General features: G+C 45.0%; 6 protein-coding genes and 1 long non-coding RNA gene across 13 annotated transcripts; 2 read left to right on the forward strand and 5 right to left on the reverse strand.

Annotated features, from left to right (window-relative positions):
- Window positions 1-7,795: 7,795 nt before the first annotated feature.
- TBX21 (T-box transcription factor 21) lies at window positions 7,796-58,420 on the forward strand. Its single transcript, XM_081885622.1, has 6 exons — window positions 7,796-9,075; window positions 51,511-51,665; window positions 55,766-55,887; window positions 56,013-56,171; window positions 57,123-57,184; window positions 57,611-58,420. Exons 1-6 carry the CDS (start codon window positions 8,450-8,452, stop codon window positions 58,275-58,277), a joined length of 1,791 nt encoding a protein of 596 aa, XP_081741748.1. The 5' UTR covers window positions 7,796-8,449; the 3' UTR covers window positions 58,278-58,420.
- A 4,561-nt stretch (window positions 58,421-62,981) lies between these two features.
- OSBPL7 (oxysterol binding protein like 7) lies at window positions 62,982-99,278 on the reverse strand. 4 transcript variants are annotated; one of them, XM_081885582.1, is made up of 23 exons: window positions 98,674-99,276; window positions 89,145-89,361; window positions 88,684-88,806; window positions 88,196-88,249; window positions 87,911-88,024; window positions 86,344-86,475; window positions 85,163-85,289; window positions 84,039-84,142; window positions 83,246-83,338; window positions 82,567-82,696; window positions 81,285-81,433; window positions 79,724-79,819; window positions 78,629-78,760; window positions 76,432-76,525; window positions 73,522-73,835; window positions 72,436-72,573; window positions 70,952-71,015; window positions 69,795-69,873; window positions 69,550-69,694; window positions 67,803-67,947; window positions 66,368-66,494; window positions 65,938-66,060; window positions 62,982-65,424 (listed from the first exon to the last, which is right to left on the reverse strand). In XM_081885582.1, exons 2-23 carry the CDS (start codon window positions 89,241-89,243, stop codon window positions 65,316-65,318), a joined length of 2,691 nt encoding a protein of 896 aa, XP_081741708.1. In that variant the 5' UTR covers window positions 89,244-89,361; window positions 98,674-99,276; the 3' UTR covers window positions 62,982-65,315. The 4 variants fall into 4 exon arrangements, 3 of the variants coding, with proteins under 3 accessions (XP_081741708.1, XP_081741710.1, XP_081741709.1); XM_081885584.1 differs by lacking the exon at window positions 98,674-99,276 and adding an exon at window positions 98,468-98,541; XM_081885583.1 differs by lacking the exon at window positions 98,674-99,276 and adding an exon at window positions 98,320-98,450.
- Window positions 99,279-105,006: 5,728 nt separating this feature from the next.
- On the reverse strand, window positions 105,007-113,276 carry MRPL10 (mitochondrial ribosomal protein L10). The gene is made up of 5 exons (XM_081885708.1): window positions 112,994-113,276; window positions 110,500-110,669; window positions 108,342-108,506; window positions 107,461-107,605; window positions 105,007-105,648 (listed from the first exon to the last, which is right to left on the reverse strand). The coding sequence occupies exons 1-5, from the start codon at window positions 113,034-113,036 to the stop codon at window positions 105,401-105,403; spliced, it is 771 nt and encodes a 256-aa protein (XP_081741834.1). The 5' UTR covers window positions 113,037-113,276; the 3' UTR covers window positions 105,007-105,400.
- Window positions 113,277-113,352: 76 nt separating this feature from the next.
- On the forward strand, window positions 113,353-121,652 carry LRRC46 (leucine rich repeat containing 46). 3 transcript variants are annotated; one of them, XM_081885696.1, is made up of 8 exons: window positions 113,353-114,078; window positions 116,649-116,727; window positions 116,833-116,941; window positions 117,207-117,253; window positions 118,341-118,450; window positions 119,108-119,228; window positions 119,730-119,890; window positions 121,193-121,652. In XM_081885696.1, the coding sequence occupies exons 1-8, from the start codon at window positions 114,069-114,071 to the stop codon at window positions 121,573-121,575; spliced, it is 1,020 nt and encodes a 339-aa protein (XP_081741822.1). In that variant the 5' UTR covers window positions 113,353-114,068; the 3' UTR covers window positions 121,576-121,652. The 3 variants fall into 3 exon arrangements, with proteins under 3 accessions (XP_081741822.1, XP_081741821.1, XP_081741823.1); XM_081885695.1 differs by lacking the exon at window positions 113,353-114,078 and adding an exon at window positions 115,093-115,262; XM_081885697.1 differs by lacking the exon at window positions 113,353-114,078 and adding an exon at window positions 115,093-115,262 and having other exon boundaries at window positions 119,159-119,228.
- Window positions 121,653-122,769: 1,117 nt separating this feature from the next.
- SCRN2 (secernin 2) lies at window positions 122,770-131,986 on the reverse strand. The gene is made up of 7 exons (XM_081885694.1): window positions 131,951-131,986; window positions 130,488-130,669; window positions 128,840-129,039; window positions 127,943-128,158; window positions 125,533-125,698; window positions 123,957-124,137; window positions 122,770-123,040 (listed from the first exon to the last, which is right to left on the reverse strand). The coding sequence occupies exons 2-7, from the start codon at window positions 130,586-130,588 to the stop codon at window positions 122,879-122,881; spliced, it is 1,026 nt and encodes a 341-aa protein (XP_081741820.1). The 5' UTR covers window positions 130,589-130,669; window positions 131,951-131,986; the 3' UTR covers window positions 122,770-122,878.
- An 11,398-nt stretch (window positions 131,987-143,384) lies between these two features.
- On the reverse strand, window positions 143,385-145,766 carry LOC309355162. Its single transcript, XR_014162449.1, has 2 exons — window positions 145,685-145,766; window positions 143,385-144,260 (listed from the first exon to the last, which is right to left on the reverse strand). It is a non-coding gene; the product is annotated as an uncharacterized lncRNA (long non-coding RNA).
- A 6,912-nt stretch (window positions 145,767-152,678) lies between these two features.
- SP6 (Sp6 transcription factor) lies at window positions 152,679-184,826 on the reverse strand. Of its 2 annotated transcripts, XM_081885673.1 has the most exons (3): window positions 184,609-184,826; window positions 184,211-184,341; window positions 152,679-156,760 (listed from the first exon to the last, which is right to left on the reverse strand). In XM_081885673.1, exon 3 carries the CDS (start codon window positions 156,722-156,724, stop codon window positions 155,621-155,623), a length of 1,104 nt encoding a protein of 367 aa, XP_081741799.1. In that variant the 5' UTR covers window positions 156,725-156,760; window positions 184,211-184,341; window positions 184,609-184,826; the 3' UTR covers window positions 152,679-155,620. The 2 variants fall into 2 exon arrangements, with proteins under 2 accessions (XP_081741799.1, XP_081741798.1); XM_081885672.1 differs by lacking the exon at window positions 184,609-184,826 and having other exon boundaries at window positions 184,211-184,400.
- Between the last annotated feature and the right edge of the window lie 46,271 nt (window positions 184,827-231,097).

Consider the following 231,097-nt stretch of genomic DNA (forward strand, 5'->3'; position numbering starts at 1 on the left):
AGTGCACACTGGAAGGACAGATCGTGAAGCTGAGCCTCCAATACTTTGGCCCCCTCATGAGAAGAGAAGACTCCCTGGAAAAGACCCTGATGTTGGGAAAGATGGAGGGCACAAGGAGAAGGGGATGACAGAGGGCGAGATGGTTGGACACTGTTCTCGAAGCTACCAGCATGAGTTTGACCAAACTGCGAGAGGCAGTGGAAGAGAGCAGTGCCTGGTGTCCTGTGGTCCATGGGGTCACGAAGAGTTGGACACGACTAAACAACAACAACAACAACCTCTTTGAAGGCTTCCCACAGGCCAATGTGAGAACAGGATGCTCAACTTAATCCTGGAAGCTGCCCATCAACAGTTAGCAAGCCAGACAGCAGACTCAGCTGTCAGATTACCTGGCCTCAGGCACCTTCACTATGGTCCTTCTGTTGAAATTATTTCTTAATTTGCATCTATCTGCATATCGCAGTACACATTATCTGTTTTTTTTGATGATGCAGGTTTATTCTGCAGCATGGCATCGAAGCATTAATGACGCACTGGTGGTGGAATTATACTGGATCGTCCACACTTCCTTCTGTTTTATTAGCTGCTCTTTGATATTCATTGTTACTACATTATTGTCATCTGGAGGAGCGACTCTTGCAGTGTGGTACAACAAAAGTGGGGAACAAAGCAGCGTTGGAACATTGGAAGTGTACAAAGTTTCAGGATTCTCAGAAAGGAAGTTACAGGACAGGCACTGGTTGCAACTGAAGATGTTTGACCACCCTGAAACATCTGCAGATACAAACAGTGTTGAAACCAGGGTCAAGTATAAGCACTCCCAATTTTGTTTGCACCAGGGGCAGCCTTGGGTAATAAGACTTTGGTAATGAGGGAGTCAAATTTGGCGCCCCCTGCTGCAGCAGCTCCTTGGGCCCTGTAGAAAAAGTTCAAAGAGGTCTATGTACTTGGAAGGGACGCGGGTGGCGCTGTGGGTTAAACCACAGAGCCTAGGGCTTGCCAATCAGAAGGTTGGTGGTTCGAATCCCTGCAACGGGGTAAGCTCCCAATGCTCGGTCCCTGCTCCTGCCAACCTAGCAGTTTGAAAGCACGTTAAAGTGCAAGTAGATAAATAGGTACCACTCCGGCGGGAAGGTAGTGGCATTTCCGTGTGCTGTTCCGGTTCGCCAGAAGCGGCTTAGTCATGCTGGCCACATGACCCGGAAGCTGTACGCCGGCTCCCTTGGCCAATAAAGCGAGATGAGCACCGCAACCCCAAAGTCGGCCAACGACTGGACCTAATGGTCAGGGGTCCCTTTATCTTTACCTTTAGCAGTGCTGGAGGGGCAGGGAAGAGGAGGTGGAGGAGAGACACCTGCCCTCTCCAACCCAGGGCACACAAGCACCCAACACTTAGCTCTCCATCATGCATGGAAATAGCCAGGATTTTTGTTAGGGGAGACCCAAAAACTTATTGAGCTTTTTGGGGGAGATCACAGGTAAAAATCCCCCCCAAATAGGACGTTACAGGTGGCAGGCATTTGTTAGGAGGCCAGGCTTCTGCTAGGGGGTGCAGAAGCCCCTTGTTGGCTATGCCAATGCCCCTCCCTCGCCTATGGAAGCACCTGTGGCTCCCCCAAGCGCCACCTACGCTTGGTCCGGAAAAATAAGTGTCCTGGCTGCAGGAGCCCCCTGATAGTGCTAGAGCGGAGGAATCAGAGGCTGGAGTCTTGGGGTGCCCCCTCAATCTGGTGCCCTGTGTAGGGGAAATGCCCTCACCGCCCTAAATCCAGCACTGGTTTGCATCTGCAAATGTTTCAGAGGAGTCACACTGCTTCATTTCCAACCAGTGCCCGTCCGGTAACTTCCTGCTGAACTCCTGAGTGGTACAATGGTACCTTGGGTTACAGATGCTTCAGGTTACAGACACTTCAGGTTACAGACTCTGCTAACCCAGAAATAGTACCTCGGGTTAAGAACTTTGCTTCAGGATGAGAACAGAAATTGCATGGCGGCAGCAGGAGGCCCCATTAGCTAAAGTGGTACCTCAAGTTAAGAACAGTTTCAGGTTAAGAATGGACCTCCAGAATGAATTAAGTTCTTAACCCGAGGTACCACTGTAGTGGTGGTCTGGAAGCAGCCTTTGTTATTTTTGATGCAATACACTAAAACAGCCATCCCTCCAGTGAAAGTATAAAGGAGTTTGTATTGGGGCTCAACTTCTTGCAGTTGCCAACACAGAGCTATTGTGGTGTAATGGTTAGCAGATTGTCAGGTGAGGACAGGGGAAATCCTTGTTCAACCCCCCAACTGAAGCATGAAGGAGGCGACTTTGGGCCAGTCGCTAACTCTTCACTTAACCCACCTCACAGGGTTGTTGTGAAGATAATGGAGATAATGATGTAGTAATTCAATAGTAAAGACCAGTGTTTGAGCTGCACAAAATTACTTTCCGATGGAAGGCAGAACGTTTGTCATACAGAGATGAACAAGAGGGGTACACATAAATGCTACAATGCTAAAATTCAAATATTGCTGTTCCTAGAGGTGGCCAGGCCTTGGTCAATTAAAAAAGATGTTGTGTGGGTGTAAGCCATATTGAAAGCCCAGCCTTGAGTTCTAAAATGCCTGTCCACTAGCAGCTAGCTTGTCACTGGTAGGAGACAACAGTTTAAAGGTGAATTCCTGGCATTTTAAAGACAACAGCAACTTTGTTTCTGGACAATATGATGTGCATCTCTTGTGGCTGAAGTGAAAATACAATTATTTTAGGCCAGAATCTTGACAGTAGGGTTATTCGGCTTTTTGTTTCCTTTTGAGAACCGTAAAATATGCCTTGGGCATGAGATGCAAACTCATTCCACTGTTGCCTCTGGTCAAAAGGTGTTGCAGGTTCTTGCAGTTCTTCCAAAGCTCTCCAAACCTGTATGAGTTTGGGAGAGTAGCAGGACAGAAGAAAGTGAGTTTGTACACAGAAAGGGACCTGTTTCATAACACCACTGGCTCCCTTAGAAAGCATTTTACAGATCTCTGCTTCACACACAGATCTCTGCATTCTGTTGTGTTTGCTCCCCTATAATCCTAGAAGGGACAGCTGCTTTATTCTGTTTTATTGTTTCCTATCTCATTTCTGCCCCTTTCTTGTAATCCTTGAAGCTTATAGCGGCAGAGTGGACCTTACAGGAAGCCGGAAGAGGGTTTTTTGCATACAGGAGGAAGAGACATAAGGAACCCCTCCAAACAATGAAAGTTGTGAATGGGCTGAGATGGCTGCTAAACTCTGTCTGATGGGACAATACACAACCCCCCTGGAGAGACAACCTGGCCCATCAAACCAGCTCTACTCACATCTTCACAGAGGGGGAGCACATCCCTTGGTTTACATAGCATCAGACAGACCTTCCTGCTAGTGCTCTGGGTGTCTGCAGGGATTTCCTGATCTAACCTTAAACACAAAACTGTTATGAAGACTTTGTGAAAACTGCCAGAATAACACCCTCCCAAAGAACCTTTGATTGCTGCCCCAAACACTCTCTGTCTGTCACTCTCCCCCCAGCTGAAATAGTTCTTTTTCATATAGCACCATCAGTTTCCTCAGCATAATAATAATAATAATAATAATAATAATAATAATAATAATAATTTATACCCCACCCATCTGGGTAGGTCTCTCCAGCCACTCTGGGCGGCTCCCAACAAAATATTAAAAAACACGATAAAACATCAAACATTAAAAACTTCCCTAAACAAGGCTGCCTTCATATGTCTTCTAAAAGTCAGATACAGTGGTACCTCGGGTTAAGAACTTAATTCATTCTGGAGGTCCATTCTTAACCTGAAAGTGTTCTTAAACTGAGGTACCACTTTAGCTAATGGGGCCTCCTGCTGCTGCTGCGCCATGTGATTTCTGTTCTCATCCTGAAGCAAAGTTCTTAACCTGAGGTACTATTTCTGGGTTAGCGGAGTCTGTAACCTGAAGCGTCTGTAACCCAAGGTACCACTGTAGTTGTTTACTGTATTTCTTTGACATCTGATGGGTGGGTGTTCCACAGGGCGGGCGCCACTACCAAGAAGGCCCTCTGCCTGGAGTGAAAAGGACAGGGGAGGTTTCACCTTGTGAATTTCGGCCTGTTGTGCAACTCCGTGCTCTATATGTATATGCGTTTCTCTCTCCTGTAGCCTCCCACTCATAAAATTGTAGAGTTGGGAGGGGTCCCAAGGGTCATCTAGTCCAACCCCCTGCAATGCAGGAATCTGAGCTGAAGCATCCACTACAGATTGCCATCCAGCCACTGCTTAAAAACCTCCAAGGAAGGACAGCCCACAACCTCCACTGTCGGACAGCTCTTACCATCAGAAAGTTCTTCCTGATTTTTACCTGGAATCTCCTTCCTGGTAACTTGAAGCCATTGGTTCGGATCCTACCCTCCAGAGCAGGAGAAAATATACTTCCTCCATCTTCCATGTGACAAGGCCTTGAGATATTTGAAGACGGCTATCATATCATATCGGTAGTAGCCAACAAGTTAGGAATTAGTTCTAAATCCAGTGTTCCTATATCCTATTTTTAAAGAACCCAATAAAGTCTTTTTCAGCTCTGGGGGTGGCGGGGATGTTATATCATGTTATTTTTTAAATTTTTGATTGCGATTCGCTTCCAAAATTTTTCTGTATATTGACATAATCAAAATATGTGCATGAATCTACACCAGATGAATTCTGTCTCTTGACAGCTATCAGCAGCATTAGGATAAATAGCATTAAAAGTTTTTGTAAGTTAACACTAATTAGTCTTGTTGGAACATTTTAAAAATAACTACGACCATTCCTTCCCTAATATAAGTGAATTAAGATCTGTGTCCTATATATTTTTAAGAGAGGAATGAGAAGAGGATCTTCATAAATTAACAGCAATATTGCTTATAAAGTTACATATAGAATGAGTTGTAATTAATATTTCAGAAATTTGGTTTTGCGTGTAAACAAGACTATTTAACCGTTAGTTGTATAATGATATGCCTTACCTGGAACTAATGGAATCTGGGTGATCTAAACCTTGCAATCTTAGTTAATAACTACCCATGTAGAAGTATATGTTGGTCCACCACCTGTTTTTATTTCCAAATGGAAAAGTCCCCAGAATACGGTAAATTAGTCACCACTTTTTCATTATCAGATACTGATATGATGTGAAGGGCTGTTTTTGGGCTGTTTTGAGTTTAAATTTAGCTTTGTCTGGGAAGCTGTATTGTAAAATAAGTGAAGTAACAGTGGAGAAGACAGTGCCTCTGAGTGTATGCAGGGTGCCTTTTTCTTGCCACTGGGTATCCTTCACTAATCCCCAAATATTTTAAACAGAGATGAAGGGAAGCTTTGCTTGGGATCCCGATTGCAATGCCATGACCGAAACTTGGAACATATGAAGTAATAAAAAACAGCACAATTCTGAGCATGTGCCGAGTAATGCAAGTGGCCACTACTCCAAAATGAAGAAAACTGAGCTTTTTTAATACAGTGGTACCTTGGGTTACATACGCTTCAGGTTACAGACTCCGCGAACCCAGAAATATTACCTCGGGTTAAGAACTTTACCTCAGGATGAGAACAGAAATCAAACGGCGGCGGCACAGCAGTAACGGGAGGCCCCATTAGCTAAAGTGGTGCTTCAGGTTAAGAACAGTTTCAGGTTAAGAACGGACCTCCAGAATGAATTAAGTACTTAACCCGAGGTACCAATGTATTGTGACATTTGCAAATGTAAAGCTTCAGTTCTGAGTTTATTTGTTGACATCTGAGGATTTCTCCCAGCCCTCCCCAATAAGATTGAATGATAACGGATTTCAAGAGTTGGTTGTAAGAAATCTCAAATCATATGCCCTAAGTATGATCTGCTTGCCTTAGTCTGAACAAGGGAAAAAAAATGAGACAATGTAGTTCTTCAACTCCCTGGCTAAAGTTAGAAATACACATAGACATGGCAAAAATGCCAGTGTTCAGTTATGGAGTAGGAGAATATGAGGAGCAGGGATGTGACTTTATCTTTGCAATTTGGCATTTAGGCATATCAAAGTGAAATGCTGGACAATTATGTTTAAGCATCAGAATGTACAGGACAATGTTTAAACTTTGATCATTCCTCCCAACCCCTCAATGCACCCCGGCCCAGTCCCTTAAATTCAGTTCTATAATTGGCAATACTAAAAACCATCAAAGAAGTATTGAGTTGTATTCATATTGGATTAATTGAAGTTCATGGACATAACAAACTTGGGTTCATTGATTTCATTGGGTCTACTCAGACTTAACTTAATTGAGTGCAACTGAGAATGTTTACAGGCAAATTCAAATTAGGAAGTACCTACAGCCACTTTAATTGCTTGCGTTCTGCTGAGAGAGAGAGAGAGAGAGAGGGAAAGAAAAAAAGAAAGAGAAAAAGATCTCCCAAATGGATTGATTTAAATAGATCTCCTTCATATTAAAGCAGTGAACTCTTTCTAAAGGGGCACTTGTCAATGAATTTTAAGATCAGTATCTCAAACCCAGGTGTCAATATAATCGCATTTATGTTCAAATCATTCCTGGTAATGTTGTATGTTCTGCTCTCTTCCCCCCTGTTAATCAATCAAGATGGTAAATCTTAATTTCCAGGCCCATTATTTAAAGAGGAAGTGGGGAGCCTTTGACCCTGCAGATGTTGGTAGACTACAACACCCATGATACTTACAATTGCTGGCAACGGCTTTAAAGCAGGGTTGATTGGAGGATAAAGCTGCGGAAAAGAACTTTGTCGGAGGAAATGAAGTTATTATGGAAGTCTTAAATCGAGGCTTACTGGTTATCTCAGTTGGTTGCAGTGTGGTGCAGATAACACCAAGGTTTTGATCCCTGTATGGGTGCACATTCCTGCATTGCAGGGTTTGGACTAAATGATTCCACAAACTCCCTTCCAACTCTATGATTCTATTATTCTGTACAGGCAGGGAAATCTTTGGTCTTCCAGATGCTGATGGACTCCAGCTCCCAGGCTTTACAAGCACAGACAATGGTCAGGGATGATGAGAGTTGCAGTCCAACAAAATCTAGAGGGCCAAAGATGTACTTTAATTAATTAATAAGCAGTGACTGGGATGTACCAAAAACAAAACCCTCTTAATATTTTATGTTTTATCTTATTACATTTATACCGTCCTTTCGTCCCAAAGGTGCCTAGATTAGCAATGGGGGGGTGACAGGGGGCGGAGTGGTCTTGCATGCCTGATCCCTGCATATGGAACAAGAACTGTTCACACAGACTGCTCTCTTCACATGGTCAGGAACCCTGATTTTTCAGGGTTCACACTCAGGTGGAGGCAGCTCCCTTTGAACAAAGATGTGGTGTCCCTTTTAAAAAAATATCTTATAATCAACCTGCAGATTTGATTGTGCATGCTCAACCTCTGAAGTGGGAACTAGGAGTTTATACAATATCTGAACCTGAAAATAGAATATAAGTATTGCCCTGACACCACAGAGTTTTACTCAGGCAGTTGGTTTTAATTCATTTTTAAAATATAATTTTTATTGAGTTTCAGAAGAACCCCCCCCCCCCAAAACCCCCAGAATAGTTAATTTGAATGCAGGAATATTCTGTCCAAAACAACACCAACCATATATAAATTTATTATTCTGGGATATAACTATGCAAAAAAACAAACAAAGCAAGAATACAGAACTGGCATGTTGGAAATAATAATAATAATAATAATAATAATAATAATAATAATAATAATAATAATATCACTTTGGGAGAACCTGTCTTCTTAATTCATTGGAGCGAAGCTTGCAGCATTGAAAGGGAAGGAGCAGCGGAGGTGGGCGTGTCTTGGAAACTCCGCTCAGCCAATGGAAGCGAAGCCGACACGAGAGCTCGAACGCTGTTCTTTTAATAGGAGGCAGGTCGAGAGAGCAGTTTTCGGAGGCGGCGAGGATGGGCTGGGCAGAGTAGCAAAGAAGAGAATAAAGTAGAAAGGGGGGGGGAAATAACCCCCCTCTTGAGATCCTTAGGAAAGAAAAAGTAGAGAAGAAACCCGGAGTTAAGCAGCTGTGATCTTGACCCATCAGCTGCCGCATCCAGATCTGGCGAATATATAAACAACAACCCAAACTTCTGGCGATGTTTTGCGATGCAGGAGAAAGCACGGCTGCTAAAGAAGGATGAGGAGCGAAATTGAGCAGCCTCGTTCTGCCAAGTAAGGAAACGGACCAGATTGCTGTTGATAAAACGGACTAGGCTGGTCTCGGGTAGGGGACACCACTGGGTGTCCCCTTTCCCAGCCACGATGAGCCTTTGAGGGTTTCAAGCCAACCCTCGGGACTTTCCCCCCCTTCCCTACTTACCTACCTTCCTCCTCCTCAGCCCTCCTCCTCCTTTTTTCCTCTGCTGCCAACTCCCTCCCGCTCCCCCCCACCCCACCCCGCCAGCCTTTCTTCAATGGGCGCTTTGGATTCCCTCGCCGGAGGAAGCGCCAACCCGACCGCCGCTGCCCTCACCATGCTGAACGGGGCAGAGAGCCAAAGTTTCGCCAAGGAGCCGCCAGACCTCCAGGGAGCGGCGACCAAAGACCCCGCCGAGCTGAAGATCGGCGTCCCCCAGGAGCGCTTCTACTACCCGGAGCCCCACATGCAAGAAGGCGGCTGCAACTTAGGGCTGACCTACGGCGCACAGATGGTGCAGGGAGGAGGAGGAGGCGGCTTTGGGGTGAGCAGCCCGGCCCCATCGGGCAGGTTTCTAGGGCCGGCCGTGAACAACTGCTCCTCTTACCGACCTCCGCCTCCTCCTCCGGTTCCTGCTCCTTCTTCGGCTGCCCCTGCGGGGAATCCCGGCTTCTCGGTGTCCGCGGCCGAGATCTACCCAAGCGCCGGGGACCTGTATCCCAGCGCGCCCGGGGGAGAAGGCTGCTACTCGGCCGCCGTCCAGCACATGTTCCCGCGCGGGCCTCTCTACCAAGTGCCGGGCTACCAAGTCTCCGGGAAGATCCAGGTCGTGCTCAACAACTATCCTCTCTGGGCCAAGTTCCACAAGCACCAGACGGAAATGATCATCACGAAACAGGGCAGGTGAGCAGCAACGCGCGATCGGCCCGGAGGGCGCACGAGGTGGCGCGGGGTGGGTGGGCTGGCCGGCGGGAAGCGAGAGGCAGGGATTTCAGTGGAGAGAAAGAGAGAAGGAAAGTGCGGATCTGGGGGATCGAAGCGGCATCCCAATGGAAGGAGAGGTGGGAAGCGCCCAGGGATCCCGCTTTGCGCCAAGAACTTCTGGAGCGCGCCGGGAAGAGGATCTTGGGGAGGTTGGCAAGGGTGGGCCCGGCAGGGAAGGCGCGCAATTGGGGCAAACATGTCCGCTGGGAGACCGGCTGTTGGCTTTTGGACTGCGCCGCGGAGGACATAAACAACCCTAAAGTCTGGCCAGGGAGGGAGAGAGAAGCGCCCACGGGCGCGCGGCTGAAGGAGGTACGCTCGAGGAACGCGCATTGTTTTGTTTTTATTTCTTACTTTTATACTCCAGCCGCATAAGAAGAGTTCTCTGGGTGGCTCACAAAAGCGCGCGCGCGCACGAAACTACAGCATAAAGCAGCAATGGAACAAATTAATCGAAAACCAAAAGCCGGTTAAAACGCAGTTCACCTGTTCCTTAAATTTGCCAGGTTCCCCAAGCATCAGAGCTACAATCCCCAGCACCCTTAATGAACTACAGTTCCCAGGATTCTTTGTGTGTGATGGGGGGTGTACCTTAAATGTACCCGCTGACTGTCACAGGCCCCGCTCTGGAATGTCTTATTCCTAACGTGCGAATGGGAAACCCGTGTTTCTTAGTGGTGTGACGGGAAGCCCTCGGCCTTCTCTCCCGCTCACGTTCACATGGCTGAGGGGCAGCATGGAATATGCGAGTCGTGGGTGTGAAGGCTGTGAAGGGAAAGTGAGCTTCGTCTCTTAATAACATTGGAGCTGGTTGTCCCGCGTAAGAGGTAAGAGCAAAAACAGAAGCCCAGAAGTGTGGCTGGGTTGCTGGGATTGCATTTGCGTCCAAATTTGTGAAGAAGCAGTTGTACCTCAGTGCTGTGACAGGGCTGAGCTAAGATATTTAGCAAGATGGCAGCGCCCCTCGAAACCTGCCTGACTGGTAACTGACTCTTTAACACTAGTGAGGATGGGACAGTGTTCTCCTTGTGCCTGAAGAAAGGAGGCTGCGTGCTATATTACACATTTCATATCTCCAGGCTTTTCTCTGCACTTCAGCATCTACTAACTGAGGCATCCGCCTCCCTCTGCCTAATGGTAGAGCCTGCTTTGACTTTAAACGCTTCTACTTAACCTTTGCAATATGTTTGGAGAATATGGCTGAGGCACAGCAGTTGTTGGCATAGTGTGTTTTGAAATTATTTTTAAATGGTGTAAAAGGGACCTGAAAAAGGAAGAGTAGGTTCTAGCTCAATGAAAATTTAGTCCTCTGCTGAATCTAGTTCTCCTTTCATGTTTTAGGCCTTTAAACAACAACAATACACAAGCAAAACTTTGTAGATCTTTCCCCATCAGTACCAACAAAACCTCCCCTCTAAAAAATGAATGCAAAAGCTGCATCACTTGGAATATACATTCAGGGTTGAGCTTGTGTCTTTGTTTTAAATGACTTTCTTGTGTTTTCTAGTCCTCTAACATCAGGATGCAATTTTTATTAGATTAACTGGTAGGTTAATTCACCAAGGTTTTTAAGGTAGTTGATTCCGATAGATAAGTTTAGTCTGAGTTATGGACTTCTCTCCCTTTTAACAAAAAGTGGAGGCCAATTTCAAGGGTGTGGTTAAGTCTTAAAGGTACATTTTTTAATGTATTTATTTGTAAGGCTATTTTGGCTCTGTTATGTTACCATGAGGAATTAACATATTACCAATATAGTAACTTGTTTTTTAATTTTGAGCTACCCTGCGCTTCCTTCAATATTCTTTTTTTTTTAAAAAAAAATGAGAGCCTGGTAATATGGACATAAATACAATCCGTTTACAACTAACAATGCAATCCTGTGCCTACTCAGAAGTAAGTCCTCACGAGATTCAGTTAGATGTGCATAGGATTGTACACAACACTTACGTGACAGTAAGTTCCATTTAACTCTGTGAGGCTTATGTCTGAGTATACATGTACAGACTCACTCTGTAAATGAGCTATAAGGCAGGTGATTAATCCATTGAAAATTCTTTAATGGGTTGACTGCTCTATTTTGATAGGGTTCTCGAAATAGGTTTCTAGTTCCGCTTATGAAAACATGCTAGGCCAGAGATGGTTAGTGCCTGTCTTTTTAGAGGCAACTTAATTTTCCATTCAACCTGCACTGGACACATCTGTGCACGCTAACAAATTTTACTCCTGAAACTGATACACTTATGAATGACCAAGCCCCTTTAAAAGTGTTGTCAGGCCAGGATGGCATCCCTTTTCCACTGAGGTCAGGCACAGCATTGTAAATACAGAGGCCTATATATACAGTGGTACCACGGGTTACAGACACTTCCAGAAATAGTACCTCGGGTTAAGAACTTTGCTTCAGGATGAGAACAGAAATCTCGCGGCAGCGGGAGGCCCCATTAGCTAAAGTGGTACCTCAGGTTAAGAACAGACCTCCAGAACGAATTACGTTCTTAACCCAAGGTACCACTGTACATATTACATACAAAATGTAAAGAAAAAATGTAACGTTAGAATGTTGAATGTCTGTTTTCTACAGCTTGGAAGGAAAGCTTTTGTTCTGAAAGTGAAAACTTGACTACAATTTGACAGAGGCGTGACGTGGACCCATCTGGACTATAGTCTGCCAGTTACCCATCCACGGCCTAATCTGAAGAGAAGGAAAAAAGAGACTAGGTTGCTCACTGCTGTGTGCAATTTGTTCAAGTTACTTATTCATTTATTTTTATTTATCATGATTTATATACCATTTAATGGTAATAAAACCTCAAAATGGTTTAAGAAAAGAACAAAACACTTAAAATTATAAGTCTAAAGCCATTAAAATCACCTATTTAAAATATTTTAAAAAGTAAAATCGGTAATAAACTAAAAAATCAGATTGAAACACATGTCTAGATAGGCTCGCCTGCCTGAACAAAAATGCTTTCAGCGGGCACCAAAAACAGTACATTGAAGGTGCCTTCCTGATGTCGATGCACAGGGAGTTCCAAAGATTAATTTCTTGCAAATGCAGAACTAGTATTATCTGGCACCTGTAACAGTGCCAGTTCCACAGATTGAAGTGATTAAGTAGGCATATATGAGGTAAAGCAACCTTGCAAGTAAACTGACCCCAAGGTGTTCTTTCTGAGCAGTGGGGGACTTTGGGTTTTCAAAATTATACAGTGCAAAAATTGTGCACCAACTAACCAACCTGCCACCTCTAAGTCACTGTTGTGGTGCCCTCTTGGCTCTGCGCCCACTGCAGGTGAACTGGTGGCGCTCCCTTAAATCTGCCTCTGTTGTGAAGGTTTATAACCTGCCCTTCATCCAAAGAGCTCAGTGTATCTTATGTGACATGCAGATATTTCAAGCAAGCATGAAAAGACAGAGAGGGTTGGTATGTGAGTGGGCAGAGTTGGCCCAGGTCTATAAGTCATCAAATCCTAGTTTGCATCTTTCAGACTTCTGTTTTCCTCACTTGGCATGAAAAATATAACGACTCTTTATGGTGTTTGTGGGCACTGATTTATCCATGCAAGAGAGCCCTTTTAAAACCTGGATAAATGTGTGCTACTAGCCAATATGGATCTTAAGAGAGCCCCATCCCCATTTCAGAGCTAGGAAATGCAAAGGGCAAACTGAATGTCATGTGTGAACACACTATCTGGCTTTGCAAGATGCAGACAGAACAGTGGTAAAAATTTAGCTCTTGTGAGCCTCTCTGATGGTACAAAGAAGGAGATACAGATATTGTTAATAAAGGAAATTAGTGTGTTTGTGACAATTTTCTCTGTGCTCACTCAGTTACACACAGAGAGGGCAGCGGAGAAATTAACTTGATTTGTTCTAGAGTTCAAACTTTGCATCTGTTTTCAACAGGGATGGCTGAATCTGTCAATTTTGATTTCTCTGCATTTCTCATTTCCCCAGTCTTAATTTCAGTTTAGTTTCTGCAACAGTTTGTGACTTATTTTCTTTTTTTAAGTGAGGTGTATTTTCATGCACATTTCTGTGCCTTCTTTCCCCTAAAGTTCACATTTTTTTAAAAAAAATATTTTGATCAGAAAAAAGATTTGGAGAAGCAAGCTCTATGAAGGATCGTTGCTTTTCTGTTTGCAAACTGGTTCAGAAAGGGCGCGTTAGGCAGGTTCACCTGGAAATGGGAAACCAAACTATAATTTGTCTCCTCGACCTTGGTTTTCAGTGTCTTAATCTATGGATGTAAAAAGGCAAGAATAAGGTGCCTTTTTAGAGCTCGCTTCTATCCATGCTGATTAACTACAGAGGTCACACATTTCAAGGTTTGGAGTGAAGGGCTTCTCAGTGTTGATGTGCCCTTTTCCTAGAAATTAAGCAGAAACACACACACACACACACACACACACACACACACACACACACACACTTTTATAATCTCTCACCTTTCCTCATTTCTCCCCCAGGCTGTTCACTGTCAGGTCTGCGAATCCTCTTTATTAACCACCCTCTTTATTAACCACCGTTGTGGCTCCACAACTTCCTCCCCCCCCCCACCTCCTTTTATTTTCCACTTTCCTCTTTTCAGTATATCTGTGGATATGCTGGTAAGGTGATTAGGCATTTTCAACCAAGCTGGAAATCCCCAGGCACCAGCTCTATAGTGGAGGGAGGGGGGCAGCGCCATACAAACATAATCGCCAGAGTTTCCCCCTGTTGCAACCTGGCCGGGGGTGGGGGTGGGGGGCGGTTTGCAGGGGTGTGTGTGCAGAGAAGAGCTGTTCTTTCCACCCTTCCACTGAGCTGTCCACAGACACCCACTCACACCCCTGTTTGTGAAAGGGATTGCTTTCGGGGGGGGGGGGGAATTAGGAAAAAAAGAATTGAAAGGCTGCGAAGGTTCATAGATAGGCAAGGTCCCCAGGCAGTAGATGATATGGGTCACAGCCACAGAGGCTGCGGCAGACACCAAAATCCTTTCCTCCTCTTCCAGCCTACTGAATGCCGGGCCTTTTAAAGCCACACTCCATGCAATAGGATCACATGGAACCTGAGTTCGGTTGAGCAAAGGGCTAACAAGATTCAAGTTTTGAGATGTGGGGCTGACTCACACTTCACATTTTGACCTGGGACGGTGCAAACGGCATTCACAAACACACAAAGACCGAAGGGCAGGAAAACATAAAAGTCGAAACGAGTCCCTTTTAAAATAATCAGAAATGCAGGCACTATCCTTTTTGATCTGTTGCTTCCAAAGGTTTTTAAATAATATGCCCCCCCAATAAAATAATTCACAGGGGAGCTTCTTTGGTAAAAGGTGCATGCTCATCTTCTGTATCCACCCGAGTGCAAAATGTAAAAACTGTTGGTTTTTTTAATTATTCGTTGTGGTTGTTTCGATAAATATATTGTGCTTTACATACATGTATTTTTAATCTTTGTTGGAAGCTGCTCAGAGTGGCTGGGGAAACCCAGCCAGATGGGTGGGGTACAAATAAAAAAATGTTATTATTTATTAGTAGTATTATTATTACTATTATTATTATTACTACTACTACTACTATATACAGCAAAAATAGGCAGGTCCCTGGTTCCAGCGAACTTGCAGTCATAGGCCTATTGTCACTGAGGTGGTAAATCGGGACAGTATAGAACAAGGTTTCCCAAACTTGGGTCTCCAGCTGTTTTATGGACTACAACTCCCATCGTTCCCTAGCTAGCAGGAACAGTGGTCAGGAGTGATGGGAACTGTAGTCCAAAAACAACTGGAGAACCAAGTTTGGGAAACCCTGGTATAGAATCATAGAATGATAGAATTGTAAGTGACGCATTTTCAGGCTCTGGGTGGAGAGCTCAAACGACAAACGCACATATAATGCCAAAATTACCTGCATATAGAAATCTAGCATATTTGGGAGAAGGTATGACTAGAACTCTTCTCCCTGATAGGCTACATTTGTATGTAAAGTGAATGTTTTGAGGTCAGACCTCACATTTGAAGCTTGAAGTGGTCTAGTCCAGACGCAGGTTTACTTTTTCATTGAGGGCAAAGAGAGACGTGATGTGGGACATCTGTGACTGAGGCCAAATTCACACCATACGATTTAAACACTCTGGTACCACTTTAAAGAGGCATGGCTTCCCCCCCCCCCAAATAATTATGGAAGCTATAGTTTGTTAATTGTGCTGAGAGTTGTTAGGAGACACCCCTCCCCCAATTCCTCTCACAGAGCTCCAGTTCCCAGAATTCCCTGGGAAGACCTATTGATAAAACCACTATTGATAGTTAAACCACGTTGACACTTGAAATGCATACTGTATTTTAATCCCACCTAATTTCTATGACGGTAATTTGTTTTAAACTATTTTTCATACTGTGTTTTAATTGTTGTAGTCCACCCTGGGACGTTAGAATGAAGGGCAGATGATTAATAATAATAATAATAACAATAATAATTAATAACTTCCACTCCTAAATAGTTTTGTGAGTATTACCCCCGAGAGTTGATCCAACCCCATTTTTGTCTGCACTTTTATTGCATAGTATTTTAGGTTTATAAAATGTATTTTAAAATAGTTATGATTCTAGTTGGCCCTGATATCCCATTGTAATGAAGTAGGGGGTTATAAATATTTTTTTTATCAAATGTACAAACCTTCTTGGAGTCTAATCTCTCCACGATGGACAGAAAGTTTTGGCAGGTACGGCCCGTAAGACATTTTGCTGCCGTAGAAGGGGCTGCCACCGAAAGCCTCCCTGCCCAGTCAAGGTGCAGAGCAGTATCCCCAAGGCCAGTCAATATATTTTGGCACCTGAGGCAGGAAATCACAGAATTACCTCCCCGCCTCCCCGCCAGTAAAAATAGAATAATAAAAGATTGAGTAACTAACAGTTTGCTGGCCTTTCATGACACAGAACATCTGTTGCTTCGGATGCCTGTCTCATTCTGTCTAATGGTAGGCGCTGGGCTTGAGAAGTGTGAAGATGGAGAGAGAAAGAAAAAGAAAGTTAAGCACTCCTTCTTTCACCTAATAATTTGGTTACTCGGGTGGTGGGCTATTTGTGACATTTAAATCACCATCGCATTATTGTCTGTTTGCTTGTTTACGTTTCTTATCTGCCTTTCTCAAAACTATAGGCATGAGGCCGGTTACAAACCATCATTTTAACAAGTTTTTTAATATAGAGAGCAGCTGATCTTCTGTATTTGTTGAAGGCAGACCCTCCCAGTGTCCCTATTTTCTAGGGACAGTCCTGGATTTACAGAAGCTGTCCCGGTTTCTGGTTTGATCCCCAAATATCCTGCTTTTCCTTAGCACGTCCCTATTTTCATCAGAGAACTATTGGATGGTATAGTAGGATGTTTTCTGTGGGGAAATGCAGGAGATCATGGAGTTATGCTACCCCCAAGCTTAAGGGGATAAATACAGTGGTGCCTCGCAAGACGAAATTAATTTGTTCCGCAAGTCTTTTCGTCTTGCGAGTTTTTCGTCTTGCGAAGCACGGTTTCCCATAGGAATGCATTAAAAATCAATTAATGCGTTCCTATGGAAACCGAACCGCCTTCAGACCAGGTCTGGGGACAGTCTGTCCCCCGACCTCTTCTGAAGGCTGGCGGGGGCGAAAGTCTTTGCTTCCCCCCCCCCGCCTGCCTTCCCGGGACAGTCCTGGGGGCTTTTAAAATGCTGGCGGGCGGCAGCGAAGCCTTCGCTGCCGCCCGCCAGCATTTTAAGATCGCCCACGGACAGCGGGGGCCAGCAATTTAAGATCGCCCAGGGACAGCGAAGGACCGCCCGCCAGCATTTTAAAATCGCCCCGGAACAGCGGAGGAATTCTCAGCTGTCCCGGGGTGATTTAAAAGCCCCCAGTTAGGCAGACTTTTGCCCCCCGCCCGCCTTGGAAAGAGGGACCTCTTCCCAAGGCGGGCGGGGGGCAAAAGTCTTTGCTCCCCCCGCCTGCCTTCAAAAGCCGTCCGGGATAGCGGGAAGCGCTTCCCTGCTATCCCGGACCGCTTTTAAAATGCTGGCGGTGGGGAGCAAAGCCTTTCGCCCCCGCCGGCCTTCCTGGACCTCTTCTGAAGTCCGGAGGGGGGGAAAAGGCTTTGCTCCCCACCGCCAGCATTTAAAAAAAGGTCCCCGAGATTTCCCTATGGGCTTTCGTCTTGCGATGCAAGCCCATAGGGAAAATCGTCTAGCGAAGCGTCGCAAAAACCGAAAAACCCTTTCGTCTTGCGGGTTTTTCGTCTTGCGAGGCATTCGTCTTGTGGGGCACCACTGTAAGTATACAACCTTTAGAAGACATATGGAGGAAACCCTGTATAGGGAAGTTTTAAAATGTTTTATTATATTTTTATATATGTTGGAAGCCGTGCAGAGTGGCTGGGGCAACCTGGTGAGATGGGCGGGGGATAAATAATAAATTTTATTATTATTGAAGAGGATGTCCCTTTCTTCATCAGAGAAATGTTGGAAGGTATATGTTCACCTCTACTCAGATGTAAGTCTCTTTTAGTTTACCGGGCCTTACGCCCATGAAAGCATGTATAGAATTGCAGTCTTAACCTTGGTTGCCCATTAGCTCTGCCAGCTTCTCTGTTTCTGCAGAAAATTCAAAATGCAGCCTTTCAAATTGATTTAGCAGTTTTTAAAAATACTAAATTTTTCGAAGAGTGCGCATGTGCAGTACAGTAATAACCGTTCTGAAACTTTATGGTTTCTTGATTTATGGTTTCCTCAAGCTAATATTATGGGGAAGGAAAGGAAATTTTAAGAAATGAAACGGGCTGGTAAAACGACACCAATTCCATTGTTAAACATTGCTGAGTTATTTCCATTAATGAGTGCCTTCCATGACATCACGCCACATCGCTTCTCAAATGACTTGAGTGTCTCCCCCTCTCATATCAGAACTGGCACACCGTTAGAACTATTGCCACATAATCCTTGTTCCGCATTTGTAGGAAATGAATCTTTTACTGTGGCAGCACCTGCACTTTGGAACTCCCTGCTGATTGAGATCAGGCAGACACCTTCCCTGTACTCTTTTCGGCCCCTGCTAGAACCATTTTTGTATAGACAATCCTATCTGTAGTATGTTGGCCTGTGGTTTTTTAAAAATAATTTTTAAAAATAGCATTATTTCTACCCTGCCCATCTGGCTGGGTTTCCCCAGCAACTCTGGGCGGCTCCAACAGAATATTAAAAACATGATAAAACATCTTTTGCTGGGCACATTACAAAGAACTGAACTTGCATGACCTCCTGCTCCAGAATCTTGGGTCTCTTTGAAACAAAGCCATTTGCTTAATCACAAACTCTTGACACAGGCGAGTCTGGCACCCACAAACCCATAACATTTCACTTCTTTGCAGCCTAAGGAAAGTTGTTTATTGGCAGAACACACTGGGCAGAAACGGGGATGAGGAGGTCTAAGGGTGAAGTCTTGCTCCTGACCATCATAATACTGGACAGATTACTACAAGGGGTTGTTTTTAACTGAGAAACAGTAGCCATAGTCTAGGCCAGAAGTGTTTTCCTTTGGTAACCCCACCATATTGAAAAGCATGTGTTTGTGTGGCGATTCCTGTCCTTTTCAGAAAATCACTGAGCTGCATGAAAAGGGGTCTTGAACTTTTAAAAAATAAATTACTGATAAATAAAACTGCTTAACCCACTAAAATATATATTTTAAAAAATGAATATTAAGGGGAGCCATGCCCATTGTTAAGCAGGGTAGCTAAAGTCATGGTGTCCTGTCCTCCATTGTGACCCGCCCCCCTGCTGAGTGACTTGGCTGAGGACCTTGGGGAGAGCAACTATTTCAGGATAGTTTGAGGAGCTAGAGTTAGTTTGTGAGAAAGCCAAGATGTTTTCCAGCGCAATGAAGAGACTTTCTTCATCTAAAGTGTAAGTCGGATTGTTAATTCTTTCTTGATTCTGCTTCTTTTGCTATCCCTCAAAATTTAGAAACATAGGGAACCATATTATGGTTAGATTAATTTTTAAAGATTGTCCTCAGGGCCACCTTAGAGGCTTTGAGAGAAATAAATGGCTTGTCTTCTCCCATGTGGGCATCATCACAAGAAGGGAATCTCCCAGTTTGAGAGGGTCTTTTGACAAGATACCCTCAGTGTTGGCCTGTGTTTTTACCCGCATTTTAGCCTGCCATTGATTTGAAGTATTTTTGAATGTTTAAAATAATTGTTTTTGCTTATAATTTCATTGCTTTGTTCTTTTTGTCACCGGCTTTGGGGATTTCCCCCCCTTACAGTTGCACAGTATATAAATTTTATGAAATCAATATATCTTTCCCCATTGCCAGCATGGCAGAAAGCAAGACGTGACTAGGTGGGAGCAAATCACCAAGCCAATGCCTTTTTTCCTGCTCACAGTGATGGCGAAACTCGGCCCTCCATCTGTTTTTGGACTACAGTTCCCATCATCCCTGACCACCGGTCCTGTTAGCTAGGGATGATGGGAGCTGTAGTCCAAAAACAGATGGAGGGCCAAGTTGGGCCATCACTGTGCTAAGGTGAAGAAGACACTGCATTTCTTGATTTCCCATACAGATATTGACTGGGCAAGCAGCTGGCTTTTACTTCAACACTGTTTATCCGACAGCACCATCCCTTGCATCTGAGGGTGGCAAGCTACCAGCTTTCTGCTGCTTCCTAGTCTCCAGCACCTGCCATCTTGGGCAGCCACCTCCCTGCCAAATGGTAGGACCGGACCAAGTTGAACCTGCATACACACCATACATTGAAAGCACATGTCTTTCCCCTGAAGAATCTTAGGAACTGTAGTTTATTAAGGGAATTGTAGGTCGGGGGGGGGGGGAATAAACGACATTTCCAGAGGTTATTTGGGGAAGGCCATGAACTTAAAACTGTTATGGTGTGTACAATAGCCTTGGAAGAGGGAGAAAAGAGGCAGGATGCCTCCAACACTGTGGTAGACTTTGACAGAGGTGCAGACAAAAATGTCAGCGTTCAGCAGAATTAAGTGGTAAAGCTTTTTCCTGGATGTTACCATGTCTGGCTGCAGTGGTGGTTTGAATGTTCTATTATTAGGAGCAAGCCAACAAATCACCTCTAGGTATAGACGACTCTGATGGGAGAGTTTATCCTGGCCTTCTCCCTCACATGCTACTTTTCTGTGTGCAGGGAGCACCCCCAATGTGGGAGAATTCAAATTTGCAATCCCTGCAACCAGGAATTGCTTTTTCCCTTGTTTCTGCTTGAGTGCATATAAAGGTAAAAGGTAAAGGGACCCCTGACCATTAGGTCCAGTCGTGGCTGACTCTGGGGTTGCGGCGCTCATCTCGCTTTATTGGCCGAGGGAGCCGGCGTACAGCTTCCGGGTCATGTGGCCAGCATGACTAAGCCGCTTCTGGCGAACCAGAGCAGCGAATGGAAACGCTGTTTACCTTCCCACTGGAGCGGTACCTATTTATCTACTTGCACTGGTGTGCTTTCGAACTGTGAGGTTGGCAGGAGCTGGGACCGAGCAACGGGAGCTCACCCCATCGCGGGGATTCGAACCACCGATCTTCTGATCAGCAAGTCCTAGGCACTTTGGTTTAACCCACAGCACCACCCGCGTCCCTAGATCCACAGTAGCTGGCTTTAAAAAAAGAGGAAAAAAAGTAGTAGAGAAATCAATGGAGGATGGATCTTGCAAGATCTGTTAGTGTGACAGCTGGACTGAACCTCCATGTCAGCAAGCACTATATCTCTAAGTACACTGCTGCCAGGGAGGGCTGTTCCCTTCACAGCCAGCTCATGAGCTTCCCAGAGGCATTTGGCTGTCTACTATTTTGGAACAGGATGCAGGGCTAAAACTAGTTTCTTGTGTGATCCAGCAAGGCAGTTCTGACCTGGTTCTTCATTCTGTTTCTTTGGCTTTCTTACACATGCACACATCCTCTCTTTTAACCAGGAACACTTTGAATAACAGAACCACGGAGGAGGAAGGGACCTCGAAGGTACAGTTGTACCTCGGAAGTCGAACGCCTTGCGAGGTGAACGTTTTGGCTCCCAAATGCCGCAGACCCAGAAGTGAGCGTTCTGGTTTGCGAATGTTCTTTGGAACCCGAACATCTGATGTAGGTTCCACAGGTTCTGATTGGCTGCAGGAACTTCCTGTACTCTTCATGGAATCCTATTCTCAAGTGCAAAAAAATACCAAACAATATTTATGAATGGCAGACAGTGGGCATAGCGGGCAGCTTTTGCCTGTGAAATGCCACCTTTCCCCTTTATCTCTTACACACTCTTACACACACGCACACACACACACACACACACACTCACACACTCCTCTTTGTTTCTTTCTCACACTGTTTACAAGGCGGCCTCTTCATCTCTCCCCCTTGCTTACTGCTTTCTCTTTCTCTCTCATCCTTCCTTGTTCTCCTTTCTCTCAAGCCCCAGACAAAGAGTGTCACTTTGATGCTGTAACCAAGCCGCTCCTAATGTGTTGAAAGTCTAAATGCATTAAAGCCGCTTCATTTCCTGAACACCCTTCAAGGGTTTGCAATCTGGAGAAAAAGAAACCCCCTCCACCTTGTGCTCCCGGCGCTTCAGCGACACGCCACCACCATCAGGGAAAGGAAGGGGGAAGGAAAGAGATACCAACACAAGAGAATAATTCTATTCTGAAACTGCGCTGACATAAAATGGTCCGCAGCCAGTTCCGAAGCAAAACTTCCACGTGCGCCGCTCCAAACTTCCCCTCTTTTTCTTGGGATCCCAGTGGGAGATCAGGGTTCGAATCTGCACTCAGACATCAAGTTTGCTAGGTGGCCTTGGGCCTAGTCAGTCTCTCAGCCTGTCCCACCTCGCAGGGTTTCTGTGAGGATAAAATGGGGGAGGAGAACCGTGCCTGTCGTCCTGAGTTCCTTGAGGGAAAGGTGCAATAGAAACATTAAAATAAGGCATTAAAATAAAACAATGGATTGGCTGTTGAGGAGGGAACCTTCAGTTCCAAGAAGGAAGAACTGTGTTGTATCTGGGAAGAGCCACGCAGTATTCATAAGCCACTACTTTCCTGGCATAGCTCAGTCAGTAGAGAATTCCTCCGCTGTCCCGGGGCGATTTTAAAATGCTGGCGGGCGGCAGCGAAGGGTTCGCTGCCGTCCCCCAGCATTTTAAAAGCCCCCAGGACAGCGGAGACTTCTCCTTCGCTGCCGTCCGCCAGCATTTTAAGATCGCCCCGGGACAGATCGCCCCGGGACAGCGGAGAAGTCTCCGCTGTCCCGGGAAGGCAGGCGGGGGGGGGGAAGCAAAGACTTTTGCCCCCCGCCAGCCTTCAGAAGAGGTCGGGGGCGGTTTCCATAGGAACGCATTAATTGATTTTTAATGCATATGGGAAACCGTGCTTCGCAAGACGAAAAACTCGCAAGACGAAAAGACTTGCGGAACGAATTACCGTATTTTTTGCACCATAACACTCACTTTTTTCCTCCTAGAAAGTAAGGGGAAATGTCTGTGCGTGTTATGGAGCGAATGCCTGCGGGTGGTGGTGGGGATCTGCTGCAGTCGTGAGCAGAGGATCCATGGTTCCCCTTCCTTCCCTCCTCTGTGATTACAAAGCATGGATCCACATGGATCCTCAGGATTTTTGCATTGGGCTACTCCAAACTCACTGTCAGATCACATGTCTGTGGCCACAGCATGAACCACAAAAATCATATATCCACTATTTCGTTTAGAATATATTTTTTCTTGTTTTCCTCCTCTAAAAACTACGTGCGTGTTATGGTCTGGTGCGTGTTATAGAGCGAAAAATACGGTAATTTCGTCTTGCGAGGCACCACTGTAAATGGCGTTTCCATGCGCTGCTCTGGTTCGCCAGAAGCAGCTTAGTCCTGCTGGCCACATGACCCGAAAGCTGTCTGCTGACAAACGCCGGCTCCCTCGGCCTATAGAGCGAGATGAACACACAACCCCAGAGTCGTCCGCGATTGGACCTAATGGTCAGGGGTACCTTTATCTATGGTTCACTTTTTAAAAAAACCGCTTTTGGTGTCACTCACCAGGTAGGCAAAATATACCTTCCACTGGAATTTCTGTGATCGGCACTGGTATATTTATTGACCAAATTTATTTCAGATTTTTAAGCTTCACCATGTCCAGTGGCTCACATAGGCTTTTGCTAAGGGAGGCGGAAATGGACAAAATGATCAAATTGTAAAATGGGATTTCACTGTTCCTAAAGGTGTGTGAAAGGGCTTCCTTGAGCAGCTATGAGCAATTGCTGGGGAGAGCAGTTGAGGAGAAGCGTGACTGCTTCCATACCATATACATTTTTCTATTGGTTTTAGTCCTTGCCATTATTATATCATATAACTCTCTGGGTATTTTAGTTCGAAGGTTGTCAAACTGTGTTCTAGACAGTGATGCCATGGGGGGGGGGCGGTCAGCATTGTGGGGCTGTCTGCAACGACAGCATCTCTTGCTCAAGGAGCTGGCAATGGTTTTGCTGAACGCCTGTGCTCCTCCAAATCCTGTTAGGGATTCCTCAAAGGGCTGCGCTTCCCTGAAATATAGCTTGTCTATCCACTACTTCTCTTCTTCAGCGTTGTGTAGGCACAGGGGAATATGGTGGGTGCATCTTTCTCTGGCCTCAGTTCACACAGGGCAGCAACGGTGGCCAAGAGGGCTGGTGCATGGGAAACAAGAGTGTGTCTTAGAAAATATGCCCCATAATCCTCTTCACAGGAGGTCCACGGCAGACGTTTGTTTGTTTAGTTCATAAAATTTATGCACCACTTGGCTGAAAGAACAAACAAACCTCAAAGCGGTTTACAGAAGATAAAACAGGAAAATCGGGGGGGGGGGGGCTCACAACCACGCTTAAAAACACACAAAAGTTGAAATACTAACACAGATTTTAAAATTTCTTAAGCGTTTGGCTGGACTTGTCTAAGCAACATTATGAGCAGGTGCCAAAAAGAGCACAGTTGAAGGCACCTGCTTTATCTCAATAAGCAGGATATAACAACAACAACTACTACTACTATTGTTGTTATTGTTGTTGTTATTATTATTATTCCCCACCTATCTGTCTGAGTTTCTCCAGCCACTCTGGGCAGCTCCCAACAAAATATTTAAAACATGCTAAAACATCAAACATTAAAAATCCCTAAACAGGGCTACCCTAAATTTCCCTAAACAGGGAATCCCACAGTGTAGGCACTGCCATACCAAACGACTGAATTTTTACAAAGGTGGAACAGGTATCATGCAGCATCTGTAGCAGCACCAGTTCTGCCACATGGGCACGTGTTGGGTAAGAACGTCCTTGGCAGGATGAGTTGTGGGAAGTTTGAAAACTGATGTCAGAGCCCTGCTGCAGCCTGGTTATCTCGTCCTCACACCCTGGCAAGGCCATCTCCCACCAGCTGCCTTCTGGGTAGGATTTCGGAGAGATGGGGGGGGGGAGAGACTATCCTCTTCCCCTCTCAGGGTTATCTCCCATCAGCTGCCCAGTGGGAAGGATGCCAATGATCTGTTATATTTTGATATTGTGATTTAATTAATGCGTTTTGATGTTACTTGGAAACTGCCTAGGAAGCATTGATATTCTGAATGAAGAAAGAAAGAAAGAAAGAAAGAAAGAAAGAAAGAAAGAAAGAAAGAAAGAAAGAAAGAAAGAAAGAAAGAAAAGCAATAGCTTGCTGTCAATAACAACAACAATTTAATTTAATTTAATTTAATTTAATGTATTACTTGCCCTTCGCCCTAAGGTTTATGGTAAGGTAAAGGGACCCCTGACCATTAGGTCCAGTCGTGACCGACTCTGGTTGCGGTGCTCATTTCGCTTTATTGGCCAAGGGAGCCGGCGTACAGCTTCCGGGTCATGTGGTCAGCATGACTAAGCCGCTTCTTGCGAACCAGAGCAGTGCACAGAAACGCAGTTTACCTTCCCACCGGAGCGGTACCTTGCACTTTGACGTGCTTTCGAACTGCTAGGTTGGCAGAAGCAGGGACCGAGCAACGAGAACTCACCCCGTCGCAGGGATTCGAACTGCCGACCTTCTGATCGGCAAGTCCTAGGCTCTGTGGTTTCACCCACAGCACCACCCGCGTCCCCAAGGTTTCAGGGTAGGTTGCAACAATTTAAAACACTACTTGTAAACAACTTACAAAAGTAGTGTGGGTCCTAAAAATATACATCTCAGATGTCAAAGGCCAGGGCAAAAAAAGCGGGGGGGGGAAGGATTCAGTCCCATCTGGAAAAGGCGGGATATAAACAAACAAACAAACAAACAAACAAACAAAAGTGTATTTATCAATAGACAGTCTACACCTGTGTGTTTTTATAGTTGCATTGGACATTAGGTTCTGGTCAAAGCAGCTATGGAGGCTCATAACTTTATTCTCCTTTTCCATCCCCAACAACTGGAAATTTATTCATGAGTCACTAGTCTATGAAAAATACTAGATGTGACATTTGGTCATTGAAACGTATAAGCTCAAATGACATCCAGTAAAACAAACCTTAAACAGCAGCAACAGCCTTAAAATCCAATGAACCCAAACAGTTACTGATATGAAATAAAACAAAACACAAGCTCACTCTCAAAAACTAGTACAGGAACAGAAATTGCATGGTGTCCACACAGGACCAGGATTATTCAGGCAGCATTTCCTGCCTTTGTATCTTGGCTTCCTCATAAATACAAGACATCAGGTGCAGTTTTAATTGAAAATTCCTTCCTTCCTTTCTCCATTAAGGCTGTCTCCTTTTCTACCAGCTCCTCTTCAGGACAAACTTCCAGACAACAGAAGTGATTAACTTGCAGGACGCAGCACATTGTTCCCTTTTATAACAACAGGATTGGGATCTAGGTCTTATTGGCATTAAAAGACTTATAATCTTTTTGTTGATTTATCCTGAAGTTTTCCCCTAGTATTTGGGTTGCCAGAGACAAAATCAATTGGTCATCTATCTTCTTGTATTTACTGAGAGCTTCTTGTCACTTTCTTGAACCTCATCTGTGAGATCAAAGCTGGAGTGGTTTCTTCTTGACCTTACCTCTGAATCATTAGGAATATCTTCTTCTTTGGCTATCACTGGAAGCCAAGTAAGATTGTCTTCCATAAACACAGTTTTAACAATGAGTCCGTAAGTGACTGTGGAGGCCACACGTCCTTCCACAGTGGGAACATTGGTTTCCGGGCGGGAGTTGATCATGGTGTGGATTTGCCAAGCGTGCCTTCCTCTTAGCACGTTTCTCCCTTTTGTCCTGAGTTTGAGTGTCTTCAAAGCCTGTGACACCTTTGGTAAAGGCTGTTCTCCAACTGGAGCGCCAATTGTTGGTGTTTATACTACATTTTTTTTAAAAATTGCCTTGAGACAGTCTTTAAACCTCTTTTGTTGACCACCAGCATTATGCGTTCAATTTTTAAATTCAGAATAGAGTAATTGCTTTGGAAGATGATAATCAGACATCCACACAACATGATCAGTCCAACAAAGTTGATGAGACCTGTGAGTCGCCATTGGATAAGCTTGGTGTTTGCTTTCGACCCTTTTAGCAATTCGAAAGGCGATTTTCATGTAACAGGGTGGGGAGTAGTTATGTAATGATATCACATCTGCTAGCATACATCTATGCAGGAATTGAGGAATACTCGAAGTGTACTCACAAAACACACACCTGATTTTGGGGAATTAGTTGAAAAGTTGAACTCAACTGGGAATGCCCGGTGCATTCAGTAATAAGGAAAATGTCTCAAAACAGCTTCACCTTGAATCTGAAAAGGCTTTTCCACAAAGGATCCGAGCTTGCAAATAAGATTGTAACACATTGCACAACAAAATACATAGGTGGAGAGGTCCTCAGACATCCTGAATGGAATTAATTTGATATGATGCCACAGGTTGAAAGCCCAGCCGAAAGAAACTTCTCTGTTGATAAAAGTATTTTAACAAGGTATTGTTGTTTTTGCTGAAAGGGGGAATCAGCATACTCGGGCTTCTCAGGAAATGCAAAAAGGCTACTTAATTTAATTAAGGTGGGATGAGCTTGCGGGCTGAACCAGGGACTCACAATAGGAGATCAGAAACCATGCTGAAGGTGTTGCTTGCATCAGATGTGGTACTTGTTTCTGGAATTAATTAGGCTGGAGTGTTACCTCCTCCTTGTACCTGGGATGTTCCTCAAGCTTACACCAGTGCTGACTCACACAATAGGGACTTCCTCAGGTGACCACAATGCTTCTCTCACTGCCAAAATTAAAGACAAAGCATGCACACATTCCCTTGGCTTGTCTTAGCTAAACTAAACTTTTTGGTAACTACTAAGCAAACAGAGTTTTGAGAATTGCCTCTTTTGAGGGTTGTTGTGAAATGGTCAGTTACAAATTCTCATTTAGTAATCTGTTCATTCTTTCCATTAAGCAATTCTCTCTTGGATGGAACAACCTTGTAATTTTTAAAAATTGCTGTAGAAGTATTGTTCTAGTTTAAATGAGGTAAGTTGTCGTCCATTGTCAGTCACTAATTCCTTGGGAAGGCCTTCTCTGGTAAAGACTGCAGACAAATCAAATTACGTTACTTATACAGTAGTGGTTTGCCAGAAAATGAAACATCTGCACATTTAGAATAATAGTCCCCCACCATGATGATAAACCTCTTATTTTGCAGGCTGGTCAACATCTAAAGGTTTTCTTAGGTCTAGAGTTAATTTCCCCCATGGGCTGTTAGGATATTCGGTTGGGCTTGTGGCGAATGTTTTCTGGGATTTTTCACAAGTACAGTATAAGCTATACAGTTCCTGATTACTTCCTCAATTTGTTTGGTCATTCCTGGCCGCCAAAAGCTTTGTGTGATTCATCTATTAGGGAATCTGATACTTAGGTACCTTCAACCTTGCTTGCAGAGATGTTGGCAGTACCAAACAATCAGTCCTTTAAAACCAACTTGTTGAGAAGGGACAATTCATATGCTTATGGTGTCTACTGTTGCAAATATTCAGACATCTGATTCTTACATGTACACGGACATCCTTTGGTTATATAAGGTGTGAGTTTAGTAAACACTCAGGGCTGCTTTCTGTTCCAGTGCTGCAAGCATTTCTTAGGTGGAGGAAGCTATTTGTTCATTTACTGACCCTTCATCCTCATCTTCGACTTGGGCTCCTCTGTAGGACAAACTTCTAGACACCTGAACTGATTAACTGGCAGGGTATTGCACCCATCATTCTCCCCTGGTAGCACCTCCCTCTCATGTCCTTTTATCATTGGGGCTGAGCAACTGGATCATGCTCAGCCCATCACAAAACTTGGTGTATCTTCCCAGGAAATGGGACTCCAGGGGGAACTCCCAACTGAAGCAATCAGAGGTACAAGGCCTCTGAATACAGTCTCTGAATGACATTTTAAAAGTCATGTAAGCTGGTGGCCATCACATCTCATGGCAATGAAATGCAATGAGCTTAATCCGCTCGGAGTCTAAGGGTAAGACTTTTTCTTTCTAATTCCATTGCCTGGTTGCAGAAAAGTCTGGGCAGAACCGCTGCAGTGATACTGAAGCAAAACTTGAACGGTTCCCAGAGTTCTCTGAGGGATGACAGGCGAGGCAAACCAGTTGGTACTGTCATCAATACAGGCAAGGTATCTTGTGCACACAGCACAACACTAATGCAATTTCAAAGACATCCAAATGGATGTTCTAAGTTCATGCAAATGGTATGTGTATAATACGATATACCATACTAGCCTGCATACAGCCTACGATCTTAGATATAATATTCTTACATCCTGACTATGGTGGAGGCTCGGCTCATGAGACTAGAGAAAGGCTTTCTTTATTGAATAGAGGCTCAGTTGCCCACTCCTTATATATATATTTTTTGCATTGCAAAACCCTTTCTTTTTAGGCAGGTGTTTAGTATTAATTCATTCATTGCCTTTCCGCCCCCACCTTTTTCTCCATGGTTCTTCCCATCCATGTTTTTATTGTGTATTTACCATATACCATATTTTTCTGTTTATAAGACGACCCCATGTATAGGACTATTTTTTGAACTCTAAATTAAGAAATCTGTATTTTAAACACCCGAGATCACCCAAATTTGTCACCACTGAGGGAGGCAGGCAGGCAAGGCATGAAGATGTTGGAAGCGGAACGAGCAGCTGAAGCTCTGGACCGTATTTTCCCATGTATAAGACGACCCCCTCTTTTGCACTAAAAAAAAAATAAGCAAAAAACATTGTCTTAACACAGAGAAAAGTACGGTAAACCCCACAACAACCATTCGAGGTAAATTTAAGCTGAGAGGCTGTGACTGGCCACTCAATGGGTGAGTGAGGATTTGAATCCTGATCTCCCTGGTCTTATGTCATACATTCTTAACCACCACACGACACTGTTTGGTTTAACGACTAAGTTTTTATCCAATACCTCTATTTTATCCATTGTACTTGTCTCTGTTTCTCTCAGGGGTGGTTTTACAGTAGCTGCAGGGGGCGCCACAACAAGGCCGAGGAACAGAACGTGAGAGGCCGAGTGGTGCCGAAATCTAGCATTGCACTGCATGCCACTGAAATTTGAGAGCCCTCCACTGTTTCTATAATCCTTGTTGTTAATTGTATTTTATGGTTGGCTTTGATTGACTTTAGCTGTGCTCAATGGTACCAAAAAGGCGGGATATAAATCTTCATTCATATACTGTGTGTGTGTGTGTGTGTGTGTGTGTGTGTGTGTGTGTATATATATATATATATATATATATATATATGGCAAATCAGCTGCAAGCTTCTGGCTCGTGATAGATTTCCAAGCTGCCCCATGAGCATGGAGCAAGTTGCCAGTTGCGGGCTTGCTGCCCTGTTGCCCTCCTCGAAGCGTCTCCCTCTCCACCCCACCCTGCCGCCTGCCACTTCTCTGAGACTCAAATTATGTCTCTTCCGCACAAATCTTGGCTGCATCTTTCTCACACCCACGGGGAGTGTTTATATCTGTTAATTTTTTATCCACTGAACCTTCCTTTCTCCAAGGGCCTGTTGGTGCACAGTGCCAGTGCTGTGTCCCTGGGGGGAAGCTGTCAACACGCATGTTCTTTAAGTGGCCTCCTTTGAATGTGGACAAAAATTTTTTCCAAACCTTTGGAGGGAAAGATGAGGAACGGGGCTTCTCCGTGTGGTTTGCGTCGCCTTCGCTAACAGGGCTGTGCCAGAGGAGGGAGGAACTTTATTTTTAAAAACAAAGGAAGAGGATACTGGAGCCAACATGATGGAAGCTGTACCACAGGGATGGGGAACTTGTGGTCCCTGCCTCAAGGAGCTTACAAAGCAAATTTCAGAACTGGAGAGGCAGCAGGAGAAGGTGAGGGTAAACAGGAGAAGAATAATAATCTGTGTTCAGCTCAATTAGGGAGAGGGTGTTTTCACACTGGGTGTTCACTGGAGAGGGACGCGGGTGGCGCTGTGGTCTAAACCACTGAGCCTCTTGGGTTTCCTGATCGGAAAGATGGCGGTTTGAATCCCTGTGATGGGGTGAGCTCCCGTTGCTCTGTCCCAGCTCCTGCCAACCTAGCAGTTCGAAAGCACACTAGTACAAGTAGATAAGTAGGTACCGCTGTGGCAGGAAGGTAAATGGCATTTCCGTGCACTCTGGTTTCCATCAAGGTTTTCCGTTGTACCAGAAACGGTTTAGTCAAAGCTGTCTGGGGACAAATGCCGGCTCCCTCAGCCTGAAAGCAAGATGACCACTGCAACCCTATAGTCACCTTTGACTGAACTTAACTGTCCAGGGATCCTTTCCTTTTTACCTTTTCACTGTAGAGGAGCCACACTTCATCCACAACCTTCAAGTGGGGCATCTACACACTACTGTTTCCCCATGCTCCTTTTAATATTTTTGCAGAAGTTCCAAAAATAATTATATGAGAAAGAACAAAACCTAGTGCATTCTCCACCACCTTAGAATCGTTCTTCTGTCTTTTTTAAGGCACAAAGACATAGCATTGACATGTGCAGTGATAAGAGTCTATATGCATCTACACTCTGGCAAAACTTCCTCAGCAACTTTCCTGTCAAAACCTATTTATTAGCATGATTTTGTCCCCCACTGATCTTTTTAAAATTTGCTGTTACACACCTTTATACACAACACACCTCTCTCTCTTAAAAAGCTTGCACAACAGCACTTAAAACTTCAAAAGCATTTTAGCACAAAGTTCAACATTAAGTTAGGGGGACGGGGAACCATCCCTGCCTATTGTTGGCACCATTTTTGCGTTGTGTTTATTTCCCCCATCTGTTAATTAGTGGTAAAACACTTTTTTTTAATATTGCCATTAAAAATTGTTAAAGAAATTGTGCAGTAGCACCTAGATAAAAAAAGCTTTATAATGCAGATTTAAAAACTGATCTTAAAAAACTGTTTGGGAAACAAAAAAGTTGCTTTTAAAAATGGCACATGTAGACATTTTGTCCCTTCTTCCCACAGGCTATCTCAGGTCCATTCCGTGTGGACAGAACATAGCAAAATGCACCCACCATATTCCCCAAAGTGTTGAAAGCACCTTTCAGTTCCATTTGTATCTTACAGAGGATGTGCAATAATTGGGGAATTTGATAGCGGATAAATACTAGAGCAGGCATAGGCAACCTTCGGCCCTCCAGATGTTTTGGCTTACAACTCCTGTGATCCCTAGCTAACAGGACCAGTGGTCAAGAATGATGGGAATTGTGGTCCAAAACATCTGGAGGGCCAAAGGTTGCCTATGCCTGGACAAGGGCATGTGCCCAAGAAGGCACCAAATGTAATCCATGTTTCAAATGATAAGATGCAGGAGCATCCCAGAAGCAGCTCTGTTGCCCAGGAAGCCTGTTCCCATTCCTGAACCATGACTTGACTTGACAATTTGGAGGCAATGTCATTGTGCACATCTGTAGTAGCAATGGCAGGATGATGGCCCATTGTTCAGGGAGCGAACAAATATACCTAACCTTTTTTAAAAACATCAGCTCTTAGAGCATCAGTCAGCACAGTGTAGTGGTTAGTATGGCAGACTAGGACAGGTTTGGGGGGCAGGGCAGGGGACTCGGGACACAGGTTCAAATCTCTACTTGGCCTCACAGAAGGCAGTTAAAAAATAAGAAAGTTACAGTGGTACCTTGGTTCTCAAACGCCTTGGTACTCAAACAACTTGGAACCCAAACTCCGTAAACCCGGAAGTAAGTGCTCCGATTTGTGAACTTTTTTGGAAGCCGAATGTGATCCATTTTGAGTGTTACGCTTCTGATTTGAGTGCCACATATCCTTTTCGAGTGTTACGCTGAGGTGTGCCTGTTTTTGCTATTTGTTTTGCGTTTTTGTTGTTGTTTTTGTGGCTCTTTTTTGTTTTGTTTTTGTGACTGTGGAACCCAGTTTAGCTACTGAATGATTGATTGTGTGACTGCAGTACATTGTTTATTGCTTTCAATTTATGGATCAATAGTCTTGTTAGATAGTAAAATTCAATTGCAGTTTTAGGGATTGTTTTTAAAAGTCTGGAACAGATTAATCTGTTTTGCATTACTTTCTATGGGAAAGCGCACCTTGGTTTTGGAACGCTTTGGTTTTGGAACGGACTTCCGGAATGGATTAAGTTTGAGAACCAAGGTACCACTGTATTGGTTTTTCTTCAGAAACATTGTCTTTATTTGTATTGAAATGTATGCAGATTGAATCAAATAATTGTTAAACTTATATGAGGCTGTGTTGTGGAGAGGATAGCTCTCTTCCCAAGTCTACTGCTAGCGGTGTGTGTGTGTGTGTGTACTTGCATATGTAAAATCTCTGGAGGTGCAGGTGGGGAGTTTGAATGAAGTGTTTGAAGAAATGGTTTTACCCCTTTGTTGATAATACAGTGTTTGATTTGTTGCCGCGAAGTTTGTGCCTTCAGTTCTGCCAAACATTTGAGGTTTTTGTGGCATAAAACTCAAGAACAGAAGGTTAGCGTTGAGAGTTAAATTCTAAAACACCACTCTCCCCTCTTCGTTTTATCGTAGACAGGTAAAAAATATTCGCAGGCAGTACGGTTTCAGATTAGGGGGTGTAGGGTTATGAGAAAGATTAATTTTGTTTGCATTGCAATGAGAAATTATCTAATTCGCACTTCTCGAACCAACACATGAACACGGCTCGCCTGTGAAAGGCACACTACTGTGAATTCTCAATACAATTCTCCAACCAAACAATGTGTACAAAATGCATGCATTAGGCACAGTGTATCAGCGAAACATAGGGACGCGGGTGGCACTGTGGGTTACACCACAGAGCCTAGGACTTGCTGATCAGAAGGTCGGCGGTTCGAATCCCCACGATGGGGTGAGCTCCCGTTGCTCGGCCCCTGCTTCTGCCCACCTAGCAGTTCGAAAGCATGTCAGAGTGCAAGTAGATACATAGGTACTGCTCCAGCGGGAAGATAAACGGCGTTTCCGTGAGCTGCTCTGGTTCGCCAGAAGTGGCTTAGTCATGCTGGCCACATGACCTGTACGCCAGCTCCCTTTGCCAATAAAGCGAGATGAGCGCAGCAACCCCAGAGTCGGCCATGACTGGACCTAATGGTCAGGGGTCCCTTTACCTTTTACTGTCAACGAAACTTAACACATGCATAAATACATTGGGGAAACGCTTTCCAAAAATGTGTATATTGATCAAAACTGCATATAAAAACAAGTCGCTTAGGAGAAATTTGAACTAGAATGATAAGTGTTCATGAGGATTTTCTTTTTATTAAAAAACCCCCTGCATACTTTTGTGGAAATGTGAATAATTGAATTTTAAATTAGCAAAATGAGAAACGCTGAAATGGACAGATAACTCCATTCTTGGGGGCTTGAGAAGACCCAGCAGTGTCCAAACGCCTGGACATAGGGCCAAACCACATGAAGATGATACAGTTCCATAGTTTCCTTGACTATTTCAGTTTTGTAAAAAGCAGTCTGGGAGTGTTTGCACATACAGCTAAAGAAACTATGTCCCACATTGGGACCAGAGAGAGAGGTTTTCTAGGTGGCTGCCAATCAACTTCAGAAGTTTCTCGTATCGAGAGACTCTCCAAAGGCCTCTCTGTGTGTTGTGCTAAGGGAGTTTTATTCAGACAAAACTTTGCCTCTTTTGAACTTTCTTTCAGCACAAGTACCACCATGAGCAACATTCTGGGGAGTGGGAGATCGCATGCCGCTAGTGGACGGCACCACAGACAGACCACATGGGTGGGACAAGAGCAGACATGGGCAGAAGATTGGATTTGACCCTTCCCATTGTACTCTAGGCCATGTTCACCCCATCAAACGTCAAAGGTTTCTGCGCACATCTCCCTGGGGTCCCTGTGCTGTGCAGCTACGGTAGGTTAGTGAACCTTTGTCTAAGATTTCCCACAATGCCCCAGAATGATGCTATGTGAGGGAGATTGTGGGGAATTTGAAATACAGGCTCACAGCCACCTTCTGTTGCTGCTAGGTAACATGACAAGGGCCCCACCAACATTGGAAGGAACCCACCAGAGAGTATGCCTAGGACCTCCTCACACCTTGAAGCTTTTCGGCACATTCCTGTTGGCTATTGGCGCATCTCTCCATCCTTCATTCAGGAAAGTAAGAGACACGATTGCAGTTCAGAGTTGTTCCAACCAGGCAAAAGCACTCGAGGGAGGTCACAGAGCAGGGACAATGAAAGGTCTGGCCTGAGGGCCCAGGCTGAGAGGTCCAGAAGGCCACATTTAGCACCCAGGCCTGAGGTTCTTGTGCCTATAGATTAATAACTAAGCCTTAGCTTAGGATTTGTGGGGTGGGGGCTGTCTAAATCAATGGATGCATTTTAATTAAAGATTTCCCCCCCAAAGATGAAATATTGTGATTTTCAGATTTAACCAATGGAACAGCTAGCAACATGCCTCAAAAGTGGGACAAGTGGGCGTATATTGGGCAATGAGCTTCCACAGAAAGGCCTGTGAAATGGATACTTTTAATGCAGATATAATAAACATGTAAATATTCCTGCCTTTGATGTGATGTGGCAGTGTACATTTAACACCGCATCTGTGTGGATGGGATAGAAAAATGTGACAAAGTACTTTGTTACAGGACGCTGGCTTTATGGCAAATCTGCTTCATTTGTGGTAGGAGCTTGGTCTAGAGCAGAGGTTTTCGATGTTTTTGAGTCCGCGGCTCCCTTGATCAACTACATTCTTTCTGTGGCACTCCTGTGGGGCTCAGGAGCCCAGTTATGTCACCCCTCGCCTGCAAAGCTGGCAGCCTCTCACCCTTTTTTGAACACTTCCCCTTGTGAAGGGTTCCCTCAGCCTCCTCTCCCCTCTCCTTGGGAGTCCTCTGGGCAGCCACTGCCATGGCACCCTGGTTGAAAACCCCTGGTCTAGAGACCACAGTTGTGACTTAGGGCCTGTGTATATCCATGGGCAAAGGTAGTCTGTCACCCTCAGTTCCTTTGTCTGCAAGATGAGCATGCCAGGAACCAGTTGAGTGGCATTGTTAGGCAAGGTTAAAGTACAGAGAACATGCTCTACAGTAGAAGTGACTAGATGTAACAACACCTGCAAAGTTCTGCGTTTGCAACAGGGGCGAAGGTGGGATTGGAGGTACTGGAGTTGAGAAGCTTGTCGGCTCTGAGTGGTTATTGCGGCTCGTATCACGTTCCCCTGGCAATGTTGGCTCAGGAAGTCAGCAGCCCACCACACGCCCCGTTTAGTTCTTTTTGTTGTTTTGCTGTGGTGCGGCGATGAGGAGAGGGGATGGGTTTTGGCTCCCCTTCTGTGAAAAGTTCAGTCTATAAAACTTGATTTCCCCCCACCCGCTCCCCACCGCAATCCTTGCATGTGTCCCGGCTCCCACCCAACACATGCAGACAGAGGCTTTTACTTGGAAGTAAGAGAGAGATTATAATTCAGGCAAGTAACAATGCATCAGATACGGTGTTCAGGAATTACAATCCAGGAGTAGGGAAGTTCAGAACTGGGTGGAAGGGACAAAGATGTCCTGACAAATTTCCCCACCTCTCTCTCCAAGATTCTGTGTTTATCAACTACCTTTTGTTGTTGTTGCTGAATGGTCACTGTTAGTAAGGTAAGTATGGTTCAGTGTTCCAAGAGTGAACCTTGTTTTTTCATGCTCCCTGCTCTTCTCACTCTTTCAATCAATGGTTTTCTCTTTTATGGAAACCATAGTTATGCTATTCCATCCAAGCCCAGCAAACTAAGGTTGGCACTTGCCCGCCAAACCAGGATTGCAAACCAGTTTTGAACTGCTAGCGGCTGCAAAGCCACATGTTATAGATGTGTAATAGTGGATATTAGTTGCTGAGTGTCATTTAGATGGGAGTGTTCTTTGTTTGTGTCAGTCTCGCTAGTTTGTATTTGTTTACTACCTGGTTTGTTTTCGCTTTATAAGTTTGATATTCCGTTTCACACTTTGCTTGGGCCAATAAACTGAATTGGGCTAAATCCTGGTTCGGCAGCAAAGTGCATGTCACTCACTATATGCTGGTTTGGATGCAAACCATGGTTTATGTGAAAGTGGAAGTAACTTTGCCTATGATGCCACTGTGGACTGACTGGATCTCAAGCTGAATTTTTCACAGCTCTTGCTAATCTTTCAAACCAGATGTCCCAGGGATGGAATTTGGGGCCTTCACAGGCAAAGCTTGAGTTTTACCAGTGAGCTGTGGCCCCTGCCACTTGTATTTCCTTTCTAAAAGAAATGTATTCAAAGATTTCCTTTTATTACTTAAACTATTAAAGTGTCCCTTAAGGATGGATTTTTGACATGTGGACCTTTGCTTCAAAACCATCAAACATTCTCTTATTTTGCCTTGAACATCCGCCGTAGAGATAACTTCCCAAAACTTGTCCAATAGTTCTTGCTCCATGTGAGTCCCTGAGGGTCAAATCAGACTGGATACTGGATTGGGGTAAGGTGCGGCTGCAATGGGGGGTAACGGCACAAGTTTAACCCTTCCCCTCTGCTTTGTTTTCCTGACTTAAATTCCCCCCACCCCCCATGGGAACTTTCCATGGCTAACAGCAGCTATGTTGGGGCGGGGAATCTAAGTCAGGGAAATGGGATGGGGAAAAGGTTAAACAGCCACCTCTCGCCCCTGCAAAGCAAAATTGAGAGCAATTGCAGATGCTTTGAACCAATGGCAGATTTCCCACTTGACATCTCAGTTTGGCTGTTGTCCAACACCTGCGTCCCAACACCTGACTCTAACTGCTACTAATAGTACCAAACCTATTTCCTGTTGCCTATCTGAGAGCTGCTCTTTTACATAATTTAGTAAACAAACCAGGAGAGGTCAGTTCAGGTTATGTCTTCAAAAAAACAAAACAAAACATAGATGGCAAGCATCTCAGTTTCCTCTTTTTCTAAGTCTTGGCCCCCATTGCTCACCCACCCCAGCCAAGGCTGTCGCCAGGTTCGATGGGGTCTTGAGCAAAGTGAGCCACCCCCTCAGTCCCAGGATGCCTTTGGACTTACCTGGCAGATGAGTGGCTGTATCAAACTGACATTTTCTGTAGCTCCCTAGAAGGATGCTATGTCCGGGGCATTGTAGAAAATTAAGATGCCAGCCAGAGCCAGCTGATCAACGATATTCAGAGGGCCAGGGCAGGCATCAGCAGAGAGGCCTGCTAGGTGCTGAGATCCTGGCAGATGACCACAGATTCCCACCTGGGATTGGAAATCAGATCAACTGCAGCATTCATTCATTCATTCATTGTTGTATTAGATAGCTTATCTGCCCTTCACCACAAGATACCAAGGGCAGGTTTACAATAATAAAATATCTGTTGATTTTATTTTATTCTGATACTATTTTTATACTGCTTACATTTTTTAAAAAAATAAATAAATCACAAAGTGGTTTACAAAAGTAAAACACACATTAAACCAGTATCCAGTTATAAAATTGTTACAACCATAAACCAAGGGCAGTAGCAATTAAAAACAGTCTGATAAATAAAATAATTAAATGTATAAAAACTATACAAACATTTAAACACAATTCTGCGTATAAAAACTTTTTACCAAAAATAGTTATGATACAGATGATCCCCACATTTAACCACTTATAAATTTAATTGCTTAATTGGTCAGGATAATAATTTTAAGAACCTGTTTTTACAGCGCAGGCCTATGTATGTCTACTCTGAACTAAGTCCTGTTCAGTTTTAGTGGGACTTGCAACCTAGTAAGAATGTAGGACTGCAGCCTTTTAATCAACTAAAAATAACCAGTGATAAATCTAAGCAACACAATCCCCATTTTTTTAAACAAGGTCCAAATTGCTGTATGATCACAAAAGGGACTTAAAAAAGAAAAAGAAAATATTAAGGATGCCCTTTCCTTTTGTCAGTGAGTGGTAGTTTTTGTGTACAACTGAACTGTTAAGTTTTATCACATTGCTTTGAATATCCAAACAAGGTGTCTATACCAAGTCCTTTGTAGTTTGCAGATTTAACCAGATTCTTTTCAAAAAGACAGATGATTGATAAGATAAGCATTCCTTTATTGGTGGATACAGAAGCATGTGACTCTCAGAAGCTTGCGCTAATTTTTTTCCGCATTCTTACCCGGGCTGTGGTTACATTTAAAACATCCCTGATAGCTCAGTGATGGTTTGGGAAACTTGAGAAGACAACATACATTTCCGTTCGTATGCTGGCAACCTCCTGTTCTTTTTTTATATATGCATCCTTCCTGTCTGATGCAGCTCCTTTGAGGTCCTTCTGAGCTGACCAGACTGAATTGGTTAGTTAGAAAGCTTTGTGCCAGTCCTTTTCTTCTGCTCATTTATTCATTTGTTAAGCAGCAGGAGTATTGATAGAGCTATTACAATACGTACTTACATAATAATAAAAACAACAACAACAGAACCCTCAAAGTCCAAAAGGGAGGAGGAAATAAAGGTTTCAGATACATCAGCTAACAATTTACGTTTCTCTTCCCTTCCCTTTCGTTATTTCCATTTTGCAAATCAGCTGGAAATTTAGGACACTTCCCATTCTGCTTCTTATTTTCGGGTGGGATTCTGTCACCTTCTGGCAAATTCAGGCTGCACAACTATAGTTGATTGGGAGGTCTTGCACAACTAAGCTGCTTCCCCAAATGAACGGACTTTTTTTTGTGACCAGTAAATTGAGGTGGGAAATTTCCTGAAAAGCATGAAATAACACTTGCCTTGACCCAACATCATCTAACTTCTCCACAAACAAATCAGAATGAATGCTCATTAAATAGGCAACACCATCTAACCTCCCTGCAAACAAATCAGGATTGAATGCTCAATAAATAGGTCATCTGGAAGCGACCTTACAGTTTTGAAACAGTCTCTAAACAATTACTGATGTATTACAGTGGAGCCTCGGAAGTCGAACGCCTTTAAACTCAAACGTTTTGTCTCCCGAACGATCGAAAACCAGAAGTGATTGTTCCAGTTTCTAAATGTTTTTCAGAAGCCGGACGTCTGGCGCAGCTTCTCATTGGCTGCAGGAAGCTCCTGCAGCCAATCAGAAGCCATGCCTTGGTACTCGAACCATTTTGGGAGTCAAACGGACTTCCGGAACGGATTAAATTCGAGAACCAAGGTACAGGGAAAACACTCTGAGGGCAGGTCATCTTCCCCAGTCAGACCAGTACTATGTGATACAGATGTACTATTCTTCTGTCAGGTCACTAGAGGTGGGGTGGGAGATAACATTATTATTTTTCATTTTATTATTGTCATTTTATAATGTTTACATTCGGGGGGGGGGGACCCAGCTATAAACGTGAGGTGCATTCTTGCAGTTATTGTCAGTTTTGCTTCATAACTATGGAATGATTGGCAAGTGAATCTTCATTCTAGTTGGATGTCCCCCAGAAGACCAAGGGAGTTTTGTCTCTTTAACACCAGTTCCACTTTAAATGTGTAACTTAAAACCCAGGAGGTCTATTCATAATGAGCTGTGAGTTCCTGGCTGTAAGATCCTTCCTCTTAGGTGATGAATCCAAACCAGCGGGCTTCGAAGTCATATTCCTAATTAATATTTCTCTTCACTCTTAATTGTTTAGTACGTTTTTCAGAGGCAACATTATTTTTAGTAGGTGGAACAGAGAACGTTTATAGATATGATTTGCCATTTTGGAAAGGACAAGCACCCCATCTCGATATTTTCCCCTCTGCCATTCTGTTTGGTATGACCTGGGATGGGGGAAATAGGGTCTCAAAATGTCAGAGATATATTGACCCCCCCCAACAGGACTTAATCAGTCTCAATATGAAGGAATAGGAGTGTGCCTCTGACCATGCAGAGAGTGCTTTTTCTGCTCACTGAGTAATCACATGAATAGCCCAGCTCCTATCACTAAGTCTCATCAACAAATCACTCATCACCAAGTAATTAAAACTCTTGGAAACAAAAGAGAAGAACTAGGGTTAGGTCAGGTGTAAGTTTCATATATATAGTTTTGACCTGTCATATTGCGAAACAAAAACCTTGTCAAAGAGGTGATACCAAAATTACAAACCACAGCAGCCGTCTGTTTTCCATTCTCCTCTTTGAAAACACAGCGTTTTGCAACCTGTAAATACACAATCCATTTATTTTCTATATAACCCTTGATGTGTCCTGAAGGCCTTTTGTCTTGTAAAATCTGACATGGCCAAAACAGTATTATTAATAACTTTAGTACTGTATTACTAATAAAGTGGTAATAAACATGTCTTTATTTGTGCAGTTTTCACCTCACCACCGCCTGGTAAACTAGACCGTTATTATTATTATTATTATTATTGCAGCTGGTTGTCCATCTATGACTGTCACTGTCTCAACATGTTAATTCTGCCCTAGCCACTTTTCTGTACATTGGGAGGGAGAGGCTGAGTGTTCTGGGCTAAAGCCAAAAGGCTTTGACTTAGCATCCTTACCCTTCGGAGACCATAGGAAGAGGGGGTGCATGGATAATGACTCCACTTGTGAAAAATGCAGCCTTACAGAAAATTTTCCTGCTTTTGGGAGACTGGCTAAGCAGTTGTCCTCTGACCCATGCAAGATCCGTGGAAAATATGACTCAGCAGTTAGAGAATACGTGATTCTTGGCCATGTATTAATTCCTTTTCCACCCCCACACCTTCCAGTTGTCAGTCTCTTAAGGATAAAACCAGGATGACGATTATATATCTCTTTTCTCTCTGCCCCCTTCATTACTGGAATTCCTGCTGGTGCCGATTTGATGGCACAGCGCACCAGATTTTGAGGGCCAAAAACAGGCTTCTTCCATAAATTCAAGGGCATGCAATATGGAGGCAGACATTCTGAACAGAAGCAACGCCCTGTTTAGATATAAACCCATGAGTGGTCCTCAATGCTCCTTGTCCCTTTTTAATCTGCAAGGTCAAAATGGTCCCTGCCACAAAGCTATAATTTGGACTACGGTTCTACCATGGAACTTGCTTTAGATGTCAGGGCTTTTCTCCATCAGAAAAAATATGAGATGCCTCTGAGCAAGTGCAGAATCCTTTTTCCTCTCCGCTGCAGGACCACAAGCAACCCACACACCTCTGGAATTAGATAAAAGGGCATCCGGGATGTGACTTCCAAGATTGGCAGAAAACATGGCATGTGTTGCTCTTGTCCTTGCCTTCAAGCCTAGCTGTTGACAAGGTGTTTGTGATCTGGGGATGCGGGTGACGCTGTGGTCTAAACCACTGAGCCTCTTCTTGAGCTTGCCGATCAGAAGGTCGGCGGTTCGAATCCGTGCAATGGGGTGATCTCCCGTTGCTCTGTCCCAGCTGCTGCCAACCTAGCAGTTCGAGAGCACACCAGTGCAAGTAGATAAATAAGTACCACTGCGGCAGGAAGGCAAATGGCGTTTCCGTGCGCTCTGGTTTCCGTCACGGTGTTTCGTTGCGCCAGAAGCGGTTTAGTCATGCTGGCCAGTGACCCGGAAAGCTGTCTGTGGACAAACGCTGGCTCCCTTGGCCTGAAAGCGAGATGAGCGCCACAAAGCTATAGTCTCCTTTGGCTGGACTTAATCGCCCAGGGATCCTTTACCTTTATTTGTGATCCTTAAAATCTTTTTATTAAAACAAATCACTTAAATATTTATAATTGAAACCTCTTAGACTTTTCTATTTTTAAACCTTTCTGCTGACTCACTTGACTGATGAGGGTCCTCACTCAATGTATTTTTTAGATGTGCAAAATTTCTGACTGTGATTTCACCTAGCTGGGTTGGACCTCAGCATCTCTAATTACAGAACTTCAGAACTCCTACATGATGGGGGTAATCCTATCACTGGAGTAGGTGGGGACAAGAGAAAAAAAAACCTGTGGGTTTTTGTTTTTTGTTTTGTTTTAAAGGTGCTGGAACTCAAACCTGACCTCGAACCCAAATCTCTGGATTTATTTATTTAAAGTATTTGTTGTTTACCCTGCTCTTTGGCTGGATAAAAAGTTCTCAGAACAGCTCACAATAGCTGATATCAAGACAGTCCCTGCCCTCAGGGCTTGCAGTCAAAGAGACATATCACAAAAGGAACATAGGTTGGAAGGGAAGAGGCAGAAAAACAAACTTTTCTTTAGGCTTTATTTCCTAATAGCAAAGCAAGCTCCCTGCATCTACCCCCTCTCTGGTTGCTGTGAGCGTCTCAGACCTTAGTGATATGTTTCAACACTGAAAACGAATGCTGCGTATACTCAGATATAATTTTATATTCTTCTTCAGGTGGCCTCTTGCGTTTTTCTTGATCTCAGTAGCATATTAGTACGTTCCTGTGACTTTTGAATGGGGTTTAATGGGCCAGGCACACAGCGTTTGTGTGTCAGGCTGAGGGAACTGGTCAGAAAATGGTAAACCAGGAACAGTAAGACTTACTCTTCCTTTCTGCGGCTCAGCAGGACCTGCAATCCTGCCTCCGGGATGGGCTGTTTCCTCTTGGGATTTAAATGTACTGTTTAATAGTATTAAAATATTGACCTAGCCTTCCCTGGGGAGGCCATTGAAGAATGGATTACTTCTTTTTGCATAGAGATGCTCCCAGATTGGGGGGGGGGGCAGGTGTGTGTTTGTGTCTGCAAGGGAGGAGGGAAAGGAGAGTTGATTGTGCATCAGCTGGCAAGAAGGAAGCTTCTGATCCCATGAAATTAGTTTGCTCTTTAGAAGTTTTACCCCTTTTCCATTTCAAACGTGCAACCTTCAGGAGTAGCTGACGTGGATTCTGTGTTCGATTCCGAATGCAAAAATTGATAAAATCTCCCCATCGTGTTATATGGTGATTGGAATTGTAGTGGGAATGTTTATGATCAGTTTTGGGGGAGATGTGTGTTTTAAAAGGGACTTATTTTGGAGATGAAGTACTGTAAATTGTCCAGTAGCAGTTCGAAAGCACCTCCGGGTGCAAGTAGATAAATAGGGACCGCTTACCAGCGGGAAGGTAAACGGCGTTTCCGTGTGCGGCTCTGGCTCGCCAGAGCAGCGATGTCACGCTGGCCACGTGACCCGGAAGTGTCTTCGGACAGCGCTGGCCCCTGGCCTCTTAAGTGAGATGGGCGCACAACCCCAGAGTCTGTCAAGACTGGCCCGTACGGGCAGGGGTACCTTTACCTTTACCTTACCTTAGAGACCAACTAAGTTTGTTCTGGGTGTGTTCTTTTGGAAAGAAGAACAGGCAAGCTTCAAATAGCACTGTTTTTTCCATTGGGAATAATAATAATAATAATAATAATAATAATAATAATAATAATAATAATAATAATAGCAGGTCCCAACTGATGTCAGTTTGATGGTATTTTTAGAAGATATCTGAAGGCAGCGCCGCAAAGGGAAGTTTTTAATGTTTAATGTTTTATTAGGTTTTATATATTCTTTTGGAAGTAGCCCAGATGGGGTAACCCAGTCAGATGGGCGGTGTACAAAAATAAGAACCATCATAATCAGTGCTTTCCCCCTAGAAAAATAGGTGCCGGTACTCACCATGAAGTTGTTGCAGTGAGTGCCATCCTTTTTAACAACAACAAAAACATTAAGAAATCAAGAAGAGAGAATTTTTAATAAAAAGCAGAGATCATTTATACTTAAAGAATTATTGTAAACAATTTAAAACATTGGCAGGATTAACATAAACGTGTGCATATTGTGATGTTAAAATTTTGAGTATAAGTGATTAATTAGGATTAGGTGGTGGAGATGCAGAAAAAAGAAGAGGCAATTTATGTAACCAGAGAAAGGGAGGGGGAGGGATGTCAATATCCACATTAAATGTATGAAATAATATTTCTTACGTTCTGTAAAATGTGAAAATAAAATTTATTTTTAAAAAGAGGTGGTGGTACTGTGTACCCTTGAGTACCCCCTAAAACACTGATAATGATCACCATCATTTACCTATGTTGGGGAGGTTAATCCCAATGAACTCAAGGGACACTGTTGATTTCTTTTTTTTTGTATCAGAGTTCATTCAAGAAGAAACACTGCTCCTCTGTGAGGCTTGCTTCCTACAGGCAGCCAACAGTTTCCTAAGAGTTTTACTTATTCCATTTATGACATATGCCTTCTTTCTCCTGTGGAATAAAATGCCATGGGGGTTCAAAGGTGGCCTCCAACCCAGGGGCACTGAGTGAATCCAGACCTGCTTGTTTAAAGTCTGGCCCAGGGGCCTAATCCGGCCCGCTGGTCAGTTTAATCCTGCCCCTGCGGCAGTTTATTTCCTGGTGTAAAATCCTAAAAGAAGGCCAACAACTTTGGTCGGCCCTCATGCATGTTCACGTCATCAAATCTGGCCCTCTTTGAAAAAAAGTTTGGACACCCCTGACTTAAAGCAAGTGTCTGTGCATTCATAACATGCCTTGGGACGTGTCTGCCATCATCAGAGCGCCCCCTCCCCCCCAAGAAAATCAGGGCGAGGGAGAATGTCAGCCTGCAATTAAAACTTAAATTTGTTTAAGTGTGATGTTTACAGCCCTGGTGGTTTGGGTTTTGGTTTAAAATAGCCATTTGCCTTTATGGTAATTTACCAAGTACAGTGGTACCTCTACCTCTGGTTATGTATTTAATTCGTTCCAGAGGTCCGTTCTTAACCTGAAACTGTTCTTAACCTGAAGCACCACTTTAGCCAGTGGGGCCTCCTGCTGCCACTGCGCTGCCAAAGCACTATTTCTGTTCTCATCCTGAAGCAAAGTTCTTAACCCGAGGTACTATTTCTGGGTTAGCGGAGTCTGTAACCTGAAGCGCATATAACCTGAAGCGTATGTAACCTGAGGTACCACTGTAAACCATTGAGTCATGCACATGCTCAGGGACACTTCTTTGTTATGGCTACATGCACACCAGGCTTAAGCCCTGACTCTGAAAACAGGTTTCCGGGTTGTCCCAGAGCCCTTGTTGAATCAAGCCTATCTGCATATCTGGGATTAGGAAGAAGGGTATCCTGGGCAGAGCAGAAACACTTGATTTTATAAATTAGGCACCCATTGAATCTGTACAATAGGGAGCCTTGGAGGAATGCTGATTTTTTTCTTTCAAGTATTTCTATTTCTCGTGGGTGTTAAATAAAATGTAATAAATGCTGTGTAGCATGTGAGCGCATTTTCTTGAGGCAGTGAGCAAAGTCTGAACTGTCAGGTGAAAGTATATTTTGAACAATGAAGAGTCTTGCAGGATATTGGGGCGCTTCCAAACGACCAGTTTATTGAGTGTTCATTCTGATTGGTTTGCAGGGAGGTTGTGTGATGTTGGGTTAAGCAAATATCCCATAGTTTCTGCTGCACGTTCCCCTCACTTTCCTTATTACAAAAAGTCCAGGTTTTGATACTGGTTTGTTGCGCTAGAGCACCAAATTGACTGTTGTTGCAGAACCTGAACCTACTGGTATGTGAATGAATCCCACTCACAAAATGGCAACAACGGTCTGTTAGGTCTTTTAGTCCGCACAAGCAAATGTCAAAAAATTGTATGGGTTTTTAAGCAAACACAAACAAAATGACCTTTATACCCTTAGCCAGCAGTGTTTGTTTTTTCCGTTGTCTCTAGACATGCACTTACACAGTCAAAATTCAAACATATTACTTAACGTGACCCCTCCACTGAGAATATTGGGCAGCTGATATAAGAAAGTCTTGATTTTGGTCATTAACATAGCTAAAGAAAGGGGCCCACGTTTCTTGGAAGGTGTCTCTATTTGTTGTGCCTTTATTTGCCTTCCTGTGTGTGGTGAGATGCTCAGACATTGCTATATCAAAGATACTATTTTCCCACATGTTCAGAGAAATTGGGGTTGTCTTTAAGGTGTCACAAGATCCTGTGGTTTGTGGTGGATTTGTCATAGTGGGGAAAATGTCCACTCACCTATGCTGGGGCAACTGATTTTCACAGATCTCCGGGCTACCTAAGCCCTGCATCTCTTTCCCCCACCCCCAAATCTACTTCTGTTGTTGTTTAGTCGTGTCCGACTCTTCGTGACCCCATGGACCAGAGCACGCCAGGCACTCCTGTCTTCCACTGCCTCCCACAGTCTGGTCAAACTCATGCTGGTAACTTCGACAACACTGTCCAACCATCTCGTCCTCTGTCGTCCCCTTCTCCTTGTGCCCTCCATGTTTCCCACCATCAGGGTCTTTTCCAGGGAGTCTTGTCTTCTCATGAGGTGGCCAAAGTATTGGAGCCTCAGCTTCAGGATCTGTCCTTCCAGTGAGCACTCAAGGCTGATTTCCTTCAGAATGGATAGGTTTGATCTTCTTGCATTCCATGGGACTCTCAAGAGTCTCCTCCAGCACCATATTTCAAAAGCATAAATTCTTTGGCAATCAGCCTTCTTTATGGTCCAGCTCTCACTTCTACTCCTAAAATGGCCTAACTGAGCCGCTACTTGTTTGCATAGGAACCAGGGCAAGCTACTCTGTCCACTTACACTCAAGTGTGACTTAGCGCAGCACCTCTTCAAGGGAATTTCTCATGAGATAATTCAATGCTAAAGCATTGAGTAGGATCGGGAAATTTGCATCACGGCGAAACTGCTACTCATTTAATTTTGGGGAAGATTGTGGGTACCGTACTGAATGTGGGGCAAGTCAAGACTGCCCCCACCTCTGTTCATGGAGCCCACCTAGGATGGTCCTACGATGTGGTGTTGACTGCAAGGTAGAGTGGAAAATGCCACTCACCACCTTATTAAAATGGCAAAATCTATTTCTATTCGTGTGTGGGTGAATTGGGGGTGGCTGGAGGGGCTATTAACCTGGCTGTTAATTTTTTCCTTAGCTCATACTCAGTGATCCACATTAAATGTACACATACCAGAAATGGTCTGCCATTTTCTGACTGGTTTGGGGGCTTACAGAGGCGACTGGAAGGTGTTTTGGTTTGGCATTAAGAGATGATTCATGGATATTCCAAACCAAGCTCTTGTGCCTAAGCATGATGACTGCAAATCTATGACTAAACTTTCCTAATAATTTATGTTTTAGTCATATATGAAGCTTCATATTTTTAGTATACTGTATATATCTAAGCTTTTTTTTTAAAAAAAAAACCTCTTGCTGTAGCAGGAGGGAAAATCCTCCTCATCATTTATATTTCATCACTCCAGTTCCTCTCCCCCTCCCCCTCCCCAATTTATCAGCAGCAAAATACATTTTGTATTCTCCTTCCCTTCCATCCCAACCTCACTTATGGATAGGGTTAGATTTGGGGGGGGGACATATTTGAACCCCCAAATTAGAGGGAAAGCACATACTGATATCCGGCAAATTCTGCTAAAAACATTTTTTGTTTCAGGAAGCCCAGCCCGATATGTAGAAGTTACACGTGTTTTATTTCCTTTTAGCTGCTGTTGATGTCAATAATCTTTTGAATATTTGTAAATACCAGTTTTTCAACTTTTTTTAAAAAAAAAAACTGGCAATTTCAATGTTTTATATTTTTGTAAACGGCTTAGAGGTTTTCTCGCAATAAGCGGCGCATTCATTTTATTTAATAACCAAATAGAGGTCAAGATTTGCATCATATTTGCATATGCTAATATATAGGTGTAGGTGAAAATTTATAAAGGGCGAGTGTCATTTAAACAGAAATGCACCACAGTTTGGGAAGGCTGAGGGCAAGTTTCACTTCCCTTTCTCCTCCCCCCCCATAGATGTTTTTTGTTTCACTGCCCATTTAAAAATAATTAATTTGATACGGTGTTGGTGACTTGGTTCCGTATTCCACGCTTTTATAACTTTATGATGTGTTAATGATTTTATGGTACACTGCCGTGGTATTTTTTAAAATAAAGCTGGAAAAGAGTGAGGCGCCTTCCCCCATGGGCAGATTTTAGTCACCCGAAAGGGTGGGATTTGCATAAGCCTGATCCAATTCACTGGCACAAACCATTGCAATGAAGCTCCAGTTCAGTGGGGCTGTTATATAATGTCTGCAATCAGTGTGTTAGGAATGAAAAGTTGGGTTGTATACAAGTAAGTTCTACTCAAGGATATACCCATTGAAACCAGTGGGCCTACGTTAGTCATGTCCATTGACTTCCATGAGTCTAGAACTATCAGCCCAATAAACTTCTAGGGAGTGGCGGACTGTTTAGACGGGGGTTAGGTACACGCCATAAATGTAGAGCACACTTAAAGCACATTGCTCCCCCTTGAAAAAATCATGGGAACTTGTAGTTTACTCCCTCGGAGAGCTACAATTCCCAGCACCCTCAGCAAACTACAGTTCCCAGTTGGGAGAAGCCCAGGTGCTTTCTATTGCTGTGTTTGGGGCTCTTCCTTCTTCTTAGCTATTATTATTATTATTATTATTATTATTATTATTATTATTATTAATTATTTCTATTATTTATTACCCTGGCCATCTGACTGGGTTGCCCCAGCCACTCTGGGCGACTTCCAACAGAATATAAAAACACAATGAGACATCAAACATTGAAAGCTATATAGGGCTGCCTTCACACTCTTTGCGGCTTGGACTGCATGCACATCTGTGTGTATTACATGGCAGGGAGTGGGGTGGAATGTCATTACAGCTGCCATATATCTGGATTTTCCCAAACATTACCTGGATTTCAAAGGTGAAACTTTTGGTGGTTTCCTTTAAAAAAAACACACCAAAAAAAAAAACAGCTTAGCATCTTTCTGGGTGTCCCGGTTTTCATTTTTTGAAATATGGCCACCCTATTATCCTTCGAATTTTCCACCTCATATATTCAAAGGTTTTAGACATACTGTGTGAATAAGTTTCTCACAGCCATCCATGAGTTCTTGGGTGTTTCTCTCTCCGCCCCCCCGCCCCCCCCCCCCGTTTTCTGGCCATCCGTCCCAAGTCTTTCTCTGTTTCTGTCCCCTTCTCGCTTTCTCTGAAAATAGAAGCTGCATCTATTTCTGAACCGGAAGCTCGTGGAGGGGAGGGGAGTGAGGTAGAGGGATTGGGTGGGGGCCGGGGGGGCAAGAGGGAAGTGGATTTGGTAAAGGTCAGGGGGGGTAAGAAGGAAACAGAGCTGTTTTTGCATCTGTCGCCGTCACTTCAAGCCGCTTAGCTTGAAGAACGAAAAGATGGAGCGACTGTCATTTGGATGGAGCTGTTCTGCTGGGAGAGTGTGTGTGTGTGTGTGTGTGTGGAATGTCCTGGAAATATATTGACCGCTGGAAAGTAGATCATAGCACTGAACTATTAGGGCTGGGTGCAGTAATTGATGAAGCCAGCTGGAATACAGACAAGATTATCTCCTGTGGGAAGAGATAAGGAGTCAAAAGGCTTCTCCCATACAGCATTGGAGCCCAGGCTGCCCCCCCCCTTATTACTACAACAGTTCTCTGTGGGATAAGCATTTAGGCTCCGCTTCCCTGCTTAAGTTTTGAGCCACAAAGACTCCTGGGGGGTTTTATGGCCCCCTCCAGACGATTCCAAGGAAGCAGATGATAAAAAAAATGTATTGCCATTTGCTTGAATTATCACACAGAGATCACTTGCTCACAGGGCTGTTGTGAGGAAAGAAATAATCTTGATGTCCCATACGCACCCTCAAATTATCTGGTGGAACAATGGAATCCAAACAAGGCAACGTAGGTTACGTCCGCACCATACATTTAAATCGCATTTGTAAACTTTTAACAGTCCTGGCTTCCCTAGAGAATGGCAGTTTACAGAGCAACAGTTCCCAGCACTCTTAGCAAACTGCAGTGTCCTGGATTCTTTGGGGAAAACTATGCTTTGAACCTAAAGTCAATGTGAACCTTAGTTACCTCCTCCACATCCACCTTTCTTCCTCCCAAGGAGTTCTTCCTTTCTGTGTTTGGAAGGTAAGGCCCTCTGCCTCCTCCTGCATAGACTATCAAGCCTAGATAAATGATGGGAGAGGTTATAACAGTGCAATCCCATGCATATCTACTCAGGAGTAAGTCTCACTGAGATGAATGTGGATGGTTTCTTGTTAAGTATGTATGGGATTGCAGTCTAAGTGGTGTAAGGGCTTTCCCACAATTCCTCTTGTCCCACTGCTTCCATGTGCCCTCCCCAACAAAACCTGCTCTTTAGTGCTCAATCGCAGCAAACAACAATTCAGGTTTTCTCTGGATTGACGTTTGCTCCAATTTTGCAGTAAAGAGCAGCTTTTCCCTGGGAAACGAGTGGGGCACAGGGAAAACTGTGCCTAGAAAGTGTGGGTGAAGCAGAAAACTCTGCAGGGGGTTGGACTAGAGGACCTTTGGGGTCCGTTCCAACTCTACGATTCTATGATTTTGGGCATGAGACACATGGAAGTGTGGGCAAGCCCAGTCTTCTTGTTCTGAATACCAGAGCTCATGAAATCAAGCCAAACACTTGTAGCTTTTTCTTTCCCCTTCATGTAAATTAATAGGTTGGAGTTCATTGTCTCAAAGTTAGACGTGATGGTAAGCTTTTTAAGACAGGGTTTTCAGACAAATTCAAGAGAGAGAGCTCTAACAGCGCCCATTCACCCAGCTAGATGAAAGTTTGATCTCTTGTTTATCTCCACCATATTGAAAGTTTGATGTTCAGAAGTACAATATGACTGAGATGCTGAAGATTACAATCTTTGGTTTATTATCTCCATCGTGCTCTTTGAGCTTCTGGCTGGTCACAGTCTGGAGGCAGAAGGCTGGGGTTTCACAGACTTTTTTTGCTCTGAGGCAGTGTTTATGTGGTTATTCCAGTTTGAATAATTTCGTAGGGACTGCAGTTTGAATTCAGGGCAGCGGCTCGTAACAACTGATGTTAGTACATTCATTTTGAAAACTTCTTGTGCCTTAACCTCAAAACAACCAATCTAGCAACGTGGGGCTATTTTATTCCTGTTTTACAAATGGTTGTGTTTTTTCTCTCCCCTTCCCTCCACAACACTGTTTAGGAGGATGTTCCCATTTCTGAGCTTCAACATCTCTGGACTGGACCCTGTCGCCCATTACAGCATCTTTGTGGACATTGTGTTAGTGGATCAACACCATTGGCGATACCAAGGCGGGAAATGGGTGCAGTGCGGCAAAGCAGAAGGAAATATGCCAGGTATGAGGGAGGAATTATCTTCCAGTGCAGAGTTAGACATATTAGCCCATGGGTAGGGAATCTACAAAATCCACGGTTGGGCCATGACTTTATTAGGACTAACCAAAATGTCACAGAACAGCAGCAAACTTTTGAATTCCCCAGTGCTTGAAATCCTGCCACAGTTTTGTGACCACAAGTGTTCTTTCAACTTAGGTCTTCCTATGTTTGTTGGACTACAGTTCCCATCATCCCCAGCCAGGTCAGTCAGGGGAGAGAGGCGATGGGAATTGTAGTCCAACATCATCTGAGGAAAAACATTGCTACAGAACACATTTCCTTTGTTCCCCCTTCATTCCTTCATCATGGCTAGTTTCTTTATATATGTTTTCCCATGGTAAACGATTCTCAGAAAGTAGCTCACATCAGGAAAGTTTGCATAATAAAAATAAAATTTTATTCACTTTTTACATTTATATACCACCTTTATATTCCAAGGTGATGTATATGGTTCCCTCCCCCCCCCATTTCAGCCTTACAACAACCCTGTGAGGTAGGTGAGGCTGAGAGGCAGTGACTGGCCCGAGGGGCTTCATGTCTGAGTGGGGATTCGAACCCTGCTCTCCCAGGTGCTGGTACAATGCTCTAACCATTATGTCACACTGGCTCTAAAATATAGCGCCATTTCAAGAAAACCAACCGTTGCAAAACATAACGGTATTTAAATAGTCATTAAAAAATTAGATTGGCAATTGAAGAGCTCATATTAACAAATACACACTAAGGCTAAACATTTCACTAACAATTTAGCCTAAATAATAATAATAATTTTTTATTTATACCCCGCCCTCCCCAGCCAAGGCCGGGCTCAGGGCAGCTAACAAGCAATAATAAAAACAAGTTGAATGAATGCAACTTAAAAACAAGATTTAAATACAGTATTAAAATATTGAAACAAAATATTAAAATGCAGCCTCATCACAGGAGGAGAAAGGAAAAAGAAAGAGGGAGAGGGAATCAAATTGGCTCCAAGCCAAAGGCCAGGCGGAACAACTCTGTCTTACAGGCCCTGCGGAAAGAAATCAGATCCTGCAGGGCCCTGGTCTCGTGAGGCAGAGCATTCCACCAGGCCGGAGCCAGAGTTGAAAAGGCCCTGGCTCTGGTTGAAGCTAATCTGACTTCCTTAGGGCCCGGGACCACTAGGGTGTTGCTATTTATGGACCTTGAGGCTCTCCATGGGGCATACTGGGAGAAATACAAGAATAATCCACCTCGGCAGCTCAGTTGGCAGAGCACGACACTCTTCATCTCAGAGTTATGGGTTCAAGTCTCATGTTGGGCAAAAGATTCCTGCATTGCAGGAGGATGGAATAAATTACCCGTCATGGTCTCTTTCAACTCTACAATTCTGTGATGACACAAATACCCGCTAAATGTTGCCCCCAACAACAACAGTTAAATTACTTGGGGCCTTATCCTGCTAGGCTGCATGGAAATGAGCCAGACAGAGAAGCAACATCTAGGTTTTGCAGGACTCAAGCAAAGCGAGGGGAAAGCACTCTGCAAATTCTTGTGGGATTTCTTGCATTTACTTCTACTTCACGTGTGAATCTTGTGCCAAATTCAACATAACAACTGTCCTCCAAAAAGTCGTATATGAAAGTTCTAACCATGAGAATATTTGAAGAATTTTGAATATGGGAAATTGTTCTAATCTAGCTGGGTTATTTAAGACCTTTTTCGCCGGGAGCCCAAATTCAGCCTTTCGTTCTTGGTGGCAGTTTTCAATTAGACCCTAAATGAATTTGGCAAGGGAAAGTTCTGAAGTCCACCCCCCCCCCCTTTTCTCCTACACATGAATTTGCTGATCGGTGGGTGGGTGGTGAGACTTTTATTTTCCCGTAATGTAGATTCCCTTTTATTTAATTGATAATTTATTTACTTGAACTTTTATAGTCCTCAAGTCTTACATACCCAGGGCAGTTTAGAGCATTTGCAGAGAACTTTTGAACAAAGACATCACAACAGTTTTAAATTAAAAAAAAAAAAGTTTATTTAAATCTAACCAAATACTTTTGGAAATGAAATCACAGTACATCTTTTTTTTATTTTAGTCTAGCAGCTGCTGCCTTTGCCCTGTTTGCTCTGCAGCGCCCCCACCTCCCCATTCTCAGGAGCTACAGCCCCATCTGGTGGTCCAGAGAAGAAACTGAATCGCTTCATTGTTAAAGCACAGTGCCCTGCACAGAACCATTTTGATAACGTTGTGCATTTACTTTGCTACTACCTAAGCCACTAGTCTGCACCCCATGCATTTAGTATTAAGAGCTGAGCATCCAGAGCAGAGAACATGCCTTGAATTCTGGCACCTTTCTTTTGAAAGCTCAAGAATGTAACTACATGCTCTCTCTAGGGAAATTTGCCTGATGTTATATACCCATGTCCTTTGCGTGCCAAGCAAAGGCCTTCTTTTGTTTTCCCAGAGCTTTTTAAATATTAGCTGAACATGGTTTTAACCTGCTGCGATGTATTAACTCTGCCATTTTTAATTCAGCTTCTTGAGCATTTATTGTTTGAATGGTTTTTAATGTTAACAGTCCTTGAAGTTCTCTGTACATAAGGGGCAGGATGTAAGTTTAAGAAGAAACACACAAACACACAGAGTGAACAAATAACCAAATGAAATATTATAATTCACTTTCAGTAAATTTATTTTACAGATCAGTCCATGTCATAGCTCTCAACCTTTCCCTTTTCTTGCGAGGAATTCTATTCGGAAAAAGGGAATTTCCCTTTTAAAAAGGGAAAAGTTGACAGCTATGGTCCACGTGAATCATTAAACCCTTTCAAAGTACACAAAAAATATTTTTCTTTCGCTTTTTACGTTGTACACTCCTTACACCATCTTGGTTTGCTAGGATCAATACATACGTTTTGCTCTATATTTGAGAGATTCACCCACTGACCCCCCTCTAAATTCTACGCAGTGACTTATATTTAATCTTCCATCTGTCCAACAGCAGGCATTCATTTAAAGTTCGCTGTGATTCTTGCCTCTTCCACCTGCAACGGGAATCTGAAATGATAGTCCCGGTTGTGATCTTATCTTGGACAAGGTCATCAATTTGCTTCCTATTGGGCCTGGCTCCATAATGCAGGGGTGGGGGGCATGAATGAAACCTGCAGCAATGACTGTCCCCAGTTGCTGCTGCTGCTATGTGCCCACTCCCATCTGCCTGCACTGCTGCAGCTGCCAGCCTCTCTTTCACGATCATAGACTTACCCACCTGCAGTACCATAATTGGACAGGAGCTGAGCCGTCAGCTGGCACCCATCCTATTACGCCAGGTGGGCAATGTGTCAGTTCAGCCAGGTGTGTGCACCCCAGTGTGCTTAACACCAGGCCTGGCTTCTCTGTGCTATGCTCCAAGCTCTGAAACAATTTTCAACACTGCTTATTTATCACGACTTCCAACAAGAAACCCTTGGCATGATTGTTGGAGCTCAGGAAGAGCTCTCAGCAGCCCCACAGTTCAGCAATTCCTTAGGGTTCTTTGTGTTAGAATTCCTGCTCCATGATTGCAGTCATGGGATTGTTGTCTTTCACATGACAGTATATGTTTTGACTCCACAGAGTGGGAAGTGACGGAGACAGGATGCTTGTGTTACTGTGTTCCTTGAAGTGGGACTCTTGTCCTTTGTTCTTTCTCCTTGCTGTCTGATGCTAGAGAGAGAGAGGGAGCCATGTTGCAGTGCACCGTGTGTGTTTATATGTAAATAAAGTAGATTAGCCAAAATGCTGAGTTGCTGCGGTTCTGTCATGCAAGCTGCGAACTCTGTGAATCCCTAAGTGTGTCTGTTGGCATCGGTCGCTGTGATGTTCGGGCAGAATAAAGCTTCTGAAGCTCCTGAACGAAAGACCAGAAGGCATGTGTCTCTGCCAGAGTCCTACTCAAGTGTAGGATAAGCTCCTGACACTTTGTAGGACAATCTAGTTGGAGTGATTTTGAAGCAGTTTAAATGTTTGTTGTGTAGACCAACGCTAGGGCTGTCTGTGCTTTGACCTGGACCTAGGCAATAAGGCTGAGAGATACTTACTAGAAATGCCCTCTTTCTGGCAGGGAATCGCACATACATGCACCCAGATTCTCCCAACACCGGAGCCCACTGGATGCGGCAGGAGATTTCCTTCGGGAAGCTGAAGCTCACCAATAACAAAGGAGCGTCCAACAATGTCACACAGGTAATGGTGGCTTCCTAAATCAGTTTTCTCCTCCAAACAAAACAAAATCAGGAGAGTTAATGTCATGGAATATACTGACAAAATGTTATTCATGGATCTTGTGCCTTGTCCTGTTTGTCCGGCAGATGATCGTGCTACAGTCCTTGCACAAGTACCAGCCCCGTCTACATGTCACTGAGGCAAAGGACGGCGAGGTGGACAAAGTACACCCTTCCATCTGTAGCCAGACCTTCACCTTCCCCGAGACTCAGTTCATTGCCGTTACAGCGTACCAGAATGCTGACGTGAGTTTGCAATCTCGGTCGCGACTGCTCACCGTTTGGATAACAGATGAGATAGAAGGGGTCGGGTCGGGTCTGGGAAATAGGGTCATATTGGTCTGTGCAGGGTTTGGGAACTGAGGTATGCATTCACCTGGAATCTGTGAGTGCGGGTTTTTCATATTTCAGCATCGGTGTAACCTCAGAACATGCCGAAAGTATTTGAAACTCGAGTGCTTCTGAGCATAAGCGAGAGTGTGAGAGCGTAGAGGAAGGGGAGCTGTGTTGCTTGCCACAAGTTTTTATAATGCACTAGTTAATACATACCTATGATATTTGTGTAGGCATATAAACCTATCACGGTAGGCTTGCTAACTAGGATGAAAATAACTTTCTGCCTGTGGCAAAACGTTCCTGGCAAAAAGACATTTTTTCTTAATTGAGGGGTGATGTCCTCCTAAACAACAGAGTAACAACTTGTGTGTTTATTGCACATAATCTGATAGCCCGTAAAAGCTCACAGAAGACAGATTCTACCACCTCCGTAGGCAGTGATGCTGTTGACTGACACCAAATGTTTAACATACTAAAGCTATGGTGCTTGTGACTTCATAAACAAGAAGTGGGAGAGTTCAAACCATAGTTTAGTGTGATGATAACAAGCCACAGCAAGCCTCACGCTTGTGTGCTGCCCACCAACCCCACCCAAATCTACCTTTCTCTTTTACTTAACCACAGCTTTGTAGTGTTATCTAAAACAGCTTATTTTAAGTTTTTCATTCATCCCATCATTCACTACATCGGTATCCAAATCCCATCATGATGGGATTTGGTGGCAGGAATAAAGGAGGTAGAGGAATGGAAGCAGATTAAAGGCTATGAAGGAATTTGGAAGTATATGGGGTGCAATGAGGTACATCTGTTTTTCTGGTACTGAACTTCAGAACAATAGCTTTCTTCTTTGTTTTCGCTTAGATCACCCAGCTGAAGATAGACCACAATCCTTTTGCTAAAGGCTTCCGGGACAACTTTGATTCGTAAGTCTCTCTTCTACTTGCCCAGTGTCAATTTGGCTTGCCTGTTTGAGTACATGTCCGTCCCGGGGGGAGACTGCTGTGGCAACGTCCCGATTTCAATTTTTAAAACTCTGCATCACAATCCTGCAAAAATGCTCACGTTCTCCTACACCCACCTACTTCAACTGTTTCTGTTAAGTAGCACCTTCTAGCACCTGGGGGGAATATTTAATACAGTTCAGTTCAGATAGCACACCAAACCACAGCTCTAAAGGAAGCTTTAACTATGGTTTGGCGCAATTCCATAATGACAAACCGTGGCCTGCAAATGAAGACAGCAAAGCCAAGAAGCAGAAGCTGTGGCTTGAAGTGGGTTTTGAAAGCGGTGTGCTGTCCCATTTAAGGCATTAACTTCCTGTTTCGCCCTGTCCATTTACTGTCCTCCAGGATGTACACCACGGCCGAAGGAGACCGCACAACTCCATCCCCGCCCAGTGCCGCCAGCTGCCAGCAGCTCCTCACCAGCAGCCGCTTCCAGCCCTTCTTGCACGATCAGTACACGCTCCCTCAGAGCCGCTTCTACAACCGGGAGCGGGCCCCTCTGCCTCTGCCGCCCAAGGAGACCCACCACTGGTATTTCGCTTCCCAGCAGCCCCCTTCCGCCCCTCTGGAATACGGCACCTACGAGGGCGACTTCAGAGGGAACAAATTCATGCCGTACGGGATGAAGCCCTTTGCCCTGCAGGCGGCGCCACACCCCTCCTTGCCCTATTACCAGGAGCATCCCTTTGGGCCCCCTGCCACCTGGAGCTCCCCACCTCAGTATCACCACCCCAAGCCCACCCCGGGGGCCTTGAGCTGGTTCCGGCCCATGAGGGACTTGCAGGCGGTGCCCTCTGTCGACGAGAAAGGGAAGGACAGTGAAGGCTGGGCCGAGCCTGGCTCTGTGAAGTCGGCCGATTCCTCGGACTCCGGGTTGTACGAAGCCGAGTGCAAGCGCCGCCGTGTGTCCCCCTACGTCTCCAGCGCCGAGAGCTCCCCGCCCATCCGCAACGGGGAGCTCTATGACAAAGAAGGAGGGGATGGGGGCTATTATGGCTTCTATGGCAACTGAAGTGGGAAGGCGGGATAGAAACCTGTGAGGGAAACACGGGGTGGGGGCCTTCTCACCATCCAGCTCTCCTCCGTTCATATCAGGGGTAACCTGTAAAAAGGAAAATGGACAGCCCCCCTTCTTGGTTTGGGGGAAAGTTTCGCACCTTTGGCATAAATGAAGCTGTATGTAGTTGTATCTCCCCGCCCCTGTTCAGCCACTTCCAGGTGCTAGTCTGCTGGTGTTAAAAAATGCGCTCCCCTTTGCGGACAGATGCCCGCATGGTGGCGGCGATTTCAGATCTTGGGCTTGTGTTCAGACCCGAAGAGCTTTCACTCATTTGTGCAGCAGCGCAGCCTGCGCTTGCTAGGGCAGCTTCCTGTCTCCGCTCCCATCCATGTTTAGTTCTGGGGCTGTGTCACTGGGGAGAACGGAAGCAAAATTTCTTCAGAGATTCAAAGCCCAGGGAGAAATTCAGAAATAAAAATTCAACTTTGGGTGGGATGGGTTTTGAAAGCCACATGGTGCTCGTCGGGTTAAAGTCAACCCTGATCCAGCCAAGGAAATCTGCGTACAGAAGCAGGCTTCGTTGTACTCCTCACTTGCTGAATTGGGAAACACAGGGGAAAAACTGTGTCTGTATGAGATCGTCCCGCTGTGGTGCATTGGTTAGAATGGGGTAGGCGTTCCAGTGTATATTTTGAGGGCATATCCCCTCCTGTGCTACTGCACACCTGTTCACACATTGACATCACATGAAACGAGATTCAGATTGAGATGATTACGTTCATACTCTGGTTTCCCCAGCATGCCTGTTTGGGATTCCTGGGTGGGGAGCAGCTAGAAATCAGGAAAATTTGCTTGAGAAAAATTCTGCCCTTGAAACTCATTGCAGTTCTGAGACTTCGTTTGCAAAATCAGTATCTTTTGGCCCACTTCAGAGAGGGACTGGGAACCTTGAGCATGAATCAGATGCAATTCAATACAGGCCAGAATGCACATTTGAGTTCTAATTATGTCTGTCCGCACCACATTGCATTCAATGTAATGAGCATGTGAATGTGCATTTAAAAGGCATTCCCACATCCTCGCTCTGGAGTCGTGTGCAATTATCATTATAGGTGATGATACGTAGTTTGGGGCAAGAGAACTGCTACCCCTAAGGCCTGCGCTCACTTCAGCCAGAAATCTGGGATGTCACAGCCATGCTCCCTTACAAATGCTCTTGGGCCATTCCTGGGTCGCCATTTCTCAAGTAAACTGCGAATTTCACACATCTGAGATAAATACTCTGTTTTAAGCTCGCTGGGTTTGACAAGAGGGCGCTGGCTGCCTTCCCATTCTCAGTTCAGCCCTAGAACATGAAAACAAGCCAGAGGTTAAAGCCAGCTCTGGAGTTCTTCATCCCAGCCTAGCCAATGGTTTGAAAACACGTGATAATGCAAACCACCCATTTTTGCTAACCAGTGCTTTTTCTTCTTGATAAAGAGCTGCTGGAACTCACCATGAACACCTCCCTCCGTTCTCTTATAATGGCAATATGGCACCCAAGTGAGTTCCGGCAAGTTCCACCTGGAAAACAGCCCCGCTAACTAACCAGCATATTCTCAGATGGGCATTTCCCAGCACTGCCTTTAGGCAGACTTGGAAATGCTGAAACACCTTCCTCCATCTCTTGGGATTTCAAGAACCGGAATTCAGGGTCCAAGAACATGTGGAAAGATTCCTGGGGATCAAAGAAACATCAGGGTGGGGGTGGGGATAGCCCTGCAACATGGACTCTCTTCAAACAGCGTCAGACCTGGGCAATACAGGAAGCGCTAGTGCCGTGAACAGCCGCCACCCATCAAAAGCAACAACAGAAAAGGCCAGGCCATAGGTGGGATTTATGCAGCACAAAGATTTACCTGCCTTTTTCTCTCTCCCCCCGCCCCCCCCCCCGCTTCCTACATGCCAGACAACAGCCATGAGCCCTCAACGAAGGCCAGTGCCCCAAATTAGTAAATTGAACCAGAAGGGATGGCAAACCTATGGACATCCAGATATTGCTTGACTACAAGTCCCACCCTCCCTGACCATTGGCCACAGGGGCTGGGGCTGCTGGGAGTTTGAATCCGGCAACACCTGAAGGGCCACAGGTTTCCTCATCTCTGGTATAAAGGGACAGGTTTATCAGGTAGTCCTCTTGTGCCAGATGTGGAGACGCCTACGCAGAGAGATTGGAGGAGAGGCGAAGTAGGGGGGAAACAACCTCTTGTACAGAGCCCTAGGGGTTATCCGTACAGAAAGCCCCTTGGGTAATTTTTGTAGCATTGTGCCTCACTGTTTAGCTGTGTGCGCCACAGATCACACAATTTGATTTGGTGAGATCCCCAAAGCAGAAGCCAATTGCAAAAAAAGGGGCAAGTTATCTGGGCATCTTTGCATGCATGCCTCCCTAGAAATAAAACAAGAGACACCATACATTTCAATGGGGCAGGTCTACAATGAACAGTGGATTGTGTCCAAAATGATCATATTTAAAGCCCTCCGTAATTAGTTTTATGGAAAGCAGGAGGCAAAGACATAGGTTGTATTTTTATACTTCCACCTCCTCCTCTAAAGACATTTCCTCTCCCCCTTCCCTCCCTCAAATCTTGGTGGTATTTTATAATCCTGGAAAGACTTGATGGTCATTTGGTGAAGTGAATTTTAATTATGCTAGACAATCAAATGGGACACTCTCTCCCCTTTTAAGCGCTCCCCGTGGCTCGGCAAACCCGGCTGAGTTTCTCGGAGGCGGAGGGGGGAGTTAGGCTCAGCTCTCCTAACTGTTTACACTCTTAAAACAACAAAAAAATTATGTAGATGTAAAAGACACAACGGTCTTTGTGGTGTTTTGAGGTTCTCTCTTTTTTAAATTTTATTTTTCAAGACAACAAAAATTCTTGACAATTGCAAATATTTATTGAAAGCAGTGTACAGGCTGCCTGTTGAGTTGTCGTTTTGGCTTAAGAATTTCTTTAAATAAACTGTAAAGCTGTTAGTTCTTTGGGTGTCTTTCCACGTGCCAAATGCAGCCTGCCATATCTGTCAAATTTCTTCTGCAAGGTACCTATTCCTTATATTTTAAGACAGTAGCTCCATCTATAGTTTGGAGATAGTATTGATGTACCTCACTGGGTCGTGGTTAGGACGCCAAGCATTATTGCTTACTTGTCTACAGGAAAAGAAACTTAAATTATCCGTGCCAAGTGTCCTTATGCCTCACTCCCCACCGGCAGGCTCACATCCAGACCAAGCCATTGTTGCTTCTGCCCCCAAGTGGATTCACCTCATGGGCCGAAGTCGTGTGCTCCAGCATTCCTTGCAACGTAGCAGAGGCTAATGGTCGTCCCCCCCCCCCAAATAATAATCTTGGGAAGTGTCATTTGTAAAGGATGCTGAGTGTTGTTGGGAATTGCAGCTCTCTATGAAGGGAATAGGGGTCTTCTAACAACTCTGCACCCTTAAAGTTCCCAGGATTCTTTGGGGGAAACTATGACTGTTTAAAGTGGTATCATACGGCTTTAAAGGTTTGGTGCAGGCATGGCCCTTATTATGATTATGATAAATTATAATAATTTATACCCCGCCCATCTGGCCAGGCCTCCCCAGCCACTCTGGGCGGCTCCCAACAGAATATTAAAAACACCAAACATTAAAAACTTCCCTGAACAGGGCTGCCTTCAGATGTCTTCTAAAAGTCAGATAGTTGTTTATTTCTTTGATACCTGATGGGAGGGCGTTCACAGGGCGGGTGCCACTACCAAGAAGGCCCTCTGCCTGGTACCCTGTAACTTTGCTTCTCGCAGTGAGGGAACTGACAGAAGGCCCTCAGAGCTGGACCTGTATCCAGGCTGAGTGATGGGGGTGGAGAAGCTCCTTCAGGTATACAGGGCTGAGGCCGTTTAGGGCTTTAAAGGTCAGCACCGACACTTTGACTTGTGCTCGGAGATGTACTGAGAGCCATTGTAGTTAAGTACTTCCTCTGGCTGCTTGTCACTTTCCTGCACCATCGCAGAGCTGGTAGCTGCAGTAACACGCATCTGTCAAAATGATCTTAAACTGGTGCTGTAGCACAGTATCTTTGGCAGTGATTCACCCTTTTGAACCTTTCCACAACCATAGATTTATGAGGTGACATCTGCCCACTACCTGCAATATGGGCCTGCTAAAAATAAATAAAATGGCTCCTATTCCAGAGTTGCTTTTAGGGGGATAATACGTACTGTGCACATTGAGCAGTCAAAAAAGGGCATACGATTGGTGGCTTGTTTTTTTTTTAAACTACTATTCAATTGGGATGTGGGTGGCGCTGTGGGTTAAACCACAGAGCCTAGAAGGTTGGCAGTTCAAATCCCCGCGATGGGGTGAGCTCCCGTTTCTTGGTTCCTGCTCCTGCCAATCTAGCAGTTCGAAAGCACATCAAAGTGCAAGTAGATAAATAGGTACCGCTCCGGCGGGAGGGTAAACGGCATTTCCGTGCGCTGCTCTGGTTCACCAGAAGCGACTTAGTCATGCTGGCTCCCTTGGCCAGTAAAGCGAGATGAGCGTCACAACCCGGCCACGACTGGACCTAATGGTCAGGGGTCCCTTTACTCTTTATCTTTACTATTCAGTTATTGATGGTGAGGAACAAGCAGTTGATCACACATGCTTGCCGGCTGAGGAGGATGAACAAAATGGCCGCCACACGCTGGAACCTTTCTGAAATCTTTGTTTTTATTATTGGACACGCCGTGGAGTGTTCAAGCCACAACACAAAGACAGAACAGAGGCCAGTCAACATGGACGCAGAAGACGGAACGGCGGCTCATCACTGGACCAGCCAGGTGAGGTGAACGAAGAGCAGGCCGACCTGCTTTGTGGGCCAGACAAGACATTAAAGACAACCAGCACACAGAAAGGAGGGGCAGACAACAAGACAGGACACCAATCTGGATCAGTTGGGCAAGAAATCTTCAGGAAGGGGCAGAAAGGGAGGAGCGAATAACGGAATAAATTAAAGCTCCCCTTCCTATGCAGTGATTATCAAAACCCTTTCAGGAAGTATCTCTTAAAATAGAAGATCAAAGCTGAAAAGTGAGGCTCAGTTTCCAACAGTGTGCAAACCACCCTCTCCCAGCAAGGAAGGGAACCAAAGTGCTTTGTAGACATTCAGTTAACGATGCCGCCCACTTCAGACCCGCGTAAATGGTAAGGCTGGGCCAGTAAACAAGAAAAAAGCAGGAAAAGGTTCTTGACCACCTCGGGGTGAGTTGGGCGGCACAGTGGTGAACTGCAGTAAAAGAACATAGAGTCTGGACGCTAAAAATATATAAAGCTGTGATTTCCCTAGGCTGCCCTGCATCCAGATTGGGAATTCAGAGAACTGAGGGCTGCTTCACATGTTGCATTTCTCCACTTCGGCAGTAGATGTTCGTTTTCGTAACGCTGGGAAAGCTCACAGGTTTGCAGGATATAGGAGCATGGAAGATGGGCCTAGTTCTGCATGATGGTCTCATACTTGTGCCTGAACTTTGTAACTTCATAAAGACATGCAGCATTTTCCAGTTACAGTACTTCCCAAAACAGAGTTTGAAAACTGGGTGGGGGATGAAACCAGGAACAAAAACCATAAAATTGGAAAGCTAGGTGTGAACGGAGCCATTGGACTGAGCTTGCAACACCTTGTAACCCACCAAGCCAAATTAACCATATGTACTGCAGCCCCTCTGGCGTTCAATAAATCTGGAAATGCAACGATAGTGGGGATTGTCAAACACTCGCTGGTCTGCATTGGCTTGGTGGGCCACAACTCGTGAGGGCCTGTTCTAGACTCAGCCAGAATTTCCTCCTTTTTTTCCCTCCCTTTAAAACAGGACCAGAGCCTCAGGATAGTCTATATTCCTCTTGCCACAGCAGAGAAAGAGATCGGAATATGTGTTTTGCTCTCATGACACACACACACCTCTACATTCAATCATAATCGAGGCAGCTTTGCATATCACAAGTTCTGATAGACCCTGACCGGATGCTGAGGTACAAATTTCTGCAAAGGATTGTGGGAGTGTCAGTGTTTCCTTTTTAAAATTATTGCTTCAAATGCTGAAGGGCAGTGGGGAGGAGGAGAACGGCTTACAATCCTAGCAAATGGGGAGGGAAGGAGATACCAGAGATGAAGGGAAACAAAACACACACAGAATGTCCTGATTCAATGCTATAAGCCCCAACAGTGGCCCAGAACTCAGAGGACTTCCTTAAGGCGTGGGGAAAAGTCCTGGAGTCTCCGCCATACCAGGCATCTCTGGCTCAGAGCGACATTAACCCAATTCCTGCCCTTGCGGGGAGAAAGAGAGTTGCCTCAGAGGACTACCACAGCTTCACATATTAATCTGCTCCTGGAGCAGGAATTCCTAACCTAGGCCAGGCTTTACCTCAGAACAACCACCGGGAGCGACTTGAAAACAACCAAAAAAAAACAGGAGGGGAGGGAGGGCGCGACCAGCCACCCCCCAGAAGGAAACTACTAGGTAGTCAGGAGGACCCAAAACGTCCGGTATCCAGGCTTCGCTGTGCAAACAACCACTCCACGCTGGAGCACACGTTTGCCACTGTTCTCTGAGCAAAAGGCAAGCTTCGAAAATTTAAAGAGCGGTCCCCCATTTTCAAGTTGCTTAGGTCCAGTCTGGCTGCTTCTGCCCCGGAGCCGATTTGCGACTCGGCGGGTGTTAAAGTGCTTCCTGTCGCCATCCGCGGCAACCCAAGGCTCCACACCAAGGTCTGCCTAGCCAGCAGGCAGCAGCTTTGAGGAGGCGAGATGGACGACGGTCGCCTTCCTCAAGTGTGCGAGGGGGGTAGGGCTGCTTTGGAAGTGCATGGCGCAACACCGGAAGGCGTTCCTCCGCTTGACGAGGTGCTGGTAATCCCAGGATTGCATGCCTTGGTCACCTTTGTGCTTATCTAGCAGGGGGTCCTTGTTCTCTGGTCTCCTACCCCCCCCCCCCCCCGCTTTGGGAGATGGCGGGCAGGCACAGCCGCTCCCGCAGTTGCTAACCGCTACCACAAGACGGCGCTGTCCATATTGCTGAAGCCAGGCTCCGCCCTCAGCTTCCAGTAGCTGCTGTTGGTTAACCAGGATTCTTTGCCATTTGCATCCACTTGCCGCCTGCCAGGAAGAAGGAAGAAGAAAAGGAGCCCATTAGAAGTCAGGGTTAACAGTTTGGCGAGGGGAGATGCATCTGGAGCCACTACCAATTCATGTTTCAAAAGCAGGGCATGTTTTGATTCACCCCTCGGAAGCAGGGAACTAGGATGTTGACAGGATGCAACCTATGGTGTGTGTGTGTGTGTGTGTGTGTGTGTGTGTGTGTGTGTGTGTGTGTAGTAAAAAAGAATCATGTCCCAAAAAAGGATGGATCCCGCAACCTGTATATAGGTGCATATCAAGGAAGACTACATGTTTAATTTTAATTTTGCATCCTCTGCTCTGCTTCTATAAATGGCAAGGAGACTCGAGTTCCACCTCCTCGCAACAGGACACTTTGCTTCACCAACCATGGTTAACTCCTGGTTTGCTAAATAAACCACAGCTTACATGAACCATGGGTTGGCGTTTATGTAAAAACCTGGCCAGAGGCTCCATGGAGGAAGAAACAACAGGAAGCAAAGGAGGAAGTACCTGAAGAAGCGCGCCTGATGAAGAATGTTGTTGTCCTCCATCACCCGACGCCGGTCTCGCTGCAACTGCTCGATCCGCCGCTTCTGCGACTCTGCGGCCTGCACATTTCCCTCTTCTAGGTACCTGGAGAGTGGGGAGGAGAAGGGCGCCAAACCCAGTCATATTCATTTCCTTTTCATATCAAAAACTTGTGTGTGCACATCTATGGGGTGTAAATGGCAGCCAGGATATGCAGGAAAGCTTACGATGGCCTTGCGTTTTTTATGTTCGCTCATTTCCCTAATTTTTGTGTATATCAGCTTTAGCATGGATGCTGCAAAAACGGGGATTTCTATGAACAGAAGCTGCCTTGAACACCTTACCAGCAGAAAAGTAGGCTATCTGAAACAAAAGAGGAAAAGACAGTCCCCAATGGCTTTCCTGCCCTCACCTTTGGTCAGGCCTCAGACGCGTATCTGTGGAGGGAAGGAGACGCTTGAGCTCCGGCGTTAACTCGTTGAGCTCCAAGGCAAACTGAGTGAAACCATAGTTCTTCTCGAAGTCTCGAGGCATGGGGTCTGGAAGTGGCAGGGGAGACACAAGGCAGAGAGAGAAAGATTTCAGAAGATCAGGTGCCCACCACCCACCACCCACTTACTCTGACAGGTTGATCCTACCTAAATCTCTCAAAAGCTGCGGATTGTATTGGTTGCTGGTCATGCAAAGTGGCCTGAGATGAGAGTGGGGACCGGTTGCTGAATTTACATAGGCCTGCCCAAAAGAAGGTGCTTCTTGCCAGAATAAGCACCCTTTTCACTATTGTTTGCTTTGTTGCTTTGTGGCCCAGAGTTAGTTGAAAAGAGTTTGTTTTTATTTTCTGCCTGCCTCAAAGGTTGTATCCCACGTTCTCAAAGTCATGCACTATCACATAGCTGTGTTTCCAGACAATAGCTGCCCTGGTCTGTTGCACATTTATGTTCCCACATTCATCCTTGAACGTTCCAGGCACGTTAAGCAAGGCAAGCTTTCCTGTTTCCTTAAAATGGGGTATGCTGGTTGCTAGACAAGCAAGCAGGTCTGAGATGAGGGAGGGGATTAGGACAACAGCTGCTGATGTCACAAAGGATTCTGTGCTTCCCAGAAGAACAGGAAGTCATCTTTCTTGCAGTTCCTTTCTGTTATGGACCAATGCAATAAATGCTATTCATTGATTCCTATGCAGTTATTATGAGATGTGGGTGTTAAGGAACTGGGAGCTCAAAGGAAAGGTCCCCAAACAAAGTTTATTACTTTCCTCGCCTCCTCAGATTACAGGATATCACTCCCACTCTGACAGCAAAAGTGGTTCAGGAAAAGATGGGCAAACAGATTCACAGATGCATGGAAGAATGCTATAACAATAAGGATCCATTTGATGGTGGCTCTTGCACAGTTTCCATTCCCTTCAATAGGACTTCCCCAGGAGAACACCTTAATGATTTGCGCTCCATGGGTCAGATCAACTGTCTACCCTTAACGGCCCCCAAATTATGTCGCCAAAGATGTCTGCTTCATGGTAGGGGAGCCTTTGGCTACTTGGACCCTACCCAGCAACTATCCCTCCCACAGCTTCCATACCTTTAGAAGCCATATTTACATGTACTTCCGAGGTTCAACAACAATAACTAGAAATTTGATAAATTTGATCTCTGGTTTCAAACTAAGACCAAGCACCACCCGCATCAGAAATCCAGGTTCCGTGAGTTTCCACAAAGAACTGTGGAATTGTTGCATTCACGGAACTGTAGCATTTCAGAACGGACTCATCAGCCATTGTGGGGCAAGACCTACAGGAGTACCAGTAACTGCCAGTTTCCCCCATTGCCCCGGTGCAAGCAGTTCCTTACTGGGCCTCCAGATGCACTTGCCGACAGGGGCCACGCCGCGATACAACCCGTCGTGCCACTTCCCGAAGAGCCGGTGGATAACCTTGCCGCTATGGCTGAAAATGGCGCCCTGCACCTCGTTGACCCCGGAACCCCAGTACCGTGCCTGCCAGAGAGGGGAGGGTGCGGTTAGAGCAGGGAGGATGGCTCCACACAATCAGGTGTCAATGCAGGCAGGAACAGGGTGGGAAGAATAGGGCTGGAAGGAGAGACTGAAGGGTGGGAGGGCAGGGAGAAACCTGGGAGTAAAAGGCAGGGAATCAATTTGGGGGTCAGGTGTTAGTGTAAGAATGAAAAGGACTCCAGAGCGGGGAGGGGAATCTCAGGATGGTTAGAGAGACACAGGCCTGTTTGCACTTTAAACCATAGTTAAAGGTAAAGGGATAAGGGACCCCTGACCATTAGGTCCAGTCGTGGCCGACTCTGGGGTTGCAAATAGATAAATAGGTACCACTCCGGCAGGAAGGTAAATGGTGTTTCCGTGCGTTGCTCTGTTTCACCAGAAGCGGTGCTCATCTCACTTTATTGGCCAGGGGAGCCGGCATACAGCTTCCAGGTCATGTGGCCAGCATGACTAAGCCGCTTCTGGTGAAACAGAGCAACGCACGGAAACACCATTTACCTTCCTGCCGGAGTGGTACCTATTTATCTACTTGCACTTTGACGTGCTTTCGAGCTGCTAGGTTGGCAGGAGCAGGGACCGAGCAACGGGAGCTCACCCCATTGCGGGGATTCGAACCACCAACCTTCTGATCGGCAAGCCCTAGGCTCAGTGGTTTAACCCACAGCGCCACCTGTGTCCCATAGTTAAGCTTAACCATGGTTTAAAGGTGGAACATGCAGCATGCTGATGCATAGATGCAAATTGCGGCCACCTTACACCTTCCCTGCTTCTGCAGTGCTAAGAGCCAAGCTATGGTTTGGATTAGCATCACTTACAAACCTGGAATCATGGTTTGTTTCTCTTCAAACAACCAAGGTTTTCTTATTTAGTTTACTGCTCACAGTTTGTTTGGAGGAAACATACCAGAAGCCCCAGTTCAAAACTAATGCTAAGCCAAACCATAGGTTAAATCTCAGCAACGGGCAGCAGAAAGAGTGAAGCAGCTGTTATCTTTTCCATTTGCACCATCAAGCTGCTTGTTCATCTTTAAACCATGGTTAAAGTTAACCAAGGTTTAAAGTGATCTCTGAATGCTGCTGCAGAGTGAAGAATCTCCAGTAACAGGCACGGGGGGGGGGGGGGGAGGGAAGGGGGAAAGAGACTGAAAGCTCAAAAAAGATGGAGTGAGGAGTGCAGAATGAAGACACTGTGCAGCAGGGGTGAGGCAGTCCAAGGGAAAGAACCCAGGTACCACAAGATGTGTCAGGAAAGAGGGAGAGGCACCAGAGGGCAGGGCCGTAGCTCTGTGGCAGAGCACCTGCCTTGCAATCAGAAGGTCCCATGTTCAATCCTGGGTATCTCCAGGTTCGGCTGAGAAAGACCAACGCCCCAAACCCCAGTCCAAATGTAGACAAGACTGAGCTGGGATGGGCAAGTGACTCAGTATAACACAGCTTTGAATGTTCAAATTCAGATGCCAGAGGCTGGGTTCAGAGCCAAGAGGGGTGGGATTTGAAGGTACCAGAGGAAGGGGCAAGCACAGAGCAGAAGGAGCAGGGGGGCGAGGGAAGAATGCAGACAAAACAGCCCCAGGTCAGAACCTACCTTGCAGAAGGTGATCTTGCAGTGGTAGGTGCTGTCTCTCGTGTTCCGGATCAGCACCTCGCCGTAGTGCTCGATCCAGCGCTGCCCACTCAAGATATTGTGGATGCAGGAAGTCACCTTGTTCCATTCGTAGTGATCCCCAAACCTTTCATTGGGAGAAAGAAAGAAAGGGGGATCCAGGGTCTGGAGGTGGGTGGAAAATCCACCAAGGTTCAAAGGGGCAGGAAACAGGACGGGCAACTCACCTGGGAAGGTGGACGTTCACTGTACCCACGGGGATTATCTCCAAGGATTTGCCCCAGAATTTATTTTTCCACTTCATGTCTAAGCAAAGCAAAATATTTGGGGTGGGGGGTAGAGAGAGAGAGAAATATGAAGTGAGGTCACACTAACTATGGAAGGTAAACCAAATTGTGAAGTGGGGTAGTGACTGCAGCACAGATTATGAGCCTACTCTAAAGGCATTCTTCTAGGATAGTGTTTCCCAAACTTAGGTCTCCTGCTTTTTTTGAACTACAATTCCCATCATCCTTGACCACTGGTCCTGCTAGCTAGGGATGATGGGAATTGTAGTCCGGAAAAAACCGATGGACACCCAAGTTTGGGAAACACTGTTCTAAGGAAGAGAAAGAAAGAAAGAAAGAAAGAAAGAAAGAAAGAAAGAAAGAAAGAAAGAAAGAAAGAAAGAAAGAGAGAAAGAAAGAGAAAGAAAGAGAAAATACAATGCTATGGCCAATGGTATCTGCAAGTTGACTTTTCTGACAGAGCCCATCCTGGCCTCCTATTGTCAAATGCAAATAAGTTTGTGCTTGAGTCCATGTGTGGGGAACCTTCAGCCCTCCAGATCTTCCTGAACTACAACAGCCATAATCCCCTAGCAAGCAGGGCCAAGATGTACCGTATTTTTCACCCTATAGGAGGCACTTTTTCCCCTCCAAAAATGAAGGGGAAATCTGTGTGCATCCTATGGGGCGAATGCAAGCTTTCACTGAAGCCTGGAGAGCGAGAGGCGTCGGTGTGCGCGGCTGGGGGGGGATTTTTATTTATTTATTTCCCCCCAAAAAAAAGAGGTGCGCCCTATGGGCCAGTGCGCCCTATAGGGCGAAAAATACGGTAGTCCAGCAAAATAAGGAGGGTCACAGGTTCCCCACACATGCTTTTGTTTATCGGTGAGGAAGGGACACATGCTCAGAAAACACTTGTTCATGTTCAAGAGCTGACTCCTCAAATGTTTTAAAATCTGATTTGGGACAGAACTCTGTCGACAACCTGGAACGGTCTTTTTGACCCAAGAAACAAAGCGCACACTCCCCCACCCCCAAAGAGAGCTCCTGGGTGCTATTTTCTTTCCCCCCTGCACACTCCTTCCAGGCATGTATTTGCTTTTACCTTGAAGCCTCACCTTGCCAGAATACGAAGTTGTCAGACTCTGCGTGGCAAGCCGAAACAGGAGGATGGTGGCAGACCTGCAGTTTAGGTGGGGCAGAAGGAAGAGAATAAGTCATCAGCGTTTCAGGGGTGGGCACCTTCAAAAAGTGTGCCATTTCCAAAAAAGGAACCGTTTTTCCTTTCTTTCTGCCCACTTAAATTTCAGAGAAATCGGCAGAAATTCAGGTCATGACTGCACTCTTAAATTGGGGGTTGTGGTTTAACAGGATTTAAAGAATACAAATGTTCTCTGGATTGCACATTAAACCTCCAGATTCAGGGGCCGCATTCTGCACAGAGCAACAGATTTAATTTGTGTACCTACACCTGTATACTCTGCCTCCAATGTGCTCCCATCGTAGGTTTAAGAAGGACTGTACACACGATGATAGCCTCAATCCATATCTATCCTGGAGTTTCTGAGGAAATTCTGCGTTAGGATGCATTCCCGCCCCCCGCCCCCAAACCAGCGTGGATCTAAATTGAGAAAGAAAGAAAAATCTAGCTGCGTTTTAAGCTGGTAATATGTATGCAGCCTTAGGCCTTAGGTGGGCCTAAACACTTGGCCTAAGTTACCTCACATGATTCTTATGAGGATAAAAACAGGGTATGTTCCTTGAAGGAAGTGCCTGGCAAATAAAACTTCTACTGAAAAATCCTGGGCCCAGTGAATTGCTGCCGATGGAAACCACAATCTCTTTGCAGGTTTTATTTCAACTCTTGATAGCCCCAAGTGGCTATCAAAGATGCTCACAAAATATCCTCAAAATAAAAGTTCCCAGTTTGGTGTCGAGAACAGAAATAACACAGCACACCATATGGTGCCATGATGATTCCAAGTGGCATTTTCTGCCCTCACCCTTCCTTCTCCTTGGCCTCTGCCTACTAGGCAGCACTGTCCGCTGAGGACCTCTGAGGGAAGGGAATGCCCTCAGCCCAAGACGGAGTCCCAAGTCTTCCATTCTGAGTAAGAGCCAGGAGACAAAGGGCTCGGTCCACACTTCCACTTGCCCCATGTCTAGAAAGCACAGGTCCAATCTGTTTCCCACTTCTCTTGTTCCTTCTAGACATGGGTCTGAGCAGTTTTGCCTTTCCCCAAGCCACTTTCCCTTGGAAAACACATTCTTTGGTGCTAAATCGGAGCAAACATCAATCTGAAGAAAACTCGATTGATTCTGATTCGGCGGATTTTCCCTGGGGGCAAGCAGGAGTGTGGATGAGTCCTTATTTATTTTTATCCCACCCATGCCCCTCTCTCAGCCCCATTCATCCTCTCCTTCCCTCCTAAGCTAAAAAAGCAAAGTCCTGATCCCTTTCGCTACTCCGTGAGAAACACTCGCCCAACCCCTCTGGACCTGTAAGCCTGAGGCACCTGCCATATTGCTTGGCGGATGAGTGCTCCCCTCTTTCTTGACTGCCCTGCCTGCCCTCCTCCCTCTGCTCTCTCCAGCTCCTTACCTGTTCACTTATGAAACGAAAGCCCTTGTCTGGCCGGATGCACTCGTACGTTTCTCCAAGCACGGGGTTGAACGGCTTGCTGCCGGCACGGTAGAACGTTGAGGCATAAGCCGATACAGCAAAGGCAGCCATGCAGATCTATGGGAAGGGAAGGGAGGTAAACATTAGGGGCAGAGAAAGGTGGAGGTGGGGGACAACACATAACCAGCTGAGAAAATACTGTGATTGTAAAGGCCAAGGGAAAGGACGACCACTGGGTTAAAGCTGACCAAAAGTCCAGAGGCAGTAGCCTTATTATCAATTTACGATGGGGTAGAAGGTTTGCAGGCTATGAAGGAATTTGCTCACAAATTTATCGACAGCTGCGCAAATTATGATAGCTAGGAAGGGGCAAGCAGAATTTAAAATGGAAGAATGGCATAAAGGGGTGTGGGATATAGTTATTAATGACAAATAAACATGTGCCATTAAGGTAAGACGGCGAATATGCAGGAGAAATTATTTTGAGGAGATGTGGAAGGTGTTTGTAGGATTTGTACTGTTACAATGTAAAGGGGTCAAACCATCGCAAGAGGTGTTGAAATTTTGGGAGGTTGAAAAGTTATAGTGGAACGGTCTCGGTGGTGGGGTGCACATTTTTATTCTTATTTATTTATGATTATTATTTTGTCTAAATAAATAAATAAATTCTTTAAAAATAATAATGTCCCGCCCCCCAAAGGGAAAGGACAATGATGTTCTGCCAATCTCACTGCAGACTTTGCCTTTCCAAAGAGGATGGGTTCAATCTCAGGCCAAGTAAGAAGATTCAGGCCAAAGGATGAAAGAACCTCAGGCCTAGAGGCCAAATGCAGGCCTTCAATCTGGCCCTCTGGACTCTCCCTGGGCCACACCTGTCGCTGCCCCCGATTTGCGCCTGCCTTGAAGCCTTTTATATTTGGCCTGCCTGGAATGTGACCTCCAACTCTCTTTTTTCCCACCAAGAGCTGGTCCCCCCCACACGGATGACCTTCTCGCCTGACCAACACAACCCCTGTTCCAAGATGGCGGCCTGGTTAAGGCAATAAAGAGGGCGAGGCCAAATACCAGTCTTTCACAGGGGTCCAGGTTGCGGCTGGCCGCATCCAGCAGGGCACTGTACTCAAGTTCTTCGCAGAGGCGCTGCAGCGTGTTGAGGGGCTCGTTCAGCTGAACCGGCATGGAGACCTTGGAGAGATCCTTGCCGATGTTGTTGCGGAGGATGTTCCAGACGCTGACGTCGCTGGCGTGGACGTGGGAGGCCGGGAGGCAGTTCCGTCGGATGATCCCGGGACCCGGCCCGGGGAGGTACAAAGGGAGAGGCACTGGCAGGCTGAGGCTCAAATCAGAGGTGTCCCCAACACAGGGCATGGCGCCTGGGCCTGTAGTGAGGGGACAGAAGCAGCTCCTGTCAGGTCTTAAAAGAAACCCTATGCCTGGCTGTGAAACTGAGAGGCAAGACCCGGTGATGGCTGAAGAAACATATTTAATGTTGTTGCTCTTCACAGTACGAAACCCCTGCTTCGGGACGTTTTATCTCTTCAGAGCCAGGAAACACCCTGTTTTGCAAACCTGAATTCAAAAACCCAGTTTTGTCTCTGCAGTGATTCGTGACAAAGAGCTTGCCTCCTCCTTGTCTGACTCATCGCGGTGCTTCCACCACCTCTTCCTGCGCATTTGAGATTAGGAGCCAGAAATCAGTCTCCTCCAGGCAGGGACCTTTAGATATCCCCTCTCTGTCTAGTTTGCCCACGACGTGGGGTGTATGAGGCTTCTGTGTTACAAGAAGCACAGCCCCAAACTCTGAGGGCTACCCCCCACTCCCTGCAAAGAAGCCAAACACGGCCCATTTTATAGACAATTTCTGCACAAAGAGCCCTTGTGAACTACATGACCCAAATTTGTATTTGTGTGTGTTTAATTTGAATTGAATTGCATTGTCTTTCTTTACTGTTGTGTTATTGGACTAGATGTTGCTGCTAAGATAAATAAAACTTTAAAAAATGTTAAATGTCTAGCATTTTGTTTCCAGCAGCGGTCAGTCAGATGCTTCTATGAAGGTCACAGGAAGGCTAAGGATGCAAAACTTTTCCCTTGCTGTGCTGAATGCCAGCTTCTGATATTCAGAAGTATAGTGGCTCTGAATATGGAAGCTCCACTAAGTGGATAACAGTTAGGGACAGACACACACACACACACACACACACACGAATCCTCCAGGGGGTTGTTCTTTCACTTTTAAAGCCATCTAACCTAGCAGCTAGGGACGCAGGTGGCGCTGTGGGTTAAAGCCTCAGCGCCTAGGACTTGCCGATCGAAAGGTCGGCGGTTTGTATCCCTGCGGCGGGGTGTGCTCCCGCTGCTCGGTCCCAGCGCCTGCCAACCTAGCAGTTCAAAAGTACCTCCGGGTGCAAGTAGATAAATAGGGACCGCTTAGCAGCGGGAAGGTAAACGGCGTTTCCGTGTGCGGCTCTGGCTCGCCAGAGCAGCGATGTCACGCTGGCCACGTGACCCGGAAGTGTCTCCGGACAGCGCTGGCCCCTGGCCTCTTAAGTGAGATGGGCGCACAACCCCAGAGTCTGTCAAGACTGGCCCGTACGGGCAGGGGTACCTTTACCTTTACCTTTAACCTAGCAGCTAAGGGACACGATTCAAAAGCAGTTCAAAAAGCACATCAAAGTGCAAGTAGATAAATAGGTACCACTCCGGCGGGAAGGTAAACAGCATTTCTGTGCGCTGCTCTGGTTTGCCAGAAGCGGCTTAGTCATGCTGGCCACATGACCCGGAAGCTGTACGCCGGCTCCCTCAGCCAATAAAGCGAGATGAGCGCCGCAACCCCAGAGTCTGCCACGACTGGACCTAATGGTCAGGGGTCCCTTTACCTTTACTTAACCTAGCAGCTAACGCCAGACTTTGTGATAGTGCAGGAGTGGGAAGCTTGCAGCCCCCTGACTCGCTTTGTGACAGTGGGAAGGAGCATGACAGGGAAGGAGGAAGGCAAGATGGGGACAAATTAGGGTGCTAGGAAGGGAGAGTCAAAATGGGGGGGAGCGATGGGAAAAGAAGCAGGGGGGAGGAAGCCCCCTCTGCTAGTGATCAGATCAGACCTCAGGCAAGAGGGATCTGTGTGCGCTCCCCACCCACCCTTAGCAGCCCACGGGGTGTGGAGGAAGAGGGAGGGAGAGAGAAAGTGGTGGCTGAGAAAAAGAAAGCAAGAAATGGGGCAGGGGCAGGGGCAGGGGCAGGGGCAGGGGCAGGGGCAGGGACAGAAAAGGGGTCCCACCCACTTTCAGCTCTGGCTCCACCCAATTCTAGCATCAGCCCCACGCTGCTCCGTTATCCCCTAGGAATGTTGTTCTTGACAGCCCCACACCCCTGTGGAAGTGAAATCCAAAATGTCAATCATTTGTTATGTGAATGTTTTTTTCCCCCCTTGGTGTCTATTCCAACTCTTGTACAGTGGTACCTCAGGTTACATACCCTTCAGGTGACAGACTCCGCTAACCCAAAAATAGTACCTCGGGTTAAGAACTTTGCTTCAGGATGAGAACAGAACTCGTGCTCCAGTGGCGCGGTGGCAGTGGGAGGCCCCATTAGCTAAAGTGGTACCTCAGGTTAAGAACAGTTTCTGGTTAAGAATGGACCTCCAGAACGAATTAAGTACTTAACCCGAGGTACCACTGTACTATTACTATTTTGTATAACTTATTCTGGGAAGTCGGCATATACTCTGGGACGGCAGGCGACATTTATAAAAAGAATGGATTACCTCCAGCTCATTGCTCTTTAGTGCCCTCCAGATGTTGTTCGCCTACAACTCCCATCAGCCCCAACAAGCAAGGACATTTGTCGAGGATGATGGGAGTTGTAGTCCACAGGTTCCCTGCCCCTGATTTATCCCCTCCCCTAGTCGCGGCTCTGTTCTGTAGCTCCTCGTCTGCAAGCACACACACCCTGATCACCTCCTGGAACAAGTACCTTTGAGACAACGCCCTGGTCCTCCCGCGATGTCTGTGGCTTCCTCCAAGATGCTGTTAGTCACCTCGCTGATGCAGGACTCGTCGTCTGTGGCCTGGAGGAGCAACAGAGGTTACACAGGCCAAGGGAAGTGGTGGGTTTGCCAGGAAAGAGGAATGAAGAGGATGAGGAGGAGGTGCCTGGTTGAGTTTAAATGGAATCAGAGGCAGGACAAAAGGCTAGGACTTAGGCAAGGGGCATGGAATCCAATGCAACTTTCCTGTGTGGGCAAGGTGGACGGAGGTGGATCTTATATAAAAAGGCCCAGCAAAAATCCAACAGGGGTGCTTTTGGAAAATGGCGTCAGGGTGGACTGACAGCACAGATTTAGTCAGCGCAATCTCCATTCTCCTTCCCAATCAAGTTTCAAAGCAGGAGTGGTGAGCCTCTGTCCCTCCAGATGTTGCTGAACTACAACTCCCATCATCCCATGCTTGATGGGGGCTGATGGGAATTGTAGTCCAGCAACACCTGGAGGAACAAAGGTTCCTCACTTTAAAGGAAGAGGCTGCTGGGAAGTCCTTGAGCCTTATGTACTCCTTGGCCCTATAGCGAAAATGGGGCAGAGGCAATTAGGCCCTGAAATTCATAACAGCAAAATGTCTGAACCTGGAAGCCAGAGAGGATATGTGTAGGATAGAAGGAGAGACAAAGAAGAGAGAAAGATTTCACAGGATTCTCCAGGTCCACATTGCAGAGACGGTAAGGGCTGTGACACAGAACTCTTCGAAGCAATCAAAAGAAGAAGCCATGAGTTGAGGCCTTGGACATCAAAGGAACAGCAAGTTGGAAAAGCCCAGCCATCTCCTCAGATGCCTTCAAGACTCATGGGAAGAGCTGCATGCAAGCAGGGGATTGTGAAATTCAATACCATAGTGCTCCTGAGTCTCTCAATTTGAAGCAGGCACCTAGAGTTGTGTCCGAAAGAGAAAAGGTGGTAGAAAAGCAGGAGGAGGAAGAGGAGAGGCCTAAGAGAACACATTGCAGAACTGGGCTAGGCCTGGACCTTCTACTAGGAAGAGGGAGCGAAGAGAAAGAGACTGAACATAAAAGATCTGGGCAGATGTATATGAGGAGCTGGGGTGGGAATAGGCCACTGGGGGGGGATTGGGGGGGGCAGCAGCTGCTAGGCAGGGGGGAGTGGCTTTGCTGCTGGCTAATTCACAAAAGGATGAGAGAGAGAGAGAGAAAAAACGACAGTGAAGACACAGCAACAAAAATGTAATTCTATTTGTTTGTTTTTTTGTTTTTTAAAACTTACACGAATATGGAGCGTGTGACACAAGATCTGAAAAGCTGGATTAAAATCTAAATCCAATTTATTTACCATTCCCACTGCTTTTTTAAAAAGAAATGCTGCCAAGGCTTATCTTTTAAAAAATGAATCACTCACCAACAGTTGTTTATAAGAATATGAGCTCAGATGTGCAGGACGTTAATTGAGCAACATTATTGTGCATTTTCTTGTTGTTGCTGGTTATTTTTTCTTTCTTTTTTCAAATATTTTTATTAGTTTTCCATTAAAAACAAATCAAATCCAATCATAATCCAAATCAAGGAAAAAAGCACACACAAAAAATCAAATTACAATCCGAATTATTGTGGGAGGCAGCCATTTCCCACAGCAGGGAGCAGGAAGTCCTATTTAAAGGTTGCTGGTTATTTTTGCAGGCATCAGCAGGTAGAGACACTGACCATATTCACACTTACCTTTCCTTCACTTTTTCCAGGCGCAGCCTGCTCTTTAAAGCTCTGTGTCCAAGCATTTTTTATGCTCCAGAGCTTCCCCTGCAAAAACCCGCTCTTTAGCGCTCAACCAAAGCAAACGTCCACCTGCGGAAACCCCAAACTGACATTTGCTCTGATTGAGCGCTAAAGGGTGGGTTTCCACTCTCTCCTAATGGCCTGTAAGAACACCTTGAAATTAATCTGCAGCAGGGAAAATTATGCTGGGATCAGCTATAATTTCACCTGTTAATGTGTGTCACCATAAATGATGGGTTTTGACCATTTGCTCTCAATTACCACAATCATTTTGTTTATTTATGTGGGGAACCCGTGTACCTCCAGATGATGGAAGCTGTAGCCCGGGAACAACTAGTGGGCCACAGATTCCTGTTTTAAAGACTCCCCCCCACAAATGGCTATATCCACCAACCTCGTTCTCAGATGAGCTGGCCGACAGGAAAACCTCGCAGGCATCGAAGAACTCCGTGTGCGAGTCGGAGAGAGACACGATGCTGCGATTGGAGAGCTGCTGCTCCTGACCTTTAACCAACAGGGCATCCGGCTAGAGGGCAGAGAAAGAAAAAACATGTTGCCAAGAGATCCAGTCAAAGGCAATTATGGGGTTACAGCGCTCATCTAGCTTTTAGGCCAAGGGAGTCGGCTTTGTCCACAGACAGCTTTCCGGGTCGTGTGGCCAGCATGACTAAGCCGCTTCTGGCACAATGGGACACCATGACGGAAATAAGAGCGCACGGAAACGTTTACCTTCCCGCTGCAGCAGTACCTATTTATCTCCTTGCACTGGTGTGCTTTCGAACTGCTAGGTTGGCAGGAGCAGGGACAGAGCAACAGGAGCTCACCCCGCTGTGGGGATTCGAACCGCCAACCTTCTGATCGGCAAGCCCAAGAGGCTCAGTGGTTTAGACCACAGCGCCACCCACATCCCTTAACCTGAAAGTATCACGGCCAATAGTTGTGGATGAACCTCACCTCCCATGAATCTCTCTATAGTCCTTTTTAAAAATCTAACATCCAGCCTAATGGCCATAGTCACAACCTGTGTAAGTAATTAAGTAATAAAAGTAACCGCTTTTAGTGGTTTGGAAGGGATCAGCCTGCCTTAGGGACTCAGGAGTTTGTCTGGTCTGTTTATTTTGCAGTGGATCAGCCCAGTCCATCACTCCTGAACTTCCTTCCAAATTGGACTCCAAAGGCTCATCCGCACATGAATTGCATACAGGTTAAATGCAGGCTTTTTTTTCCTTTCCGAAAAGTTGCACGCAACACAACGGAACAGATCTATGACCAATCACCAGTGAAACTCCAAACAGGATGGAATATGGCTGCTCAGTTCATCTCTGGCTTTGCCTGGAGCTCTCTGCAATACTCTCTGATCAGGTTAAGAGCCTGCAGCAGCCTTTGCCAACCTGGTGGCCTCCAGTCGTTTTGGACTAAGACTCCTATCAGCCCCAGCTAGCATGTCGCAGCACATGTTTTCTCCGCTGTAAAAAAAAGGACAGCTTACCTCATCAGGGTTAAATGAGGCAAAGGAGTCCAGGGTTGTGTCCGAGGAGATGGAGAGAGAATGGAAACGGCGTATACATTCCATATTGTCCAGTGTCTGCAGAGAAGCCAGGAGCGGGGAAAGGAGGAATTTAGAGAGGGCCGCGGAATGTAGATAAAGAAATTGCCATGTAGAGCATCATAGACCAGGCAATGCTTAAATTTCTCAAACGTGAGGTATCAGTGCTTAAAACCAGCAGAAAGATACGGAACCCCCCCAGACTGGGGTTTGTTTGTTTTTGTGGGTGTATCCTGCAACATGTCATGGATGCAATAATAGTAATATCTATTATCTACAGGTGGCGACCATTTTAGGTGCGTCCTATTGACGTGCAATCGCCAATGCGTAGGTCTTTTTGGACCTGGAAGGAGGCAGAACAGGGGTGGGGCTTATACAGACTCCACTGATGCATTTGGGGGCTGCGAATTTTATCACATCACTGTCATTTGGAAGGGCACTCTTGCAATATAGCGCAACAAAAGTAAGGCAAAAATTAAATAAATCAAGTGGCATGTTTGTGGTGCACTATTTGACAGGGCTTCAGCATGCACAGATTGGAAACAAAAGCAGTATGCCTGCCCCAAAATGTTCGCATTGAAAACGGGACCGCTTATACCTGCCCCAGCACCATTGTGAGCCCAAATCCATCATGAATGCACAACTAAAAAGAGACATCTGTGGAGCCCCATATTCTCTATGACTTGGGCATCTACTTAAATCAAAGATGGAAAACTTCTTTTGGTCAAGGTTTGCATTCCCTCAGAAGGGCTGGGGTGCGTGTGTGCCCAAAGCCACCTGAAGAAATGGGGGCAGAGACAGTCAGACTCCCTTTACCTGCCTGAAATTAAGTTCATGCTCTTGACTTTATATATTCTGTATTTTTCGCTCCATAAGACGCACCTGACCATAAGATGCACCTAGTTTTTAGAGGGGGAGTGCAAGAAAAAAAATATTTTTAAAGGGAGCGCTGAACAGAGCCTGTATGCATCCCAGGCTCTGCTCAGCGCTCCCTTTCACGAGCCACGTGGAGCGTGTGTGTGGCACTTTCAGGCTTTTCCCCATGAGGGAGAAAAGCCCCCAAGAGCCGCACACACGCTCCACGCAGCTCGTGAAAGGGAGCGCGGCTCTTGGGGGCTATTTTACAAGGTGGGAGAAGCACAACCCCTCAGTGACAGGCTGCCCTTCTCCCACCTCGTAGAAAAGCCCACAAGAGCCGCGTGGAGCGTGTGTGTGGCTCTTGGGGGCTTTTCCCGCCTGAATTCGCTCCATAAGACGCACACACATTTCCTCTTACTTTTTAGGGGGGGGAAGTGTGTCTTATGGAGCGAAAAATACGGTACTGTACACTGATTGAGCTATTCTGTGCCAATGCTGCAGTATTCTGCATATGTTGGGTTGTTGTTGTTTTGGTAAAAGCATCTAACATTTTTTTATATAAAAAAAATAGTAATAATTCTATACCAGCAAAGTTTCAAAACCAGCAATTGGCGAGCCTGCCAGAGGACAGTGGGAGGAGTCTTACCCCGGCTGCTGCCATGCCGATGCCACCCCCACGACCACCCTGGGCGGAAGACATAGTGGAGCGTTGCAGATCGAGCGTCTGCTGCAGTTCTTGGAGACGGTCTCGCTCCGCCGTCAGCACGGCCAGCACGCTGCTGAGGGAGCCATGAACTGGCAGAGGAGGAAAGCACATTTCAAAGCAGATCCCATCACTCATAAGGAACCAGGCATTTGGCAAGGACTCCGGAATCCTTGGAATGATCAACTTTTGTTTTTAAAGGAAGGAGCTCAAGTTTCTAGCCCTTAAGGCCACCTTGACCAATTAGAAAACAAATGTATATAACACCCAATGAAAACCCAAAAAGTGGAGCGAAGTGCATGAGCAGAATTGGCAAACAAGGCATATATATATATATATATATATGCAGGTTTTGGTGTCCTCGGGTGTCTTCCCGTGTAAAAGTTGGGGTGTCTAGGCGACGTTTCGACGAGGTCTCACTCGTCATCTTCAGGCTGGTGCTTTCGGCTTCTTGTTACTGGAACAGAGCAGGATCTCAGTGTTTGAGTTCCTATAAATACTGTTGAGGGGGTGTGGTGTATAGCCTCCAATGTTCTGGGCATCCTGCTCTGTTCCAGTAACAAGAAGCCGAAAGCACCAGCCTGAAGATGACGAGTGAGACCTCGTCGAAACGTCGCCTAGACACCCCAACTTTTACACGGGAAGACACCCGAGGACACCAAAACCTGCATTCCTGTACCCGTGAAAATCTACGAAAGCATATATATATATATATATACCCCGCCCTCCCCGGCCAAAGCCGGGCTCAGGCGGCTAACACTAGTAAAATTACAGTAAAAACATAATAGGAAAAGAAAAAAACCAATTTAAAATACAGGTTAAAATGCAATTTAAAATGCCTCATTTTAAAAGTAGCCCATAGATACACTCATCTTGTTCTGCAGAAGCTGAACTAGTTATGTAAAACAAGAACATTTCTGCGATTTATGCAGGACACAAAACCCAGCTTTCCTTTGTACAGAATCTGGGTTGCTTCAGTCACAACACTGTGATTTATAGCGGCAAAGAATAGGTTGTGGAAATGGGGGGAATTAACCCCCCAAAAAAGGAACAAGCCCATAAAACAATCTTTCCTTCCAATCTCTCTCAGGCTCCTGCTCCCTGTCGACCTTCGAAATCAGCACATCCCTCTCCACCCACAACAAAAATAACAAATATAGGTAAAGTAGGACTATCATTCCTGAGCGTTGCGAACAACAATTGCCAACACCTGCCACAAGCTGACCTTTCTGAGCTAAAATCCAGAAACTTCTCTGCAGCTGGCTGTATTCCGGAGGGACGCTAAAGATGGCTTGGTTCTGACAGGATTCCAAATATCTCGAAAGGTTGGGCACAGAGCCATGCAAGCGCCCCACCTGCAGGCGACAAAACACTTCTGGTTTAGATACCCAGTACAACATTTCCCCAATCACACCCTCTCTCCCCTTCCATATTACTTAAAAGCAGTGCTTTTTCCCCCTGCGGGGATGCAGGGGTACGTATACCCCAAACATTTTGTAAATCTTTGTACTTTTGTCCATTTACTGTATTTATTTCCCCCAATTTGAACTATAAAATGGTGATTTTCTTGAGTCAAAATGAGAGTACCCCTAAACATATTTTTAGAAAAAAACATGGCTTAAAAGGCCTTTCTCCTCTGCCCCAGAAAAGCATTGCTCTCTCAATAACAGCAAGACAATGCAAAATGCCACCCTCCACTTTCTAAGCTAGACACACACCCCATATCACAGTGATAGCCAAACTTGACACTCCAGCTGTTTTTGGGACTACAGCTCCCATTATCCCTAGCTAACAGGGCCAGCGGTCAGGGATGATGGGAATTGTAGTCCCACAACAGCTGGAGGGCCAAGTTTGGCCATCACGGCCATATCAGAATAGACACCCCCAGTCCCAAGCCAGCTCACCCTGCCTATCGTGTCGTCTTTTGCAAAACTCTGAGTGCACCAGATGCGGGTGGATCTCTTCCCCTTCCTGGGTCTCTCCGTGCCCGCTGAGGTCTGTAAAAAAAATCAAGAAAGAGTCTCCTGCCACAGCTACCAGAGTCAGAGAACTCAAAGCAGGAATTCCTCAGTTTGGCAGATGTTGTAAGAGTGGGTACATAACCATGCAAATCCATTCTAAGCCCATGGTTGGTACATTACTGAAATGGCAAGAAAGCAACTCCAGAACCAGTGGCAACTGCACTGTAGGGGTTCGGGCTAGATGAACTTTGGGATCCCTTACAAATCTATTGTTGTTGTTGTTGTTATTCTGCCCTACACCCGGAGGACTCAGGGCGGTTCACAGAACAAAAATCAAAATAAAAAACCACAAAATAAATAATCAAAATAAAAAACAACAACCCAAATAACAGAATCTACAATTCTATGATTCCACAGGACGTCTTACAATATAAAAACACAAAAATGCATAATACGGTAACAAACAAAAGCAATTAAAAAACGCACACAGTTTAAAAGGCCATAGATTGTTTAAATAGCCAAAGGTCTGGGAAAAGTGGAATGTTTTTGCCTGGCGCCTAAAGATATATAATGAAGGCGTCAGGAGAGCTCCCCTGGGGAGAGCATTCCACAAGTGGGGAGCCACTGCAGAAAAGGCCCTGTTCTCATGCTGCCACCCTCTGGACCTCTCGTGGAGGAGGCCCAGAAAGAAGGGCCTCAGGTGATGATGACTTGTTGCCATCGCCGCTCTACATACCTGACTATTGGAGATGAGGGGAGCAGATGGAATGCGGTGCAGGGTCTCCAAACTCTGCAGCATCCGGTTGAGCTCTTGAAGTTTTCCCTGACATTCGGAGAGTTCTGAGGGAAAAAGAAACCAAACGTTACGCGTGTGAAAATTTTGCACTCGGAAAGAGCATGCATGGGCGATGTCTGCAGATTTAACACGGCAGAAACAGGCCAGGGAGTCAGGAGGCGGGACTTCCTGTCTGTTGAGTACATCGGCTCTTTGGTCAGTGAGCATTCGGAAGACAGCGCATACTATATCATGGCAGCACTGTAGAGCAGGAGTCGGCAAACTACAGACCACGGGTCAGATCCGACCGATTTTCCCTCAGGATCCGGCCTGCTGACGGTCCGTGGATCGTGTGGATTCTGTTTGTTACATTTTTTTCTGCACCGCCATTTTTTTGGGGGGGTGCCATTTCCCCTCTCCCTCTCACACACCACAGCGCCTCCTCCCTCCTCCTCCTGGCTTCTCCCTGCCCTGCGTAGAGGAGGAAGGGGGATGGACTAAGCTTGCTGAGCGCCATTTTGGGCAGCGCCTCTCTGGAGCCAGCCCACCCTTGCACCAGCAGCACCACAGGTAGGCAGGGGGAGGGGAGGGGCTGGGGGGGAAAGAGAAGCCGCCTCCGCCATGTGTGTGTGTGTGTGTGCATGCAGTCCGGCCCACCACAAGGTCTGGGGGACGGTGAACCGGCCCCCTCCCAAAAAAGTTTGTGGAGACATTGGGTGGGTGGCTTGCACTTCAAGCATAGTTTGGAAGCCAAATTCCCACAAAGAGCTACAGCATGCACAGCCTCTCTGACCCACAGGCTGCCCCTTCATTCTGGCTTATAATGGCCACTGATTCCCGCCCCCCTCCAACGCCTTAGCCCACTTCTGATCTGCTGACCCTCCCCAGGGAAAAGCCTTCTTACTGGAAAGGTGCTAGAAGGAGAGAGAGATCAATGGAATAGGAAAGGGTTCCCCAGCAGCAGCAAATGCAGACGTCAAGAAGCGACGATGCTTGGCTTGGAAGAGCAGAGGAGAGGGAGCTGGGAATGGTGGAAGGCGGAAGGGCATTTGTTCTAGGCAAGCGGTAAGAAGATCCCATCTCACCTGCTGAGCACCTGTCCAGGCCTTTGCTGTCGCTCAGCCAAGAATTCACCTTGTCTCGGGGGCCGGCCAGAGAAGACAAGGCAGGGGCACTCTCGGACATCAGAATGCGGTGCCGTGAGCTGCAGGCCTGCAGGAAGGAGGCAATAAGATGTGGGCAGAACAAAAGCTAAGAGCAAAGGATTGTGGGAGGCGTGTCCATTTTGCAGGCCACAGCTGTGAGCTTTTCACCAGGAAGATCTCCCTGGGACCCGGGCACAAAGCTGAACAGCAGAGGCAAAGTCATTTTAGGATTTCAGCACCCCTTTTCTCTATAAATCAAGAGGTGAAACCAGCTAAGTGCCAATACTTTAAACTCTTTTACAAAGCCACATAAAGTGGTGTTGGAGAACTCGCAGCTCTTTAGTATACAGGTCATCCTAGGGGTAGGGAACCTATAACCTTTGAGACCTTTGAGACTCTCAACTCCTATATGCCTCAACCAGTATGGCTAGCTAGGAATGGAAGCTGGAGATCTACAGCAACATCTGGAGATGTACAAATTCAGTTATACACGCAGCCGACGCAATTTAGCAGCTGAACGTTACAAATGTATTTGCTAGATGTACTTAACATTTCCACGGGAACCACCAAAGCTTAACTTTGGCCTATAAAGCAACTCTTTCCTGCCAGAGCTATGTAAGGGCGCCTCCAGACTGGTTTAGGGTTTTGTTTGGCAGGGCTATGCAAAAATAGTGCATCCATCCAGAATGATACGGCATTATTGCCCTCCAGTGGGCAGCTCCTGCGCTGTAGCACAACAAAAGTGGCACCAAAAATGACTTTTCTTCATTTGAAAAACGACAGGATTTCAGCAGGAAGTTATGAGATGTGCACCGATTGGAAATGAAGTGATGTGTTTGCCTCAAAACTGTTGCAGGTACAAACAGCACTGAAAGCAGGATCTACGTGTAACCCCGCTGATACCATCGTGTGCACAAACCGTCATGAATGTGTAATAAAGAAGGCACCTGGAGTCCGGGCCCCAAGTCTCTTCTTCCTGCATATGACTAAGGGGAAAGAACCAAGGAGGGACACAGGAGTCTTCTGTCCATTCACCCCACCATCATTCCATGTGCATGTCCCTTCCCATCCATCTTGCGCAACACAAAAAGTTCTTTTCCCCACCCCTCCCACCGACTCACCTGTGTAGGATGCGAGGCTCTTCCACCATGGCTACTTGTCAGGTACTGCCTTTGGGAGGCATCCAACCTCTGCACTTGGCGGTGTGAGCAGAGCTTGGCCACCCAGTTATTGAAGAGTTCCTGGGATTTAATCTAGAAGGAAGGAACCGTTAGGAGCACAAAGGTGGGTGGTGGGAATTAAGATACCTGTCCAAGTAGAGGTTTACATTGATGTCTGAAATCTGAACCCAAGAGCTGATAGGGTCCTGAGCGCAGCTGATCCTCAACCTAAACTGTGGAGATAAATTTATTTTGCAGCCATAGGATTCAAAAGATCTCAAGAGAAGAGAGAGCAAGATGCTAATTCTCCTGCAGATTAAAGCTGCTTCGCTTTCTTTTCAGATCTTTTTATTAGGCTTTTAAATACATAACATTTTTTCAATACAACAAAGCTTTCCCTCCCCTTTTTCTTTTTAAAGGCAAATGCAGATAAAGACCTTGTTGGCATTGTCCCACCCAGACCACAGAATCCTCAAAACAATCCGGTTCACAGTTAAAGCATCGTGAAAGTCTGCAAGCGAGGGCTCCAAGCTTGTAGCAAAACGATCTGATGACACCACTGATATATACCATGTTCAGCTTCCTGCATGTTTTAGGAACTGCCAGGAAAATGTGCGCTGAAAGCTAATTGCAGTGAATGGCAAAGGATGTCCACCTAGCCTGGTTTGCTATAGCTGGGGAGAAACCTTTCCCCACACTCTACATGCCCACAGAATCCTCCTGGTTATGGGCCCTGGTGTTCATGCATTAGCTTGGATTTGAACCCAGAGCAACAATGCAAGCCAAACCAATAGGACAAGCCATCTCTTTTTCACATGATACCCTGACCCAGAGAACCACAAAGGTAGTTACATTCATGCAGAGCTTTCCAACCTTAGCTGATACACAGTGTCTATCGAATGCCTTGCGAGTCAAACATTTTGGCTCCCGAACGCTGCAAACCCAGAAGAGAGTGTTCCGGTTTGCAAACCTTCTTTGGAACCCGAATGTCTGATGCGGCTTCCGTGGCTTCCGATTGGCTGCAGGAGCTTCCTGCAGCCAATCGGAAGCTGCACCTTGGTTTCTGAACATTTTGGAAGTCGAACGGACTTCCGGAACTGATTCCGTTCGACTTCCAAGGTACCACTGTACACATTACTGTGCCGCGTACTGTTATCTTGTTTCCCAGTAAACCTTTGTTCATCCAGAACAAGAGGCAAGCAAACTGAAACTTCCTTTCAGGTGTCATTTGCCAGATCAGGACTTTCAGCTTTCGCATCCTCAGGCTAACGCTCCCATTTCCCGGACTGGGCAAATTGAGGCCCAACAACCTCCTCAAGGCTAAATGATGGCTTGGCATTTGACCTTTCCCATTCACTCACCCAGTCTTCCTTTTCCAGTTTTCCATCTGGTTTCTCTTCAGACCGTATAAATCTTTTGCCTTTTTTCCATTTCAGTTCCTTATGCTTTTCTGTCCCATCCTGTCCTGTCCTGTTACCACAACCACAACCCTGCAACCTGCAGGAGGTTCCTCTTTTGCACGCCTTACCTTGAGATGATATATGTTCTCTTCTGTGTCCAGATCTACGCGCTGCGCCTTCTTGTTGACTGACATGACAGACAGGCGGACGTCAACAGAGCCGTGAAGCTTCCCCTTCAAGACCTGGGAGGGAGGGTGAAATGGTGAAATGAATACTGACCCAGTCCTTTGAGCTCTGCTCTATAAATCTCATTGATCTCTGACATACCCCTTTGGCCACTTCTGCTCTTAGATTCCCGTGAGTCCCCACCTCATCGAAACCCAGGCATCCCAGGCTCCCTGCCCTGTACTCACATCTTGGCGTGTGGTGGCATATTTCAAAATCCCATCTTCCAAAACAAAATAGCGCTTTGAGAAAGAGAAGGGGAGAAAGAAAAGAAAGAAGTCACAAATATCCGTGTGGTCAAAAAACCATCTGAGGCACAAGAAAAATACCCACCCTTTTCACACATATACCCTTTGCCCCAGTCCAGAGAACCGTGAGAGGAACAGGAGATTGAGCAGAAGAAGTGGCCTACATAGGAATGAATCTTACGCGGTTCACGTGAGTTTTTGTGAATGTGGGATGAGTTAGTTTGACACACTGGTTTTCCTACAGCACTGGAAGCTGCAAGGGATCCACTCTGGTCCCAGGTTGATTGAACCTACATTTCAAAGGCCTGGAAGGGACCATCGTTTAGAACCACAGGAAGTCTGGAATCACACTAGGAATCACAACAGGAGTACCAACCGCACCCACGACCAGCAATTCCCAACACACACGGGGCCCTCAAATCTCTCACCTTGTGCCAGCCCTTCAGGGGCCATTTTCGCTTCTTCAACAGGTAGCCCTCCTGCCTCTCTGGCTCCTGAATGACCCCGCTCTGGATCCGCAGCTCATCCACCACCTCCCAGCTTTCGGAACCCTAGAATATTTTTTGTAAAAAAACAACAACATTAAACAGAAGGGATAGGGTGTTCTCCTAGAGGGAAAACTGGTTGAAGTTTTACGCTGCAGTCCAAAGGCTTTGATTAAAAGACATACCCATTGGTTAACCTTTAGGCCACACCCTCTGACCTGAAAACCCCTCCCACCAACCTCTGGGATGCGGTAGATTATTTATGTGGTTCCTCCAGGATTGGCTGGCAGCTTCCACCAGCCCAGCCAGTATGGCCAATGGACAGGGACAATGGGTGTTGGGAGATCAACAACATCTGGAGGGCCACAGGCTACCCACTCTTGGTCAGAGGGGAGACATCTCACCTGCCGAGCAATGCTGTGCTTGGAAGACACAGTGCTGTTGGAGCGAGAGGGGGGCGGAGCCCTCTTGGGAGAAGATGGGTCCTTCTCATGGCTACCCATTCCTGCGCAGTCCGTCTCTTTGGACAATGCCCTCTCTGGATGCCAAGAAAGGGTCAGAGATGCCGCTCTCGGTCAGAACCTTGCCCTCCTTTCCTGAGCATCACATTCAGAAGGGCAGCTGAGAAGAGAGACCAAAAAACAAGACACAACGTCCTTATTACAGTTCAGCACAAGGAAAAGCAGAGAGAATTGGGGATTTCCACAGAGGAACACTTTTAAAAAGCGAGGAAGACCAACAAAACAACCATCATCTTGGATGAAAGGAAGACAACAAATGATGACATTTCCAAACAACTGCTTGTTCTTTCGTCTTGGGAAATAAAACATGAGTTTGGATGTTCTTTCATTTCTGTATTTCTATATTTGATTGGCTGCAAAATTTGAACTTTCTCCCCTTCATTTCATTTCACTTTTAATTTGTATACTGCCTTACTCTATTACAGTGGTACCTCGGGTTAAGAACTTAATTCGTTCTGGAGGTCCGTTCTTAACCTGAAACTGTGCTTAACCTGAAGTTCCACTTTAGCATCCCACTGCCGCCGCACAATTTCTGTTCTCATACTGAAGCAAAGTTCTTAACTCAAGGTACTATTTCTGTGTTAGCGGAGTCTACAACCCAAAGCATCTGTAACCCGAGGTACCACTGTACTATACACACGGTGGTTTGCAGCAGCAAAATATACAACAAAGAAACTTGTAACACAAAAAGTCATAATAAAGCATAGCTTTAAAATGAAACGACTTATATAAAATAAAGTAATATTCAATAATCTATTAGAATAGGACGCAATAAAATTAACTCTCAAAACATCAGCAAACAATAATTAAACAGAAATTCCATCTTCCTCCTCCCCCAGTTGCAGGATTTATCAAACAAACCCTAGACCAAGACACAATCAGGAAAGGAGGAGAGAAATATATTTTAAAGGAAAGAGGTTCTAATCCATTGCTGTGACTGACTTCCCACAGTCCTGCCAATTAGCTGGATGCCTGGATGACACCTCCTGTCCATGATGAGTCTGGCTTCCAGTACGTCATCTCTGCATCTAACCCTTTTATCAATCTCACCTGCTTGTTCCACAAGACTCTTCTAGTGGCTGCAGCAGCTGCTTTGGATAACCTGCTCACCTACACCTATTTGCCATCTCTCCTCCCTTGGCAAACAGGTTCACCCTTTGCAGCCTGCTCCTAGGCAAGTCTAACTAGATACAAACCCCACCGAATTCAATGGGAAATACTTGCAAGAAAAAGAAACGTGTGCCTTACATCACTCGCTCGGACCGGGTTCTGTGTCAAAGTACTCCTGTGGCCCACTTGTTCTGAGATGTTGGACCCGCCTTGGTTTAGAGCATACTTAAAGCACAGGCTTCCCTCAAAGAATCCAGGGAGCATCCTTAACAAACTAAAGCTCCCTGGATTATTTGCAGGAAACCATATATTGCCGAAGAATTGATGCTTTTGAATTATGGTGCTGGAGGAGACTCTTGAGAGTCCCGTGGACTGCAAGAAGATCAAACCTCTCCATTCTGAAGGAAATCAGCCCTGAGTGCTCACTGGAAGGACACATCGTGAAGCTGAGGCTCCAATACTTTGGCCACCTCATGAGAAGAGAAGACTCCCTGGAAAAGACCCTGATGTTGGGAAAGATGGAGGGCACAAGGAGAAGAGGACGACAGAGGACGAGATGGTTGGACAGTGTTCTCGAAGCTACAAACATGAGTCTGACTAGACTGTGGGAGGCAGTGGAAGACAGGAGTGCCTGGCGTGCTCTGGTCCATGGGGTCACGAAGAGTCGGACACAACTAAACGACTAAACAACAACATATATTGTGTGGATGTGAACTGGGCCAGCCAATGGGGATCTCTATGGGGAGCCTAAATGTGTATATCTGGGTAGCTGGTTACACTCTGAACAGCAAATCCGTGCCTACAAAAATTAGATTTTACACACCGATTGTGTTTGCTGGACAGAGATGAGCTGCAAGGGGAAGGTGCCAGGAAACTCACAGTTCAAAACTTACCACTGCTGTGAACTTGACTCATTAAATGGGCTTAATAAACAACTATCTGACTTTTAGAAGACTTCTGAAGGCAGTCCTCTTTAGGGAAGCTTTTAATGCTTGGTGTTTTATTGTGTTTTTAATATTCTGTTGGGAGCCACCCAGAGTGGCTGGGGAAACCCAGCCAGATGGGCAGGGTATAAATTATTATTATTATTATTATTATTATTATTATTATTATTATTAGTCTCAATCTCCCCTCCACATCCCACCTTGTTTAACCAATCCTGACCTGCATATATTCATTGCATTTTGCTGTTTTATAATTTGCCAGACTGAGCTCCTTGAGGAGGAAGGTCAGGATAGAAATTTAATAAGCAAATAAATAACCAAATAAAACAAGGTGTTAGGGAAGAAGTTCCCTCCCCTTCCAACCCCCTACCAAAAGTTATCTTCCCTTGTAGCCAGTCATATTCCTCTCCCCCCCTGCCCCCCAGTCTGCAGCCGCATAAACACAGCCGCCTCTCACCCATTTCCCATTCTCCTTCTGTCACTATATATACTGTGCCTCACCCCAAATCTCCAAATTTGGCAACTACTGGGGAAAAAAAACAAAAAATGCCCCACTCTCAGCAACAACCTGAATCTGAACACGCTGAGCAGAGTCAATGCAAAATGAAGCCCGTTTGCAAACATGTTGAATTGATTTGCGTAATTGTGTTTGCATGAAGAAAAGAGTCTCTCGCTTAGCACAAAATCTGAGGTTTCCTGAGAGCGGCTCCTTACAACACTACCTGAAGAGGACTAAAGTGCCCCCCTGATTTACATAATATCTGCATATGCTAATTGCATGCACAGGCACAGGTACAGAATTAAATCTATCCCAAGGCAGTGGAGAAAGCTGACAAGGTGTTCTGTGTGCTGTTCAGGTTCTAACCCAGGGATGGAAAATGTTCTTTGGTCTGAGAGCCACACCCCTCATGGGCAATCTCCTAAAGGCCACATGCCTGCGGTTGGGTGAGGACAAGAGAGCAAATGTAAACGGAACAAGGGATTTAATTTCTACCTTTCTGGGAACTGGATACAGTCCAGACATGCAAAAGTCAGAGGTTGCTATGCACCTCCATCCAATCTCTCCATCCTCCATTCAAACAAGCCAGACGCACCTTCAGAATTCATGAACAAAATCCAGCCAGGCAAAAGGAGAAGGGAAGTCTGGGGAGGGGCGTGGCTGGGGAAAGGGGGCGTGGCCTGGGCAGAATCACAAGAGCCAGGTGAAGAGGCCTGAAGGGCCACATTAAAGGGAAAGGGACCCCTGACTATTAGGTCCAGTCGTGACCGACTCTGGGGTTGAGGCTTTCATCTCTCTTTATTGGCCGAGGGAGCCGGCATACAGCTTCCGGGTCATGTGACCAGCATGACTAAGCCACTTCTGGCAAATCAGAGCAGTGCACGGAAATGCCGTTTACCTTCCCACCAGAGCGGTACCTATTTATCTACTTGCACTTGAGTTGCTTTCGAACTGCTAGGTTGGCAGGAGCTGGGACTGAGCAACGGGAGCTTACCCCGTCACGGGGATTTGAACCGCCAACCTTCTGATCAGCAAGTCCTAGGCTTTGTGGTTTAACCCACAGCGCCACACACAAACACACAGAACCTGGGGTTTCCCACCCCTGATGGAAAGGACCCATGGCTCTGAATTCTTACATTCTCTTTCTGTATACCTGATAGCCCTCTGAATTATTATTATTATTATTATTATTATTATTATTATTATTATTATTATTTATTATACTGTATTTGTTAATCGCTTTATCTTGCTCAAGGCAGCCCAAAGCGAATGACAACCAATCAAACAAAAATCAGAAAAACCCACAGAGATACATGAAAACCAAGTGGCAAGGGGAAATACATTAAAAACATCCCACCAAAAGGCCTGGTTAGAAAGGCAAGTTTTTGCCCGGCGACTAAAGATATATAACGATGGTGCCAGGAAAGTTTCCCCGGGAAGAACATTCCAGAATCGAGAAGCCACCCAAGAAAAGGCCCAGTCTCAAATGTTTGTAATTCTTTCATGTTTGTAATTCTTTTTCGGTTTTGGAATACAGTTTTAAAAAGAAAAAAAAAAGAAAAGGCCCAGTCTCGTGTTGCCACCCTCCGGAAATCTTGCCGGGGGGGGGGGATGAAGAAGGGCCTCAGATGATGATCACAGAGTCTGAGGTGCTCCGTGAGGCATTCTGATCCTGAGCTATTTAAGGTTTTCATAGGTCAAAACCAGCAGAAACAAATTGGCAGCCCATGCAGTCAGGCCAGGATTGGTGTTATATGCTCAAACCCTCTTGCCCCGGTGAAAAACCTGGCTGCTGAATTCTGCACCAGCCGAAGTTTCCAAACAGTCTTCAGAGGCAGACCTACGTAAAACACATTGCAGTAATCTAACCTAGAGGTTACCAGAGCATAGACAGAGGTTAGGCTATCCCTGTTCAGATAAGAGACACAGTTGGGCCACTAGCCGGTGCTGAGGGAAGGCAGGACCCCTGGCCCCTTTTACTACAGCATAGCTATGACGGAGCAGCAGTGGCGTAGCGTGGGTTGTCAGCACCCGGGGCAAGGCAAGTAATTTGCGCCCCCTAACCCGTGGATTTTAACCTCCCAATGTTGCGCCCGGTGCGGCCGGGCCCCCCTGCACCCCCCACGCTACGCCACTGCGGAGAAGCCAGAAAGAGCGCAGCAAATTCACCCAGGAAAGTGAATTCGTAGCTTAGAAAGCCCTGACACAGGCCTCCACATTATGGATTTTGTTTCCTTCTCCACTGGTTTCTAGCCGAAGCTCAACCTGTTGAAGTGAAGGGGAACAACTCAGGAGAACAGTAGTGGCTCTTCCCACTCATTTCGACTTGCTCATTTCAGACTGGAACAGGAGACCTCCCCACTCGATTGAGTCCATGCTTTTCATTCTCATATATATATTATATATATGACATGACTCAGGTTTTTGGAACCTGCACGAACAACAACCAGAACGGCTACGTAAAGAGTGCCAGGGACCTGCATTGGGGAAGCCCTATTCAGGGGACAGCCGCTTTTAAAGGCTTCCAAGCGGCCTGCCATCTGTCAGTTCCAACCACTCACATCGCATCACCTGCCTTAGGTGTTAAAAATAGGTTTCGGCTTAATAAACAGCAGCTTCTTGTTACAGGCCGGCATATAAAAAAAGGTGTGTGGAGTTGCAACTGGATATAGCAGGGTGACATGCCGCTAACGCGGAGAACGTAAGGAAGGTCTTATAAGACCCGTGCAAAGACCATTTGTTTATTTGTTTCTTCCCCAAAGCTCAAAGTGGATTACCTCCCTACAATTTATCTACACAACCTCCCTGTGATGTAGGATTAGGGTAAAGTAGCTATGCCCTGTTTGTTCATAAAAACTGATGAACCCTGCTTCCTGACTCTGCGGCTTTCGTTTATTTTGTTTGTTTAGACTCTAGGGTAATAAATTTGGCTGTAATCCTAACCCTACTTTCCTGAGAGTAAGCCCCATTGGAAATAGACGTAGAGCAGCCATGGTTAAGCTTCTGTTGCACATCTTTAAATAGTACTGTATTCTCATGTTTCTTAGTATGTTGTTCTCATATTCTGATTTTCTGGACGTTGCCTTGGTGGTTTCCAGAAAGGAGGCATAAAAGTATTATAAATAGGTACAGCCAGCAGCCACTGACAGATCTAACTCCCAGCAATAGGTCTGGTTCTTTAGAGCAGGGCACCTGTGTCAGTCATGAGCAGCACTTAAATGGCCCAGTTAGACAACATTACAGAGCTTTTAGCAAGCAGGTGACACCAAAATGAAACCAAGGGAGGAACTGAAAAAGCCAGGATATTAATAAAGGATAATAGGGTGGCAACACCTCTTATACTGAGGGCATTTGCAGCAGCTGCAACAATAGCTACAATTAAAATTCCATGGGTAATATTTTACACTTCTTAAATGCTGATTTGCACATGACTTAACTAAAACAAACATGAACTTTTTCCATAACTAAATAAGTGGTTTCCCGAGGTTCCAAAGTAAGGCTGCGTAAACACACTACACCTTTAAAGCATGTTCTTTCCCTCAAAGAATTCTGGGCACTGTAGTTTACCCCTCACAGGATTACAAGTCCCAGCAACCCTACAAACTACAGTACCCAGAATTCTTTGAGGGGGGAAATGCGCTTTGAATGTGCTTTAAGGGTATAGTGCAGGCATGTCCAACAGGTAGATCACTGGCTCCCTCCAAAGAAGCTGAACAACTTTGGCTCCCCCCCCAAAAAGCCCTTAACCCAAAAAACCAGGGCCTTGCTTCCTAAAAAAAGCTCAAAAGCTCAACAACTTTGACCTGAACCCAAAAAAGGGGGTAGATCACTGCCAGTTTTTAACTCTGTGAGTAGATCGCAGTCTCTTGGGAGTTGGCCACCCCTGGTATAGTGCGTACATAGCCTAAGGCTGGAAGCCTAACCCCACTTACCTGTGAGTAAGCCTCACTGAATTCAATAGAACTTACTTCTGAGTAAGATTATGTTGTCGATCAGTGCCAGAGGTGGAGATGGAGGAAACACAGCAGGGTGACTTTTTGTTTTCAAGGCCTCAGCCGTTCATCAGCTTAGTTTCCTTCTCTAGACACCAAGGCTGACACCCCCTTTGACCCTAAAACACCACATTGGAGCTGTAAACGGGAACCCGAAGTTTGGGTGTTACCCGCCCCCGATTTCTGATGGTACGCTGTAAACAATGCCCAATGACGTTTTTAGGCTGTAGCGACAAAAGCATAGTTCTCAGTTCTTGGGAAGTTAATAGAATTGCTGGACTTGGTAACTGGCAAGGCTCCATTTAGAATAATAGCACATTCAGTTCTGAGTACCACTGCTCAGGAGTGACATTGGCAACGTTGGAAAGGAGTCAAGAAAAGAGAAAGAGCTACGAAGAAGAGAAGGGGCCTAAATGAAGAAAGTCTGAAGGAACTGGGCGTACCAAGCTTAGAGTTCATTAAGAAGGGAAGGTTTGTGTGTGTGTACACACATGCGCAGATAGGAGAGGGGGGACAGAATAGGGAGGGGAGCGGATATAGTGGAATGTCTTGTTTAGAAGGAATTGTTGGCTGGCGAGCTAGGGGCGGGGGCGGGAATACACAGTGACATTTTGTTGTAAGTCGCATCCCTTTGGAAGAATTATCAAACCGTAAACTCCAGCAATAGAAGAAGGACCAAAGGAATCTCCTTCCAAAGGTTGGAGACGCATCCTGGAATATCTGAATACTCTAACTAGTGCAGCAAGGAAATAAAAGCTGGCTTATACATGTGCATGTGCATTTGCATGACCTGATGACTGCAACATCAAGTGATGACTGGTGTGCGGATGTGTGAATGCATCATCACAGATCTTACCCCACAGACAGAAATTTCAGATCATCCAACAACTGCCCAAATGCAATGCTTTTCCATGGAAATAATTCATAAATTCAGGATCGGGTCCTTGAAAGTAGGCTCGCACAACATTTGATTGCTCTTTAATTCATTGCTGATGTTGAATGAGCTACTTCAGCACAAACGGTTGTGTCAGAGGCAATACAAAAATTTGGTCTGCGAAGGCCCATGCTGTGCCACATGCACACCAGATATTTAAAGCACTATGATGCTACTTTAAACAGTCATGGCTTCCCCCAAATAATTCTGGGTGCTGAAAGTTATCGGGAGACCCCTATTCTCCCATAGCTACAATTCTCAGAGTTTCCTGGGGAAAGCGATTTGAGCGAGAATTGTAGCTCTGTGAGTCTCAGCACCCTTAATGGACTACAGCTCCCATAATTATTTGTGGGAAGGCCATGGCTGCCTAAAGTGGTGTCATAGTGCACTAGACCATGGGTAGGCAAACTAAGGCCCAGGGGCCGGATCCGGCCCAATCGCATTCTAAATCCGGCCCGCGGGCGGTCCGGGAATCAGCGTGTTTTTACATGAGTAGAATGTGTCCTTTTATTTAAAATGCATCTCTGGGTTATTTGTGGGGCATAGGAATTTGTTCTTTTTTTCCCTTTCAAAATATAGGCCGGCCCCCCACAACGTCTGAGGGACAGTGAACCGGCCCCCTGCTGAAAAAGTTTGCTGACCCCTGCACTAGACCTATGGCGTGAATGTGGACCCAAGCAATTGCTGGATGTTGCAATCATCAAGTGAGAACATCAATGTGTACAGTACATTAATCAACATACAGTATACATACACACACACAAACCAACCCTTCCGTAACCACTGGGTACGTTTATTTCCAGGACTGCATTTCTAGGCTTTTTCTTTTTCTTTTGTGCCCCCCTTGCTTTTGTACCAAGCTGTTAGTTTTCCAATTAATTCTTCCCTCCCACTTCCCCTTCACATTTTTCTCTGTGCTGTGGAATAATCCACTATCTATTGATGCTGTGGAGCACAGTTCACCTGACCCTCCCAACTTTCCCCTGACAGTCTCTCAGTTCCCCCAGGGACCCTTCCCCAAGTCAAAACTTCAAGCACTCCTATACCTTCGCCATGGAGAAAAATTATGCCCATGACTCTCTCGGCCAGAGAACAACATTCCCCAGCCTTTGGATTCTTTATTGAGGCATAATAGATGCTAAAATCCATCTAATCCCTCCTATTTATCTCTCCCTGAAACTGAAATCCCCCTTTCTCCTCCCCACAAGTCTTTGAAATGGGGACAAACTTTCTCTGTGGGCCAATCTGTCATCGTCCCTTAAGCCCCACTTCCCCAAATGCCTTTACCTTCCCCACACCCCAGGCAACCATCACATCCCTTCCAAATCCCACAGTTCCCAGACCTATTACTAATATTATTTATTAAATCTGCATACCGCCCTTCCTCCGCAGCTCCCAGGGCGGTTCACAGCATAAAATACAAGATAAAACCATGCAAAATACATAATAAAAACAAAGACAACAACCCCTCCTCCCAGTGCGTTCCCTGGACCACATTCCCATCAGGCTGTTTCTGTCCATGAAAACAGAACCAAAAAACCCCACTCCTATTTGCCTCCCCACTAGGAAATTTCCTGACCTCTTTCTCGACCGTAGGTCCACAGTCCACCCCTCTGAAGAAAATTCCTCGGCGTCTCTCTTTCTCTGACTCTTCCACCCCCCTTTAGCCTCTAGCCCCACTCGCTCCCAGGAAATCCCGCTTCGCCAGGCTGCAACATTTGCCTTACCAAAAATAGAAAGCGCAGGCTCTCCTTCCACTCCCCATCTGTCCAGTCCACAGGGCAAAGTCCCGAGCAACCCGCCCTGCTTCCTCCTCCTCCCTGCCCTCCCAACTACACACAGTGCAAAGGAGGTGCCCCCCTCCCCTCCCCATGGCAAGAGTGGGATGCAGGAGGTGGGCAGAGAGTGGTGGTTTTATTGATCAGCAGCCTACCTGCGCGCAGAGGCGATGCTTGCTTTCGCCTCCCGTCTCTCTGGACTCTCCGTTTTCCAATTCCTGCAGCAACGGCTGTTTGTTGCTGCTGCCGCTGCTGCTGCTGCTGCAAACCGGAATCAGGAAGCAGCTGCCAAGCTAAGTCGCAAGCAGCCAGCCCTCTCGCTGGTGGTGCTCTTGAGTTAATCCACCTTTTGCAGCTTGGCTGCGCTTTGGCTCGCCTCTGCCGCCCTGCCTCTTGGAGGACCGGGTGGAAGCCGGCTGGTCTTCTGCCTCCGTGCAGAGTGGCTGCCCCCTCGACGGGAGAAGTTCTCCTTTGGAAATCTGCCCGACTAGGACTGGGGGTCTGTTTGCAGCAGCATCAGGGCGGAGCCGCGCCAAGCGGAGTGAGTGATGTGACGGCAGGAGGTTCTGTCGGCTGCAACAAAATGTTGCAGTAGTCCATAGCTGTCAACCTTCCCTTTTTTGCGGGAAATTCCCTTATTCCAGCGCCGTTTCCCGCTGCTTCCCGCTGCTATCCCGGATTGTTAGATATCCCGTAGAGTGTCCCCGGGACAGGTGAGGCTGCTGATCCCTTATTTTCAAATCTGAAAGTTGACAGCTAGGCAGTCGCCTATCCTCAGGTCCTAACGGGAGTGCTCTTGTAACACGGGGCCAACCACAGAATCAGAACTGCAGAATTGGAAGGGACCCTGGAGGACATCCAGTCCAACCCTCTTCAATGCAGGAATCTCAACCAAAACATCCATGACAGGTGGCCATCCAAACTCTACTTAAAGTCCACAACCTCCCAAGGGAGTCCATTCTACTGCGGAACAGCTTACTGGTCAGAACCAATTATCCTTTTTCCAGGATCCTCCACTGATTGTTCCACCGCCTTCCTTAAATGTTCTTCTTTCACTAAGCATGCTCAGTACCTACTGAGCTGCCAAGGGTGGGGTGCCCCCCCGAGTTGTTTTTAAAATCTCTATATTTGTATTTATGCAAAAATTCTCCCGCCGCCGCCAGAAGTCCTCAGTTTCGCCTGGATTGCGTGTGTGCAATTATTCCTGTTAAATACTCTGCAAACTGCTTTCATTTTCAACCCTGGCCATATATATAATCCGAAAATCCCTACTTAAATAATTACCGATGCTTCTGAAAGAGGCTTGGGGGATAGATCCTATCTGGAGCAAACAGTGCAAGTACAGAGAAGCTGCAAACGGCCCCTTCAAGAATGGATTTGTTGTAATGTATGCTTTTGTAATTGCGAGGCCCCGTCGTCAGGTGCATGGAATGATGATCTTCAGTTTACAGAGATATACATCTCTGGGGTGCGGGGGATTAACAGCGAGACCAAATGGCCCTGAAATATATAAAAGGCTTATGCCTCTTGCATTTACTCAGAGTTTTTAAAATATTTGGTCGCGTTTGTGTGCGACAAAACAGGTTGGGTCACAATAGCTTGTGGCATGCAATATATCTGTCCGCCTTTAAAGTACCACAAAAGGACTGTCAGTTACAACAGAAACAAGCTGTTAAAGAGAAAGAGGAGGCTAGTAGTCATTTGTTTATTTTATTCCATCTATGAATCACTTCCTACGAAGCGTCTCTAAACGATAACCACATCCACCACCATTGAAACAATCACATATAACAGGCTTTCTCAGGCTTTGGCCTACAACTCCCATGATCCCTAGCTAGCTGGACCAGTAATCAGGGATGATGGAAATTGTAGTCTCAAAACATCTGGAGGGCCAACAGTGAGGAAGCCTGACATATATGAAACAATATATGAAGAATCACTGAGAAGGCCCATCACTCAGTAGAAGAGCACACCCTTTGCACGCAGAAGGTTGCAGGATCAGTCCCTCAGTATCTCCAGGTGGGGATGAGAAAGACTCCCTCCCAGAATCTCTGGAGAGCCACTGGCAGTCAGTGAGTGTAGCCACTACTGACTAGATCAGGCTTTCTCAAACTCGGCCCTCCAGATGTTTTTGGCCTACAACTCCCATGATCCCTAGCTAGCATGACCAGTGGTTAGGGATGATGGGGACTGTAGTTTCAAAACATCTGGAGGGCTGAGTTTGAGGAAGCCTGGACTAGATGAACCAATCCTCTGACTTCCTATAAGGCAGCTTCCTAGGCTGTGCTAATTGTTCACATCATCTGGCAAGTTCTCCTGAGCAGGCCCTATTAATGTGATGGTCATCAGTGCATTTCTCCCACTCATGTCAGTAAGGTTTGTGCAAGACAATTGTTTACAAGACCGTGCCCACTGATTTTATATTATACCATATTTACTTTTTGAGTGCTTATCAGCTGCCTTTCCAAACCATCCTTGGCTCTCCTAGCAACATCAATCATGGTTTGTGTGCCTAAAAGCAATGTACCATATCAGCTGTATACATAGCAGCTGGATTTCCCAAGGTGCGGACTAAATCTGCTCTTTGGCCTTGCTCATGCTAGAGTCTGAGTCCAGGGGCAGGTTTTGTCCCTAGCCCTACAACTTTGTCCCAAAATTCAATCTCGTTTAAGGATGTCCTCCTGGCTTATTTTCTTATTTGTTGATCAACATTAAGCCAGACCTGGCAGGTTCAGACATTATGGGGAACTCTGGTTTAGTGCATTCCAGTGTGCAATGGAAGGGAGTTGCTTATCCACGTCACCATAAACCATGAAGCCTTGGATGTTCCTCCAAAGGTAATCCTTGAAAGCAAAACCAGCCTGAACAGCTTACCACTGGAATTCATTTTCTTTGTTATATACTAGAACAGGGATATGGAACCACTGGGCTTCCAGTTGATGCTGTACTCAACTTGCTTCAATCCCAGGCAGTATGGCCAATAGTTATGTGGTCCTCCAGATGTTTTAGGCCCTTCAGAGGCCCACCATCCCTGTACTTGAGTGTGAGAGCACCCAGGAACTGTCTGCTTTTGCCTACATAGATGATGTATGCAGGAACTGTCCGTTTTACCTTTATTTACATTTCCTGACTTTTGTGGTCCAGATTAGCTATCATTGACTCTTCACCTATTTTGGCTAGGCTAATAGTTTCTGTACCAAGATTAGATGTCACCACTTTTCTACCATACACCAAGGTTTGAAATTCTGAACCCCTCTTGCAGTTTTATATCCCATTACAGCATAATTATGTGCACTCTGATGTGTAGTCTTTGGAATAAAAATTATGTTTTGGAGGTTAGTATTTGGAAAACCTCTACAGCTGATGATGTAGCTGACTCTCATGAAGACTTACAATTCATTTGGTGTAACAAGCACATCTGCCTCCCAGTGCCTAATTCTGAAGGATTAATTGTCAGTGCTTAATCTGAGATGAAATAACATCATCTATTTCTATAGCATTTTTATGGTGTTCAACAGAGTTACAGTTGTTACCCTGCTTGAGGCTTTGAAAAATAGGAAGGTGTTGGTACATTCTCCATTGAGTAATCTCAACCTGCCCAAGCGTATTTTGGATTCTGGAGAAATGGTATTCAGTTCAAAAAGCCTTTCTCTTCAAATCTTTTTCTCTGTCTCTACAGGTGCTCAATTGGCGGGCGGGAAATGTCACCGAATGCCTTTCCTAAACAAGCTTAGCAGATACAACCAGCCACAACATAGATGAATCACTGCCCAATGTCTAATTATGCCACAAATCTTAACCTGTTTCAAACCTGCTTTAGCTGTCAAGGCTCCCCATTAAAGGAGCCTGGCAACTACAGAAGTCTCATACCCTTCCTCACAAATTAAGAGTTCCTAGGGCAATGAACTGCTACTTGCTCTGTCATGCCTATTGCCTTTTCACTGGTCACTTGGCAGACCACCAGCGGGGAAAGCAATTTTTGTCTTTTCAGGAACAGCTGGTTGTTATCACACAGAATGCATTTATGACTCATGCTGGGACCACAGAGATTCTAGAAATGGCTGCGTGTTTTGTCAGGTCATTCAGTGGTAAGTTGGAGGAATGCAATAGGAAAAAAGAGGGTTGGACTTGTTTAACCATACATTCCTGGTAGGGCACAAAAGGCTCAAATGGAAACACAGCAAAGATGCACAAAGGCCAGAAACGTCAAAGTCATGGCAACATCCCACATCCCATTCAACAGCCTCCAATTCTGTTTTCACTCAGCACGTTATTTTTTTAAAAAGCAAGTTCCTACCCTTTACTGCTATGACAATAGGCTTGAAAGGGTGCAGGCAATGCTTTTGTTAAATTTATACAATTCTATGTTTCTATGGGAAAGGGACACAGGTGGCGCTGTGGGTTAAAGCCTCAGCGCCTAGGACTTGCTGATCGAAAGGTCGGCGGTTCGAATCCCTGCTGCGGGGTGCGCTCCCGCTGCTCGGTCCCAGCGCCTGCCAACCTAGCAGTTCGAAAGCACCTTCGGGTGCAAGTAGATAAATAGGGACCGCTTACCAGCGGGAAGGTAAACGGCGTTTCCGTGTGCAGCTCTGGCTCGCCAGAGCAGCGATGTCACACTGGCCATGTGACCCGGAAGTGTCTCCGGACAGCGCTGGCCCCTGGCCTCTTAAGTGAGATGGGCGCACAACCCCAGAGTCTGTCAAGACTGGCCCGTACGGGCAGGGGTACCTTTACCTTTACCTTTATGTTTCTATGAAATCGTAAGTTGAGCAGTATACCTGAAGGAGCATCTCCACCCCCATCATTCAACCTGGACACTGAGGTCCAGCGCCGAGGGTTTTCTGGCGGTTCCCTCACTGCGAGAAGCGAAGTTACAGGGAACCAGGCAGAGGGCCTTCTCAGTAGTGGCACCCGCCCTGTGGAACGCCTTCCCATCAGATGTCAAATAAATAAACAACTCTCTGACATTTAGAAGACATCTAAAGGCAGACCTGTTTGGGGAAGTTTTTAATGACTGATGTTTTAATGTATTTTTAATCTTTTGTTGGAACCCGCCCAGAGTGGCTGGGGAAACCCAGCCAGATGGGTGGGGTAGAAAATAATAATAATAATAATAATAATAATAATAATAATAAAAAGCAGTCTGGCAGTCAAAGAGTCCAATCCAAAGTGTTGGTGCTTGCTTTCAAAGCCCCAAACCACTTGAGATTCAAGCACCTGACGGAGCAACTCATTCCACAACATCCTGCCTATAGACTTAACTAGATGACTAAAGGCACCTGCCAACCCCAACCTCCAATTCCCTGTTTCATCTGAAGTACGACTCATTCTCAAGAATGGGGGTGTAAAAACTTTTGGGGATTGAGGGCCACAATGACCTATGACCAACCATCTGGGAGCCACGTGACCAAATGGGCCTGGTCTAAGTGCCAAAGCAGGTGTTAGTTAACACACACACACACACACACATATACATATATATATATAAATGGCATTGGGGAGGGCACCAAAAACGTTTGGCATCACAGTGGGAGAAATAAGCAAAAAAAAAATTATTTTTTTTAAGGGAATATGTTTGGAGGCTACAAAAACCTTTTGGCATCGCAGTATCGTATCATAGTACAGTGGTACCTCAGGTTAAGTACTTAATTCATTCCAGAGGTCCGTTCTTAACCTGAAGCACCACTTTAGCTAATGGGGCCTCCTGCTGCCACCGCGCCACTGGAGAACAATTTCTGTTCTCAACCTGAAGCAAAGTTCTTAACCTGAGGTACTATTTTTGGGTTAGCAGAGTCTGTAACCTGAAGCGTATGTAACCCAAGGTACCACTGTATCATATCCTATGGGAGCAGTCAGTATTTTTTAAAAAGGTTTTGTGTGTGTTTTTTTAAAGGCAATTTTTGTGGGGCTCGTGTCCACAAAATACCCACTGGAGGTGAAATACTGCCTTCAGGGCACAGGTTAGCCATCACTGTTCTAGAGACAGGATCCAGTTGTGGGAGGCTTGCTGGATACTGGTGCCAGCCTGGCAAAAAAATCCATTTTTCCCCCTTCTAGCACTTTAAAATATTGTTATATCATGTGTCTGCTTTCTATTTAGTCATATTTCATTTTTTTATCTTGTTTTTGCTGTTTCAGTTTTTGTAAACTGCCCTGGATTCTATCCCGGAAAGGCCAGTATTACACAATACATTACATAAATAACATTTCATTATCACCCATTCCCCCCCCCCCAAAACAACAGAACAAGTACATCATTTAAGCAAACATTTTTATTAAACATTAAGGGGTATTCTTGCTGGAAGAGCAAGTGAACATTTTCATCCATTTTGGAGTGCCTCAAAAGCAACTTACTTGAGTTACACCCTATTAATAAAATGTGCATGCATTGAGTTCACAGAACTCCTATTTGGTTTCACAGATTATATTCAGTGCACTGCTTACCTTCATCCCAGTTGTAGCCCAACACAGTAAGACACACACAGCGGGATGCTTAAAAATATTTAATAATATTACAACAGTGAGCATGTGACATAATTTTTTTAGGAAGCTGTACCAGAGAGATGAAGATTAGGCTGCATGTAACATTTTGCCTCTCTATTTATCAGCCTGTGAAGTCTGTTTTAATTGATAATAAACTTCCATCGGGATGCTTTCATGCTTGCTAAATCAACGAGAGTTGTGAATCAAGTACTGCCTCAATATCCAGATGGAAATCGGCATTCCAGCATATACCTCGTTCATGATCTGGTCCTCATTCCCAAATCCACTTGATATACAGAATTCAGCCATCCAACTTTACCCCACCCAAGATACAAACATGCCAACAAACAGAATACAAGTTGTGCCTGAAGCAATGAGCAGAAATGGGAAGAAAGTTCATCAAAGGGCTTCTGACTTGTCCAGAGTCCCTGTCTCCTTTGCTTCAACTGATTCACAGTTCTGCTGTTTGACATACTGGTCCAGCAAGGAAGTCAAGTGAACAGGGCCGCGTTGTAGAAGTGTGCTAGTCTGGGATGTCATGAGAGAGAGGGCACCCACGACCTCCCCTTGGGCAGTCACCATGGACGGGAGTTTGGCATAGTTTGTGAAACCTTGTTTGCTTAGGATGGTGTTGTCAACACAAGCTCCTGGAAGGATAAGAAAATAGGCACCATCAGTAACATTCAGAAGTACTAAAAATAAAAAAATAGTGATGACAGATATCAGTCATAATATAGATATAGAAGCTTGGGAACGATTGTGGAACATGGCTATAAAATTTACAGCATGTTATAGTTTAAGGGAAATTACCGTATTTTTCCGTGTATAAGACTAGGTATTTTTCTGTGAAAATCATGATAGAAAAAGGGGGTCATCTTATACATGGATAATGCCATAGGGTGGACGTTTGCTTTTTATAAAAGAATGGAAATGGTTCATTGAATAATTACAGATAAATTGTAAACAGATAAAAACAATAGGATTATTGTAATAACCTGCAGTTCTATAAGAGGATATAGTTACAGTAGATAATTAAATGAGCAAGTTAAATGAACTTGGATATGCAGAAAGTATTAAAAAACAAATTTAAAGAACCGCAGAAAGGGGTGGGGAGAAGGAACTCAAATTTTGAAATGTTCAATTGATTGTAAATCTAATGAAATGTAAAAATTTGAAAAGTATAAATGAAAAACTAAAAAAAAGTGATTTGGAAGAGGGTTGCTAAATCAAAACTTTATAGTACTGGTTGTAGATTGAATAGTTTTTGTTTTGAAAGGACAATCATTTTTAAAAGGAGACATAGGGTTGTATCCAAAGATGTCCTACTCAAAGGAGGTGCACTGAAATTCATGGACTAACCTGGAATGATGGTGTGCTGAGTCTCGGTACCCAGGCAGACACAGCTGGGTTAGCTGTGGCATTCAAGTTCATGCACCCGAGTCTCAGTTTCTACCCACCTCTTCTTTCCAAAGAACTTTGCATGTTTCCCAAGTGGTTTCACATCCAGGCAATTTGCAGGGCCAGGTTCCCTTAGCATTCTGTGGCCTCTCCCTGTAGCTCTATGTTCACCAGTTTCCTCTCTGTTATCAAGAGCCTTCATTGCTGCCTGACTCATCCCTCTGCCATCCACGCTTCTTGTTGTTGGCACCCCCCACTTGATTTCTTCCCCCAACTCCTATCTTATAAGCTGAGTACAGATGATATACTCTATTCCGAACTTAAAAATGGAAAGCGTAATGCTGGTGGTCAACAGAAGAGGTTTAAAGACTCTCTCAAGGCAAATCTAAAAAAAATGTAGTATAAACCCAGACAACTGGGAAACACTGACCTGTGAGCGCTCCAATTGGAGAACTGCCTTTACCAAAGGTGTCATGGACTTTGAAGGTGCTTGAACTCAGGACAAAAGGGAGAAATGTGCTAAGAGGAAGGCACGCTTGGCAAACCCTCACCGTGATCAACTCCTGCCCGGAAACCTATGTCCCCACTGTGGAAGGATGTGTGGATCCAGAATTGGCCTCCACTGTCACTTACACACTCACTGTTAAAACCGTGTTCATGGAAGACAATCTTACTCGGCTACGAGTGATTGCCAAAGATAAGCCTTTTGAATAGGGACTGCACCACAACTGCTTTTTGTATTCACTTTGATGTTTAAAACTATTTAATAATATTACAACAGTCAGCATGTGACGTAATCTTTTAGGAAGCTATAGTACAGAGATCAGCATTAGGCTGCATTTGCCTCTCTATTTACCAGCCTGTGAAGTCTGTTTTAATTGATAATAAAATTCCATCGGGATGCTTCCATGCTTGCTAAATCAACGAGAGTTGTAAATCAAGTACTGCCTCAATATCCAGATGGAAATCTGCATTCCAGCATACCTCAACTCATGACCTGGTCCTCATTTCTGAATCCATTTGATAACACAGAATTTAGCCATCCATCTTTCAACACTTACCTAGGAGGTTGATCTGTGGCACACCCCTCAGGACTCGCAGCATTTCCTGTGCCCTCGTTTCCGGACTCATCAGTAGGAGGTTGCGCCCCACAAAGAGAGGGAGGAGATTCTTATATTTGGATTCCGAAAGAAAGGGTATCATGACCTGGAAAGGTGGAAGTATAGAACCAATTAAACATGGAGAAAATACCTGCTGAACCAGGGCAGGACTCCAGTTTTGATTTACAAGTGAAGAAATAAGTGTTAAGTGATGCTGGAACTACAACCTCCCTTACTGCATTGGAACTTTTAAAGGACCTAGCTGTAAGGCAACATTCAGTTTAAAGAAAGGCTGAATCTAGTGAGGGGGATATGGGGCAGAAACTACAGGGGACTGGGAGAAGTAGTTGGGCTAGTATACTGTAGGACTGGACTGAGCCAGCGGACTGGTCAAACTCTAATTGCCATTTGATAAATTGCTGCTATACATTGGGCAAGGGACGAGAAGGCCCTCTAGGGAATTTTGCCAGCCAAATCAAAATTTCCACTTCACTCAAAATTCCTTGGATGTTGTTGTTTCTGAGCAGACATTTCCAAAAGGGTCTCAAAATTTCGCACGCCAAACTTGCTGGAAATGGGTGCTTTCTAATGAAACGCCTAAGCAACAGCAGTTTCTGTTTATCTGCTGCCCAGATACAAAGTCCATCAAGATATCAATGAATACAGACACCTCATGCAGCATTTTATATATCCAATACAGCAGATTTGCATGTCAAAGCTTAGCTCTGATTAAGTTTTGCTTTCACAGGATACAGAAAATTGCTTGGGGGAAAATGAGGCAACATGCTCTAAGGCACGTTGCCCTCTCTATTCCTATAAGAACTGTTTGCATGTAACTGTACCTCATTGGGGAAGTATTTGACATGGATGTTATACTTCCGCAGTCGATACCCCATGAGTACCATGTCATTTGCAGGAACTTGGTTGTACTGGCAGATAGCAATCATTTTACTCTCGTGGAATGCTTGTTCGACATCTCGACGCAACAGCTTCACATAGCCATTTTCCTGGGGAAGGCGAGAAATTTTGTTTGCTGCCATTAGATTTGAAAAGAGTGAAGAAGAAGAAGAAGAAGAAGAAGAAGAAGAAGAAGAAGAAGAAGAAGAAGAAGAGTAGTAGTTTGGATTTGATATCCCGCTTTATCACTAGCCGAAGGAGTCTCAAAGCGGCTAACATTCTCCTTTCCCTTCCTCCCCCACAACAAACACTCTGTGAGGTGAGTGGGGCTGAGAGACTTCAGAGAAGTGTGACTAACCCAAGGTCACCCAGCAGCTGCATGTGGAGGAGCAGGGAAGCGAACCCGGTTCACCAGATTACGAGTCCACCGCTGTTAACCACTACACCACACTGAAAACCCACAAAGCTGTCAAAAGCTACACAGATGTAAATCCTGTGCTGCGAAAGGCAGGCAGAGTGCAGAGGTTTTGAGTTATCTCTGTAGGTAACATAAAGGTTCTGTTCAGTTGCGAATTGAACAGCAATGGCATTCAGTATGCATGCCTGTTCAGAAAACAAATGAATTAGATTAAACTTGATTTAAATCAGTGGTTTAAATTGACATTGTGTTCCCGATGATTTAAGCAACTGATTTAGATCGACCTACCCTGCCCAGGGAACAGGGCATTTCCATGCTCTGTGCATACCTAGTGAAGCATTAAAACCAAATGAAATGTTTTCATTCAAGCCTGAACTCCATTAGAAAGTTTTCATGCTATGAAGCTTTATGCCTGTGATTTCAAAGAATCACAGAGTCGGAAGGGACCCTGAGGATCATCTAGTCCAACCCCCTGCAATGCAGGATTAAGAAGCTGCCCCAGATGAGGATCGAACCTGCAACCTTGGCGTTATCAGCACCACACTCTTAACCAACTGAGCTATATCCAGGCTAAACAGGCAGCATGTGCAAAACCTGCTATAGTGATTATCACTCATTATTATTTATTTACTTCTATACTGCAAACTCTTATAAAATATATATTTGTGAGTTACAGAAACCAACTTTAGAGTGATTAGCAGCCTTCCCTGTATCACATAGCAATGAGGAAAGTTTCAAAAGTTGTTTGTCATAGGAGAGTGAATTCCATTAGGTAATAAGACACCTTTGCATTACTCTAAGTAGTTCCTTCAATTCAAGCCCTTAAAGAGGATTTTCTGCAAAGGAGTCCTTTTTCAAGGACTTCATTTTCCAGAAAAAAAATTAAGTGACCTGTTTTGTGTACCTCCAATCCTTCACTTGGGGCAAACAGTTAAGAGCTTGCCAATGATTCTGCCTCAAAAGGTGTGTGGGTGTGGGTGTGTATACACTCTCTCTCTCTCTCTCTCTCTCTCTCTCTCTCTCTCTCTCTCTCTCTCTCTCTCTCATACCTTGGATCCCAAATGCCTTGTGAGTTGAATGTTTTGGCTCCCAAACGCCACAAACCTGGAAGTGAGCATTCAGTTTGCGAACATTCTTTGGAACCCAAATGTTCGATGTGACTTCCGCAGCCAAATGTTCCGCTTCCTGCAGCCAATCAGAAGCCGCACCTTGGTTTCTAAACGTTTTGGAAGTCGAATGGACTTCTGAGGTACCACTGTATGTGTGTGTGTGCGCACGCGCGCACAGCTATATTGTAGAAAAACCTCAAAGCAGTTTACAGATAAAGCAATAAAATTATCACCAAAAGCTTACAACCGTAATTTAAAACATACAGAACATTAAAACCACGGCAAAGTAGACTAAAACAAATAAAATTGCCTGAAACTTTCTAAACGTCAAAGTAGGTGGGATAGGATTGTCTATATAATAATGTCTTCAGCAGGCACTGAAAGGAATACAGTCAAGGTTCAGGAAAAGAGCGGAACAACAGACATCATTTGCATTCAGAGTTCATAACAGCCCTGCTGCAATTGGCAAAAACATGAATAAAGAAGGGCAGAGAGCCTACTCTATGATTTTGAAGGCTCTGCACCATAGAGTTTAGACAGTAACAATCAGCGCAGAAGGGTGTGTTGTGTTGTTACCTCTTCAACTTGTTTCACTTGGGGTTTGATGCACCTCTCCGGGACCAAAGGCTTTGGTGGGATGTATTTTGTCACCTCCATCAGCTTCTGACGCACAAAATGCATAGGTCTCCAATGGCGAGTGACGGCTTTGGAGCCATGGCGAATAAGCTGAAGGGTGGGCAGCCAGTCTGGAGCAATGGAAAAGCAGAACAATCAGAATGGCTAGGCCCCCCCCCAAGACACAACCCCCAAATGTAGGACATTCTGTGGGCTCTCATACTGTGTAATCCCATCCTTTCCAACCATAAAAAACTGAGCTAAGGGGAAGCATAGAATCCTAGTGTTCCAAAGGATGAAATAGTCACCCACTCTCACTTCCACAGGTGCTGCCACTCTACATACTAATCCACACATTCCAAACTAGTGCTCCAGAAACAGGCAGCAACATTAACAGACACTTACAGAGTAGAAAGCTTTGTGACTCATGCAAGCCAGCTAAATTACAGATTACAGCAGAAGGCGGAAAAATTAAAGGCACAAAGAAGCATCCGAATGCTGTTCTACATATTTATAGTGTGCCTGTAGTTATAGCATTGCATGCAGCTCTGGTAACTCAGCGTCAGAGATGAGCTGAAACAGGTTCGAAAGCGCAATTTTGAATATGTATGCACACAGGAATTCTTAACACAGCTTGAGGGGGGGGGGTTACCAAATGTTAATGGCCTGGAGGGACAACAGTACAGCCTATTCCTAACAATACTAGGAAAGTATCATACTTTTCCGTCTATAAGACACCCCCATGTACAGTATAAGATGACTGCTATATTAGAAAATGAGGGACACGGGTGGCGCTGTGGGTTAAACCACAGAGCCTAGGACTTGCCGATCAGAAGGTCGGCGGTTCGAATCCCCACCACAGGGTGAGCTCCCATTGCTCGGTCCCTGCTCCTCCCAACCTAGCAGTCTGAAAGCACGTAAAGTGCAAGTAGATAAATAGGTACCGCTCTGGCGGGAAGGTAAATGGCGTTTCCATGCGCTGCTCTGGTTCGCCAGAAGCGGCTTAGTCATGCTGGCCACATGACCTGGAAGCTGTATGCCGGCTCCCTCGGCCAATAAAGCGAGATGAGCTCCGCAACCCCAGAGTCGGTCACGACTGGACCTAATGGTCAGGGGTCCCTTTACCTTATATTAGAAAATAGGGGAGGACTGGGTTTTTTGGGGAGGTTATTTGGGGAGCAATGCTGAAAATCACTCACCAACCAGAACGCAGCACACAACTGCTTGCGTTTCAGAAACCACCTATCAGCTGCCCGATCGCCGCCATTAGCCCTCCCGATTGCCGCTGCAGCAGCCAACAGACAGCTGCCCTTGTCGCAGCAAGCGGGAGTGTGATTGGCGGCTGCTGGCGGCGATCAGGCAGCTGATAGGTGGTTTCTGAGATGCAAATGGTTGTGTGCTGTGTTCCGGCGGGTGAGCGATTTTCGGCATTCCTCCCCAACAATCAAGTGGCCAATGCCGAAAATTGCTCACCCGCCGGAATGAAGCATGAGCCCGAGATTTTAAGTGGCGATTGGTCCGTCGTCCCCACCCCACGTATAAGACGACCCTAAATTTTGAACCTCATTTTTGGGTCAAAAAAGCTCATCTTATACATGGAAAAATACGGTAAATGTAAATTCTCAGTACATAATTAATAGCAAGGAACAAAGTGGCAAGGAACATTATTTTTGCTGTTAAGGCATCAGAAGAACAAAGAACTTAGATCTGCCTCCCATTCATATTATTTATAGACAGTTTGCATTTTGGGTGCCTCAATAGGAAACTCATTATGGGCAGATTTTCTCCAGCTTGTTACCGTATTCAACAAACACTACAATGGCCAATAATACGTTTCACAAGAATGACAAATGACAGATTATGCATTTTAAGAGACCAAACTAAATTTATTTTCTGCCAAAGATTCCTGCATTGCAGGGCAATGACCCTGGTGGACCCTTCCAGTTCTATAATTCTACGATAGCACAATCTGCATGCCCACCAACTTCACTTCCACTTCAGTGCCAGACTGGGTAATTTCCCTTGCCACAACAAATTCGATCACACATTTGAGTTAAGGCCAGGCTGGGCTGGGGTCAAAACCTGAATTTCTGGGAACTTTGAGCCTAGCTCTCCCCACAAGAGTCCTTCGAGGGCTGCACGGGCTTAAAGAACCGATGCAGCTGCCTTTAGCTCTGCAACACCTTATTAGCCTTGAAATGAATGACTGGACACGCCACAGAGTCTGTCTAATAATAATAAAAAGACCACCCCAGAAATGCCACATGCTGGATCTCGGATGGTGGAGTGGGAAGAAAGTTATTAAGATTCTGGATTTCAACAGGGCGAGATGTAGGGCACTGGATCCCCACGAGGCTGGAGGAAGGGGAGAAAATGCAACGCCTGAAAGGGGCAGTTCTTAGCAACCAGTAACTGCAGGAGAACAAAACTTCCCCAACGTCGATCTTGCCCTTACCGGTTTTGCAAAACCTTTTGCACCAGCGAGTAACGGCAGCCATCTTGAGGGGCGTGCGGCGAACAGAAGCCGAGCATTATGGGATGGGAAGCATAGCTCCTCCTTGGGTGGGCGGTGGGGAGGTTTAAAGGAGAAGGAACCCATTTCCCCCCCCTTATGAAGCCTGACAAATAAAAAGAAACCTCCTGGCTATTAGCAACGGGTTACGCGCTCTCCTTCTGTTCCACAATTGTTTCATAGAAGGGAAAGGCGAAGGTTTTTGTTTCCCAGCAACCCTCCCTTGTTGTTGTTGTTAAGGAAAGACTTGTTGTTGTTGTTAAGGAAAGACTTCACGACTTCCTCCATCCACCCCCTAAACGCGCCAAGCTGTTGCTTCTAAAAAAATAAAATCTCACCGAGACCCCGCCCCGTCTCTCGCTACAGCTGAGACCCTTCCTCAAGACCCCCCCCATTCCAGGTGTTGCTTAAGGCCTCCTTCGGACCAGGGTGCCCCCTCTCCTCAAGGTGCAACTCGGAAGACCCCCTTCTCAAGCCTTTGAGGCTTTGCAAAGGATGCCCCGCAAAGGATGCCTAACATCCCTCAGGAGAAACAGACCCCAATGCATGCACTCTCCTGGCTAGGCAGAATCCTGCTGCAAGCTCTTGCCCGAAAGGGCACTGCGCCACCCCCACAAATCACCCTCCTCTCTCCCCTCCCGCAGTTGCAGCACGGCCACTTTCAAGGGAAGCCTTCCACGCCTTCCTAAGGGGAATCCCACATCACCCTCTCTGCCTGTTGCTAAGGAGATCCCGCGACTTCCCACCCGTTGCTAGGCAACCTCCAAGCTGCTGCGTCTACTGCTAAGGCCGTTTCTCCCCTTCCCCGCTCCCAGGGCTTCTTGCCAGGACGACGTTGACACTAGTTCCGAACGGTTGCTAAGGAGATTTCCAAACTGTAGCTGCTTCAGGTTCCCTTCCTCCCCCCTCACAGCACCACAAATTCCCAGGGTGCCTCACACTCAGCATAGATAGGCCTGTTGCATTGCTGGGAGTGGTGTGGTCAAGGTATCCCAGCTGGTGACCCTTTCCATCAGTGATGTCAGGAGGTGAGTAATCGTGTCTGAAGGTGCCTTAACCCCAAAGGGGGGCTGGTTCTCTGTGTGTTATATGTATAGGTACATTTTGTTGTTGTTTAGTCATGTCCGACTATTCATGACCCCATGGACCAGAGCACGCCAGGCACTCCTGTCTTCCACTGCCTCCTGCAGTTTGGTCAAGCTCATGCTGGTAGCTTCGCTGTGGCGTAGCGTGGGTTGTCAGCACCCGGGGCAAGGCAAGTAATTTGCGCCCCCTAACCCGTGGATTTGCGCCCCCTAACCCTAACCCCCAGATGTTGCGCCCGGTGTGGCCGGCCCCCCCTGCACCCCCCACGCTACGCCACTGTAGCTTCGAGAACACTATCCAACCATCTCGTCCTCTGTTGTCCCCTTCTCCTTGTGCCCTCCATCTTTCCCACCATCAGGGTCTTTTCCAGGGAGTGTTCTCTTCTCATGAGTATTGGAGCCTCAGCTTCAGGATCTGTCCTTCCAGTGAGCACTCAGGGCTGATTTCCTTAAGAATGGAGAGGTTTGATCTTCTTGCAGTCCATGGGACTCTTAAGTCTCCTCCAGCACCATCATTCAAAAGCATCATTTCTTCGGCGATCAGCCTTCTTTATGGTCCAGCTCTCACTTCCATACATCACTACTGGGAAAATCATAGCTTTAACTATATGGACCTTTGTCAGCAAGGTGATGTCTCTGCTTTTTAAGATGCTGTTTTTTAAGATGCTTTGTCACCACTTTTCTCCGAGGAAGCAGGCGTATTTTAATTTCGTGACTGCTGTCACCATCTGCAGTGATCATGGAGTGCAAGAAAGTAAAATCTCTCACTGCCTCCATTTCTTCCCCTTCTATTTGCCAGGAGGTGATGGGACCCGTGGCCATGATCTTGGTTTTTTTTTATGTTGAGCTTCACACCATATTTTGCTCTCTCCTCTTTCACCCTCATTAAGAGGTTCTTTAATTCCTCCTTACTTTCTTCCATCAAAGTTGTGTCATCTGCATATCTGAGGTTGTTGATATTTCTTCTGGCTATCTTAATTCCGGCTTGGGATTCATCCAGTCCAGCCTTTCGCATGATGAATTCTATATAGACACCCACAACTATATCTGTGTAGGATTGGCTTTTGGGGAGGAGGAGAAATTCAGCAGGGGGAAAACTTCATTTGTCAGCATTATGGGCACTCCAGGTACTCTCCTGTGCCAATTGCTCTTAATAATTTGTTAGATCTTATTTGCTTTCCATTATAAATATTAAACAAGTTGGCATGTAAGAGCTAATGCACAAAACTAGGTGAACTTGAAAATTAGAATCCTTTTGATTGACTGTGCATTGTATTATAGGGCTATTATTATTATTAATTTCTATCCCACTTTATATTTTTAAGGGGAAAAACCTCAAAGCAGTTTACAACCTACATTAAAATGTCAAATAAAACAATCCACAGTACAGAAGAAAGTCAAATATAAAGCATACATTTGAAGCAATGCAATTAATGGGAAACAAAAGTGTTGTTTTGAAGATTTCAAAAGAAAACATTACAAAGGAGATCAAGTGCAAAATGCACATTTAACACAGCAAAGCTAACAAACAAATTAATAATATTTCAAAAGAAAACATTGCTAAAAAAAGTAAAATATAAAATGCACATTTAAAATGGCATAATTAACAAGAGGCTAAGAATATCTCAGGCATAGAATGTATCTGCTGCTGTTGCTGCCAATCTTGTAAATCATGGTTCATGTTGGGCAGCAGCAGTGGAACATTTGGAATTTTAAGAAAGTGTCATGGGCACCAGTTACAATATGGCTGCCATGGGAGCATGAGATAGCACAAAATGGCTGAGACAGGACTACAAAATGGTGGAGACATGTCAACCTACATCAACCACTGCTGCATTTGCTCAGAGAACAGGTCTTGCAATGTTCCTCTGTTCAGAGGAGAAAGGATGATGGTTGTTCAGTCTTGCCAACCAATGGAGGGATGTGCTGATGTCAGTTTTTCTGGTTCTTTTTTAAATGAGAATACACAGGCATAACTAATCAATGTTAAGTTTCTGAATATGCAAATATGCACTCAGTCTCTTCCTTAAAACCATATGAATGTAGTCAGAGCCTTGATGGATCACATCAAAGTCCACTTACATAAGCTTCCTTAGCAGAATCCCAGCAACCAGCAGGTGCCAGGTGATCCACTAAAAAAGGACTAGTTTCAACGCTGAACTACAAATTATGTTCTGGCCATCCCTGCATAGGGTTGCCATATGTCCTCTTTTCCCAGGACATGTCCTCTTTTCATGGGTAGAGTCGTCCTAGCAAGCCATAGTTAAATGTAGAGGTCGGCAGATGTGTCCTCTTTTTTGCTCTTCAAAATAGAACAACCCTAGAGCATCATGAAGTCAATGAATAGAAAGCAATTTGAGCCTTTAGAAGACATGCTTATTTTTTTATTACTACCCTTGGTCTAATATGGCACTTCAAGTGAATTGTTAGCTAAACATCACCTGGCTTTGCGATCTAAAGGGAATTCCAGTGGTTTTGCTTCCAGATAACTCACAGAAGTTATCTCCCCATAGGAGGAGTGAGTATGACGAAATCCCTCATTGCTCAGAGGAACCTGAACATTTCAGTGGAGAAAGAGTCCCCAGAGAGTATGTAAGTATCTTATGCATTGAGCTTTCATTCAGATGGTGATAATATTCAGGGCTGGAAGGAGAGACGATGTGGTGCTGATTTCTGATAAACTTCTCTTCCTTTTAGATCCCAAGCCTTGACTTCTCTTCATACCCTCCGGCTAGACAGAGAGAGAATTAGCTGCATCGCAAATCTGCAAGGTTTAGAACAGGTCCACAGCCTCTACCTGCAACAGGTAAAATATGTCACCACACCGTTAAATGCCATGATACAACAACATTCTCTTGAAAAGATGGGGCTCTGTCAAAGCCTGGTCAGTTAGTATAGAAGCATCCCAGGAGAAAGGTATTGGGCCAAGTTCAAGGACATTGTGAAAAAGTTTGGTTGTATGTTGAAGTGTACTGAACCAAGAACACAGGCAGGAAAAATTGCTTGTGTGTGCATTCATGAGCTCCATTATTCAGAGGTTCTGAAGCTGATTAATGTTAATTTCATTTTAGAACCAAATAGAGAAAATTGAGAACTTGAGCTGCTTTCCAAACTTGACGTAAGTAAAATTACTTGTTTTCCCAACATTATAAAGTGGAACCTCAGAAGCCAAACGCCTGTAAACTTAAAACGTTTTGGCTCCTGAATGATCAAAAACCAAAAGTGATTGTTCTGGTTTTTGAATGATTTTCAGAAGCCCAATGTCTGGTCAGCTTCCACAGCTTCCGATTGGCTGCAGGTTTCTCCTGCAGCCAATTGGAAGCCGCGTCTTGGAAGTTGAACGTTTTGGAAGTCGAACAGACTTCTGGAATGGATTCCGTTCGACTTCCAAGGTACATCTGTATCTATCTATCTACCTACCAACCAACCTCCCTACCTACCTCTAAAAGGACATTTTGTGCGGAAGTTAGATAATTTCAACCGCTTCTAAATCAAGCCAACTGGGGAGTCAATATTTTATTCAAGTAGTGGGTCCTGAAGGAGGAATAAGAAGTAGTTCGATGAACAGAGCAGGGAAGGCTGTGATGCATAGGAGGATTATGGCAGAAGACAACCGGGAGTAGAGTTGGAGGAGATAAGGCGGCCAACCAAAGATGAGTTAGAGGATCCACACCATACATGTAAAGTACACCCAAAGCTCATTTAAAGCACATGACTTCCCCCAAAGAATAATGGGAAATACAGTTCCCCCTCCTATTAAATAACATTCAATGCACATTTAAAGCACTTGGCTTCTCCAAAATGTGCATTAAATGTTCTTTAAATGTATGGTGTGGACCTGCCCAGAGAGGTATTATTCCCACCATAAAGAGAATATAGGCTAAAGGCCTTCTCTCCGGTGTGCTGGTTTTCGTTGTGGAGGGGATATTTTTATGCTTCCATCATCAGAAGCAAAGGTACAGGGAGTTTTAATTGTGAGGAGCAGAAGTGCATTGCTAATTTTAAACCAATGCTGCGAATAAAGGAGAGTGAAGGGAAAAGAGGCTGACTGCATCTGGCTTTGAGAGTTGCATCACAACTCTTTCCTGCTGCCCAGTGAGAAGTAAATCATGGCTTCAGTGTGCAGTTCCCCTTCTCTAGAAGGCAGAGTCATCTTTGGTCTCCTGGATCTCACCACCTCCTATTGTGTTCTCATGCAACTGCAGTTTTCTGACACTAGCCGGGAACCGCATTAGCCAAGTGGAGAACCTCCATAGTCTCCCAAAGCTGAAGTTTCTGGATCTCTCACAGAACCGCATTGAAACACTGGACACAGGTACAGCTATTCCTACACCCGGCTTCACCACCTGCAATACTCTCTTGTGGACTATCAAGTCTCCTGGGATCCATTGTGGAAAGCAACTCACCCATCCGTCTACTCTGGTGGGTAGTAAGACTGAATCAAACTGGCCGGCTGCTTATCCAGCCAATTTGACTAATAAAACACTGGACTAGGAGTACTCTGTGCATAAATAACAAAACAAAATCCCTCATGAAATCCACTACCCCTGCCAACTCAAATTCTCTTGTGCAGGTGAATTTGCCGCTGGGTTGACAGATCTGTTTGCCACCCTTATTTTAGCCTCAGAAGCTAGTACAGTGGTACCTTGGTTCTCAAATTTAATCCGTTCCGGAAGTCCACTCGACTCTCAGAATGTTCAGAAATCAAGGCACGGCTTCCAATTGGCTGCAGGTGCCTCCTGAACTCAAGCGGAAGCCGTGTTGATGTTTGGCTTCCAAAAAATGTTCAAAACCCGGCTTACTCCTTGGTTTTTGGTGGTTGGGAGCCGATTTGTTCGTCAACTAAGCCATTCGAGAACCAAGGTTTGACTGTACCAGAAAGGCAGCTGCTCCATGTAAAAAAGGAGCTCATGCCCCATTTTTTGCTTCATGTGCTAAACTTGAGTAAGCCAGCCCTGCATCCTGTATCCAGTTTGCATTTATTCCCATCAGCTTCCCCGATTCTGCCTAACTTTCTGTACAGATGAGCTGCCCCGGAGCCTCGTGATCCTTGACCTGACAGGAAACGAATGCACTAAGCAGAACAGCTACAGGTAAAGCCAAGAATCGATCCACGCTCCTGCATAATCTCCCATCCAACAGCTTTATGCATGTGCATCATACCCATGTAGAACCTACAGGTGAGGGATGAAGAGTGCAACCCCCCAATTCGGTTCCCTGCATTGGCATTCCTGCCCCATCTCTGGGACCTGCCTGCCTGTTGCCTGGGCATCCTGCAGGAATGGAGGTTTCCATGCACAGTACCATAGGAAAAAGTCAAGGGAAGGATCAGAGTTGATGGGAGATGTAGGAAGTGGTGGCAGGGCTTTCTAAGCAAAACAGCATGGCTTCTAGCAGCTATTTGGGGGGCGGGGTGGCCTGTGTGTCTGATTCTTCATTCAAGTGCCAAAGAAATGGGTGCATCTAGGAAGCTTGCCTCTCCTTTAGCAACTGTTCCCACCTCACCGGGAGGCTGCCATGGGCTTTGAAGATGGGAGTTGTTTTGTTTAAGACACCCAGCTTGAGAACTCTTGCTTCCTTCTGGCCCTCCCAAGGGAGCGCGTGTTGGCAGCTCTGCCCCATCTGAAAGAACTGGATACGCAGGGTGTTCCCAATCAGAAAGACACCGTCCAAACTGAAGAAGAGGAGGAGGACAGTTCAGAAGACAGCGACGAGGATTGGTCTGATCTCGCTACATCTCTGAGCGTAGAAAAAGGTACCCCCAAAGTTTCCAGGCCAGGTTTTGGGTGTTAGGAACATCGGGGACCAAGGACCTTCTTTGCGTGGTGCCTCTTCCATGCGAGGTCTGGAGGATGGTAACGCGAGAACGGGCCTTTTCTTAGTTGGAAATAACTTGCAGATAACTAATCGGCGTAGGATTTTATATAAGTTAAGTGATGAATCCATTTGTATCATTTCAAAAGGAAAAGACTGAAAGATGTTAAAAGCTAAAGGTAAATTTTATAAGAACTGTGATTTGGAAAACCGTTAAATGGATATGCATGGAAATTCAACCAAGGGGAAGCGAGGAAGTCACTTAACAATGTTAATAAGTATAATTTTTAATAAGATTATGATTTGTGTTTGTTTGTCTTTGTGAAAATTAATTTTAAAAAATGGGGAAGGGGAGAATGGGCCTTTTTTGCAGTGGCTCCCCGTTTGTGGAATGCTCTCCCCAGGGGAACTCGCTTGGCACATTATTACCAAACTTTAGGTGCCAGGCGAAAACATTCCTCTTTTCCCAGGCCTTTGGCTGTTTATCTACAGCCTTTTAAATGTGTTTGTCGGAGGGAAGGGGAGGGGCTATTGTTTTATTGGTTTCAACAAAATAAATGTTTTTATCTGGTGAATAACTAAAATGTTTTCATCTTGTGAACCGCCCTGAGATTTTTGGCGGTCTGTATATAAATCTAATAAGATGCTATGTGTAAGTTTATAAAGCAAAGTTTATTAACAGTCATTACATCTATACACAATATGTCACTTCTCTCTGTTATGGAGCTCTACGTAGCATTTCCAGAGGGTCTTCCCATTTATGGACTGACCAGACCCAGCACTCCATAGCTTCAGCAGAGCAGCTGCCTCATGTCCTTGGGATAATTAAGTGCAGGAAATCTGAGCGACTCTCCCAACTTCCTGCCTGAGCTGGTTCCGAGGTCAAAAAGGCAGTCGTCCCAGTGACGCACACTAGTCAAAAACTTGTGGGGTTCCACTAGTCATCCCCACATAAAGGAACACTCTGTGCCCATTCCTAGAGCTGCTGACGCAGAGCTCCCCACGCCTCTCGAGCAATTGTCTTCCGGATGATGCAGACTCCATGTCATTGCAAATAATTCATATTATTTTGGCCAAGAGTGCACACACTGTTGCCCTTAAAAAAAATCCCCTGGGAAGTCATAGATTCCCGCTGCACATTTGCTGAGAATGGACAGTAGGAAAAGGAACTGGCGGGGAGGCATTTATCTAGTGCCAGACACAGTGGGCCTGCTTTTTTACTTATATCCTCTTCATTTGGCAGACTTCTTTGCCGACCTCCGTGAGGAGTTAAGAGCCCACTCGGCCCAGCGGAGGGAGGAGGAAGCGAGGGAATACGAAGACCGCTTGGAGGAGCTGAGGCAGATGCAGAATCTGAGAGAGCTGGTGTTCAACACAAGCGAAAGGCCGCCCTGGCCATTCGGTGTACCAGAAGTAATATCCGCAGCCCCAGAGGAGAGCGTGCTCCAAAGTGATCATCACCACCACCCTCCTTCCAACCTTTCGAAAACAGCAAACCCAACACCCAAAAAGGGGCCAAGAGCCTCAAAGGGGAAGGCTGGCAGCTCAAGTCCAACACAGCTGAAAGCTTCAAAGGGAGAGGGGTCTGGTGTATCGAAAACCACAAACAAAGGTGTAAAGAAATGATTAGTGCATCCTTTTGCTTTTCATTTTTAATTTCTGCTTTATTCTGTCAAACAAATACAATACTTCTTTGAATCTAATCAGCAGATGGGTTGTTATCCATCTTTTAAGTGTGGAGGGGCATGGCAAGGGGGCAGAAAACTGACAAAGGCCCTCTGCTGAAACCTTTAGGCAGCACTCCCTCTAAGTGAAGGGTGCAAGTGGCGAGGCCAGTTGCAGGGTTACTCAGGCCAATGGGGTTTGCTCCTTCCTAAGGACATGCAGGAAGGCTTTTTTGTGCCTGTTGTAATTCTGACCTGCTTGATGAAAACCGGCTTACCTGTGAAAACTGTTCCTGGGAAGTATAGAGTTTGGATCTGCCTAAAACCTGGCAAGGAAACAAAATAATGATGTAGATCTGAAACCTTGCCTATGCCTTTTAAAGGCAATTTGCGTCATCTCCCCAGTGTATTTGTGCTATATGCAGGTTCAGATTAATCACAGATTTGCACCATCAAACCTCTGAAAGGTTTGGGACAGGATATTTGTTTAGAAGGCAGCTCCATCCCAAATCATCTGAGCAAACTGAGAACAGTGGTAAGGCTGAGGATACAGAGCTTGAAAAAAAAATAGTATCAGGATTGCAGCATCCGTAATAGAAGAGAGGAATATACATCTCACAGGTTATTCTGTACTGCTGTGTCTACAATAATACACTGGTAGCATTTGCTGGAATCTCTGTCGTTTTAGGGAAAAAAATGTTTGGGATATCTCAGACAGATGTTAAAATTCAGAGGACCGTTTCTCTGTTTTTAGAAGGAAAAAAACAGACATTCTCCCAGATTATTTTTCTCGGTCCCTCCAAACCAAAAACGCAGTGACAAAACTAAAATGGAGCCCCATCTATCTTGCAGACTGAGATCTATCTAGTGTGTCCCCAACAGCTCAGGCCAAACAATTCCAAATGTCTTCTCTCGCTCTACTTCATTGCTTCTGACAGTAGCCAGTTGGAGGTTCCAGAAGTGCACTAAAGAGCTACCCACTTCCCTTGTTTGTCTGTACCCTTAAGACGCAGAGGCTGCTCCATATTTCAGAACCACCAGCCTTCACGAACTTTTCAAAGCCACAACCATGCCCGTGGTCTTCACTCTTGCAGCAACAATGAATTCTGAAGGCTGCCTATGGCAACTCCACAATTTTAAGGTTTTGTTTTTTAAAAAAGGTGCAGCATTATCATATCATATAATCCAAGTAGGGTTTTGTTTCACACATGGAACTCTCAGTGGTCTCGGGAACGAACCTCAATCTCTCTGCCCCGATAGGGATCTTACTGTTTATATAACTTGATTTCTGTGACCACACAGTCATAGAAGAGGTCAGCCAGCTCCTGGGGTTTCAGAGTGAAGGAGCCCGCCAGCAGGTTCTTCATGGCCTCCAGGGCTTGCCGCTGAAATTTCCGCATAATCTCTTGGAGTCTCTGGCGCTCATGCTGGGGGGGGGGGGGAGAAAGAACGGGGCATTAATTATGGGGACCTTAGGGTGTTGCCATAACTCATTTGTCATGCCGCCCCTCAATACCCATGCTTGATGTCATCTGGGGGGTGGAAAGGCGGACTTGGAAGCCAATTCGCTCACCTGCAAGGTTTCATGAAAAGCTGGGGTAATGCATTGGAGCTACAACTGGGTGGGACCACATCCCGAGTCAGGGCTGTTCAAACCCTGGCTGGGTGGTAAAGAGAAGGGAAGACAAAGAGCAACAAGAAATGGAGAATAGCAGGTGGAAAGTGATTAGAGGTGTTCTGTAGAAAGGACTTTATGATCTGAAAGCAGAGATGATGTACAGTCGTACCTCAGAAGTCGAACGAAATCCGTTCCGGAAGTCCATTCGACTTCCAAAGGGTTCAGAATCCAAAGCGTGGCTTCCGATTGGCCTGCAGGAAGCTCCTGCAGCCAATCGGAAGCCAGAGAGGCACAGTCAGACATTCAGGTTCCAAAGAACGTTCGCAAACTGGAGCAGTCACTTCCGGGTTTGTGGTGTTCAGGAGCCAAAACGTCCGAGTACCAAGGCATTCGGGATCCAAGGTATGACTTATGTACTTTTGTAACCCAAAAATCTTTAATAAAACAATGAGAAAGGAAGTGATTGGAGAAAGAAAGGAGGACGGAAAGAGAGAGCTAGAAATAAGGCAGCCAATGAGCCGAGTTCAGAGAACATGGAAAGTGGAACTAAGTCAGTTTGGGAAATATCAGGTGACATGGAGCTGGGCTAGAGGAAAGAGTTCACAATGGGAACATGGGGGAAAGGGCCAGAAACTAGTGGAGTTGTAGTCCGACAACATCCAGAGGTGGTATAAGTCCCCCAGCCCTGATCTACAGTAACTGTAAGTGGTTCTTCAGGGCTTCACCTCATTGCGGTCCATGGTGTCCAGGACTAGCTGGTGTTCCTTGTAGAGATTGTGCCGTCGGTCCACCCGTCTCTGAAACCTGGGCGTCTCCCTGACGGGGTCTTTGTCGCCAAAGGTCGGCGATTGCACTTGGTGAAAGAAAGTGACGTTGGGAACGAAGATGAAGGGTTTGAAGATCGACCTGCCAAGCAGGAGAGAGGAGAGGATTTGGACAATGTACCCGACACTCTTAATCAAACGGTTCCCCTAAAACACAGAGGGAACATATGAACATGACAACATGATTTATATATTAAAAAAGCTAAAAACAATTAAAACAAAAATGCAATGTGCTGCTTTTCTGAAGCTCAAAGCGGTGACCACCAACTTGGACAAATTTTAAAATACGGTGAGACAATGTCATGCAGGATTAGGCTGCCAGTGGCTCCTAGTCAAGATGGCTGCATGCAAACCTCCAAGTTTTAGAGGCAGCATGGTTGCTGATTCACAGTTGCTGGGGAGCACCTGATGGAGAGGGTTATCGCACTCATCTCCTGAGAAGAGTCCGCACTGATTTACTGCCATTTTACTTAATTTGTGATGTAAAGATTTTTGAATACAGTCGTACCTCGGAAGTCGAACAGAATCCGTTCCCAAAGTCCGTTCGACTTCCGAAACGTTCGGCTTCCAAAGCACAGCTTCTGAATGGCTGCAGGAAGCTCCTGCAGCCAATCGGAAGCCCCACTGGATGTTCAGCTTCCGAAAGAATGTTCGAAAACTGGAAAACACTTCCGGTTTTCGATCGTTTGGGAGCCGGAATGTTCAACTCCCAAGGCGTTTGGAAGCCAAGGTACAACTGTACTCCTTTTATTCATTGTTTAATTTCAGTATCACCTGTCCTATACCTTTGTTAGGAGGCAAAAAAACAGCTTTCTGGAAAAAAAGCATATTTCGGAAAGTCCTGCAGAAAAGAGAACTTATTAAATGAAGCGTAAAATACTGACAGGATGAACTTCCACACAACCATATCATTATAAGTATCTCAAGGCTGGTGGGAGAAAACAATGTTTTACAAGAAAGATAATTTCAGATTATGTCATGCTTATCCCGTTCCATAGATTATGTATTGGTTGGAGACTGGTCTTCAGTAAGTGTAAAAGGTGCATTTATCGTATTTTTCGCTCTATAAGACACACTAGACCACAAGACGCACCTAGTTTTTGGAGGAAGAAAACAAGATAAAAAATATTCTGAATCTCAGAAGCCAGAACAGCAAGAGGGACCGCTGCACAGTGAAAGCAGCAATCCCTCTTGCTGTTCTGGCTTCTGGGATAGCTGCACAGCCTGCATTCCCTCCATAAGACGCACACACATTTCCCCTTACGTTTTAGGAGGGAAAAAGTGAGTCTTATAGAGCAAAAAATACGGTATTTTGTTCAAATAAAACTCTTTTCCATTCCAATAAATTACTGGGGAATAAGGAACTCACCTGAAATAACAAATGCACTTCCAATAGCTATTCTGGTTGGCCAGCAGGGCTCCTCTAACTTAGCAGGTGCACTCACCAATTTTAACGAAGCAGGAGCTTCTGGCTTACCTGGAAGGGTCTGGCGTGGCCGTGAAGAAGTGGATGCAAGGCAGGTGAGGATCCTGCGGCAGGACGGACACCATGCTTCCCGTGGTGCAGAAACCTTCCGAATCGACGCAGATCCCGCTGGCCTTGTCACTCAAGATGGTCATAATGGTCTCTGCGGTGATCTGCCCTACACATCAGTAAAGAGGAAGATGGGAAACTGTACCGATACCAGAAGAAGAGGGTGTCGGAATTCACAAATACCTGATGGAGGCTTGCTCTACTATGGAGCCAAGGCAAGGGGACAGATTTGGGGAACCGTCAAGCGTGGCGAAGTGGGAGGCAGGCAGACCAACTGGGCACAATCCACTGGGAAAGTTTCCCGCATGACCCCTGTTGGAAAATGGTCACCCATTTGGACTTTCTGAATCGGGGGCCAAAATGTCCTGGGCCGGGCCCAGTGGCGTAGCGTGGGGGCTGCAGGGGGGGGCGGCCGCACCGGGCGCAACATCTGGGGGGCGCGCTCGCACTCGCAGCTCTCTGCCCCTACTAAAATCCACGGGTTAGGGGGCTCAAATTACTTGCCTTGCCCCGGGTGCTGACAACCCACGCTATGCCACTGGCCGGGCCTTATTACTTGTGTAAGAGTCACTTCCTCTTGACAAACCGACATGCAGAAGGACTAGGTGAGGTTCCTGAGTGTTAAGGGCAAAGGGAGGCATTCTGCATGTCCTCATAAGCATTCTCTCTGCATCAGATGATAGGTGGGTTCCCCTACACCCAAATGCAACGCCTAACCACCGCACCAAACAGAATGGGCAGAAACGTGAGAGCCAGGAGTCTCAAGGTAACCAATCTCGCAATCCGATGCCAGCATTAAAGAGAGATCTATCCATCACAGTGGTACCTCCGGTTGCAGACAGGATCTGTTCCAGAGGTCTGGTCAGATCCCGAGGTTTCCACAACCCGAGGACCGCTTCTGCACATGCACAGACTACTTTTGCATATGCACGCATGGCAAAACCCGGTAAAATACTTCTGGGTTTGCCGCGCACTCATCCCGAAGTTTATGTAACCAGAGGTTTACGTAAACGAAGGTACGACTGTACTACCGCATAGATCTTCTGGCCTACATCTAAAACCACAACTTTAAATAGATCTGTTACATTACATTATGGGGCTGCAAACCAAATGCGAAGTTCTCTGGGTCTTCCTTGAGTGATGCTTGCTAGGCAACCAGGAGGATGTTGGCATTTCCAGCTGCCACCCCAGTGGGGTCACATGACCAGCTGTGCTGTGCTTCTGACTATCTGAACCAACATTAAGCGGCTCTATGGGACACGCTTCCCTCCACAAACAAAGCCAATAATAATAATAATAATAATAATAATAAGAAGAAGAAGAAGAAGAAGAAGAAGAAGAAGAAGAAGAAGAAGAAGAAGAAGAAGAAGCAGCAGCAGCAGCAGAAGAAGAAGCAGAAGAAGAAGCAGCAGCAGCAGCAGCAGCTTTCTGGGAGATGAGATATAATGAAATGAAAAAAATGCTTAAAATAACCTTTGTTAAGAAACCAGAAACTTTTGTATTAGGATTTACAGGTACCGATATACCAAAGGAGCAGAAAATACTCTTCATGTATGGAACAACAACCGCTCAGATGTTATTGGCCCAGAGTTGGAAAGAAGACAAAGTCCCTACCAGAGAGGAGTGGCAAACCAAGTTGATGGACTATGCCAAGATGGCAAAACTGACTGGAAAACCCAGAAACCAAGAGGACAAAAACTTTATAAAAGAACGGGGAAAAACTAAGTTATTTGGGAGACCACTGTAAGCAGATGGAAACATTAGCAGGATTTCGATTTCACTTGTAGCGTAACAATTACCATGGATAATATGGATTGATATAAAATAGGCATTCACAACCTTTGGCCCTCCAGATGTTTTGGACTACAATTCCCATCATCCCTGACCACTGGTCCTGTTAGCTAGGGATCATGGGAGTTGTAGGCCAAAAACATCTGGAGGGCCGAAGGTTGAAGAATATGTAGTATTAAATGTTTAGAATAGGTCCCCATGGAGGGGGTGGGAGTTCCGAGATTCGGAGGAAACTCTGTATATGGATATATACAGTGGTACCTCGGGTTAAGAACTTAATTCCTTCTGGAGGTCCGTTCTTAACCTGAGGTACCACTTTAGCTAATGCGGCCTCCCACTGCCGCGCGATTTCTGTTCTCATCCTGAAGCAAAGTTCTTAAGCTGAGGTACTATCACAGGGTTAATGGAGTCTGTAACCTGAAGCGTCTGTAACCCGAGGTACCACTGCATTTGGATTCTTTTATATAACTTTGCATTTGTAAAATCAGATAAAAATCATTTCAAAACAAAACAAAAAACAAGCTTCCAAAACCCTACAGCTCTACGTATTTTGGATACACACCTGAATGTTGGTGCAGCAGCTGCTGGCCAGCACAATAGCGAGCTTTGGCCGCCTCCATGCGCACAGGCTGGTGGGTGAGAGAGAACACCTCCAGGAAGCTGAACGCCCCTTGGCCACTCCACCATCCCTGCTCCCGGGCATGTTGCCTGAGGCCCGCATGCTCAGAGGTAATGTCGGTACCAATGCTCAGCTGGTTGGAAATGTTCCGGGCACCTTCTGCAGGGTGGGAGGAGAGACAAGGAGATCCTACTCAACCAGCGGGAAGTTTGAAAAGGCTTAGCTGATCTGGAATACAATTCCATAATACATCTCAACAGCCTGAGGTTTTTATTTATTTATTACTTTTATATATTTCCTTTTTCCTCGAAGGAGATCCGAGTTCCTAGTCTAACGTTATAACAACAACAACAATGTATTATTTATACCCTGCCCACCTGGCTGGGTTTCCCCAGCCACTGGGCGGCTCCCAACAGAATATTAAAAACACAATAAAACATCAAACATTAAAAACTTCCCTGAACAGGACTGCCTTCAGATGTCTTCTAAAAGTCAGATAGTTGTTTATTTCCTTGACATCTGAAGGGAGGGCGTTCCACAGAGCGGGTGCCACTACCAAGAAGGCCCTCTGCCTGGTTCCCTGTAACTTCACTTTTCTCACAGTGAGGGAACCGCCAGAACGCCCTCAGAGCTGGACCTCCTTGTCTGGGCTGAAGACGCCCTTTCTAACCACATACAGGGTTCTGAACTGAACTTTTCTCAGTGCAGAATCTGAACCAGGAATCTCGGCAAAGTAAGCAAACAAAAGCCCAGACCGTTCGCAAAAGAGCAACGCCAGATATTTTTGTGTAACCGTTAAGATCCAAGCTGTCCTATCATCTCTTTCTGAAATGCACTCACCTCGAATCCTCTGAGCCACCCAAAACCGCCCAGCTGTTTCTATAACCCAGGCTTCAGTGCGATCCGCAAGGAGGAAGGTGTTGTGGTAAATGAAGGGGGTTGGCTCCTCCTTGCAACTGCCTCCTTGGCCGTAACGTTCCAGGAGGGCTGTTATAACCTGGACTGCTTCCTGGGCACTGCTGCTCCGCTCCAAACCGAGCCTGAAATACATTATTTAGCCATTACTGCCTCTGCAAACCTGGCTGTGAACTAATTTACTCAGTGATGGATGACCAGTGGCTCTCTAGTTGTTGTTGACTCCACTTCCCATGAGCCCCAGCCAACATAATCACTGGTCAGGGATGATGGGAGTTGTAGTCTAGCAACAGCTCAAAGCCCTCAGAGTAACCACCTCTGCCCTAACTGATGCACCAAACTTATTACAGCATTCTTTAAAAAGCAATATATTTTCTCAATGTAGATTTTTTTTAAAAAAGAGGCTTTTAGGCGAACCAGGGATTTTTAAGTAAGATCATTTGCAAACCGTGACTGATCGCTATTAAAAAATCAGACAGTGTTTGACGCTCTTTCATTCATCCAGTCGGGAATTTTGCAGTAACTCAAGAGGATTAAAAAGGTTTCAGAAATAAACAAGTTTCCAATAACCACCAACACTGTGGGAGACCCAGGTTTAAAGGACACCAATTACAACCGTTTGCTATTGCGATTCTGATTTAGTCTGGGGGGAAAGATTAAAGAGGGGGACACACTAGCCACCTTCCAATATTTGATGGGCTGTCATATAGATGATGAAGCAATTTGTTTTCTGCAGTTCAACAAGGAAGACCCTAAACCAATGGATTAAATTACAAGAAAAAGCTTTTTTTATTAAATATCAGGGAGAACTTCCCGATGATTCCAGCTGTTTAATCGTGTAACAGACTGCCTTGGAATGTGAACTCTCCTTCGCTGGAGGTGTTCAAACCTACCAGGGATGATGTTTTCCTATTATGAACAACTATAGTGCTGTAAAAAGGGACGCGGGTGGTGCTGTGGGTTAAACCACAGAGCCCAGGACTTGCCGATAAGAAGGTCAGCGGTTCGAATCCCCGTGACGGGGTGAGCTCCCGTTGCTCGGTCCCTGCTCCTGCCAACCTAGCAGTTCAAAAGCACGTCAAACTGCAAGTAGATAAATAGGTACCGCTCTGGTGGGAAGGTAAACGGCGTTTCCGTGTGCTGCTCTGGTTCACCAGAAGTGGCTTAGTCATGCTGGCCACATGACCCAGAAGCTGTACGCCAGCTCCCTCAGCCAATAAAGTGAGATGAGCACCGCAACCCCAGAGTCGGTCACGACTGGACCTAATAGTGCTGTAACTCTTTACCTATAGTGCTGTAACTCTTCTTAGCTCACCAATTCTCAGAACAATTATTATTCCCATTATACAGATGCAAGAACTGAGGCCAGACCATCTTTGTCCAGGTGCAATGACGGTATCTCAGCCTCCATGTGGGCCAGCACAAATCTGAAATTCTGACCTCCTAATGAAAGCTTGCCCCCTAACAAAAATCTTGGCTATGCCCATGGCCAGCCATGCGATTACAGAGGAGCAGAGAATACAGCTTGAGTACAAGCTGATGATTCACAGCCACCCAACATGTCGCCTCTTACCTGACCAGATCCATGCCCAGCAAGGCTTCCTCCTCTGCCACAGGCTCCTTGGTCCACACCCCTTCATTGCCGATGCAGACCCCGTGCTCGTTGGCCCCCATCTCGGCTCCCCAGAGCCAGGCTGGTCGGCTGATAATGACCGCATGGGTCTTCTCAACCTGGTCCACTTCAATATATGTGCACTGGGAAGAAAGGCAGCCTTTGAAACCAAAGTCCACGCTGGCATTTTCATTATTTTTGTTGTTTTGCTCACAGACAGAGTGATACGCTTCCCTGTTCAATGCGTTGTTTCTCAAGCCATTCCTAATGCATCTTTGCATAGGGTAAAGATATCCCTTCTCCATCAGCACCCTACTGAAATGAATCTGACACTAATGAAGCTGTGCTGATGTGAACAGCTATGGGGAAAAGAGCTTTTCAATGGGGGGGGAGGGACAGACACACAAAACTTCTCTGTGCTCCAAGGTGCTAACCTGAACATAACCTGCCATCCTCTATACATCCTCCAATTTCCTGACGTCTTTCTTAAAACGTTAGTACCCAGAATGGTACACAGGACTCCGGAACGGCAGGTCTGGCAGTGCATTAAGGACAGATTCTGCCACCTCTTTCCTGAGAGTGGCTCAATTCACACATAATGCCGAGTGTGCAGGCTACTCGAGGGAAGATCACAGCTGCTTTGCTCCTTCTCTGGTCCTGCTGTTTTGCAGGGAGCTAATCCATGGTTTGAGCTTATGGTTTGTCTCCTGCACAGACCATGGGATGCAAACAAGAACAAGCCTTGGCTGCAGTTCATGGTTTGTCTGGAGCAAGAGAAACCATGAGCCCAGGTTCAGACGGCATGTTAGGCCAAACCATAGGCTAGCGCACAGCAAAGCAGTAGAAGCAAAGTCACTATGGACTTCATATGCTCATGCTAAACTGGCAGTTCTCAACAAGTATGGTAAGCCAGAAGATAACAACAAATGTGGTAGGAAGGTTTAAGGACAATCAAGCATTTAAACCTTTCAGTGTAGTATAAAGCAATTGTTTTTTATTTGCAGAATATGGATAGATATAATTTCAAAATGAGAACAAAAAGCATCATGTCACACTGATGACAATCCTAGTTGTGATATTTTCGTTTTCCAATTATCAACGAAATTTTGGTGTGGCAGGAGCAAAATATTTATTGTGTAAGTGTGGCCCAGAAAAAAATGTTTGAGGACCAGTGTGCTAAACCAGAGTTTGATAAAGCATAGTTTGGCTTAACACTACCTGCAAATTTGATCACTGTTTGGAAAGTGTTTTGTTCATGGAGAATGTATACGCCAGTAATTGGGGATGGTTTGTGTGCCCTGAATTAGGATGGACCGCAGCAATGGATACATTGGAGATGTGACTTCTCATTACTTTCTAGAACATAACCCTCTCCCACAAATGCAGCTCCATGCTCCTATACTGCATGCTGGATTTTAGCTCACCTGGACCTTTGCCCCCTTGGCATGGCTTCTGGCTGGGAAATACTGGCATGCGTACTCAAAGCGAAGCCCTGTTGAATTCGGTGTGACCTACTCCCTAGAAAGCGCGGTTAGGATCGTAGACTTATCAGCTCAAGGTATGCAAAGATAGCAGTCACCAACAGGGACAGCAGGCTCCTTTAAATGCTTATATGCCACTCCTACAAACACCTGTATGAAAAGAGGTGCTGGAACTCACCACAAATGCCTCTCTTGTTCTCTTATAATGGCAAGGCACCACCAGAAATACACCGGAACTCAGTTCCAGCGAGTTCCGGCTGAAAAAAAGCCCTGGACGCCCCTGCTTCCTAATGTTCTACCTCCCCCAACCCCTTTGCAGGGCCCAAACTTTTCACAGGCCTTTTTGCAATATTTAAAGCCCAGCTCCCTCTCCAGTGCGTGCTATGCATGGCAGAGAACCTTGCACCCTGTAACTTTCTCATGGCATGCACAATAAGAGGGCATGTGCCACGGTGCAGTTTTTAATGTTTTATTATGCTTCTATCTATGTTGGAAGCCTCCCAGAGTGGCTGGGGCAACCCAGCCAGATGGGCGGGGTGCAAATAATAAAATTAATTATTATCATGCACCCACTCACCCACGTCTCTCCTAGCAGGCCTTGCGGGGTGGGGTCCCTGCTCAATGATACTTTACAAAGATCGCCCTACCTCCCCCAACCCCTGCAGCAGCCAGGGCTTGGCGGTGACTATTGCACTTTTTCCTAACTCTCGCAGGCCCTTCGCAATTTTATCCTTTTTTGAAACGGCTCGCTCGCTCCTCCTGCTGCTGCTGCAATCGAGCCGATTCACCATGCTGGTCCGTTTACTATTTGCTATTACGCTTGCATCTGTTCCCCCTTCTGCTTTGCCCAGGGCCTGCAGAGTTATGTTCTATATATTATATGTATCCCTTGATAAAATCCCTTTCTCGCTCTTGCACTCCCTCCCACCAGCCCCCAATCCCCCACGGCTCTTACAGGCTTCCGATGCAGGAGGCAGGAGCCCCGACTAGCCTTCCCCCGCCGCCTCTTCCGGATCTGTCGCGCTCAGGGAGGAGACGAGTCCGCCGTCGGCAGCGAACCGGGGTCAAACTTTGCAAAGCTGAAGACGGCATCGGAGAACCGGCGGCGCTAGGGCCGGCTTATGTTTGGAGCTGCCTGGATGATTTATTAAGAAAACGTGTGCGGGGCTTGGGGTGTGTGTGATGCTGTCGTTGCCCCAGAAGGACACTAGAGGGCGCCCTTCGATCACGTACCGAGCCCAGGACGTGAAACGCAGGTTTCTCTTAAGAGTGGACATCAGACGCAAACCTGGCCCAACTTAAGGTGTTTGGGAGCCCCGAGGTGGAAAGTCCAAATAGCTCGTTTGGAAAGTCCAAATACAAGAAGCCTTACTATAATTTATATTTTATTTAAATATCCCCCCCCCCCAATTCTTCGCTAGCAGAGATAAATAAAAACAACACCAACTCTTCCCTCAGGATCACAGTCTAGAAGGTTAGGGCACAAAAGAAAAAAGGCCTTCTCACGAGGCAGGAAATTCTCCCAATGAACCCCCATTGTTGTTGTTTTGTTAAATGTGTCTACTACTCTTCATCGGAAGAGCCCATGGTGGTTTGCAACAGGAAAACACAAAATGAGAATGCAAAATACATTTAAAAAAAACAAAAAAAACAAACAAACAAACCAAAAGGACACACCCCCTCCCACAAACACAGCTTGATTATAATTTCATTTCAAGATCAAATCCATATTATTTTGGTTTGATCCATTGTCACAGGGACCCTAAAAGGCTAGTGCCTATTCTGCCTATGTATTAAGTAATCTGGTGCTGAACCCATTGCGGTCTTGCACACCGAAGACGCCCAGCTTCAAGAAGGATAAGGCTCCTGGGCCTTTAATCGTGTACAAGAGGGAGTTTCAGCAGGTGTACCTTGCCATCCCTGGAGTCAGGCCAGGAAGGCATCTGACAGCTGCTCATGCAAGCTACATCTGCTGAAATTCCCCTGCTGGGAGGCCCTCTTTTCCACAACTACTAAATATACAGGAGGCCAGCCTTACTATCATTTTTATTTTATTTAAATATCCCCCCCAAAAAAACTCTTCGCTCACAGAGATAAATAAAAACAACACCATCTCTTCCCTCAGGCTTACAGTCCAGAAGGTCAGGGCACAAAAGAAAAAAGGGATGGGGAGGGTAGAGGAAAAGAAGCAAACAGAAACCACATCCTTTACATTACAAGGTACATAATATGAGCAGCTTGGATGAAAACAGGCTGCTCACAGTTGAGAAACAGGCCTTGGTGAGCCCCTGAGAAATTGCCTGGCAATCCAGCTTTCATAGCTCTGACTATAATGCAGCCAGAAGTTGTTGACCTTGGAGGTCAGGGGCCTCACCCTTCTGGAAACTGGAGTCTGCCAGCTTCAGATACCATCAAGCCCACATAAGATGGTCTTTGGTGGCTCTTCATCTCCAGGCTGTTGGTTCTAAATTCACTGGCAGACTTTGGTCTTTCAAATTGGTGCCTTGGGGAAGCTGCATCTGCCGAATGTCTGTTTTAGTAGGGAGAAGGGACCTAATCCAGCTGGTCAAGTGTTCAAAGTTCCTTCTTGTCTACTACTGCTTTCCTATCTTTAGCCTCTGTCCGCCCTCTTGTGCCTTCCCATTCATTTTGATGGGGCAGAATTTCCCAGCGGATTGTGCTCCATGTCCGGCAAGCCCACACACTTCATTGAGGGTTGGCACTACCATTAGGCAGAGGGAGGTGGCTGCCTCAGCCAGCAGAGGATGGAGTACAGTGGCATGAGTTTTTGTGTTTGCCACATGGCTTGTCTGCTGTCGTGAAGTGTGCCAGCCCGTCGCCAGTGTTGGAGTTTGGTCAACTTCCAGAATGGAAGGGGGATGCCATCTTGAGATAAACAACTACCTGACATTCAGAAGACATCTTAAGGGAAGTTTTTAATATGTGACATCTTAGTGTATTTTTGGTTTTTGTGGAAGCCGCCCAGAGTGGCTGGGGAAACCCAGCCAGATGGGCGGGGTACAAATAATAACTTATTATTATTGTTGTTGTTGTTGTTGTTATGTGCATCAGACAGGAAAATATCTCGGTCCAAGCTCTGCCTCAGGCCCCTTCCAGTTTCTTGCTGTTTTTGGGTGGGATTCAATCACATACCAACAAATTTGGACCGCAGAACTAAAGTTGCTGGCTTTTTGTGATAAGAAGAGTGATGAACTGGAAAGTGTGTGGGATCACAATTGCTTGACACCATGTCGTATACACAACACAAGCAAATAAGACTGGACACTCAGTTAATAGTCAGCACCACCTAAGCTCCCCACAAACTTTGTGCAAAAAATCAGGATGAGTGCTGAATAAACAGGTCATTTTAGTTCATGACATGCTTCTCTAAACTCTTGAGGCTTGCTTCTCCATTCTAATCTGTCCTTGACCCTCCCAAATCTCCGCTGTTCCATCCCTAGGACTCTTCAACAGGGCAGCAACAAGACCTTTTGATGCTCAAGGTGCAAAATCCAAGGGTGCCTGTTTATTCCATGTTTATCCTGATTTGCTTGCACAGAGCTTATGCAGTGGTTAGACTAGGTCCAGTCCTTATTCAGCATTTGTTCTGGTTTGTTTACAGGGCAGTTCTACAACAAAGTGCATTCATCCTGATTTGCCTGTGTGGTATTTATGCACTTTCCCATTCATTTTTAATTCATCCCAAAATATTCAGTGGATTTCCTTGTGACTTTTCTAACCCGCCCCCTCCCCTAAGTCTGTGGCTGTTATTTAATGTTTTGTTATGTTTTTTCAAAGCATTACAAAGAACAACAACAGAAATATGCCATCAGTAACAGCAACTCACAGATAGAGCAATTTTATCAAGCAGTCTTACCAGCTTTCATACAAAAGGGGATTACTGAGTAATTCTCAAATTAATACTACCATTAAAATCATTTTATAAAAGTCACACTAAAAGACTAAAAAAGTCAGTGACATTCTGCAATTACTTTTTAAAAAGCAGAATGTTGGGGTGGGGTTATTTGAAAAATGGAGGTGTTTGGAAAAACTGGATATGTAGCATTTTAAAATCAATAAAAAAAATTGTGTGGAGCACTTTTTCATTTAAGTACTACTGCATAAATATTTTATTTTTTTTTAAAAAAAAGGCAAATGGGGCAATTAAAAGACAGATTTTTAAAATGTTATTGTCAAGAAAGGCAGTAGTCAGGGTGTGCCAAACTGTACATGTGTGGCAATAGGCCAACCAACCCAAAACATCTTTGCACACCTGAAAACTATGCCTTTTTTAAAAGGATGGAAGAGAAGCGCTACGGCAATCTACAATTGGGGAGACTGAACTACTGTTCTATTCTTTAAAAATAATATGGATTTACTGTAGCCTTAAAGAAAAAAGTTGCAAGAAGCCCAGGTAAAACCCAGGAAGAAGATGATTTGACAGATGTCTTGTAAAAACCATTAAGAGTGCAAGTACTCAGGGATGATAACCAGGCCTTTGATTCCAAGGCCTACCTTGCTGCTGGGCATCTTAAGTCCCATGTTTACGCTTCACACACTCTCTGAGCACTGCCAGGTGGGTGCGAGTGATTCTCCCTTTTTGGGTACACACCCATTTCCCAATTGGCCTGTGACTGTGACGCCCTCCTTTAGATCCGGCTCCAATTTTTGCACCCACTTAAATCAAGCCTGAGCAAGTTCTTTGGAGTAAGCGAAAGTGTCCACTTGACTTAAAAACAAACAATCAACAACAACAATAAAAAGAGGACAAGGGTGGAGAAAGTAAGATACAGATAACAAGATACACTCCCTTACAGAGTTGGAGTTGCTGGTCCGGTGGCCTCCTCCGATTTGTACCCCAGGCATTATTTATATAGATGTTACACCCTCTTGCGTCACCCATAGGTTTTCCTCCTCTGCAACCGGTTGGTTCAGGCTGGATCTCAATCCAGTCTGAGCTTTCTGAGCTATGCCCCAGAGACACCACCTTCTTCAGCTCCAGGAGTTGGAACCTCACCCTTCAAGAAAGTTCTGCCCTTCATGTTGAATTCCAAAGTGATGTGTGATACTTTGGAAAGGCCTTTTTACATACCCTCCGACATTTCTCTGGTGAAAACAGGGACGTCCTATTCCATAATGATCATTTGCTATTTATACCCTACACACCTGACTGGGTTGCCCCAGTTACTCTGGGCATCTTCCAGCATAGATAAAAACATAATAAAACATTAAACTTTAAAAAAAACCCAACCCTTTCTTACACAGGGGGGCAGATAACTCCATACCCTCCAACATTTCTCCAATGAAAATAGGGACATACTAAGGAAAAGTGGGACATTCTGGGATCAAATCAGAAACCGTGACGGGTTCTCTAAATCAGGGAAGTCCCTGGAAAATAGGGACACTTGGAGGGTCTTCTTTTATCTCTCTATCCAGAGAGATAGAATCTTGTATTAAGATTAAGAGGGGTTTTCCCAGCAAAAGCCGTGGGACAAAAAATAAACACCTCTTGGGCACATGACCGTGGCAGCTGTAGTTTGTTAAATGGTCCTGAGAATTGTTAGGAGACTCCTATTTCTCCCCCTACCCCAGCCACAGAGTTATAATTTTCAGAGTTGCATAGGAAGAGGCAAACAGGTGTAGATGAGCCTTCATTTGGCATCATTTAGCTGAAATTTGTGGGGAATCGAGCTTGTAGATTTTATTAAGGGCCACTCTACCTTTCACTCCATAATTTAAGAATGTATGGATCAATTATTTTATTTTTAAAAGTGCACATTTTTAATGCAATCAAGCTTTACACACGTTAAAGTTTGCAAAGTTTGCATCGTTTATTCTGGAGGAGAACGGTTTGATTTGGGAGTGGGTGTTTCGAAGAATTTTGGGTGGGGATGGGAGATCCTTTTCATTTCATTTTTAGATACTTTTTTTTTTTAACACTCTCTCTCTCCCCCGCCCTGTACCCCCTTTCCCACCATGGAGGTGACAGAAAACCTGAGATGAAAAATGCAGGCCGACCGTAGGTTCTAGATTGGTCGGAAGTGCTTTGGTCCTGTCCGACCGGCTGTTCAAGGGAGTAACTCCCATCCCTCCCCACTTATATTTTGAAATAATAAGCTGAGGTGAGGTGGGGGGGGGAGGGAGGGAGAAGAGAATATCTTCCACAAATATATTGGGTAATGGAGATTGTATCTCCAGGTGCTCTTCAAACAGTGTGTGTGACACATTGCTCGGAAAGGGACTGGGAGTGGATAATTCCCAAGGGAGGTTAGCAACAAGTCTCCCCATGTGGTAATGTTATGCCTGAAATGTGTTACAAAGCGGCTTTTAATGGGCAGATCCACACTAGACATTGAAAGGATATTCAGCACACATTTAAAGCCCATGACTTCCCCCAAAGAATCCTGGGACCTTAACAGACCCTCCCCCAAGTGCCACTATTTTCCAGAGACAGTCCCAGATTTACAGAAGCTGTCCGTCCCGGTTTCTGATCTGACCCCAGAATGTCCTGCTATTCTACCCAATGTTTATCCCATCCTTCTTCCAAGGAGTTCAGGACAGGCTTAGCTACCTCTTGCTCAATTCTCACCACAGCACTGAGAAGCACATTAGACAATGGCCTGAGATCACTAAAATGAGTGGGGATGTGAACTCAAAAGTCTCTCCAAAGCCTAATTCCACTACCAATTAACCCATAAGAGGCTGCTGCCTGACAAATAACCAGTTCAAAATATCATGGGGTGGGGGGGGGGGAGAACTAGAAGTTGAAACAGCATGGACCAAATCACACTGTTTTCAAATTTAGGGTTGTATTGAACTAAGTAGGTAAAAAGGTAAGGGACTCCAGGATGGTTAAGTCCAGCCAAAGGCGACTATGGGGTTGCGGCGCTCATCTCGCTTTCAGGCTGAGGGAGCCGGCGTTTGTCCACAGACAGCATTCCGGGTCATGTGGCCAGCAGAACTAAACCGCTTCTGGTGCAACGGGACATCGTGACGGAAACCACAGCGCACAGAAACGCCGTTTACCTTCTCGCCGCAACGGTACCTATTTATCTACTTGCACTGGCGTGCTTTCGAACTGCTAGGTTGGCAGGAGCTGGGACAGAGCAATGGGAGCTCATCCTGTCACAGGGATCTGAACCGCTGACCTTCTAATCGTCAAGCCCAAGAGGCTTATAAGCAGACCCACTGAAATTAATGGACCAAAGTTAGTCACATTCATTGTCTTCAGTGGGTCTATTCTGAGCAGGACTGAACATCACCCTTAGTTTGGTCTTCAAGGCAGTCACTGGGGTCTGGGATCAGAACTAGGAGCATCATGGGCCGCAGGAGGGGAGAAGGCTGTTGAGGTTGAGGCCTGCTTGCAGGCTTCCCACAGAGGTCTGGCTGGCCCTTGTGAGAACAGGGCGCCAAATGATACGATCCATCGTCCTGATCTACTGGTGAAGCCCAACAAGGCTGGCAGTTCTGAGCTATAGCCAAGAAATCCTTGCAAGCGTGATCAAGTTAATTTCTTTTGAGAAGATTGATTTTGGAAAACTGTTAAAATGATATACAATGAAATTCAACCAGGCGGATTTGAGGAAGTCACTTAACAATGATGTTGTTGTTGTTTAGTCGTTTAGTCATGTCCGACTCTTCGTGACCCCATGGACCAGAGCACGCCAGGCACTTCTGTCTTCCACTGCCTCCCGCAGTTTGGTCAAAAACTTGACCTTCATGGATCACTGCCTTGCCGTGGCGAAGGGGCTTGAATAACTCAGGGAAGCTATGAACTATGCCGAGCAGGGCACCCAAGATGAACAGGTCATAGTGGAGAGTTTAGACCAAATGTGATCCACCTGGAGGAGGAACCGGCAAGCCACTCCAGTATCCCTGCCAAGAAAACTCCATGGACAAAGACAACAATGATATTAAGATTGGTTTAATTACAATTAGGATGTTTGGTTTTTTGTTTGTTCGTCTTAAAAATTTTGTGGAAAATTAATAGAAAAAATTGAAAAATAAATCCTTGCAAGTGGCAGCAACGTCATGCAGGGTTATCTGTTCGTTTTTGTTCTTGTTTTTATTATGTATTTTTTGCTTTTATCTTGTATTTTTATGCTGTGAACCGCCCTAGCATCTACAAATGAAGAGTGGTATACGAAGAAGAAGAAGAAGAAGAAGAAGAAGAAGAAGAAGAAGAAGAAGAAGAAGAAGAAGAAGAAGAATTTATAAGCACTTCCCACCCCCCAAAAAAGACACCCACACAAACATTTTTTTAAAAAAACTTCTGTGAAGGAAGTAGGATTCCTAGCGCCACCTCCCCCTCCCCACCATTTCAAGATTAATAGAGGGTCAGGGTCAATCCCATAACTTTTCTTGCTAGACCCCAAGCACCATCCACCATCAGTCTCCAGGGGCAGGGGGTGGGGGTCTGAGCTAGATTCAGTTTTCCCAGCACTGATTCTCCTTCCAGCTATGAAAGAGTTTTCTTCTGTATCAATTAACTTAAAAAAAAAAGTTTTTGATTCAGAGCATCCCATACATCAGAAGCTCTGCCTTGTCATGCGCTGCCACGGTGGTATGAAACCAGACCAGTTCCACATGGCTGAGCGATTCCCTCCCTCCTGTCAACATGGATGATAAATCACGTAAAAGGTGGCCACGGGAAAATGGCCGGGAGCTGTTCTGCCATGTCTGCTCTTGCAAAGGGATGCGAGGCAGCAGATCTTGGAGTGGCCCGTAGCTCCCGAGATCCTCAAAGCAATAAGAAGGCAGGCAAACAAGCAGCTTTTGAGGGAGGCAGCCGAGTGACACAGAAACAACCCTTCCATTTCCCCACTGGATCCAGATGAGAACATTTCTTAGCATGGGCAGAATGCTCTCTGTTTACCCACCCACTGAATAACAGCTCCAAAGGCCCATGTAGTCCAGCACGCTCTGTCCAAAGGATAGCTCAGTTGGTAGAGCATGAGACTCTTAATCTCAGGGTTGTGGGTTTGAGCCCCACGTTGGGCAAAATATTCCTGAATTGCAGGGGGTTAGACTAGATGACCCTCGTGGTCCCTTCTGACTCTACAATTCTATGATCCCCACAGTGGTCAACCAGATGGCCGTGGGAAGCCCACAACGACAGCAATAAACGACAGCCGCCATTGTCTCCTAGTAACTGATATTCCAACGCATGGTACCTCTAAAACCAGGAGATGGCTATAATATTCTCTATGACAGCCTTCCCCGGCCTGATGCCTTCCTGACTACAACTCCCATCATCCTTTGACCATTGGCCAGGATGGCTGGGGCTCATGGGAGTTGGAGTCGAAGAACATCTTGAAGGCACCAGGTTGGAGGAGGCTGCTATAAATTTGACCAAACCCCACTTTAAAGCCATATAAGCTAGAGGCCGCTATCGCCATTTGTGGCAGCACTTCCATAAATTAGTTATGCATGATATTAGGAGTAAACTGGTACTGGTCACTAGACACCTGAGACTTAGTGTCATGGGACACGCGTTAGGGCCAAAGAATCTGTGGCCCTTCCAATGTGGTTGGACTCCAACTCCCAACAGCCCCAGCCAGCATGACAGATGATTGAGGGTTGATGGGAATTGTCACCCAACAATATCTGGGTGACAATCAGTTCCTGGCATATGTCTTCTGCATCCTTATTAGGGATGGGCGAACCTGTTTCTCCATCCCCCCACCCCACCCCAGTTTCAGATTTTTCCAATATTTTATTCACATCAATTTGCTTTTCTTTTTTATATACAGTGGTGCCTCAGGTTAAGATCTTAATTCGTTCTGGAGGTCCGTTCTTAACCTGAAACTGTTCTTTAGCTAATGGGGCCTCCCATTGCTACCGCACGATTTCTGTTCTCATCCTGAAGCAAAGTTCTTAACCCGAGGTACTATTTCTGGGTTAGCGGAGTCTGTAACCTGAAGCGTCTGTAACCTGAGGTACCACTGTATACAAAAAAGTAGACATGGGGGGGGGGAAAACCGCCAGCATTTTAGCGCAAATTTCTCCTAAGACACACATTTTTGTATGCACATCTCCCAGATATAATGTATTTTGTATGCTATTTTTATGAATATATGCATTTCCCTGCACACTTTATCCTAGTGTACATTTTTGTACACATTGCTCAGCTGAAGAATAGCACAGCAAAATTCGTAGTAGTGCAAATACAAAGGATGGCTGTGTTTCAGATTGTGTATTGTTTGTAAATTGAAAATTTGATAGATTTGTCTCCAAATCTGAACTAATTTTTATTCCTCCCCCTCCCCCCCGCTCCCTAATCCAGGCTTCCCTTTTTAATTCACAAAGCACTGCTTCCCTTCTCTCAAGTGCCTAATACCTTGTGGGTTGCCTTTTAATGCAGCGTGTTGTAAAAGCACTGTATGTCTTCATTGTGGTTTCTTTAACAACGTTATTAGCAAATTAGGATAAAAATCAAGCAAGGTTTTGTAAGAACCAAAGTTTCCAAGCAGAGCTCCTTGCATGTACTCTACTCTTGTGTAAGTAAATTAACTTATGTTTGTTAATAATGTCAGCAGGCAGCAATGGTTTCAGCAGTTTACAACGCATGCACTGAGTTTCAAGGTTTCTACACCTTTTTGGTTTTATATGTTATATTTTAAAGGTAAAGCTAAAGGGACCCCCGACCATTAGGTCCAGTCATGGCCGACTCTGGGGTTGCAGCGCTCATCTCGCTTTATTGGCCGAGGGAGCAGGCATACAGCTTCCGGGTCATGAGGCCAGCATGACTAAGCCGCTTCTGGCGAACCAGAGCAGCGCACGGAAACGCCGTTTACCTTCCCGCCGGAGCGGTACCTATTTATCTACTTGAACTTTGATGTGCTTTTGAACTGCTAGGTTGGCAGGAGCAGGGACCGAGCAACGGGAGCTCACCCCATCACGGGGATTCAAACCACTGACCTTCTGATCAGCAAGCCCTAGGCTCTGTGGTTTAACCCACAGCACCACCTGTATCCCTATGTTATATTTTAGAGATATATTACTTTGGAGATGGTTTCAGGGTAGCAATAAGTGGTGATGGTTTTAGGTATCAAAGTTTTAGGGACTTGGTGAGCTGTTATCCATCGTTGTTTGAGCCCTGTGATTTCCATCTAAAGGAATGATAAAAGGCAGGTGTGTTAGGTACTCTTTTCCACAGAGTAACCCTAGACAGACCATTCACACTGGGTATTAGGAAAGTAACACTACCAATTCAGAGGGCGTGATATTGAGCTTAGCTTGCTTGCCTCCCAGTACCTCTTTTTAGGCATGAAACATTTGCCTTGGAAAAAGCTAAATTCACCGCTGCCTGTTCCCCCTTTGCCCACATAATCTCAGTTTGCTGCCCTTCTGCTGAAGCAGACAGACAGAAGCAGGGTAGAAAACACACTCTTTTATTAGGGTACAAAATGCAGAACCCCACAAGTCTTCACCCCAATTTACTTCACAGCTAGGCAAATCCTAGTGCATACCCCCCAATGTGTAAGAAACCGTACTGGAAGAGGAATGAAGGGAATGGGAGCGGGGTGTTGAAGGAGAAGAGAGAAATCAAACAGAGGGGCAGATCATGTGTTGCTTTTTGCCATTACCAGGAATAATAGTACACCCAGGTGAAAGTAAGCCAACATCTCACATCTTTCAACCCCAGCATCAGGCAACCATTGATACTGAAATTAGTCATTTTTCATTATTATTACTATTAAAGCTGCAGAACATTACTTTTGCTGTGCCAGATAACAAACCAACAAACTCCATCAAGACAGAGAGGTCCTTGCTTCCTGTAGCTATCTGGGGGTAATTCTCCCAAATAAATCCATCTCTGTATGTCGCAGAATTCATAGCAAAACACACATGCACACACACAGTAAGGATATTGCGAGTCCAAAGTTTTAAAAATGGGGTATTTGAGTTTCAAGGCTGCAATTCTATGCACCTACCGAAAAATAAGCCTCACTGAGCATAGTGGGACTTAGTGTGGGTCACTGTGTGTGCGCGCGCACACACACACACACACGCCTGCCAGGAATGCCTTTTCTGCTTTCAGCTTTCCAAAAGCAAGCACGTTACCCCATTGCGCACACAGCAAGTTAGCAAGCCCCCTTCTCTCTCTGGTTCCTAAATTTCTGATTTCTCCCCCAGTTAGCTGCATGCTTACCATGGTAAGTTACCTCTTGGGAAATTATCTGTATTTTCCAAGTGTCTAGTTGAAAGAGCCAATGCCCACTTTTTGGTGATTTGAACTTGTGGCCAAAACCTGAGAAAGATAACGTTTTTTGAAACTCAGATATAACATTTGGTTTCCCAAATAGCAAAATATTATAAGAAGAAGCTTTGCTAGTTTTCCCTTCATGGAAAATACAGATATGCTGATGATTGGGTGTGTGTGTGTGTGTGTGTCTGTGTGTGTGAGTGTGAGTGATTTATTAAGCAACACTAGTAATGTATTCCATTATTTGCATAGGACGGGGCCAAAATGTCCATTCCAATGCTCAGATTTTGAACTTGCTCTATACAGAAACTTCCAAACAGGAACCTGCATTTAGAAATATATGTGAAGTATTGAACTGGTGTGAAACTCCATTTAAATTCTACATGTATTTGCTACTGAGAGGAGGAAGATCAACTATCCCAAGTCATATTGGTGCCTGAGACAAAGCCAACACAATCCAGCATTCTGTACCCGTTAATGAATAGGAAGCACAATCTTCCAGAAAGTTCTCCTGCAGAAACCTAATTGAAATGAACGAGATACACCACCAAAGGTCAGTTGTGTCTGTATTTTCTCTCTGCTACCCTTAATGGCATCCAGAATCTACCAACTGCGCTAGCTTCACGACAGGAAGACCTCTCACTCTGGTTTTCAGCTCCCTTGCTGTAAGATGCACAACTACAACACACTCCCACCCAGTCTGCAACAGAATATTCTTTTTGCCCTGTTTAAATTAATACTCTATCAGCCTACATAATGTGAAAATAATTAAGGTTGTTAAGCTAAGGGTGGATTAATGGAGGGGGGAGATGTCCACTGCCCCTCTACTCTTCACCTCAGTTACAAGCTACAGAGATGTTTGGGAGGGACTAGGTGTCTAAAAAGGCCTTTAAAAGGATGGAATATTTCATGGATGGTCTCCCGCACTCCAAACTTATTCCTAAAAAAACAATGTACGGTAATTCACTTCCAACTTTTCCTCTCGGTCTTTAAGTAGCACATCCCACCCCACTCCCTGGGGAGCAGCTACGAACCCCTAGAAAGTAATAAGTCCCATTTTTTAAAGTACCCCCCCCCCAACCATGAATTCCAAGTCCATTATTAAACTCACAGGAACCAGCTGAAAGGCTCCTGATTTACTGGGGATATCCCATTAACGAGAAAAGAAGCAGTTCTATGCAGTTCTAACACGCATCCACACACACATTTGCCAAGATTTATTAATATTACATTTTTCTTCTGCACTCCTCTTCCTGGTTCAGTCAAGTCAAGACATACAAGAGGCCTGGGATGCCTGGGACAGGTGAGGGAGGATTTGGTGGTTGCTATAGCAACCGTCCCAGAGCTGTACATCCTGAGATTTTACAGCTTTTGATATATTTTTTTTAAAGGTAATCGCTAGTCCTCATTAAAAAGACATCCTCTAATTATGACTTAATGGCACAGCTTGATTACCTGATGTTACATACCTCTCTCTCTTCTGCCTCCCCACAAACACATGCCTTCTGCCTCCTGGCCAAGTCAATAAAGAAACAAAAGCTGGGCTGGAACAGGTCAGGGAGGGGATCGTTGTTACCAAAGCAAAGGCTGTAGTTTTCTGCTAACCCAGAGACTTTTAGGCCATGTACACACCATTTAGTTAAAGCACACAACTCTCCACCCCAAAGAATCCTGGGAACTGTAGCTTATCCCTCAAAAAGCTGCAATGCCCCCCAGCCCCCTTAACACACTGCATTTCCCAATGTTCTTTGCGGGGTGAGACAGGGCACAGTCATGCGTTTTCAATGTTCGGTGTGTGCTCAGCCTTTATTTTTCATTTGAAACAGCAACTAACCCTCAATAATATTTCCAGACGTAAAAACAGAATATTCTGATGCCATAGCCTTTTTCTGCATCCCTAGAACTGCTCTACTTTAGCACACTTGGGGATGAGGGGAAGAGAACGAGGTCCTACAAAACAGTTTGCTCCACTACTGATCCCATAATGTAGCAGGTCGTATGGGTGCTTCTAACCGGCTCAGCTCTCTAGTAACTTGCCCACTCGACACAGAGTGTGGCAAAAGGCATTAGATCAAATTTGGGGCATTCTGGTCTACCTAGGGCTCTCATCCAGACTTCCTTTTGTGTCGTGTTTGTTTCTTGTCCCTGCGTTTTCCCCATTGATAAATAATTGCCACACACATCTCAAACCAATCAACTGTAATATGTACCGTACTTAGCCCCACATTAACAGTCTAGGTCATGGGTAGGCAAACTAAGGCCCGGGGGCCGGATCCGGCTCAATCGTCTTCTAAATCCGGCCCGCGGACGGTCCAGGAATCAGCATGTTTTTTTACATGAGTAGAATGTGCCCTTTTATTTAAAATGCATCTCCGGGTTATTTGTGGGGCCTGCCTGGTTTTTTTACATGAGTAGAATGTGTGCTTTTATTTAAAATGCATCTCTGGCTGATTTGTGGGGCATAATAATTTGTTCATTTCCTCCCCCCAAAAAAATATAGTCTGGCCCCCCACAAGGTCTGAGGGACAGTGGACCAGCCCACTGCTGAAAAAGTTTGCTGACCCCTGGTCTAGGTGAAGGGAGATTTCAGGATTTTTCTAACAAAGCCATTCGTTCTCCTCAGTCAATAGAGGGGTTTTCAGATCTCCCCCCCCCCCCCCCGGAGCTTCCTTTTGCCCCTCAGCTACAATTTCTCACAGAGTCATGGTGGAAGGGGGAGATTGAAGGGTTCTGTGGCTACCTACAAAAGTTACTCAATAGCCTTTGGAAATGAGCCATTCTAATATGTTCCCTTCTGGGATCATAAGGATAAGAAGCCACCAAGGAGTCTCGAATTGTCATGTAAACTTCTAACTGATGGGCAAATTTGAGACAGATAGCTCAATCATTGTAAGCACTGTATCATTGTAACAACTGTTATTTATTTCACTGGGAATGACTTCCTAGCAGGGATTGCCGTCTGAATTTGTTAATCTTTCTGTTTTCTCCACCTTTTAAATTGAAACAAGTTTCCAGTCCTCATGGCTGTGAAGAAAAATGTGAAAACTGCATGGGAAATTGACCAACAAAAAAGGAGAGTGAGATTTATTGCTTCCTTTTGCAGACCTTTAGTACCGCTCCTGGCAGGGGGTTCGAGGAAAAGGTACTAGGCCGGCTCCTGAAAAACATTTTATTGTAGAATTTCCAGACCTCTGCTCTTCCCACAAGCTGTGGGAAATGATGTGAGAGGGTAAGCTTCCCAGAGTCACAATATTTTCACATGGCTTGGCTGATTTTTGTTTGTTTGTCAAATGGAAAAAGCAAAGGAAACAGAACTTTGTAAATTTTAAAGTGTCAGGCTTTGAGTCTCTCTGCAAGCAAAAGCAGCTGACGGATTGTCTCCTTGTCTCACTGGCAAAATCCTGAATGAAAAAGCAGGAGGAGGTGGAAGGCAGAAAACCCTAATACAGCTGATGGGTTGGCCGGTGTGGAGTTCTTCTTGGGGAATAGAAAGGGCTTCACTTGTGTCAAGGCTGAGCCCTGGAATCTACTTTCAGCACTAGTACCCGAAATGAGGAATGCCAGTTATAAGAAAAACGCCTCTGAGCATGCACAAAGTACCCTTCCTTTCATCACCAAGTAACCACATACTGACCTTACACATTTAGGATTAAGAAACAGGATTTGTGAGGCAGACAAGGTGGATTTTCCTTTTAAAAAAGTCCTAGCATAAGAAACTGAAGCATGTGAGGAAATTTAACCCAGCTGTCTGTTTCTGTCCAATAAAGCCAGGGAGGGCACCTTGAATGCCCTTGGCTGTAACCACATACTATGCCAAGGCAATAGCAGCAGCTCAGTAATCTGGGCTAGAAGCAGGGGCGGATCTGCTATGAAACTAATGAAGTTTACACTTCAGGGTCCCTAATCCCGGAGGGACCCCAGAAGCGACTGAGGGTCTCGAGCAGTCAGCAAAAGTCAGCAAAAGTTGGCAACAGGACCACCAGTACCTCCAGCTATGAACAGAAACCTGAGTTTTGAGGTTTCAAGACTCCAGGCTGAGATATATAACCCTTTCACCCTGCTTGTTTCGTATTTACTTCCCTCCCTAAAAATCCCTTCCTTTTAATTTCATTACACTTCAGCTAGCGGGGAAATCCAGTTCTTGTTATTATTTGCTCAAGGGCTTCACCGATCTCGGGCTAGGGTGGGGTAGGAAAGTAATTGCAATAATCCTTAATACAAAACACAAGCCGTTTCATTTTTAAAATGGGGTTTTTGGATGGGGGAGGGTGGAGACAGCAAGAAAACAACCTGCTTCCTCGGCCACCAAACACTCGGCTCCATACATTCAGATCTGCCTCCTCCACCAGAGGAGAGACAGCTGGGAAATTTCAGTAAGTAGGGAATGAGACGCTTAATCTTAGGGTTGTGAGTTTGAGCCCAATGTTGGGCAAAAGATTCCTGCATTGCAGGGGTTTGGACTAGGTTGTGTTCCCTTCCAACTCTGATTAACACCCTAAAAATACCACGGGGAGAAATTGAGAGGGGATTTTCCTGACAAGCGATGACAGTTCTGTATTTTTTAAAAAAATGTTACGATTTCAGTTAAAATCACAGGCAACAGCAGCCGGAATGCACAACACGAGAGAAGTGCAAATCCAATCAAATCGAAATGTATAAGGCCCGGGTTGCAAAGGAGACAGGTGTACAACACACCCTCTTCTCTGCCCCACACAATTGGGCCATCTCTTTGGAATCCTGGCTTGGCCTGCTTCTCTGGCTTCTGGGAACTGCTCCCGCCTCCCCCTGCCTGAGCTTTCCCCTGAGGCGAAGAGAGTGGCGGGCGAGAGAGAGAGAAGTGGGTGTGGGAAAGCAGCAGGTGTCTTCGGCATTTGGCAATCGCTCAATGGACAGCGTGTTGCACGAAACGCACACGGCAGATCCAGCCACGAGCCAGCTGCTTTGTGGCATCTCCTCCTTCGCGCCCAGAAGGGAAATGTCGGCCTACTAATTTGGGGCTGGCTAAGTTGCCTTCTCCCGCTCGGGTACGCCGACGCCACCCGCGTTCACATTTAATCCTCAGCTTTTCCGGAAGGTTTGGGCTACCGAGCTTATCCACATTGCTAAGTTTGTCGAGATTTACTTGCGCACACACACATGTACCTCGTCTTGGACAATTTGGGTCAGGGCTGTTTTCTGGGGCCCCAGGCTATTTTGACACCGCACTTTTGGCCTTGTGCTGTTCTCCTACAGCGAAAGCAGTTGCTCAGCAAAGGTCACAAGTAATAGGAAAAGGAGAGAAAGGGAGTCTGCACATGGGGACTGGCTACTGTTGTTAGCCAGCAGTGACTCTGGATGCTGCTGTTTCCATGTGGATTGCGAGTGTCCAGTGCACTAGTTCAGTTTCGAAGGCATGCTGAAAACCCATGGGCAGGAGAGTGACTGCATGAGCATCGCCAAAAAAACAAAAAAGAGGACAAGAAAGGGTGCAGATTTGCATTAAAATGACTCATGCTCCTTTATGTGTATACACACAAATTTAGAAATGACAACTATAATTCACTGTATTTTTCGCTCCATAAGACGCACCTAGTTTTAATTCTTTAAAGGGAGCGCTGAGCAGATCCTGTATGCATCCCAGGCTCTGCTCGGTGCTCCCTTTCACGAGCTGCGTGGAGCGTGTGTGCGGCGCTTGCAGGCTTTTCCCCAAGGAAGGAGAAGGGCAGCCCATCACTGAGGGGTTGCCCTTCTCCCTCCTCGGGGAAAAGCCCCCAAGAGCCGCACACATGCTCTGTGCGGCTCTTTAAAAGGAGTGCGGCTTTTGCTGGCTTTTGTGGGAGGTGGGGGAAGGGACAGAGTGCGGCTAAGCCAGAAGCTAGAACAGCAAGAGGGAGCGCTGCGCAGCGATCCCTCTCGCTGTTCTGGCTTCTGGGATAGCTGCGCAGCCTGCATTTGCTCCATAAGACGCACACACATTTTACTTTTTAGGAGGGAAAAGGTGCGTCTTATAGAGCGAAAAATACGGTGAATAGAAATACAATACTTCTCACCATAGTGGAGGATCCTGTGATTACATGCCTTGTGTGTGCGCCTGGAAGGGACCACAAGGATAATCTAGTCTCACACCCTGCAGTGCGGGACTATTTTGCCCAACCTGGGGCTCAAACCCACAACCCTGAGATTAAGAGTCTCCTGCTCTACTGACTGAGCTATTCCTCTTTTCTTAGGGTTCTTTATCTTTAAACTGTACAGTACTTGGGATGGACAGCCCTTCAAAAAGAGGACTTTCCCCTATAAAACAGGACATTCGACCACCCTCACGGGCAGGAAAGCACCAAGAACTGGACTTAATAATATCTGGGTAAATTGTCCTGAAAATCATGCTGCGAACTCAAGTCATGGCTCAGCTCACCAGGGCTTCGCTTTCTTCAAATGCCTCAGAATGTAAAAGGTGATAGGAAAGATAACAACACTCATGGTGTTTTTCCCCCCTCTCACCATGACTAAGCATAACCTGCCTACAAACATTTTTATCACCACTGAGTTACCACAGCCTGGTTACCAGCATTCAGAACAGGGAGCAGCAGGGACTGTAAAGTCCTCAGACTTGTTTTCAGCCAACTCACTGATTCTCAAATCATGCATTCTTCTATGCTAGCTGAGGGATGCCTCTGAACATGAGCCTTTCCCTCACTAGACAACCTCCGCAAATATACATGATCTGAGGGAAGGATTTCCAGGTGAAAGCATGATAGGTTCCAGATAGATTTTAACCCCTAGTTGTTCACCGTTTTTAGAATGAAAATAAAGCTTTGAATAAGTACAGAAACACTGTACTTCACTACAGCCCAGCCCCTGCACCCAGCACCCTGAATTTGGGGATCTGTTGCCACCTCTGAGTTTCCCAAACTTGAGACGCCAGCAGTTTTTTTTACTACAATTCCCATCATCCCTGACCACTGGTCCTGCTACCTAGGGATGATGGGAGTTGCAATGTTAGAAAAATGTTGGAATGAAGTTATATGGCTCTAGCAGAAATGTTATAAGGAACTAAGTACAAATAGATTATTAATGTATTGAAGGGAAAAAATAAGGTTAGAACATGTTAAGATAAATTACAGGACAGAAAACAGAGGAAGATGGAAAGGAATTGCTGAAACAGTTAATTGAAGTGGAACACAAAAAGGGAGGTGTGAGGAGGTCGTTGAAACAAGTGAATGAAAGATAAGATATTGAAATTATTGGATGTGTTTTAAATTGTTTTTGTTTTGTTTTGTTAATTCAATGTTTTAGTGTTAGTGTTATGTAATGTTTTTGTATTTGTATTGTATTGTATTGTTTTGTTTAATCCTTTTTCTTTCTTTTGTAGTCTTTAAACTGTTAATAAATATTATTTTTATTAAAAAAAAGAATTAAAAAAGGGATGATGGGAGTTGCAGTCCAAAGGCAGCTGAAGACCCATGTTTGGGAAACCCAGGCCTAACTAATGAGAAGAATAAGGGTTTTCAGAAGAAGAACCCAATGCCAAAAATAAAAACAAAAAATCAGGATCCATAGCCTAGTCCATACCATGCCCAGATTTAGTTTAAAACTGAAGCTAATCCAAGCTCGTAAAAAGACATAATCACTGGAAGGGCCTTTGTTGCTCTGCTAGGGGGCAGGGAGAGCACATTAAGAGAGCAGAGCCATTAGTTATTCCCTTCCCCTTAGTGTTTGTGTGTGTGTGTGTGTAAAAAGGATTCTTCCTTCGGGCAGAGTTATGTTTTTAACAAGCGTTTCCCAAGCAATTGTTGTTATATATTCTTTTCCTCTCTCCTTTTCTGGCCTGGACATGTCTGGACACCTTCTTGCTGTGAGGCTGCACGAGATCCCACACAATTTCTCTCTCTCCAAACATCCTCCCTCATGCCATTCTAGAGCAACGTTCATGCTGCATGTTGGGGAAAAGGGCAGGTGGAGCCAAGGATATTGCCACAAGACAAAATGAGCAAGGGAGAAACCCCTACTGGGCAGGAGGCAACATGGTTGAACTTTCCAGGTGGGGTCATTAATGAGGAAGAAAAATGCTAAGATTGTGGGGTGTGGGAAGAGGCTTTGAAGAGCTGGAACAAATTGGGGATTGGGTGGGAAAGAGTCTCCAGTCCATTCTCCTAAATCTGACTGGCCTGCAAAACTTCAAGTCTGAATTCTGCTATTTGGGATATAGTTAGCAGAATACTGTATTATTATATTGGGATCCTGTTGGACTTGTGGGGGGGGGCATAAAAAGGGTTGTAGCCAGATAAGTTGTACTCAAAGTAGACGCATTGACATTAAACTGATTGACTTCAATGGGTCTACTCTATGACTAAGATTACATACAACCAAAAGACTGAATTTTGGCAACGCGATAGTTTACATGACTGTCTCCAAATATATATCAAGAAAACTCTATACGGAGCTTTGTGTGTGTGTGTTTTTAAAGACCACCCTTTCGAAATTGGGTTCTAAAAATCCCATCCATCAAATTTAATGTTTTTGCAAAACTGCGTTTCATTGAAATTTGTGTGGTGACTGAGAGATTAGTGTAGCAGGTGCCTCAGTGGGCTAAGGATGTAGACAACGCAATACATTTTGTGCTGCAGAAAAAAGAATCTCGGGACACCTCCCATTTGGTACAAACAGAAATACAGTTAATTGTGTATTTTGAATCTGAACCCTTTCCTTCAAATTTAACAAACAAAGCGGAAATGCATACAATTGCTTCGCTGTGCAACATTTTAGGTCTGGTGTGTGTGGTATTTTTTTTAACAGGGATTACAAATGCAGTAATATGACGAACTCTTGAAATACAACTAAAAATGTGGTGTCTGAAACATCAACAGAGAGAGCTCACCTATAGTCAGATCCATTTGCTTCAGTACAGGGATAATTTTAAGACATGGGTTTTTATCACAGGTAAGTTCTGTGCATCAGTGATTGAGGCATAATTTCTTACCCAAAATTTCTGTTTTCAAACCACTTGAGAATTTTGAGCTGAGTGAAGGGAAAGATCCATGCCACTAATCCACGCAATGTGATCCATTTACGTACAGCAAGTACACAATATCAGTGTAGTAATATGCTCATTGGCCTGGTTTTCACATCACAGTAGGACAAACTATGGCTTAGCATGAATGAGCTTTTCTTCCCTCCTCTCCAAACAAATCACAAGCTGTAACCAACGTTTACTGTGTGTGGTTTGTTTAGAGAGACAAACCATGTATTTGTGTTTGCATGTAACAACTAGCCAAACCATGGCTTAACTCCCAGTAGCACAGCAGAAGCAGGGGAGGAGCACAACATTGTGATTTTCTAACTGTGCACCAGCACAACTGCTCATCTGTTCTTAGCCCTTGTTTAGCTTAGCATTACATGTAAACAAGGCCATTATGTGTGTTCTCCCTACACCTCCCTCCCACCTAAGGACTATTCCTCTGCACAAACAACAATGTGGGTATAGTTTAGCTTTTCAGTACTCCCATAGTGCTCTTGGTATGCGCCACTGAGATGCTTTTAAACTCTGCTTTACAACAATGAGGGCTAGAAACTTCCTTATTGTTGAACAGGACAGCAATGTAACTCCATAGAATTAACTGTGTGACTGCCTAGCACTAATAAGTCCTTGCTCTTCCACTGTAAGCTACAAGCAGAATTGCAATATATTTTCCATGGTCCTGAGGACATTAAACTTTTTCTGTATGTTCATCAGGGAAGCCAGTTTTCTAAAATGGCAATGACCAGAAAGGTTTCCCCCCTCTTTTTAAAAATTTGCATTATAGTGTTATAGCACTGCAGTACAATAATTTAAGCAGTATTTCACTAATATTTTAATATTTAAAAAAAACTGGATCAGAAATGTAGCTTGGAAGCATTTAATTAGGAGGGAGGATGTGCACTTCTAAAATGGCAGTGACTTGAAACAGCTTTCTTCTTAGTATTTTTTTATTAGCATGAGAGTCTTATAGTGCTATGGCACTTTAATTTAAGCAGCATTTGGCTCATTTTTTAAAAGTTAAATAAAATATATATATAGCCAGAAAAGTGTATTTTCACTAATTAACAGCTCAATTAAAAAGGGTTGTAAAACCCGGACTCGTTCACCTGCTGGATACATCACTGTCCATGTTGACACAACACTTCTAAAAAAGATGGAAGGGTAATGCTAAGGGCATCTACAGTCTTCTGTCCTTCTAAGAAAATGATAGAATATCTATGGTAAGAAAAGACAGAAGAAACACAGGGAAGATTATAAATGGATAACAATGCTGTATTGGACACACATACACACACACACCCCAAATGTGAATGAACAGGGCATTATTCCACACTAAACACCTAGTATGGAAGCAGCTGATATGTCTGCATTCAATTTGGATTTTACAACTCCTTAAGAGTTGAAAATCATAGATGATTTTTAAATATCTGTCACACTCCTGTTACAAACATGTTACGAAGATTCACATTACAGGAGCAGTCTCCTGCTCCTATCATTTTAAGATCAGGAATGTCTATTGGGAGAGAGCCTGGAAGCTAGTTAAGGGTATAAACACAGTTTTGGAGATTGTATCCTTTCACAGGTGACTTAAAGAAAATGCTGAATATGTGTATAAACTCACATTTCAGCCTGGTCCTTAAGAAAAATTTAAAATAAATCTGTAGTGCATGATTTATTAGGTTACAAGGGCTATAAAGTACCACAAGGGGAACTAAAATGTACTTTCAGAGCCACTTGTGAAAACATCCATAGTTAAGGATAAGGTTGAGGGCCTTAGAGGCTTTGGGAACAGAGCAAGGTAGCAATCTAAGACACAAGCCAAGAATTCTGCCCATTATCCTTCCAAAAATTTTTTTAAAAAATCCAATGGAGGTGTGGTAGCTATTTTGCCTACAAAACTAGGGTAGCCTCGTTACCTACTAAATCAGAGACCTGGGGTGGGTGGGAGTTGAATAGCAGATCCAATCCCCTAAATCTCTACAAGCTTAAACTGAAGAATGTTGTTCCACCATAACTGTTAACACACTTGTGTGTTCTCTGTGTATATTAGCGACAAGAAACCCATCATTCAAGATGGAGACAGGTAAGGCCCATATCCCTCCATTTGTATCTGCCCAGAAGATTCCACTTAGCCCAACCCACCTCAAAGACCATCCTTCAAAAATATCCCTCCCATACTCCCCAAACACACACTCAACACACCCAGCTGAAAGCTGCTCAAGGGCGTGGCCCTTCCCAGTGTGTCCCAACAACATCGTCCTTTCCTCCTAGGGAATAAATAACTTCTCCTTCCAAGGACAGGATAAGGTTCAGGCTTAGAGGGTGTCGTGTCATCCCAGAGCCTTGAGCAAGGAGGACAAGTCAATAGGCCAGGAGGCACCATGATGGAGAGATGGAGAGGAAGAAAGGCTCAGTTGGGTTGGGAAGCCGCACTCGAAGAGCTTCCGTCAGGTTCCCGTTTGACTTTTGTGGGAGGCTCTGTCCCAGCTTTGGCCTCTCCTTCTCCTTCCTCCTTAGCACCTTCATGTGTCTTCATGTGCTTGCTCAAGTGGTCACTTCTCATGAAGACCCGGTTGCAAACAGGGCAGGTGAACTTTTTGGTTCCCGTGTGGGTCTGAAGGTGCCTCTGCAGCTCATCAGAGCGGGTGAAGCGCTTCCCACAAAACAGCCAATTGCAGACAAAGGGGCGGTCGCCGCTGTGCCACCTCAGGTGGGCCTTCAGGTGCGATGTCTTGGCATAGGCCTTGCCACAGCCAGGGATGTGGCAGTTGTGGAGGTGCTTCTTCTTGGAGTTGTCAGGGCACTGGCCCACCCTTTCAGCTTCCTGGCAATTAGGGCACCGGCAGGCGGTTTGGCCAGAACTCCGGGTCACGGAGCGCCTCGAGCTCTTTGGCCTACCGCTACCATCCCCAGCCTGCTCCATTGGGTGGGGCTCCTGAGTAGAATCCAGGGACTTGATCACTTCCTGGCCCATGAGGTGTGGCCCTGAAGGCAACAGGTGGTGAGGCGGGCCACAGAGCTGATGTTCTGCAGCGCCATAGCCACCCAGCCCTGGCTGAAGTCCGCCTGTGTGGCCCGGCGGCTGGAGACCACTCTGAAGCTCCATCCAGCTGGATCCAGCATGGAGATCCCACCATGGATTGATGCCGCCATCGTCAGCGCCGCTGCTCGGATGGGTAGGCCTGAACCAAGGTTCATAGTGGTGAGCCATATCTGGTGCTGCCTGTAGGAGCTTAGAGTACGGGCCAGGGGCCAGCTGGCTTTCGCCGTCCAGGTCTAACCTTGAAGCCCCATGCAGCTCGTAACCAGCATTGCCCGAATACTCTGTGTCGGGCCCAGCCAAAGGCAGGTGCTGGAGCTCCGTGGGTTGCAGAGGGGACGGGAAATCTCCCCCGCTATCCGGGCTGGTGTGGGGCTGGAAGGTCTGCAGAGGCTGCAGCTCTACGTGGGTTGGAGAGGAACGGGGTGTCTCCGAACACTGGTTGCCAAGAGAACCACAGACGGCTGTGAGCATTGCAGAACTCCTCGGTGGGTAGGTTCTCAGACACACCTGGACAGGAAAGAAGGAGGAAGAGAGAGAAATGGTTGTGAGACAATAGCAAACAACAGCACAGAAAACGTAACCCTCCCTCTAAGGGACAGGCAATCTGTGAATTTTGGTTTCTTAGCTTCTCATTTTCCCCATCTTCAGTTCTCCACATTTCCACACTTTTTTTTCAAGTTCTTATGAGAATTCGCCAGCATTTTAGTGTGGATTTATCCCAATATACTCATTTTTCTATGCAGTTCTGCCTAACGTACTGCCGTGGACTGGCTGGATGCAGAAGAATGGTGGGAAGTACAAGCGGGAGAACCACCAAGGGAAGGAAGAAGGCTCAAAGTTCGGGGACGACAACGAGCGGTAAGAGGGAGAAGACTGGGGGGAGGAGGTCTCAGAAGTTGAAGAGGTAACAGGGTTTAGTGAGGAGAGAGAGTCTGTGGCAGAGAGAAGTCCAGAATTGGAGGCAGAAGCTGAAGCAGGAAAGTGGGATGAGGGAGGCCAAGAGGCAGAGATGAATCAGGCGGGGGAAGCTGCTGGCTGTGGCATGCTCCCCTCCCCCCACGTCTCCCAGGACCAGAAGAAGTATGAAGCAAGAGGAGCAAGTAAACGGATGCACCAGGATAGTCTCAGATTGCTTAGGAAGGACCCAGGGGAGAAGGAGACTTAGGCAGCTGTGGGAAGGCGTGAACCTTCAGACTCTGCAACTGCCTCATAGGGGCAAGACCTAGTGAAGAAGAGCTGCCCATTAGGCCTGGCACTCCTGAGCAGATCCTGTTTCGTCTAACAAAAAGTTAACTTCACTTACTCCATGTGATTTATTGCTGGCACATACCCATTTTGGGGCAAACTAGTTTTCCCCAACACAGTGCATTTTTTAGGTTATCTTCACTAATACAGTGGTACCTCAGGTTAAGTACTTGATTCGTTCCGGAGGTCGGAAACTGTTCTTAACCTGAAGCATCACTTTAGCTAATGGGGCCTCCTGCTGCCACCACGCCGCCGGAGCACGATTTCTGTTCTCATCCTGAAGCAAAGTTCTTAACCTGAAGCAGTATTTCTGGGTTAGCGGAGTGTGTAACCTGAAGCGTATGTAACCTGAAGCGTATGTAACCCGAGGTACCACTGTATAGGTATCTTCACTTTACACAAGTGTACTCTGTGTTTTGGTTTGCACATTGTTTTTTTAAAAAAAAGTCTGAGTTAGGAAGGTTCACACTTACATGCAAACTGAATCGAAATTCTCCCCAACGCCTACTCCTTCTGAGGACTTTATCCACACTTACGCTTCGCCCTGCTCCTTCCAGGCAGAGGTCTGTGCTTTGACGCTCTGTGTCCAAGCGTGTCCCCACCCCCAAGTTTCCCTAGCAAAAATGTGCTCTTTAAAGCTGAATCAGAACAAACATCAATTCAGGTTTTTTGTGGATTGACATTTGCTCCAACTGAGCATTCAAGAGTGAGTTTTCACAGGGAAAGCTCTGGAGCAAAAGAAAATTGTGCAGGTGCTTGGATACAGAGCTTTAAATCACAGACTGTGCCCAGAAAGAGTGTAGGAAAGTTAAGTGTAGATAAGCCCCAAGTCCCCCCCCCCATTTCATACTGGTTAGCTGGTGCTGGGTAAAACCAAGGAGGCGGGATGCAAACCAGTATTTATTGGGAAATCCCTCCCAAATCGCAGAGGAACAATTTTTTGACAACAAAGCTATGGTAGATTTTCTTGTGAAGGATGACTTCTCTAAAATGCTTTAGAACATTGTTCCCTGCAGGTGGGATCCCAAATGGATCGCATGATCCTTTCACTGAGAACCCCCTGACCCTTTTCTGAGAAACCTCAGAGATCCCAGAAGCCTAGTTTGAAAGCCACTGTTTGCAGGCCCTTCCTGACTGGTTTATGTTTGTTAGTTCGTTTTGCAACGTGTCATTGACACAATAATAGTGCATTTGTGGTGGATCAATACTGCGCCTTCCACACACCACCCTGCTTTGTTAGTTGTTATGTGACGCTTCTCCACGTTCTTGCTGCCTAGAGGGGACACTCTTGCAACAAACGTGGGACAACTTACCCCTCAATGCAACCTGGGAACATTTGTGGTTTGAAAAGTTATAGGATTTCAGCAGAAAGCTATGGGGCGTGGCATCAATCGGAAACAAAGCGTCATATCTGCCCTGAAACATTTGCATGCGCAAACACTATTGAAAACTAGATAGTATATTACTGCTACCATCATGAGTGCAAATCATTGTGAATGCACAATAAAAAGGACGTCTGGAGTGTAGACACGTTAGGTTCTTTTTTTAAAAAACAACACTGTGGTAGAGGTTGTTGTGGTGAGGGTATGGGGTGGGGAAGAGATTTAAATATAGCTTATTCTCTTTTTCTTCAAAAGCCTTTCTTAGAGACAGACCCTCTAATCGTCGGCTTCTGCAAGGCAGATAACAGTAATTATACCATCTGATCTTCAGCCGACTTAGCTGTGATGGCACAACTCTTGCCTTGTCCCATCGAAGGGAAGAGGGCTTGCTGAGTGCTTTACAAAGCATAAAAACGCACCGTCTGTTTCCTCCCACTCTGATGGGGAAGAAAATAAAGATCTGAGGCCTGCCAAGCGAAGCTAAGAAAAACTAAGAGGTGCTTGAAGAGTCCACAAACCATTGTGATACTCAACACACTAAGGGTGAAACAGCTACAGACAAGCCAAGCTATCTTTTTATTTATGGGTGTTTATGGATGTCAGGAAATACATATTGTTTCTGGACATTGTTTTCTCCGTAGAAAAGAGATGCTTAGTTCTATAAAGAAACATGGAACATTTGTTTACCCCCTCCCCATTTTTTCTAGAGGCCCTCCACCCGTTCCCATTTCGAGATCGGCAGCTCTCCATAAAACCGAACTTTATTTCATATTTATTGCCTGTTCCTTGGGTTTCCACAAGTGAAGGTTTTGCCATTACTGCATTGTCATGCTAGGAAAAGCTTCAATTGCTGAATTTCTGTGTGGCATAAAGCAGCCCTGCCAGAAAATAATAATTCTAACAGTGCAATCATAGATCCAAGTTCACCTTCCCTTATAGCTAGACCACTTTATATTCCAGGAGTGAGGAACCTAATCTTTCTTAACTACAACTTCAGCAAGCAGTGTCTGGTCAGAAATCAGTGAAATATCTGGGGAAATCCAGCCGCATGGCAGCCCATGGCAGCAGTGTCATTTTTGCTTATTTTCCTCACTTAAAAATAGCTCAACATCCAACTTCTTTCTATGCACAAGAGAAAGGTATCAGTTGGTGTAGGGAAACCCCAAGGTTTGTGAAAAACAAACAAATCTTTAGGGAAAATAGCTTCCAAAACAGTCTAATGACTCAGCAGCCACAGAATGCTGTCCAACAGTTGGAAGGAATACCCAAAAAACCCAGGGCAGGGGATATTGAATAGAACATCCTGGAAGTGGTCATGGCTGGCTACAATCCTGGATGAAATGCTCCACGCTGCAACACTTAGTTGCAGGCCTCACTTGTTTATTATACAGCAACAAATCCATATTTGCCACCAAGTGTAATTTCAGCAGGGAAGCCCAGTCAGTTCCAGATCCCTACTAAGAATATCTGTTTTCCCAAGCAATGTTTGCCGTATTCACATTAGTGTTCCAAATTTTTTAAAAATGTAATGTAAAATATGAACAAAAAGCACCTTCTGTCAGGAGTGTGTGCAGGAGCCGGGCCCTGTGACCAGTAGGGCTTCGCAGGACTGGGGCCTTCCTAAGTTTGTTCTGGAGAGGCAAAGCGCGGCCGCATAGGTGAGGCCGCTTGGTAACTCACTGCACCTGGTGGCAAGAGCTGGGAAGGGATATAAGGTCAGCATTTCCCTTTGGCTCTTTGCCCCAGCAACACATTTCCTGCCTCGCTGCGTTTGGCTTCTTGCTTCCTGATCCTCAGACCTTGGCTTCGTGACTCCTTGCTTCTCGACCCTCAGACCCTTGACTTTGTGACTCCCGGCTTCCTGACCCTCGGACCCCTGGCTTCTGGACTCTCGTTCCTACTCCCACCCCGCCATCTTGCCCCCGGTCCCGACATCCTCAACCAGGACTTCGATAGCCCGATAGCCCGTAGACCAGACCGTGACAACTTCACTATGTAGGCTTGCTCAAATCACTATCTCAGCAGTGTCAAACTAGACAAGACTATTAAGCACATTTAGACTGACCATATACCTTGATCTGCAAAAAGCAGCTGTAGTGGATTCTAGCACGGATTGGGACCATAGCATGCTGGAGGGGGAGCTTTAATAACCCCCCCTGCCATTTCCCACTGCAACTGCTCTTCTGAATGGGCTCAAGTAGGGGGGGAGGATAGGGGCAAATATCAAATTCTGGGGAGATTTTCAGTGGAAAAACAAAATGCAAAGGGTGAAAGCCCTTCCTGATACAGGCTAGGAGCTCAGGGCTGCTTTTTACAAAGAAAGAATGCTTCTAGTCTAAGTGCATTCTTAAATCATTTCTTAAAAGTCACTTCGAGGCTATGGACGCATTAGCAGCATAAATCACAAGGAGGTCATTCCACCACCCGCATGCTGTGTTTCAAGTCATATTTGCAACCCTATGTACACACCAGAGAGGAGATGAAAATGTCTTCACCAGGTACTAATTGCCTGTTTGGTTTCCCTGTGCCTGCAGCCCCACTCAAACTCCTGTTCACGAAGCTGTCATCTGCCGATGGGCTGCCATTGGCGCATGCGCAACGGCTGCCTCAGATGCACACACCTTGGCTTAACCGCAAAGTGAGCACGGCTTACGTTTTCAAACAGGACAGAAGCTGCTTTGAGGGGAACTGCATCAAAGAGCAGCATTTCTCAAGAAACTGCAGGATAGATATGGATCGTAGGCCAAGGTTATCCTCCACACATGATTTCAAATACCAGCGGCGAGAGTGTACTTGAGCCAGAGTGAATTGTAATGCCATGTGAATAGTAACAAACCTAAATTAAAAAGAGGAGTGACGGGGGAACTACAATTCGAAGTGGGGGAAGCTAGGAGATTCCCTGGGATCTCTCACACGAGGACCATTTTGCTCTGCAGATACATCCGTTCAGGCCATTACTTGTGGTGAACAAGGAGAAGGCCACAGTCATTTCCATTTCTGGTAATTAACTGCCCTGGGAGAGCTTACGTTCCTTTTGAAGGACAGGTTCATGTTCTGGGAGTATACTCTGGTGGCTTATGTGTACTGTACAGTAAGTGCTTATGCCCAGCTTAGGCTGGTTCACCAGCAATGGCCACACCCCTATTGGGATAGCCTGGCTTCAGCTGCCCATGCTTTGGTGACCTCCCATCTGGGCTACTGCAATGCACTGTATGTGGGGCTGCCCTTGTAGCTGCCAGTGTGGTCTGTCAGATTGGACCATGTGTCACTGGTCTTGAAAACACTCCACTGGCAGCCAGTGAACTCAAGGTGTTGGTACTAGCATGTTGTTGTTTAGTCATGTCCTACTCTTCATGACCCCAAGGACCAGAGCATGCTATGAGCTATGCCATGCCATGCAGGGCCACCCAAGATGGACAGGTCATAGTGGAGAGTTTTGACCAAACGTGATCCACCTGGAGTAGGAACCAGCAAGCCACTCCAGTATCCCTGCCAAGAAAACTCCATGGACAAAGACAACAGTACTAGCATATTAACTCTAAATGACACCTAAAATAGCACCTTCCCCAGTAACAACCATCTTGGACCCTATGATAGGCAAGTGAAGTCTTGTTAATCGTCAGCCACTGGGGGCTGCCTGGTTGCTGGTTATATTTTCAGCAGCTTCTCCCCATTTGTGGTCTGCTGTCCCTAATGAGGTATATCTGTCTCCCTCATTGCTCATTTTCAGGAGAAATTAAAAAATATTCCTGTTTCCCCAGCCACTTGATGGCTGAAAGACACTGCTCCTGGCAACCCTGAAATCACTGGTTGAAAATGTTTTTAATTGTTTTACAGGTGGAATAAAACTTTTAAAACAACAACCTTTAAAAATGCTTTTAGTTGCTGTGTTTTTAATGTTTCATCATTGCTGTGTCTGATGCCTTGGGCTGCTTGGGGAGGAAGGACGAGGAAATACAACTCAAATAAATAACGCTTTATGACGTTTAGGAGTAACCAGTCAAGTAACATGAACGCCACCATACTAAAGGTGACTACCATATGCAGGTAAATGGGTCATGTTTGAGGAATTCCCTGTGCCAAACCTGCAATTGCACTTAACACAGAGCACCAACAACACATGCTAGCCAGAGGTCTAAGAGGCTAACCACATTTGCATCGCTTACCAGCACATCACAGCTAACTTAGGCAGAAGATTTTAAGAGCCATTAATGGGAGGCGGGATGTATAGAAAGGGGGCCTGGTTCACTGGGCACCTTCCCCCAAGATGTCCCCTTCTGCAAAATTCCCACTGAAATGTGCAAGATCTTGAGGGGATCCTACTACACATAAACCTGCCAAGTTCAGTCCTTTCGCATCCTGTGCAGTTAAATGTACAGTGGTACCTCAGGTTAAGTACTTAATTCATTCCGGAGGTTCATACTTTACCTGAAACTGTTCTTAACCTGAAGCACCACTTTAGCTAATGGGGCCTCCTCCTGCTGCTGCGCCGCTGGAGCACGATTTCTGTTCTCAACCTGAAGCAAAGTTCTTAAGCTGAAGCACTATTTATGGGTTAGCGGAGTCTGTAACCTGAAGCGTATGTAACCTGAAGTGTATGTAACCTGAGGTACCACTGTATCTGCATACAGAATGGGAAATGTGGTAGAGTCAAAAAATGAGAGACTGTCAATCTGCAAATATCAATTAGAATTCCCCCTTCCCCAGTTTGGGTCGAAGCTTCTCTAGAGAAAGAAGTTTAAAGAGGGCAAGGATGCAGTCGGGGAAAATAAAAATAAAAGGAGGAGATGAGGAAAGTAGTGGGCTCACAGTTGTAGATTTTAATCACCTCTGCTGCTGCATGGCTTCGAAGAGACAGATAGCATCAAAGTTGATGGAGTATCCCAGAATTCCATGTTGTGCTGTGTGGCGGTGTGACTCACTCCCCAGTTCTATGGAAATGGTGCAATGGGAGAAGGGAAAACCCCACCCTGGGCAGGGGCGGACTTTAGTCTTTCAAATTGCAGCAGCACCCTGCGCAAGGCCTAAATTTGGCACTCCCTGGCACTCAATTTCTGTTCTGCATGCACACAATATCAAAGTTGTGGTGCCCTGAGGTGCCCTCCGCAGCTTGGTGCCTAGTGCAGGGGAACTGGTCACACTAAATGTGCTTCTGCCCCGGGCTGTGAAACTAACCTGTCTCAGCCCCCTGTATACCCAAAGGAGCGTTTCCACCCCCATCGTTCAGCCTGGATACTGAGGTCCAGCTCCGAGGGCCAGTTCTGGCGGTTTTCCTCACTGAAAGACCTGAAGTTACAGGGAACCAGGCAGAGGGCCTTCTTGGTAGTGGCATCCGCCCTGTGGAATGCCCTCCCATCAGATGCCAAGGAGATATACAGCTACTGTATATACTGGAGTATAAGCCAACTTTTCCAGCACATTTTTTATGCTGAAAAAGCCTCCCTCGGTTTATACTTGAGTGAGGGTCCTTTCGGGCTGCTCCTTCCTCCTCCTCCACCTTTGCCGCTGTGGGTGGCAGCGGCGGAGGAACGAGCAGCCCGAAAGCAGCCCTTTTGGGCTGCTTGTTCTTCCTCTGCCGTGGCCGCCACCACCAGGTTTGTGGTGTGGTGAACTGGCTTATACTCGAGTCAATAAGTTTTCCCAGCTTTTTGTGCTGAAATTAGGTGCCTCGTCTTATATTCGGGTAAGCTTATACTTGAGTATATACGGTATATGACATTTAGAAGATATCTGAATATAATAATAATAATAATAATAATAATAATAATAATAATAATAATTTATTATTTATACCCCACCCATCTGGCTGGGCTTCCCCAGCCACTCTGGGCGGCTTCCCAAAAAATATTAAAATACTGTAATACATCAAACATTAAAAGCTTCCCTAAACAGGGCTGCCTTCAGATGTCTTCTAAAAGTCTGGTAGTTGTTGTTCTCTTTGACATCTGGTGGGAGGGCGTTCCACAGGGCGGGTGCCACTACCGAGAAGGCCCTCTGCCTGGTTCCCTGTAACTTGCCTTCTCGCAGTGAGGGAACCACCAGAAGGCCCTCGGTGCTGGACCTCAGCGTCCGGGCTGAACGATGGGGGTGGAGACGCTCCTTCAGGTATACTGGACAGAGGCCGTTTAGGGCTTTAAAGATCAGCACCTTTAAATGATGATGTTGACGATGACATGGCCTTCGCCACCCTTCCAAGGTCATATGGTGCCCTGCTCAGTCTATTGACAAACGCGGAGCGTGGCTCAAGCCTGTGAGACAGAAATAATGATCCATCCTAGATCTTTAAGCCCCAGCCAATTACTCATCTATACAACTGGATGAATCAAGTTCCCAGTCAAACAAAAGGAGAAATCATTTTAGTCCCTCTTCACTCTCTCTCACTATGAGGCACTGCAGATGTTATCACAGTTGGCTCAGGTAACACCCTGCCTCCCACTAAATAACGGCTTGTGCAAGTTCTGCAAGCGGTGTAACATCTGAACTGTGGAGATGCAGGGAAGATTGCCGAAACAAATTCCTAGTCGTGATGAAAGCAGCCGTTTGGTTAGCCTTAGGCCACAATCCAAAACACACTTACACAGGAGTAAGACCAACTGAACATATAGCCACATAACCTCCCTGAAAAAGGTTTGCGCAAATCAGTCATTAAGAATGATTTGTTTGCACGAGGTTTGGAAAAAGATCATCTGGAAGCAACACTGGTATTTGCCTTTGTTCACTCGGAGAACCTCATGGGTCACATGCAGATCACACAATCCTTTTAAAAGGCTCCTTTGGTCTAGGATCTGCCGTTTTAATGCTTTAATAAATAAATAAATAATGCAACATATCATTTCTCTCCCTTATTTACTTAATAAACTACTTATATTGGGTTTTTGTAGTGATCTGGTGCATGCTCTGAATTGCCTAACTTACCCCTCTAAACAGCTTTTGATTGGTGTGTTGAGGTGCATGGAAATCGCAGGATTAAGCCCAGCTGGTGGCAATTAGTGGATTTGTGGAATGTACTTCCCATTCGTAAGAAAGTACACTTGGCATCAAAACTTATGTGACTGATATTACAGCGGCACAACTTCACTAAGAATGCACACTGTTTCCCACATATACAGAATGGAAGTTTTTTTAAAAAACAAAACAAAACTTGAAAGCGTATCCACTGCTTAATCTTCCTACTGCAGACGTGACTATGGTACTGAAGTTTGGAAGCCACACAGTAGCAATTATCTGGCTCAGTACCTCTTGCTAGCAAGAGACATACAGGATCTATGCATAATACCCAAATTCAAAAGCCTACTCTAGAAGCATAACCACAACAGAGGCTGACAGAAGGTAGATCGGGATCCAATGGCAGATCTCTGGGGGATAATCAGTAGTACCATACAGCTGGCAGGAGCCCAGTAGGTAGGAATGGATGGATCTACCAATTTAGCTTCTCCCAGACTTTCATTTTTCCAATCTAAAATTACCGTAAGTTCTCCCTTTTTGACAGCAACTTGCCAAAACACACACACACCTCTACAAAATCCTCATAAATTCACAGCATTTTAGTGCAATTTTTTCATACTGCCTCTGACAGCATAACCATCGAAACCTTGACACCTCCCTCTCCCTCCCTCCCCATTCCTCACATACAAGGCATGCTTTCAACTGATATCACCTTAGGACACAGCAGCAATGAAGAAAGTTGATGGGCAAATGCTAAACCTATTAAGCAGGTATGGCTGCGGAGTATTAAAATCATGTGAACCATCTGTGATTGCCATCTCCTTTAGATTCAGATACACACGCCCTTTGGCTGATGGCCCCTGTTCCTCTAGGGCTCTCTTGCCCTGTTTTCACGGGACTCAGAGCTCCTGAAAATATGCCGCACTGTGTCTAAGGTTATGTACACATTAGCAGCTTGAAATACAGGAAGGTTGTGTCTCCCCCCCCCCCCACTTTGCTGCGTTTCAAGTCACTGCACACACCAAAGAGGGAGTGGGGATGTCGAGTAAACCCATTACCCGATTTGTTTCCAAACTCTGCTTTGCTGACGTGGTCATCTGTGCATCCAGAATGGCTACCTGAAATGTACACACCTCAACTTTACCCTAAGCTCCCATTTTCTAATGGGATGCAAGCTGGTTTGAGGAATCAAACAGGAGTATTTCTCAATAAGCTACAGCCTACAGGACACCTACGAATTGTGGCTGATGTCATGCGTACTTGGCTTCAAACACCAGCAGTGGGAGCATGCTGGAGCCAGATTACATGACAATGTATACACAGCCTGAGATGGTGGTAGTGGTGGCATTTTGGTGGTAGCGCCTGTGCTGGTAGAGTATGGCTTGAGGCACTGGAACAGGAACTAATACCAAAATGGGGAGTGTGGGCCAGAAAGCCAGGATCAACAGGAGAGGTTAGGTTGTTCTACTAACTACATGGAGTTCTCAGTCCCATTTGTGACTCTGTGGGTCCATTCTCATTTATAGTACAACTGTGGTCTAAACCACTGAGCCTCTTGGGCTTGCCGATCAGAAGGTTGGCGGTTCGAATCCACACAACGGGGTGAGCTCCTGTTGCTCTGCTCCAGCTCCTGCCAACCTAGCAGTTTGAAAGCACGCCAGTGCAAGTAGATAAATAGGTGGGGGAAAAGTGGCGCCAGAAGTGGTTTAGTCCTGCTGGCCAAATGACCCAGATAGCTGTCTGTGGACAAGTGCCAGCTCCCTTGGCCTGAAAGCGAGATGTGCGCCGCAACCCCATAGTCGCCTTTGACTGGACCTAACCATCCAGGGGTCCTTTACCTTTACGGTTTTTACCTAAAGAACGGTTTTTACCTTTAAAAGAATATATTAAACAACATAAAATAAACACATAAAAATAAACTCCCTGTCCTTATGCTCAGAGCCAGACCAACTGTAGAAACCATCCAAGTTCTTGGACAGAAATACTTTTAGGGGCATGGGCAAAAAGCCTCTTAAAACAAAAGGAGGTTCTATTTAAAACCAGGTCATCCAACATTTTGACAAAGGAGGAGTAGTAGCTCGTATTTCTGCATAAACTAAATGAGTAGGCCACAGTAGGCATTTTGAACCCCACTTATTCAATGGTTTATCCTGAAACAATGGCTCATTCCCTCTACCACATGTATACCCATGTCCATACAAATATTACACATTATGGGTATTTCCAGATGAGAGTTTACTCTGGAATTTTTGCTGCTCAAAGCCATAGGGTTTTGTTTCGTTGGATTGTGGTTTTTTTGCAGCATTCACACCACGTGGCATCATCAAAATGCCAGCCTTACCATGGAAAATCTGATAAATAAATAAAAACTCATTGGTCAAGTGAGAAACTGTGAAAAACTGAAATGGACCAATTTGCACATCCCTAGCATGCACAATCAATCACAGAGTAGCAATTAATATTATGACCGAAAAATGAGAATGGGTAGAAGTTAACTTGCTAGATGTGCAAATGGAACCATTTGCAGTACACGTTTCCCATCTAGAAGCAACAATGACTGCTCCCTGCCTGCCCTTTTAATCTGTCGTGCAACAGCTTGCCTTCCCATTCTTGATTTTTGAAGATGTGAATTCGTAAGTGGACCTTATCAGCGCTCTGTGATAAGAAATAAGGAATGTTTAAGTAAATGCTTAATTCCATAATGGATCTGGTTCTACTAGCTGCGGTTGAAACGTGTTCAGTAACATCTACTATCAGCATTTATTTGATCAGGGGATGTAAGAGATTGTTCCTAGTGGAACAGCTGGACAGCTAGAATATATGCATGATGTTGTGCAATCACATGTAATGGCAAAATGCTTTTGTGGGGTTAGACCTGTTTATGCTATAATCTGACCAGAGGATTCAAATAATCTTAGTAATAGTTTGAAGCTCATATTAGGGCTGCCATATTTCAAGAGGTAAAAGTCTGGACACAAAAAAACTGTTGAGTTTTTGCCACTGCCAAGCCTAAACTGCCCATGCCAGAGCCCAAGCCTGAACCAAAACTACCCGCGCACACACAATTTTTAAAAACCCCAAATCCAGGACATGTGCTTTAAAATGTAAAATTCCCCCTGGATGTGCATGTGGGACTGCCAAAAGAGGACATGTCTGGGAATTCCCAGAAATGTGGCAACCCTAGATATGCCAATAATTATTAGGGGATTCTTTGCCTCAGATTCTAAGGAGCGACTTTCTCATTTGGCTTGTTGCAAAAGAAGTGTACACCCTCCTTCATCAGATATAGGATGGTTTATATTTAGAGAAACACCTTCTTTGTTTTAAGGTATCTCCCCCCCCCCCAATATCTTTAACTACCAGGATTTATAGTTTTTAGTCATTAGTGAGATCACCCTCAACTTAGACTATGATCTTTTCTTTTAATTGTTGTGCAGAAGAATGTTCGGTGCAACCACAAAGAGCCTTCATCTCTCATCTTGTAGGCAATTCCCTTTGATTCACACGCACAAGCCAGTGAAGGGATAGCATAACTCATCTTTGATCTTCCAATAGCACTATAAAGAGCGCTTAGCCATTCTTCTCAGCTTCCACAAGTGAGTCAACTGGGAATTGCTATTAGGCAATATGCAAGGGTGTTTCATAGCTGAGGTTTACACTGCCTCTGATCACCTTTCATGCTGTTTCTGCAAATGTCTGATTGATGTTGAAGCGGGAGAGAAAGTATGAGGAAGGTATTGGAGATGCAGACGAGAACTCTGACCAATGGAGATGTTGCTAGGCTTTAAGTCTTGTGTGAAAAGGCTATGAATGTGAACTGGTACACATCCCAGATATGGGACAGTTGTGATCTCAGCCATTATATATGACAGATACACCAGGAGTGAGTGCTGTAGACCAGAAGGATTGCAGTCTGCAAGTTCTCCACCTCTGTCTCCTGTGACAGTTGAATTTGCAGCTGCAAACTTCCGAAAGTCAGAGCTTTGATTTTTATGTTGGGCTGGTTCTTGGTTGCTTTTATTAATTTTTTCAGTTTTACAGCTGCCTTGATTCTGTTTGATGTGGGCTTTTCTTATAAAGTTTTTTTTTGCGTGTATTTTTGTTTCTAAGCTCTTTTATTCACAGATAGGCACTTTGGGCACCTCCATTTGAAGGAGAAAAGTGGGGTATAAAATACTGCTTTAAAACAAGTACAAAGCATACTGATCACCACCAGCAGATAAATGTACACATGACAGATTGCCATTTGCAAAACTGTAGTGCCTGGCTGGTGGGAAAATGCAATCCACTGATGTATAAACACCAATGCAGTAATAACTGAGTTTCACTCAAAATGTATATGAGTCTTACCCCGCTGTGATCATTAAATAAATTTTAAATTGCTGTAGCCACATCATATAGTTAAAATATATTACCCATCAAAACCCTAAAGTTTAGCATGGGTTATAATGTACTTTATTTTTCTTTCCTTTTTGTTTAAGATCAAAGAGATTCTACATAAGACATGATTAGGGCTGGCTTGTTGGGCTATTTAAATCTTGTATTTTGTAGGCTTTTATTGCCGTGTTTCATGTGTTCTATTTTGGGAGTTTATGTTTGTTTCGAATCTATGTTGCAACCTGCCCAGAGCCTCCAAGCCAGGGTGCGAAAAAATTCCCCAAATCCTCGTCTATATCCCATTGCGACCTTAAGGTGAGTCTAAAATGACGAAGACCTCTGGAGAGGTTTTCTTGGTGGCTGCTCCATTAGCATAAAATTCCTACCATCAGCAACATAGGACCATCAAGGTATTCCAGGCAGCATGCAAGATTTAGGCTGCAATCCCATTCACATTTACCTGTGAGTAAGCCCCACTTAACTCAACGGGACTTACTCTTCAAGATTGCACCATTAAACTATTACCCAGATAAGAGGAATATTTTTAAAACAAACAAACCACCCAACATTTTTAGTCAATTAAAAATGTGACTCAATTAACCAGGGTAGTAGCTTTAAAAAAAGAAATATAAGTATGTATTAAAAGTGCAGATGGCAAGCATCATCAGAAGGCAGGTATCCAGATTTTTTTATTCACACTAGAATGTTTCCCTTTCAAAGCTGAATCTTGATTTGAAATATGAACACGCCCTCTAAAAATTATGGGGAATCCATGGCCCTCCAGATTTTATTGGACTACAACTCCCATCATCCCTGTCCATAGCCCATGCTGGTGGTTCCTGCTGGAAACTGGAGTCCAGCAATATCTGAAGGGCCACAGGCTTCCCAGCCTCTGCTCAAAAAACAAAAGATTGTTTACTCCTCGCAAAATTACAATTCCCAATATCCCTTACCAAACTACTGTGCCCAGAATTATTTGAAGAAAATAATGCTATTCAAATGTGCTGTGTTAAAGGTTTAGCATATACAAGCGCTGGATTTTGGGGGTTTTGGCCGTTCCCCCCCCCCACAGGATGCCAAACTTGGGGGCAGGGAGCAAACAACAACAACAACAACACCTATGTTTATAAGGTACCTACTAAGAAAATTCATTTTAAAAAGCATCAGTACCAGAAGGAATTTTTGTGAAAATAAGAAATATTTGAGGGGGGTACCAAATATTGTCCTTGCTCAGGGGGCCATATTACCAAAGTCTGCCCCCATGTGTAACACAGTCTGTGTGCCTGTTTAGTCTGCTGTTTGAGTTCTAACTGCTGGCAAGCGACTTCAAAAGCCTGCAGGTCTCAGAACTTGGGGTTCTTTGTTCTTAAACTGGATTTGGACATCTATTCAAATGCCTTCACGCAGAGATGTGATGGCTGTCCTCTGTAAAGCAGACTTTCTGACCGTTCTCCAGCAAAGGGAAGCCAAGTTTCTCCAGGTCTCTGACACACTCCATGAGAGATTCCAGGGACATATCCACACCATTCATTTGAAGCACCTGGCTTCCACCAGAGAATCCTGGGAACTGTAGTTTGTTAAGGGTGCCAGGAATTGTAGCACAGCTCCCATAATTCTTTAGTGGAAGCTGTGCACTTTAAATGTATGGGTGTGGATGTTACCTAGGTTCAACATTCCCTGCTTGAAATCTTACCAAGCAGGTACTGGTCAGTATAGACAATATTGAGTTAGATGAACCAATGTTCTAGGGTGTTTCTTATGTTCCTAAAACACTGGAAAGGTAAAAACGCAAGTATTATTTAATTGTCTTGCATAGTAATTGGTTGCACTTAAACAGTGTGATTACTTGCTCTGAGCATTCAGGATGAAGAGACGATAAAAATCTAAAAAGCACATTCATCCTAAATGTAGTTAAACCTCATGTGCAGGCCACAAAACGCTCAGTTCAATTTGAGCTCCAAAGCAGAGATTAAAGTGTAGTCTTGATGGTATCTTTAATTGGATTAAATTATTTTGTGGTGAAGTGTACATGCTTTGGATTCACGGCTTCCACTTAAAGATTTATACATTTTGAAAGTCCAAAGGGAGAGGAAGGGACGTCATTTGCCTCCTTTCATATTACAAGGCAATGGGTGCCCGTAACTCTTGCACAACCGCATAGCACTCTAATCCAGCAATGTTCTCAGAACAGAAGCACCGCCTTTCTCCAGAGGGACTCACATGCACCCAAAGAAGCAAATAACATTTATGACACTTATTAATACATTTGTGCATTTCTTAAAGAACGAAATGTGTGGCAGCAAAAAAAAAACAACAACTCCTTTTCAAATGGCCACTTATGTTGCCAGAAGTGTGAAGTAGCAGAAATTGAGATGTCTAATTAAGGCATATGGATAGCACAGACTGGAACGGGATTAACAATTATCCTTCTCCCCAATGAACTCTGGAGACTGTTGTTTTGCAATGGAGGCTAGGGGTCACTTAACACAGAATTTTAATCATCTTCACCAAACTACAATTCCCAGAATTCTTGGGTGGAAGTCATGATAATTAAATTGGTATAGAAGCACAAAAGTTGTTGCATCTGATAGACAGGGATGGTGATGATATGGATTTAAACTAGAATTAAAGATCAACAAATGTCATGAATCATTTTGCATCTTCGGTTGTTTATGCTTTTATTAAGTGCAAAAAAAGAGAGTGCAGGTGAGGTTTCTCAGCATCTTAAAAGGGTTCTTGAACTGTAATAACAATTTTTAATGATTATTGTGGCTCAGCTCTATTAAATTTTAAAATGAGTTGCTCAGGGTACACCTGAAGGACACAAGTGTTTAACCTCTGAAATATAAAGTGAGGTTCATACAGGAACACATATTTGCAAAGAAAGACTATTTGTTCTAAATAGCCACATAGCTAATGTGACTAACAGGTTTTATGTTTTGGTTTTGGTTATTTGGATCATTGTGTTTTACAAGCACAGTCCATTGTAAACGTTTATGGCTTGAATCTACACATTTTCTGTCACATTTGTACTCCACTTTCTTGGTATTCTTCTTTTACTCTTGTTAAATAGGTACATGCTTGAGTATAACAGGGCAAGCCAGTGATACGGAACCTGTGGCCCTCTAGATGTTAATGGACTTCTACTTCCATCATCCGTGATCCTTGGCTGTGCTGCCTGGGGCTGATGGGAGATGTAGTCCAACAACATCTGAGGGGCCAACGGTTGGACACTTATGTCCTAAGCCATACATGGACTACAGCTCCCAGCATCCCTAACCATTCGTCATCTGGCTGGGGCTACTGGGAGTTGAAGTTGACCATATCTGGAGAGCATCAGCCCAGGAAAGGCTGTACTAGGTTTGCAATACCATTTATAGTCTAACAGAGCCAAAGTATATTTAATGGTAAACATGTGATTTACTTATGTGTCTCTTACTAAAAAAGTAAATAGCAACTAGGGGTGTCCGGATCAGGCTGAGGATGGAGGGGATTTCACTTTTCCCTCACCACAGTTCTGACACACCGAAACCATCAAAGTTGCTATTTCCATTGGGAGAGAAGCTTCCATTGGTACCAATAGGTTCAATGCAAATAACAGCTCTGTGTGTGTGTGTGTGTGTGTGTGTGTGTGTGTGTGTGTGTGTGTTTTTCATTGGAAACACAGTATGGAAGGAAAGGGTTAACACCCTTCTTGTACACCATGGTTCTGATCCCAGATCCCACCCCTTGCAGCTGCTGCTTCAGCTATGTCTGTCTACCCAGGTGTAACTTCCTCCCTCTCTCCCCTCCATCTTCCTTTCTGATATTTTATCCTTGATGTCTTATCATAGGAAAACAGGAAGCTGCCTTAGACCAAGACAGACTGTTGGCCCATCTAGGTCAGTACTCAGTACGGTCTTTTCTCACTGACAATGATTTCAGACACGGTTCTCTCCCAACCCCAACCCAGAGATGCCAAGGACTGAACATGGGATCTTCTGCATGTGAATCAGATAGTCTACCGCTGAGCTACGGGCCTTCCCCACAACCTCAGGCTCAAATTAAACATGTTTACAGCTAAAATATTCACCTGTGTAAGCATTTCATGCCACTCCCATCTCCTTAGCATGCATCTCTCACTTGCGCTAGTCCATATGCATTCAGTGTTGGCATGCCAGACATTCGTGGCCTGGGTGGACGTGCATCTGGTGTGCTTGCTGACACTGTGCACATGGCAGGCATGAAAGCACATTTAAACAAGGAGTGGCATGAAACACATTCATATGTAAGTGGTTTAGGCATGGTCCTTAACGAATTGCAATGATCCAGACTTAGTGCAAATGGGTACCTGGCCATAGGTGTTTTGTTTTGTTTTAACTTAGTGGATTTCCTCCAGATGAGATAAATCTGAATTAAATTGGGGGCAGGGATAGGGGTCGGCATTTCGATGACAATGACTTATGTGGACTCTTAGGGGTGGGAAACTTGCATGCGTTACGAGCACCAACCCTACAAGAAATACTCACTGGGAAGGACCCTACACTAACTGCATTCATTTCCACTAAAATCAATGGGAGCAATTTGTCTTGACAAACTTTACAAATCCCATGGATTTTGATGGAAACGAAATACAACCAACTTAGCCTGGGTCCAACCCAATATGAAGTTCTCATCTTTCTTCCCAAGCCTTCCACTTCTCTTTATTTTTCTACTGACAGAATATCACTATCTACCTCTTCCTTTATATTAATGCAAGCACAGGGCCTTTTATAGGCACCTCCTTAATGCCCATCTTGGTTCTTCAGTTTTTGTCTCAGCCTAAAATTATCCTGGCCCAACAATTCACCCTTCTCTCTGTCTATAACAGAGATGGGGAAGCTCTGGCCTACCAGGTGTTGTTGGACTACAGTTCCCATCAGCTGGGCCATTGTCCATGCTATCTGGGGCTAGTGGGAGATGATGGTCCAACAACGTCTCTTCCTTCACCTGCATGATGGCCTCTTCAAATCCCTGCTATGGGCTTCCCACCCCCTCTTGCCTTTAGCACAAATCCATATCTTTACCTCTAAAGGTGTTTATGGCCTGCCCTGTCTTTCTAACCTTATTCCCAATATATCCCTGCTCATGAACTCCATTACTCCAGATCTACCACCCTCAGCTGTCATGTGCTCTCTTTAGTAGCTCTGCCCATTCACTATTCCTGCCCTTCAGTCCCAGAATTTTCTCCCGGAACAGGGCTTGGGAACTGTGGACCTCAAGTATTTGCTCAACTACAACTCCCATCATCCCTGAACAGTGGCCATGCTGGCTGGGGCTGACGGCAGTTAGAGTCCAATGACCTCTGGAGCGCTCTCTGTCCCTGAGTAGAATGGTGGCACCTCTCTCCTTCTTTCACATTACCCCTCAAAGTCAATCTCTTAAGCAAAACCTTTACTTAAGCTTCCTTCCTCTCCCATCTTCATACCCAACAACAACAGAATTTAAGTTCTTTTAACTTATTTTGCTCCCATTCATCATTATTTGTTACCTAGCCTCTCTGATACCTCACCACTGTCAAACTTCTATGGGACTAATATATATTATTAAACAAAACAGGCTTTGTTTTATTTTTTCAGTCAGGGCTAGAATCAAACTGATCAGTGCAACTGTCTGAAAGCTTTAATGGCAGGTTAAATTTTGCACTCTCAATTAATTAGTAGGGATGACAATAAGTAAATAGTGGTAGGTTTTGCTCATTAAGTTGTTACAGTAGCATATTTAAAAGAGAAAGTGTCCCATCATCAGGATCCTTTAAGACTGCACCTGTGGTTTTGCAACTTTCATGTATATTTCATCAATTAATTAAGTACATGAAAGTCTTGTTCTAGTAGTCTGTTAAAACAAACCTCAGTCTAAATCTGTTCACAACGCTAATTGAAAAAATGTGCTTGAATTTTGAAACTGAGCCACAGTCTCTAACTGAAAGATAAATTGTCCGTAGACACTTGCAGAAGCACATCTAACATGCATCTACCGTATCATTTGACAATGGTGACCAAGGGTGCTTCCAGACGACTTGTTTACTAAGCACTCATTGAGAGGATTGATGATGTTGCATCAAAGCAAGTGTTATCCTACACTTTCTAGTGCATTTCCCTAACTACAAACGTTCTGATCTTTTGAGGAAGTGCATTTGCAAGACTAACCCAATTAACTATAATTGTGCAACATGAAATTGCTGGCATATGATTTCATCCCACCCAAAATTAGTGACTAGCCAGAGAAAACATGGCAACCATAAAAAAATAAATAAATCAGTGTTTGGGTACTGATGGGAATAGAATCTGTGCCCTGTGTTAGAAAAAGGTTGATGCCATTTGGATTTTGTAGCTCTGGCACCAAAGCACTGCCGGATTTACATATAAGCTAAACAAGCTATAGCTTAGGGCCCCACTCTCTTAGGCCCCCCAAAAAAATTTAAAGGGAAAAACCTGGATGTACATTTCCAAAATATAAGATAATAAACAAAGAAATAAAACCTATATACAGCAACAGTGTTTTGTGTTGTGTATGGATCTATTAGGTCCATAAATTACTGTATAGCATATATTCAACACGAAAAACAGCGACAATTTGTTGTTGACAAAGGACAGCTGGACATATAAAGAAAGGGCCCCATTACCTTCAGTAGCTTAGGGCCTCATCAAACCTAAACCTGGCCCTGCACCAAAGTGTCTTAGACCAGTCTTGGGAACTAGATTAGGTTTCTAGTAGAGAAAGTAGAGCTATGTAGAGTCTGTTCTTATGATCATCCAACACAGATCATTAGATTGCTCAACCATTTTTAATTGGGGAAATATGGGCTGAGTGATAATGCTTTTATGTCCTTCCCACACACTCCTACTCTGACCGCGTGGCAAACTATATATGTGATTGCTTCAGCATATACCTAGTCCCTTTCCGCTCATTGGATGGCCACATTTAATTCTGCCTGGCAAAGAAACACCAAGTCCCTTCACCATGTGCCCACAGGAGGGGTAGTTATGGTCTTCCATTAACTTCCCCACGTCTCACCACAACCAGCATCGCCATAATAATAATGGATTGGATCTAGAAAAAGCTTCTTGATGTTGAAATCAAGGTAGGCACTGCCTTCACTTAGGTCACTTCCAGATGACCTGCTTACTAAACATTCATCCATGCTGGTTTGCAGAGCGGTTAGACAACATCGGCTATTTATTGACAAGTCTGTGGAGAGGACAGATGATGTTATGTCAAGGCAAGTGTTATCTCACTCTTTCCGATGCATTTCCCTGTCTCTCTCTTTATCTCAAAAAGTCCAATCTTTTCTGGAAGCCGGATTGTCATGCAATATTTTGCAATCACCTGCAATGGCATAACCTGAATTTGTTGAATCCCACCCAAAATTAGCAGCAACCAGGAAGAGTCTTTAGCTTCGGTGGGAATGTAATCTGGTTTCAAACTGTAATATCTTCAACTGAAGCAAAGCCTGTGTGTGCTCAGCTGTGTTTTCCTTTTTTTTGTGAGCCATGGCATTGTGGGAGGAAAAGGTATATTAGAGGAAGGGGGATAAAAATGGCTAAACTTAATGAAAGTATCCCGTTTGAGGAAGTGGCTCAACAAGTGAGGCAGAGCCACAATGGTAGCTTCCCAGCACTTACGTCAGTGTGCTGCAAATGCACAAGCTTTTGTAAAGTTATTTTGTAAAGTTAGGTTATTGTATTTTAGTATTTTGTTGGAAGCCGCCCAGAGTGGCTGGGGTATAAATAATAAATTATTATTATTATTATTATTATTAAGTGCCAATCACCCCACAATCTAGAATCATAGAATTGTGGAGTTGGAAGGGACCCCAAGGCTCATCAAGTCCAGCCCCCTCCAATGCAGGAATCTCTCCCAGCAAGCAACACTGCCCCACCTCCTGGGAAGCTAGCACAGTGGTCCTGCGCCATCCAGCTTCTACTTGTTTACTCTTGCCTCTACCTCCATGTTTCTCCTGCTGTTGTCACCCTGCACCAGGCTGTAAGCTTTTCGGGGGCAGGAACCATTTTCTGCTACTTTTTCTACAACAGCTACTATGTTTTACCTCCACTGTTAAAGGCAGCATGCCTCCGAATGTCAGTTTCTGGGAATCACAGGTGTTGCACTCATGTCCTACTTGTGGGCTTTCCACAGGCACCTGACTGATCACTTTGAGAACAGGATGATGGACTAGACAGGCTATTGGCATGGTTCAGCAGGCTCATCTTATGTTCTCACGTTGCTCAAAACACCACCTGCACTGATGGTTTGTAATGGGCATCCAAGGAACCAGTTACATTATCACCGTAGCACGTTGAGGATACACCCTGAAAGGACCTGTGCAGAACTCAACATACGACTCTGCACACTGAGTCTTTCACTCAACCAGCATACTAAAGTGGTACCTTGAGTTAAAAACTTAATTCGTTCTGGAGGTCCGTTCTTAACCTGAAACTGTTCTTAACCTGAGGTACCAGTTTAGCTAATGGGGCTTCCCGCTGCCGCCACACCGCTGCCGCACAATTTCTGTTCTCATCCTGAGGTAAAGTTCTTAACCCAAGGTACTACAGTGGTACCTCGGGTTACATACGCTTCAGGTTACAGACTCCGCTAACCCAGAAATATTACCTCAGGTTAAGAACTTTGCTTCAGGATGAGAACAGAAATCGTGCAGCGGCGGCGCAAGGCCCCATTAGCTAAAGTGGTGCTTCAGGTTAAAGAACAGTTTCAGGTTAAGAACAGACCTCCAGAACAAATTAAGTTCTTAACCCGAGGTACCACTGTACTTCTCGGTTAGCAGAATCTGTAACTTGAAGTGTCTGTAACCTGAAGCGTCTGTAACCTGAGGTACCACTGTACTGAAATACGGTAGTGATGTGCCCTACTTTCCAATCCTGTATTTGAAGGGTTTGCCCAGCTGAAACTAAATTCCCCTAAGAAGGGAGAGTAGTTGCCTCGATAGTTGCTTATCATTGGTTAGTACCAACCAGGGCAGCAGACTGAGCAGGCAGGCACACAGGTCACCAGGCTACAGTCTCCTCATTATGATGAGAAATAGAAATATTGCTAAACGTGTGGAAATATATTGTGGAAATCTGTGCTGTCCACTTTTAGGATGATTTGTAGCTTGTTTTCTCCTGCTCCGGAGGGTAGGACCCGAAGCAATGGCTCCATGTTATAAGAAAGGAGATTCTGACTCAACCTCAGGAAAAACTTTCTGGCAGCAAGAGCTCTTTGACGGCGAATTGTGGAAGGTGGTGGCTCTCCTTTTTTGGAGGTTTATAAGCAGAGGTTGGACAGCCATCTGTCATAGATGCTTTAGCTAAGGTCGCTGCATTGCAGATGGTTGGATTAGATGACTGCCAAGGTCCCTTCCAACTTTACAAATCTATGATTCTCTGTCCTTATAGAATCATGGGGAACAACCTAAACTGAACCAACATTCATTACATCAGTGCTCAAGCAGTTTTAGGCTTAGTTCTGCGTACAGCAAAGCAGTTGCATGGTGGATCACACACTGTATGGGCCAAGCTTTCCATGTCCTGTTTTCCCAGTATGTTTGTTTGGCTGTGAACTGGTCCTGAATGAATCCTATTGCACCCACCCACAGGCCTCTTTATCCAGCTCTCGGGTCAGGACTGTCTCCCCAGGCTCACTGCTCACTGGCCTACCTAAGTGAAGGCCTTCAGTGTTTTTGCCTTGCTGGAATATGTCCTTTCAACTGCGATACTGCCTCTTGTTTGCCTGTATGGAGACATACGTGTGTGGGAATGTATGGGTGTTATGTCAAAGAAATCATTTTACTTCTGCATGGCACAAAGGTAGCCCATTGCACAAAGACCACATTTTGTTAGGACCCGAGACGGCAGCTTGGCAGATGCAGTGGCGTAGCGTGGGGGTGCAGGGGGGGCCGGCCGCACCGGGCGCAACATCTGGGGGTTAGGGAAATCCACGGGTTAAGGGGCGCAAATCCATGGGTTAGGGGGCGCAAATTACTTGCCTTGCCCCGGGTGCTGATAACCCACGCTATGCCACTGGGCAGATGACAAACCTACAGATATTTGGTCCCTCTGTATTATATTGCTTCCTATAGTACTTCCTCTGGAAAATACAGGTCTTTTCTGTTACACGGGGGGGGGGGGGGCAACATGGATGTGCTTTTTGCCGTCAGTGCAGTGGGCAGTCTGAGTAGCTGACACACTCAACACTTCTAAACTTGTTATAAGTATATGTTTCAAGAAACACATTCATACATTTTGGAGTTGGTGTGGTCCAAAAATCTAGTTCAGATGGGACTTAGGTGGCCTTTCACAAGTCACTGTTCCCTCAGCCTCTTGCAAGGGATAGAGGAATCTGGCCATTTTTGTTTCTCTCCGTTTCTAATTTTTCCAGTCCAGAATTCAGGTCGCCATATTTCTGCATCAATTTGAGGTGGGGTTTTTAAAGTCCCCACGAAAATTTGACAGCATTTTAGTGCCCACTTCTCCTAATGAATTCTTTTTGTATGCCATTTTGCAAAATAGACACATTCTTGCAAGCAATTTACAATAACCTAAAGTGCATTCATGTTATTTTCATTAAGTTTGTATTGGGGGAAAGTATGCAAAAAATGTATGCTTTTTTGCATACTTTCCCTTAATGCACACTATTTTGTACAAATGTTTTTGGTTGATGTGGTGCACTACAAAATCCCAAGAAGCGCAAATGTCTAAGAAAAACTGTGTTTTAGATTGCATATTATCTCAGAAAGCACAAATAAGGTAGATTCACATTAAAAGGCAATCCAAACTGAATTTCTCCCGCATCACATTTGTGAACACACACATACACACACACACACACACACACACACACACCAACTGCAATAGTGGTGAACACTTCTGGCCTCCTTTACAGGTTATGTTATACAGTCTATTGGGGTTGATGTGAACAATGCACCTTGAACCCTACTGTAATTTATTAATTCTTATTAAAGATTATTACAAATGGTAGCCTTTCCCATGCATGGAAATTTACCTCTGTGTAAGTAGGACAAAATTAGCACACGTATTGGTTCTGTGTGTGAGAACTGGAGTAAATTAAAAAGAGGGAGAGGAGAAAAACAAAAAGAAGTAGGCCATCATTCAAGATACATCCAACAAATCTACAGTACCTCGGGAGTTATGTCTTCCCCTATCACATGGGAGCAATTCTGTGCTTGTGGCTACCAGTCAGGTATCCAGGAATTAGGTAGCCATAGCCAGTCTCACCTCCCCAGAAATAGCTGACTAGAGAATTGTAGATGCGCATCGGTCATGTTCATGAAGCAAGAAACCTATTTTACAGGCATTCTTTCGTAACCTAAAAATTGAAACAACTCTCTGGTTACAACACAGCAGTCCTGGTTCCCTTCACACAGGCGGCCCTAACACGAGTCAGAGTGATGTGAGTGCTTCAGGCGGCAGATGATGTTCTCCATTAAGGGCAGCAGGGTGAACATAGACAGATCTGATATTAGCTATGGGATAAAGTTCACTGGAAAAAGGTTCTCCAGTGCCAGTATCGTTGAGATAAATGAGAGCTGCGCACGAGCACAGGAGTAAGAACGAGCAAAAGTTAACTGTGCCTAATTTGGTTCATGGGCAACACGAAGGCATTCAATCAACAGACTGCTGGCACCACCTTGATCCAGCCATCACTGAGAACACAAGATCTATGACTGAGTTGGGCTGGCCCCTGAGACCGAACCCTCAATGGTAGGATACACCTTTGTGTTTCTCATCTTTCTCCCAATTCTCACCTGCATGTCTTCTTCTCTACAGTGACGGGGTCCCACGAGAAAAGCATGGAGCTGCCACAAGTTACGTTGGGAATTGTGGGATCAGGAGAACTCCGTGCATACACTGCCGTGCTCAAGACAAGGCAATTGGTGCCCATGCTTGAGGAGCTTTTCACAGAGGACACAATAGGCAACCCAGGTTTGCCACTGTGCATATACACAACAGAGCACTGCAGCCAATCCCCACACTCCGAATGTACCTGTATGAGACATGTGTTTTCAGAAATATGTCACGTTCACATTTTTTGGTATACCCTTTAATACATATACCTAAAAATGTAGCGTGTAAAGAGGCCCTGAGATTCTTGTAAGATAAACCAGCCTTCACTGACCAGGTGTCCTTCAGATGTTTTGGATTACCACTCTCATCAGCACCAGCCACCACACTTGCTGGACCTCAAGGCCGAAGTCTAGGGCCCTGAAGCCCAGCACACAAACAGCCCACATGACTACTCAGAGAATGGTAGATGAAGGCGATAGTGGCAAACCGTTCCAGAGGCAGTACCCTTTCATCTTCTTCCTTTTAAATTATAGCCGGGGGACAGATGGCTGTGGATGTACATGGTTACCGATGCCCATTTTTTTGTTTTTACTTTAAAATTTTATTAACCCATTGGTGCAACAAACTGGTGCTTGTCCCCAAAGAAATGTGTTTATGATCAGGGCAGCAGCAGAAAACTCCATACAAGTTGTAGGTGACAATATATGGGTGGTTCAAGGCTGGGGTAAACCATGACATTACTATCTATCTATCTATCTATCTATCTATCTATCTATCTATCTATCATCTATTACTTAATTAATTCCATTTATAGGTTGCTTCCTATGAAACATCTTGAAATGATTTAACCATGCCATGGACTTAAATCAAGACTTCAGTAAAACCCCAAATTCCTATCTTATTTTAAATGTTGACTCCTGATTGCAAGGAAAGAAGCCACTCTCAATAAGACTGCATTCAGTCCTTTCATTTATAATATTTTTGCAAAGTATTTAAAATGCACTTCTGGGCGGCGGGGGTGGGGGGGGGAGAGAGGCTGTGCTCATCTTGGACTGACTTCCTAATGTCTTTGCAGATATACATTCCACTACCCCACAATATAATGAGAAAATTAATTTTGAAATGTGATCATTCTCTTTCAAGGCTATGGTTTTTGTTTTGTTTCTCCAGGAGACACCCAGTTGGATTGATCCTGTTTTTCCACATTAAAGATACTTCTTAAAATGGGATTAATTTCAAAATACGAGAGCTGCATCTTTTGATATCCAGATCAAACCAACACAAATGAGACATACCACCCAGGCCTTTTCTAGGTTTGAAGTGTGAGAAATCTTAACTTTTTATAAAATGATGATTTTTTTAACATAAAAACCAGCTTCCTATATCATTTATATATCCTTGTTTTCATCTGCATTGGTTCTATTCATATAGATACACACACATGCCCCCCATATAATTTCTTTAAACTGGCATTCTTTTTTTTAAAAAAAAATATCTCATTTTAAAATGTGTCAAAAATGTGATTGTATTCTATTCATTTCCTAAACTTGTGTAATTGCACTAAACCAGCTTTTCATCAGTCTTTCGGTCCATTATTTTAAAAAGGTATTTCTGCAACTTTATATTTTGCATGCTTACTTGGAAATATGTTCTCCCTGAGTTCGATTTTTCCCTAAGTGCGCACAGGGTCGCAAGCTCAGCTACATTGCTTTGAATGCCTCACTAAACAAAAAGTACAGCTAACTAAATTATAAACTGCTTTAAAAAATGGTTTCAAGGGTCTGCATAATACAGAGCAGTGCTAGCAGGCAGGCTTCCTTAGTGCAGAATTAAATGACAGGATATGGACCACCAAGTTGGACGTTTAAGTATGTGGCAGATCTTATTACAATGCTTCAATGAATTATGTCTCCCAGCCTTTGACTGGACTTAACCATCCAGGGGTCCTTTACCTTTACCTTTTTATGGGGTGGGTAGCGGTGGTTAGAGAATATTTCTTTACAATTTTATCCACCTGTCATTATCGGCAGAAGGTGACCCAAGTTTTGGGGCATTTTATGGGACCCTTGGTCCACCTGTGACTTTAGCATCTGCCTGGGAAGAGCTGTCTTCCAAAACAAAACACAGAAAGAGAGAGAGAGAAAGAAGAGACAGAGAGAGAATAAAAAAAAAGTTTAGTTACATACTTGTTTAGAGTGACTGGTAGGAGCAGCGATCCTCCAGCAGGTCTTTCCACATTGGCTTGTCAGACAAATTGTGTTGCTGTCTGCAAAGCAAAATCCAGAATCCAATGCAGTGAGGCAGTCCCGGTAGAGCACTGAGAGGGAATGTGTCAGAGGCAAGTTAGGCAGGTATATGCAAGTGCCACTCCAGGAGTGACTGGTTCAAGCACTCACAGCAGGGAAGGAGCCAGGATAGAGCCAAACCCCACCTCTCAGCCCCACCCACTACCTGCTGACTTTAACCCTTTCAGTCACGGACAAGTGCCTTGCCAGTGGGTCTCCTTTGTAAAAGACAGGACATACACACATAAAGAGATACGTATTACATATGTAAGATGGGAATATACACATCAACATGTTACCTGTTGCAACTTGAGTGGGCTAGAGCCCACTTTTTTTTCAGATGCACAAACAGGATAATTAGAGGCAGAAAGCTGTGGTCTCTTTCCTCTGCTTCCTTCGAAACTTCGGTTCATTAACTGCGGTGACATGTTTGGTTGCTGTTGTTTTCGTTCCGCGGTACAGAATGAGAAGTTCACACTGGAGTGCCTGGATTGGCTCCATTTTATTTAAAACGGTGGTTAAAAAACCAGAGATACTGAGAATAATAATGCGTACCTAGAAGCCAACCGCTTTCAGCAGTTCTGCTCCCAAAACTCAGGTGTGTATGGACTGGGTGCAGACCCAGTTATCTAGAGCTTGCACTCTGCACGTGATTAATGGCTCTCTCTTACAGAATCAAAGAATTGTAAAGTTGGGACCCTGAGGCTCATCTAGCAATACTGGAATCTCAGCTAAAATACATGACAGATGGCCACCCAACCTCTTATTAAAAATCCCCAAGGAAGGAGAGTCCACTGCTTCTCGTGGAAGTGTGTTCCACTGTTGAACAGCTCTTACGGCCAGAAGGTTCTTCCTGATCTTTAGTCGAAATCTCTTTTCATGTGGCTTGAATCAATTGGTTCAAGTCCTTGCCTCCAAAGCAGGTGCTGAAACACAATAGCTAACAGATTAGGACTGGATATAAAGAAACCCAGTTTTGAGCCCTGATTCCAAATAGGAGACCGTTTCAGTGTATCAGCAGCACACTGCTACTGATTTACTGTGGCTATATTTGCACAAACAAACATAAAAGGTAGGCTCTTAACAGGAAAGCAAGGTAAAGGTAAAGGGACCCCTGACCGTTAGGTCCAGTCACGGACGACTCTGGGGTTGCGGCGCTCATCTCACTTTACTGGCCAAAGGAGCCGGTGTTTGTCCGCAGACAGCTTCCAGGTCATGTGACCAGCATGACTAAGCCGCTTCTGGCGAACCAGAGCAACACATGGAAGCGAAATTTACCTTCCCGCCGGAGCGGTACCTATTTATCTACTTGCACTCTGACGTGCTTTTGAGCTGCTAGGTGGGCAGGAGCAGGGACCGAGCAATGGGAGCTCACCCCGATGTGGGGATTCGAACCGCCGACCTTCTGATCGGCAAGCCCTAGGCTCTGTGGTTTAGACCATAGCCCCAGAATTTCAATTCATCAAAAAAGTTCAGTTTTAATCATTTAGGGCTGAATAAAGACAATGGCTTCCTGACTGCTCCAGCCCACTGAGGGGGGAGCTAATAAGCCCCCCTCCTGACACCGCGTCTCAACTCACTACAACCTTGCCCTAACCAAGCCTCATGCCGCTTCTGCTCCCCACAATATGGGCTGCTACTGTTTCCTGTACCATTACAGATCTTCATTAACTCATGTTGCTAAGCTGATAGATTTATCACCTATTACTGCTCTTATAGAAGGCACTGTACTTATGTTGCATACATCTCACTGTAACTGAATTGTAACTGACTCTTATTTCTTGCATTTCATTTCCCTCTGATGTCTGCGCTAACAAATTCCCCCCTCCCGTGTGCATGTACCTGCAATTGAGGATTATACTTTGTGCTTCCACAAAAGCTTATGCTGTAATAAATACGTTCGTCTTCCAGGCACCACAAGACTCTTCGATGTTTTCCCCGCAACACACAAACTTAACCCAGCAACCTTTCTGGTACTGTATGTCATGCACTGATTGGAATTAGATAAATGATAAATAGTAATAATAGCAACAATACCAAATTATACATGGATTTTTGTTCTTTATTTCAGGCATTGGGGACTGAACAAAATAAGTCTTGGAAAGGCTGAAGCTGAAGTAGAAAGAAATGGCGACATTAATTCAGGCAGTTTCTATTGAAGACAGGTTGGCTGGTTACATTAAAAGGATTAGAGAGCAATCAGCATTCCACAATGACCAAAGAGGGAAAAAAAACCCCTGAAGCAAAATAAACATTTTAAAAGCCGCCCAACCAACTGACCCTCTCCTGAAGGTCACAAAAAGGTTACATGGGAATCAACTCATGGTGAAGGAATGTTTTCCCCCTTCTCCTCTCAACCCAGAGCTTTGCTTATTCATGTGCATTAAATGGCATTGTCGGCTGTGCTGAGCAAGAAATGGATGCTACTTTATTGGGCCATAGATTACAACGGAGAATGCTGGGAGTGTAAGCTTTTAGGTTACACAGAGTTCATCTTCGGGTGTAGGCATTCAGTTTTATTTATTTTTTAAGGATAGTTTTGCACGCCTGGCTGGAAGTTAGCCCAATAAATCATTTTGCTACTCCTGGGTTGGATCCAGATGGGAGTTAGTTTGACTAATCTTTTCACATAGATTTAAAAGGGCCCCGAGTCTGGATTAGGGATCAAACGGGATCCAGACCATCCATTTGGTCTGGATTAGGGATCAAACGATCTATCAACGTTGGTTCTCTGTTTCTCTTTTTTCAGTCTTAAATTTAGTTTACAGCAATTTGTAATTAAAAACAAAATCACCAGCATGTTAGTGTGATTTTCTCCTAATAAAACGTATTTTTGCACGCAGCTGTGACTGGTGTACAACTTAATCTAAGACATTTTGTATGCTATTCTCACTAATAAATGCATCATTTTATGCTCACTTTCTCATAATATATGCATTTTTGTAAACATTTTTGTTGGCTGCAGAACTACACCACAAATTTTGCATGATTGCAAAATTCAAAGCCTGGCTGTGTTTCAATTCTCATATTGTTTCAGAAAGCATGTGTTTGACAGATTTGCCTGTAAAAGCAAACTGAATGAAATTCTTCCCCCATTCCTAGTCTGGATAACCCATTTTTCTTAGTTGTTTCTAATGCACTCCTGAGGTTTATCACAACTGATGGCGTGATTTTATTCTATTGTCATTTGCCAATATTATATTATTTCATAATGTTATATGTGAAATTCATTATTTAATTGTGTCACATATTATTAGTTATATTTTGGATTTTGGTTGTATTTTGAATTTGAATATTGCTCAAGTTGTTCAAGGATGACCATGTTACTTTGCTGCATATTTTGCCCTAAGAATGGTAAAGTGGAAAGGTGGCACGCAAATTAAAAATGAAATATAATGTGAGCAGCAAGGAGGTGTGAACGAGGAGAGCATTTTTGAGGTCAAGCATTTGATTCGCTCCTTTGTTCTGCCAATGTCACGCTGTAATCTGAATTTTGCGATTTAATCTGTGGGGGAATTTGGTGGTAGGTGGTCTGGTTTTGCTCTGGTGCCCTTCCTGTCCCTTCAGTTGCATATTTATGCATTTGTTTATTCCAATTCATACCCAGTCTCCTAATTTGGGACAGATTACTATTTTGAAATGACATGTCAATATATTATACACCAGGGAAATCTTTGGAGCGGCAGGCGTTGCTGAATGTACAACTTTCACCACCTTGACTTTTGGCCATGCTGATTTGTATCACAGTACCCCAACCACGTTATAGACCAATAAACTTAGATTTAAACACACACAAACACACAACCCAGCAGAATATACACCGAGGCTGCAATCCTATGTACACTTACATGGAAGTAAGTCTCGCAGAACCAACCAACCAGGATTTCCTCCTGAATAAGCATGCAAAGGATAGGGCTGCAAATTTCAGACCCTCGCCCAAAGCTTCCATTATCCCATATTATATATTTAATTTAAATGATGGGTGTTTTTCATCAGCGAGTTGAAAAATCATTCTAATTACCACCTGTGAAGCTTTGATGCTGCCACTGCCGCGCCACCTGGGTCACGTGATCTCTGTTTGCAAGGTGCTTCCTGTAGCAAATAAATGATAGCCACAAACCCCTTTGTCTGGAATATATAGGGACATGTGGTTAACAGTGGAAACTGGAAGACCAGTCGCGCACTTAATGCTCACAGGTGACATAAAAAGTGAATGGTGGTTCAGATATTAATGTACAGTGTTCTCATCCTGAGGTAAAGTTCTTAACCTGAGGTACTACTTCCGGGTTAGCAGAGTCTGTAACCTGAAGCGTCTGTAACCTGAGGTACCACTGTAAATCTCTCTTCCTGCATGAACTTCAGTATATATATATATATATATATATATATATATATATATATATGTATGTATATGCCTTCAGCACTATATTCACCCATGCACACAGATAGCTGAAGAGTGAAGGAAAAGTGCCTTTAGTCAGGGATGTGGATTCCACGTACACACGCTACACCAAGAAAACAGAATCCTAACAGAATCCTATAGACAAATTAACTACATTTGCATCCACATCCACTGTGTGTCTGTTATCCTGCTTCAGTTTATTATAGCTAAAGAGTTATGCAACTTGTGGTCGGCCCTTTCCCACTTCAAAGGCGTTGCCCCCATGATTACATTCACTAGAAACCTTTTTCACAATGGAAGCTGAAAATATTGGATTTGACCTAATTCCAAACGTGTCTCCCTTGTGTAGCAAGATTGCCTGAATGTGCACAGCGCTGTTTTGGCCTTTTGCGTAACTTGTGAAACTGCTCTTAGTTGCATTGGCAAGAGCGCCACCTGGTGGCCACCAACACCACTTGCTGCAAAGACGGTGAGGTTGAGGAGATTTGAGGTTGGCTTTGTGTGTTCTCCATGCTGAAATCTCTGGGCTTTGGCATCCATACAAGAAAGAACACTTTTGGTTTCTTGAAACACATTCTAAAGCAGTCTGCCTCTTAACAGTAGCCAGAGGGAACATCACACATACCAAAACTATGGACATTTGATGCACACCCAAAGGTCTTCTCGGAGTACAACCGGTTTTTCCTTTAATTGGGGAAGTTGGACTGTCAGCACAAGAGCTACACGCACACATCCAACTGGTCTTTGGTTGCCTGAAGGGCCCAACTTTCAATGGGTTAAACAGGAACAGAGAAAGTTGCCTGATATTGAGTCAGACCATTGGACGAACCAGCTCAGCATTGTCTACACCAGGGATAGAGGAGGAGGAGGAGGAGGAGAAGAAGAAGAAGAAGAAGAAGAAGAAGAAGAAGAAGAAGAAGAAGAAGAAGAAGAGGAAGAGGAGGAGGAGGAGGAGGAGGAGGAGGAGGAGGAGGAGGAGTTTGGATTTGATATCCCGCTTTATCACTACCTGAAGGAGTCTCAAAGCGGCTAACATTCTCCTTTCCCTTCCTCCCCCACCACAAACACTCTGTGAGGTGAGTGGGGCTGAGAGACTTCAAAGAAGTGTGACTGGCCCAAGGTCACCAAGCAGCTGCATGTGGAAGAGCAGGGAAGCGAACCCGGTTCCCCAGATTACGAGTCTGCCGCTCTTAACCACTACACCACACTGGCTCTCTAGTGAACCTGCATCCTCCAGATGTTGTTGGAATCCAGCTCCAGCCAGTATGTCCAGTGGCCAAAGATGATGGGAACTGTAATCCAGCAATTTCTGGAGGGCCATGGATTCTCCACCCCAGGTCTGCACTGACTGGCAGCAGTATTCTGATGTTTTTCAGGCAGGACAACTCTTCCCTGCACACAACAGGGAGTGAAACTGGGACCCTCTGCAGGCAAAGTCACATAATCTGCTGCCAAGCTGTGTCCCTGTTCCACTGAGCCCGCTCTGCTGAGATTAAGCTTGCTGAAGGTGTTGCAAGGATAGTCTCCAGACTCCTTCAGAAAAGCAAATTCCATCAATATTCCACCAGCCAAATATCCAGCTTTCCACAATCTACCCTCTAGAGAGCATGATGCAAAACCAGCTTCTCTCCCATCTTCAAAGAAGCAGTGTTGAGCAGAGATTGTCCTCAACCGCGCCCCACATCCAAAGCGTTGGGACTCAGACATCAGGAACTCTAACTTAAAAGTCATGCCTTGGTTAGGAATAATAGAATTGTAGAGTTGGAAGTGATTGAGGTCCTGTCTGGGTGGCCTTGGGTAAGTCACTCACTCCAGGATTCAGCTGACCATCAACGAAATGGGACTAATAGTGACCTATTCCAGAGGGTGATTATGAAGATCAGGTTGAAAATAGTAATACAAGGACTGCAAAACAGTACAGTGGTACCTTGGGTTACAGACGTTTCAGGTTACAGACGCTTCAGGTTACAGACTCCGCTAACCCAGAAATAGTACCTCGGGTTAAGAACTTTGCTTCAGGATGAGAACAGAAATCGTGCTCCTGCGGTGCGGTGGCAACAGGAGGCCCCACTAGCTAAAGTGGTGCTTCAGGTTAAGAACAGTTCAGGTTAAGAACGGACCTCAGGAACAAATTAAGTACTTAACCCGAGGTACCACTGTATTCTGAATGCAGCCTGCTGAAATTCCAGAGTTCCTGGTTCCCCCTGCAGTGGAATTTAAGCAGATGTGCATGAGCTGCACAGATTTTTTAATAAACCTCTGCATAGCAGCACCCTAGCTGGATACAAAACTGCACCAAAACCCCACCATGGCTAGGTTTGTCCTTCGCATTGGAGAACCACTCACAAAAAGTGCATTCTGTCCTTTCAGGCTGCAGCATTCCAGTGCTTATAAGTGCACACAAGAAAATATTATTTATATGCACTTCATTTTTACGACACCTTTTGTCCAAATACTTTAAAGTCGCATACATGGTTCTTACACATACAGACAACATTTTATCCTCACAATCATCTTGTGCTGCAGGTTTGTGTTCAGAATGGTCAGACAGTAAGCTTCATAACTCATCTGGGTCTCCCTGGGTCTTGAAGCACAACTGCACCACACTGAGATTGAGGTCATGTTCATACCATACCTGGAAGCACTTTATGACATCCCCCAAAGGATCATGGGGCAGTTCCCAGGATTCACTACAACTGTTGAAGTGGTATAAGAGTGTTTTGAAGATATGGTGTGGATATAACCTGATGAACTCTTTAGGCTGCAGATTTACATTCTTTAAGCTGAGTACAGCCAGATATTTTAAGAACTGGTGCTGAAAAAACAGCTGCACTTGATGGGAGTCTGTGGCTGTGTACGCAGGCTGTGTAAGCAGGCTGTGTACGCATAACAGGCTGTTCTTTTCTCAGTTTGGTTCAAAGCCCATTTGAGGAAAAACACATCAAAATACAGTATTTCATAATAAGTGACAGGACATATATGGACTGAGGTTTACAACATGAGTACAGGGGTACCTCAGGTTACAGACACTTCAGGTTACAGACTCCACTAATCCAGAAATAGTACCTCGGGTTAAGAACTTTGCTTCAAGATGAGACCAGAAATCGTGCGGTGGCGGCGCGGCGGCAGCAGGAGGCCCCATTAGCGAAAGTGGTACCTCAGGTTAAGAACAGTTTCAGGTTAAGAACGGACCTCCAGAACGAATTATGTTCTTAACCCGAGGTACCACTGTACACCACTTCCCAAACCAGCCATGGGAGAACACTGGATGCAAAGTAAACAGGAGCGTGTACCCAGTCTCTCTCTCTCTCTTGCTTTGCACAGTGAATGTGAGGATACTCTCCATTTGATTGAGGGCCATTAGTGCTTCCACATATGGCAGCTGTTATGTTAATGGACTGCCTTGTTGTTGCAAATATATATTGCTCTTGCTTTCATTTGAAGTTTGAATTACATATGTGCAGTTGAAACAAAATATTGCACCCATTCAAAATCGGTCAAAACTTCAGAATTCAGAGCTAGAATTATAAACTTATGCACCATTTTTAAACTTTTGGAATTAAACTTCCCCTGGCCACCCAATTAATTTCAATGCCATTATTATCCGCAAGACATCTGTTATGCTACCATGGTCTTGATTCAATAAAAGTCACTTGAAAACTTCTACACTTCCTAAATCCAATGGACCAGTCACCAGCTGCTGGGGTTGCCATATTTCAAACATTGAAAATTGTTGAGGTTTTTTTGTTGGCCAAAGTTGTTTAGTTCTTTTTTTTTTTAGTTCTGCCCAATTTTGTTGAGCTTCTTCGGAATTTTTTTTGCAAAAAATGCCGTTTTGGAGCTATTTTTAAGGGAAATCGGCAAAAACTGCACTGCCAACATGAGTGGGCTACCATACGTCTGGATTTTCCCAGACATTTCCTAAAACTGATTTTCGCCTGGACACTGCTGCCGACTGCTGTATTCCAGATCTGTCCGGGAATTCCCTGACATATAGCAACCCTGGATTAGCCCCAGCCAGTATGTCCAATGGCCAGGGATATAGCGAGTATACAGGATCAATCCCTGAGAGTATGATCAATATTAAATAGCTACAGATTGAAAAATAGGTTCCACAGGAAGCATCGTTCAGAGGTGGTAGGAAGCGAGGATGACGCTTTATCCCGTAAATCTACAGATCCCATCCCAAATATTATTTTTTCACCCTGAGGCCCTACTGTGAAACTCATGGAACTTTTTTTAACAGGAGCATGTGCCTGCAGTACCCCCCCCCCCTTTCCCAAGGCCATGGTTCCCTGGGGACAGGTAGGGGCTTGCCCCCAGCTCAGGATCATCTCCCGGAAGAGAACGGGTATCGTATCTTTGCTCACAGGCCTAGCCAGTGCCGAGACCACACAGGTGGAGTAAATAAAGTTAATGCCGTAGAATTACCGTTGGGGCATTTCCTCGCTGAGGAGCGTCTGAAGCACCGAGCTGTGCCTTGAAATTACTGCTAATTATAGAGGCCATTTGCATAAATTACAAGGAGAGAGGCAGTTGCCGCCAATCCTTTCCATACACTTAGGAAGAGAGTTCCGCTTGTTGGATGGCGACAAAGAGGGAAAGGGCGGTGGGGTGGAAAGGAAGATAGCCTGATGAGGAGGATGGATTCGGGAGGAAGAGGGGAGAGTGGGGGGGGCAGGGGGAGAGAGATGTTAGAGAGATGAAAGATCCTAGACTTGCACTAGAGGCTAAATAGATGTTGGAAAGAGGCCTGACATTTTGCAGAATTAGCTGGGGAAACCCCACTTTGTGCATCCAAAAGTTGGATTTTCATAATCTGAAATACGAGTTTTAAATTAAGAGCCAGCTTTTCAGGGAGCTGCATGGGGGTGGGGGGAATTTCTGTTTCTGTGTGTTCGGTTTTGCCTGTGAATGCTCAAATGACAGTGGCCTACCTTACGGAAAGCATTCCTAAGAGAATGCACACAGGAGGCTGTGAGCAGTTGCGACTACTAGAAATTCTTATGCTCAGAGACAGCTCCCTCTTTTTTCATGCTCCTTTTCGCCAGGGGACCTGCACTGCCCGGGAGCAGGTTAAAATTGGTGGTGGCTCTTGAATTGGCTGTAATTCCATGTTCTCACTGCTCAAATAGACTGCCCCTGCTCAGAAGCTACCGTGCCACAATTCTTCTGGCTGCTGCAGTCTAGATTCCCTTCTCCAGTTCTGTTCTCCGTCAGCAATATTCAGATATTGTGTGTGTTTTCCTGAGTGAGGCTGTGGCGGGGAAACAATGATGCCACTCTGCCTTGGCCTGCTGCCCTTACTAAGCCTCTGAGTGAGCTGAGATCTCACTTTACATTTGCTTATGTACATAATAAAACTAAAACAAGTGCCTCTGGGAGAATTAATTAAAATGGTGGCTAGCTGGGGTTTCACCAGCACCGCACTTTGTAGTATGACCATTCACCCTATAGGCACCCCTTCAGTTGTTTAAAAGCGGGGAAAGGGCAGATCTGGGTCTGGTCCAAAAGCTTATAGGAATAGGCCCCTGGCCCCTGGGACATACCTCACAACACCCCAGGGGGATATCCTCTAACTACAGCTAAAGAAATGCTATCATTGCCGATATGTTACGGTGATTTCCTTTTTCTTCACCTGGCTTCGGGAGTTTTATGAGTTGCTATTTTTGTTGATTCTGGATTATTATTTATGAGGCTGGTATTTTTGGTAGCTGTTTAATGTATTTAGTGGGTTTGGTTTTATTGTATGTATGTTTTTATTGTTCCAAGTAGTATGTAAGGTTTTATAAATAAGCAAGCAAGTAAGTAAATGTTGGCCCAATTATTCTTTGTCTCAAAAATGCTACATGAGGAAAACTGCCATGGGGTTATTTGTAACAGGACAGTTGCATGTGGGAAAAGGAGTAAGGGCATCCACTCACCCCAATTACTTCTGCATTCTCTGTTGTCTATTAAAAAGCAAATTTACAATCTGAAAAAGACCTACTGGGTCTATTGTTATATCATCTGTACCGTTCGGCCCCTAAGCAAAGCTGGTCCAAGTTATTTTGACACCCAAAGTGGAAAATCCTCATAACAGCTTTCACTTCCCTCTTATTAACATGGGAATTGTGTTCAGAAAGGGTACCTCACATAAGACTTTATGGCCTTCCCCTCTCTCTAGGCTATAGGAGAGAATGCCATCGTTAGAAATAGTATTCATGGTGGCATGCACTTGGAAACAGCCCATAGCAAATATTCTTTTAGGATAACCTGGTGCAATTTGTACCTCAGAGTTTGTGTGATGCCTAAATTTGGGAGGGAATTTCCTCCTCATCCGATTAGTCAGGCAAATGGGACCACAGCCGAGTGACACGGCGCGAACTATGAATAACCAAAGTTGTCTCCAGTTTTGTTCCTGGCATACCCAGTTTAAAGGCGTAGATCTTGAAGAGACTCAACTGCTACTCGTCAAGTAGACAGTTTTGGACTAGGAAAACCAGTGGTGCGATGCAGTATAATATCACTTCATAACACTCGAATGTTTCCTACCTGACTCATGAAGTGTGTGATTTGGTTCACTCACTTTCCCAAGTCACCTGGAGATATTCTGTTCTGCAGGCACTTTTCTTACAGAGCACCTGCTCTCTCTGCTTGTGGCGCAGAGTGGCCTGGATTGCATGGGCAAATCTGGGCAGAGCAGTTCTTAATTTATTAAGGAAGAGTGATGCCAGGGCTCACATCTGCAGAGAAACCCCTCATAAGCCAACTGACTGTCCTCGAAGCCCTTTCCCCTAATGCGCTATCTGTGAGGGCTCTCTGTAGTTACTTATGGGTGGGGAATCTACACACGAAAGATTTAATTATTTCATTTGTACCTGGAACACATGCTTGGAGGTGAGCCCAGGTGATTTGGCTGGCTGGTAGATGGGTGCTGGTGGTTAGATGGTTTCAAATTGTTGTAAGCTGCCATGGGATCTTGAGGTGAAGGGCAGGCAATACAGTGGTACCTCGGGTTAAGTACTTAATTCGTTCCGGAGGTCCGTTCTTAACCTGAAACTGTTCTTAACCTGAAGCACCACTTTAGCTAATGGGGCCTCCTGCTGCCGCCGGAGCACGATTTCTGTTCTTATCCTGAAGCAAAGTTCTTAACCCGAAGCACTATTTCTGGGTTAGCGGAGTCTGTAACCTGAAGCGTATGTAACCCGAGGTACCATTGTAAACTGAAATTAAACAACAACAACATCAGTTTATGCTCTTCTAATTATAGGACCTTAAAGACCACCTTCTCTCACATGAATCTGCTGGGACACTAAAATGATTCTCACAAGTCCTTCTTTGGGTCCCCACCACCACCGCCTATAAAACAGGGCTTTTCCAGTTGTGGTATCCCAATTCTACAACGTCTTCCATGGAGAAAGGGGATTATGGAGGGCTCCACTGGCTGAGGGAACCCTAGGCATAAATGCCCTTTAGTAGTCCCCTTCTTAAGTTGGTGGGTCTACTTGGCAGTGATGGTGAGAGCAGCCGTTGGCCACTTGAGTTTCACACAATGCCCTGTTATCAGCAGTATTGTGAGGAATTAAAATGGCGGCGTACAGATCCAGATACCAGGGCAGGTGTTAGTACCACTGGGTCCTACCCAAGGGTGCTGGAGTCTTTTTCATACCAAGGTAAGGTCTTATTACTTGCCAAACCTTTCTAAATGCTGACTTTTTATACAGTTTTAAACCTGGTGTTGTTTTCTCCTGCTGCTTCTGTTTTATGTGGGGTTCATGTCCAGTTATTTATTTTTACCTATTAGCCATTCTGTAGTATTTTAACCTGGATGTGTATGAGTAAATAGAGGATGTGTGCAAGTGGGTTTTATAGGCCCAATTTTCCTGTACACCTTTTGTCCACACACAGAATCATAGAATTAAAGAGTTGGAAGGGACCCAGAGAATCATCTAGTCCAACCCCCTTCAATGAAGGAATATGCAGCTGAACCATACGGGGATTAAACCTGCAACCTTGGCATTATCAGCCTCATGCTTTAACCAACTGAAAGTGCTTTCAGTTTAAAACTATCTCAATGTTTCCTGTCTATGCCAGCAAGCAGTGCTTGATGGAATGTATTTGCACTATGTGGCATTGTCTCCTCCATTAATACTTCCCCATCCGTCTGACATTCCAGACACCTGAGATCCACTGTGGGCTTGGGCCCAGGTGTCTACCTATCCACATACACCTTTTTTTAAAAAAAATCAATGCATTAGTGCAATAATGAAACTTTACCAAAGCCCAAGCTTCAAGCATGTTTCACAGTGGGCAAAATGGCCAGTTTTTACTTTTTGCAATAGTTTTTTTTTTTACCAAATTCGTGCAAAACAGCAGTTTCAAAACCGAAAAAATATTTGTGCGTTGTTCCCATCAGCTAAACAGCTAGCAGCCCACAAAGGAGTGCCTTGCCAGAGCAAAGAACAGCTGGGCAGGTGGAGACACAGGCTCCTCTGATCTCCACGCATCCGCCCAACACAGAAAGCCGCAGTGATTTTGGAGAAGGACCTAAACAGTACATTTCAAATGCACACACACAAGCACACATGGCCAAGGCAGGATGGGGAGAGCAATCTGGAGGAGAGGGGTGTGGAGACAGTTTGTCTTCTTTTGGTTCCCCCCACTACCCCCAATGTGCCTTCAGCAACCACTGGTGGAAATAGGCAATCTGTATCTTTACCTATGGGTAACAAAATTGTTAGTTTGCATTCAGGTGATGAGCAAATGGAAGTAGGGTGTGTTGCGATGGACGGCACCCAGCAAAGCGCCACCAAGCACATTGGGGGGAAATAGCCCCCCTACCCAATGCTCTCTAGTGCATCCATACCTAGGTAATGTGCGATTTTAGGTCATATTCCCCCCCATACTGTGTTGTCTGTGGATTGCGCAAATCAGAATTAAATGGGAATAAAGTGTGCGCTGCTACTTGGACGATGTTGTACGGACACAGTGAAAAAACATGCTCACGTGAAGACGCATCAAATCCACCTTAAACTGGTGTTGTGTACACCCCCAGAAGTCACTTAAATAAATACATCCATGTTATGAGTCTATAAAGAAATAAAAAATAACTTTTCTGTAGGTCAGAACAGGCCAGGAAGAAAGTGCAGAGGTCTTTCCTCTCTCCGTTTTTTTGGGTGTGTGTGTGTCAGGGTATCTGCTATCAGGGACAGTTCACTTTTCTTACAACAAAATTTGTTCCTCAGCTAGGAAAGTCACCATCACGAGCTTGAAACAAATGCCCCACTTTGATTCTGACTCCACCTTGCCTCCCCCATCTCCTCTGAGTAAGTTTTTCATCTAATTTTCATAGCATGTTTAAAGAAATGCCGTGTGAGGCCTGGATTTTCTGGTCCACTCACTTCCTTATTTTCCTTTATCTCTGCAGGCCTTGTTTCAAAATAAAATAAAATATCCAAACTCCCTCCCCCTGCAAGCTTTTCTGCCTGACGGCAGGAAAGACCTACACTCAGCACCCGGCTAAGGCTTTCGGTCCCGGAGACAGTGCGTCCGTCGGTGGGTTTTTGATGTCTGCAGTTCAGAAGCCGCCCTTCCAGGTGGCTCAAAAGCATCTCTGTGGCTCAGACACATAGACTCGCGTCTGCATCTCCCACCCCTACCTCAAATCCCTTCTTCCTCCTCCTCCTCCGCTGCCTTAAGACTTTGCTTCCTTCCTCCCAGGGATCTGTAATTTGTTCTCTCTTCCCTCCCCCCCCCCCGCCCTCTTTTTCCCTTTCACTAGGTAACAGTGCTGCAAAAGGCAAATCTGCCAAATCGTTAAATCACCAGTTTATAAATCCAGATCTACTTCTCTGTCACCCTTGGTTCCTACTTTCTATCATCTAGCTTCCTTCTGCTCCACTCTACTTTTTTAAAAAAAACTGAAATGGTTGCTGTGTTAACTGAGGTTTCCTAAACACAGCACCGGCTCTGCCATTAAGGAAGGTGAGGCAGCTGCCCAGTAAGCAGGGTGCACCATGCAGCCGGCCCTGTGTCCCCAGTCTAGCTTGCAGGAGACACAGTTTCATTGCTAGTATTCAGCTGCCTGACTGGTCGGCTTTAGGTGTGGAATGGGAGAGGCACCATCTTGTCCTTTGCCTCAGGTAGCAAAATGTCTTGGGCAGCCCTGCCAAAACACTGCTACTGATGATTCATAAGAACATCAGAACCAGGCCAACGGCCCACCTAGTCAAGCCTCCTGTTCTCGCTGAGGCCAACCAGATGAATCTGGCAAGCAGGATCTGAGCACAAAAGCAGTTTCCAGCAAGTGGCATTCTGAAGGATACAGACTCTGACCTTGGAGGAAGACATTCAGATAGCCTTTGAAACAGCTGAGCTACAAAGCAGAGAGCTTCTTGCAATGCTGTGGCTCGGGAACGGGGAACCTGTGGCCCTTTGAATGTTGCTGAACTACAGCTCCCACAATTCCTGACCATTGATCATGCTGAATGGGGTTGATGGGAGCTGGAGTCCTATGGAGGGCTATAGGCTCCCCACCACTGCTGTAGCTTGATTGCAAATTCCTTGAGATATGCATTGTGGGAACTGAGCTGCTAGATCTCAGCACAGGTCTCTGAGCTTTTCTTAATACAAGCTAGGCAAGGTCCGGAGCTTCTGGCAATACTTCAACTCTTCTCCTAGCTAATTAACATTAGCTGAAGGATGGTGTCAGGAATCGCAGGTGCTCTTTCAAAAACATTTCCCGCAACTCCACACATCTGAGGAGGGAAATAGCAGGGCTTCATGAATCACGGGAAATTGTGAAACAATCACTGTAGATTAATATCTGGATTTTAAAAGTGTTTAAACCTGCATGTGGTTTTGATTAAAAAAATAATAAGCCCTGCCTCCATCTCTCTTCAGTTTCCAGCCCAGCGAACAGTGGTCCATTAAACCTGGCCAGTAAGGAGCTAGAAAGCCCAGGCACACACTCTCACACAGGTGTCTGTCTGGCCAGAGGCAGGAAGGTCCAGATGGTTCCCTTTTATAGATTGATTGGGAGGGTGCAAGAATCTTTTCCACATTATATCCCCCATGCAGACTTGGCTGGTCTCTTTATCGTAAGTGGACCCAGGGCCAAAACTGAGCTGACAAATTAGACATGAAGTGATTCACACAATTTGTAATTGCCTGAATGTTTCTTAAAAGTGAACAGCAGCTGCGCCGGCTCCTGACAGCATGGAGAGTTTAAACCAGGAAAGGGGAACTCTGCCCAGATGCTGAGGTCCAGTGCCAAGGGCCTTCTGGTGGTTCTCTCACTGAGAGAAGCAAAGCTACAGGGAACCAGGCAGAGGGCCTTCTCGGTAGTGGTGCCCGCCCTGTGGAACGCCCTCCCATCAGATGCCAAAGAGATAAACAACTAGAAACATCTGAAGGCAGCCCTGTTCAGGGAAGTTTTTAATGTGTGACATTTTGATGTATTTTTAATCTTTGTTGGAAGCAGCCCAGAGTGGCTGGGGAAACCCATCCAGATGGGTGGGGTATAAATAATAAGTTGTTGTTGTTGTTATTATTATTATTATTATTATTATTATTATTATTATTATTATTATTATTATTAGGGCCAGGGGGTGAATGTGGCTCTGTTTGGTCCTTGGGACTCTCCTGAGATCACACATCCTGCCCAGGCCACACACCCTTTTCTTAGGCCACACCCCTCACTAGCCCTGCTCCACACCCTGTTCAAGAGCTTGTGCCAGACTGGAAAGTATTATTGAACTGTGATAATGCCTCTTACATGCCTGGAAGGAGGGCAGACTTCACAGTAGGCTGGAATGCAGCCTTCCAAATAAAGGGAACAGTCAGATCTGCTGCTCCGCTTGTGGCATATGTTGTGGTTAGTCTGTGGCAGGGGTGGGTAACCTGTGCCCCTCCAGATGTTCTTGACCACATCTCCCATTATCCCTAATCTCTGCTGCCTGGGGCTGATGGGAATCCAGCTCTGTCTGTAAACCCACAGATTACCTTTCCCTGGTCTGTGAGGAGCTGATGGGTGGATCATAGCTTTCTCTTTGGTGGTACGGATAGGTGGATTAATCAGAGCTCTGTGTATGTCACAATTCTGAAGGTGTACAGGCGAACTTGTGGCACTGAGTGCAGAATTCTGCTTTCTAGCCGTCTCCATTTTGATTTGAAAACAATTAAAAGCAAGTTTCCAGGCCTTATGGCTGCAAATAAATGATTGAAAGTGAGCTCGGAGGTGTGGTTGGGGGTGGAGCTTCAGTGTCCTACATAGCTCTTTGATCCTTGCCGCCATGACTATTAAATGGAGAATTACTTACGCAAAATAGTTTTAAGTTGTTGAATAAAGTATGTAGACGGCCAACAGCATGTGAAGCTTCTGCCAAAACTTCAGCACCAGCTGCCTATAAGCTACCTGACCTGTTTCAAGGTTCTTGTATTAATATGCAAAGTTCTGAACAACTTTGGCTTACCCATATCAATGTTTAGGTTATCCAGACAAGTGCTGTTAGTTGTCAACTGTGTGACAGAGGTCTGGCAGGCCTTAACTAGAAGGAGACTTAATGTTGCTGGTCAGATCCTGTGGAATTCTCTTCCAGCAGAGATTTGGCATATATCCTAGTGGCCAGTGCTTCCCCCCCCCCTAAAAAAATGTTTAGGGGTACTCTCATTTTCCTACTCATATTGAAATACTGCCTCTAAATAAGCCAAACTGAGATTCACAAAATGTTTAAGGGTATGTGTCCCCCTGCATACCCCCAGAAAAAAGCACTTCTCGCAGCTAACTTTCATTTGTCTCTTGAAGAGATTTTTATGCCATGCCATAGGCCTATTCACTTGTGTAATCCCCTTGCCCCTGCAAGAAAAGTTGGCCATTTTAATGATTATTTCGATGACATTTTCACGTCTCATTCTATTTGTATACATTGCTGCACACTGATATTTTCTTTGAGTTGGCGGTTTGTAAATATCTGCTATAAATTAGTAAATAAAATACAATAAATTATGCCCATCTCAGAAAGATAGCCGAACTTAGCTTTCCTTGGTACTGGACTTAGATCACAGGGATTCCGAATTTTAATTATTTTAGTGTGGAAAATGCAAAGCTTGCTGACTGAAATTCAATGGTGAGGCCACCGCTACTACCTCGAATATGGGTGTCTAGCTGTTAGATACCAAACAGGGCTCAATTCATTGCTTTTTGCTTGTATGTGTGTATATTTTAGTTAAGCCAAGCCCATCTATAAATCACTCATTTATGGAGTTCCTCACCCACAGAACAGGGTGGAGCGGTGTAAAAGAGATGGCTGCGGAGACGAGCTGGTTTGCTCATGCCTTGTTCCTTTTGGAGCCCGGCACGCTTGTGTGACAGAGCAAAAATGGCAATGAGTTCAGGTCAAGGTCAAAGGGATTCCAGAATGAGATGGTTCTGCAAAGGGTTTTGTTGCCATAGCAATTTCTCTCTCCAAACAAAGGACCCATTTCAGTGATCCTACGCAGCCCTGTATGCTTCACCCAGCAAGGCAGAAAGACTACGTCACAAAATACAGTGTAGAAACCGGGAGATGCTTCCATTTGACCCTTCTGCACTGCCACACAGTGTGCAAAGGTAAAGTAGAGCCATTAACCCTTGACAAAAGGCATTAATAAACTTAATACACTTTATTAATAAACACTAATAAACTTAATCAGCAAATAAATCAGCCAATGCTTTAATTGATGGTTGAAGTATCACTATCTGGACAGGGATAGCCTAACTCCTGTTGTCTATGCTCTGGTAACCTGTAGGTTAGATTACTGCACGTCCTCTCACCCCTTTTGGTGCCACTGTCCTGCAAGATGGCAAAGGCTTCACCGGGGCGCTGACAAGGGACTGACCCAGTGGTTTTGCCTACATCATAGCAATTTTCACAACTAGTTAGGCATTGGGGCAATCCTCGTTTTTTGGATGGAGGCAAGGTTGTAGTCTCTGCCTGCCCCTCCAAATGCTGGGGTATCCCATTAAATGTATCCAGGGGGCAGTGGCCATGTCCGTGTGCCGGGGGGGGCGTCCCCAGATGGTGGTCCCTGCGGGGTCACCCTATTTTATGTAAGTCTTGGGAACCCCCATCTGGGTTGACCATGCGTCACTTCCAGAGGACTGGCTGGAAGTATTTTGATTGCCCCATGCCCAAGCCAAACCTCTTTCATCTGCATTCAATACCGTTGTGGCATGTTTGACCCAAAAACCAGCCTCATTGGTCTCTTATTTGCATGGGGTGGGGGAACCCAATGCCTGGTCTTGCAATGCTTTAGAAAAACAACTGCCTCTGAAGATGGTTCGGAAGTTGGTGCAGAATTCAGCAGCCAGGTTGCTCACCAGGGCAAGACAGTTTGAACGTATAACACCAATTCTAGCCTGTTTGCACTGGCTGCCAGTTAGTTTTCTAGCCCAATTCAAATTCCTGGTTTTCACTTAAAAAGCCTTAAACAGCTCAGGACCACAATACCTCAAGGTTTCACCATATGTACCAACCAGGACTCTGCGATCATCATCTGAGACCCTTGTTTGTGTGCCGCCTCCACAAGAGGTCTGGAGGGTGGCAACACAAGAATGGGACTTTTCTGCAGTGGCTCCCCACTTGTTCTCCCCAGGGAGGCTCACCTGGCACCTTCATTACGTATCTTGAGACATCAGGCTAAAACATTTCTCCCAGACCTTTGGCTTATTAAACAATCTACAGTATAGCCTTTTAAACTGTGTGTGTGCTGGTGGAGTTATTGTTTTTGTTTTTTTATCATGCTATATATTCTTGTGTTTTTATATTGTAAACTGCCCTGTGAACTTCAGATGGAGGACAGTATAGAAATGTGAAGAAGCAGAAGCAGAAGCAGAAGAAGAAGCAGAAGCAGAAGAAGAAGAAGAAGGGTAGAGTGAAGGGCACAATGCCAAGCAGGTTACACAGATGTGCCATCCATTCCTCTCTGTGTTTCATTTTCTGGGGACGAAATGGGGAAATGGCATTTGTGTCTACTACTTTGCATCCAAAGTGGCAGACTTTTTGCATTTTACTGCAAATTTATCCTAATAAACAAATTTCTTTATGAAGTTTTGACTGACGTGTGAATTTTTGCAAGCAATTTCTCCTAACATAGTGCATTTTTGTACACTATTTTAACTGCCCTTTGAACCACTCTGAGACCTTCAGGTATAGGGCAGTATATAAATGCAACCAACCAACCAATCAATCAATCAATCAGGCTATCTAGATTTTTATCTAGATAGTAAACTCTCCCGTAATATATGCAATTTTTGTAAACAGTGGTTGAAAAACTGCATTGCAATATTCTAATATGTGCAAATTTCAAAGGATAGCTGTGCTTGGTTTACAATATTGTTTTGGAAAGCATGAATTCCATAGATTCAGCTACTTTATAGCAAAAAAATGCTTACTAATGGTCACATACAGTTTTCCATGACATTTACGGCTTTTTCAAAGTGTAGCTGTGGAGACTGTAATATAGACAGGAAAACTGGATGAGGGAGGGGCTTCTGAGTGCTTCCCGTTCCAGTATTTCTCTGTTAAAAATCTCTCCGTTTCTCTCCCGCACCCCTTTTACATGTACCCTGAAAGGGATACAACTCTTAGCAGAAAATGATCTGTACTTTTGCTGCTACTGGTGGTGGTGAATGGTACAGTTAGATCATTTTACATTCTGGACTTAATGGTCTGAAGACCTCCCTCCTCTTTAAATGGCTATGTACTTACTTCAAAATACAGCTAGACAACCCTGCTGCATTTTTAGGATCCTGCAGCTCATTCTGATAAGTGGCAGCCTGGACATCTGTCCCCAAACTATGTACCAAAAGTCCTACTGCTTCTTCAAAAGGAAGGAGAGGTAGCTTTTCCTCCGAAAGGAAATGAGTGTGTGCCAGAGAAGAGTACAGTAATGCATTGATTCCTTTTTTTTTTAACTACTTTGTGGATGGTCTCTAAGTCCTCCCTCCGACTTAAACAGCTCTCCCACACCACACCAGCATCATATTCTCTTCAGCATCACCCTGTTCTCACCTGTCCCCTGCTACTACCATTGATGATGCATCAAAGAGAAACTGACCAAGCAGGAGAAAATCTGCAGAACAGAAGCAGCGGGCTGGCAAACCATTAGGCATCCCATCTCATGGGCTTGCAGCTGTTCCCTTGCAAACATCTTCTTTATGTTAGAAGCCGTGCTATAGTGGAGCAGGAAGACTGGGAGAGCAAAGCTCTGGGGCTTTTTTCATAGCAAGGAGCGATTACAACATCTGCTGAAGCCGGTTTATGGCAGCATTGTAAGCTTGGGGTGGGGGTAGAGGACAGGTCTGGTCTGGCTCACGATCCCTTTGACAGATAGGTTAGGTTCGGGAAGTGACTGGCCTGAAGTCACCCTGTGAATTGCATGGCTGATCAGGAGATCTGAACCCAGGTTTCCCCAACCAGAGTCCAGCATGCTTGCTGTTCTATGACCGTCAGCTGATCCGAATAAAACAGGTATTCTGCTGTGTACTGTAGATGTGTATATCTGAATCTCCTTGGGGGCATGGCTATTGTGACTGTCATTATGATCTCCTGCACTTCAAATCTGACAGCAGCACCTCTGGTTACAAGGAGAACACATGGCTGGGAACACCATGTTTCTTGTGTAACATGTAATTCCACCCTGAGATATAGGTCACAAGTAAATGTATTCAATCTAGTTCCTAATACCACCTACTGCAGAAGCAAGATTGTCCAACCACAAGACACAGACACACAGATTTCAGCCTCTGCTATCCAGCTCATGCCAATACACTGCAGAAATATACTTTCAAAGTAAGTTGCACCAGCAGAGCATAGAGGCTGTGTATATACTCCTATTTACACTCTGCATCCAATGCGCTCCCACTGCTAGTTTGGGAACCAACATTAGCCACAATCCAGCCTGTTGTTTCTTATGAAATACTGGGTTTAGATGCATTTCTCCTCAAACCAGCTTTGATCTGAATTGAGAAGAATAATACCCTGTGTTTTAAAGCTGGTAATACAGTATGTATACAGCCAAGGACTAGTGGTCTTGAAAAGATTAAACTCTGGGTGTCCTGGATTGGCCACTTTGTTAATGGGATGAAATATAACATATGTGTTGGTTTATTTAGATCCACCCTTTGCCCTGTTTCGTTGGAATTCAAAGTCTGGATATCCTTCTTTCCCTCATGTTTATCCTCCCCAAAATGCTATGAGTTAGACTTGGTTGAGCAGTACGGTGGGTTTCCTGACTCAGCGGGGATTTAAACCAGGGTCTCATATATTTAAACCTGATACCTTGTCTACAGCACCACTCTGACTAAAGGGGTTTGAGCAAAGAGTCACTGAGCTAAGAGCAGTGGAAGACAATGGATTCCAGTGCCTAGAACAAAAGGCAATGTACCTTAACCACCCATCTATTCAAAATAAATTTAAAACAGCCCGGAATGCATGTCGCTGTTGAGGCCTCCCATCCTATCATTGGCTGCAGTGGCTTTTTTGGAATGATCCTGAGCAGTCAAACTACCCAGCGGGAAATGGTTAGCTGTATTAACGGAACACTGACAAACATTGCAGTTTCATCTAGGTGACTGGAAGGCTTTAAGGTGGGTGCAGAGCAGGGGCAGGGGCCTAGAGACAAAAGCAGCTCTACGCTGTAGGGAAAAAGAGGACAGTAAAAGCAGTGGCGTAGCGTGGGGGGTGCAGGGGGGGCCGGCCGCACCGGGCGCAACATCTGGGGGTTAGGGGGCACAAATCCACGGGTTAGGGGGCGCAAATTACTTGCCTTGCCCCGGGTGCTGACAACCCACGCTACGCCACTGAGTAAAAGTAGTTCTAAGCAAGCAAGATGAATGTAAAGTGGGTGGGTGGAAGGTTTCCTGTCATGACATCACAGGCGAAGGAAGAAACCGTGTTGGGTAATCGGCTGAAAAGCAGGTGCATGAGAAACAGGGTAAAGGAATCAAGAATCGGAGGCGAAGAAGCTTGAGGGAAACCCACAACGGGACCCAGGAAAAGGAGAGGCCATATGTTATGACTTGGGAGGACTTTGGACCAACGAGGCACAGCAACAAACCAAAGAAGAAAAGATGTATGCCCAAATGCACATAATAATTTGAACTTATCATCTCAGCTTGAGCATTTTAACTGCCAAATTGCCAGCATTTCCCCCACTTAAGAGTTCAGATGGCAATGCTGACAGCAGGATATTCCCTGGCGGTGTTTCTTGTGAACACTGACAAGAAAGGCCATCCGCAAAACTGGTAAGCTTAAAAACCAGTAGCAGCCAAAACAATGAGGAAGCAGATCATCCCTAAAGAGAACAGATCTGCCACACAAAGCAGTTGATGGAGTCAGGCTTGTTCTTGAAATCTAATTCTTCCTAAACACACGCATATGCACACACACACACTGCCAGCCAGAGCCACCACAACTGTTTTTACTGCCTGCTTGGAAATAGTTTAAGGTCTGTAAGTGAAACTTCTCAGCAAACATGGGTGCCAGTCTGGCTTGCTTCCCCTTCTTCAGCCGCTGCTCCTCCTCTCCCAGGACTGCTTCCATGCAGCTGCTTCTCAAACAGTAATTAGAAAAAAAAGGGGGCAGAGAAGAAGGAAAGGGAGGGAAAGAGAGAGGGAGAGGGAGAGGGAGATCTCCTATTCCCGCAGGGCAGAGCACATCAAACAAACTCGAGCTGGCTCTTGTGAAACTGACAGCAATTTCCTCTTCTGTCATAAAACAAATTGTTGTTTGTCAGGAAAGCAGGTCAGCCATGGAGCGCCATGTGTGTGTGTGTTTGCCCTGCAGCCTGGATGTATTGTGAAGGGGCTCCATGCAGGAGGGAGACATGGAGGTTGACCAGCAAAGGCTCGACAGAAGCTAAAAGGGTCTGACTCTCGCCGTTTGGTTCAATTGTCCATTATGAGCACTTTTGGGTATGCTAAAACAGCCAGGTTGGTTTGGGAGCCTAGAGAACCCTGCTGAGGCTGTGTATACGCTACACATTTAAGGTACATTTGAAGCACATTATTTTTCTCAAATAATTCTGGGCACTGTAGTTTATCCCTCACAGAGTTACAATTCTCAGCAATCCTTAACAAACTACAGTGCCCAGAATTCTTTGAAGGAGCAGATGTGCCTTAAAGGTAGCCTAAGACTTAAGTCAAAGCAGTTTTGGTGCCTGAGGAGGAAAATATATTTCTAGCACATGAACATGTGGTTACACACACACACACACACACACACACACACACCTTCTGCACAAGCTTCTTTTAAATAAACAGAAGCTGTGCAAGAGCATCACCACAGGAAGACAAACCATTGGGCAGGTGAACATTCTCTTTAGTTATATTCCATTTGTCTGTGCCCAACTCTCCCAGTCTTATCTTCATTCTCAAAAAAGCCACAACACCCAGCCAGACTGCTGTGAAGACAAAGTGAGGCAACAGGTAAATGTAAGCTAAGCTTCAATAATAACACCAGGTATTTATCTAACATTCATATCACTTCACACTTATTGTCTCAGTAATCCTTACAACAGTTATTATTATTTTTAGACCCATGTTGCAGATTGGATTGGCGAGGGTGGTGTCTTGCCTAAGGTCACACAGTGAATTTGTGACACGGGTGGCATTTCAATCATCAAGGACATTAAAAACAAAAAAGGTCTTGCCAATGTAGCAAACATCCCTCCTCATTTGCCCTTGTTGTTAAGCTGCCATGGTCTTTAACTGAAGCCTACATATGATTTTGTATCCTATTCTTTAATAACTTCAGAGTTGGTTTGCGTGCTTTCCCACTCCATCCTGCCCTGTTTTATTATGGCTTTTGCCAGTTCATCTCTGCCAAAATTGTATAGCATTCATAATCGCTGAGGTTCCAAAAAGGCTCTGGGATCTGACCTTTAAGAAAAACTCAGCCTCTCCTAACATTTTTTAAAGTAGTTGACAGCCCTGAATAATTCATGTCTGATTTTTAATTATACCCGCTTCCTTTCCCTCCCTATCTTAATCAGAAAGCATGTATTGTCATCTAGGGAGGGGAGAACCTGTTTGACCAAATTTAGAACCTATTGAGGGGAAATTTCCATGATTTTGAAGACAAATAAAAAAAACTGTGATAGTTTAACAGAAACGTGAGTTTCTAGCTAGCACATGCCCTAAGTTTCATCTTTTGTGGGACATTATTTCAGTGCACTAACATGAAACAGTCACACAATATTTTGCAAACAAAGCTTTCATGTCCAAAAATGCGTCATGTAAGGCCACTCCTGACCTTGACTTTTGAGAGGGGCATGTTTAGTATGCCCAAACCCTGCACTCTGCTCTGGTCTGTCACTTACATAGCTGGCAAATGTGGAAGAAAGTGGGATCAACAAGGACTGCTCTGTGCCCACATGACTCAAGGTGCAAATGTTGCATCAGAAAAGGTTAAGAGATATTTGGAAACCATTGAAGGTAGCAGAGAGATCTCACCTTTGAGACACAAGTCACCTGCAACTTCTACAGAAGCGCCACCAAAATCAGCGGATGCCACACAATTGTACAGTCATACCTTTGTGTCGCTCTCTCTTATTTTAATGAGGCTTGTGCAGGAGAATTTCACAGCGGATTATCACACGGATTAGCTGGTGGGAGAGGGTGCCGTTTGTATTTTCCAAAAGGTCTTGGGCCAGGCTGGCAGATTTGGCACAGGTGACTGACTCTCCGGTGTAAATTTGTACTTTTTCCCCAGGTGACTCCTCCTAGCGTCCTCCATTGCTATTTGATAACTGTCTTCTGTTGTGCCAGTAGCAGTGTGCGCAACCAGACCCATAGTCTCTTCCATTAAACTCGCTAACACACACACAGGAAGTGAGAAAGAGAGGGAACGAGTATGGGGATGGCAGAAAGAGAGCAGGGAGAAGGGGGTGGCAAGAGAGAGAGAGAGAAAATGAAGATGGGGGGAAGGCAGATAGAGAATGTTCCCACCCATTGTTGGCATGCAGCCCCCCACCACTGCCATTACTCCTTAAGGATCATGCCCCTTGACAGAAAAAGTTCCCTTCCTGTATTAAAGCAACAGCTCTTTAACTGAGCTAGCCATTGGCCACAGGGATGTGGCTGGCTTTTTTTCTGTCTGAACACACACACAGACAAATATGTCGTTCACTGAACACAAAAATTAATGTACCAGTGTTCTCCCATCTTAAGAGTTTGGAGGGTATGATACAGACATATTTAAAACAAATCTTCTGCACATCCATCCTGGTTTGCCTGGGTGCAATGGCCTTTTACATATTTATGTATGTAAGATGCAAAGGGAAACATGGGGCCTTGCCCTCCTAAAAATAAATGGCAAAACAGGTTTGTTTCATGGGCAGGATCAAAGGGAGCAGAATTTGTGAATGAGCCAACTGAAGCAACGTCACAACCACCTGGGGGGAGAATGACACCACCAGAGTAGGATTAGCTCTGCGAAAATTACACCTCCAGTAGGTTATGAGGCCTTAAAAATGAGGCTTGGAAGCCACTTTCTAATTCTTCGAAGAAACCATTAGCAGTGCCTGATGTGGTTTTTTTTTTTACAACTCAGATAAGGAGATCAGCTTTCCCCTTAGAATGGCAGTGTAATGAGACCCATTAAAAGTGGGCTTTGAGCATGTTTATTTGCTCCTCCCACAGTTACATTTTTTTCAACTGTGCAGAGTTAATGTAAGGATGGCTAGCTCATTTCCCCTCAGAAGCTCACCCCTGTGCCATATGATAGGCAGAAATTTAGCCAGGATGTGGGGGTTTTTTACATCAGCTGCAGTGATGCTCACTGTTAGGTCCAAGTTTTGGCTCTGGGTAGCTGTGCCAACCTAGCAGTTCAAAAGCACATCAAAGTGCAAGTAGATAAATAGGTACTGCTCCAGCAGGAAGGTAAATGGTGTTTCCGTGCACTGCTCTGGTTCGCCAGAAGCAGCTTAGTCATGTTGGCCACATGACTCGGAAGCTGTACGCTGGCACCCTCGGCCAATAAAGCGAGATGAGCGCCGCAACCCCAGAGTTGGCCACGACTGGACCTAATGGTCAGGGGTCCCTTTACCTTTACTAGCTGTGCCTGAATCTAAGCTGAGTGAATGAGTTGTCCAGCCCAAGGTCCTTGAAACTTGCTGAGAGCTAAAGTGACCCACAAAGTGTAGCCACTGATCCTACTTTACAGAAGAGGGTCCTGGGGGGCAGGCGCAATATTCACGTGGCCACACTAAACACAGGTCCAGATTCCCAGTGTTTATACCAGAAATAGCTCGCCAATCACAAGGGCTAATATTGCACAGACCTATTCCTAAGGAGGCTTAAAGGCTTGAGCGCAGACACCTCACTAGGCTAAGTCCCAATCTAATTCCACAAGGTTCTTAATTCAAGTCCTAGAGTCCCTGACACTCTCTCTTATCAATATCACACCTATTCCATGGCCAGTTCCTAGCTTCGAGTGCTAAGCCTTTATAAGCTAAAATAGTATTCCACTCTGCAGGTATGTGGTTGTAGCCTCTTGGTGGCCAGGCAAACACACACTGCACATGATCAAAGGGCTGTTGTTGTGGGCCCTGGAGGTCTAAGCTGGCTGAGGGGGTGGTCTGTCAGGGGGCTGCCGGACTTACATTGTCATGCCAAGTACACTATGCGGCTCCCAACTGACTGGGGACTCCCGCCCTGGGCCTCAGACAAGCTTTGTATGGGCCTGCCTTGGACTCTCTGGCCAGGGCTAGGTCAATGAATCATTCTGATGACATACAGTGCTTGTAGTCTACCACCCCCCTCCACATTTCCCCTCCCAGTGGAGTCAGACAGTGAGAAACACACACATACTCAGATCAGATTCACTCTACACAGTCTGTTCTATTCCCAACTCTCCTTTCTCCCCAAACCTGTCAGGCCTGCTGTCCTTCCTCCAGAACTTGCCAGGCCACCTAACAGCTGCAACACTTGAAGTCATCATTTACTCAGAGTGGAAGGAAGAGCTCTATAAACGAGACAGGAAGGTGTCCCCTTTGCTACTATGATGCTGATGGTGATTTTAAGTTGCTTTACTCACAAAAGTGACACAAAGACTTACAACGCTGTAGAAACTCTAAAACCAACAAAAAACCCCATAAAACCTTAGACCCGGGGACCGGATACAATCCAATCGCCTTCTAAATCCGGCCCGCGAACGGTCCGGGAATCAGCGTGTTTTTACATGAGTAAAATGTGTCCTTTTATTTAAAATGCATCTCTGGGTTATTTATGGGGCATGGGAATTCGTTCCTTTTCCCCCAAAAAAATATAGTCCGGCCCACTACATGGTCTGAGGGACAGTGGACCGGCCCACAGCTGAAAAACTTGCTGACCCCTGATTTATACAATGAGAGCCAATAAACTGAAGTTTAGTTCAGACAAAGCTAGCATCAATTCCTGATGCAAGACACAGCCACATCTGACAATGTAAAGTATTAGAGAGCACTGAGCTGGTTCCACGCTTTTGGAAACAGATAGCAGGAGACCTCGAGCATGCTATTCCAAGGGATCTAAAAAGGCATACTTTGCCATTTTGCCTCCTGTCACATGCAGCACCATTTCCATTCTGCTACAATTCAGGTTCTCCAAAAGCAATGTTATTTGGATTGCTGTTTGCTGTGGCCTAATTTAACAACGTAATTAATTACATTATTGTTGGGTGATTCCACACCATTCATTTCAATAGAGGGAGGCGGTCATCAATCATGTAATGAGAAAAAATAATGACAATGAATTGAGGCTTGGGATGTGGGGCACCAGCGAATACTGATCATATTTGCCTGCCTGATTTCCGATGATGCTTGTGAATGAACACATAAACTGATGCAGTTTCTGGAACTGTTTCTCATTTCAACAGAATTGTCTGCTATCGCTTGCATAGGGCAGCCAGCCACTTGGCTCACTCAATCCATCTAGGGATTAATTTGCATCTGGACAGCGTAAAGGAGGAAGGGGAGGCATGTGGGGGGGAACTGAAGCAGAGAAGTGATGGGCAAGGAGAGGGTTAAGTACCAGCCTGTAGCCATTTTTCTGTTGAACATCATTCCCTCCATAAATAACTTTTCATCTTTTCTCACATGTAATTACATGCAATATGTACTTTGTCAAGAACTGGACAGTAAAATAGGCTGTAAAATAAGATGAGCAGAGAGCAAAGGCAAACTTCACTGAAAGGCATATCACTAAAATCCCCACCAATTACGTATTTTTGTTTGTTCTTTTGCCATTTTGCACTCACCTTCTCCAGTGCTTGAATGTATGTGTCACCCACCAAAAAGAGAGAGAAGAAAATGAAATAAAACTCAAAGCCAGTCATCCCCTTCATTTTCAAAGCAAAGCTAACCCCCAAGATGGCTGTTGCACTGCCTTCCGTTTCACAGGAGCTGAGACGTTCCTCCATTCTAATGAAGAGACAACTGATATTTAACAGAGACAAAGAGAGTGATCCCACAAACCAAAGTCATATAAAAAAATTGAATTGCACTGTGTCCCAGGTGGGAGCCTTTGTTTGCGCCAGAGTAGAGCCCCCAAATCTATTGTCTGTGCCAGGGTTCCTCCTTGGAACAAATGAAGGAACAAAAAGTAAAATAAAATAAAATATGCAAACTTTTAGTCAACATTTAAGCATCTCAGTTCCTCTTTTTTTTTTAAGCATAAGCTTCTAGCTCTCTTGGTGACAGCGGTAACCAGGGAATGTTATGGGAGGGTGAAAAAGAATGCTGGAAGCAAAGAAGAAAATGAAGAGAACCCCAAATTCACAAAAGGGTTAGGGAGGACCAAAGACAAGCATGGAAACCATGTGATGTCCATTCATCCTTTAGGAATCCTACTTATCACACTCATTTATTATTACATTTATACCCCACTTTCCCCTCAAGGAACGGCATACATAGTTCTCTCAGTCCCCATCTTAGCCTCACAACAAGCCTGTTTGGTAGATTAGGTGGAGTGACTGGCCGAAGGTGGGGTTGCCATATGTCTGGAATTTGCCGGACACACATGGAATACCGTGGTCGGAAGCAGCGGAAATTGGCAATATGTCCAGCAAAACCTGGACATATGGCAACCCATGTAGGCAGTGCCGTTTTTGACGATTTTACTTTGGTTCAACAGCTATTTCGTCCAGATTTTCACTTTTTGCAATATGGCATCCCTAGGTCACCCAGCGAACTTAATGTTAGAGTGGGGACTGAACCCTGGTTGCTAGTCCTACACGAACTACTAGATGTATCTTGCCACTCCTCCAATGAGCTTAGGGGAGCATACATGAGACTTGTCTCTTTTAGATTTCCATCAGTGCTGTAGTAGGAGTTAGGCACCAGTGGGAGCTTTTCTCTTTTTTTGCCAGTAATTGCAGCAAGGAGGGGTACAAATTTTGTTACTCTTATGGCAGGGGAGGAACATTTACTGAGAAATACTGTTGCTTCCATCTGATTTGAAAACTTAAGCCACAGGAAAGCTGAGGTGTGTACATGCAAGATAACTGTTACACATGCATAGATTTCATCTTTTCCACCGTGCTAGTAAAGATAGGCAAGTTCAGCCTTTTGTTTATTTTTCTTTTGATCCCTTAGATTTGCAAAAACTGCAGAAGCTGTTTTGCACACTTTTGGGGAGGGTTTTTTTTTTTTAAGGGTGCAGCTATCTGCAAGCATGGCCTGTCAGTACTGCTATTGGCAGAATAGCAGGCAGGCATAAATGCAAAAGGGAACGTGGGAAAGACCAAAGTTGCTTCTCAGATACAAATTCGAATTCGTAAGGGTGTGAACTCCTCCAATCTAATTCAAATTGTGGGTGGGGAAAATATGGATTAATTGCTAAATAATGCTCAAATGTGGACAAGTCCCTTGTTCAAGCCCTTCTGAGATTCTCTCAAGTCATTTTTGCCACATGTGGGTATTGTTTATTAAGAGTATGGATAAAGCTATATTTTAGGGTGAGTATACAGTCTAAGATAGGATTTCTATTAAGCTGTAGACCCATTTAGGCAAAGATTGATTTATATATTTCATATTGAAAAATTGGGTACCACAATGATAGAGATGAGGGCACCACTACCCATCACTTTGGGGTAGATGTTCAGGGTCCCACTCAGCAGAATGAGCAGGAGGGCTCCCAAATGCAGCAGGAGTTTTACCACTTTTTGAAGCTGTTGTTGTTTAGTCATTTAGCCGTGTCCGACTCTTCGTGACCCCATGGACCAGAGCATGCCTGGCACTCCTGTCTTCCACTGCCTCCCGCAGTTTGGTCAAACTCATGCTGGTAGCTTCGAGAACACTGTCCAGCCATCTTGTCTTCTGTTGTCCCCTTCTCCTTGTGCCCTCCATCTTTCCCAACATCAGGGTCTTTTCCAGGGAGTCTTCTCTTTTCATGAGGTGGCCAAAGTATTGGAGCCTCAGCTTCAGGATCTGCTTTTTGAAGTAGGTGAGGTAAATAGCATTACCATCTGAAGAAGTTTGCATCAGTGGCAGACTTTACACTCTCAAATTTCAGTGGCACCCTGTGCATTGCTAACATCCAGCACCCCCTTGCCTCCTGAACTCCGTTCTACAACAACACTGTTGTGGTGCTCCCTGCAGTGTGGCACCCAGTGTGACCGAACCAGTCGCACAACCCTAAAACCACCTCATACTGTAAGACCACTCAATCCAGAGTCTAATTTTAGGATGCTTACAGATAGATGCTATGCCAGCTTGCTAATTTGGATACATATCCGAGATCAACTGTCAGGTAGACTTCTGGTACTATAGTACAACACACACACAGGAACTGACTTTCACACGCAAACACACCATGAGAAATGGTTCTCAAGCAGCTGCCTGTGTTTGTAGGACCAGTTGATACTGCAGAGAGCTTTCTTCACTTGTATTCTGTTTAGCTCCAAGGAAATGGGGCTTTAGGTCCAGTCAGCAGAATCAATGCCATACCTGCCAATGTTAAAAATTCTAAGAGAGGTAGGGCTGGAGCTACTTTTGCTAACCCAGGAGATTCGAACCTATGAACCATGTTGTAAATCATGGGTAGGCAAACTAAGGCCCGGGGGCCAGATCCGGCCCAACCGCCTTCTCAATCCAGCCCGCAGACGGTCCGAGAACCAGCGTTTTTTTACATGAGTAGAATGTGTCCTTTTATTTAAAATTAATCTCTGGGTTATTTGCAGGGCATAGGAATTCATTCATTCTTTTTCAAAATATAGTCTGCCCCCCAAGGTCTAAGGGACAATGGACCGGCCCCCTACTGAAAAAGTTTGCTGACCCCAGTATTTGCATTTACTCAGATTTAATCCCTGAATCATGTAAAGGCAAAGTAAAAAAGACTTCCTTCATTATCACATTTTAAGGCTGAAAAATAGTTTGAGATGTATTTATGTCTGCTAGGTTTGTCAGTTCTAACATTTGCTGCTTACTTCCTGAGTGGTGGAAATATAAAAGTAGCAGAATGAACTGCTGTTAAATGCTGATCAGCAATAAAAGCAGCTAATTTTTCCCAATAGGTTCTCAACAATTTTGAGCCTTTTTAAAGGAAACCACTGAAATTATTAAGCTGCTTTTTTAAAAAACAAAAATGCTAAAAAAATGTGATTTTTCAATTGATTTGTCTGTGATCCAGGACAAAGTGCTGCCTTTCAGAAATTTCCCCTCAACGTGAATTCCGCCTTTGAAATCCCGATAATGTCTCTAAAAATCCGGATGTGTGGCAGCTCTAACTTAGTAAAGGGTTTGATCTAGCAGCTCAGCTCTTGAAAACTTCCTGGTTACCTTTGATACTTAGCTTTTGGAAAACTTATGTTGGATTTAAGAGGAGTCAAGAGGCACTGCCATTTCCATTTTTAAAAGACAAAACATAAACCATCTTACAGTCTTTTGCATTATTCCATCTGTAAAACTCTCTTACAAAGAACCCTACGATACCAGTGTCACTGTTAGAACAATTCTTGCAAGCATATCTTGTGCATCTTAATTGTTAGGAGCATCCTTTAGAAAACCTTAGCAAGGGAATAAATAATTTGTAGTCCATTAGATGAAACCAGTGAAAAGAAATGTAAATTACAGACGGAGGTGGTGGTGGTGAATGGAATTCAAAAGCTTCAGGGAGCAACCTCAGCTCTAATCTACAGTAGTTTACTGCCTGAAGGGATGAAAGATGGTAGGTAATGCAATGAAGACAAAGATTATTCATAAAGCATCAGAAGAAAGAAACTCATGTGTATCACATTGCCTCAGCAGCAGGTGGCTGAAAATGGCTTCTGTATATGGCTGAAATGCAACAGCGGTTCAAGGGAATTGGTAATGCTTCATATTGACATCACTGGACCCTTAATAGCAATGCTTTAGAATATCCTTGGAGAAAAGGAAAAAAACTTTTGAGACTGGAGTGCAGGGATTTCCTGGGCCTGATGCACTGTCTGGATTGGACCCCCTGCATCCACTTGCCCCTGCAATCTGTTGACAAGAACTGCAACTTGAATACATATATTAACTCAGCCAAGTCAACCTCACAGGACTGTTGGACATATAAAAGGGGGAAGGTGGGTAAATGTACACAGATTTGGTGGAAAGGCAACATACATATATATGCCACTCCGAACACTGTTAAACTATTAAATACACTCCCGCAGGAAGTAGGCAGAAACAGAAATACTGAGCGGGGAAGCTGGACACCAGCTTTCCATTCCCACATCTGGGAGATTAAGTCTGACAGTGGCTGCATATCTACATGCGTATCTACTCAGAAGTTAGCTCTATGGGTAACGATGTTTAGGATTCCAGTTTAATTGTTGCAGCGGGGAAGACGAGGAGTCTTGAGACACAAAGATGGCTCTTTAGGCAACTCACTTACTGCCTCCCCCCCCCCATAACACACTTTCCTCATCTGTAAAGGCCCATTGTACTAAATTAAAATAGCTTGAGAGTCCTTTGAACTCCTCCCATGCCAGGTGGCATTTATACAAAAAGCATTAATAGAAAGCACCGTCTTTAGTTCTTAGTATAACCACAGAGTAAGCAGGAGACCCTCGTCTTTCCTGTTTCGTCTGCATATAAAAATACATTTGGGTTCAATATATCTCATAGTTAGCTCTCAGTTGTGAAGAATGTTATGGAAGGCAGAAGAATCCGCAGCATGCCAAATGATAAACATTGCTTGCTGCCGGCATAGGGCTTGAGATGGTACTCTGCGCAGACCAGTGTCACCACTGGGCAGCAGGAGTAGTAGGGTGCCTAAATGTCTCAACTTGGATGCCAATGCCAAAAAACACCCTCTAAAGCATGGGTAGGCAACCTAAGGCCCAGTGGCTGGATGCGGCCCAATCGCCTTCTAAATCCAGCCTGCAGAGGGTCCAGGGAATCAGCGTGTTTTTACATGAGTAGAATGTTTGCTTTTATTTAAAATGCATCTCTGGGTTATTTGTGGGGCATAGGAATTCGTTCTTTCCCCCCAAAAAATATAGTTCGGCCCACCACATGGTGAAAAAGGTTGCTGACCCCTGCTCAAAAGTATGCTGAATGAAAGCCACAAATCCTCAGTGTGATTTAGCAACTTGACTTCTGTGCTATCTAGCATGCACTTTTGGAAAAAGATGGGGAACAGAGAGAGCACTAACTTACGTTTTGCCCAGAGGTCACAATTATGGGATGAGTGTTCTTAAAGTTGCCTTAAAAGGTAAAGGATCCCTGACAGTTAAGTCCAGTTGCAGACGACTCTAGGGTCGTGCCGCTCATCTTGCTTTACAGGCCGAGGGAGCAGGCGTTTGTCCCCAGACAGTTTTTGTGGGTCATGTGGCCAGCATGACTAAGCTGCCTCTGGTGCAACGGAAAACCGAAACCAGAGAAGCACACGGAAATGCTGTTTAACATCCCGCAGGAGCGGTACCTATTTATCTACTTGCACTTTTTGACGGGCTTTCAAACTGATAGGTTGGCAGGAGCTGGGACTGAGATACAGGAGCTCACCCCATTGTGGGGATTCGAACCACCAATCTTCTGATCAGCAAGCCCAAGAGGCTCAGTAGTTTAGACCACAGCGCCACCCGCGTCCCTTAAAGTTGCCTAGCAAGCACCAAAAATGGGTTGGGGGATGGAGATGGACCAGACTACCACTACAGTATGGCCTGCTGCACACATGCATGATTTCCTTACATTAGATAACTGTGCCAGTTGACTCCACTGAAAAACCGTGCAGCAGGTGAAAAGGTTGTTCTTGACAGCACATTTGCACATGAAAGTTATCACCAAATGTGGCAGTTATCAAGTCCTGAACATGCATACCATTGTGTGAACTAGGCCTGTGGCTTCTGTATTACTTACCAGAAAAGGCACTAAATGAGAGAGAACTCCAATACTGTGTTGCCTGTGTTGCAACCACAAGTAAACATGGCACAGCATGCACATCAGAGCACCACTGTGGCCCAGTAATCACCACTGAGCACAAGTACTGGTGCAGAGAGCTTCTATGACTGCTTCCAGACTTCTACTGTTTTGTGGATATGCTTCAATACTATACCAGCACATTCGGACAGCATGATTAAAGCGGATTTAATGCTCTTGGCTGCCTCCCCAAGACAAGCCATAGAATGGCTACAAGTGATAACATCAAATAACCTCCATGCAGATAAATCAGAACAAATGTTCAGTACATGGTGATCTTCTCACTCTGCACACAATGTTTTTCAATGGAGTCAGCTGGCAGGTATAACCTGCGCCCAAATTGTGTGCTAACAAATGAGGATGAATGCTCAGTAAACAGGTCATCCAGAATCACCCTCTGTTGTCTGGCAAGCCTGCACTGACAATGAGAACTGCAAGACACTGTCACAAAGCAGTGGGGAGTGTAGGGAGAAGACAGAATACTCAAATCATTTGTGTTGCCTACATTGGAAAGAGGGATTGGGCGCCACAAAATCTTGGTGTGGATTGGCAACCACCACTGGAAATCATATGATAGTCCTCATCTGTGCTTTAAAATGACACTAGATCTAATATCAGATCACTGAACAAGCAAACAAACTTAAATTTTGTGAATCATTCAAATCCTCAGTTATTATATGTTCTGTCCCTAGCTCTCTGTATCCCAAGAAAGTATCTGCTTGGATCCCATGAGTAACTTTGGAGTTGCGGTTTTAGATTTTTTGTTCACACTTTTGAAGTCAAACTTAATGCATCTTCCAATATTTTTACTGGCATTTCCGGTACCTGTTTGTGGGTTTTAATAACAGATTTCATAAGGGCTTTACCATCTCCCTGATGGAAGGGTATAATCTTTTAGCTGTTGGTCAAAGGCTAGGTGAAGCTGGAAATGGGATTTTGCCAAAGCAATGCAAGAGCGCTTGGGAATCATTCATGGAACTCAGTGCAAGTTTTAGAAGCAATAAGAATTATCTGAGCTAGAAAAGGATTAAAGGAATTAGGCAAATTTGTCTCAGCAATCACTAACAGAGGCTGGGAACCGAAGTCTGTTGACCAAGTACTTTAGATCCAATCTTCCCTGGCTCAGCCATTCTGGACCCTGACAATCCTAGTGGGAATATAACCAAAACCTAATTCATTTAATGAGGATAGCTGCTGAAAAACACCCTTTAACTAGTCCTTTTGTGTACATACATACACTTTAAAAAAAATGTCCATCCGTCCCCACCCCCAGCTCTTCAAGTGCACGTATATTAATATTTATGTATGTGTTAGCAAATCCAGAATATAAAGGATTGGAATCGCTCCACAATGCAATAAATAAAACTTTAAAAGAAAAGAAATCAGCCTTCATGTGGCATTTCTTTTTCCATCTAGTCCCAGTTCCTAAATCAGGAAGCAAAGGTCATAACAACCATGTCTCTTTGGTCTTGTGATGGTGGCGGCCCAAAGGGCCACAATAAATGTGGTAATGTAAATCCTTGAGTGTGCTTCTAATGCGGAAGTTATGGTAACCTGTTCCTTTATGAAACTGATGGTTTTGCAAGTTGCCGCCCCCATTGGGTCAGAAATACAGCTAATATGTGAATCACAAAGATACAGCTCAAAGCTAGAACCTAAGTTGCTACATGGTACAAATGGCTACACGTAACACAGGTTCCCAACACGCACACTAACACAATGTAACAGAACACAGTGGGAATCAAAACTTAATCAGCAGAAATTGCCAGTGCTTATTGCGCATGTGTATTAAAATGAAATGAGGTAATGATGTATATGTTTGGTGAAAATTGAAATGCTTTGTTTGAAACTTTATAAATACCACTGCCTGGACCACTGGGCGGGGTTGCAGTTTTGCAGAATGATCTGACTGTAACATATTGCTTTGCAACAAACAACTTGGACTCACGTTTCCGAGTTTTTATTGGCTTAAACTCAGAAGATAAGCTATTTTTGACTTACAACTTTCTCACTGGGGTTCTATCTTAGATCTGGCAAGTCAAACCCAAGGGTGAGGCGACTGTACACACAAGATTGTACCCTTTTATTCGGTGTTAATTTTTTCTAAAACATCACAGCGCTCCTTGTTGCACATGAACCACAACTAACACAAATCGTGTTCAAATTCATGTATATGCACATTCTGAAAAGCCACTGTTGTACTACCCTGATAGTGATTTTAAGAGGTTTGGTGAAAAAAAAAGTTAAGAGGGTAACTCATATTTTATAACCTTGAACGTCTGTCCTATGATTTCAGAGGCCCCTCCCCCATTCCCGTCTTAACCACTAGGCACTACCACTTTAAACTGTTCATAAAGGATATGGATTCAGGGGATGAGCACTGAGGTAGCCAAGTTTGCAGGTGGTATCAAATTTAAAAATCTGAAACATTTCTGCAGATTTATGTTTCTTCCAATTCAAAAGAAAAACCTATCAGACCTGTGCCTAGAAATCATAGGACAGATTAAATTGCAGTAGAAATGGAAGTTTGGATGAGCTCCCAAGGTGCATTTTTATGTTGCTGTACACACCACAGAAAGGGTGGGGATGTCTTCACCTGATGCACATTATCTGATTTGTTTGTCTACACTTGCTTGCAAACTCCTATTCAATGTGCTGTCAACTGTTGCTTGCTTTGTTTATATGCCACTGTGATTGCTATTATAGCGTTTGCAATGTTTCTTTTTTTGTTTTTTTTAAATGCTATTGTGATTTTTATGAGCCGCTTTGAGCTCAACATTTGTTTTTGGAAAAGCGGAATATAAATATTAATCAAATCAAATTAATGTGAAAGACACAGAAAAGAGCAACCAGAATAATCAAGGGGTCGCAATACCTCCCCTTTAAAGCTTAAGAAGAAACAGAAGGGGGAAAGTATATAAGGATATAGAAAGGCCGCCCGGACCACATACGGTAACACCGGTTCTGAGAGATCTGCATTGGCTCCCAGTACATTTCAGAGCACAATTCAAAGTGTTGGGGCTGACCTTTAAAGCCCTAAACGGCCTCGGTCCTGTATACCTGAAGAAGCGTCTCCACCCCCATCGTTCAGCCCGGACACTGAGGTCCAGCGCTGAGGGCCTTCTGGCGGTTCCCTCATTGCGAGAAGTGAGGTTACAGGGAACCAGACAGAGGGCCTTCTTGGTAGTGGAACGCCCTCCGTTCAGATGTGAAGGAAATAAGCAGCTATCCTATCTTTAAGAGACATCTGAAGTCAGCCCTGTTCAGGGAAGTTTTTAATATTTAACGCTGTACTGTTTTTAACACTTGATTGGGAGCCGCCCAGAGTGGCTGGAGAAACTCAGCCAGATGGGCGGGGTATAAATAAATTATTATTATTATTATTATTATTATTATTATTATTATTATTATTAACAGGCACTTTATGGAATATGAGATCCCCTTGTAATGCTAAAACTTGGAATCATGCAATGAAATTGAGACACAGTAGGGATGCAGTCAGACTGTCACTATTTTTCTGGAGGGATTCAAGCACATACCATCACTTTAGGTTTTTATAATTGAAGTGGATTAAAGGGTTCTGCTGCTCTAGCACCACAAATCTAGTTTAAAAAAGAATACGAGGTTTTTTTGCAGTTTGGAAAATGCATTGGAAAAAAGTGGGGTGAAGTACTAACAGGAATTTATATAAAGAACCTACAAGTAAATAGGGGTGATTGCAGGACAAGTGTTTTTCAAGCAAATCAATATGCATGCTCAATAAACAAGTTGCCTGGAGTGGCCCTAAGTTCAGAACAGAGAAAAAGAATTTCTATGTTACACATAATAATAGATAGAAATTAGTGGCCATCACCACATTCTCTGATAGTGAATTCTATCACTTTTTAAAGAGAGAGACGCATGAAATATAGGTCTATCAGCAGCTATTAGTCATAGTAGGGACGCGGGTGGCGCTGTGAATTAAACCACAGAGCCTAGGACTTGCCGATCAGAAGGTCGGCAGTTTGAATCCCCACAACGGGGTGAGCTCCCATTGCTTGGTCCCTGCTCCTGCCAACCTAGCAGTTTGAAAGCACGTCAAAGTGCAAGTAGATAAATAGGTACCGCTCCGGCGGGAAGGTAAACGGCGCTGCTCTGGTTCGCCAGAAGCAGCTTAGTCATGCTGGCCACATGACCCGGAAGCCGTATGCCAGCTCCCTCGGCTAATAAAGCGAGATAAGCACCGCAACCCCAGAGTCGGCCACGACTAGACCTAATGGTCAGGGGTCCCTTTACCTTTACCTATTAGTCATAGTAGCAAAATGGAGCCTTCATGTTCAAAGCTCATGTACCACTAAATAACAAGGGGCTCAAGAGATACAACAGTAATGGCTGTTGCCCTTTTCATAGGATTCCTTGAGGTTGGTCTCTGTTGATAACAGGACGCTGAACTGTCTCATCCCTGTTCTAATCCAGCAGAGCTCTGCTTATGTTGTTGCAAAGCCACAACTGAAACCTACTCGGAGGATGTAACTGCAAGGTTCTCGCACGCCACTTCTGTTAAGTGCTTTGATACAAAATCCTTGTGGCTGCTGTGGGGTGGATGGAGGGAGAGTATGCAGGGAAGGGAGGAGGGACAGCTGCCAAGGCCCAATTTAAAGGACCAACGTTTTTGGAGAGTCGCGCCCGGCTGCCGGGGAGTGAGTAAGCCAAGGGAGCGGGTGCATGAGCAGGAGGAGAAGGTAATTAAAGAGGGAGGCACTAGCCACAGCAAGTTCCCACAAATGAAGGCCCCGGGGCTGTAGACACCAAACAACAAAGGACCAAGCAATTATTTGGCTCCAGTGGAAGGTGCTGGTCCCAGCGAGGAGCTGGTTTTAGCTGGTCACCCTGGGGCAATCCTGAGGTTTGGCGGTGTGTGTGCGTGTGTGCGTGCTTGGCTACGCAGCAGGGCCGTACACAAGTACCCTGTCTACTGTGGGTCCCTCTGCAGCAGCAACCCAATTAGAGGAAGGAGGTGCCCCAAACTCCACACCATACGAAGGGCATTCTGAAGGCCTCCAGGGTGTTTGCAAATCCACTGCAAGCTCCCAGTCAAATAGATTTGGCGTTTTTAATTGTACAAACTTGCGTGCGGCAGCGGTACCTTGGGGGGGGGGATGGGGACGGGACAGCAACTTTAGCACCTGTTTTATACACGTTCTGTTTTTACCTTAGATCTCACCCTATATTTTAAATTATCTGCATCACCATATACTTAAAACCCTTCTGCTAAATGCATGTAGCTTGGCCTAAGTGGCCTAATGGGCAAGATGGGGAGACCTGGCAGGACTAATTAGCCCCCGACCTGCTGTAAATATACGCAAGGAGCACCTTCTCCAATACCAGCCATTTTGAGGGGGGGGGGAAATCTGCCCATAGTACTGGCGAGGAATCCTGATGAGGGGATATATAGAAGATTATTCTCTTCATAGGGCCCTGACTTTGGAATGATCTCCATCTGGAGTTACATCTGCCTCACGTGTTACTGGTTTTCAGATGTCAATTTAGGATGTTTTTTATTTACCTAGGCTTCTGCGGTTTGATGATGAAGAATTGTATTCATTTTCATATTGAGACGTTTAATCCTTAGCAACAAAACGGGGGCCTGGGTTTTAATGGTTTCATTCTTTAATGTTTAGCCTGCATGTGTTTTTATTGAGGTTTGGTGTATTTTGGTTTTGTTCTTCTTGTACATTACTCTGGTTTCCTTTTTGAGGAAGGGCGATTTATGACTATCCTAAATGAGTAAAAAAAAAATGTACATGAACCGCCTCGCCCTCTGCAATTGCTTTGGATGATACATTCCAAAAATTAATTCTTAGAACCAAGTCTCAAATTTTTGCAGGTTTTTTTGGCCTCACACACACACTCACATATTTATATAGGCCTAGAAAAATATAACATGGAAGCAGCGATGTATGATAGTACAAATGGGCAGGTGCATAAAATGAGAAATCTCAGTACAAGTTGGAAAACCCTGTGTCCCCCCACCCTTAATTGCTGGTGTGTGGGTAAACTCTAATAGCTACTGGCACAGAGGTTATGTAACGCCACAACTGCAACACTGCCTCAATTCCCCACATGTACATAGCAAACTGTTTTTACCCCAAAAGCCTTTAGGCAGAGCAACCATTCCTAGGATCCATCTACACTATACATTTAAAGCAGAATGGTTTGACGAGCAATCCCTTTCCCCAGGAAACTCTGAGAATTGCAGCTCTGTGAGGGGAATAGGCGTCTCCTCTAACAACCCTTAACAAACTACAGTTCCCAGGATTCCTTGGGCAAAGAAATGACTGACTGAAATGTTTCAAATGTATAGTACAAATGAAGCCCTAAACACAGCTAGGCCATGATAGCAGCATGCCTGTGATATTGTTATTCATAAAATTATTGTAGCTTTTCATATGCGATAGATTTGAACCTGACTTAATTATAATGGCTTCCTTAATGCTGGTCATTGACCATAATAATAAAGATTTGATTTGATAATGGCTTCCTCCAAGGAACTCGTGGGTATCTGGTGGCGGGAGATTCAGGATGGATGGAAGGAAATGTTTCTTTATGCAGCTCATCATTGAACTGTGGAACTCCCTCACACAAGAGACAGCGATGGCCACCAACTTGGACAGCTTTCAAAGAGGACTGGACAGATTCATGGAGGAAGAGAGGGCTATTGATGGCTGCTAGTCAGTTGCTGGAAACTGCAGGAGGAGATCACGTGCTTGTGGTCAAATCCCTCTTGGGCAGGCTGGTCTTCCTGTTATATACCTGCTGGGATTGACAAGGCATATGACCCTCACCTGAATCTCATAGCTCTCCTGACAGGTGATTTGGTCTGCTCTCTATTATTCAAATTAGGCCCCAGTGTTTTTCTTATAATCCTCTTCTCAATGAATTAATCAATTTTAATCTAGCATGTAAATTCTGAAAACTTTCTGATTTGTTAATTCGAGCAACTACTACTCTCACTTCATTACAAACAGTATTTCTACCTGCAACACACTTAAGAAAACCTGCTCCTCTTACTTTCACAGATATTTTGTTTCCATTTGCAACTGTCGCTGCCTCTGATGAGTTGTTATTTAACTCTTTGCGGGGGAATTAGCATCAGACGTCATGTGCATGGAAGTTGCCAAATCAATTAACCAACTAGAAGGGTTACTGTTTATAGCACCAGTTTTCCTATAATTTGATATTGCTGGATAGCTCTGATAAACTGCAAAGGCATTTTTAGTTTGCTTTCTGTTGCCACCCTGGAACTTTTCTTTATTAGTGCCACTTTGTTTTGTACCATTCCTTGCAAATGAAGGAAAACAACTTTTCTGCTTGTATATGTTGATAATATAATTTTGATTACTGGGAACAAACAAGATTGTACAAAAAACAAGATTGGGTGCAGGCCTGGCCAGGACATAGGCATCCTGTGACAAAAGTGACCTGTGCGCTTGCTTGCTTGATTAACAGCTGTTGGGAACTTCAAGGTCCCTGCTCTCCCTTCTTATGGTCTTTATATTGGACCTGGAGACTCCAATAGAGAGCATTCCATGTCAAGAAGGAGGGCAAGTGGGCATCCTATCAAATGACAGGACAGGAGCTACACAGAGCAGGGCTTTTTCACTGGTGGTGCCCATTGTATGGCTCGCTTTTCCCAAACCTGCTCTCTTTTGGTCTGTATTTCAGAGTTTTATAATTTAGGAAGACTTTGGAAGAACTAGTTGACAAGTCTTATCAGCCGCTGACATATGAGCAGATTTTATTTGCTGCTATTCTGGGCTCCTGGTGCACCAGGGTTTACACCGGCATAATAGAGTTGGCCAGGACACCAGAAGGGATACAATTTACAAGCTTTCTCCATTATCTGCACAGCAGGGGGTGTTCAGTCAACAGTGCAAAGGCTGAGCTGAAGCATTTCCTGCTGGTTACCTGCTTTCAGCAATAGGGGTCACTATTTCAGCAATAGCTGGGTAGTACCCAATTGGTTAGCTGTCAGATTCTAGAGCTCCTTGTTGGTGTCTCTTAGGTAATTCCAAAAATACAAAGTCCATTATTAAAATACAGTGTTCATTCATAAAGCAGTAACATAAATCTTCATTGCTACATATTGGATCTGTATTTCAGCTGCTGAATGTACAGGTTTATGGCCATGCTGTATGTAGTGTAGAGCTTATGCGACTGTGAATAAAAGGTGGCTGGGCTCATCGTCCCAGGGTTTGGGGGGGGAGGTGACAAAACTGATTCCTAATAAGTGCCCTTCCTTTATTTCCATAACAAGTCCTTGAGTCTGTAGTCTGAATAGTGACACCAGGGACCTAGAAGGTGCAGGGCTTGTCAGTCCAACCCCTGCACAGTCTCATCAGGGCTGACCTTAAGGCAACTGGAGCAATTGGGCCAAATTGGGCCCCGTGGGCTGCTCCTAAGGGACCCTCTGCATCAGGGCAATCTAGATGGATTTTATTTATATCTCTAAGATTTTGCAGACTTTGTGAACTGGGGCCTTACAAAAAAAAAAAAAAACCCACACCTAAAGTTGGGCCCCACTTATTCAAATTGGGCCCCACTAGCTAGCCCTGAGTCTCATAGTTGCTGGTCCTGAGTTGCCCTGCCCTAGCATGAAGTCTTGGGTTTGCAATTTTGGGAGAGGGGAGACTGCAGCACTGGGGAGATGGCAGGCTGGCAAGCCCCCCTAGATTTAGAGGCCCTAGGCTTCAGCCTACTTAGCCTATACATAAATCCGGCACTGGACACCCCTTCCCCATTCCATGTACGGAAGCTGACTGGCCCGACAGTCAAATTTTACTTCCAACACTGGCAATGAGATAGCGTCCTACCGTGCACCAGAGGGATGCAGCCGAGTTTATAGGGTGCCAGAGATGTGTGGCACACACAGCTTTGCTCCCCCAAAGTGAGGAATGCTCCCCAAAAGTGAGGGAGCTCAGAAAAAACAACTGCGGGGGGGGGGGGGACAGGGTTGCTGCTACCACTAGCCTCTAGGGTGGCCCTGTACTGTAGATATAACCCTAGATACCCTCACCACAGCTGAGCAACCTGGCTGAGGCCAGTGCTTGACTGCAAGAGAACCTATTGAGGTTTTTACAAAAATATGAAACAAAGCATTAAAAAAAACAACCAGGTGCTTTTTAAAAAACATTCAAAAATTATTCAAATTAACAGTAGCTAAAATGAGATAAAATGTCTGGACAGGCTTGCCTAAACAAAAGTGGTTTTAAGCAGGTCAACAGGCTGCGAGTTCCAAAGTGTAGACGATGCCACATAAAAAATATTAATTTATTACAAATGTGGAATAAGTATCACAGGCCACCTGCACTAGTTCCGCAAATCAAAGCGGTCAAGTGAGTGTGTGTTTGTGTGTGTGTCTATGTGTGTGTGTATATACAGTGGTACCTCAGGTTACATATGCTTCAGGTTACAGATTCCACTAACCCAAAAATAGTGCTTCAGGTTAAGAACTTTGCTTCAGGATGAGAACAGAAATCGTGCTCTGGCGGCATGGCGGCAGCAAGAGGCCCCATTAGCGAAAGTGGGGCTTCAGGTTAAGAACAGTTTCAGGTTAAGAACGGACCTCCGGAATGAAACCTATTGCAAATAAATTTCCCAATCTTTCCAATATCTGTCATGGCAAACATGCTATAGAAATTATCCCTATAGCAACCATAAAGTTCAGATGCCCTCACAACAGCCTCAAGTGCTAATGGCCTAACCAAGATAGGCTACACTTGTTGCCATAGCAACTTGGCCTAGTCTTACCTCTGCTCCTTAAAAAGCTTGCCTCCATTACTCCCATCAGCAGCCTTAAGCTCCTTCCATTGTTTGTTATAGCAAACCATAGGAAATGGTACCGTGTTATAGTTTATACTGTCCTCCCCTCAACCCCCACCCCACTTGGCTACTCCTTATTTCTCTCTGTTTGCCCCCTGGTTCCCGCCCGCCCTGCACAAGTCTGCTCAAGCAATTGAATATATTCCCTTTCCTCCCACCATACCCCCTCCTTCTCCCTCCCGGCTGAACGGAAGCCGAGACACAGACAGATAAACACAGGTGCGGGACAGAGTGAGCACTGGTTTATTTATGGTATGGAATCCACCCATGGCGACAGGATTCCTACATTACAGTCCCTAATCTGTCCAGTCGGAAGCCAAGTATCCCTTCATTCCATCTTAACTTTTGAGCCAAACAGGACAAAGAGGAGGGACAGCAGCATCCTCTGCCACCCCCAACGCAACTGATGGGTTTCTTCCTCTTCTAAATCTCTCCCCAGCAAACCTCTTCTTGTCTGTGCGGACTATTTATGTATCAGACATTTGGAAACATGGAACTCTGTTTGGAAAGAACTCTGTTTTGAAAGGCAGAATTGAAATTCCTAAATAGGTAAATGTGTCAAATGTTTATTAATGTCATTGACAACAAGGGCACTTGCAATAGGACACCATGAGGACATCCCCACACCCCCTTGTGTGGCTTTGTAGAAGTTAAGAATATAAAAAGCTACTTTGAACCGAGGCAGACCACTAGTCTGGCAGCCGCTCTTCAGCGTTTCAGACAAAGGCGGGGACTGAACCTAGGAACGTCTGTATTAAAAGCAGTTGCTCTTTCACTTTGCTATAACCCTTCCTCCAATGTTATTCTGCTGAGTTGGAGAGAATGGGTTAAAAGGCATCTAAACAAATCCTCTGCCCAAAGGTGCTCATATGATTAAAAACTATGTGTGGAAACAGTGCACAGAAACACAGTGCTTCCACCCGAGGAGGCTGAGGCCAAGCCAATAACTCTCTCTCTCATTCATTGGTTAATTTCTATACAGTGGTACCTCGGTTTTTGAACATCTCGGAAGTCAAACGTTTTGGTTTTTGAATGCCCCAAACCCGGAAGTAAATGCTTCCGTTTTCGAACGCGCCTCGGAAGTTGAACGGCTTTTGCTGAGTTTTTTCCCCTAATTTTCTCTACTGAATTTGCAGACCACCCTTTCGAACGTTTCAGGTCAAACGGTCTTCTGGAACGGATTACATTCGAAAACCAAGGTACCACTGTACTGCTTTTGGGACTTCACTCCAGAAGTGGATAACATCAGACCCTGGGAGCCAAATGTGGCCCTTCAAGCCTCTCTGTCTGCTTCTCTGCTCTCTCCCAAGCCATACTCCTCGCCCACCCAACTCCCTATTTTAATCGGAGAAACGTTGGAGGGTATGTATGCCCCACCACCTGGAGCACTTTGGACAGGCTGGAATGTGTCCCAGAGATGGGACAATGCCTCTTGCTTACATGAATGGGTGACAGAGAGCTGTGTGGGTGTGATGAAGCCTCTGATGTTTTTGCACCTGACTGTACAGGTGCATCATTCCTTGGCCCTGTCCACTCTAGCCTCTGGCTCTGCCCACTAATGGTATGCATCCCTTGGAAAGTTGCCCACAAGGGAAGGTGGTCCACAGGCTTTAAAGGTTTCCCCACCTGTACTTCACACCTTGCTTGTCCTCCTACAGGCAAGCAACTCATGAAGGTATAGAACAGGTTGTACCTGAGGGGGAAAGGTGAAGCTCAGGTAGCCTTCCCATCAGCATGAAGGAGCAGTAGCCTTTCTGCATTGCACACTGAAGAACTGTTGCCTTCAGCAGTGCCCCCCCCCAATTCTGTCTCTACAGTGGCCTTTTGGCAAATAGGAGGCCCTACCTTGTTCCCAATTGAGCACTTTATTCCCTGCTTTATTCCTGAGATAGATCGTCACCCACCCCTTCTTCTATGGCAGGAACGTGGGCTGTTATGTGGTTTGCTTCAGGTGCCAAATATCTTGGGCCAATCCTGCCTAAAACTCAAATGTGGGTGCATAACGGAGCTTATGACAGTTAGTACGTAATAAGGCTGAATACTTGGCATCTGCACAAAGTCACTCGCATGTGCCTGGCTGGTTACTTGCAGGTTCTGAGGCTGAGCTCTTGCAGTGAAGCTGAGCTCAAATACTTGGT

Source organism: Podarcis melisellensis (genome assembly GCF_964234715.1).
Source record: "Podarcis melisellensis genome assembly, chromosome: 13".
Taxonomy (NCBI): domain Eukaryota; kingdom Metazoa; phylum Chordata; class Lepidosauria; order Squamata; family Lacertidae; genus Podarcis; species Podarcis melisellensis.

Excerpts from the sequence above, each read along its gene's own strand:
- LRRC46 (XM_081885695.1), top strand. Across the intron at positions 116,728-116,832 it reads AAAGAGTCCCCAGAGAGTAT|ATCCCAAGCCTTGACTTCTC; the intron begins GTAAGTATCTTA and ends TCTTCCTTTTAG. Across the intron at positions 119,229-119,729 it reads ACTAAGCAGAACAGCTACAG|GGAGCGCGTGTTGGCAGCTC; the intron begins GTAAAGCCAAGA and ends GGCCCTCCCAAG.
- MRPL10 (XM_081885708.1), bottom strand. The coding sequence starts at position 113,036 with ATGGCTGCCGTTACTCGCTGGTGCAAAAGGTTTTGCAAAACCG. Across the intron at positions 110,670-112,993 it reads CAAAAGGTTTTGCAAAACCG|ACTGGCTGCCCACCCTTCAG; the intron begins GTAAGGGCAAGA and ends CCATTGCTCCAG. Across the intron at positions 108,507-110,499 it reads AAGTGAAACAAGTTGAAGAG|GAAAATGGCTATGTGAAGCT; the intron begins GTAACAACACAA and ends CGCCTTCCCCAG.
- OSBPL7 (XM_081885582.1), bottom strand. The coding sequence starts at position 89,243 with ATGGGTAGCCATGAGAAGGACCCATCTTCTCCCAAGAGGGCTCCGCCC. Across the intron at positions 78,761-79,723 it reads CCTCATTTAACCCTGATGAG|CCGGATGCCCTGTTGGTTAA; the intron begins GTAAGCTGTCCT and ends TCTGCCCTCTAG. Across the intron at positions 66,061-66,367 it reads CGTCTGAGGCCTGACCAAAG|GTACCTAGAAGAGGGAAATG; the intron begins GTGAGGGCAGGA and ends CCCACTCTCCAG.
- TBX21 (XM_081885622.1), top strand. The coding sequence starts at position 8,450 with ATGGGCGCTTTGGATTCCCTCGCCGGAGGAAGCGCCAACCCGACCGCC. Across the intron at positions 55,888-56,012 it reads CGTCCAACAATGTCACACAG|ATGATCGTGCTACAGTCCTT; the intron begins GTAATGGTGGCT and ends TTTGTCCGGCAG. Across the intron at positions 57,185-57,610 it reads TTCCGGGACAACTTTGATTC|GATGTACACCACGGCCGAAG; the intron begins GTAAGTCTCTCT and ends ACTGTCCTCCAG.
- SP6 (XM_081885673.1), bottom strand. The coding sequence starts at position 156,724 with ATGCTCACAGCCGTCTGTGGTTCTCTTGGCAACCAGTGTTCGGAGACA.
- SCRN2 (XM_081885694.1), bottom strand. The coding sequence starts at position 130,588 with ATGGGGGCCAACGAGCACGGGGTCTGCATCGGCAATGAAGGGGTGTGG. Across the intron at positions 124,138-125,532 it reads GCCACGCCAGACCCTTCCAG|GTCGATCTTCAAACCCTTCA; the intron begins GTAAGCCAGAAG and ends CCTGCTTGGCAG. Across the intron at positions 123,041-123,956 it reads ACACCATGGACCGCAATGAG|CATGAGCGCCAGAGACTCCA; the intron begins GTGAAGCCCTGA and ends CCCCCCCCCCAG.